Source organism: Martes martes, assembly GCF_963455335.1.
Source record: "Martes martes genome assembly, chromosome: 3".
In the NCBI taxonomy this organism is placed as follows: Eukaryota; Metazoa; Chordata; class Mammalia; order Carnivora; family Mustelidae; genus Martes; species Martes martes.
This window is the reverse complement of record NC_137890.1, coordinates 115,654,615-115,907,380: the sequence shown is the minus strand read 5'-3', so window position 1 is coordinate 115,907,380 and position 252,766 is coordinate 115,654,615. Positions and strand designations below refer to the sequence as shown.

Genomic DNA, 252,766 nt, shown 5'->3' with positions numbered 1-252,766 from the left:
CATTATCTTCCAAGTCTACTTTGGTCTGGTGCCATCTTCCCTCTCTTACATTATCACTTCTTTTTTCCCGCCAGTTTTATTGAGGTATGACTCAATACATACAGCACTGTATAAGTTTAAGGTCTATGGCATAATGACTTCACTTAAATATATTGTGAAATTATTACCACAATAAGTTAACATCCATCATCTTATATAAATATCCAAATTTTTAAAATATTTTTTATTTATTTATTTATTTATTTATTTATTTGACAGAGAGTGAGAGCAGGAACAACAGCAGGGAGAGTGGGAGAGGGAGAAGCAGGCTTCTCGCTAAGCAGGGAGCCCAATGGGGTGCTCAACCCCAGGACCCTGGGATCATGACCTGAGCTGAAGGCAGATGCTTAGCAACTGAGCCACCCAGGTGCCCCAATACCCAAAATATTTTAATGTTTTTTTCCTGTAATGAGAACTCTTAGGATCCACTCTCTTAACTCTCTTTTTATGTTTTTATTCAGATTCCAGTAGTTAGCATACAGTATAATATTAGTTTCAGGTGTACATTATAGTGATTCAACACTTCCATACAACAGCTGGTACTCATCCAAAGCACTGCTTAATACCAATCACCTACTTAACCTACACCCCCCACCCACCTCCCCTTTGGTAACCCTCAGCTTGTTCTCTATACTTAAGTATCTGTTTCTTGGTTTGTCTCTGTCTGTCTCCCTCTCTTTTTCTCTCTTTTCCTTTGCTCATTTGTCTTGTGTCTTAAGTTCCATGTATGGAGGCGCCTGGGTGGCTCAGTTAAGCATCTGCCTTCAGCTCAAGTCATGATCCCAGGGTCCTGGGATTGAACCCCACATTGGGCTCCCTGCTCAGTGGAGAGCCTCCTTCTCTCTCTTCCTCTGCTCCTTCCCCATCTCATCCTCTCTCTCTCTCCCTCTCTCTCTCTCACTTTCAAATAAAATCTTTGAGGAAAGAAGAAAGTTGCATGTATGAATGAAATCATGATATTTATCTTCCTCTGATTTATTTCATTTACTGTAATACTCTCTAGCTCCATCCATGTCATTGCAAATGGCAAGATTTCATTTTTTTTAATGACTGGGTAATGTGTGTGTGTGTGTGTGTGTGTGTGTGTGTATCTCATTTTTTAAAAAAAATTTTATTTACACAAGGAGAGAGAGTACAAGCAGAGGGAGGGGCTGGCAGTGGGAGAGGGAGAAGCAGGCTCCCTGCTCAGCGGGGAGCCTGATGTGGGGCTCAATCCCAGGACCCTGGGATCATGACCTGAGCCAAAGGCAAACACTTAACCATCTGAGCCATCCAAGTGCCCCTGTATCTCAGTTCTTTATCCATTCATCATTCGAGGGACATTTGGGCCCTTTCCGTGATTTGGCTATTGGTGATAATGCTGCTATAAACATTGGGGTGCATGTATTCCTTCAAATTAGTATTTTTGTATTCTTTGGGCAAATACCTAGTAGTACAATTGCTGGATCATAGGGTAGATCTGTTTTTAACTTTTTGAGGAACCTCCATACTGTTTTCCAGAGTGGCTGCACCAGTTTGCATTTCCACCAACAGTGCAAGAGGGTTCCTTTTTCTCCACACCCTCAGCAACACCTGTTGTTTCCTGTGTTGTTGATTTTAACCATTCTGACAGGTGTAAGGTGTTATCTCATTATAGTTTTGATTTGTATTTCCCCCATGATTAGTAATGTTGAGCATCTTTTCATGTGTCTGTTGGCCATCTGTATGTCTTTGGAGAAATGTCTAGTCACGTTTTCTGCCCATTTTTTAAGTGGATTATTCATTTTGGGGGTGTTCAGTTTTATAAGGTCTTTTTAGATTTTTGGATACTAACCCTTTATCATATATGTCATTTGCAAATATTTTCTCTCATTCTGTAGGTTGCCTTTTAGTTTTGTTGATTGTTTCCTTCACTGTGCAGAAGCTTTTTTATTTTACTGTGGTCCCAATAGTTTATTTTTGCTTTTGTTTCCTTTGCCTCAGGGGACATACCTAGAAGGAAGTTGCTATGGCTGATGTCAAAGAGGTTACTGCGTATGTTCTCCTCTAGGATATTTTCTTGTCTCATATTTGGTTCTTTCATCCATTTCGAATTTATTTCTGTGTGTGATGTAAGAAAGGTGGTCCAGTTTCAGTTTTTTGCATGTTCTGTCCATCTTATAACTTTCAAATATAATATACAGCAGTATTAACTATAATCACCATGTTGTACATTAAATCCCTAGTATGTATTTATCTGCTAGCTGGAAATTTGTACTTTTTAACCACTTTTATCCAATTTCCCCATCCTCATCATCAGAGCTGGTAACAAGATATCTGACCTCTTTTTCAATGAGTTGGTTTTTTGTTTTTGTTTTTGTTTAGATACCACATGTAAGTGACATCATAGGGTATTTGTCTTCCTTTGACTTTTTTCTCTTACCATAATGCCTCCAGGGTTCATCCATGTTGTCACAACATTATCATTTCTTTAGTCAAATAACTCAAAATGTTAATGTTTACCTTTCCTGATCCTGAATTACCTCACTAGTAAAATAGGAATAAAATAGTCCTCAGTTGTGAGGCTAAAATATGGTATTATATGTAAAGAATGCAGCTTTGTACATAGGTACTTAGTACTTGCTACCAAGTGCTTAGTACATAGGTGGTGAGGAACTGGTAGGTTTTATGTTATTGTATTGTAATTTTGTATGTTTTATCTACCTGTTCCTACTTTGTGAAGTATTTTGCTCTTTTCCAGTCTCCCAATCTCCACGTTCCTAAATCCTTCCTATCCTTGAATAGTCTAAAGACACATTCCCTTAAAACCACCTTTGATTGGGGCGCCCGGGTGGCTTGGTGGGTTAAGCCCCTGCCTTCAGCTCTGGTCCTGGTCTCAGGGTCCTGGGATCGAGCCCCGCATCGGGCTCTCTTCTCAGCAGGGAGCCTGCTTCCATTTCTCTCTCTGCCTGCCTCTCTGCCTGCTTGTGATCTCTCTCTCTCTCTCTCTCTCTCTCTGTCAAATAAATAAATAAAATCTTTAAAAAATAATTTTTAAAAAAAACCACCTTTGATTCCCCCAAATTGGTGGTCTAAAATTCACATTCGAATATTTCTACCTTGCTTATTAATGTATATATCTTTGCTTCCATAGTAGAGTATTATTTGCTTGAGGACAGGAACTCTCCATTAATTTTAGCACTCCCCCCCCCAGTGCTGTGCTTTGAATCAATATTTATTCACTATTAAAGTATTTATCATTAAAGTGCTCGTTCCTTTGGTAATACTAAATCTCTGAGACCTGTGGTTCTACATTTGTCAAATATGGCACATCCGTACAATGAGGTACTGTGCAGCTGTTTAAAACAATGAAGTAGAGGGACACCTGGCTGGCTTATTCAATAGGGAGTGCGACTCTTTCTCATGGACTTGTGACTTCAGGCCCCATGCCAGGTGTGGAAATCACTTAAAAATGAAATCTGAAAAAAAAAAAATGAAGTAGATTTTTCTACATACTGACATGAAAAGATAATCACGATACTACATTGACTATTAAAAAAAAGAAAGGCAATAAATAAATTAATTTAAAAAAAAGAAAGGCAAACATCAAAAGTGTACTGAAAAGCATGTATAGGTGTATTATGTGTGTGTATCTTGTTAAAAAGAAAAGGTGTTGAAGCTATATACCTGTTAACAGTAGTTGTCTTTGTATTACGGTTTTTATGTAGTATAATCGTAGTAGGGAAGAAGTGTAGTTACAGAGACCCTAGAAGTTCAGATTTGTGTGTGTGTAGCAAAAAAAAACAAAAACAAAAAACCTGTAACATTAAATTTACTATCTTGACTATTTTTAAGTGTAACAGTCAATAGTATTAAGTATATTCACATTGTTGTTTAACAGATCTCTAGAACTTTTTCATCTTGCAGAACTGAAACGTTAATTTCCCCTTTTCTCCTTTCCCCAACCCAAGCCCTGGGAAGCCACCTTTCTACTTTCTGTTTCTATGATTTTTGGCTACTTCCGATACTTCATGTGAGTGGAATCATATAGTAGATGTCTTTTTGTGACTGGCTCATTTCTCTTAGTTTAATGTCCTCCGGGTTCATCACTGTTGTAGCATGTGACAGAATTTTCTTCCCTTTAAAGACTGTATTATATTCTATTGTATGTATATACCATTACTGTTGCTTTGTAGTATATTTCGAAGTAAGGAGGTGTGAGGGCTCCAACTTTGTTCTTTTACATTGTTTTGGCTAGTCAGGGCCCCATGGGATTACATATGAATTTTAGGGTTTTTTCTATTTCTTTAAAGGATTTTGTTGGGATTTAGATAAGGATTTCCTAAATCTGCAGATTCTTTGGGTAGTATGGACATTTTAACAGTGGTAAGTCACTTTTAAAGTTTTCTACTTTTTTGGTATCTCCTTCAGTTTATTTTAGCAATGTTTTATAGTTTTCAGTATGTAAGTGTTCCATTCCCTTAATTTATTCCTAAGATTTTATCCTTTTTGATGCTTTTATAAATGGGATTGTTTTCTTAATTTCCTCTTCTTCAGATTGGTCATGATTAGTGTATAGAAATGCAACTGAATTTTGCATGTTGCTTTTGTATCCTACAACTCTGCTTAAATAGTTTTTTAGTTTTAGCAATTTTTTTGTGTGAAATATTAAGGATTTTCTACATATACATACATTCTACATGTCATCTGAGAACAGAGATAATTTTACTTTTTGCTTTATAATTTGGGTGCCTTTTATTTATTTTTCTTGTCTAATTGCCCTGGTTAGACATCCAGTACTATATTGAATAGTAATGGCAAGAGTGGACATCTTTGCCTTATTCTTTTTAGAAGAAAAGTTTTCAGTCTTTCACATTTGATTATGATGTTCTGTGAATTTTTCATGTATGGTTTTTAATATGTTTAAATACTTTCCTTTTATTCCTCATTTTTATCATGAAAGGGTATTGATTTATGTCAAATGCTTATTCTACATCAATTGAAATAAGTATTTTCTTGTCTTAAAAACTATTTTCAGGGTGCTTGGCTGGCTCAGTCAGAAAAGTACATGACTCTTGATCCCGGAGTCATGAGTTTGAGCCCCATGTTGGGTGTAGAGATTACTAAAAAAAAGAAACTTTAAAAAACCCTATTTTCACATCCTATCAATAGGTTGAGTGGCACAAAGTTTCCTTTTCATGAGACTATGCCTAAATTCCTAAAATATTTACAAAGTATGTATATAAATAAATAAATATTTTTATTAATATTTTATTATAAATACATTATAATTATAAAAAACAAGATATTAGAATTGTTTACTGGATACTTAAAAGTACTGTGAAGGATTTTTTTTAACCTATTTGAATTTTGTTAATTACTAAATTTAGATTTGATTTTCCTCTACTTGGGGTTCAACCCAATAGAGTTGAGGAGGAACAACACTTACATGATAACACTCACATGTAGAAGCGGTAGTAGTAATGAAGATGATGATAGCACTTTACATCTATTGAGCACTTACTGTGTACCAGGCATTATGCTTAATTCTTTCCATTCTAATCTCATGTATTCCTCACAAGAACTCTCTGAGCTGAGTACTCTTATCCCTCTGTCCCATAAAAACCAAAACAGTTCCAGAGAGGTTAAGAAAATGTCCCTGGGGTGCCTGGGTAGCAGAGTCAGTTGAGCATCCAACTCTTGGTTTCAGCTGAGATCATGATCTCAGTGTCCTGAGAGCAAGCCCCGTGCTCAGTGGGGAGTCTGCTTGAGATTCTCCCTCCCTGTCCCTCTGCCACTCCCAATCATGCTCTCTCTCTCTCTCTCTCAAATAAAAAAATAAATCTTAAAAAAAAAGAAAAAGAAAATGTCTCAAGGTCAAATAACTACTAAGTGTTAGAAGTAGAATTAAATCTCAATCTTTTGGACATTATTTTATGAATAGTTCTTTATTTTTAACCTCAGCTAGTATACTATGGGGCTATTGTGATTATCAATATAAAAAATCAACATTACTGTGATTTAATTAGAAAAATATCTGAGTCTAATCAACTACTCATTCTGCTCATATTCTGGGCAGTGGATCTGCAAGATGAATTAATTGGGCTAAGGCACAGCAGATCCTTTCAGAATGAATACTGAACCCGGGACCCAAATGATTATGCAGTGATACCAGTGAACTTCTAAGGCAAAAACTTAGCCATTTAATGAATCCACTCGTTCCATTTTTTGGATCTAGTCATTCCCTTCTTTTCAGGGTAACATTATCCTCACAATCATCTTTATAACTAGAACTTTTTAATTAGAATGACCAAGACATCCCCATTAATAATGTGCTATTATTATATGTAGCATTAACTGCTTGTTAATTCACTTGAAATCATTAGAGGAGAAAGAATCAGTATAGAAACACATCTGTGTGCTGGGTTTACTTAGCAATGACTACTTCAGTCGAGTATAGAGGGAAAAAAATAATCAAATCCCCACAATTTTGTTCCTTTGTTAAGCATCTCAACTTTTTCATTTATTCAACAAACACTTGCTGTGCAGGTACCACGTGCAAGCACTATACTAGGCTTTAGGGATAACAGAGCTTAAACAAAACAAAACTCTTCACGAGGCCCCAGTTCAGTGGGGAGGTTGGAAAATAAATGGATGAGTTTAATACAGTGTGACAGAGATATCACCTAACTCAAAACAGGGAGGACCAAGAAGGTATCCCATAGAAAATAATACTTTAAATCTTGGAAGTGCAGAGGGACAGAAACATAAGTAAGTATGGCTCTTAGTTCAGTTTAATCAAAGGAGAGGAGGAGTCATGAGAGATTACTGATTTCATGGCTGAAAACATTTCAGGCATAAGAGAACCATAGGTTAAAAAAAGAAGGAAGAAAGGAAGGAAAAAGAAAACCATAGTTAAGATTCAGGTTCTTAAAAATCCAAAAACAAGTTTTCACAGTCAAATGATACTGCTAAAAATAAAGGAATTCTAGGCTTGATGTTTTTTCCAAAATAATCAAATTCTTGGATTCTTCTAAGGCTTTTAATGACTTAAGTCAATCTAGTACTGCTGGCCTTTAGTTAAGTCCAGAAAATAAGATTTAAAGTCCTGAGGTAGCATGTGCAGGAGGATGAAGACTACAAAAAGGCTCGTTCCTGAGATGGTTCGAGAAAGAGCACATACAGCAAAGAGTTAATCAGCTTCTGTTTCTTAAAATGGCTAAAACAGGGGCAGCTGAGTGGCTCAGTGGGTTAAAGCCTCTGCTTCAGCTCAGGTCATGATCTCAGGGTCCTGGGATCCAGCCCCGCATCGCATCGGGCTCTCTGCTCAGCGGGGAGCCTGCTACCTCCTCCCTCTCTGCCTGCCTCTCTGCCTACTTGTGATCTCTGTCTGTCAAATAAATAAATAAATAAAATCTTTAAAAAAAAAAAAAAAAAGGCTAAAACAGCCTTGCTGCCTACTGAGTCCTGAATGTTAACCAGAGACGGTGATCTTTAGCAGTCAATTTCATCAAACCCAAGCAGTAGCCAAGTTAATGCTACTATGTTACACCATCAAAGAGTCAGATTCTGATCTTCAAAATTAGGATTTTTTCCACCTTATTTCCATATCCTGCCCGCTCTAGCTTCCTCCAATCCTTAATGAATTACTCAACAATAGCTTTAAACATAGTTGTTATTAATGTTTCAGACTAATATGTTATAATTAGGTAGATATTAGCCCATTTATAAAGCATAAATTAGATTTGATTGAACTACATTGATCAAATTCTCTTATATTTATTGAATTAGATGACCCAGAAAAAAGAATTAAACAGAACGGTGTTTAATCTCATCTGATATACTTGAACTTGACAAATGAAAATTTTGAAACCATGGATTGTTATCCATGTCCGGTGTGAAAATACAAAATTTATTATTGAGTCATTTCATGTATTCAACATTAAAATGAAAAAAATCTTATTTCCAGAGTTGAGTTCAATTTCAAGTTAATTTCTAGAAACTGTGAAGGTCTCTCAACCATTACCTTAGGTTTTTCTTTCTAAAAAATAGTAAAGTGACATGTGAGAGCTTTGTATTTCCCACTAAATTGGAAGGTATTATTATAAATATGTTCTAGAGTCCCATGTTTGAACATAAAAAAGACATGTTTCTCTCTCCTTACACTCCTCCACCTTGCCCACCATGCTTTTGCACAGACCACAAACTGACAAAGTTGTATATTCCATAACTGGATAAAGAGGAAAGAATAAAGTTACCTGGTAGTCATGATTTCTCACTTCTTATGGTCCCTGAAAACTGCCTCATGCCTGAACACATTCACAACAATCATAAGCGCCTCACTCAATCTCCAGAAAGCACATAAGCAAGGTACGGTAACCACCACTAATAAGGGTTTCTTGAATCTGGACCCGCAGAAGTCTAGAGTGGATTGAAGAATACAAAAGTGCAGGCTTAAGGGCCCTCTTGGCTTAAGAAGTGAAAATTCATAGCCAATGTGTCATCCCTCTCCTCCCCCAGCTGTGTTGTGGTTTTATTTGCCAAGTGGTTTTCCCATCCATGTACAGAAATACTGCTGTATATGTGTATTAAAAGGTGTGGCTAAATTGGACTTTTTCCTGGAATCTTTTAAATGTATGAGATAACGCCATGAACAACTTCCTTATTAAAGCATGGTAACACACTGTTGGCCCTAAATGGAGATTGGCTACTATTGCAAATTCTTGAGAGAGAAGAAACAAACAAACAAAAAATGTTATATAGATTAAAAACTTGTTTTAATTGGCACAGCACAAAATGTTAATGGGAGTGAGAACATTTTCAGCGACAAATGAACTAAACATTGGTTCTAACAGGAAAAGTAGATACCAAACTAACATGGCTGGAGTATCAACAATAAACCTTGTAGGGAAGCTCTCCCAATGAAAACCCCAAGTGATGATTTTTTTTTAAATACATGTTTTCATAAGAATTACTGGACAATTTTTGTGTCCATTTGTCCATATCTCAGCACTGGGAATATATAACATATTTTGGCATAGATTCAAAAAATAACAATGAAAGTAATTTATGTGCAAGATAGATTAATTGAAAAGACACTTCAAGGATTAATTGTAGGTTGGTTATGCAAAGGATTTTAAAAGAATACCCTGCCTTTATTTCCGTTCTCCAACTTCATGAAGGAGGTGAGGTGGCCAATTTAAATGCCTGCTTTGTGCCCAGGAAATAGCTCATCCCAAATAGCTTTTGCTTTGCCTGGGAACTCACAAAAGAAGGGGCCCCTGGAGGATTTCTAGACACTATGGGCTAGTTTGAGTACACCATGCTCTCTTTGTACATAGTATCCAACAGAGTTCAAAGCACAAATAGACACTTAATAAATAATGTTACTTGAGTGAATTAACCTGATATCTTACAGTAGTTTAAAGTTAATTTCTCTTGGGAAAGATATCAAATTATCCTCCTTTAAATGTTTCTCATGTGATATACTTTAAACCACAATATAACAGTAAATAATCATAATTTCTTAAACATATACTCTTCAAAAATTTTTGCTCACTAAAAAGCAAGTTCAGGAGGACTCTTTAATTCTTACCCTAGATAATAAACTTGACTGCATCTGATAAAAACAGATGAGCTGGGCGCCTGGGTGGCTCAGGTCATGATCCCAGGGTCCTGGGATCAAGCCCCACATCCGGCTCCCTGCTCAGTATGGAGACTGCTTCTCCCTCACCCTCCGCTGCTCTGCTTGTACTCTCTCACGCTCTCTCTGTCAAATAAATAAATAAAATCTTTTTTAAAAAAAGAAAGAAAGAAAAGAAAAAAAAAACAGATGAGCTGATTTTTCTATTTGTAGTTAATTCATAGCCTTCTCCCTCATAGACTTGGTTCCAAGAAATAAATGGGTTATTGTCCCTATATGCAGTAACATTTTACCAATCTTTAATCTTTAAAAGTGCTGATAGGAAATTTATTCTGTTCCTCATATTTTTACAAAAGCCTGAGTTACAAGATTTTAAGCTCAATGGTAAGAACACAGCCACATATTATCATCCTTGACATTTGCAGACTGAAAAGAATTTTTTTTTTTTCCATTTGGTTTCTGACTTCACTCACTGACTCAATAAATAGTACTTATTTATTGTAGAAAGATTTAAAGACCAAACCCAGCATGGTGAAAATGGCAAAAGGATAGATTTTGGAGTAACACAGCCCTAGTCACAAGTGCTAACTATTCCCCTTAACAGCTAGATGACCTTAACTTTCTGCCCTTCCTCATCTGTAAAATGCAGTGGAAAACGTCTGCCCTGGGGGTGCTGAGTTTCAGAGAAGAAAATATATGTGAAGCACTTAGCACAAAGCCTAACAATTTATAACTGTCTGCTCTCTTCCCTTTGTCTCCTTACCCTGTCTTTACTCTTTTCTCTTCATGTTGTACAACATAATAATGTCTTTAGAAGAAAAGATTAAGCAATACATTTTTATTTACACATCCTTTATTTACACAAATTACAATTTTCTTTTTACTAATACTCATTATGCAATTCTACAACATTAAAATATGAATAATAAGTTATGATTAAAATATGCTAATGATAGCGATATTTTTCACATACAGTGCCTTCCAGGTTGTTTGCCAGAAATGTTAATCAGCTCTACAGGGCGTGGTTGCCTCATGTAACAGTCCAAGGGTACGGCTGTCATTAGGCAAGACTTGATCTAGATGCTCAAAGAATATCATCAAGAACCTGGTTTTGGGGGTGCCTGGGTGGCTCAGTGGGTTAAGCCTCTGCCTTCGGCTCAGGTCATGATCTCCGGGTCCTGGGATTGAGCCCCGCATCAGGTTCTCTGCTCAGCAGGGAGCCTGCTTCCCCCCCTCTCTCTGCCTGCCTGTCTGCCTGCTTCTGATCTCTGTCAAAATAATAAATAAAATCTTTAAAAAAAAAAAAAACCTGGTTTTGAAGTTTTAGCATTATCTACAGGCTAGGTCCTCTCCTGGTGGCCATGATACTGCAAGAGAGAGGAAAATTTTTTGAGGGTGATACGGAAGAAGGCGAGAAGCGATGGGCAGAGATATTTGAGCAGATTATCTGGAGGAAGGACATTCCAGGCAGAGGGAAATCAAATGCAAAAGTAATGGAGGAAGGAATATATTTGGTATAGTTGGGAAACAGCAAGGAGGCTGATATGCTGAAGTGGAGTGAACTACACAGAGAGTGATAAGAGATGAAATCAGGAGCACCAAGCCAATTAATCTAAGGTCTTGTAGGCTTTTGCACAGATACTGGCTTTTAGCCTGTCTAAGATGCACAGCCATTGGAGGAGTTAGAACTAAATAATGTCAGGATCTGACTTACATTTTAAGAGGAGCACTTTGGTTGCTGTTTTGAACTAGACCAAAGGGTGATAAGGAAAGCAGGGAGACTTGTCCGTAAATTTACAGTAGAGTAGGTGGAAGGTGATGCTTGTACCTTGGACAAGGATCTAACAGGAAAAGTAGATACGATTCAGTTTTCTGTTCCAGTGATGAGAATGGGAAGAATTAGGTCCTGAATATATTTTGAAGGTAGAACCACCAAAATTTTCTCGTAGACCAGATGGTGAATATGTTAGGAAGTAAGTGATAATTTGGAAAAATCTACAGGAGGGGGAACCCAAGAAAGAAAAATTGGAAATTTAGTTTTGAAGACATACCATTTGTGATGTCTATTACACAGCTAACAAGTTTCTAGCTGATTATGTAAAGTACTTACTCTGTTCCAGACACAAATTTATATATATTAACTTACTTAATCCTCCCCACAGCCCATAAATTGGGTGTTTTGAATGAGGCATCCTCAGTTATCCATAGTAATTAAAACTATGAGTCTTGATGAAATCACCAAGAAAGTAAGGATAAATACAAAAAAGAAGACCAAAGACTGAGCTCAGTCCACTCCAGTGATTAGCATTTAGGAACAGGAGGGAAAACTAGCAAAGGAGATTAAGACCGAGTGATGCATAAGGAAGGAGGAGAATATTTAACCTAGGAACCTAGTGAAGTAAGTCTACCAAACAAACTGAAATGACCACGGTGTCCAAAGCTACTTGTATTTCAAGGAAGGTGAGGACCACATTTTGGTGAAGAAATGAGGGCAAAAGCTTGGTGTGAATACATTCAAGAGAAGGGAAGAGGGGAAATAAGGAGTGAGCACAGGCAGCTCTTTTAAGGCATTTTCCTCTCAAAGCAAGGCGATAAGTGAGGTGGCAGCTGGAAGGGAATGTGAGGTCCAGGGAGGTTCTTTGTTTTGTTTCAGTTTTGTTTTTGTTTTGTTTTGTTTTTAAATTAACTTTATTTTTAAGATGAGTTTCAGTTCATAGCAAAATAGAGCACGGAAAGGTCAGAGGTTTTCCACATACCGTTGAGCACACATAAATAGAGGCCTCCCAGCTATCGAAACCCCACATCAGATTGGTACATTTATTACAACTGATGAACCTATATTGACATTTCATTGTCACTCTAGGTTCATAGTTTACATTGGGGTTGCTCTTGGTGTTGCACATTGTATGGACTTAGACAAATGTGTAATTGCGCATACCCACCATTACAGTGCCCTATCTAATAGATCCACTGACATAAACATCCTACGCTCCACTCGTTCATCTTCGTCTCCCCCAAACCCTAGCAACCATTGATCCTTCTACTTCCTCCATAGTTTGGCTTTTCCAGAACCAAAGTCTCTAAAAATCCTTTGTAACCTATTCATATCCCCAACCCTCACCCCCAAAACAACTGATCCTTTTATTGTCTCCATAGTTTTGTCTTTTCTTAGAAGGTCACATAGTTAGAATCATACAGGATGTAGCCTCTCCCAACTGGCTTCTTTCACTTAATAATATGTACTTAAATTTCCTCTGTCTTTTCATGGCTCAATAACTCATTTCTTTGTAGCGCTGAGAAATATTCCATTGTCTGGATGTACAACAGTTTATCCATTCACCTACTGAAGGGCATCTTGATTGCTTCCCCATTTGGCCCTTATGAATAAAGCTGCTATAAATATATTTATGTGCAAGTTTTTGTGTGGATATAACTTTTCAACTGATTTGAGTAACTACTAAGGATCTTGTGACAAGATATGTTTAGTGTACTAAGAAATTGTCACACTGTCTTCCAAAGCCTTTCACATTCCCACCATCAATGACACTTCCTATTCCTCCATATCCTCACCAGCTTTTGGTGTTTGTTCTGGATTTTTACCATTTTACAAGGTGTATAGTGGCTTTTCTTTATTTCAATTCACAGTTCCCTAATGGCATATGATGCTGAGCATCTTTTTATGTGTTTATTTGACACATATATTTTCTTTGATTGAGTATTCAGGTCTTTGACTCACTTTTTAATGCAGTTCTTCATTTTCTTACAGTTGAGTTTTAAGTGTTTTTGTGTATTTTAGAAAACCAGTCCTTTATCAGATATGTTTCGGAAATATTTTCTCCTACCTTGAGGCTTGTTTTCTCATTCTCTTGATATTGTCTTTTGCAAAGTAGAAGTGTTTGATTTTAATGAAGTCCACCTTACCAATTTTTTCTATCATCTGAAAAACTACCACCATACCTAAGGTTACTCAGGTTTTCTCCTGTGTTCTCTTCTAGGAGTTTTAAATTTGTGTCTTACATTTTGGTTTATAATCCACTTTGAGTTAGTTTTTGTGAAGTGTTTAATTATCGTTTAAATGTTTGTGGAATCTGTAGTGATATTCCCTCTCTCATTTTTCTTTTTCTTCTCCTTCTAGTGTTCCCATTATGTATATATTCTACCTTTTATAATTGTCCCACAGTTCCTGGACATTTTTTTTTGTCTTCTTCCCCACATTTTTTTCCTCTTTGTTTTTCAGTTTTGGAGGTTTCCATTAAGATCTCCTCAAGCTCAGACATTCTTTTCTCATCTGTGTCCAATCTACTAATAAGTACATTGAAGGTATTCCTCATTTCTGTTATAGCTTTTTTTATCTCTAGTATTTTTTTTTATTCTTTCTTAGAATTTCCACCTCTCTGTTTACATTGCCCATTTCTTCTTGCCAGCTATCCGCTTTATCCATTAGAGCCCTTAGCATATTAAACATAATTGTTTAAAGTTCCTGGTCTGATAATTCCAACATCCCTAAGATATCTGAGTCTGGTTCTAATGCATGCTGTCTCTTCAAACTGTATTTTTGCCTTTTAGCATGCTTTTAAATTTTTTCTTGATAGTCATACATGATATACTAGGTAAAATTAACTATAGTAAATAGGACTTTAGTAATGTGGTAGTAAGGTGTAAGGTAGTAAGGGAAAGTGTTCTATAGTCCTACTAGGCCTCAGTCTTTTGTAAGTCCCTCTAAGTTGTGAACTCCACAAGTGCATCTCAGTGTTTGCCCCCCAGGTGGGACAAGATGGCTAATGGGGGCTGGAGTAGGCTACTTCCCTTCCCCCATGTAGAAGGCTAGAGCTGGCTAGAATTGGGCATTTCCCTTCTGATAAAATCTCAGTAGTTTAGGATCTATAAAATAGTTTCTCTTGTGGGCAGGCCTTGTTAAGAAGAGAATGCTCTTGCAAAATGGTTTCTTTTCTCTTCTCCCTGCCAGAAACACAAACTGATTTTTCTCTGATACTCACTGTGAGAACCAAGTCAAGTTTCTAGAGATAAAACTCACAAAATTGTTGGGGGTCTCTGAGGACTGAGTCTCTCTGGAGTTTTTAACTCCCAGACTTGTCCACACTGAGCCTCCAGTAACTCACCAATTACAATTCAGGTTTTCCTGTCACAACAGTGGTTCTTACGCAGTTTTCTGCTACAGTAAGTTGTTACTCTCTGTATTTGCCTGTCTGCCTCTCGTATTCGGAGATAGTGGTTTGCGTATAACCTCACTTCTCTGATGAATCTAAGAAAAGTTTTTGAGTTTTCAATTTATTCAGCTTTTTACTTATTGTTAGGACAGACTGATAATTACCTACCTCTTTTTTAAAAAGAAGATTTTATCTATTTATTTGAGAGAGGGTGAGAGAGTGCTTGGGAGCCATGCAGGCATACTATGGGGGGGGAGGGGTCGGAGGAGGGGCCAGAAGGAGAGGAATAAGCAGACTCCCCATTGGGCAGGGAGCCTGACAAAGTGGAGTTGGATCCCAGGACCTCAAGATCACGACCCAAGCTGAAAGAAGTTGCTTAACTGACTGAGCCACCGGATGCCCCGGTTACCTACCTCTTTACATGCCAGTCCAGAAACCCAGAAAGTCTGTTTTTGTTTTTAATATAGGAGATATTATAGAATATCTATACTGATGGGAATAACTTAGTAGGTGGGAAAATTGATACAGTGAGGAGGATAAATTTGAAAGAAACCAATCCTAGAAAAGGTAAGGAAATGGGATGCAGTGCACAATAAGAAGATACTGGATTTAAACAGGAGTGTAGACATTCACCCATGGTAAAAAGTCAGGCAGTGTTGATAGGACCCAAAGCTAGTAGATCAGAAGATGTGTTGGTGGGAGCATGTGGAAGTTCTCTTCTGATTCTTTGTTTCTTCGCAATGAAATGGAAAATAACACTTCAGCAGAGTGAAGATTGGAGAAGTGGCAGCAAAGGTTTGAAGAGAGAGAAGGTGTGAAATAATCCACAAATGAACTGACTTAGAAAGTAAAGAAGGCTTTCAGGACTATGTCAAGGCCTGAATGTGAAGGGAGAACACTCAGCATGATCATTTTTGTTCAATTATGTTCAACTTCCCAAGGACAGGCAAGGGGAAGTATATAGTTGAATTTAACCAAGGAGAAGTTTTACAGGAGCGTGAAGTCTAAGAGTATGGACTCTGCAGTCAGACTGTTTGGATTTGAATCATGGTTCTGCCACTTTGCAGCTATGTGGTCTTGAACAAACTGCTTACTCTCTCTGTGCTTTAGGTCCTGCATCTGTAAAATGAGTATAGCCTGTTTCTCATTTGGAGAGACTAGAAGCATTTAGAAGAGATCTTTTGTATGCTTCCACCACACTGTCTTCCAACCTCTCTGCATTTAGACCCATATACTCTGCCATATACGCATAGGGTGTTGTCGAGTTAGTAGGTGTGCAGTGCTTAGAACAGCGTTTGGCACATAAAAAATACAACAGAAATGCTTTATTATCTGCTAGAGGGGAGTAAGATAGAGGAAGAAAGTAGCAAGAAAGTGATTAAAGTGATGAGAGGAACTGAAATCCTGCTTCTTTAGATCTCAACAAAAATGAAGGAAATTCTTCAACTTCAGGGAAACCCCTTCTTCCAAAAGAATACCGTGGAATTTGATTTGAACCCAAATGAAAGTGAGGCAGACTTGAAACACGTGATTTCTCATACAGTTCGGTGATGAAAGGAAAAACATATGCCAAGAAAATGACAAATGCTTAATCCAAATTAGAGAAATTCTACAACTTTATTGAAAATAGTCCTTCTTTTTTCTAGTGTAATTACTTTAGTGGTATAGGATTGACTATAATCCCTGCTCAGAAGCAGCCGTAGAGCTGTTTCCATATTACCAATTTCCGGAATCTAGAGTTACATAGTAGTTTGGTGCGTATCTTAAGTACTTTATGTTCATTGGCCACACAATGACTTCCATATTCTTACTTGTTGAAGGCAATCTCAGTGGTCGTTCTTACAGAGAGGTGCACCAGATTTTCCCTGTCCCTTGACTGTATTATGTTTGTCATGAGGATCTTTCTTCCCTAATGCAAATAAGGGAGTCTTTTAGAGAAGGAAGAAGAGAATGATTTTAGGAGGTAGCAAGGCTTTGACAGTCATGCAAATGAGCAAGTGATGCCTAGTGCTTGGAAGACAGACTACCCAGTGGTGAGATCCGTGCCCACTTCCCATCAATGCTGATAACTGTACATCTTTGGAGATTTCTCTTGGTTTTCTAATTTGTAAAATGGCCATAATAATGACGTAGGTGTGAAGATTAAATAAACTAATATTTGGAAGTATTCAGAACAGTACCTGGCACAATATGCACTCGATAAATATTATACATCACCATTAAATAAATAACACATGAATGGGTCGTGGTTTTCAGTAGTTTTCTCCTCAAGTCCCATGCCTTGGGACTCAGCATGAGCAAAACATATTTACATACCCTTATCTTTTTTGCTTGTTTGTTTCTTTTCTCAAATAATCCTGGGCTTGTCCCTACAAAAACTGTCTGCTATCTTAAGGATACCTTAGTATATGGGGGGGCAGAAAAGGTCTAAGAGGAGGTTTTCCAGTAGGGTCATGAATTCATGTATTCTACCACATACTCACTTGGCTATTGTTGAGTTAATACATATATAGTGCTAAAAAAAAAATGCCTGGCTAAAGTATTCTCTGCTAGGAATGAAAGAGGGAGGAAGAGAGTAGCAAGAGAGAGAACTATCTCCAGTTATCCAAATCATTACCCGGTTCTGTAATGTTTTCTGTCTGTTTTCTCCTAACTACCTTGGGGGATGTATCCCGTTGCCACCAAGCTCCTGAACACACTGGGCTTCCTTCTGCTACAGGACCCCTGGGAATGTTTGTTGTTCTTCCTGGACTGATTTTGCCCCCCCCCCCCCGCCACCTTCTTTCACTTTGTAACCCCTGTTCCTCCTCAGATCTCAGCTCAGGTATTGGTTCTTCCCAAGAGAAGCTTGTTGGGACTCCTCGGTCAAGTTTTCAGTCCATTGTTATAGGGAAACTTCCTAGCACTGGTCTTTATAGTCATGCTTATAGATTTGGTTAGTCTGTCTATTTGTGGTTAGTCCAACACATGGTAAGAAATCTACAAGTATTTATTGAACAGTGAATGAATTGCTCCCATTCTCCCACTTTGAAAGTTTCTCTTTCTTCCTAAGTCCCTCACTGTTAAAGGCTGAACAGTGACTTCAAGAAGTAACCAGAGGAGAAAAGGGTCTGGGGGATGATATCATCTGGTAGCTACATAACAGGGGCAAAAGCAAAAAAAGGCATAAAGCTCATAAAAAAGTGTAGGACATAAGAGTTGGGAGTGTTCTTAGAGATCATCTAGTCCCAACTTCTTCGGTATTGACAGCACAGGAAAATCCACCATTTAGGGTTTTAGTTGAGGATTTCAGCCAACCACCTTCCAAACAACAGCCCTATACACGAATAAAACATGTGTTTCAAACTATGAGAGCTTAAATGTGACTCATCAACATCTGCTTTCTTTAAATATTTTTTTTCTCTCGGAGACTAAAACCACTTACAAGGATGGGATAAATTCTTGCAGCTTAACACATGGCAAAAGACAAACCTTTTAGCCCACTTTTTTGTAGTCCCCTCATTTTCAATCTCAAATGATTTTCTCTATCATATAACTCTTTTGTGAGGAATATTCAAAAGGATCTATTAAGTCCTAACTGTAGAACTGCTTATTTAAGGTGGCTTTAATAAGGGAATAATCAAAATACCATCTAATTTCAGTGGAAAACTATCACATTTTCATACTGACCTAGCAAGTAGCCCAGTCGTATTAGAAGACAAAAATAACTTTGGCCAAAGGGAGGGGGAAAAAAATCATAGTTTGTTTTGAGAGTATTCCTTTTTGTATTTCTCCTTTCTCCCTACCTGACAAAGAGAAAATGTGCCTTGAAGCTGCCTCTTGCTATTCAAGCCCTCCATAAAAGTGCTTCAATAACATGGGCCAGGCACAGTGTTTCAGATGTTCTTTACTTTCCCTGAACACCTTGCTCCCTCCAATAAAAATGAATGGCAGAAACATGTAACCAGAAGATACAATCAGTGTAAATATGTTAATGGGTTAATATGTCTGAGGAGGATAATAACACCCTTTGCTCGATTAAAATCCAAGTTCCCAGAAAGTCCCTTGGGAGTGACTCATGCGGGGGGTGGAGTTTTGATGGCATCAGACTCAGGGGTTAAATTATGTTTAAGGAGTTGAGTCTTTCTTTCCTTACCCTACAAGTAACAGTGTATAGGGAGCTTCCTGGATTAACTTTGGGCAGGGTTGATCCTAAAGGTGAAATAACTAGTTACTGCCAGCAAAACAGCCCAAGAACCTTAGAGTGCAAAAAGTTCTGTGCAAATGAAAAGTTGTTTCCTACCATAGACAGCTTCAACAAAACAAAAAGACAAAAGATAGAAATAGCAATCACTGATATCTGGGTGGCTCAGCTGGTTAAGCATCCGACTCTTGATCTCAGTTCAGGTCTTGACCTTGGTATATGGGTTCAAGCCCCACATTGGGTTCCACGCTGGGGTCCACACTGGCTCCATGCTAGGCATGGAACCTACTTAGAGAAAAAGAAATAGCCATCAAAGGATTGCTATGTAGTATCCAGACTATATAAAGAATTTCTGTAAATTGAGAAAACATCAACAGCCCAACAGAAAAGCAATCAAAAGTTATGAGCAGGAAACTCATAGAAAATTAAGTGCAAATGACCCAGAAACATTTGAAAGGATGATCACCTTCATTTGTAACCAGGAAAATGACACTGAGAGAGCAATGAAATATATTTTTCATCTTCCAGATTAGCAAATATCTAGAAGTTTGACGTTACCAAAATTTGAATGAGAAGTATGGAAATTTTTACTTTTATATATACCACTAGTGAAAGTGAAGAGTAAAGCAGTAATGCCATCTGTAAGATTCGACAACTGTAAAATGTGCCCTCTTTGGAACACTGTATCTCCTTGATCATCCTAGAAATACTTCACCCATGTGGAATGAGGCCTCTACAGGGGTGCTCATTAGAGTATCACTTATTTAACAAAGTATGAAATGGTGCTTCTCTGTTGTCTTCTCCCCCAACCTGAAATCAATAGGTACTAACCCCCTCACATCCTAAAGAGACCCACTAATGATCCCTCAGATTCATTTCCTAAAGATACCTGAAACTAAAGCTGCCAATACTGGGGACATGATGGGAAAATAGCCTAAGAAGACAAGCTAACAAGGAGAGACAGAATCTAGGCTTTTCGGGATATCATTAAGCCAGTGGCACTAAACTTCGGAGCAGTTCCACTTGGGAATTTCTTGTTTTGAGGTAGTCAGTCTCTATTGTCGAAGGCATTTTTAGCTGGGCTTTCTAACCTTCCTTACCCAATCATCCACTTATCTCTAAAATTAGTGCTCAATTTATAGCCTTCCTCTTCATCTTAAGCCATGTCATCCTCCCAAGGATAGACACTGATGTATGATTCATGACCATATAGGAAGGTAACACTAAATATTAATAAAAACTATACTTTGAACCCTTATTAGGTGTCAGATGTGAGACACTTTATTTGTATTATCCTATTTAGTGCTCACAACAATTCTAGAAGTTGGGCACTAATATGACCCCCATTTTCCAATGAGAAAAGAGATGTGGAAAGGCTTATAGCTTCCATGGAGTCACCTAACTAGAGAGTAAGTTGGGCTGGTCCCTGAGGCCAGACCACTCTTACTGACCCACCAGATCATATTCTCACACTGCCTTTCTTTATATTCAAGAACTTATTAATCTTCACAACAATTTTAGGAGCTACTAGCACTACCATCTTGAGAAGTTCTAGGTATAGACCATTAAATTTTTACAACCATAGAGATGAGCCAACCAAGGTTTAAAGAGGCTAAACAATCACACAGCAAATAAATGACAGAGTCAGTATTTGAACCTGTCTGTAAGGATGATGACAATAGTGATAGCTATCACTTCTTAGCAACCTACCCATTCCAGGACCTGTGCAAGTTAGGTCCATGTGTTATCTTCTCTTACTTTCAGAAGTCTTTGAGATTTTCCTTTTGACATATTAAGAAACTAAGGCTGAGAAAGTTTTAAAAGCCATAGATTACAGAGTTAATAAATTGAAGAACTGGTATAATGGATTAAAAGTAGCAACAAATCTTTGGTATTTTCTGCCATAAAGAGGTGAAGTCTATTTTCTTACCACTTGGAGGATAGAATGGAGCCAGAAGTGACTAGAGTAATTCACTTGAATGTTCCTGTGGCATCCCAAACTCAATATATAAGTCTGAGCTAATTGTCTTATCCCTCCAACATAAATCTTTGTTATATGCTTGATTTTGATAAACCAAGACTTGGAGTCAAACAGAAAGGAAATAAACTCCACCCCAATTACTCCCATTCTTCAATCTCTGAATTGAATCTACCTTATGTATCATTGCCTAATTAATCTTCATTAAATGCACCTCTAAAGTTAGTGTCCCATTGAAAAACTTTGCATGCGTTTCCGCTATATAGCCCATGCATGCCCAGCCTCTTCCCCTACTTCCTTATTTATACTCTAAATTTCAGCCAGAATGAACTATTTATTGTTTCTCCATAGATATCTCCTCACCTCCCCCCCCGACAAACACATTCACGATTTTCTGCCTTTATGTCATTGCTCTTCGCTTAAAATTCTCTCCTCTTCCCCAGTGCAATCTGCCAAACTAATAATCACATTAAATACTATCTCTTCCTTGGGTTTTTTTTTTTTTTAATGTCTGGAAGTGATTTTTCTCTCCTTTGAATTGCCCATAAAATTTTCTTTTATTATTTTAAGTATTAATCTTGTGTTACAGTTATTAACAAAAAGTTGTCATTTCTTTTCTAAATTTCAAGCTCCGTAAGGAAGAGAAGGTATCTTAATCATCAATTTATCACCTACAGTAACCTCCTTTAACCTTACACATAATAGGTTTTGAGAATCTGGGGATCCAATAAATGTTTTATTCTCTCCCTGAGTCAAAACCAACTGAGGAAGACATTGAAGTCATATTGGTGGAGAAATATCAGCTTCATTATTAATAAAAACTAGATTAGAAAATATGAGCAAATGACTTGATATAATACTTCTAATAGTATTTTTTTAAAGATTTTATTTATTTATTTGACAGACAGAGATCATGAGTAGGCAGAGAGGCAGTCAGAGAGAGAGAGGAGGAAGCAGGCTCCCTGCTGAGCAGAGAGCCCAATGTGGGGCTCGATCTCAAGACCCTGGGATTATGACCTGAGCCGAAGGCGGAGGCTTTAACCCACTGAGCCACCCAGGCACCCCTTGATATAATACTTCTAAAATAGTAGGCTTATCTACCCTCTCATGAAGAGCTAGGTAAGTTCAAATCTTCCCCAGGACCAAGACTGACTGGTGTAGAACCAGACCAGAATATACCGGTTCAGCATATGATGGATGCATGGACCACAAAGCCTACATTCTTCTCCCAAACCCTCCCAGAAGAGAAATGAATGACAAAGCAGGGACCTGAGATATTTGAGAGCAGTTGAATTCCCTCTGCTTGGTAACATGAGGATTGGCCTTGATGAAGATGATGAAATCTAAAAGGATAGTCTATCTTCAACTAACACCCAATCAGATCCATGAAACAAGGAATAGAAGAAAAACGATTTACATAGGGGAGTTTAGAGATGTACATGAATGTAATAATAATGTTAGTACTGTAGCAATATGCACTGAAATTTACAATGAGTTAGAGCATTGTTCCAAGATTTTTCATTGGATTAATTCAGTTATCATCCCAATAACTCTATGAAACATGAACTAATATTATCTCCACTTTATAAAGAAACTGGGATACAGAGAATTTTAAAAATTCATCCAGACTCACACAGCCAGTATGTAGTAGAACTAGAATTCACACACAGCCTCCCTCTAGAACCCAACTATTCATAAGCTGAAAAATATTAATGGCCTTTTTCATACTGCTTTGCTATTGAAACCTTCCCAACTCATACTCCACTTCCCCATCCCTAGCAATTTCAGCAACTGAAGGTTTCTCTTTGTCACAAATAGGTTATTATTGATTTGGTAGCCTGCAAATGAAAACTATCTGTTACGGTGTGATCAAACCATTATATGATGCATCAATGATGAAATCCCAGATTACTTTCCAGAATCTACATGGCCTTCCAGAAGTAGCGAAAAGCATGCTTCAGATGTTTTATTTCTCATTAACTTGATTTCCATTGTAAAATATGTATTTAAGTGATAGTCTCTTATCTGGAGGTGCCTCTTTCCCCTCACTCCTATTCCCCCAAGCCAGGAATGTGTTGTATTTTCTTTAAAAAGTTCAGTTTACTACTAAGACACTTTGCTTAGCGAATAAAACAAGATAGAGGCTGTGTAACATGAAGGCATTCGTAGGGAGTGAAAAATTCCTTGCCGATTAAACGCAGGCCTGGCGACTAAACGGGCTGTTTCTTGGGACATGCTGAGTTGGCACAAATCAGGAGCCACGCATTCTGAAGAAAAGTAGGTATATACAACAACTCAGATATTGAAGACAGTTGCCTCCATTGCGGCTACCAGTACGAAGCTCCAGAAAAACACCTCCACACAAGCCTAATAGGAGGTAACAAACTCCGCCCAGCGTTACTGCAAGCAGCGATGTAGTGCGCCCACTTTAGAATTCCCAGAATACCCTGGAATGCGTGATTCGGTTAGGGGAGGTTAGAGAGGGGGAGCAAGATAAGGTAAAGAAAGCAACCCACACGGACTGATTCGATAATGTTGCAGACATCAGTTAATTGCCTTATGATGGCCGATTTAATGAAAATCAAGGTTTAAATTATCTTTGGGGAGCGCCTGGGTGGGTCAGTGGGTTAAAGCCTCTGCCTTCGGCTCAGGTCATGATCCCAGGGTCCTGGGATCGAGCCCCACATCGGGCTCTCTGCTCAGCAGGGAGCCTGCTTCCTCCTCTCTCCCTCTGCCTGCCTCTCTGCCTACTTGAGATCTCTCTCTGTCAAATAAATAAATAAATCTTTAAAAAAAAAAAACAGGAAAAAAAATAAATTATCTTTGGAACATGGACAAAATCTGGGTACAGTCTGATATGCTCTAACACACTTGAACAGTCCCTCCTTACCCACAACCAAGCCTGGGATACCCTGTAGGAAGGGTCAGCAATTTCAGTTAGCTGCCCAGTGACTGTCCCTGTTTTGTTTTGGCAAATCCAGCCTCATTTTATTCAACAATATTTATTGAGCAAGGAGCCCTACAAAAAAAAAAAAAAAAAAAAGCATTCTCTACCCTCATTAAAGCTGTAGCCTAGAATAGAGAATATGTATTCCTGTGTGAAACACTTAGATAGTTCTTACCTCATAATTACATAGAATCATACAGTTATTATTATTAATATATTATTATGATATTAGTAGTAGTAGTATCAGTACTAATCTTACTTCCTATTGCCTCCTGCTTGGTTTCAGCCTCTCTGCTTATTTCTCTGAGATTCATATTTTGGTCAGACTTTGATTTTGTTTCTTTTTTTTTTTTTTAAGATTTTATTTATTTATTTGACAGACAGAGATCACAAGGAGGCAGAGAGGCCCTGGGATCATGACCCGAGCCGAAGGCAGAGGCTTTAACCCACTGAGCCACCCAGGCACCCCTTGATTTTGTCTCTTAGCATTTTCTTATAACACCCTGAATTCCATGTTCCTCAGAGAACTGATCAATTTTGATAATTCTCTGTCCCTGTCTCTCTGTCTCTTTCTATCTCTCAAACACACACCCGGTTCCCGATACCCAGGATCACAGCTCAGGTTCAAATGCCTCAAATCTAAACAGATGCTTCTCAACCTTTAAATTGACTAACTGACACCTTAGTTACAATTGAAAGGGGGAAATTTTTCCTTTTCCTGTTCTAGAAAAATTGTCCATATTCAAAAGAAAGGTAGCATGGACCTAATTGCTAAAAATTGCTTGGTAAATGATCCAAATTAATTACTTAAAATTTTGTTTCCATTTAAAATGTAACTGTTGAATGAGCAATTGCTCTGTGGAGGGATTGTATACATCTTTCCAGTCAGCAGGATGTTCCAAAGAACATGAGTTATGATGATTTCACACTTGCCAAAAATAATTATAATTCCTATTTTGAAGCCAACAGAAGCTCAGATGCTTCTGACTGTGTCAGATCTGACTGAAAACAGAACCCTTAAGTCAATGAATCATGAACAAAATCATGTATTGATACTGACATTACGTAGGGCACTGGGTAGACCCCAGCGGCTTGCAGTGTAAGAGACAAAGCAGTTGGTGAGAACAATGGCATCACCACGAAAAAACAGCCTGAATTACATGCCAGTGAGTAGGACAGCCCTGCTAAGCATCTCTAAGCTGGAGTGAAACAATTACTGGTACCCTTTAACTCTTAAGGGGATTTCATACCTAATGCCAAAGCAAGGGTATGTTTTCTCAGGATTTCCACTGTATAGAATATAGTAGCATTTTAGCAGTGCCTATGACACATGGCAATGGGTAGTGTGGGAAACATTTTTTCTGGCTGCCCAGCAAACATGACCGCCTACGTATTATGTTTAGGGATTGACCCCCTCCCCACTCTCAATCCATGTGGTTACCATGCAGTTAATTCCACTTTCAGCGCTGGAGTGTATCACGTGACCCAGGCTTGGCCAGAGCATTATTTTATATGTGTCTATTAGTAATTCACAAGCATGTCAGTCATGCGTAGACTCCCAGATTTGTTGGAGCTGTCAGGTTGGCAGTCTTCTTTCATGCTGGACTCCAAACAGAAATATTGTGAGGCTGGGGCTACCGCAACTCTCTTGTCACCACTGGGAGTCTTAGAACGAAGCATGAGTATAACACGTGTGGCTCTTCATATGCATATTAGAGAAAGAGAGAAGTCAAGAGCTTCTGGGGCACCTGGGTGGCTTAGTGGGTTAAGTGTCTGCCTTCGGTTCAGGCTATGATCTCGGGGTCCGTGGGTGGAGCCCCATGTGGGGCTCCCTGCTCAGTAGGGAGTCTGCTTCTCCCTTGCCATCTGCTGCTTCCCCCAGCTTGTGCTCTCTCCCTCTCTTTCTCTCAAATAAATAAATAAAACCTTAACAACAACACAACAACAACAACAACAAAAGAATTTCTTACTCCTGGATTTTTCAGTTATGTGCGCCAGTGAATTCCTTTCTTCATCTAGTTTGTGTTTGAGGGTTTTATATGTTTTGTTTTTGCCTACCACAACTTACAAGTGCAGTTTATTTTATCTTAGGCAAACAGTGGCTGATTCGGGAACTAGTCCTTAAGGAAACTCCCTTTCTCTTCAATCCATTGAGTCAGTGTTGCTTTTTCTCCAGAACCCATGACTCACGTGGCTACAGCCAGTGTTTTGCTCCCTCTGTGAGCAAATTTTTAAGGCAGATTATCTCTACCTTCCACTTAATCCTGGAAGTTCCCCAAGAGCCAGTATGAGTGGGACTCCATCACCCTCTCCCTCCTTACCACCTCATGGTACTGCCACTTACTGGCTGTGGGGCTTTGGAAAACCTTCTCCTTGCCTTCCCCATCTCCTCCCTTCTCACAGTCCCCTCTGCTAGAGTCCTTTCTCCCAGGAGTTCTTTTGCGCAGCCATTATTGAGAAGGGTCTCGCCTAACCATGGAAAGTGTGAGCATCATCTCCTACCATTCTGTTTCATGACCAAGTAAAAATTGTTAACATATGCTGAATCAAAGTGAGGAGACAGGATTACCTCATATAATCCTTTCAAGAATCCGACGTGTGGGTTTATTATTCCCACTTCAGGTAACAGAGGCATAGATCAGTTAAATAAATTTTCCAAGATCATACAGCCGGTAAGTAGCACTAATGTAAGATGGGAAGGAATACTGCGTCCTCCTGTGAATTTGGAAGTGTGGTTTTGGACTCCACTCAGGTAATGCCAATTTATCTATGTCACAGGGCTGGGGCTGGGTAGGAGAGAATGAGCCCAGGGTCTGGCAGAGACTAGATGATTCAAGTAGAGATAAAGTAAAAGAATATATGTAAGATCTGTCCTTTGGTAGAAAAGAAAAGAATAATTTATTATTATAAGGAAACTCGCATCTTCCAATTTACAGTTGCTTATAGCAAAGACTGTTCTGGAAAGATGTGATGCCTCACAAATTCATGTACCTTTCATCTTTGAAAGGCACTGATCCAGACCTTGTTGTTAATGCGTTCTATCTGCATTCTTTTCCTATCATCGTGTCTTCTACATATTCATTTCATTAATTCAGCATTTTGGGGGGCTTTTTTATTATGTACCAAGCACTGTGCCAGGCAAGGGGATATAACCACTGGCAAAAAAGTTCAGTGTGCCTGCTTTAAGGAAGCTTATGCCGTCGATCTATACATTACACAAATAAGTACTAACTCAGTGTTGAGATAAATGTTTCAAAAGAGAGATGATGGTCACACCTGTGAGAGTCTAAATGGGAGAAGTGGCCAGTGAGGGAGGCTAAGCAAAAGAGAAAGAAAAAATATATATATGTATATATAATATAGATAGATAGATAGATAGATTGATTGATTCGGAACACATTTATTCAGACCCTCAGTCTCAACATTTTTCCAGTTGATACGCTCCACCTCCATTTACTCCACCTTTATTCCTTCCTTTCTTATTCTTAACTTCTCAACACTTTTATGAACACCCATAACCCACCCAACATACTGCCTAACCTCGCCTGCCCTTCCCTGTCCATTTCCCAGCCTCTAGGTCATTCTCCAGTCCTAGGTTCTAATCAACATGTATATGTCTTCACGTCTGTGTCTCATCCCACTGGCCTTTTCTGTTTTAAAACCATATAGCTGTGATCATACTGTATAGATGTGGCGAAGACAGCCAACTGCCTAGCTGGTATCTATGGTCCCTTCTTCCATAGTAGTAGAATCTTGATTTTATTTGATTTATTAATGCATTTGGCCAAAAATACTGTTTCTCCAGCTCCATTGAAGCTAGGTGTGGCCATATGACTAAGCTCTAACAAATGAGAGATAAGCAGAAAGATGGTATGGGAGCTTCCAAAAAATTCCTGAAAAGGTATGTGGGATGAGCCGCTTGCCTCTTATTCTTCTATGTCTCCTTCCCTTTTCTGCTGGCTTGATTATGGATATGGTGTACAAAGGGAAAAACACTCCTGTCACTCTGTGTCTCTCTGCTCTCACTACTCTCCCTCCACTGAGAACACACTACTTCAGAACACTTCTGACCAGATGTCTGGGGTTTCCACATATCAAGCAATTCTGCAATAACATCTGGGTGTTGTACAATTTAACTCAACTCTGAGACTATCTACCTGGATATAGTGCCAGATCCCACAGGCTAAGGGCTCAGTCCCCTAAGACTGCCCCCCAACCCACCCACTGTAGATGGCAGTTGAAAGCTCAGGTTGTCACCTATGCTTCTGACAGATGCCTGTAAATCAGAGGTTCATGAAACACACTCCCTGGGCTGGATTAATTTGCTAGAGTGTCTGATAGTACTAAGAAAAATAGAGTATGCACTAGATTAGCAGTTTATTATAAAAGGATGTAACTCTGGAACAGCCAAATGGAAGAGATGCATAGGGAAAGGTATGGGGGAAGGGAGTAGACCTTCCATGTTTTCTCTCGGCAGCTACTCTCCCAGCACCTAATTATGGTTGGTTCCTCTGACAGTGAGCACCCCCGTCTTTATGAGTTTTCAAAAAGAATCTCATTAGGTAAACTAATGAATTTACTCATTAGTTTTTCAACCACTAATGTGGTTGAAAGGTGTTTGTTAAGAATAACAAAGGACACCTATATTGATCTCGTGATCACTTAGGAATTTCCAAGGGTTTTAGGAGCTCTGTCCTAGAAACCGTGAAGACCAAATATATATTTCTTACTACAGATCACAATATCACATGGTGGCTGGAGCTAGAGCAGCTCTTTTGATCCATGAGGTGATCCTGGCATGGAAGTCAATTAGAGATATCCCACAAGACAGAAGGAGCCTGAGTTCCAGAGGCGGTTTGGAACAGAGTTGCCGTATCGACCCTAGGATGCCAAACTCCTCAAGGAAATAAACTTTGATTATACTTAAGCCACCATTGTTCTGAGCGTCTGTTACTTTCTGCCCAATTTAATTCTAACTAAGACAGTGAGGCTTCTGGGAACACCCCTTCAAAAGATGACATGGCAGTAGCATGATCTTTTTTTGCTCTTTTCTTCTGCTTTCTGCCTGTAACATGGACACAAGGGCCAGAGCATGGGCAACTATTTGAGCCAATTTGGAAGATTATAGAAAGAGAAGGGGTGCCTGGCGACTACGGAACTGCTTTGCCATGGATTTATTTTGTGTGAGAGAAGTGCAAACCTCTCTTGTTGAAGGACTGGAGTTTTAGTTCTTTGGTAATAGCAGCTGAACACAATTTCTAGTGGATAATATTTATAATTCTGTAAAGAATCTCCTTTATCCACTTGACATAACAAAGCTTCTTTTATGCAGTTTTAGAACTTTACCTGACAGTCTGCTGTTAGCACTCATCTACATCAACTGTCAGTAGATTTTTGACAGTGGTGACAGGTACGTAGGTAACCAGCTATATGGCTTTCTGCGGGTATCGTCGTCCTCGTTGTGTTTCTGGAAAACTGCATTTGGATGTGGCAAGGAACATTCTTTATTCCTTTAGCCCAGATAGCTTTGTTGAGCCTTGTTGTCAAAGGTACCTCTGGAGTTCCCCATCTCCTTCATGGGAAATTTCTGGATCTCTTTGAGTGTCCACGGGGCACACCTCTTGAAACCCACTTCATGGATGTGCTTGTGGATGTTGATGATGAATTCACCAGTCGCTGCCTCCCTGATGGCAGAGTGGCTTTCTTTCCTCTCCACCCTTCTTTTTCTGAACCATTCAACTGGGCTTCTGTTGGGAAGGAAGAACTCAAGCTATTGTGGGAGAGGGAAAGCAGCATTGACCAAGAGCATTTTTAAGCCATCAAAACTCTTTGTGATTCTATTGTTAATGTCACCATTATATTCCATTGTCTAAGTGAGCCATGATTTAACCACATGAGTTCTAGTCTTAAGATGTTTACGAACTTTCTCTCATTTAATTGCCATTCTAAGCCATGCTTAAAAAGTATTTCACACTTGGGGCGCCTGGGTGGCTCAGTGGGTTAAAGCCTCTGCCTTAGGCTCAGGTCATGATCCCAGGGTCCTGGGATCGAGCCCCACATCGGGCTCTCTGCTCAGCAGGGAGACTGCTTCCTCCTCTCTCTCTCTGCCTGCCTCTCTGCCTACTTGTGATCTCTGTCTGTCAAATAAATAAATAAAATCTTTAAAAAAAAAAAAGTATTTCACACTCAAGTGCAATTATTACAACATGTCATTTTCTACCAAGACTCACACTTCTCAGGTTTCTGGTTTCCTCATCTCAAGCTATTTGATGAAGAATATTTCATTGGGTCTGAATAAACTCAGTGCCCTTAGAGGTACCCACCTTACTCCCTAAGAGGAGGGCCTCGGTAAACTTCTCTTCGGATGAGAGTACAGTGTTTCCCTTCCTGACCCACTACCTGTGTGCAATTTCAAACCCTCCACTCTGACATTCTGGATTTTAGGCTTTTGCTTGATGCCTACATTTTGTCTGTTTGTTAGCTTTCTCTTGAATGACACCTCAGTGGTACTGTCTGCCTGGATTCTCATTTTCCTTTAGACGCTGTATGTCTGCTATGCCTCCTGCAGCGGGTGAGCCAGGCCCAGCCCACTCCTGCGTCCAGCCTGGGTCATTCCAGGTAGAACATCGAGTAATCTCCCCGTGGGCTTATGTGGTATGTTTTACTTATTTGGGTGAATTTTGCTTGGGTATCTCGGGTGTTTGACATTTCCATACCCCCAGGCCTCTAACTCCAGCTATGATCTTCTGTGGGGAGTTTCACTGCTTTCCTACCGGCTGGGGATCTCTAGTTACTTGTCCTTGTTGATCAAAACTACTTTTCAGAGCCTGGCCACTTTTCACATTCTACTTTGCCTTGTTTCTAGATGAAATTCTGGGAATATTTGGTCTATGTGACACTAATTTATGCTTCACTTGTTTGTTTGTTTTTATTATGTTCTATCAGTTGCCATACAGTACATCATCAGTTTCTGATGTAGTGTTCCTTGATTCATTTCCGATTTCCCCCCTTCCTTCTTTCCCTTCCTTCTCCTAATGTCTTCCATACTATTCCTTATGTTCTGCAAATAAGTGAAACTATATGATAATTGACTTTCTCTGCTCAACTTATTTTACTTTATGCTGCACTTTGAGAGCTTCTTCCCATACTTCCAAAATATGACCCCAGTTTGATTTTGGATTTTGGATAACTGGCTGCCAGTAGATTAAATTTGCAATATCCAAGTTTAGCTTCTGTCATTTGGTCCTTTATCCTGGCCACTAAAAACCTGTCCTAGTTTACCACTAATCTCACTGGCCTTTTATTAATTCTCCTCCCTCCCTCGGTGTTCGTTTTCTTACTCTCAACTTGCCACCTTTATGAGGAGAGGTATACTGGTAGATCCCAACCCCTCTGGTCTCTAGTTTGCTAGAAGCCAACCATGACAACCAAAGATGCTGTTGCATCTAGCAGAGAGAGAACCACCAAGTTAATTCAGTGAATTACAGCAGACCTATCAAGTCGTTGATCTCATCAAGCGTCAATAGTCATACCAGAGATCAGTCCCAGGTGAATCCGGAGGATACCCCCAACAGAATTCAGCCACTAAAGGCTTACATTTATTACACAGTTACCTATGTACCCGGCATATGGCTAAGCACTTTAATCCTTACCTCATTTAATTTTTACCGAAACCACACAGGGTATGTGCCATCATTATCTCTATTTCTCATACACAGATATCCAGGTTTCAAGAGGTAAGAACACAGTTCTGGTGTTACGGAGGACTAAATAATAAGAGCCCTTCCTACCAACACCGTAAGACCAAAAATAAATAAATAAATAAATAAATAAATAAATAAATAAATAATTTTTTAAATACTTAGGTAACCTTGCAAAAAAGAATGGGAAACCACCAGGCATTAACGGGGAACTAAAACTTGGTGTGGTAAAGTAAGCTGACACTATGTCTGCATGGGGGTTCTAAGCTTGAAATAGGTCTTACAGGCTAGAGATTTGGAATTCACCATTCAACAGAAACAAGAGACAAGGTAGAGATTTGAAATGGAGATTTCTATATGCACCAACACCACCAAGGTCTCCATCCTTGATGAAAGGAGAACAAGATAAAAGTCTGTCCAGGAGCCAAAGGAAAACTTATCTCTGCCTAAACGATTTGGTTCTGGACCAAATCCACTGGTTCTGGACTAGTGATTGTCAGTGATATCAGGTAGAAACAAATGAAACATTATGAGAAGCACTTCCAGAAATAAAGCCACAGGAAGTTTCCCTAGCAAAAGCCATCACTGATGAATTCTAGGAACATCAGCAGGTACTGTAATTGGGGAGATTAGCACCTCCACAAAGCTGAGAAAACAGAATAGTAAGAAATTGGCTATGAAATAAGTTTCCTGAAAAAAAGTAAACAGATGAAGGAAGAGAAACATAAGGAAAAAAACTACAAAGTGAAAAAGGATAGGTGGATTTGAAAAATGACCGGATAGAGCAACTGGAAAAGGGAAATAGTCATGGAGAGGTTAAGTAACTTGCCTGAGATCACTCAGCCAGAAAGTGGCAGAACTGGACTTCAAAACCCAGCTTTCTGTGTCCCCACACTGTGCTCTAAACATCAGGCCACCCTAGCTTCCTACAAGTCAAAATCTAAGATACCGAATTCCATAGAAAAACCTCACTCTGATGGCAAAACCTCTTTGGAGTAAGCTTATTACTAAAAATCACATGCAGGAGATTGAGGTAAAACAAAACCAAACCCTTGCCTTTCTAGAGGGATTTAACAAGTTACAGCAAAAAAGGTTTTGAAATTAGTAAGATCCCCGGGAAGATTTTTATAGATCACTAAGTGACTAGATTCATCAGTGGCTTTAACCATGAATGACACAACTCATTCATTTTAAGTTTCTGAATGCTTGTCATTTGTCATATGTGGTTGTTTGAATGAGTGGGGGAGGAGACGGGGTGAGACTACTCGGTGGAAGTGATACGCAACCGAGCTGGAGGCTGTTTACTGTTTTGAAAAATACAGATTCTGCTCCAGTTAGCTCCCTTCTCCTCCCCCACTCTTCCACTAATCCTGACACACAGGCAATTTACAGATGTTTACTCCAAACTGAACAACGGCCACTGAGGGTTTGCTCAGGTTGATTGCTCTGGAAGCCTGGCAATCCCCGGAAACACTGTTACCCTGCGTCATCTCCAGGTCACGGAGCTAGAGTCCTCCTAGCAGACTTTTCTTACGAGGCCTGTCATATGGGACATTTAACAATCCTTCATTGTTTTTAAGTAATACCATTTCCAACGCTAGGACCTGTAAAGGTTATTGTTAATGAAAAAGTCATTATTTTGCCCTGCTTGTTAGATTAACATTTTTTTTTCATTTTATTTTATTTTATTTCTTTTCAGTGTTCCAGAATTCATTGTTTATGCACCACACCCAGTGCTCCATGCAATACGTGCCCTCCTTAATACCCACCACCAGGCTCACCCAACCCCCACTCCTCTCCCATCCAAAACCCTCAGTAGCATTATTTTGTAGGTAGTTATCTCTGTGTTCCCAGGATCTCAATGTAGTTAAGTATTATTCTGTTCTTTCCACACTTTCCATGATGTCTTGTGAAAGCCATCTCATACATAAAGTGCTCAAAATGTTAGTGAACACAAAGAAGAATAGAATGGGAGCATTATGTGGTTGATGCCAGGTGGCAAAGTGTAATGAAATGAATGTAATATATCCTCTTTCTAACTAATGCCTGATCGTAGGGCAGAGTGTGTCTCTTCTCCTCCAACTAAGCTACAACTTCCAAAAAGGTGTTTATTGAAATCTGATCTTTTACAACTAGGGGTTTATGATCTCATACAGCTAACAAGGACTGATCTTGTGTTTTCTGCCCTTTTGTATTTTCAGGATGCAATCTGATTTTAGTTTTTGTCGGGCAACCAGAACCTGGCAGATTTAAACGCACTGAATAAAATTGGGCCATCCAGTCCAGAACATGCTCAGCAACTCGCTGAGCTGACCACGCAGATAAGCCTCTCTGGAAAAGTGTCTCTCTGCAGTCAGTCATTCAAAAAGAGAAGGCAGTTTGGTCATCCTTTCAGGAGATAATTACATTCTGTTCCGGTGACCGGTGGTAATTAATTGTACTTTGTGCCCAACATAAAAATAAACACAGGGGAAAGTGCAGTGTCTGGTAAATGCCTCTGGCATTCTTGGAATTTAGGCGAGTTTCTTTGAGCGGTGTAAAGGAAGTGAAAGCCTCACTTCCTCCAAGAATAATATCGGGTTAGAACAGCAGCTGACCTGTAAGAGCACCCTCCTCACACCTCCAAATGAGCCTTTATATTTGGTAATTTTTGATAAAAACAACAGGCTTGACGAAACTAAGCATTAATGTCATTTATGTCCTCTCAAAAAATGTAAACAAAGATCCACTTGGATAAGCACTTTGGAAGGGTTAACCTTATAAAGAAAACAATTATTTTACCAGCAAAAATGGTCTTATTTGGGAATAGCATAGAATTGCAATTTGGGATGTAAAAGCTATGGCAAAACCTTAAGCAAGTCCAACAAACAAAGGAGAGGACTGTCAGGGAGAAGAAGGAAGAAGTTGGGAGGGGTTGTTTTGAATGAAAGTCCGTTGGCGGTTTCTCATTAGCAGAGTTGCTGAAGTAGTGGATTTCTTGTAGGAGATTCAATGTACATCTCTCCCGGTTTGCCTGTAACTGGTGATTCTTTCCTGTTGATACCTTTCCCTTGGAGTCTGTAACTGACAGTTCTTCCTGTAATTGACAGTTGGGTGGCAATAGTTCCCTCTTCTCCTCTCACTTTAGTGAGGTTTCCCTTTATTAATTTCCACACAATAAAGGCAAATACCTGTGCAGGTCACTGAAAGTACATTGACTGAAGCATCACAGATTAAAAAGCTAGAAGACAATTTTATCATATGTGTTAACTAACTAGAATTTAAATAAAAACTTGAAATTTAAAAAAAGGCTAAAAGAAATAGTTTCATTTGGGGCTTTATTTCTCAATGGAGAAACTGCATTCAAGGAGGTATTAGGACCTACCTAAAGTTAGTGGCAGAGCTTGGACCCAACCTGTATCCACTGAGTGTGAGTCCAAAGCTCTTTCTACAATACAATACAGCACAGAATGAGGGAGGAATAATGAATTTTCCCATAGTTTAAAACCCTAAAGTCTAGAGACTAGGGAATTCAAAAGCAGTTAACATTCTGTCTTCGTTAGGACTAGGAATTAACAAACATTTTCATGCAACTAGCGGAAATGAGACTGCAGAATTGACTTGGTGGTGTTTTTTTTTCCCTTATTTTGTTTAAAGTATTCCAGATTTTAGCAGCTGAAGTACCAATGGTGTGATTTTTAACACGTCTGCATATCCACTCTATTATGTAGTTTAAAAAACAGTATTTACGTTTTATTATAAGAGCATATACATTCCTGCCATAAATGGAAAACAAGATCAAAGAAAAACAGAATCATTTGTCATAAAGAGCAGGTAACCTTAGAATGAATATAAAATAGTGTTTCTCAACTTTCAGTATATACTGTTGTCTACTAAATATCCCTACTCCAAGGCCCGCCCTTCTTTGTTAAAAAGGAAGATTAAAGGGGCACCTGGTTGGCTCAGTGGATTAAGCATCTGACTTTGGCTCACGTCCTGATCTCGGGATCCTGGGATAGAGTCCCTACATAGGGCTCTGCGCTCAGCAGGCAGTCTGCTTCTCACTTGCCCTCTCTCTCTGCCCCTCCCCCTGTTTGGGCGCGCTCTCTCTCAAATAAATAAAATCTTTTTTTTTTTTAAAGGAAGATTAGCAAATGTGGGTGGGGATGTTAATATAAATTAGCACCAATCTGAGATTTGATTTTTGTTATAATCAGAAAAACTGAAGGAAATCTGAAAAGGAAATAAATTATAACTGTGATTCATTTATATAACACTTCTAATAACCTCTTTAACCACTGGTTCAGTTTAGAGAAAACTACTACAGCTACTGCATTTATTGTCATTAGTACTTAAAATTAAAGTCCTTTAGGACCCTGTTATTCCCTGCAAGAACTGTAAGAAGTGGTACAGGATAGCGGAGGTCCTGGACATATACAAATACATGGAAGCAAAACTATTCAGGGTTTCCCCCTCTAACTTGATTTCTTTTTTGGATTCACATCTTGGCTTTACTACCAATTATCTCTGTGATTGCGGGCAAGTCATCATTCTCTAAGTTTCATTTTCCTTCTTTCTTTCTTTCTGTGAAATCATATGGTCTTTATCTTTCTCTGACTGACTTATTTTGCTTAGCATAACACTCTCTAGCTCTATCCACGTCATTGCAAATGGTAAGATTTCATTCTTTTTTATGGTTGAGTAATATCGAATTGTGTATATATATACCACCTCTTTATCCATTCATCAGTTGCTAGACATTTGGGCTCTCTCCATAATTTGGCTGTTGGTAATAATGTTGCCATAAACACCGGAGTGCATGTAACCCTGAAAATCAGTACGTTTGCATCCTTTGGGTAAACACCTAATAGTGCAATTTCTGGATCATAAGGTAGTTCTTTTTTTAACTTTTTGAGGAACCTCCATACACTTTTCCAGAGTGGCTGCATCAGTTTGCATTCCCACCAACAGTGTAAGAGGGTTCCCTTTTCTCTGCATCTTTGCCAACACCCATTGTTTCCTGCATTGTTCATTTTAGCCATTCTGACAGGTATGAGGTGGTATCTCATTGTAGTTTTGATTTGTATTTCCCTGATGATGAGTGATGATGAGCAACTTTTCATGTGTCTGTTGTCCATCTGTATGTATTCTTTGGGAAAATATCTATTCATGTCTTCTGTCCATATTATGACTAGATTATTTGTTCTTTGGGTGTTCATTTTACCAGTTCTGTATATATTTGTGGATACTGACCCTTTGTCAGATGTGTCATTTGCAAATATCTTCCCCCACCCCAAAGCTTGCCTTTTAGTTTTGTTGGTTGTTTCCTTCACTGTGCAGAAGCTTTTTATTTTGGTGAAGTCCCAATAATTTATTTTTGGTTTTTGTTTCCCTTGCCTCAGGAGACATATCTAGAAAGAACTTGCTACAGCTGTGTCAAAGAGGTTACTGCCTACGTTCTCCTCTAGGATTTTGATGGTTTCCTGTCTCACAGTTAGGCCTCTCATCCATTTTGAATTTGTTGTGTGTGATGTGTGTGGTGTAAGGAAGTGCTCCAGTTTCATTCTTTTGCATCTTGTTGTCCGGGTTTCCCAACACCATTTTTTGAAAAGACTGTCTTTTTCCTACTGGCTATTCTTTCCTGCTTTGTCAAAGATTAATTGCTGATATAGTGGTTTGTTCATTTCTGGGGTTTTCTATTCTGTTCTGTTGATCTATGTGTCTGTTTTTGGGCCAATACTGTCTTGTTTTGATGACTACAACTTTGTCATATAACTTGAAGTCCAGAATTGTGATGCCGTCAGCTTTGCTTTTCTTTTTCAAGATGGCTTTGGCTATTTGAGGTCTTTGGTGGTTCCATTCCTATTTATTTATTTAAAGTAGGCTCCATGCCCAACATGGGGCTTGAACTCACAGCCCTAAGATCAAGAGCCTGACAGGTACCCCGTCAATTTCTTCATCTTTAAAGCCAGAGTTGGGGTTTTTACAAAGATTTAAAGGCCTGATGTGTATCTCAGACAATTAAGTATCTGACTCTTGATTTCAGCTCAGGTCATGTTCTCAGGGTTGTGAAATGGAGTGGGCCCTGCACTGCGCATGAAGCCTGCTTAAGATTCTTTCTCCCTCTGACCCTCCTGCCTGCCTCTCAAAAAAAAGAGAGGTCTAATGCATGTAAAAACACACAGTGCTTTATAAATGTTAGCTCAGTTACTGGTTTTTTAATATTGTACACTGCTATACTACAGGCTAAATTATAAGAAAATGTGTATAAGCCTCTCATGACAGGAAGAATAAACTACCATTATTCAGAACAAAAATATTTTTAGGTGGATACTTTGTATGCTGGACAGATCAGATTAACTTGCTCCTCATGGGAGACTTCTGTTGCCTAAGAGCTGCTCTCCTAGGTTCTCTGAAAGGGCACACTACGGAGAGAACCCACAGTTAAATGTTTGCAGAACAATTTGCCATCCACCCCCTAATGGTCTTGTTGTGCCTCTTCTGAGGCAACTGTTCATGTTGGCAGGCTTTCAGCCGGCTGCTTGGGCCACCCAGGGTCAGGGACATGTGTGAGATTCTTAAGGGTTATTTCCCAGGGCATGGTAACTTCTGGGGCTGGTGAGGGAGGCCGGTAAAATGAAAAGTCTAGTCACAGACTCTAGAATGTTTGGACACAAGGTAGGAAATTGAGCAGAGAAGTGATGGACGGTGTAGGTTGGGCATGAATACAAGAAAAATAAATGCATGAGGAATGACGTGGACAAAAACAAAACAAAACAAAAAACAGGATAAAATTTTAAAAAGCAAAAAACAAAAAACAAAAACCTGTGAGATAACACTCCACTGTAAAGTACAGGAAACCCCAAAAGCGTTCTTCAAGCGAAGCAATACTGCAGAAAAGATGTGATTTAAGGGAAGATGGGATAAAAACAAATGACACTGCCATGACAAAACCAGAAGGTGAAAGAGGAAGGTATTCGGCTAAGAAGGTTTTTATAGAAATTTCCCACAGCTAACTTTATGTTAGGACCTAGTTTGTGAAAAGTATGTGATATATATGCCTTATTTTCATCAGCAGCTTTGAAGGCACACTTTCATTTTAACTGACATGTCTTTATATAAAAAACAAGAATGTAAAGATTTGATTTTCTTCCTTAAGTCACATTCCTCAACTCTAGTCAAGCCTCACAAAGAGTAACAGATGATAAATTCCAGCGTTTTCCAAGCCAGACTGACTCGGAGGTGGTGGCTATTTGGCTTTTATTAGAAACATGAAGAGAAATAAATTATTTTAGACTCACAGAAAAATGTGTGTTATAGACATAAAATCTCCAAATTCGGAAAATATTTAGTGATCTGACGGTTAAAGTAGTAAAATCTATTGCTTTTCTTCGTTGCTTAGAAAACATGACTGAAAGTGGATGCATTGAAAGACGGTGGTGGCAATTCTGCACATTTCAGTTTCTCAAGGTTACAGTTAATGTGTTATCACCACCAGGCCGATTTTTTTTTTTAAGACTTTGCTTCCCAGGCAAGTGATAGTAAACATTAACTTGCACATAGTGGATTCATCAAAGACAGTGGTTCTCAACATTAACTGTGTTCTGGAGGCAACAGAGGAGCCTTTAAAAATACTGACACCTGGCTCGCACCTCTAGCAATTTGGATTTAACTTGGATGGGATGCATCTTGGGCACTAAGAGTTTTCAAAGCTCCCTGGGTGATTCGAATATGCAGCCAAGTTTGAGAAACACTGAAAACCTTTTCACTTGCTACTGCGGGGAGCTTGTTAGGAAAGCAGGATCTGAGGCCCCACCCCCAGATGCTGAAGTAGAATCTCAATTTTGCCAAGATCCCCATGTGTGTTACATGCACGTTCAAGTCTGAGAATCACTGCTCTACAGAATTCTTTTCTTTGATCACTTTTTCTTTCTTGATGTTAGGCAGTAATTACATGAAAGGAAGAATAGCTCAACTTTTGTTCTCTAAAACTTCAAAACAGACTTTCATTTCTATGACATTCTGGAAAGTAATAAACGGTGGATGATATGAAGTGAGATTCATATATTCAGGGTTGCCAGATAGAATGCCTAGTTAAATATGAATTTCGGATAAGTGATATTTTTGCTTGTTTAAGTGAAAGTGGGTCAGAAATATTGTATGGAACATATGTATGCTAAAAATAGTATTCATTGTCTGAAATCCAAATTTAACAGGCATCCTGTATATTTATTTGTGAAATCTGGTAACCCTGTATATATTCCCAGGAGTGTCTCTTTGCTCTCTGTGCTGTCCCAGTAAAAAAAGAGGAAATGATACCATAAATGGCCAAGTAGCTGTCCCCTAAGCTGTCTAGACTGATTGACTGTAGTGTTTCTCATCCCGCCCAGACAGCCAGGCCTCTGTGACTTTCCTAAACCGGACTGGTGACTCACCCAACTGGGAGAGTAATGGGAAATTTACTTGCTGACTCAGGAACACATAAACCTTGGCAAACTTTTCCTTCAGTCTAAAACAAAAGAAAAAGAAATTCTAGAGCAAATGTTAGATACAGTACAATATATAAAACACTTCAACTTGAGGCTGCAGGCAAAGGCAACAGCTTGTAATCACATGTTTTCTATTGGTTGATTAAAAGACATTTTCACGGTTGGTTCCACTATTGCACTCAGAAGCTGGTATTTTTCTTAAGAATCACTGCTATTTAAGCCCCTCCGAGGCTGCTTTCCAAGAATACATTTTAGATCCGTTTTCTCAATACTGCATGTAGTTGGCAAATCAAGTAACACATTTTTGAACAGAGATGTGGGTCTGGATTAGATGTCCACCCTCCCTTTGTCAATGACTCACAACGGGCTTGATAACTACAGGCAATCCGATATCTCCTAGGATGATTTAATTTTAAACTCTTGTACCTAACTTGTCAGGTTGGCTTCAATCCTTCACTCTTGTCCTGCAATTTTACCATTTTTAAATAGGACCTCTTGCTGTTATCAAAAGCACCCATTCATAAAGCTGTGGTAAAAGAGGAAAGTAAATTTACATCAGCCAATTCTGAATTTCTTAATTTAGAAAATTTTTATCAGAAAATCTGAATAAAATAGTCGTGAAAATTTTGCAATTTTGTATAATAATGACTTCCCTTAAATAATTCGACAGCCGATTTTGAATATGTTGAAAATGGTAGCGTACATACCAGTTCTTTTTCTGAGCTGCTACATCTTTTCTGCTGAGGTTGAACCCTTATATTTAATGAATCATAATACTGGCAATCTGGTTTCAGGACCTGAAAACAAATCAATTGTTTCTAGCAAATACAGGCTAAACTTCCATTTATTTATTTATTTATTTATTTATTTACTTTTCCTTTAAATTTTTTTTATTTTATTTAAATTCAATTAATTAACATAGAGTGTATTATTAGTTTCAGAAGTAGAGTTCAGGGTTTCATCAGTTGCATGTAATAACCAGTGTTCATTACCTCACGTGCCCTCCTTAATGCCCATCACCCTGTGACCCCATTCCCTCACCTTCCTCCCTTCAGCAACCCTGTTTGTTTCTTATGGTTAAGGGTCTCTTATGGTTCGTCTCCCTCTCTGATTTCATCTTGTTTTATTTTTCCCTCCCTTCTTCTATGCTCCTCTGTTTTGTTTCTTAAATTCTACATATGAGTGAGATCATATGATAATCGTCTTTCTCTGATTGATTTATTTTGCTCAGCATAATACCCTCTAGTTCCACCCACATCATTGCTGATGGCAAGATTTCATTTGTTTTGATGGCTGTGTGATGTTCCATTGTGTATATATACCACATCTTCTTTATGCATTCATCTGTTGATGACATCTCAGCTCTTTCCAGAGTTTGGCTATTGTGGACATTGCTGCTATATACATTGGGGTGCAGGTGCCCCTTCAGATTGCTACATTTGTATCTTTGGAGTAAATACCTAGTAAAGCAATTGCTGGGTTGTAGGGTAGCTCTATTTTTAACTTTTTGAGGAACCTCCATATTGTTTTCCAGAAAAATTCCATTTAAAAGCAAAGCCCAAAAAGGGCTTGGCTGGCTCAGTCGGTAAAGCATGCAAGTCTTGATCTTGGGTAGTGAGTTCAAGCCCCATGTTGGGCGTGAAAAAAAAAAAAAAGTCCACAAATCACATATTACAGGAGTTTCATAACCATTTCAATCCCTGCAGACATGAAAGCTAAAAGTATTAAGCACCTAATGTATATTTAGTAATACTCTACGGCAGCCACAAATGCTTTGCCACTATCAAGAAATAGTCTATTTCCCATATTTTGAACCTAGTCTGGCCTTGTGACTTGCTATTGACCAATAGAGCGTGGGAGAAATGACGTTATGTCAGTAAAGCCTGGGCTCAGGAGAACTTGAATCTTCTACCTTTGTCCTCTTGAAATATTGCCTCGAGAATGCCATGTAAGGAAGCTGTGCTTGGTTTCAGGAGCCCAGCGGAGGATGGGAAGCCACAAAAAGGAGAACTGAGGCACCCTACTGACAGCCAGCTCTGACAACTATGTGAGTGAGACCATCTGGGCCCTTCCACTCCAGCCGTGCATCCACCCGAGTGAGGCTGCTGAGTGAGACCAAGAGAAACGGCCAGTCAGCCTACATAGAATCATGAGAAATAATAGATTGCTTTAAGCCACTGTTTTTGGGGGGTGAGGAGTGTTATTTAACAGTCAGTAGCTAAAACTCCACAAAGGAAACTTTTTTTTAAAAAAAGCATGGGAGCCTGGGGAGCTCAGGCAGTTAAATGGCTGCCTTTGGCCGCCATGCATGTCTTGATCCCAGGGTCCTAGAGCCCTGCATCGTGGGGAGTCTGCTTCTCCCTTTCCCTCTGCCCCTCTCCCCTGCTCATGCTCTTGCATGTGCACTCTCCCTCTCAAATACGTACACGCACACATACATACATACATACATGCAGATCCCAGGTCCCCACTTGATAAATTCTGGTTTGGTAGGCCTGGCTTGGGAACTCGATGTCACACTTTTCGCACAAGGACCTCAGTGGAGGTACTCCTCAGACTACCACTTGAGAAAACATACAGAGGCGATGTCCTTCAGCACAAAGGAGGCCTAAAGCAGGTGGCCACAGAATTGTGCGTCCCACCTGCCAGCAGTGCTCCTGGATTTGTGCAGTGTACGTTCGCATCGCCATATTCAGTGTCTGGGTACAGACAGAATTCTTGAAAAATGTTGAATGAGAAGAGAGAGCCATATATACATATGGTTACTTTTTATTCCTCTTCATTTGCCTAATATGGATTCATTGGCATGGGGGCTGAATGGGATAGCAGTAACATTCCTGCTGGGGAAACAAAGATTTAGTGGGAGATTGTCAGTCAAAGTGATGTGGCCTAGAGTCTTGAAGTAAGAGATCAAGTATAAGAAATGCAGCAGAAATGAGGCAGAAGCAGAAAAGGTGTGCAGATTTTCTCGAATGCCATGAAAGGAGAAAACAGGACAATGGGAAAAGGCAGATGCTTGGGGAAGCTTATTTGAGTGAGTGGAGAGCAATATGAAAGGTAGGCGAATCTTCTGAAGTCATGATAGAAAGGTCATGAATTTGCTTGAGAGAAACACCTCAGGCTTTTACTTTTGGGTCCTCCTTCCTCCTATCCTCACCATAGGGGCATCATACAGCTAACCTGGTAAGGCCCTGGCTCTCAGGTGTGCTGCGTCCTGATACTTAAGTGTCTGGGTCCTGCTTTTATCTGTCTTGTTTGTGTGAATTAACATACCATTGGAAGAGAAGGTTCCATTGCCAAGAAACATTTGAATGAGACAGAGCTAAAGCCTTTTGGAAATTTTTATTTAGTTTCAGATTATGAACCTGCAGTTGTGAAGTAAAGATTAAGGAAAAAAAATCATAGGTATGTACAGAGAGTTGGTATAAATGATCCATCTGGCTTTTATGGGTTTGAAGACTCTCTAACGCCCACTGAGTTATGATTTTTTTTCTCTTAGGAGGAAAAAGGTAGGATTAACTCACTGTTAGGGAAATCATGCAAATCTACGTGTTTTTTGCCTGGAATATAAATTATGCATATTGTAATAAGAGAAAAGTTACAATATTTACAGAATTATGGTGAAAATCTTTTTGCCTACAAATTATGATGATCTGTGTTCACATCTATATTTGTCAGGATTGCGTAGGATATATTATGGTATCAAATTAACTAAAAAATCTCAGTGGCCTAACCCAACAAAAGAGTATATTTCATACTCTTGCATGTGAGACACATTTAGTAAAATTATGTGACGCAAACATCAGGTTTTTTCTTTCTTTCTATATACCATGACAGCATGAGTAGAAAATAACACAAATTATGCTTTCTAGTCAATACACTTCCTCTAAAAATAGCAGGTTTTTCTGTCAAAGCTAAAATAAGTTGTCTCCAAATATAGTAGGAACCAAAGTATGGCTAAACCAAGAAACAATTTTCAAACCATCGCAACCACAAAACCAGAGTTAACTGAGGAAATGGCTTGTTAGATTTGACATAGTTTCCACAATATCTAAAGATAAATTTATCTTTTATCATCCAGAGAAAAGTTTTAAGCCAACATTGCATTTTGACCACAAAAATATTAGGCTAATCATCAAATAATTTCCATACTTACTTTATAACTAACAAAACCAGATTTACATAAGAATAACAAGGGGGGATATTTAAATGTTTTATAATCTAGATAACTGATTAACATTGAAATTAAAAGTTTTGGGCACGGTGCTTGCATGGGGCAGTCACTTAAGTGTCAGACTCCTGATTTCGGCTGGGCCATGATCTCTGATCGTGAAATAAAGCCCTGGGTGGGGCTGGGGGGAGGGCTCCATGCTGTGTGTGGGGAGCCTGCTTGGGATTCTCTCTCTCCCTCTCCCTTTACCCCTTCCCCCAACCTCCCACCCCCACTTGCATATGCTCTCTTTTGCTTTCTCTTAAAAAAAATTCATAAATAATAATTCTGGAGCGCATATGGAGATTTTTTTTTCTCATACATAACTACTAAGATTTATACAAGGAAAACTCCTTGAGGACAAAACATGTTAATCCACAGGGGGCACATATTGTATTTGTATGTATGGTTTCATCCCCTTCTTTGCAGAACCATGCTTGCTCCATCCTGAATTGTTAAGAAAATCCTATTTACTACTGTGCTGTGTCACAGCCTTGCCACAGGAGTGATCACCTGACCAAGGCATGGCCAATCATAGTATCTCCCTTCTCTGAACATAGTAATTGATTCAATGGTGAGCAGTTATTTTAAATAGGGCCAGAAGAATCATTGCCTGGAGTCGATATGTTTATTTGAGAGGAAGACAGCTTTTTCATCTAGGATGGGATTACTAAACTATGACGCGTAACCTAAGATTGCAGATAGTAATCTGCAGATAGATAACTATCTGCAATCTAGCCTGAAGGACTAGGAGAGGATAAGACCAAAACAAAGAAAGAAACAGAGCTGGAAAAGAAGGGAAAATGAGGAAGGGCGTGGGGACAACATTCCTTGGGAAATATGCTATGTTTGAAGCCAGAGTCAACCCTCTGAAATTACTTTAGAGTTTCCTGGTTATGTGAAGCAATCAATTCTCTTTTTGCTTTAGCTAATGTGAATTGGGTTGTTGGCACTTGCAACTGAAAGAAACCCAACAAACACTTCATTCCTGAAGGCCCTGTAGGATCTGCCACATGGTGTCTTACATGTAGTACTGTCTCAGGAAAGGTTTACACTCAGTGAAAGCATATGTGAATCTACCTGATGGCATCATGGAAAGGTACTACTCTAGGCGACACAGCATAGCATTGTCAAAATTATTACTATTACCTAGTTGCTTCTGTAAGGCAACTCAAAGAAGAAAATATTTTTTTTTCCTTTTAAATTTCCATTTTCTCTATGTAACATTATATCCTCACAGTATGGCTGAATTCTTATTCTACTTTATTTATTTTTTATTTTTAAAAAATACATTTATTTATTCACTTACTTACTTACATATTTAAGTAGGTTCTATGCCCATTGTGGAGCCCAATACAGGGCTTGAACTCACGACCCTCAGATCAAGACCTGAGCTGAGATCAAGAGTCAGATGTTTGACTGACTGAACCACCTGGCACCCCTCGAACACATTTTGAATTCGTACAGTTTTCATTTTTATATGATTTGTTTTCCAAATGTTTGTCATGCCATTTTCCAATGCTCTTGAAATAATTCCTATCGAAGACGATATTGTAAGTAGGTTGCGAGATTCTCAGACCTGTTTACAGAATCTTATGTAGCCCACACTGGTTATGGCTATGATATAATGAAAACATAAATGCTTCTCAAGAGCCCTGCCTTCCAGTCCCCACAACACTTTTTATTAATATTATGACGAGTCTTCTCTGAAATTACTTTAGAGTAATATATAGTTATATGAAAAAGAGAAAATTTTATTTTAAAACCTGGAGCCAGAATATTTTTTCAGGTAAGAAGATATTTTTTAGTTAGCTTTTTACTTGGAAAATTGAATCTGACAATGTAAGTCCCAAACACGGTTTGAAAAATTGGGCAAAACAAAGAAGATGCAATTGCTCAGGATATAGAAATGAGAAAGATTTAGACACGGCCTTGGCCCGTAGGGAAGAGATGGGGGCCCGAGAGTGTCTGGTGGAGGTGGGTGCAAACAACACGATGGGAGGTCAGGAGTCTGAGAATGAGACACACGCAGGAGGGGCTCCCACGGAGGGAATGCTGAGGGCTTTAAAGAACAAATCTAATATTCACTGCAACCTACTCTATCCACCATCACCCTCAAACTTTCTTCTGAATTCTGTTGCATGTGACCACCTTGTTTTTAGGCTGCTTTTTGGAATCAATGTAAAAGGGACCATGTTCCATGTTTGGGTGGAGTGAGGGTATGTGGAAGTTGAGTGAACAGACCAGATGCAGAAGTGACATGCAAGCAAGATTGAGAACTCTGTGTAGGCGGAAGCCCCTTCATGAATCTTGGGAAACATTGGGAAAGATGCTGGCAAGAGTGGGAATTCCAGCCCACCAGGAACATATCTCAGATGTGATTGCCATATTTACTTTAAATCACCTTGAATCTGAGTCAGAACGCTTAGTGCTTCTGCATGAACCCATTAGTTCCTGTGGCTTTGCTCTATCCAAGCACAGATATCTCTGGTGAGTCTGGAAATTCCAGCATTTAGGTATGGTCTCCATACCCTGCTACCTAGCCATTGCATCTGAAGATGAGAAAGGTGTCCCAGGAAGGAAGGGCTAATGAGGGCAGTAAGAACGAAAATCAGGAAGGTTAGAAATGTTAATGCCAGAACAGAGTTTGGTTTTTTTCCATCACACTTGGCACAATGTAGTTCTGTGATGACTAAATTAATGAATTATTTACTTCTAGATATTAGAAACAGGGAAAATTTGGTGCAGAATAAAGACACAGGGAAGAAATGAAGTTTAACCATTCATTTTTGTAGCCGTGGTAGTATCAAGTTGGAAGAGACTTCAGAATCCAACCAATCCGATTCTTTCACCTCTGTGTGAATACCGCCTAGCCATTAGCTACACATGGCTCTTGAAATTAAATAGAATTTGAAATTTAATTTAATTTCTCAGCCACATTTCAAGTGCTCCATAGCCACGTGTGGCTAATACAAGTATTTGAGACTCTATAGATACAGAATATTTCCATCATTGCTCAAAGTTCTATTAGACAACGCAGATCTATTATATCTCTACCAAATCATCTCTGTCATTAGTTTAGTTTAAATTACTATTATTTTTTAAAGATTTTATTTATTTATTTGACAGACAGAGATCACAAGTAGGCAGAGAGGCAGGCAAAAGGGGAAGCAGGCTCCCTGCCAAGGAGAGAGCCTGATGCGGGGCTCGATCCGAAGACCCTGGGATCATGACTTGAGCTGAAGGCAGAGGCTTAACCCACTGAGCCACCCAGGCACCCCAAGTTTAAATTATTTTTAATGAATGTCATTAACCACTGCATTTTGGTTCAGACATAATTGTTAGGTTGTCCTTGAAGATTTCTTCTATAGCCTTATCCTGGAGTTTCTTTTTTTTTTTTTTTTTTTTGATGTATGAAAATATTTATTCTCTATAGGGAGCGTATTATTACAGTAACTTTTTAAAAGATATATATTTTAAAGAAGTATTTATTTTATATATATAGAGAGAGAGTGGGGGAGGGTCAGAGGGGGAGAGAGAGAGTCTTCAGCAGACTCTGAGCTGAGCACAGAGCCGACATGGGGCTTGATCTCAGGACTCTGAGATCAAAGCCTGGGCTGAAACCAAGAGCTGGATGCTTAGCTGACTTTTACCTCCCAGGTGCCCCTACAGTAACTGTTTAAAAATTTTGTTAATGATAAAGATATTCTAAACTGAAATAGATTAACTGACCTGAAATAGCTGGAATAAAAAATATACCCCAGTTTCTTAAAGAATCTCATTTATCCCTAGGGTAACATTAATGTAACAAACCCCACAATAGTAATTATTTTTTCTTAAACTCAAAGGGGAAAAAAACCTGTAGAAATACCTTTAGGCTTCACAACAATGCTGAACATGCATCAAGCCTTTTATTTAATTCTTTTATGTTTCTATGAGCTAGACCTAATGCAATTATGTGATTAAGAGCTCTGTATCTAACTTCTTAGTGAATGTAATCATTTCCTATTAAATCCAAATATTTAACATTTCATGAAAATCCCCTGGCACATTTCCATAATGACTGAAAGGTGGAAATCCTTAATTGGTGTTCAAGTTTTTAGAGGAAGTAAGAGTGGAGAGCTTAGAAAACCCCTCAAATGAATCATTTAGAAGGAACAAAATTGGTAAAGGTACCAGCTGATCTAAGAGTATTGCTCATAAGAACTTAACTCATATTTGTTTTATTGAAATCAACAATTGAAAGAGCTTCCATAGAGCATGTAAACCTGCATTAGGCACTAAAAAGTGAACTGATTTGTAAAATCAAGAAAACTGTTGGGGCACCTGGTTGGCTCAGTGGGTTGAGCATCCAACTCTGCGTTTTGGCTCATTTCATGATCTCAGGGTCATGAGATCAAGCCCCATCATGTGGGTCTCCACACTGAGCTTGGAGCCTGCTTAGGATTCTCTCTCCTTCTTCCTCTGTCCCTCTCTACTTTCTCTTTCTCTCTCTCTCAGAAAACTCTCAGATAATGCTTCTGTTTTAGGTACTTTTAAAAGGAGGAAGAATGGTCAATATATCTAGAATCATTTATATCAAATAGGGTAAAAATACAGATGTTTGGTGCTCAAATTTAAATCTATTGGTTGAGGAATTAAGGTGGGTATATCGTAGGTTAGTTAAAGTATAACTGAAAACGCTAGCAGTATCTGCTTAAACAGAGAGAAGTATATCTTTCTCTATAGAATATAATCTGCATGTTTACTGCCCAAGACAGGAATGATGGGTTCATGGTTATTAGAAACCCAGACTTTCTGCTCTGTAATTCTTATACCTTGAGCTCTTTTGCCATGTATTCATCCTTATGTTGTCATAGAGACTACTGTAGCTCCAGCCATCACATCCATGTCCCAGGCATCAACTGTAAAGAAATTAAAAGGAAAAAGGGCTCCTGATAGTTAAGCTAGCCCTCCTCTAAGAGGCTAGTAGGTCTACTGAACAACTTTTTTTTTTAATGATTTATTTATTTATTTATTTACTTTAAAGAACAGTGGGAGGGTGCTGGGAAGAGGGAGCAAATCTCCAAGCAGACTCCCTGCTGTGTGCAGAGCCTAATGACGACATGGCACTGGATCCCAGGATACATGAGATCATGACCAGAGCCAAACCAAGTCTCAACACTCAACCAGCTGAGCCACCAAGGTGCCCCTCTACCTAACAACTTCTACTGACATCTTCTGGGCATCTATAAGGGTGCTGGGAAATGCAGGGGTTTTGGGGTTTTGTTTTTTCCAGCTAGACATATTACTGCCACCACAGAATATAAGAATTTTGTTACCAAACGAGAAGGGGACAATGACTATTGGGGAGGTAGCTAGCAGTCTCTGTAGGCCAGATGGATTGTCTTTTCCCTGTACTTTACTTCTGGTGTTGAACTGGTCACACTGTGTATACTTAATTATACAGGAGACAGAGTAGTCTAACAGTAAAGAACATAGGCTGTAATTAGAGTGATCCTATGCCCCAGTTTCCCTAGATAGTTCCAGGACATAGCTGTTGTACCATATATTTATTATCAGTATCTCTGTTACTCTCTACAGTGTCCCTGTTGGACAATAAATTATATGGTCACTTTAGCTATATAGACTGGGACATCTTTAACACTTTCCTGCTCTGTGACCCTAATGACAAATGGTATAACTTCTCTAAACTCATTGTGTTAGTTATCTGTTACCCAGTAACAAATTGTCCCCAAAATATATTGGCTCAAAGCAACAGATAATTGATTATTTCACAGTTTCTGTGCCTCAGAAATTAAAGAACAGTTTAGAGGGATAATGTCTTAACTCAGGATCTCTCTTGAGTTTAAACATTGTCAGGGGATGTCATCCTCTGAAGGCCAGATGGGGAAGAAGAATCCACTTTGTGGATTCCACTCAAGTGGCTGTTGGGTGGAGCCCTCACGTTCTCACCATGTGGGCCTTTCCCTAGGTAGCTTGTTTGTTCTTACCAGATGGCATCTGGCTTTCCAACTGAGAGAGAGGGCTAAAGAAAGTCATGTGCCTTTTATGACCGAGGCAATGAAAGTGCAGTCACTTCTTTATACTAGTCATGACAAGCAATTCATGAACTCCAGCCCGCACTCAAGAGGTGGGGAGTTCTGCTCCACGTCTTGAAGGGAGCATATTTTAGTTTAGTTTAGTTTTAAGATTTATTTATTTATTTATTTGATAAAGAGAGAGAGTACACACAAGGGGGGTGCAGTGGGAGAGAGAGAATCCCAAGCAGGCTCCATGACCTGATCTGAGATTAAGAGCTAGATGCTCAGCTGATTGAGTCTCCCAGACACACTGAAGGGAGTATATTTTAAACAATTATTTTAAAAGTAGGCTCCACACCCAATGTGGGGATTAAACTCATGACCCTGAGATCTTGAGTTGCATGCTTTACCAGCTGAGCCTGTCAGGTTCTCCCAAAGGGAGCATATTTTAATATCACTACACTTACTGTTCTCATCTGTAAAATGGGGTAAAATTACCCACATACAGTAATTGTATTTTGTGAAGGGGCATAATCCATATACAGAATTTGAATAGAGCACTTGGCACATAGTAAAACATGTCTCTTAATAAATCGAAGCTCATATTATTTACCTAAGTATTTGTCTAATTAAACCGTAAGTTCCTGGCAAGTGTCATATCTGATTTGTCTTCGTAATTCAAGCTCTAATTGCACAGTTATGCTTATAGGGGACACTTAATAATAAATATCTAATGAATAAGTGAATGATTAACATATTCTTTAATAAGACCAGTATAAATGGAGTGAGTCAAAAGGAAAATAATGCAATAGTCATGTGAATAAATTTATGTTTTGTGTTAAAAATCAGATTTACATAGCTCTTTACATAATAGGGCGTGGAAAAGTGAATATCAATGTAATGGATACTAAGTTACATAACATCAATAACATCCACTGGCATATGATACTCTAATAGTATTACATAGTACCATACTTTAATAGTATTGTATAGATAAAATAATATCACCTTGTTATGGTCTTGATATTAAAATTTCTCCTGAAAAATTCTGTTTTGTAGACATATGTTTTAGTTATGTCTTTTAGAGATATGGAGTTTATTTTTACTTACTAAAAATATTTCAATAATCATTTAGATGACATACTACTAAATAATAGTAGGATTAAAGCATGTATCCAAGGAAAAGAATTTCAGGAACTATACACACATAGTAGACATACATACATATGTGATATAAAAATGGTGTGTTTTGTCATTAGTGACACTTGCCATTTTTTCCAAGGAAAAGAATAAATATATGTAAAACTCTGTAGACTGTAGTTCTTAAAGATCTTCTGATTATGACTGTTTATATTTACCATTCAGCTGAAGGAAACAAAGAATTAGAAGTTTTGAGTTTTAATCTCCAGTAACAGCAAGGCTACATTTATACAAAATGATTAGTAGGAGGAAAGTATTAGCAATCATTTATCAAGTGCTAGAGGCATTTTAAATTATACCATGATTCCTTTTACAACTCATGATATAAATAAAACATAGTGTTCTTTTGAAACTCTGTTTATTCAATGTATTATTTTTAAAAATGTGTTTGCTAATTCTGGATATAGGACAAGCACTTTGTTTCTGTATCTAAGGCTCTATCTGAGCCTTTTGACTTCTTAGTGATAGAAAAGTAATTTAGACAGCATTACCTTTTTTCAAACATGGATTTCTTGGTATTACAAGTGCTATACTGAGAAATGTAGTTGATGTCTTAGCACACATCCACACTTCCAAGATTTTAAAACAAATTAAATCCTCTTAGGTAGTTATAATATAAAAGAATGCTGTAATCTTTAATTAGTTTAAATAAAATAACATACATAATTTTCCTTTTAAATTTGTACAACATGTTGATTATTTGAAGGGAAATTTGGAAAATCACCGGACATATCCTTGTAGTAAAGAATGCCTCAGGGTACTTGGTTGGCTCAGTTGGAAGAGCATAAGACTTTTAATCTTGGGGTTGTGTTTGAGCCCCACATTGGGTGTAGACATTACTTAAATAAGCAAACTTAAGAAAATACCTATTTTGAGAGCACAGTGGTTTTTCACAATGAGATGCAGAGAACTCCAGGAATACAGAGGGCATTTCTTGTCATTTGTGATTAATTTTTACCTCCTTCATAAGCCCTAAGACCTAATCCCAAAATGCAACCAAGAATGAAAAACAGCTACAAATCTTGGAAGCACTATTCTAGATAAAGTTAGTAGTTTAATCCTATTTCTTTGCTGGTTATAAAATGAACTTATTAGATATTCTTGGACTTTTCTACTTCTTGAAAATATATTCATTCATTCATTTATAGAAGAATATTTATTGAGTTATTGCCTTCCTGTGTTCAATTTATAAAGTTGACAATTGCTATTTTATCCTTTTTTTTCCATTTTATTTTATTTCTTTTCAGTGTTCCAAAATTCATTGTTTATACACCACACCCAGTGCTCCATGCAATACGTGCCCTCCATAATACCCCCCACCAGGCTCACCCAAGCCCCCATCTCCCTCCCCTCCAAAACCCTCAGTTTGTTTCTCAGAGTCCACAGTCTCTCATGGTTTGTCTCCCCCTCCAATTTCCCCCAACTCACTTCTCCTCTCCATCTCTCAGTGTCCTCCATGTTATTCCTTATGCTCCACAAGTAAGTGAAACCATAGGATAATTGACTCTCTGCTTGACTTATTTCACTCAGCATAATCTCCTCCAGTCCCGTCTTGCTATTTTATTCTTACATTTGTTTATTTATCCTTCAGCAAATACTTCTTGGTTTCTTGCAACTCAGTTAAGAACTGTGCTTGGCACTGAACGTTTCATGATGGGTAGGATCAACATGTTTAATACTATTTTATTTGTCAGTTATGCCTTAGTAAATGTGTGGGGAAGATCAACATGTTTGGTTCTCTCATGGAATTTTATAGAGAATGCTTTAACAAGTTCTTTGTGATTTTTTGAAATATAAATTTAGCACTGTATTCAATATTGTGGAAGAATATATAAATTGAGAAAACACGGCTCTTATTTTTAAGGAACTGATAATTTTATTAGAAAAAAATACTAGATGTCTGAAAACATCAAGAATTAATATTAAATAGAATTTTATTCAAATACTGTCAAAAACACCAGGAAATAAGTACAAGAATAATTAAATGCTAAGTTGTGAGTGGGTGAGACTTGGAAATACAAGTCATTTTAAAGAGAAGGGAGAAACTGAAGCTATGTAAAGCTTCCTGGAAAAGTTGAGTCTTAGGCCAAATGCTGAAGTTTGGGTGGAATTGGGGCGGGAGAGCAGGTGAAAGAAGATATTTCAGATTGAAAAAGAAAAAGAAAAGAAAAAAAAAAAAAAAGAGCTTCAGGAATAGAGGAAGTGGTGATCATGGCACATTTGGAAGACTTGAAGAGACCTGCACAGGTACTTACCTTACCAAAGCTTCCTGGCCACCATGTTCTGCTCCCTTTGGGCACAGAATTCCAAGTGCTTGTTTTCCTACTTACAGGTATTAAAGTTACTCTGTGTTGTGACTTCTGATTTGGTGCTTTGGATCTCAGTTTTCTACTGTATCTTCTATCTTAGTTTATTCAAACCCTGAAAGATTGTTTGAAAAAAGACTCTTCTGCATGAACAGACATTTCTCCAGAAAAGACATAGAAATGGCTAAGACACATGAAGAAATGTTCAGTGTCACTTGGCATCAGGGAAATACAAATCAAAACCACAATGAGATATCACCTCACGCCAATCAGAATGGCTAAAATGAACAAGGCAAGAAATAACAGATGTTGGTGAGGATGCGGAGAAAGGGGAACCCTCCTACACTGTTGGTGGGAATGCAAGCTGGTGCAACCACTCTTAAAAACAGTTGAACATAGAGCTACCCTACAACCCAACAATTGAACTACTAGATGTTTATTCCAAAGATACACATGTAGTGCTCCAAAGGGGCACCTGCACACCAATGTTCATAGCAGCAATGTCCACAATAGCCAAACTATGGGAAGAGCCCAGATGTCCATCAACAGATGAATGCATAAAGAAGATGTGGTGTATATATACACAATGGAATATTACTCAGCCATCAAAAAAAATGTAGAGGGTATTATTCTAAGCAAAATAAGTTAATCAGAGAAAGACAATTATTATATTATCTCATTCATATGTGGACTTTAAGAAACAAAACAGAGGACCATTGTGGAAGGGAGAGAAAATAAAATAAGACAAAATCAGAGAGGTAGATAAACCGTAAGAGATTCTTAATCATAGGAAGAAAACCGAGGGTTGCTGGAAGGGATAGGGAGTAGGGAGATGGGGTAACTGGGTGATGGGCATTAAGGAGGGCATTGGTTGTAATGAGCACTGGGTATTATATAAGACTGATGAATCTCTGACCTCTACCTCTGAAACTAATAACACACTGTATGTTAATTAACTGAATTTAAATTGAAAAAGGAAAAAGGAGTCTTAACGGCAATAGGACCATAAGGAAGGTGGTCAATAATTGTACATCCCCAGGAGGAAACATGACTGGTTATTTAAAATGTAAGTTTGACTTTAGTGGAAACAATGTGTTTTATGTATAATTTCTTAATCCATTCACTAACTTTCTCTTTGTACTTGAGGTTATGTAGTGATATTATTAATTTTTTCATATTTGCATTTATACATGTTACTGTTTTAGGATTTTTATACAAAAGTAATCAATATGGTAATTTTGGTTTTACCATTAAGTCTCACGGTATTAAAAAGAAAAGATGAGGCACGCCTGGGTGGCTCAGTGGGTTAAAGCCTCTGCCTTCGGCTCAGGTCATGATCCCAGGGTCCTGGGATCAAGCCCAGCATCAGGCTCTCTGCTCAGCAGGGAGCCTGCTTCCCTTCCTTTCTCTGCCTACTTGTGATCTCTGTCTGTCAAATAAATAAATAAATAATCTTTAAAAAGAAAAGATGAACATTTTAAAAGCCGGGGAAATGAATAAACTGAAAGCTTGTTGGTGAGCAAGGAAATATTCAGATGGTGAAATGTTACTTATTCATCAAATTAGAAAAGACAGTACATATTTGCTTTGGCTTATCAACATATTTAGTCCTCAGGGTAAAAAAATCAAAAGAAGCTTCTTGGATAGCAAATATTTCGATTAAGCAATAATCTATATAAGTTAAACCCATTGAAAGACAAAAACAAAACAAGACAGGAAGAGAGTTGCATATTTTTTGAAACTTCAAAAGATTAGTTATCTTTGTCTCCTTCTTTCAGCAGAACTAAGATATTTCCACGTTTTTCCCAGCATTTAGATAAATGCTGGGAAAAACGTGGAAATATCTGTTACATTTGTAACTGATTTTTGCTAGTATATAGAAGGAGTGTCTGATCTAAAGGCAACAAATAACTGATTCCCGCTATTATGAAAATGTTATGATGAGGATTAGACCTATAAATGAGGATGAACAAGTTTCCCCTTTTAATTTCTAATGTTTATGGATCTGAGCCAGTTTACCCTCGGTGGGCATCTTTATTCTGCCTAGTGTAGAGGAAAGATACATGAATGTGACCAGATGACTTCATTTCATGGGGTTTATGAACAATCACCCTAGTTGGCCTGGGGAGGTCACTGAAGGTCCAGGTTCTCAGGCATGGGGAAGACCTTGGAGATTATCACTAGCTCCCTTCCTTGCCCACACGGATATGTGATGGCTGGAAAAAATTATTCAATCTCCTAGAGAATCAGTTTCTTCATCTTTATATTTGGGCTACTAATAGAACCTATGTGATAGGATTTTATGACTAATAAGTGATTTAGTATGTATCAGAATGCTTAGCACAGTGCTCAGCACATAATGAGTAAACTTAATAGAATTGTTAGTTATTATTTAATCTTTGGCCAGTAGAATTAATTCCATTGTTGGGCTCAGTGTTGAATGCAAGGGAAACAAAAACAGTAAGTCATGGTTCTTTATAGGCTTCGTGGAGGACATGATGTAGCCTGATATATGTCTTGAAAGAAAAGGAGGAAATAGCTAAGTAGAGGACCTTCTGTAAGTTTGTTTGTGGCAGAAGGAAGAAGGCTGGGGGAAGTGGTTGAAGAGGAGGCCAATGTTTTCCAGGAAGATAGAGCCCTGTGGAACCAAGATGTTCTTGTGGGGAAACTGGAAGTAATTAATTTAATATGGCTAAAGCTACTTTGTGAGGTGGAAAGTGGTAAGAGGTGGAAAGTGGTGCATGATGAGTAAGATCGTGCAGGGATTATGTAGAACAAGAAATGCAGTAAATCAAGACAAAGACTTGGATAATCCTAACATGGTGTAGATTAGGAAGCAAAACCCCAAAAGCAAACAAGTTTTCTGCTTGCCTTCCTTTCCCAACCACCCAAGGAACACCTGGTGCTGGCTGGGAATCATTTCTTATCTTTTCAGATAGGAAAAGGCAGCACTGGGGGTGGGGGTGGGGATGAAGCCTGAGGGGCCAAGTAAATCTTCCTCATTAATCATAACTGGGAGAGGAGAAGCTAGAGAGAGTCAGACAAAAAAAGCAACAAAAGCAACGGCAACACTGGAGGATTGAGTTTAGTGGATTTAAGCCATAGAGTAATGGAGACTAGCAAAAAGGGGTTTGCAGAGGGTTACCATAAGTTATGACCTGAATCCACCTTGATGTTGAGAGAGAAAAATTTGAAATTTCTCTTACATTATTTTGGAATAACAGGACTGTGCTTTTGTGGGGCAGAGACAAAGCCAAGTGTAGTCCTAGTTTGATTATGGTTATTGAAGGAACTGTTGGATAGGTATTAGGAGAACTAAGAGAGTGTAATAATAAAAATTTAGTGTCATACAAATATACTATTACTACTATACTAAACTACTAATAGTAGTAAAAGTATTGCCAACAAGTACTGTTCAATTCTATGGGTAGGTACTATCATCCTTCCCATTTTACAGATAAGAAAACTGAGGCACAGAATGTGCCCAGGGTTACAGAACTAGTACTGAATGAATTCTGGAATTGAACTCACTCAGGCTTTTGAATTTACAGAAGCCAGTGGAATCAAACTTCTAATTAAAGGACAGCATTGGTAGAGGGTAAAATTTGAAGTCAAAATTCTTTTTTACTATCTAATATTTTATTTCCTCTGTAAGAGGAAATTATACTTAATGTAGATATATTATTATCCAGTGCATTTAAGTTGGGAATTATTATAATGCAGTTAAAGAGTAGTGTCATTGGACTGGGGGAGAGGCACATGTTTTCTTTCATAGAATAAAATATGCTTCCCCCTCTCCCATGCACATAGTACCTTAGCACATTGTGGATCCTGAATAAGTGCTGGCTGAATTGATACGTACTGTAATAAATTCCCTCAATTTGCAAGGTGCTTGGTAGGTGACTGCTCAAGCATGACTACTCTGATTAAAAAAAAAAAAAGCTTGCATTTATTTATTTGAGAAAGAGAGAGAGAGAGAGCACGCATGAGCATGCACACTTGCCCGTGCATTAGAGGGGAAGGATAGGGCAGAGGGAGAGGGAGAAGCAGACTCCCTGCTGAGCAGGGAACCCAATGCAGGGCTCTATCCCAGGACCCTGGGATCATGACCTGAGCTGAAACCGGTCACCCAACCAACTGAGTCACCCAGGCGCTCCAAGATGCCTACATTTATAACCCAGAGTGCCTTAAGGTATTGGGTTAGTCTGATTCATTGTCTCCTAATAGAAATGAGGTCCTGAGTTTACTCAATTAAAAAAAAAAGATTTTATTTATTTATTTGATAGATCACAAGTAAGCAGAGAGGTAGGCAGAGAGAGAGAGAGAGAGAGAGGAGGAAGCAGGCTTCCTGCTGAGCAGAGAGCCCGATTGGGGGGAGGGGTGGCTCCATGCGGGGCTCAATGTGGGGCTCAATCCCAGGACCCTGAGATCATGACCTGAGCCGAAGGCAGAGGCTTTAACCCACTGAGCCACGCAGGCGCCCCGAGTTTACTCAATTTTGGTGGGCACACAGGTGTTGCCATTGCTTTGGATTCTTCCTTTTCCTGATGTTTTTCCTCCCTTCCCCTGATGTGCTGGATCTCTGTTGGATCTCTGCCCTGGATCAGAAGTTGGGGAGTGGGAGGGCTTACCCGTTCCAGCCAAGTTTAAACCTCCACACTCTTCTGCCTTTCCAGTCTGGATGGATTTCCAAGAGGATTCGTTTTCAGGCTTTTAGGGAATAAAAACCCCTTTGAGTTTATGCCTCTTTGGTGCATCTGGAACACAGGAGAAAGGTGCATTTGTATTTTTGTGTATTTGTGTAGGATCATCTGTCTCACATGGTAATTTCCTTTAGACAAGTGCTGGGCCATGGTCTGTGAAACATGGCCAAGGTTTTGCTGCATATTTTTTAGACAAATTTAAGAATCTCTATATATAATCCAATTAAGTGTTATAAATTCAAACTAGCCATTTCATTTCTCCTTATATACATATTCCTTCACAGGATTAATTAAAAGCTATGAGATTAATGTGCATTGTGATTGATTGAGTTTTAATAGCTACTTTGGGAAAATGATCCACAATTACTGTTCTAGTACTTGTAAGTTTTTAAGGTCTATACAATGCATTTATACTCTCTTATCTTGTTCACCAAATTCTTCAGCACATGATACACAGTATAGGAGTCAGGTCCCTGGGCAAAGTTTACCCATCATTTCATGTCCATTCAACGTTTTATTGATCGCTCACTCTGCTTGGCAATGTGGTAGAACTACAGACTATAAAGACAGAGATCAGGGTTCCTGCCCTGGTCTCTCAATCCTACTGTCAGGAACCTGGACGTCACGAAACACATCAAAAGCAACATGTCCAGAGAGGCCTTACTTCAAATGTGCACATTCCTTCCTCCAACTCTAAAATAATATTTCTACTCAAATGTCTTAATTCAATGAGAGTTATTTGAAATCTCACGTCAGCTAATAAACTTAAGGTTTCGACTAGTCCTACTTGATTTAAAACTGTTACTGCCGATTCTTTGCCTTGCCAATCCTTCCAGGTCACCTTTAACACAATTCGCCTGGAAGAGGCTGTGCTAGCATTCTGGAAGTTTATAATTAAGTTCAGTGTGTATGGGAGAGTGGGGGGAGGAAAACGACCGTTAATTATAGAGTTTCGTTTGTGAGAGCCTGCCAGGGTTTTAAGAAGCAGGAACGGAGAGGCGAATAAAGCTTTCCCCGTCTCTAAACAAAAGTCGCAGGGGAGTTCTCGGCGGGACCGGGGAGTGTGGGGTGCCCTTGGACGTGGGGGGGTTGGGATGCTCGGCCAGCCCTTCGTCCACCACTGTCCCCTTTGAGCTGGGTCTCAGGCCCTCGTTCCACAGCGCTAGCGCTGCCGGGGACTCTGAAGGACCGGGGCTTCGGCGCAGGCACCTCACTCCCGGCACGGGCGGCGACAACGCGCACGGAAGTGCGCTCAGCTCTCCCCGGTCGCAGGACGACTCTCCTCCCCCACTTCCTCCGGCGCGGCGGCCCGGCCTCCGGGGCCGGCCCCTCCCCCTTCCCCGCCTCCCCACCCCGCCCGCCACCGCGCTCAAGCTGGGGGGTGAGGCGCTCACCCGCGGAGTCCCCAGCCTGAGCCGAGGCGCTGGGCGGCCGAGCTGAAGGGAGGCGAGGGGCCGCCGCCGCTGCCGTCCCCGCCCCGCGCGCCCTGCGCCCCACTTCCCGGGCGGCCGCTGGGCAGCTCGGCAGCTCAGCCCTCTTGCTTCCTCCGGCGGTGTCCGGGACTCGCCGCCGAGCGAGTGACGGGCAAGTTTCGGCGTGTGAAGGCGGCGGCGGGCCGCGGACACCGTGCGCTCCGGGAGGGGTGGCCGCGGCTCCGGCCTCGGCGCCCCGCGCGCACTTCGGCGATGCCTTCTCCGCCGCGGCAGCGACTGCGCCTTCGCCCTCGCCGCCTCCTGTTCCTTCTTCCCGGATTCCTGCTGCCTCTTTGCGGCGCCTTCAACCTCGACGTGGACAGTCCTGCCGAATACTCCGGCCCCGAGGGAAGTTACTTCGGCTTCGCGGTGGATTTCTTCGTGCCCAGCGCGTCTTCGTAAGTGGCCGCCCTGGGAAGGGGAATCAACCCCCTCCCCCACCGCGCGCACCCACCCTGCGTTTCCCGAGGGAGAGTCTCCGGGAGGGATCCCGGCGTCTGTCCGTCTGTCTGTACCCCCCCACCGGGGGGTTAGCTTCTGGGGGGATGAAATATCTGGGGGACGTGAACCCCCGCGGCCCCCACCCGTCTCCTCAGTTCCCCCACTCTTCTCCCCAGAGGAACAGCTTTGAGGCAGACTTGTGCTTCAGATTCGGGGGAGGTGGAAAGCAACAAAGGCTGGTCCCGCCGGACCCCGCGCCGCCTCGGCGGGTGTCCCGGACTCGGATGGTCCCATTTCCGAACTTCTTTTTCTCGGGTACCAGTTCTCCTTCCCCGTCCTCTGTCCGTTTCACGGACTTGAACTCCAGCCCCTTTCGCTCTCCCTGCGCAAGCCCTCCCCCACACTTTCCGTCTGTTTCTCATTTACTCCTTTTACAGACTTTCTGATGACTAAAATGACCAGACTGTCGTAGTAAATTCATTGTGTCTTATCTCCGGTACTGACAGACCTTTGCACATGTGAGAGTGAACAGATGAATTGAATGTGTCCTGTGTTCTTTTTATAGTGATTCATTATTTAGGTCATTGTTCAGAAAGAACAAGGGTGTTTGCTGAGTTTTCATTCACTCCCGGTCATTTGAATACTGCAGTATTTAACAATTCAGTTATGTTTTCAAATTGCCAGTGTTTCGCGTTTCAGAGGCCCTCAGGATTTGTTAACAAGAGTTAATGTCATTCTTGGATTCAAAGTTGTCTCTGACTTTACCAAACGATGACCTCATTGTCACCACCTCACCCCCCCATATTAGCGTTAGAAGTACTTATTTAATAAATGTTCACTAGATGTCTTATGATGTTTAAATCTTGTTTTCAAGAAGCAAAACTATCCTTAGGACTCTTTGCAAGCTCTTAGAAATTGCACCATTTCCCTCCCTTCTATAATGAAGATACTATTTTTGAAGTGGGGGAGAGAGGGGATAATTTTGATGGTCAGTACTCGGATAGGACCATTTTTCCAACTCATTCGTGCCTAATTTGAGTTTGATCTAAATATTATTTCATGACTGTTATAACATTCAGCAGGATTTCTTCTTAGTAGTGCGAGTGTTGATTATCATTCATTTTGATGAAAACCTTTGCAGCAGTAAGTTAGTTGGAAGCAGTTAGTGGAAACTAGACATTTTATGTCATGAACTCAGTTTTGTTTGTTGTCTCCAGTTTCAGTGCTTTTTGTTGAGCACAGATCTTCCAGAATGATAAAAAATAATCGTTAACTTGGATAACATTTTCTATTTTCTCATTTAATTTAATCATTTTGCCAGTCTTACCTGTTATTTAAAAGGTTTTTTGTTTCCAGGTATTTTTAAATGTGTGCCTTTATGGTACAGATTTTATTTTATTTAAGATTTTATTTATTTATTTGACAAAGAGAGATCACAAGTAGGCAGAGAGGCAGGCAGAGAGAGAGGAGGAAGCAGGCTCCCTGCCAAGCAGAGAGCCCGATGCGGGGCTCGATTCCAGGACCCTGAGATCATGACCTGAGCTGAAGGCAGAGGCTTAACCCACTCAGCCACCCAGGGGCCTTATGGTACAGATTTTAGTTCTTAGCGGTGCTCTTTTAGATTTAATTTGTACAGAAATTCTAATAGTTTTGAAAAGACCTGTCAAGAGTTGATACTTTAAAATTAGCAAGAGTTAGCACTTAAATACTTTATAGTTGGAATGTTTTGCAAAAGGTGGGAGTAATTTTCTGGCAACCTTCTGAGTTTACTAGTGTAAAGAAAATGACAAGATGATAAACTTTAAGTGTTGTTACTATGGAAAATGTAGTAATATTGAATGGTTGGCTTGAGTTTTTACTATTTTTGATTACAAGGCTGGATGGCTAATCTTTGATTAATCATTATAGTCATTGAATATATTATGAACCCACAGGTTACATGACTTCTCATGCCGGCCTACAATGAATGGTAAGGTAAAATTGAACTTGGTTTGGTTTCATATAATATTTTGAAGTCTTCATCAGTGACTTTATAACTGATAGACAGGTGAGGTCTAGATGTAGCCTACCTTAAAAAATAGACATCAATCTTGAGATTTAAAAAAAAAACCCATAATACATAGAAACAGATTTCTAGTTACTGAGCTTTCAGATTTAACAAAGATTAAAGTAAAATTATGCTTATTTTTGTAAAAGATGCCTTTAAATTTAACAAGCATTGGAATCCAAGGTATATGAGGATGCCATTTGTATTAGCAGCTGTGTTTATTGTTGTTGTTATTTGGTATGATTATAAACTTCTAAAAGAAAAAATACCCACATAATAAAAAAATGTTTGCTAATTAAAGATTCCTTTCTTCTGAAGGAAGAATGCCTGGATTAATGAGGAAGCAACAGTAATGAAGTCTTCTCCTGTCCCTTCTGGTTTCTTTCCGTGTCTAAATACCTACAGCGGTGGTGGGCGCGGGGTGGGGGTGGGGGGGGCTCCTGGGTGGCTCAGTCAGTTGAGCACCCAAACTGTAGCTTTCTACTCCTGTAGTGATCCTCAGGGTCTTGAGATTGAGTCCTGTATCAGACTCTGCGCTGTTCCCTCAGCACCAGAGTCAGCTTGGATTCCAACTCTCCCTCTTTCCCTGGCCCAACTCTCTGCCCCCTCGAGTGCTCCCTCTGTCACACTCTAACATTAATAAAAATAAAATAAAATCTTAAAAAAAAAAAGTACCCACAGCAATTATCTTAGGTTTTACTTTGTTGTTATAAAAAATTGGTATTGAATTATTTCCATATTTATGTGAAAAGTAATGAATCACTGTTTATTAAAGAAAAGGAAAAATAAATTACTAAGGAAAAATATTAAGGGGACACCTCAAAAAAATCCCCCCAGTAATGAGTCCTAGGTTTAAAGTGAAAAGTCGTAAGAATTGTGTTTTAAAAATTCTGAAAAATGAAGAGTTAGCATTCTATAATTTTTTTCTTGTATGCATTAATATACAGTGACTAAATTGCCAAACTTACGTAAAATTTAAGGATCATATATCGGCCATGGAGTAAAGTCACATTTATCCTATGGGGAATAATTGAAAAAATTACAAATTGTACCCCAGGTTTAATTGTAATAATGATCTTATATTGGTTAGTCTATTTTATAAATTATAAAGCACTTTACTTACGTACATATGATTTCTCACTTCTCTCTATATAGCACAAACCACCAGGGGAAATAGGGAAGTGGATAAACTCATTCTTATGAATGAGGACACTGAGGCCAGAAGGGTTTTCAGTCATTTTTTTTTTTTTTAAGATTTTAAAATTTATTTACTTGAGAGTGTGGCGGGGGAGAAGGAGAAGCATGCTCCCTGCTCAGCATGTGGGGCTTGATCCCAGGAGCCTTTGATCATTTGTGACCTGAGCTGAAGGCACATGCTTAACTGGCTGAGCCACGCAGGTACCTCCACTTTTCAGTCTTTATTTGTTAGGGTGGATTGGTGTGGGGGAGAGGGCAAGGTGGGATCAAAAGACAGTGTATGATATTCAAATTTCATTTAGTTTTCCTATTCAAATTTAAATTTTTGAGAAGAAAGTAATTGGATGATTTTCTTCCTTATTCTTCAAATAGAAGTTAAACAGTTCTCGTTTTACATCTGTATTTGTTTTAAATAATGCTGTAATGAGCAACACTGGATTAAAATTCTTGCCCTTTTCTCTGTTTAACACTAATGAATCCTGGGGCCCCTGGGTGGCCCAGTCAGTTAAATATCAGCATCTTGATTTCAGGTCATGATCTCAGGGTGGTGGGATCTGAGATCCAGGCCCCAGTCAGTCTCCTGGCGCGGAGGGGAGTCTGCTTCTCACCTCCACTTCCCACTGCCCCTCCGTGCACTTGCACTCTGTCTTGAATAAATAATTAGATACTCAAGAACAAAAACACTAACGAAGCATATTTACTGTCACTTCATGTTCCTATGACCCCGAGGATAGGTGAGGGTGAGTATGCCCTCAGCACAGGTCTTGCAGAACATTCTGTAGTTCTCCATCTAACTTCCTGTTTGTAGCACCTGGAGAGCTTTTAAAATAAAACTGCTGCTCTGGCAGCATCTTGGACTTAAAAATAGAGCTCCACCTTCATACTCCAACAGCTTGTGGATCATTTCTCCTTGACTAGCCCGTCTTACCTCAACTAAAAATGATCTCTTTCACCAAATGGGGTCAGTTGCACCTTTGTTTCTATTAATGGTGCCATCATCTTCTCTTGTTGCCCTGGAAATAATTTCATATTCCTCCCTCTCATTTTCTATTTTTCTTTGTCTCTCTTCTTGTACTCCCCTAATATTAGTCAGTGATTAGTCACCAGACAGAAGGTCCTAGAAATTCTTGGTTGTTAATGTTTCTTGAATTCATCTCTGCCTTCCATTTTGACTTCAGCCTCCTTATTTCAGCACAGTCCAAAGTGTGGTCTGTGGCACTCAGATCCTCATCACTTTGCCCATCATTTGGCTCTTCGATCTTACTTTTTCCTAATAGTTTTATCTTTCTGAAGTGTCTTTTTGATCTGGTATTCTACTAAAATTTCCTCAGCAGTGGAAGTCCAGACTGCTTTACTTGGATGAAAACCCTTTCAGTCTGTCACAATCCACGTGTCCTTCTCAATGCTCATGCGCCATTTCTCCCCCTCAGCGTTGTAACCATCTTCATAACCCCTTACAAGGTGATACCTGCTCATTTTTGTGAGCTTAGTATGGATCTGGCTATTTTGGTTCTTTATTCCTTTTTTTTTTCCCAAGATTTTATTCATTTATTTGACAGAGATCACAAGTAGGCAGAGAGGCAGGCAGAGAGAGAGGGGGAAGCAGGCTCCCTGCTGAGCAGAGGGCCCGATGTAGGGCTCGATCCCAGGACCCTGAGACCATGACCCGAGCTGAAGGCAGAGGCTTAACCCACTGAGCCACCCAGGCGCCCCGGTTCTTTATTCCTATTATAAATAATATATAGACTACAGCTTTGTTATTTAAAAACCAAACTCTATGTTGATTTCTCTTGATTAAGACCCTGGATTTATAAGACCTTATAAGAGAAAATGGAAAGTGCATAGAATTTACAGTTACTGTGCTGTTTTACATCATATAAATGTTGACTCTGTAGCATTTTTTTTTTTTTTAATGAAAAGTAAATCTGAGACTGGAGTTACAGCTCTGAAAAAATATTCATGCTATTTTATACACATTTTTCTATATATGCAGATGATAATTTTTATACAGTTGCTTTTGTTGAAGCCTCATTCATTGGTCAGCCCAGAGTCAGCCAACTATATTAAACATGCTTTATCTTGGAGAAGTCAGTGCTGAAAGCAGCCAAATAACTTAGTTCATTTGGAGGGTTTAAAAAATGTACTTGTCATTGTTTGGCTGGTTGCCTCTCCTTGGTACTGAAGGTCACATTCCCTGAAGCAGCTGCCCTTAAAGTACATTTTGGATAGGAAGTGCATCCCAAGGGCATCCTCCTGGCTGGTTTCTCTCGTCCTCTTGTTTCTCTCACTTCCTCTTCCTTCTCCCTCCCCATCTCTCCTTTTTTTCTTCTCCCTACCACTTCTCTACCTTTCTTCCCTCTTCTTCCAGGAGAAGGCTGCAGGCATATGAAACTAAGTTGCTTCGCTTCAGATTTTTGCTGCTAAGCAGCGAAATCTCTTGTTAGCCTCAACTAACCCCTTGTATCTTCCCCAACTCATCACCATTGTCAGGAAATGTTGCAAGTACCCTGTTTGGTACTCTACTTCCTTTTCTTCTATTGAGATCTTGCATGTAAGTTAATTACTAGTTCTTTGAGGAAATAGGGAAAAAAAAGTCCTTTTGAAAACAGATTTTAACTATTGTATTTCTTATTTTATTAGAGAGTGTTTTATTAATTGTTTTTAATTCCAGTGCCATCATTTTGTACTTTTATGATGCTTTCAGATTTTTCTGTTGTCTACTATCCACATTCAGAAATTTTTTGAAAGATTTAGAAGTGACTTTCTAAATTAATTTATATTGGGTGATACCTATTTATATTGGCTGATACCTATAGTATCAGACTATCAGACAGTGTTGCTTATATTGCAAAATTTTCTCAGTGCTGTCACTTCCCTTATCCTAAGCTGTTGTAGACATTAATTCTTAGATAAACTTAAAGTAATGATTAGTTAATTTTTAGAAAGCATTTCATTAACAGGCTATTCCACTATTGTGGCAGAAAAATATGTATGACATAAAATTTACCCTCCAGATACACAACAGGCTTTTGTTTTCTGTAATATGTGTTGCTTTTATATTCCTTAATTTTCTCAAATAATCCTTTTTTAAAAAATTATCCTATACCCTATTCTCTACCAATATTTAATTTTTCTTCTATACAACTCCCTCTTAGGACTTAACATTTGTCTAAGGTAGTTTACTTTTTCCATCTTTCCATTTTCCATTTATTACAGAAAGTTTATGAACTTTCTGTAATACTCTTTAAAAGTAACTTAAATATCATGTTGACACTTTGGACAAAGCACTTTTATTCCTCAGCTTTTTTCCCCCCATTAACACAGCATTTGCAAATTGATAATGCTCACACATTCCTTTTATATTATCCTACCATTTCTGTGGCATTTCACCAATGTGCAAGACTGCACATGAAGGTAAGCTTAGGAAAACCTGGTGAACAGCCATTTAGTACCTCTAATTACTATCATTTCATGCTTTCGATGTGCAAATGGTCTGATGAAAAGCAGCAGCCTTGTTCCTGGTCTTATCCAAGGAAGGTAAGCTTTGTGCTGCCAATGGAGTGCAGTTTTCATTCAGAACTGTCCTACTGTGTCCCTTTTCTGTCTTTGCTGAAGCCCACGTCCACTAGTAACTTCTCAGCCCTCTCTCTGTCTTACAGTGCCCAAGTAAAGAAAGTATCTGAAATCCAAGATTAAGAAGAGATATGTTACATAAATTATTTTAAGGGTAATTTAAATAATTGGATGTTTAATAGAGGATGATTTCTGCATTCTAAAGGGGTTGGTGAGAGTGGAAATGGCCTGTTTATACATGGCTATTTTAAGATTGAAACCTGTAACTATCCAATTTACTTGCTACTTACCTGTCAATTAAAAAAAACTTTTCTTGGGGCACCTGGGTTACTCATTTGGTTAAGCATCTACCTTCACCTCAGATCATGATCTCAGGGTCCTGGCATTGAGCCCTGTATCAGTCACCCTGCTCAGTGGGGAGCCTGGTTCTCCTTCTCCCTCGGCGCCTCCCCCCACCCCCATCATGTTCTCTGTCTCAAATAAATAAATAAAATCTTCAAAAAAGTTTTAAAAAGTCAAAAACTTTTCTTAAGTGCTGGTTATGTGGCAGATGCATAGATAAATTAGAGCCTTCTACTTTCAAGGAAGCGATTTATTATAAAGTAGGAAGAATAGCTTTGGAAAAAAATTACAGAAGATTCTGTAACATGCACTATGATGGTGTTCCAGAAATGAGTTTTGCTTGTAGATTGCTAGGCGGATTCTGAGAGCACCTTTTCTGTCCTCTTCTGGAACGTGGCTGTTATCCAGGGCACTGAAATCATGCGCATACCTGTGCTTGTATTATGCTTATTAGAACTCTTGCAGGAATTGATCCTATGTCTTTCAGGTCTAGATCTTGAAAAGTACACTTGTATGAAATACTCTTTTTCCCTGTCATGCACTCAAAAATCATTTCATCCAGATGAATGGGGGAAGTTTTATGATTTTTGTAGCCAAATTTTTGACCTGTTGAAATAGAAAATTTCATATGTATATATGTAATTTAGCTGTTAACCAGCTCTGCTGCAGTAAAGGTGGGTATGGCGATGCTTAGTGCTCTCTTATTCATGGGGGGTAAGGGCTCTCTTACTCATAGCCTTATTTTTTTTTTTTCTCCTGTTGAATGAAAACTCAGTTGGCTCTGATGAGAAGGAGCCAACATTAACGTTTTACTGATGCCAAATATGACTGCATAAAGCTTTATTAAACAGGGTGTGGTTGGGTTGGGAGTTTTGCCTTTATTTTGAGTATGGAGTTTTAAGATAAATATCAGAAAGCAGGATTTCTGTAACCCATCTATTCATGCAGCCAGCTCTTGACTAGTTTAAGTAAGATTTAGCAAATGCCACCCACAAGAAATGAAATTGAAATTTGTAAATAAAAGTTAAAATGAGTACATTCCATATTAAAATGTAGGTTTGTTCATAACTTTACAAAAAAGTGAAAGGCATTTAAATATTTTCTTTGCTAGAAGTTAAGTGACTGTTTAATAAGGAAATGAAATAATGGTGATAGCATTTATTCAGGGCCTTCTGTGTATAACTATAACCTGTTTTCTTTTCTACTTCAATCAGTTTCTTCTCATTCTCTTTTACTCTTTGCTCTTTTTCTACCTGACTCGTAATATGCCCATGCTCCTCAGAGCTTGCTCTATGGTCTGCTTCTCTCTAAAGCTCCTCTCTTCGTGAACCTGTCTATTCTAAGTTGACATTCTTAGTACATTAACTCTAAGGCAAAACTCCATTCAGAGCTTTTGACTAGCAATTAGGTGCCTCACAGATGTTTCAGACTAACATTGACAACTGAATTCTTGGTTTTCCTATGAATACTTAATCTGCCTTTTGCTTCCCTATTCTTGAAGCTTTTTTGTGTGTGCAGTAAATGGTTCTCCCATTCATGCAGTCCTGAAGGAAACCTAAGTGACTTTTTAAAAATTTCCCTTTCTCCATTTTCAAGCCACCAGCGATCCCTGTTCATTCTGCCCTCAGATATTTCCCAAGTCTGCCCACCCATCCCTTTCTCCACCCACCCTTCCAGTCTAGGTCACTATCATCTCTCAGCTGCTAAAAGTCTCTTGCTTTCCTTGTTCCATTTTGCTCCCCTCCCTGCTTACTCCTATCCCCAGAAGGTGCCAGATTTAGTTTTCTTTATTAGATTGTGTCATTCTTTTGCTTAAAAAAAAAATTCCGAGTCTTCACATGGATCGTATGATAAAATCCAAAGTTTTATCCTGGCTGAATAGCCCTGCTTGGTTTAGCTCTGGCCAAGCTCCCCGCCTTTATCTTCTGTCACTCTTAGCTTGCTCTCTTGCCTCAGCCACACCTCTTTCCTTGAAACTCTTGGAGACTAAGCTCTTTCTATCCTAGGGTCTTTGTCCCTTGCGGGGGTGGGAGGGGTGGGGGGGTGCTGCCATCTACCACTTCACTTCCTTAATTCTACTTCATTCACCACTCCATTCCCGAATTCTCCCTTTCTCCCCCTGCCTCCCACTGCTGACACACAAACACTACTTGGTGACCTTCTAATCTCAGTTTATTTAGAAATAAGTTTCCTTGCTAAGTGAGGTTCTTGCATATCTAAATGAGGTCTCTCTTCATTCTTCACAGAAACTTCCTTAGACTCACTATCTAAAGGAAGTCTTTCTCTTTCATTCCGTGAAGATAATCACTTTCCTTTAAAGAAGGTTTCCTCTCCTTGTTTCCAAATAATCTGTCTCAGCCAACTGTTGGTTTCCTTCACAGCACTTGTAACCATGACTAATTTTTTTGGTTAGGTTCTCTTTGTCTGTTCCGAGAGCAGGAACCAAGGTTGTGTTTTTCACCTTGGTGCCTCCAGTGCCCAGCACTGTGCTTTGTGTAGAGCAGACACTCAGGCCATTTCTTTTTCTGAATGAATAGGAAAAAAACTAAAGAAAAAGTCTCTTTTGCTTAAAAACTTAATTCCTGATTATTTTGTCTTCTGCTCATTTTATCCAGATAAGAAATTGTGTACTGATCCTATTCTTTGGCCAGGGATTGATTAGATCAGTCCTCTGAAAAGAGGAATCTGTTTGGCACTTAAAATACAACAGTTCTGAAACAAGTTTTCCATAAAGGAAAATATTAATAATATTTAGAATTGCCATACTTTTAAAAAGATTTTATGTATTTGTTTGACAGAAAGAGAAAGTACAAGCGGGGGAGGTAGTAGACAGAGGGAGAGGGAGAAACAGGCTCCTGTTGAGGAGAGTGCCCAATGTGGGGCTCATCCCAGGACCCTGGGATCATGATGTGAGCTGAAGGCAGAGGCTTAACTGACTGACCCACCCAGGCACCCCATAGAACTGCCATACTTTAGAATAATTTATATATATGTTTTTTTGTTTAGCATTCAAGATGTAGAACGTCTGTGGCTGACCACGGACACAGACAAACAAAACCCTCCCAAAAGACAAAATAGAATACCAAAAAATCAAGATGAAACATCCAGACTCTAGCCAGCATACATTTTTCACAGCGTTTTTGACATGTAATTGACATATGATAAATTTTCTATATTTAAAGGTAAAGTTTGAGCAACACACATTTTTAAATGAGATGTAACCCTGAAACTGCCTTATAATGTGTTATTAGGATGAGTAAACTATGTTAAATAATAAATGTATGTAAGAACACCAAACGAATCTAGGAGATTGATTATGCTCTCAGTGAATGCTTCTTAAAAAATTGGGATAATGGCAAGAGAATGATTTTTTCTTCCTAAATTATAAGTTATTGTTTATGCTTTGTTCCATTTAAAATCCTTTCTTCCCTTTTGTATTTTTGCAGGATGTTTCTTCTGGTGGGAGCACCCAAAGCAAACACTACCCAGCCTGGGATTGTGGAAGGAGGACAAGTCCTGAAGTGTGACTGGTCTTCTCACCGAGGGTGCCAACCAATTGAATTTGATGCAACAGGTAAAGGTTGAAGCAGTGGTCCCTTTTCTTATTATTTGATATTTTTCCCCCTCTTCCCTTCCCTCCTGTTGGGGAGCAAGAATGCTTGTCTCCTCTAAAGGTCCTTCTAGCTGGACTAAGAATCAAATTGATATGAGACAGATTAACAGGAGAGAATGAGAAGTACCAGGAAACCATGGAGACATGGAAATTCCAAAGATAGGCAAAATGAGGTATATATGTCATTCTAAACTAAGGAGAGAGGGAGTAGGGGACTGGGATTTCAGAAGAAAGGAATGCATTCATGGAGTGGTAAGAAAAGCAGATGTTTGGGGTACCTGGGTGGCTCAGTCTGTTAAGCTCTGCCTTCGGCTCAGGTCATGATCTCAGGGTCCTGGGATCTAGCCCTGTTTGGGCTCCCTGCTGAGCAGGGAGTCTGCTTTCCCCTCTCCTTCATCCCCTCCCCCCTGCTCATGCTCATGCTCTCTCCCTCTCTCAAATAAATAAATAAAATCTTAAAAAAAAAAAAAGAGCAGATGTTTGATAATTAGATGTTTGCCCTACCATACAGATGGGTCACTCAGCTAAAATTTATCTCTGTTAGTAATTACTCTGGGAAAGACTCTCAATTTAGCTTCTTCTCTGTGGTTAAGGGGACAAAAGTAGTCTTTTGAGCCGGCAGGATCTCAAGTGTCGTCAGCTCAAAATAATCCATATGCCAAAGTGGTGCATTCAGGAATAGGGGGACAGCAGTCCTGAAGCCCTTCATTCCACTCATTTGGTATGTTTTAATATTATTTAATTTTTGAAAGAACTTACTTTAAGTGTAACTACTTAATAAAACAATGTATATAAGCAACTCACATCCCCAGAGAAAGTTACATGAACACTAAAGATGTATTATTTTTTCTTACAATTTTGTGGTATATAAAAGCCTTAACAATACATTGTGTTTTCATTATTTTGGATGTCTTCAATTTCAAATTGATAGTCTGTAGAAATCTGGGGAAAATCTATTAAAATGTTTTTGTACCTCTTCTTTTTTTTTTTTTTTTAAAGATTTTATTTATTTATTTGACAGATCGCAAGTAGGCAGAGAGGCAGGCAGAGAGAGAAGGGAGGAAGCAGGCTTCCTGCTGAGCAGAGAGCCCGATGTGGGACTCGATCCCAGGACGCTGGAATCATGACCTGAGCCGAAGGCAGCCGCTTAACCAACTGAGCCACCCAGGCGTCCCGTTTTTGTACCTCTTCTAAGAAGAGGGAGCAAAGCTTTCTGTCCTTTTTTCTGTCAGCAAAATTGAAGAATGCCTCACCAACAATTGTAGATCAACTCCCTAATTTTGAAATATTCTAAGCCTTGAGTTGTACTACCAAAACCAGTGGTGGAGTCTTTTATATTCAAGTAGATTTGGTTGACTTAAAAAAAATTCTTCTTACCCCAAATTTACTGGGGGAATTATACATTATGGTTTGGATAACATTAAAATCTTATCTACAGGGATAAATTTCTGTATCAGTCAGGATTGTGGTGGAGAGGAGAAAAATCACATAAGGAAGATGAGAAGAAATAAGTTGAGTTTTAATTTATATCTATGAAAGAAAATATATATAATCCTGTAAACATATGTATTAGTATATTTATCTACATTTGTGAAAACGTAGAGAATCTTTAAAGAAGTAATATGACATCATTCTGGTAAAATAGTTTTACAAAATTTTTTTAGCACTTCAGATTTGCTGGGCTTTGATAGAGTATTTTAAGGTAAGCCTGAAGATAACTGATTTTTTTTCTTTTCCATATCGTTTCCTGCTAGTTCTAAAATACAGTAGTTCTGGGAATTATATTAGTGAAACAGGAGTCATGATGTAGATTGTTCCATTTGACATCCTGATCAGTGCCAAAATGAGTGTCAGTCACTAAACTAACTTTTAATGGAAATCAGGTCACGTTTGTTTTTTTCCACTTGAAATCATCTACATTAAACCCTGTTGTTTTTTCCGTATATGGCTGACATTTGGAAAAACCCCAAGAGTATGTAAATAGGCTCAGTTTTACCACAAATGGAGAAATACCAGTGACTCAAAATATTAATGGCCAGGGCATTTATATTTCCTAACAAAATAGAAATAATAATAGAATGAAACTGTAGTTCAGTTTTGATAGGTGGTACTGTTAAGGTATATTTCTATATTCACTATTTTTATGCAGTATAAGATAATTTCTTATTTTTTTGAAATTTGGCTTTATATACTGTTTTGTTTATTCAAAAAATAATATATGTACTTGGTCAAAAATTTCAAGCAGTCCACAGAGGTTATACGATGAAAAATAGGAGTCTCTAACATCCGCCTGCTTGAAGGCAATTGCGCTATACAATTTATTTGATCTTTCTAGAATTTTCTTATTCCTACATATATGTATATCCTTCAGGAAAAAAAACCCCTCACAAATAAGAATATACTAAATATTTCTGTCAGGCACCTGACTCCTCCACGCCCCCTCCAGCAGTATAATTGATATATATTGATATATGTATGGATTTACTTCATTCTTTGCAAATCACTGATAGTATTTTATTCTTTAGTATATATAACCTAATTTATTTGACTCGTATTTCCTGTTGCTGGACATTTAGGTTGTTTCTAGTGTTCTTTAATTATAAACACTCCAGTAGTCAAAAAATCTTGTACTCATGATTTGTGCAAATATGTGAGTATGTTTATAGGATAAAGTCCTAGTAGGGGATTTTTAAATATATATATTTAAAGTTTTGGTAGATATTGCAGATTACTCCTCACAGAGGTTTAGGCTCCTTCAATTATGTTTTCTGACATCCATGAACAGTACCACTTAACACCATATATTTATCTTTGTCAATTTTATATGGGATATTATTTCATATATTATGTAATATATATTATATATGTTTTTTTGTTTTATATGGTTATATTAATTTGCATTCCTTTAAGGGTAAGAGAAGCATCTTTGCATTTGTTTGTAAACCATAGTATTCCTTTTTCTGTATGCCAGTTTTAATATATTTGCAAATATTTTCTGTTGATTTGTGATTTTAAGAAATGAATCTCAGTTGATGGCATTCCATCCTTTTGGTTGCTTAGGCCAAAATCTGGAGTTACTCTTGACATTATATCTGTCAGCAAATCAAGATCTAACTGCTTCTTGACATTCTGCTGCTAACATCATGGTCTAAGCTACCATTGTCTTCCACCCGGACTGTTGCCCTGGACTGCTGAAGTAGTCAGGGTGCTGCCAGGAAGGAGATGGTACACTTAAATCAGGATGGTTTGAGGAGCTTTTAGTAAAAGGACTGTTTACAAAAAGTACTGTGCAAGTTCTCATTAAAATTGGGCCTCTAGGCCTGAAGGGAGATAGGAAAGAGCAGTTAAGGGAAGGGAGCAGTTACCAGAATCCAGAGGATTAGGTGGAGAGAACCACAAGACAGGGCCTGCGGCATTTGTCAGAGGGTAGTAGCCAGGCCAGAGTAACTGGGAGGGAGGAGCCAGGGAATAAAACCTGACATCACCCTTCTTCCTCCCTGTAATCCTGTGTGTGCTTCCCACTGCTGGAATCCTTCTGGGAGCCAGCAGGCGGGGCATCCTGGGCAAAGATCAGGATGCATAGGAAACCTGGAGGGGCAGCTGGAAGAGAGCTAGCACATCTCACTGTTCTCTCTACTTCTGCCCTGGTTGCCTCTGGACTGTTCTCCACAGCAGCCAGAGTGATTCTTTTAAAACATTCAGATGATAATACTCCTGCTCGTATTCCACTAATATCTTCCTATCTGTCTCATAGTAGCTGAGAGGTCCCTGAGTATTCCAGTCCACTATTTGTATCTTCACCTTCATCTTCTGTTCTTCCCTCCGTTTTCTTTCAGCCTCACTTGGCAGGGGCTCATAAACAAAGGACACAGTCCCACCTCATCCTTGCATGGGCTTTTTCCTCTGCCGGAACATTGTTTGCTCAAATGTCCATCAGGTGCCCCCTCCACCTCTGGCTTCAAGAATTGCTCAAATACCATCTTCTCAGTAATTCCCTGACTATCTTACTTAAAACTGCAGTTACCCCTTTCCCACTTTGTACTCAGTCCTCTTTTTGCTTTATTTTCCCCTGGAATACTCACATTGCTACATAAGGTATTTAATATCTCCTTCTCTCAATTAGTTTATATGTTCTATGAGGACAGGGTTTTTTTGTTTGTTTCTTTGTTTGTTTTGTTTTTATCTGTTTTATTCACTGCTGAAACCCTAAAGCCTACTAGAATAATGTCTGTTGCCTAGCAGAAGTTGGGACTTCTGAGACTTCCCTCATGAAAAGAATATACAAATTAAAACTTCATTTTTTAACATTGGAATACATTCATTTTTTATGTTAGAATTTTTGTCCACATCATGTTCATTTGAATTTAAGAAAGAGGACAATATAGATTGCAAAAATCTAGTCAAGATAATGTGTATCTGGAAAATAGACTGTGTCTTGACTGTGGAAGAACTGCTTATAAATTAAGCATCCCCTCAACTTGCCTTACACCTCTCTCCTGAGGAGCTCTCACTCTGTCCAAGCCCAAACACATAAAGCATCTCCACACCACAGATGCCTTTTATCTCTTCCAGCATCTCAAGGGTGATAGCTTTTCTGTCTTTCTGTCATCTCTGTCACATTTCAAGGGAGAGAGTAGCTAAGGGGATGAGTGTGGTTTCTGGAGGCTACCGGCCTGGGCTCAAACTCTGGTCCTGCCATTTAGAGTGGTTTAACTTGCATGGTTGCTGTCTTTTTCCTCCTGCAGTGTCCTCCTCAAACCTGCTCCTGGGTATGCATTAAACTGAATGAGTTAAAAATGTGTGAGTTCAGCCATGTAAGGTGCTTGGTACAGGGAGCGGCCCATCACAGTGGCTCAGTCAATACAGGCTGCTTTGTATCGTTATCACCGGCTCCCTCAGCCTTCTGATGGACCCTGCCTGTTCCTTCATTTATCTCTCTGTCTCTGCTCTGCATTTGCCCTTTTTTTTCCCTTTTAACTTGCAAATATGTTTAAATTGTTGCTACCTGAAAAACTAATCAAAACAGCTTCCCCGTGAACATCATTATTTCCTTTTAGTCATTTTCCTTTCTCCTTTTATCACATTCGGGATATTGAATCCTCTTCATGGCTTCCCATGTCCAGCCACTTCAGTCCGGCAACCCAGCAGTGGCTCTGACTGAAATCATTATTGGCTGCCTACTCAGTGGTCCTTGGGGTCCCTCATCTTGTTGGACCTTTCACAGTTTGCCTCGCTGACCATTCCTTCCTTGTTTGAAAGTCTCTGCTCTTTGTCTGGAACTATTGTGTCCCCTTATTGTTCCTAACCTTCTTGATTCTATAGTTGAGTTTGCCCTGTGACTCCTCTTTCGTCACTTACTCTATATTTGTTGTACGTTGTAGTGTCTTGAAAAGAGAATAGGCCTTTCCGGTGTTGGTTGGAAAAATTATCTCCCTTTCTATATTCTGTAGTACGTTCGTGGGGTGATTCTGAAGAATTTAAATTAGGTAGTTATCTGCTACTTAATTGTGTTTCTGGGTGCAGAAGAGACTTGAATGCTTAAAAGGCCTCCATCTTCACGTTTTTAATATTTTGAAAATAAAATTCCCAGAATCATTTAAATAAGCTCTGGTTTATATGATGTGGTAGACAATACAACTGTTCTTCAGTATCATGTTTCTAAAACTCTGGAGAAAACCTTTGAATTTAGGTATACTCATATGACTTTTTCTAGCCAATAAAACATGAGTAGAAGTGTATCATTTGTGGGTAGAAGGGTTTGGGAGTTGGGGTGTTATTCTGCCTCTCCTTTTACCAAATGCTGTAGTGAGTAGTGATAGTTTAATGATAGAGCCTTCTTCAGCCTGGGTCCCCCGAGTGAGGAAGACGTGAAGCATAGATGCTTACTAACGTACAGTGTACATGTACAAAATAATTCTTGGTTGTTTTCAACTAAGATTTTAGGGATGCTTGTTATTATAGCATAATGCAGCCTAACTGAATAATACATGGAGGGATGTAAAATTGAATATTCTGTTGAAAAATGGTTGTTGAAACCCTTCCTGTTCTACATGCCGACTTGATGTTATTAAGTTTTTTGCTCTGTTTTACTGGATCCTGAGTGGTTAAGTGACTGGATAGCATTGCTTATGCTGAAAATGGTCCCTGGTTGGTAAATTGCATTTAGACTGGTTGCAATTATAAACAGACTGAAATTCATGATGGGGATGCTGTACATAGCTTTGGGGTTCCCTGAGTACAGTTAGCAACAGATGGCATGTCCTCTGGGGGCACTCTGGAACCTCTGGCTGTGGAGTCATTACGAGAGAGGCTTTGAAGCCAGGGTAACTCCTAACCCCACATACCTGGTTTCTTCCTGTGTGAGCTGTCACTTGGTGAGGCCAAGAGAAGAGCTCTGGACATCTGTGTGTACATACTGCTGCACAGGCAAGTTCATGTAAGCACTCTCATTTGGGAGGTATGTCTGATTCTGTCCAGTGTCCTCTAAAGAGACTGCTGGTATGTGTGGCCTTTGGTAGTTTTTTGAGTCTGAAAGTTCACTCGAACCTTGAGAAGTCTCCCTCGTGATTTTTGCTGCAACATTTGATGTTTGTAACTGTGTGACGTACTTTAGGCTCCTTTGTTTCCTAGGCTGTTTATCCTTAAAAAAAAAAGAGAATAGTGACTTTATCCCTTCCTATAAAAAGAACAAACCTCAGCTAGCTCCAGAATCACTATAAAAATTTTTATAGTAAGGTGCTTTTTGGAGATGTATAAATGCTTGCTGTTAAATCGTATATTTTGAACAGCCTTTGCCAAGTTTCCCTCCTCTTCCTTTCTGTCAAGTTCTGCTATACAGGCAGTCTTAGTGCACTAAACACAGCTCTTTTTCTTTATTAAGGTAAAATTTACATTGATTTTCTTTTCTTTTTCCGTTTTTTTTTTCTTTTTCTTTTTCTTTTCCTAGTTATGTTATGATGTATTTGTTTTCCTGGCTAGACTAAGCTCTCCAAACCAGGAAACAAACTTATTTCTGCTTACTGTTGTATGCTAGTGTATGGAGAGGTATCTAGCATTAGGGTAGAATGCATAGGTGTGTATTTTGCATATAGGTGTTGGGTTCTTTGTGAAAAGCAATAAAAATTGACTTTAGCTACATTTAACTGAACAGAAATTTAGTGGAAGGATATTGGTAACTCACTAGTTTTCTGAAAAATGGGCAAGAGAAGCTAGCAGAGGAACTATCGATGCCGTGTTTTATTACTGCTGGAATTGCTGTCATTGGCCAGGGACACCATGAGAATGATTTCTGATCACTCTCTGCCTCTTTGCATCACTTGCTAGAGATTCAAAGCTTTTGTGGTAGTATTTGATGGTCTGAGTCTAAGTCTAATGCCTGTGAAAGTCAGGAAAAGCCTGGCTTATCTAGCACAACTAAGAAATGATAGGTTATCAGCTTGTAGAAATAAAAGTGTCCTTCAAAAGAAGAAAAAGTATAGAAGCAAAAGGGTGCATTTTTCTCTTTTTGGCTGGAAAATAGGTAATCAAAAGAAAACATTCTGTACAAATACAAGGTGTATATATTACTGATCAAAAACAATTCAGGGGCTAATTTTACTTTTAGTGTTTACCAAAGATATCCCTGGATATTTAGGGAGTGTGTAATTTATTAGAAGTCAATTTCACTGTAGCTGGTCATCTGCATTAAGACATGTAGTAGCTAAAGGAAGGAAGTCTAGATTTTGATTTTAAGATGGCGTAATGCTTAGTTTAAGAAACTAAGGAAGCTCTTACAGAAGAAAAACAGATATGCTTACTGTGCTTTTTTTTCCTACCTGAGTGCATGATTTTGGGTAGTGGGGGCAGAGGAAGACCAGTCTACATTTATTTCACTTTAACTTTGAGTAGTAGACAAATACATTTATACTGAAATAAAGAAAGCATAACTGGGAAGTCAAACTCTGCTGGCATCTTTGAAGAAGGCTTTAAAGCAGTTGGTGACATTTGAGCTAGCTAATGAAAAAGGAGATGGAATTCACCAGACGTAGAAGAGGGTTTCACGTAGAGGAAACAGTATGTGCATAGATTGGTAAAAGATGTTTATAATGAAAAGTCATTCTGTGTGACCCATGTATGTGGAATCTATGTGAGTCTCAAGTTTCTATGTATAGTGTGAGGGCAGTAAGTCCTCATTGAGGACATGAGAGAAATGAAGTTGAAAGTAAGCTGAAGAAACATCTAAATGAATTTAAAAGGTTCTCTAAACCGGCAGCCTAACGAAATCCAGTGACCATAAAGCCCAACACATGCAGAGCACGGTATTAAAAATAAGAGGATCTAGAGCTCAGTGGATGGATCTTGGTTCTTTGTCCTACTATGTCGATTTGATGTGAACATTACAGAGAAAATAACACATTCAGTACCCAAATTATTAATTTTATTAGTCATTATTTTTAGTAGAATTATATATAGGTTATATGAAATGATGGATATTATCATGGATATCTTCAAAATATTGTACATAATGCCTTTTAAACAGTAAGGGAAAATACAAGGTTCCATGATTGAAGGTTTCAGTAGAAAATTCAGTGCAAGATGGCAAGCGTAATTGTTACTTTGATTTTTGAATGATATTTATGTATGACTGAGCCTGAGGGAATAAAAGGAAACCTCAGCCTAAAATTTCTTATCTCTTGGATTTATGAAATTTAGCTCTCAAACACGTTGTGTTATTTTTCTTTCAATCTACTTTTTGCTTGCCATTTTTTATTGTTGTTAACTTCTAAACATAATCTTTATTGCATTCCTAGTTGTGTCCTTTTGTGTGACTTCTTTGTTCTTCTTTTCTTGCTGATTTTCTTGACATTATATGTAAATAGTCACGACTAGGATGTAAAAAGGAGAATCTAATGTCTTATTTTACAAATATTTGGATAATGATTGAAATAGTACAACTTGGGATGCCTGGGTGGCTCAGTTGGTTAAGCTGCTGCCTTCGGCTCAGGTCATGATCCCAGGGTCCTGGGATCAAGTCCCCAGTCAGATTCCTTGCTCTGCAGGGAGCCTGCTTCTCTCTCTGTCTCTGCCTGCCACTCTGCCTGATTGTGTGGGCGCGCACTCTTTCTCTCTCTCTCAAAATAAATAAATAAATAAATAAATAAATAAAATCTTAAAAAAGAAAGAAAGAAATAGTACAACTTGCTTTGAAATAGTAGCCCTCTTGGATTTTTAAACCCATTGATCTAATGACTGCATACCATTTGTAGGTTTTAACCAAGGTCTGCATAATGGCTGAAATGGGTTTTTCCCTAAATTGACAGAATAATATGAACTTTGAACCCTTGTAGAATTAGTAAAAATGAAAACATCATTTTGGTGATTTGTTTGTCTTATGTGAAGATGATTAATAGTAGAAAACACAGTTAATCTATCTGAATGTGGATGTGAAAAAGTAGGACTTAAGGAAAGCTTAACATATGCTTTAAGATTAATGTGTTTTAGGAAGTAAAAATATTCTAAAATATATTATATTGGGTTGTAAAACAATATCAAGAATATTCATGTAGTCCACTAGATCTAGTCCATTTTCTCAGTTTTGTCTTCATGCCCGAATTAGTTTCTTATTGTTGTTGTAACAAGTTACTTTAAACTTGATGGCTTAAAAAAAAAAAAATTACTTATTTGAGAGAGAGAGCATGAGAGGGAGAGGGGAGAGAGCACAAGCAAAGGGGAAGAGGAGAGGGAGAGGGAGAAGCAGGCTTCCAGCTGAGCAGGAAGCCGGATGGGGGACCTGATTCCAGGACCCTAGGATCATTACCTGAGCTGAAGGCAGATGCTTAACGACTGAGCCACCCAGGTGCCCCTAAACTTGGTGGCTTAAAAATAGAACAAATTTATTATCTTCAGTTTTGGAGGTCAGATGTCCAAAATGCGAATTGGACTAAAGTCAGGGTTTTGGCAGTACTGCCTTCCTCCTGGAGGCTCGAGGGAAGAATCTGTTTTCATACCTTTTCCAGCTTCTAGAAATCACCCATATCCCAGCAAGGGCTAATGTGGTCTTTCTCAGGCTACATCATCTGACACTAACTCTTCTGCCCCCTCTTGTGATTACATTGGGCCTGCTCGAATAATGCAGAGAAATCTTCCACTTCAAGATTCGTAATTTAATCACACCTGGAAAGTTTTTTTTGCCATGTGAAGACACATTCACATGTAGAGTTCTGGAGATTAGGACGGGGAGCTCTTTGGGCATAGGGGCATTTTTCTGTTACCCTTTTATATATTTTGTTGTTGGATACTGGTTATACTGTAAGCTACTTCAGGCCAAGAGCCATGCTTGTCAAAGTCAGCATTATTCCCTCTTGTTCTTTTTGCTTTGGCTCCGGGAGTATGAGGAGTGCAAATTTGACTTAGGAGAGGTAGGCTCACACTCCTTAGATGTGACCTTGGGCAAGTGACTTGTTTGCCAGCCTTCGTTTTTCCCATTTGTTAAATAAACATAATACCTTCCCCCAAGTGTCATGGGGCAGGGTGATGATGTCTGAAGGTGTTTTGTAAACAGTGAAGAGGTACACAAGTGAAGAAAGGGTTGTTTATATCATGCCCATAAAACAGCTGTGGGGAAGTGAGTAATCATAGAAAATGGAAGAAATAAAGATAATTATAGATATTCTTAAATGGATTATATTTGGGTTCGCATTCGACCCATTACAGTGACATTTGGGAAAAATCCTCTCCCTGCAACATGATTTCCTCTTCTGTAAAGCAGATGTTGTGAACAGACTGACTACTGCCTAGTTTTCTCAGTGGCGAGTCTTTTCCAAAAAGATTAGACTGGTGATCAGCACTGAGGGAGGAGAACATATAGTACCTGGCCAAAGTCTCCATTTAGAAATACGGGCTTTCATTAAGGAGAGCAGGTATTGCATGGAGCACTGGGTGTGGTGCATAAACAATGACTCTTGGAACACTGAAAAAGATAAATATGTTAAAAAAAATATGGGCCTGGGGCGCCTGGGTGGCTCAGTGGGTTAAAGCCTCTGCCTTCAGCTCGGGTTCTTATCTCAGGGTCCTGGGATCGAGCCCTACATCGGGCTCTCTGCTCAGCAGGGAGCCTGCTTCCTCCTCTCTCTCTGCCTGCTTCTCTGCCTACTTGGGATCTCTGTCTGTCAAATAAATAAATAAAATCTTAAAAAAAAAACTGTAAAAAAAAAAAAAACATGGGCCTTCCCGCATGATTTTTAAATACGTCCTTTAAGGGGTGCCTGGGTGGCTCAGTCGGTTAAGTGGCTGATCATGATCCCAGAGTCCTGGGATCAAGCCCTGCATCAGGCTCCCTGCTCATTGGGAAGCCTGCTTCTCCCTCTGTCCCTCTCCCTGCTTGTTTTCACTCTCTTGTTGTGTCTCTCTCTTTCAGATAAATACATAAAATCTTAAAAAAAAAAAGTCCCTTAAAAGAAGGAGAAGCTCCTATGTTTGTATTCCAAATTCAGTGAATGAATGTCACCTCTCACTAACTATATCTGTCTTAGAGAAGGTCAGAAGTCAGTTTACTCCCCTGCCTACCCATAGCAGCTTGCTGGAACACTTAAACCACTTATTCCCAGAAGGGCTTGGCTGTAGGCTGTGGGCAAACCCACAAACTGGCTCTGCCAGTTCTCTGGTCAAGAAAAACACTGTGGAGTATTTTCTGGATGTTACTACACTTTGTATTTAATAGAAAATAGAAAACTTTTAGTTGCTCTCTGACCTCTGTGCCATTCAATTTGTAATTCATTGCACTTAAAATAATCAGGAACAGCCTAAGTTTGTCTTTGTTGTCTTTGTGCATTTTCTTTCAGAGTTCTGTCTCAGTGTCTCTACAGCTGTGACAGGACTGAGAATTAGAAAGTCAAGACACACAAAAAATAGTCTCCCTTCCTTGTTTAATACAAAATACATACATTTAAAAAAAAATTTTTTTTAAAGTAAGCTCAAGGCCTAAGGTGGGGATTGAACTCATGACCCTGAGATCAAGAGTTGCATGCTCTGCCTATTGAACTAGCCAGATTGCTCCCCAGGAATTTTTTTTAAAAAATTTATTATTATTATTATTATTATTATTATTATTGAGAGAAAGAGAGAGTGTGTGCGTGCCTGTGAGGCAGAGGGAGAGAGAATCTTAAGCAGGTTCCATGCCTAGCACAGACCCCAAGGCAGGGCTTGATCTCAGGACCCTGATATATGACCTGAGTTGAAAGCAAGAGTCCTTTGTTGGGGGCTTAACTGACTGAGCCACCCAGGTGCCCCAGGAATTTTGTTTTATTTAAATGAAATTGTTTCTTCTGATATAACCTGGTACATTTCTTGGTACATTCCTTTCCACAGTTGGACAGCTGGGAGGCAACCTAGAAATCAGTTAATCCAATTAATCCATTTCCTTTCTTACTAGTCAAGTAATACACATGCAGTTAGTTGTTATTTTAACACTTTACATGTTTCACCAAAACTAAACTTAAATGAACCTTTAAAATCCATCTTTTTCCTGCCCCACTTTGACCAGACTCATACCCATTATTTTAAGACTTAACATCGACTTGCCTTTTTTTTTTTTTTTTTTAATCTTCAGTAAAGAGTTTTTGTTTTAAACTGTTGGATGCTTTCAGGATCATTTCCTTCTCATTGCTAGGAGGAAACAAACCAGCATTGATAAAGCAATAGAGGTTTTCAAAGGGCCTGTATTCTCTGTGCTGGCTCCCACAGAACCATCAGACTTGCTCCTGGAAGGAGGAGGAGATCTCAATTCTCTGTTCCCGGTGGTAGTCATAATTCAGTAAATAAATAAATACAAATCCCAGTGAAACGAGCCTCATCATGTTTTCTTCTGGCTCTGCTTTTGACTTTTGTTTCCTTTTGGAAAACAATCTAATTTTATATAAAATGTTTCTCAACACCTCTGTGTAAATTAGTAACACTTTGTCGTCTTTGTAGATTGTGATTTCAGAACTTACTTTTATATTCACAAATAATTAGTTTTTCAGTTATCTGCAAATCCAGACACTTTGAGTGTAGGGATTTTTAACTCATGTCATTTTAAGTCAATACTGTTATGCTTCTGAAGACTTTTAAAGGCATTTTGAAGTTTATAAAGCAAATCACTCTTTAATACTGATATGTAACTGCTACCTATTTATCAGAGTTTCTTAAATTAAGAAACTGTTTTGTTACTAAGTCAAAGAAATCATTAACTTCTATTTTGGTTTTCCATAATATCTAGAATTTTGAATTTTTTAATGGATTATTTTTTGCAACATTCTGCTCAATAGTTTGACTCTAAAACAGAATTTAAACATAGAATAGAGGAATAAGAATAGTAATGCTTACTCAGATTACTAAATGTTCTTGAATTTTATGAACTAAAGCTGCTTTATGTGTGGAGGATGAAAATGTAAACATGAAGTTGATTAGGAGAGGATGTAGGGGGCACCTGGGTGGCTCAGTTACTTAAGCATCCAGCTCTTGATTTTAGCACAGGTCATGATCTCAGGGTGGTGGTGGTAAGATCAAGCCCTGTGTCAGGCTCTGTGCTGGGTGTGGAGGATGCTTGGGATTCTCTTGCTCTCTCTCTCTCTCAAATAAAGTTGGGGAGGGGAATGTAGAAGTTCTTGACTAAAGCTTTTATATGTGAAGATTGATACATATCCACACTACTTCCCCCCCACTTTTTAAAACATACAAATAATTCATATTCATTGGTTGAACAAATGAGAAAACACCAAGAGGTAAAAAGAAAAGAAAATCTCCCAAATCCCAACCACCGGGGAAACTAGTAGCCATAGGATATATTTGTATGTGTGTGTATTGTGTGTTTTTGTATGTACCCTGTGGCCTGTGTAGATATTTGTGTGTGTGTGTGTATACATAAAATTATAGTTCAATCTATCTCCTATGGGGCATTTTGTTGCTTTTTTAAAGTTATTATACCAAAGCTTTGAACATGTTTATTAAGTCTTTGTTCATATTTTTATTTACTTAGGATTTCTAAAAATGAAACTTAGAAGCCAGTTAGATGTGTTTTTTTAAATATACGTCTGATAGAAATTTGCTAAATAGGAAAAAGTGATGCAGCCTATCCCTGAACCAAGCTTTCTTAGTCTTGCTTAGTCCCACAGGTGAAACATTTATGTTTTAATTTCTATTTCTGATTTCTAGGGAGGCTTAAGTCTTTTCTCATATGTTTATTAGCTCTTTCTATTTTTTTTTGTATTCTCTATTCTTATTCTTTATCTGTTACCCTACTAATGCATCTGTTTATTTGTTAATTTTGAAAAGCAGTCTTTGTTATATACATACATTTTTGCTCAGTATTGCAGTTACCTTTGCACTTGCCAGGTTTGTTATTTGTTTTTTACAGCAGCTTTATTGAGATGTAATTTACCATACGGCTCACTGGTGTGCAGTTCTTAAGTATACACTGAATTGTACATGTTTATAGAGTTTCACAGATTTATAATCTAATTCCAGAGCATTTCCCTCACCATGTTCATGGTCAGCCACTCTCCCATTTATACCCCTAACCCTGAGCAATCACAAGTCTACTTTCTAGGCCTGTGTGTTTCCTTTCTCTGGATATTTAGTAGAAACAGAGTTATATACTATGTGGTCTTTTGTGTCTGGAAGTTCATCCGTGTGGCCACATGTATCAGTACTCCATTCCTCTTTTATTTTCCGGTAGCATTCTTGAACCCCTGGTTATTCATTCATTAGTAAATGTACATTTGGCTGTTTCTTTTTGGTTACTGTAAATAATGTTGCTATGAACAATCATGTGCAAGTCTTTAGACATATGTTTTCATTTCTCTTGGATGGATACTAGGAGTGGAATTACTGGGTCATAAAGTAACTCTGTGTTTAGCTTTTTAAAGAAACTGCCAAACTATTTTAAAAATTGGCCACACCACACCATTTTACATTCCTACTAGCAATATGTGAGGATTCTAGTTTTTCCACATCCTTATGGACATACGTTGTTTTATCTCGTTATAGTCATCCTAGTAAATGTGAAGTGTTACTTCATTGTGGTTTTGATTTGGTAGACCTGATGGTTAGTGATGTTGAGCATCTTTTCATGTACTTATTGGCTATATGTGTATCCCTTTAGGAGAAGCATCTATTCAAGTACTTTGCCTGTTTTTAATTGGGCTAGGTGTGTGTGTGTTCATGATGTATACAGGTCTCCTATTGAATATAAGCTTTGCAAATATTTTCTTCTATGCTGTGGGTTGCCTTTTCACTTTTTTTTAAATGATGTTTTTTGAAGCTCAAAAGTTTTGAATTTTGATTAAGTTCAATTTTTATCTCTTGGACTTTGGTTTCCTAAATCTTATCTAATCTAAGATTTTAAGGTTTATTCCTGTTTTAAACATTTTATACTTTCAGCTCTTACATTTAAGTCTGTGATCTGTCTTTTTTGTTGTTGTTTTGTATGGTTCGAGATAGGGTTTCTCATTAATCTTTTTGCCTGTGTAAGGATATCCAATTGTCCCATTACCATTTGTTGAAAACAGTATTTCTTTCCCATTGAATTTTCTTGGCACCTTTTTAAAAAAATCATTTGACTGTAAATGTAATAGTGCCATTGATGTCAAAATGTATTATATGTATTTCTAAAACATGCTAATTTTATGTCACTACTGACTGTAATACTCCGATTTCAAAGATGTTAATAGTATCTTAATATTTGCAGCTCCAAATCAGTGAAATACATTATTTCACAATAGCATTAGATTACAAATACCAGTCCTGTCTACCTCTTTATTGTTTTCTCCCAAACATCTTTTATAGCATTTGTGACTCCCTAAAGAATCTTACCTAATTATTTGCTTATTATTTCTCTCTTTTGAAAGCCAGGGACCTTATCTTTCTCATTTACTGCTATATACGCCTTGCATTTAGACGTAGGAGGTACCTATGATTTATTTATTTAACTGAATGATCAAAGAGATTCTTCCTCTGGCCTGTTAATTTTCAAAATAAGTAAGCAATATTGGGAGATTTTCCTTTGAGGCAGATTTATATGAAGTGCAGCTGAGCAGATGTTTGAGGCAAAAAACTGCTTAAAGAAACTTGTAAATTGTTTATTAAAAAATGACTGTGGGGGGCGCCTGGGTGGCTCAGTGGGTTAAGCCTCTGCCTTCGGCTCAGGTCATGATCTCAGGGTCCTGAGATCAAGCCCCGCATCAGGCTCTCTGCTCGATGGGGAGCCTGCCCTCCTCTCTCTCTCTGCCTGCCTCTATGCCTACTTGTGATCTCTCTCTGTCAAATAAATAAATAAAATCTTTAAAAAAAATGACTGTGGGGTAAAACATTGTTTTTTTGTTTTGTTTTGTTTTTATTGAGGTACAATTTAATATGATACTTGTTTCAGATAGCATAATTATTGGATATTTGTATATACTATAAAATGATCACCACAGTTAGTTACCATCTGTCACCATACATAGTTACAGAAATTTTTTTCTTGTTATGAGAACTTTTAAGATCCACTGCCTTAGCAACTTTAAAATACTCAACACAGTATTATTAACTATAGTCACCATGATGCTGTATATCACATTGTTTTAGTAGTCACTTGTTTGAGCAAAGAATAAGCTCTCTGAGGACCTAAATAATTTCTTGACTCATAGAGTCATATAATTATGAATAGGAACCAAATGAGTAAAAACACAGGTAACTTCTAAATAGAAGTTTATTGCCTTGGTTCACTCTTTTTGACTTTGGTCTTTTCAAAAAAGATGGCATAATCTTGTTGCTCCCAAGGATATTCTTTAGGTATGAAAAGAAATAACAACAAAACAAAGATTAGCTTTAGGGTGATAAGGTAACTTTGTCTTAAAAAAACATCCCCTGTAGTGCAAGTTCAATGTTCAACAGTGTCTTTTGAAATACTCTGAGGACAGCGCTGGCTCCTAATTGGGGCAGAGTCTAAAGCTGTGACAGTTTGCTCTACTCAGTATGCTTCTGTCCTGAAGTATTCAGTCATAGGAGCCTGATAAATTGCAATTGACAGTTTAAAAGCAGGCAAAAAAAGACATTAAATTTTCAACCCTCTAGTGACTAACTTGCTAATTAACATCAAGTTTCTCTAGCAACATTTTTCTCTATGTATTTTTGAAGTGACAGTACAGAGTTTTATGTTATGTAACACATGTCAGTTTCTTCTCATTTTTACCATTGTGAGATACTCTTTTCCCCTTTAATTTATTTGGAAGATCAGAGCTGGTCTTCCAAGGTGTTTTATAGAACTATGGGTAGAAATCTTTGTTCATGGGGTACTTGGGTGGCTCACTTGGTTAAACATTGGACTTTTGGTTTTGGCTCAGGTCATGACCTCAGTTAGGGTCCTGGGATAGAACCCTGTGTTGGGGCCCTGCGCCCAGTGGGTAGTCTGCTTCAGGATTTTCTATCTCCCACAGCCCTTCCCCCTCCCCTAAAATAAATCAGTCTTAAAAAAGGAAAAATTTTTGTTCTTTCTTGACTGTTGCCTCAGGAAGCATTTCATCTGGCTTTGCAGTTTCTTTCTTTCTTTCTTTTTTTTAACGATTTTATTTATTTATTTGACAGAGATCACAGTAGACAGAGAGGCAGGCAGAGAGAGAGAGGAGGAAGCAGGCTCCCCGCTGAGCAGAAAGCCCTATGCGGGGCTCCATCCCAGGACCCTGAGATGACCTGAGCCCAAGGCAGAGGCTTAACCCACTGAGCCACTCAGGCGCCCCAGGCTTTGCAGTTTCTGCAGTTGTCTGTGTCTAATTTCCTTTTCAAGGTTGGTGGTGTGGTCCAGGCAGTCCGTGGAGTCCCAGTGTCACTTGAAATGGTGACTTCAGGGCTGTGACTCAAAATATTTACTTCACTCAGGCCCCAGAATTGCTGCCAGTTTCAGCCAGGTTATGAATGAACCTCTTGTCAGTTTATTCAGAGAGCACACTTTCCTTTTCTTTCTCCCCACCCACCCCTCTGTTCACACTTTCTCTGAATGAAACTTACACCGGAATCAAGTATTTTATTTTAAGATAATTTTTTTAACTTTCTGGGAAGAAAGTTCTGATTGGTAAAGGAAAAACTTCCTGTTGAGGAAACTTCTTGAAAATTTGGTAATCTGAGGTTGTGACCTTGTTAAAACTGAAAGCATTCAAAGCAATGGATAATACGTATTTTCTTTTTTTTTTTTTTTTAAGATTTTATTTATTTATTTGACAGAGAGAGAGAGAGAGATCACAAGGAGGCAGAGAGGCAGGCAGAGAGAGAGGGGGAAGCAGGCTCCCCGCTGAATAGAGAGCCCGATGCGGGGCTCGATCCCAGGACCCTGGGACCACGACCCGAGCCGAAGGCAGAGGCTCAACCCACTGAGCCACCCAGGCGCCCCGGATAATACGTATTTTCTTGAAGACTCTTGCCTAAGTTTTTTTTTTAAGATTTTATTCACTTATTTGAGAGAGGGAGAGAGAGAGCAGGGGGCAGGGGCAAAAGAAGGAGAAGCATACTCGCCACTGAACAGGGAGCCTGACTCAAGGCTCAATTCCAGGACCCTGGGATCATGACCTGAGCTGAAGGTAGCGTCTTAATCCACTGTGCCACCCAGGCTTCCCAGCTCTAGGTTTTTTAAATGTACTGTCTTGTACCAAAAAGAACCATATAGGGGCTCCTGGGTGGCTCAGTGGGTTAAGCCTCTGCCTGCCGCTTAAGTCATGATCAGAAGGGTCCTGGGATCAAGCCCCACATCGGGCTCTCTGCTCAGCAGGGAGCCTGTTTCCCTCTCTCTCTGCCTGCCTCTCTTCCTGCTTGTGATCTCTCTCTCTCTCTGTCAAATACATAAATAATTTTTTTTTTTTAAGAACCATATAGCTTGATGGATTTTCGCACTTGACTGGTAGTCCTTCATTCTTAAAAAAACTATTGGGAATAGCTTGCCAAATGGAAAGAACTGTGGATTTTTGTGTTCCACAATGTTCCACTTGGTGATGAAAATAAAACAAAAATTTATAAAATTTTTAATTCTTTTCCAGGACATTTTCTAGCTTAAGCTAAACCTGTTATCCACAAAGTCAGATATCATAATCATTGTAGCAGCGAATGCTTTTGATCCTTGTTTAAGAAAGAAATAGAACATGGTGGCCATTGAGAAGCTTATGCTACATGACAGTGTGGAGCCATATCCTGTTGCTACTGCATGCAAATTTAGAGAAAAGTCTGTTTCTTCAGAAAAAAAGAAATTCACAGAGATAGTTTATAAAGAGGAAACTTCTCTTCCACTTTTCAGGAATATAATTAAAGAAAAATTGCTTAGCATAGAGGGCAACTAAAAAACCCCATGAAACCCATTCTTAGCATGGCAGTAAATAAAGCTCTTGACAACCATGCCCCTCCTGACCCTTCTCTCTAGTCATAGCCAAGAGCTCACAGTTTTCTAAAAAATTCAGTCATATCCACTCTTCCATTTCTTGCCACAGATTGTCCCTTGGCCTAGAAAGCACTCTCTTCCTTGTTCTCTGCCACCCACTTCTAGTAACACTCACACATTCCTCTGCCAGAGCTCCACCGTCATTGCTTGTTCCTGTGCTTGTGTCTTTGTTAGGTATTTCCCAAGGTCAAACTCCTCTATTTGATCTTGCGTTAGGGTCATGACAGGACAACTACAACGTAAGGGTTTTAATCAAGAATGGGAAGGAACGGGACGCCTGGGTGGCTCAGTTGGTTAAGCGGCTGCCTTCGGCTCAGGTCATGATCCCAGCGTCCTGGGATCGAGTCCCACATCGGGCTCCTTGCTCGGCAGGGAGCCTGCTTCTCCCTCTGCCTCTGCCTACCACTCTGTCTGCCTGTGCTCGCTCTCTCTCTCTCTCTAACAAATAAATAAATTAAAAAAAAAAAAAAAAAAAAAAAAAAAAAAAAGAATGGGAAGGAATAACGTTTTCAGATTAGAAGCCCATGGTTGCAAAAGCAGGTGGGAATTGAACAGGGAATTGCAGGTAAGAATGTGCATGACTTGTTTCTGGAGCTGGGAGGTGAGGTTAAGGCAACTCTTACATGTAAAAATAAGTGTATCCTGGAGCCTTGAAAAAAATTTCTCCGTTATAATAATATTATATATTACACACCATTTTCTGAAGGGTTTATCGTGTTAATTTTTCATTTAGTCCATCTTAAACCCCAACAATGGTTATTATGCTGTGCTTCTTACATATATTGGAAGAGAAAGTAGATAAGAATTTGAGGAAATGTGTATTTTTTTTTAAAGATTTTATTTATTCATTTGAGAGAGCACGAGAGAGAGCAGAGAGCATAAGTCGGGGGAGGGCAGAGGGAGAGGGTGAAGCGGACTCCCTGCTGAGCAGGGAACTTGACATGGGATTGATCCCAGGACCCTGGGATCATGACCTCAGTCAAAGTCAGATGCTTAACGGACTGAGCCACATAGGTGCCCAAGAGAATGTGTATGTCTCTTAAATCAAAATAGAAATATTCTTAAATGAAACTGAGGGAGGTAAGAATTGTATTTTATGGCTATATAGCGATATACTACATAACAATGAAAATAGTGCTGTAGGTCAACCTTTTTTAATGTATTGTTAAGGCGGGAAGGTACGTACATTTATATATAATAATAACTTTAATGTTTTGTAAATATTGTCTTAAAATATATATTCTACAAATAAAAGGATATGCATGTATTCATGAAACAAGTCATTAGGATAGACACTAAAATATTAGCAGAGGTCATTTCTTTATGGGGGATTGTGGAATTTTAGATGCGTTCATACATGTGGCTTTATGTCTTAATTTGTTTTGTAATGTTTTATAATCAGAGTAAATATAGTGAAGAGTTCAAATAAAAAGAAATAGAAGATATCCTATTGGGGCCTTATAATACATATAGTGTGTACTTTTTGGTTGCTATGCTGTTAACATTTTTAAACCTACATAAAATTTGAAACTGTAATACAATGAACAATATATACTTCATCTGCATTCAACCATTCCTGCAGATATGGTAACATTTTTCCCCTAAGCATCAGAGCATGTATCTTCTAAAAACTAGGATCTTCCCTTACATAATCAGAACACTTATCACAGCCTGGTAATGTGTTGTTATTACAGTACGGTCATGTACTGTATAGCCCATATTTAAATTTCCACAATTATCCTAATAAAGTTCTCTCTAACTTTTAAAAGAATTTTAGACACAAGATTCAAAGATCATATCTTCATTGGGTTACTGTATTTCATTCTTCTTTCTTGAATCTCCCCTACTATTTTTTTTTTTTGACATTGACATTTTTGAAGAATCTGTATCAGGTCTTGTAGGCAGGAATAATTGTATTGGCAAGGATATAGTGATTTTGGATAGTCCAAGATGACAGAGGAATGGGAGACCTTAGTTTCGTCTGGTACCAGGAATTCAGCTGGAGAGTTGTCAGATCATTCTGAACACCTGTGAACTCAACCAGAGGTCTAAGAAAGAATAGGTGCAATTCTGCAAACAGAAAAGCAACCACTTTCTGCAAGGTAGGAGGTGCAGAGAACTGAATCCGAAGTGATATATGGGAAAATAAACTGCAGGGGGATGGAGACTTCTTAAGCCAGCACCAGAGAGTAATGTAGCAGTGGAGGGCAAAATCAGTAAAAGTCTGCTCCATTGAGATGGCAAAATGGGGCAGAATCCTAGGTGGAACAGTGTGGTCTCAGGATCCCTGGGGTCACAGGAAGATCATGGGTGCCTGAGTGTGGCAGAGAACCCAGGCATCAGAGTAGGGAGGCCGGCTGTGATCAGTGGCCCCAGGATGGGCTCTCAGCTCCAGGTTGCCATGACCTGGAACCACAGCTCATTTGGGGCCCAGCAAGGGTCAGAATCTCAGTGAGACCCCTGTCCCTCCCCTCGGAGCAGCTGTGCAAGTGCACGCTGCAGGAGTTTGCAGGCTTTGGAGACTTGAAACGGGGTCACAGGCTGGTTAAGCACCATGCAGTTGGAGACCAGGGAGACCAGAGTGATTGCCAGCTTTTCCCTGAGGGTGCACTGAAGAGTGGGACTTTTCAGGTCTGGGACCAGAGATTGGGAGGCCCCCATTCTCATGGTCATCCTCATCCCCTAAAGGGCATGGAAAGTCTTTAGGGAACAAAAGCCACATAGAGCAATCAGGAGCAACATACTTAGCCTGGCCCCCTGGCAAAGACAGTACAGTTCTGCCTAGGGCAAAGACACTTGAGAATTCAGTGCAACAGGCTCCTCCCCCAGAAGATCAGCGAGAACATCCAGCTAAAGCCAAGTTTCTGATCAGAGAGAACTGCAAAAGTCCATCCAGCACTAGGGGAAAATAGTATATAGAATATGCTTTTTTATTTTTTTTCAAAATTCTGTAGTTTTTCAATTAATTTTTTCCACTATCCTTTTTATACCAATTTCTTATATTATCAACTCTTTTTTAAAAATATTTTTATTTTTTTAAATAAAGATTTTATTTATTTATTTGACAGACAGAGATCACAAGTAGGCAGAGAGGCAGGCAGAGAGAGAGGGAGAAGCAGGCTCCCCGCTGAGCAGAGAGCCCAATGTGGGGCTCGATCCCAGGACCCTGGGATCATGACCTGAGCTGAAGGCAGAGGCTTTAACCCACTGAGCCACCCAGGTGCCCCAAAAATATTTTTAAATTTTCATTTTTACACTTACATTCTATCCATTCATTGTATTTAATTTTATTTTTGTATTTATATAAGTTTCTCTTTCTTTGCAGTTTTGAGATGTACTTTCTTTTAACAAACAGACTAAAATACACACAGGATCCAATGTGTTCCTCTGTTTTGTTCGCCAATTGGATTATATTCTCTCTCTTTTTAATTAAAAATATTTTTTTGTTTGTTTTTTGGGTCTCTTCTGATTTGTTTAGTGTATATTTTTCTGGGGGCTGGTGTTGCCATTTTAGTATTTTGTTCTTCTGTTCACCTATTCTACTCTGGACAGAATGACAAGAAGGAAAACCCACCTCAAAAAAAAAAGAGAACGAGAGAGTACTGACTGCCTAATCAGTGTGGATATAAGTAAGAAGTCAGACCTAAATTTCAGAACACCAATTATAAAGATATTAGTTGGGCTTGAAAGCATAGAAAACACTAGAGAAGTCCTTTCTGGAGAAATAAAATAACTAAAATCTAATCAAGTTGAAATAAAAAGGCCACTGAGATGCAATAAAAAATGGAGGCTCTAATTCTACTAGGATAAATGAGGCAGAAGAGAGAATTAGTGACATAGAAGACAAAATGATGGAGAGTAAAGAAGCTGAGAAAAAGAGAGATAAACAGTTATTGGATCATGAGGAGAAAATTCGAGAGATAAGTAATACCGTAAAGTGAAACAGTATTAGAATAATTGGGATCCCAGAAGAAGAGGGATAGAGAGGGGCAGAAGTTATTTGGGAGCAAATTCTAGCTGAGAACCTGTCTAATCTGGGGAAGGAAACAGGCATTCAAGTTCAGGAGGCACAGAGAGTCACCCTCAAAAATCAATAAAAATAGTTCAACACCCTGACATATAATAGTGAAGCTTGCAAATCTCAGAGACAAAGAGAAAAAAATCCTGAAAGCAGTTCAGGACAACCTTTACCTTAACCTACAATGGTAGAAACATTAGATTGGCAGCTGACCTATGCACAGAGACCTGGCAGGCCAGAAAGGACTGGCATGATATGTTCAGGTTGCTTAATGAGAAAAAGATGCAGCCAAGAATACTTTATCCAGCCAGGATGTCATTCAAAATAGGAGGAAAGAGAAAAAGCTTCCAGGACAAATAGCAGTTAAAAGAATTTGTGATGGGTGCCTGGGTGGCTCAGTGGGTTAAGCCTCTGCCTTCGGCTCAGGTCATGATCTCAGGGTCCTGGGATTGAGTCCCGCATTGGGCTCTGCTCAGCAGGGAGCCTGCTTCCCCGCCCCCACCCTGCCCCGCCTGCCTCTCTGCCTACTTGTGATCTCTCTCTGTCAAATAAATAAATAAAATCTTAAACAAGAAGAGAGTTTGTGATCACTAAACCAGGCCTGCAAGAAATATTAAAGGGGATCCTCTAAGTGAAGAGAGAGCCCAAAGTAACATAGACCAGAAACAGTGACTTTACAGGGAATACAGTGGCACTAAATTTATATCTGTCAGTAGTTACTCTGAATGTAGATGGGCTAAATGCCCCAATCAAAAGACACAGGGTATCAGATTGGATAAATAAGCAAGACCCATCCATATGCTGTCTGCAGGAGATGCATTTTAGACCCAAAGTGCCTCCAGAATGATAGTGAGGGGGTGGAGAACCATTTATCATGCTAATGGACATCAAGAGAAAGCTAGGGTAGCAATCCTTATATCAGACAAATGAGATTTTAAACCAAGATTGTAATAAGAGATGAGGAAACCACTATTATAATTAAAGAGTCTATCCAACAAGAAGATCTAAGAATTATAAATATTAATGCCCCTAACATCGGAGCAGCCAATTATATAAACCAATTAATAACAAAATTAAAGAAACACATTGATACTATTACAATAAAAGTAGGGGACTTTTTAAAAACTTTTTTTAAGAAATTTTTTTAAAAAGATTTTTTTTATTTGACAGACAGAGATCACAAGTAGGCAGAGAGGCAGGCAGAGAGAGAGAGGGAAGCAGGCTCCCTGCTGAGAAGAGAGCCCGATGCAGGGCTCGATCCCAGGACCCTGGGAACATGACCTGAGCTGAAGGCAGAGGCTTTAACCCACTGAGCCACCCAGGTGCCCCAATAGTAGGGGACTTTAATACCCTACTCACTGCAATGGACAAGTCATCTAAAAAGAAGATCAACAAGGAAACAGGGGCTTTGAATGGCACACTGGACCTGGTGGACTTCACAGATATATTCAGAGCATTCCATCCTAAAGCAACAGAATACACATTCTCCTTGAGTGCATGTAGAACATTTTCCAGAATATGGGTCACAACGGTACCAAAAGATTGGGGTCATTCCCTGTGTATTTTCAAACCACAGTGCTTTGAAACTTGAACTCATTCACAAGAGAAAAGTTGGAAAGAACTCAAATACCTGGAGGCTAAAGAACATCCTATTAAAGAATGCATGGGTCAACCAGGAAATTAAAGAAGAATTTTAAAAATTATGGAATTATAAAAAAATGGAAAGAAATGAAAATGAAAACATAACTGTTCAAAATGAAACATAACAGTCCAAAATCTTTGGGATGCCACAAAAGCAGTCCTAAGAGGCAAGTATATAGTAGTACAAGCCTTTCTCAAGAAACAAAAAGGTCTCAAATATACAACCTAACCTTACACCTAAAGGAGCTGGAGAAAGAGTGGCACATTAAGCCTAAACCCAGCAGAAGAAGAGAATTAATAAAGGTTAGAGAAAAAAATCAATGAAATAGAAACCAAAGAATAGTAGAACAGATCAACAAAACTAGGAGCTGGTTCTTTGAAAGAATAAATAAGACTGATAAACCCCTGGCCAGACTTAACAAAATGAAAAGATAAAGGACCCAGATAAAATCATGAATGAAGGAAGAGAGATCACAACCAACACGAAGAAATAAAACAATTATAAGAACATATCATGAACAGCTATATGCCAATAAATTAGGCAATCTGGAAGAAATGGATGCATTTCCAGAAACATATAAACTACCAAAACTGAAACAGGAATAAACAGAAAACCTGAACAGATGCATAATTGGGAAGGAATTGAAGCAGTAATAAAAAAAAATCTGACAAACAAGAGTCCAGGACCAGATGGCTTCCTAGGGGGATTCTACCAAACATTTAAAGAAGAATTAATACCTATTCTTCTGAAGCTGTTTCAGAAAATAGAAATGGAAGGAAAACTTCTAAACTCTTTTTGTGAGGCCAGCATTACCTTGATCCTTAAACCAGACCCCAGCAAAAAAGAGAATTACAGACCAGTATCCTTAATGAACGTGGATGCCAAAGTTCTTACCAAGATACTAGCCAGTAGGATCCAACTGTACATTAAAGGATTATTTACCACGACCAAGTGGGGTTTATTGTTGGGCTGCACTGTTGGTTCAACATCCTCAAATCAGTCAATGTGATACACTACATTAATAAAAGAAAGAACAAGAGCCATATGATATTCTCAGCAGATGCAGAAAAAGCATTTGACAAACTAAAGTAACCTTTCTTTATTTAAATTTTTAAAACAGATTTTATTTATTTGACAGAGAGCACAAGTAGGCAGATCAGCAGGGAGAGGGAGAAGCAGACTCCCTGCCAAGCATGGAGCCGGATGCAGGACTTGATCCCCAGACCCTGGGATCATGACCTGAGCTGAAGGCAGCTGCTTAACTGACTGAGCCACCCAGGCACCCCTAAAGCATCCTTTCTTGATTAAAACTTCAGTGTAGGGATAGAGGGAACATACTGCAGTATCATAAAGCCATATATGGAAAGCCCACAGTGAATATCATTCTCAATGGGAAAAAACTGACAGTTTTCCCCCTAAGGACTGGAACATGGAAGGGATGTCCACTCTCACCACTGTTGTTCAGCATAATACCAGAAGTCATAGCCTCAGCAATTAGACTCCCGAAACAAATAAAATGCATTCGAATTGGCAAAGACGAAGTCAAACTCTTACTCCTTGCAGATGACTTGATACTTCATGTGGAAAATTTGAAAGACTCCACCCCAAAACTGCTAGAACTCATTCAGGAATTCAGCAAAGTGGCAGGATATAAAATTATTGTACAGAAGTCAGTTGCATTTCTATATGCTAACAATGAGCCAGAAGAAAGAGAATTTAAAGAGTTGATCCCATTTTCAGTTGCACCAAAAAGCAAAAGATACGTAGGAATAAACCTACCCAAAGAGGCTAAGGATAGTAACTCAAAATTATAAAACACTCATGAAAGAAATTGAGGGTGACACAAAGAATTGGAAAAATGTTCTGTGCTCATGGATTGGAAGAATAAGTATTGTTAAAATGTCTATGGTATCTAGTGCAATGTATATATTCAATCCAATCCCTGCTAAAGTACCATCAGTTTTTTTCATGGATCTTGAACAAATAATCCTAAAATTTGTTTGGAGCCAGAAGAGACCCCAAATAGCCAAAGGAATGTTGAAAAAGAAAACCAAAGATGGTGACATCATAATTCTGGACTTCAAGCTCTATTATAAATCATCAAGACGCTAAGGTACTGGCACAAAAACAGACACCTAGATCAGTGGAACAGAATAGAGAACCAGAAATGGACCCTCAACTCTATGGTCAACTAATCTTTGACAAAGAGGGGAAGAATATCCAACAGAAAAAAAGACTGTCTCTTCAACAAATGGTGTTGGGAAGATTGGACAGCCACATGCAGAAGAATGAAACTGTACCATTTCCTTACAACATACACAAAAAATATACTCAAAATTGATGAATAACCTCAATGTGAGATAGGAATTCATCAAAATCCTGGAGGAGATCACCCGCAGCAACCTGTGTTACATCAGCTGTAGCAAATTCTTGCTAGACATGACTCCAGTGGCAAGGGAAACAAAGGCAAGAACAACTATTGGGACTTTATCAAGATAAAAAGCTTTTGCACAGCAAAGGAAACTGCTGACAAAACCAAAAGACAACTGACAGATGGGAGATGATATTTGTAAATGTCTTATCAGATAAAGGGCTATAAAGAACTTACCAAACTCAAGACATGAACAGACATTTCTCCAAAGAAGATATCCTAATGGCCAACCTACACATGAAAAAGTACTCCACATCACTCAGCATCAGGAAAATAAAAATCAAAACCACAGTTAGATTCCGCCTCACACAGGTCAGAATCGCTAAAATTAACAAGTCGGGAAATGACATGTTGGTGAGGATGAGGGAAAATACTGTTATACTATTGGTGGGAATGCAAGCTGGTACAGCCACTCTGGAAAATAGCATGGAGGTTCCTCAAAAAGTTGAAAATAGAGCTACTGTATGACCCAGCAATTGTGCTACCAGGTATCTACCCCAAAGATACAAATGTAATGATCTGAAGGGGCACCTGCACTCCAGTGTTCATAGCAGCAGCATCCACAATAACCAGACTATGGAAAGGGCCCCGATGCCAGGGGGACAGATACATGGATAAAGAAGATATGGTATATGTATACGGTGGAATATTACTTAGGCATCAAAAAAACAAAATCCTGCCATTTGCAGTGATGTGGGTGGAACTAGATGGTATTATGAAAGCGAAATAAGTCAATCAGAGGAAGACAGTTATATTACCTTACTCATATGTGGAGTTTAAGAAACAACAGAAGATCATAGGGGAAGAGAGGAAAAAATAAAACAATGAAATCAGAGAGGGAGATAAACCCTAAGAGACTCTAAATCATAGGAAATAAACTGAGGGTTGCTGGAGCAGAGACGGTGGAGGGATGGGGTAACTGGGTGATGCACATTAAGGAGGGCATCTGATGTGATGAGCCCTGGGTATTATCTAAGACTCTTGACAGGGCCCCTGGGTGGCTTAGTTGGTTAAGCATCTGCCTTCCGCTCAGGTCATGATCCCAGGGTCCTGGGATTGGGCCCTGCATTGGGCTCCTTGTTCAGGGGTGAGCCTGCTTCTCTCTCCCCCTCTACCTCTGCCTGCTGCTCCGCCTCCTTGTGCTCTGTCAAATAAATAAAATCTTCAAAAAAAAAAGACTGATGATCTCTACTGAACTCTACTGAACTCTACTTTGAAACTAATAATACATTATATGTTAATTAAATTTCAGTTAAAAAAACATAAGATAGACATCCTCCTTCCCCAACAAAGAATATAGTGATACTGGTTCTACATCATTTTGTTTTTGAAATTGGCAGTTGTAGAGCTTATGAGGAAATGTATGGAGCCTTAATTTGAGCCTTTCTGATGTGGTACAGGCAAAGTTTTCTTCTAGTAAAAAAAAAGCTTTGTTTCTTCTTGGATGTCTTTAGGGTCTTGCTGAAAAGGCTTTGTTTTAAATGAAAGCAGAAGGGAGAAGTAGCAATTCTGAGAATGTTGTACTTTTTGTTCACATGCATTCTTAGCAACTCAGTTCCCTTGGGCTAGGATTACCTGAGTTTATTTGTGGTCTCAGGGGACAATGAGTGGCAGTGAATCTTTCCAAGCACCAGCTGTTTCAGTCCTGCTGTATTTCTCTTCCTTCATTAATGTGAGAGGTAAATAAATGCCTTCATCTCCTTTGTAGTGAGGAATAGAATAGAAAGTCTGTAGCACAGTAAGAGAACAGTTAGCTTACAGTGGAATAAAAAAATCCTGTTAAGTAAATTGTAACCATAAATTTTATGGTTTAAATCATTGAAAATTATCAGTTGAATCCCATTTCGTCCAGAGGCTAAACTTCTTTGTAATTGTTGGTCAGGCCCTTTTGGAATCAGTCATGCTTTATTTCCAAACAAAACCCCAAATTTCACTTAAAAAATAAAGATTCTTTCTTGCTCATATCATCCTCTAGTGTGGGTCATTCGGCTGTTCTCACCGTTTCAGAGTTTGGGCCAAAGCTGCTTTTATCATGTGATTTTACCATCTATTCTAGCCTAATGGATGGGAAAGAGAAAACATGGAGATTTTATATCTACTTTTTTTGGTTTTATTTGCTTTTTAGTGAGTTGATTATTTTAGATTCCACTTATAAGTGATATAAGGAAGTATTTGTCTGTGTCTGACATATTTCACTTAGCATAATATTCTCTAGATCCGTCAGTGTTTTCTCAACTGGCAGGATATTCTTTTTTGTGGCTAAATAACATTCTATTGTATCCTGTCTTGTTCACCTATCGGTAGGTATTTAGGTTGCTCTCATGTCTTGGCTATTATGAGTAATGCTGCAATGAACATGGGAATACAGACACCCCTTTGAGGATAGTGATTTCATTCCTTTATGATTTTATTCCTTTTCCTGAGTCAGTTAAGCATCTGCCAAAATTTGGATTCCTGGATCATACAACAGTTCCATATTTAATTTCTTGAGTAGCTTCCATACTGTTTCCCATAATGGCTGTATCAGTTTACATTTCCACTTGTAATGTATAGGGGTTCCCTCTTCTCCACGTCCTCACTAGCTTTTGTTTTTAGCTTTTGTTTTTTGTTTTGTTTTATTGTTTTTGGATAATTTCCATCCTAGCTGGTGTGAGATGATATCTTACTGTGGTTTTTATTTGCATTTCTTTGAGGATTAGTGAGCTCATACCCACTTTTAACTTACTTGAACTGGAAGTGACATCTGCCACTTCTACTCTTATCTTATTGGCAACCACTAGCTATGTGGCTTTAACCTAACTGTAGAAGGATGGGAAATATAAGGGAGTCCATGGACAGATGGATTAGTGATCTACAGGTCATTGGTATGTATTGTTCCCAGTGGTGATGGCAAGGTGAACATAGGCTTCAGAGTCAAGCCAACCACTGCTGGGAAACCTTGGTTTTCATGGTGAAAGGCATATACTAAGTAAGTTCCATTTCTACTTCCTTCTGCTTCTAAAAATGTATATTTGTGACCACTGACAAAGAACAGCTATATTTAGACTACAGATAGAGGCCTTTGGAGATTGACATATTAAAGAAAATTTTTTGAAAATAATGAAAAAGGGGGGTGCCTGGGTGGCTCAGTCAGTTAAGCATCTGCCTTTGGCCCAGGTCACGATCTCTTGGTTCTGGGATCGAGTCCCACATTGGGCTCCCTGCTCAGCGGGGAGTCTGCTTCTCCTTGTGCATGCCTCTCTGCCTACTTGTGCTCTCTATCAAATAAATAAATAAAATCTAAAAAAAAAAAGAAATATATATATATATATATATTTTTTTTTTTTTTTAAAGATTAATTTATTTATTTTAGATTGAGAGCGTTCTCATGTGAGTGGGGATGGGGACAGAGGGGAGAGTAAGAGAATCTCAAGCCGACTCCAGGCTGAGCTCAGAACCTGATGCAGGGCTCCATTTCAGGACCCTGAGATCATGATGTGAGCCGAAACCAAGAGTTGGACACTCAACCCACTGTGCCACCCAGGTGCCCCTTGGAATGTATGCTTATAAAGAATGATTAATATAAATAGATTTTAAGAAGAACAGACTAGACTTTAAAAATAATTACTCTCTCTCTCTCTCAAAAAAAAAAATAGTCTCTCTTTCCCTAAATACTTTATGGATGTTTCCATAATTTTTTTCTTGAACAATTTAACAGATTTTCAGTGGAAAGGATCCTCTCCTCGCCTCTGCTCCTCTCCTCTCCTTTCCTCTCCTCTCCTCTCGTCTCTGTCAAGCTAACCGATTTTGGGTTCTATGCCCAGATCACCCCAGAGCAGAGCAAACGGAGCACCATGGTGGGAAGTCCATACCGGATGGCACCAGAGATTGTGACGTGGAAGGCCTATGGACCCAAGGTTGACATCTGGTTCCTGGGAATCATGGCCATGGAAATGATTGAAGGGGAGCCCCCATACCTCAGTGAAAATCCTCTGAGAGCCTTGTACCTCATTGCCACCAATGGGACCCCAGGGCTTCTGAACCCAGAGAAGCTGTCAGCTTTCTTCTGGGACGTTCTGAACCGCTGTCTTGAGATGGATGCGGAGAGGAGAGGTTAAGCCAAAGAGCTGCTGCAGCATCAGTTCCTGAAGATTGCCAAGTCCCTCTCCAGCCTCACTCCCCACTGATTGCTGCAGCAAAGGGGGAACCAAGAACAGTCACTAAAACCACACTTACCCCAGCCTCATTGTGCCAAGACTTCTGTGAAATAAATGCTCATTTTAGAAATTCAAGAAAAACCCAGAAAACAAAAAGCCTCTCCTCTCCTTTCCCCTCCCCTTTCCTCCCCTTTCTTCTCTTCCATTCTCTCCTCTTCTCTCTGTTTCTTTTTTCTTTTCTTTCTTTTTTATAAGTGCTTTACATGAGTGGCTGGTACATTGGGAAAAATTTTCTCAATAATGTAAACTGAAAGTAAATATTTGCATGTGTCAAATCTAATTCCTTTTTCCACCAGCCAAGTTATGTCTTCTAGTTCTAACTCCTGTGTTATAATGTCGTTTGCACTGTCTCAGTCTTTTAGTTTAGTCTTTTGCTACTGGTGTTTTATAAAGGAGCCTTTTTTTTCTTAAAGATTTTATTTATCAGAGAGAGAGAGAGAGAGCACGCACATGCACAAGCAGGGGGAGCAGCAGGCAGAGGGAGAAGCAGGCTCACTGTTGAGCAAGGAGCCATATACAGGACTTGATCCCAGGACCCTGGGATCATGACTTGACCTGAAGGCGGTCATTTAACTGACTGAGCCACCCAGGCATCCCGGCAGTAGACTTTTGTTTTCATAAATACCTTTATATCGCAGAATTTGTGGGAGTACAGTAGGTGACTATAAGTATTTGTTTAATAGTTAACTATCTGATAATTTAGCAGTTGGGAAACTTTACTGTTACTTTTTCACATCTACATTGTAATAGCAACCCTGAGACACTTATAGTCATCCTGTGTTTCGTTTTTTGATTAGTTGAAAGTTTAAGACATTCATAAAGTGCATGAGATAAAAGCTGATGTGGAATTTGATTAATGAAAGGCACACTGTTGTACACCTGGCTGGATTGAAATAAACAGTTTTACTAAGAATATGTATTTTGTTTCTCACCCCTCACAATATTTTTCTTAGGCAATAGAGATTTTGCTAAGGATGATCCATTGGAGTTTAAGTCTCACCAGTGGTTTGGAGCATCTGTGAGATCAAAACAGGATAAAATTTTGGTAAGTCTTTTGGTTATTTCCTCATAGGTGGGTTTGTCAATTTATGTGGAAACACAGAATATTTTATGTTTGAAAGCTGATTGTAAAACTCAGTGTGTTCTGGAGCACAGTGCAAGATGAGATAAGATAGCTCTGATCAGAGGTCATCCTGTCTGCGGATCCCATCCATCCCACCCTTCACAGACTTGGGTTCTGCTACTTTTCTACCTTCAGTCCTACCTTGTTCCTTTCTCCTGGCCCTGTTGATACTTCCGTCAGGATGTTTCTATCCAGCCAGGTTTAGGACTAGTGGGTCTAGGATTAATCAAACACACTAGTACCTCCTCTCTTTAAAAATACAGCAACGTTCCCCTTGCCTCTTCTCCACTGCTATGCCTCATTACTTTGCTCCTCTTTTCAGAAACTTTTTGAAAGTCTTTTCTACAGTCACCATCTCTACCTTCTTCACGTTCTCTTCCCAGCCACTGTAGTCAGGCTCAGGTAGGCATGGCCAAAGTCACCTTGGCTCTCAGGTCACTGAAATCAGTGTTTTCTTATGTTTCTTGTCCTCTCAGCACCATTCAGCAAGGTCAGTTAGCCCATTCTTTTTGAAATGCTTTTTTTCCCTTGGCTTCTGGAACACTGTATTTTCCTGGTTTTCTCTCATTCACTTGCCTGCTCCTTGGAGTCTCCTTTTTGCTCAGTCTCTAGATGTTGGGTTATTCCCAGGCTGTGTTCTAGACCCCTGTCTTCTCTAACTACACCTTTTAGCTGTCTGTTCCTATCCTGTCTCATGGCTGTTAATAACACCCATATGTCATAATCCCTAAATCTATCATTCTAGCTCTTAATTCTCCTTGGATTTTCAGAGTCAGATTTCCAAACAAGCTATGTGGCTTTTCCATTTGGATATCTCTTATATTACTGAAAATGAACATGGCCAAAATAGAACTCTTTTTACCCACTATCAAAAAGAAAAAAACACAGGGATACTTGGGTGGCTCAGTCAGTTGGGCATCTGCCTTTGGCCCAGGTTGTGGTCTTAGGGTCCTGGGATCAGGCCCATGTCTGGCTTCCTGCTCAGAGAGGAGCCTGCTTCTCTCTCTCCCTCTGCAGCATCTCCTGCTTGTGTTCTGTCTCTCTCTCTGAAATAAAATAAATACATAAATATATAAATAAATAATAATTAAAAAGGGGAAAAACACAAAGATAACTGTTTCCATATAAAACCTTCCCACCTTGGTTAGAGGCATGATTCTCCACCTCATCCACCAGCAAGCCCTGTCAATTTGGCTTCGGAAATATATTCCACATCCATCAATAAGTCCTCACCTGCACTATTTCCACCCTGTATCCAGCCACCGTCATTGCCTGCCTGGGTTACTGCAGAGGCTCTCCTCCTCTTTCTGCTTCCTCTCCTGCCTCAACTACAATCCATTCTCCATGGGAGGATCAGAGGGAATCAGAGCATTTCATCTTCTTGACTGAAACAGTTAAGTGATTTTCTGTCACTCTCAGAGGACAAATCCCTGCTTCTTCTGGTTTAGGAGCACCTCCATAATCCGGTCAGTGGCTCTTGTCTCTGGCCTCATCTCATTCCACCTCACATGCTTTAGCTAGACTGGTCTTTATTCCTTCCACATGACAAGTCACTGCAGTTAGTATCTGAGTGTTTTTGTTCCCTCTGCCTATCTTATGCTCATCTTGTTGATTTTCACTTGGCCAACTCCTTTGTCATTCTGATTTCAACTTTCATTTCACTTCCTCAGAAAGCCTTTCCTTGTTTTAATTATCTGCATTGTGTTCATTTCTGTTTTTTAAAATCCAGTTGTGGGGCATTAGGAAAGAATTTGTTTAGGAGCTGCAATTTCAAAGGCGTTTTGATGGATGTGTCCAGTTGGAAATGAAGGATGGGGTTGAGAGTGGGGGCACTCTAGGCAGAAAGCACAGAAGCAGACGTAAGCAGAAGGAGCAAATAATCCGTGTACATGAAACATCAAGTTCATGTAGAGAAGTAGCAATAATCGTCTCCTTTCACCTTTTTCATAGTAGATATAAAATAACCTGCTATTAATTTCTGCAGTATTTGTGTTAATGTTTTGCTTCAAAAAAGTATTACAGAAAGTTAATTGAACCTTTTTCCAGCAAGTTAAATGTTACATTTTGGTAAATTACTATGTTATTAAAATATGCATTATTCCATGGCTTGTACATGATGTTAAAATCTGTAACACCGAAAACAAAAAGGTCATTATTTGGAAAGTAGGTAAAATAAGCACTCTGAAGTCTTTCTTCTTTTTTCTTTTTCTTTCTTTCTTTCTTTCCTTTTTTTTTTTTTTTTTTAAGATTTTATTTATTCATTTGCCAGAGAAAGAGAGAGTGTACACACAAGCAGGGGGAGCAGCAGGCAGAGTGAGAGGGAGAAGAACACTCCCCACTGAGCAGGGAGCCCAATGTGGGACTTGATCCCAGGACCCTGAGATCGTGACCTGAGCCAAAGGCAGATGTTTAACGACTGAGCCACCCAGGCATCCCTATTTTTTCTTAATAACAAATATTTGCTTTATAATTTCAGGGTATATTCTACATGCATGAGAATGTTATTTAGTTAAAACATTAATTTGATCTGTGACCTTCAGCCTAGTGCATAATATCAAGAAAAATGCTATATGAAATAGTTTTGCTAACTATTTTGAAAAAGCATATGTGAGGAAAGTACTTTTTAAATCTGTATCCACTGTTGTAATAAGGAATTCTTGGTATAAGACAGATTTGATTAATTTTTATTAATGCTTAGAAAGTGTTTTTGAATTCTAGAGTAATACAGATTGTCTGAAACGCTCAGTTTTTCAGGGAATTTTTATGCTGTGGACTATCCCATTTGATTTTAGGCCTGTGCCCCGCTCTACCACTGGAGGACTGAAATGAAACAGGAGAGAGAGCCTGTTGGAACATGTTTTCTTCAGGATGGAACAAAGACTGTGGAGTATGCCCCATGTAGATCAAGTATGTGTAGGAAGTTGTACCAGCTTTTAAAAGAGGGTTGGGAAGCCTACTTTGTTACAAGTGTGTGTGTGTGTGTATGTGTATGTGTGTGTGTGTATTAAAAATTGTAGACATACTGTGTATGAGTCAAAAGATGGTCCATTGAGCTTCTCTAACATAGGTGTGGAACTCCTCTATAAAAGATTCTGATGCAGTAGATCTCTGTCAGGCCTGGGTACCTTCCTTTTTAGGAAAACTCCACAAGGCAATTTCATAGATACCAAAGTTTAAGAAATTTTGAGAACTAGAGCTTTATATTAATAAATGTTAACTGTAAAAAAAAAAAAAAAAAAGTCTTTAAAAAGAGCCGGAGTTTATATAGGAAGGTGAAGCATTGAGCTCAGGACTCCTGAGTTGGAGTTTTCCTCCTTTGACTTTTTTTTTAATTAAAAAAATTTTTTGAAAGATTTTCTTTTAAATAATCTTTACACCCAACCTGGGGCTCAAACTCACAACACCAAGATCAGTAGTCATACGCTCTACCGACTGAATCAGCCAAGCGTTCCTGAATTTTCCTTCTTTTAAATCAGTTTCTCTGTTAGACTTTTATCAAACTTACTCCTCTTTTGATGGTCGAAAAGATCTCACTTTGTTGTCTAATATTATTTGAAATTTTAGATGACATTCATATTGTGATTAAAGGTGATTTGGGCACTTGTAGTTTTGATAATGCTTTTCCAAAGGAGATTCCAGTTCTTTTTTTTTTTTAAGATTTTATTTATTTATTAGAGACAAAAAGAGAGAGAAAGAGCACAAGCAGGGGAGAGAGGCAGAGGGAGAAGCAGACTCCCCACTAAGCTACAGAGCTGGATGGGGCTTGATCCCAGGACCCTGAGATTGAGACCTGAGCTGAAGCCAGATGCTTAGCCTACTGAGCCACCTTAGACTGATACTTTTCTCTGTTCCATTGGTCACCAGATAGTTTGGTAGAGGGAATTTGTAATAGAGGTATAACATGTAAGATTGTTACTGCTAAAATTCTTTTTTTCCATGTTAGGTGACTTAGGACACCAGGCCAAAGGAATTTTTCAGTCTTCAAAATTCTAAGCACTTGAACCTCCAGGAAATTGCACATGATTTTTATTAACACTTACTTCTTAATCCACCAACTTTACCCTATTTGTTGCAAGTGAGAGGTACACATCAAAAGAATGATACCTCCAGAACTGCATTGTTTATGAGGATAGGCCAGAAAGCATACAGACCAGAGGAGGTTGGCAGCCCTGCACTCAGTGCTTGATGCCATCTCTATCATCACCTTTATGTTGCTGTCTTGGTCACAGTACTCCTGTCTTTGTGGTATGTAGAACATGCGAGAACTAAATTTGTGTTTTGCTGTATTGCAAAGATGTTCCTGTTGTGAAAAGATAATCTTATAGCTATGAGGAATGAGCTAACTCTTGCATGCCAGGTTTGTAACTTACCACTTACATGATGGACTGACATATAAAAATCACCCTTATTCACACAAGGTAGATGTGGGAACTGAGATTCAGATGATTGCAAGTAATTTTTTCCCCAGATCTTACAGTAGTGAGCAGTCTAATGAGGATTTGAACCCAGATCTTACTCCAAATGAATCCTTACCTTGTAATACTAACAGTGGGAAATATTTTCCATTTCACTTGCCTCAGTGTTAACCACAGCTTATCCATGAGAAGTACATCCTGCTTTTACAAATACAGGTTTGGATTTTTCTGGATGTGGAAGAGTACTCAGTACCCGTCTGAAAACAAGCATTCTAATGATGGTGCACTGGGGATATACTGCCGGGTTAGGCTAATAGTTTCTGTCATTTTGCCTCTTAAGTGATGACCAGTTTTTTTCTCAGCATGTATTTAAAGGATGAAGGCAGTATTTGCATGATGTTTGTTACATAATGCTTCTGTTTGTTTGGTTTAGACACAGAAATTTTACATATCGGCATATAAATTGTAAAATTGTTTTAAACCTTATTTTCTGAAGTATTTAACATCCAAATCAGGTCACGAAACTGGCTTGTGAGCCTCTTTCTGTAAATAAAATTTTATTGGAATACAGCCCCCCCACCGCCCCAATTTGTTTATATGCTGTGTATAAAGGGAGAGCTGAGTGGTTGCCACAGTGACCATATAGCCCCTAAGTCTAAAATAGTATCTCGTCCTTTTCAGAAAAAGTTTGTTGATCCCTGATCCAATAATAATACCTCAAATCTTAGAAAAAACAAAAGAATGACTTCAAAAATCAGAGTGAATGCCCTTCTTCCTAATAAATCTGGCTTTCAGTTTCCCCTGATCATTGTACATGCACGCTTTTTGGTGTAACCTTTGCGATATGAAGCTACCTACAGGCCCAGATTAAAAGGGGCAACATGACCGCAGGAAAGAAAAGTGCTCAGGAGAGGGAATCTGAGAACCTGGGTTATATTCTCACCTTTTGTCAACAACCTCCTGTAGCTATGCGTGATTTACTTAATCACTCTGGGCCTTTGTTTCACCCTTGTTAAAACACCGATTTGGGTAACAGACTTTAGAGGTACAGTTTTTGTATTTTGTATTTTCTTCATGCTTCATTAAATTATGCAGCCAATGACTGATTTTACATGCCGAGTTTGAACGGCTGCATTGTTAATTGATAACTTGGCTTGTTTTGGTAGTTTGTGGGGCTTTTTGTTTGTTTGTTTGCTTTTGTTTTCAGCATGACTTGTGTGGACACCCTAGGCATGAAACTTCACTGTCTGTAAAAAATTTCTTTATTCCTAATTATGTTTGCTTTTGGCTTTTCATAACTATCTATGGCCTAATGCTTTACACAATAGGCCAGGTGTCTCTCTAAAAGTTCCAGAGCCACAAATCCTGTAACTTAAATACTTTCAATTCCATGGTCAGGCTGTGTCCTTTGTTCCTTCCGCTTTCTGATGACATTATTTGTATGTAGATTTTTCTGTTTTGAAAGCTAATTGTCTTTTCTTTCCCCTTGATTGTTACTCAGGAAATTCTAAGTACATTGTTGATTTGAGATAGTGCATGTTAATGGTGTGGACACCTGGGCTCTGATCCCTGCTCTCTCACTTACTAGCTGGCTGACTCTGGTCAGGTTACTTAATTTCTGTAAGCCTTCATTTCCTTATCTATAAGTCGTGAATAATAATAGTATCTCTCATAGGATTGCATAAGATTTTAAAAGATAATGCTTTGGAAAATACTTTAGTACAGTATGTGGCTCGGGGAATGGGCTTAATAAACATTAGCTGCTCTTACTATCATAATCAGTAATATTATTTGTCATGCTGTCAGGCTTGACGAATGGGAGAAATACTCATCTGTCGGAATGAAAACAAAAGCCTTCACTGAAATAGCTTGTGGTTAGCCTAAAATTCTTTACATTGCCTTAAACACTCAGTTTAATATGTACCTGTTAAGAAAATTTTAAAGGACGATCATGTTTTCTAGCTGGACATTCTGGGAAACCAAATAAAGCAGATAAATATACAGTATGATAATCGAAAAGGGATGTCTTTATAAATGGCCTTAAATAGTTCCCCTGAATACAACTTGAATAAAGGAAATAAATGACTGACTTGAGGTCAGAGCAGGATTCCTCAGTATGATTCACTAGATACTGGAAACCCCAGCCCACATTTTCCCATTCCCTCTTGGTTAGAAAAATTTACATTGGGGTAGCATTACACCCTTGAGGCTATTTTTTAAAACAAATCTAAATTTAGTTATTAAGTGTGTAATCTTGGGGCAGTTCCCAGGTTTTTAAAATGTGTTCAAAATTTTTGATGGGAGTATTTGACAAAAGTTTTTGGAAGTTGTCCTTTCAGTTGTACTGAAAATAGATATTTTTGGTTCCTGTGTTTGGGTGGGAAATTTAGTAAATACTGTATAGCATAATGATTTACGTATTGTAACATTGACTAGAAGAATTCCTTGATAACTAAAGAGTAGTGTTTTCATTGTTCCTTGTTATCCTCAAAATAAAACAAGGGAGAGTCTTCAGGTTCATCCTAACTTGTATTCTAGGTACAGTATTACTCATGATTAGAGTTAATTTGAATGAATTGGCTAATTGTCCAGAAATGGTTCCCTTTTGTGAAAACTACCAGATAAAAGGGAACTACAAAAGAGTCTAACTAGTGAATCTGTTATCATCTGGAAAATAATTGAAAGTGTCATGTTTAAAGGTGTTCACGTTCATTAGACTGCAGTTCTAAATAGGTTGTGAAGATAGTTTCATATTTTGTTCTTGCTGTACATTAAGTTAGGGCCTGGCTTTCTCCCAAAATTCCAAGCTACGTTTTTAATAGTTTTTTTATTGTTGTTGGCTACAAAATGTATGTGTGGTAAGTATGTATTAGGAATGTATGTATCTCTTTACCAGTATTCGTTATAGATTTGTGAAGACCATAGTAGCCACTGTAGGGTAAAAATAGGAATTTAGGATTGGAGTTTTTAACTCATAGAACACAACTCATCTTTGTTTTATGAATTCAAAACAGTGGTTCATAGCCAGTAATTTTTTAAAAAATGGAATAAAATAAAATAGAAAATGTCAGAATATATTGTACATGGTAATACTGATACTGTTTTGTGAAATTTTGTCTTATTGATGTATCTATTATATATACATATAACATGTAAATATTGGGTTTTATGGGTTATGATGTATAATCTTGCTGTGGGTTGTGGTTAAAAATAAGTTTTAAATCTCCCATTTTAGGTGATGTTTCTGTCCTGGTGACTAGTCCAGGTACTTTGATCTCCTCTTGCCATATCTGAGAAAATGGTGCTGATAAAAATGGATACTAACTTTTTCAGAATGTGATAATAGCTCATTAAGTGCTTGAGTGAATGAACATTCCTAATTCATGGTACATTGTCTTATGGTTATAGTGATAGAGATTTTTCTCATGTTTGTTTTATGTTATTTGTTTTTGGGTTTGTGTATATTTCTAATCTTTTTATTTTAGAAAATATTGATGCTGATGGACAGGGATTTTGTCAAGGAGGATTCAGCATTGATTTTACCAAAGTAAGTTCTTACTTTAAGACTGAATGAGATTCAGATCTATCTCATTTTCTAAACCATTGTTAAAAATTAATTGCTCAATACTTCAGCTTCTCTGTAACTATTACAAGTTTTATGAAAATAGCTAATAAAAATGACCTATGTATTTTGATATTCTTTGCCTTATATTATTCTCTCCCTGACAGATGTTGCTTATTTGAAATAGACATCAGAATGGGAATGGAGGACAGTAGAAAATCTCCTCAGAAATGCAGATAACCATTATGACTTAATATTAAAATTTCCAGTTAGATAAATTTATATAATATTAAAGTTTTTCCTGTTTGACTGAAATTGGGTTTTCACAAAAGCTTGTCAGTAGGAGCTGTTACAAAATTGTAGTTTTGTTACATAAAAGCTGAGAAATGTGCGTGTTTACCATCTATTATGTGCCTGCAGGCACCAAGTAAAGTTGGATAACTTAATTACTGTAAAAAATCTCATATGTGTGGCTCTATGTATTTTTCACTAAGCTAGTATGCTCTCCAGAGTTGATAGTTTTTATCTGTTTTCCTAAAATAACAGTTCAGTGTATGTTTTCAAAGGAAAATTTTCTGGAATATTTTTCTTTCTACCACTTTCTTTTGTGTATGTGGGTTTTTTGGGGGGGAGTGCTGGGATATATGAACATTTTGAATATCAGACTGGGAATATTAATTACACCTAGAGAAATCTTACATATATTGATTCAAAGTAGAGCATCCTTAGAAAGCTCAATATGACTTTCTTAGAAAATGCCTTAAATTTATTGAAACAATAGAAACTATGCAATTATGTAATTCAGAAAATTAATAAAGCTTTTTCTTATTTTTTTAAAATTTGTATTTTATCTTTACTAAAAAATATTTTTTTTAGACTAGGACTATAATTATAGTTAACTTTCTTTACTACCTAATTGATTTAAATCACTCAGTTTGAGATTCATAATTCAAAATTTACTTATAATTACTAAAAATTCAAAATTTGAGGAAGCAAAACAAGAAGTATATATTAATAAATACTAGCTTTAAACTTTCATGAAATATTTTCAAATAGACGTTGATTAAAAAAAAAAAAGTCAATGTTTTCTGTACCTATGCCTGTGCAACTGTTACCCCAGAAATAGTCTCATACCATGAATATTTGTTGCTAAATTAACTGTTTGCTTTCTTCAACCCATTTCTGAAAAGTATATATATATATATATTTTTTAAAGATTTTTCTTTATTTATTTGACAGAGAGAGATCACAAATAGGCAGAGAGGCAGGCAGAGAGAGAGGGGGAAGCAGGCTCCCTGCTGAGCAGAGAGCCCGACACGGGGCTCGATCCCAGGACCCTGAGATCATCACCTGAGCCAAAGGCAGAGGCTTAACCCACTGAGCCACCCAGGTGCCCCTGAAAAGTATCTTTTTAAAGTAGACAATTTAGAAGTATCTTTTTCATAGCTAGGGCAGGAAATTGTCTGTTGAAATCTTAGGACTATATGTGTGTTTGGAGGGGAAAACTATTTTCTCTCCAGTTGGAAGAAATATCAAAATATGCTCAAACACTAAACACAGTTTCCTTGAAATAGATACTTACAGTTTGTTACAGATATGAGAAATGCTAGTCAAGTGTAATTTGTATATATAATATACCCTGAAAAATTTACCTTCTAACTTCATTTCTGTGTAGATCTGCAGGATGAAAAAGAATTTTTCCTTAGCCAAAGAATTTTTTTTTAAAGATTTTTATTTATTTGTTGGACAGAGATCACAGGTAGGCAGAGAGGCAGGCAGAGAGAGAGGAAGGGAAGCAGGCTCCTTGCTGAGCAGAGAGCCCGATGCAGGGCTCGATGCCAGGACGCTGGGATCATGACCTGAGCCAAAGGCAGAGGTTTTAACCCACTGAGCCACCCAGGCGCCCCTAGCCAAAGACTTTTTAATGATTTTTTAGAAAGGAAATTGGCCTGTGTAGTCACAAATGTAATAGACAGAATCAGTGACTTTTTGTCTTTATTGTAACTCAGAAATATTTTGCAGTAGTACTTCATAACAAGTATAGGAAGCAGCCAGATCTATAGAATCAGTGTGTGTATTTGTATATTTTCATGTATTGAATCATTATAACTATTTTTTGATTTGTATTGTATTTTAATGTATTTTAGCAAAGGGGCAGTGAAAATTTACTGAGAATGAGTTAGAGGAGTTTGAGATTTATGATTTTGTTATGTATATATATATGTATATAGCTTTTATATATATTAAATGTTAGATGTGTATGCATATATAGCTCTTATGTGTATTACATTGCTTTCAATTTTCAAACTGCCTGTTTTTAACTATGTATCTTTTTGTGGTTTGATTTAATCTAGGCTGATAGAGTACTTCTTGGTGGTCCTGGTAGCTTTTATTGGCAAGGTAGGTTAATATTTTTTTAAGTTACTCAGCAATGATTGTGAATGCTTTCTTGGCTTATATGCCTGAGATTTTTCAAATTATTTTAAAGGAAGAAATTGAAAAATACAATTTAAATGTATAATCACTATCTGTTATACAGTATTTTTTTTTAAAGGACTGTAGTATCCTATATATAGTATGATATATAGAAAATAAAAAATATGGCATATTGTAATATATTTATATATATTCCTAGGAGAAATTAAACAATGTTTTTAAAGTAAATAATAAAGCAAATCTATAAAGTAATTTAAAACAATTTATTTTTGTTGTTTGTGGCATATGCTTCTTCATCTCTGTACTCCAGAGGCTATGATGTAAGCATTAGGAAGTGCAGAACTGATCTATGATGGGCAGATTTTGGCATTCTGAAAGCTCATGGTTTTAAAGTATTTTGAATTTGCTCATTAGAATATTTAAGTGGTTATTTTCTCATTAATTACTGACATCAAGAGTGATTTCTTTGTGTGGGGGGAGTTTTTGAAATAGTGGATCTTACTAAGTTTCAAAAGAGTGTAATTAAACTGGCATCAGTATAAATATAACACACTTGCCTCAGTCATATTGAGAGGCCTAGTAAAATTACCATTTGTACAAATGCATAACAGATCATTATTTGTTGACAATTTCAAAACAGGTAACTAAATTTGCTTACTTGCTTTACTAGTTTCATTTGTCATTAGGTACACACGGATATTTATTTAGTTCGTATATTCACATGTTTGTTTTCTGCTAAGAAGTGCTGTTTACAAGGTCAGAACTTCTGTTTTTTGGCATTCTGATATTTAGAGCATTACCAGTATTTGGAAGAAATCTGTGACTACTAATGTGCAAATACTTTCTAATTCCGAATTTTACTTCTGTATTCGACACTATGGTTTCCTGACTTGCTTTTTTGTAGGAAAATCCATGCATGCTTTTGCTTCATAGAAAAGGAAACTAAAGGAAGAGATTTACTGAAGAAAAAATAGTGAAGAAAGAAAATAAGAAGGGTTGAGAAATGGGAATAAGTAAAAAGTTGAAAGGGATGGCAAAGGAGAAGATGAAGAGAAAAATCAGGGAAAGATGGATCAACATACTCACTGAAACAGAAGAATTTGAATTTCAGTGAATTTATACACCTATTGGAAAATGAAATGATGTAGGAGAACTGTTTTGGGTTTTACAGTTTAAAAATGAAAACAAAAATAGCTTAATTGCATAGAAGATTAAAATACTCCTATTTTAATCTTTTAAATATTAGTGCTTTCTAGTAAGATAAAAAACACGGATTTTTTTTTTTCTTCAGTGCTAGTTACGTCATTCAGTGGAGGGGAGGGAGGTGTCTGCTGGGAATGCCTGGGAACCAGTGATGATTCTGTGATTCTCAGTCAGGACCACTTGTTACCACTGCCTTTTTAGGAGACACAGCTGTGAACATGTTTTTGTGACTAGGTTTTTTTTTTTTTTTTTAATTTTATTTATTTATTTGAAAGAGAGAGTGAGAGAGAGAGAGAGCACAAACAGGGGAAATGGCAGAGGAAGAGAGAGAAGCAGGTTCCCCGCTGAGCAGGGAGCCCAAGGCAAGGAGGCTGAGGCAGGGAGGCAGGATTTGATCCTAGGACCTTGGGATCTTGACCTGAGCCAAAGGTAAACACTTAACTGACTGAATAGATGACTCGTTCTTGTAATACCTTTGAGTATTATATAGTACCTATTTATTCCTATTTAAAAATTAGGACTGATATAGATAATTGACACTGTGTTGATTGGTATTTTATTATGAATGGTCTAGGATATGTCATTGAAAGATTCAGGAGCTGGACAGAGAATATTTTGTTCTAATAAGATAAAAATCAGCAGGTTTTACTCTGAATTAATAAGTATGTCAGAATGAATTTTTCCATAGATCTCAGAACCTCTGTACAAATAGATGAAGTTAGAACCTCTGTACAAATAGATGAAGTTACAATGTCTTATTCAAAAAAGATGATGGCATTTTCCTGTGTTCTTTTTTTTTTTTTAAAGATTTTACTTATTTATTTATTTGACCGAGAGAGGGAGAAAGAGAGATCACAAATAGGCAGAGCAGCAGGCAGAGAGAAGGGGAATTAGGCTCCCCACTGAGCAGAGAGCCCGACTCGGGGCTCAATCCCAGGACCCTGAGATCATGACCTGAGCCGAAAGCAGAGGCTTGACCCACTGAGCCACGCAGGTGCCCCAAATGTGTTCTTTGATTCAAGGAATAGTTATTGAGTTCTTGCTCTGTGTTAGGTACTGTTTAGGCACAGAGCATAAAGTAGTGACCCAAACAGGAAGTGTTCTTACCCTATAGACTACTCAACTTTTGTGACTGGACAGATTGGAGCAGACTGATAAACATTAACTATGAATTTTTTTCCAAAACAGCAGAAATGAAGAGATTATTTTCTTCATGTATGGAGATGACATTTGATAAATTAGCTAACCTTTCTTAGGGTAGGGAACAATCTGATTTTCGTGTAGTGCTCTAGATTTCTTGTTGACCTGGTAACTTAAGGTTGTGAAGAAAAGTGAACTTACCCATTCAGGCTTCTTAGAGGTCTCCAGATAATTTGTTGGGGGAGGAAAAAACCAGTTGAACCAGTTATTCTTACTATAAAAGAAAAAGTAATTATTTAAATGGATTTTCAAATTCTAATATTTGTTTGGGAAACAGCCCTTGATTTTATTATTCCAGTTCTTTAACATCGATTTTCTTTGTGAATTAAGACAAATCCTATATTCATAATTTTTGTTTACTAACAGTGGCTGATTTTAAGAACTATCTTGAATAGAAGTAATTGTGACTTTAGAAATATTAGATTTCACATCTAGTATTACGGAGAGTTATTTAAGGCTAAGAATTAGAAATACTCATCTCTAATGCTATGTGTGCAGGTGCCTTCTATCATCTGGATCATAAATTCCCATTAGAAACTTATATAATATTTTTCAGGTCAGCTCATTTCAGATCAGGTGGCAGAAATCGTATCTAAATATGATCCCAAAGTTTACAGCATCAAATATAATAACCAGCTAGCAACTCGGACTGCTCAAGCTATTTTTGATGACAGTTATTTGGGTGAGTAAAACTAAAATATGGATTCATTTTCTGGAGTTGCAGTGTTCTTTTCCTGTATTCACATATGCTACTTTAAGCTGGAAAATCTTTTATGTTGAAATAGATTAAGATTTTTTTTTTTTTTTAAATATAAAGAACAGGAACATAACAGTTTCAGATTGTTATTGAGTACTTAGGTTATATTTCAGTAGTTGAAATTTAAGAGTGGTTATTTATACAATGATTAATAATAATAGATAACTTATTTATTTTTATTTTTTAATTAAAAAAATTTTTTTGAGAGAAAGAGTGCATGAATGGAGAGTGGGGCAAGGTAGAAAAAGAGAGAGAGAGAGTCTTAAACAGGCTCCAAGCCCAGCACAGAGCCTAACTTGGGGCTGTCTGAAGACGTTGAGATCATGACCTGAGCCAAAACCCAGAGTCAGCTGCTCAACCAACTGAGCCACCCAGGCACCCCAATAATAATAAATAAGTTTTAAAGTGTGCTTGCATATTCTAGGCCTTGTTCTAAATGCTTCATCTGTATTAATTGACTTAATCTTTACAACAAGTCTGTAAAAGTATAGTGCTATTATTCCCATTTTGTAGGTAAAGAAACTAAGGCACAGAGGCAAAACAACTTGCCTAAAGTCACTCATTTAATAAATTGCTGTTCTAAGATTCAAATCCAGACAGTCTGACTCCTAGGTTTCTGTTTACTGTATTATTCATATGTTAAACTATAGTTTTTAAGACTTACTAAGTTTTGTTACCTCCCTTTAAACTTCTCTTATTAAACCGAGTACATATGACAGAAGCTGTACTTTGCTGATTGAGGAAATCTATTATTTGTTTCTTCTTTAAGATGAATTACAGATTTACCATTTAAAAAAATTGAGATATAATTAGCTTGTAATATTATATTACTGTTAGGTATACAACATAATGACTTGGTATTTTTATATATTGTGAAATAATCACAGTCAGTCTAGTTAACATTAATCACCACACACAGTTACGAATTTTTTTTCTTGTAATGAGAACTTTTAAATTCTACTCTGTTACAACTTCCAGTATACATTGTGGTATTATTAATTAAGTCACCATGTTCTCATTATATCTCATGACTTATTTATAAGCGGGTGTTTGTACCTTTTGACCACCTTTATGCATTTTGCCCATCTGTTACCCCCTGCCTCTGGCAATCTTAATCTTCTATCTCCTCCATATCTATAAGAAATTTACTGTTCTTAACAGATTACTTTGTAAAATTGGTTAAAGTCTTATTTTTCTAATAGAGCTATACTATTTGAATGTTTAGCTATTTCCTTTAGATTCACTTACCATATGCATATGAATCTTTTACCCCTAGAGAACAAAATATTACATTACTAAGGGAATTATTTTCACCCTTGACCAATGCAGGGCTTAGTTGTGTCAACCCCTGTGCAGTCACAAATCTGTGTGTAACTTTTGACTCCTTCAAAACCTAATTCATTGTCTGTTGTTGACTGCAAGCCTTAGCAATAACGCAAACAGTCAATTAACATTGTAGGAATATTGTATATTGTAGGAATATTGTATATTCCTACAATAAAGTAAGCTAGAAAAAAAGAAAATGTTAAGAAAACCATAAGGAAAAGAACATACATTTACAGTACTGTATATATTTATTGAAAAAAACCTGTGTCTAAGTAGGTCTGTGCACGTTAAACCACTTGTTCAGTAGTCTGTCCTACTTGAAAATATTTTCAAGGAAAGCAAGTATGCTGTAGGTAACTGTGTGCCCTGATGGTGTTTCTCATTTTGTTCCTCCTTTAGGTTATTCTGTGGCTGTCGGAGATTTTAATGGTGATGGCATAGATGGTATGATGCACTTAAGTTATATTTAATTCTTTTCGAAAGACATAGACTAAGCATCTGAAACAGGTGCCATTGAAAAACAGGTGCCATTGAAAAACCTCAGCAGTTAAAGAGTTTGAAAACATTGCTATATAATGTAACAAGAGAAATGAGGGAGATGTTAGTACATGACATGAGCCTGGTCTATATTAAATTTCTCTAGCAGCTGCTGAATGTTGAGCCAGCAGGTTGCTGGGGGCCCCTGTGCCTTTCCTGCCTGCTCCTTTCCAGCCCCTAACATTGTAGTTTATCTTCAGCTTCTTCCTTCTTACTTTCAGTAGTTCGAGTCCTCTTGGAAGGGCTTAGTTTCTTTTTTCTGTAGACGTAATTTGTATCTTTCTGGGTTCTGCCTGTAAGATTGTTACCCCATCCTCTGTCCATCCATCTTCCTTCTGAGCTCAATTTAGAAATCAGAGACTGCCTGGTTTTGACCATATTCCTGTGTCACTGCCACCTCTACCCTGTTTCACTTTGTTCTGTATTATTTGTCATTACTGTAGATTCAGCCTTCTTTTGTTCTTAGGTCACTTTATCTTCGCCATTCTTCTTAATAAGATTACAAATGCCTGAGGGCACACATGCATTTATTTGAGGGTTCTCAAGAATCTTTCTGTGTTTTGTAAAGATTTGATTTTTGTAGTTAAAAAATACTATGGTCATTTATTCTGGAGTACCAGTTTTTAAGATTTTAAAATTTGTTTTCTACTGAAATAATAAAACAGAACTTAAAGTTTTCTGATATATCCATTTCCTCCTACAGTTTTCAGTATTGGTCTTGAAAGTGAGTAATCATGTTTTTCTTTTCAGACTTTGTTTCAGGTGTTCCAAGAGCAGCGAGGACTTTGGGAATGGTAGGAAAATTAAAAGGAATCTAAAAAAAAAACTCTGGGTTATCTTATAATTTACTATATTTCATATGCTTTTGTTTTTCCTCCACAGGTTTATATTTATGATGGGAAAAACATGTCCTCCTTATACAATTTTACTGGTGAGCAGGTATGCTTTTAAAATGTTTTGTTCATTTAACATTTTAACATCAGCATTCCTAATGTTTTGAAATTTTTCTTCATAACATCATAATGTTTTACATTGACTATATAATAAATATTGGTTTAATATTCAGTATTGTAAATATAAAGTAGGCTTTAAAGAATTCACCTTTAACCAAAGTAATTTGTGTAAGTAGAGCCTTTTGTAATTGCACATTATGGCTTGCTTTTTAAGGAAATACAGAAATTGCACGCATACATGTTGTATACGCAAAACCACAAAAACTTCCTTTTTCTTTGCTGATGTCATCACATTCTCCCTTAATAAGTGATCTGTGCCTTTTAATTTTATTTGATGCAAAACAAAGCCTGGTGCAGATGTGTACATTGTAGATATTATAAGTAAACTTCATATGTAGTACATGAAATAAAACATTCTTCAGTTAAGGGCACCTGGGTGGCTCAGTGGGTTAAGCCTCTGCTTTTGGCTCAGGTCATGATCTCAGGGTCCTGGGATCGAGCCCCACATTGAGCCCTGCTGAGCAGGGAGCCTGCTTCCCCCTCTCTCTCTGCCTGCCTCTGCCTACTTATGATCTCTCTCTCTGTCAAATAAATAAATAAAATCTTAAAAATTCTTCAGTTAAAAAATAGTACTTTTAATTATGTAAGACTGATTAATCACTGACCTCTACCTCTGGAACTAATAATACATTATATGTTAATTAATTGAATTAAAAATATTTTTAAAAAAGTAGTACGGTAAGGTACTAGACATTTTCTGCAGGTATGGGCATCTTATAACATTTTGATTGTATATCTCAGAGAATTAAATGACAAGTTAGGAATGACAAAGGCAGAATTAGGAGGTACAGGAAAAATATGTATCTCCCAGTTTGCAGATCCAAATGGGATTCAAGCCCACTTCTTGTTCAGTAGAGATTGTTGGTCTGTGTGAGAGGATTGATAGAATAAGGAAGTAGACTCATGATCTCCAGAAACCTCATGTGTGGCAGTCAGGGTTGGCGCACAGCACAGAGTGGCCTGCAGCTGACGGCTGTTAGAGTTGGGACAAGGGTGGTTATCCTTTTGTGTGGCTGTGATTTGACCTCCAGCAGCTTCTCCTCTTGGATGCCCATGTGTGTCTCTGGATCATGTTGTACACAGTCCCACGAAACTTTCTTTATTCCTCCTCAGCTGTTTTGTGGTAGGGGGAAAATATAGGCTTTGCTTTAGGACAGAATTAGGCTCTAAATTCTCAGTCTTATTGCACTGGACAAGGTATACGCCACCGTAAATCTGGTGGGTCATTTGTAAAAAGGGGGATACTCGTAACTTCCTTATGGGGTTGTAGTAATAATCAAATGAAAACGTTTCAGTCCTGGTGCTTAGGATAACACTGTCTCAGTAAATGCTCTGGTTTCTTTACACTTTCAAGCAGAGCACCCTCTAAGACTAGGACCCAAAAATAGCATTCTGTTAAAGTGCGCTGCAGATACGATATACTTTATATACATGCTCTGATCTTGTAATTGAATGCAGACTGCCCCTTTCATTGTCTTCAGTTGCACTGAATCAACCCAAAATAGATGATAATGTAGGAATCTCTGTATCATTCCCTCCTGATAGCTCCATTAATCAAATTTTGGAAGCTTTGCTCACTTTACTTCTTTTGGTTTGTCCACTCATTCCTCACTTTAGCTCATCTTTAAACTGTCATCTCTCTTAGTTTTGCTTTGCATGTTGGGCTCTCTCTAGAACTTTTCTTTTCACATTTATTTCCAGCCAAGCTGTTCTGTCTGTGATGGGCCAGTCTCCTGTAGTGGGGGAAAGGACATTCCTTCACTCTACACATAATCCTGTAATAAATCCAAAAACATTTGTACGGTGTGTAATTCAAAAGCAAATCCACTGGCAAGTCATCAGTTGAGATGTGAGACAAGAACAAAGCCATTCCAGTATCTCTCTAACCAGTGATTTCTTGAGAGTAGCAGTGATTTCACATAGGGAGAACCAATTATGATCTATTAATAATTATTATCTATTATCTTTACTGCATAAACTCCCACTGATAACTTCTTGGGCTCATTTTAAAACTTCTGTCTGTGACTGTATGGCTTTCTGATAGTGTGTCTGTATCTGGCACCTGTTGGGTAGTGGAGAGGAAGGGAGATAGGAGATTAGCCCTGGGAAGGAGCATTTATTATACTTGGACTTAAGTAGGATGTGTTGAAGACACTGAAATAATATACATGGGATATGTTTCATCCATAAATCTAGGAACATAAAAAAGCCCCATTACCTGATTGTGTTGGTAGTATAAACAAAAGAAAAGAAATTAAGATTGAAACACTATGTGCAGAGAGAAAAAAATAACCCAGATATTAACTGTCCAAACTAGTTGGAGGAAATGTAAACATTTCATTTTCTTTTTTTTATCCAGATGGCTGCATATTTTGGATTTTCTGTTGCTGCCACTGACATTAATGGTGATGAGTAAGTTTAAAAAGATGTTTCCAGGAACAGTTTTCCTCTCATGTTTATGAGTGCTTTACTAAAACTAAACATTTTTTCTTCTGTTTCTTTGTCCCCTTCCTGCTAATCTTTCTATTTAAGGAAACAGTTTGAAACAACCTTATCATGAATATGAGAAAATTTCTATGTTGTTCATAATTACTTTCAGTAGCTTTTATGCTATGAAGGAATAAAGTAATTTTTATGAATTACTCATGGTTCCTTATAGGAGTTGGAGGAAGGTTTGAATTTGAAATGGTTCTATGCTTCAGTTTGGTTATTAGAGATACAGAAAGAGGGAAATTGGGTTTTATAAGAAAAAATATTGTTAATAGATGGAATTTTATCTTGCTTTGGTGACGAAGATTCTGTTCTTCTAGTTATGCAGATGTGTTTATTGGAGCACCGCTGTTCATGGATCGTGGTTCTGATGGCAAACTCCAAGAGGTGGGGCAGGTGTCCGTGTCTCTGCAAAGAGCCTCAGGTGACTTCCAGACAACCAAACTGAATGGGTTTGAGATCTTTGCAAGGTTTGGCAGTGCCATAGCACCTTTGGGAGATCTGGACCAGGATGGCTTCAATGGTAAGATCAAAGTTCAGCAATAGTGGGTTCCTAATTTTGTGTCTACCCTCATCTATTGAAGTTCATACCAGCAAATCTTCCTAGAAAGAAGCGTTTGATTGACAGTGACACACTAGATTAAACAACAGTTGCTCTTTTTTGTTAAAAAGTAGAGAAGATTAAAAAAAAAAAAGGTTTCTCATGAGTTATTATTCATATAGCCTCAAGTTAGAATTTTGCAGTAGTTAATTTCTGAAAGGAAATCTTCCTTCTGAGGGAGCCCAGTGTAAGGTGGGGATTTTCTCTGTCCTGCTTAGCAGCAGCGCCCTCTACTGTCCCATTTGGATACAAATGTAAAGGAAACTTTTTTTTTTTTTTTAAAGATTTTATTTATTTACTTGATAGACAGAGATCACAAGTAGGCCAAGAGGCAGGCAGAGAGAGAGGAGGAAGCAGGCTCCCTGCTGAGCAGAGAGCCCGACACGGGGCTCGATCCTAGGACCCTGAGATCATGACCTGAGCCAAATGTAAAAAATGCACGCAGGTACATTGTCAAGGCCCTGTTTACTGTAATTGACTCTCTCAAAGGTTTGAATGGACATTCATTTTTTTTTAAAGATTTTATTCATTCATTTGACAGACAGAGATCACAAGTAGGCAGAGAGGCAGGCAGAGAGAGAGAGAGGAGGGAAGCAGGCTCCCCGCCGAGCAGAGAGCCCAACACGGGGCTCAATCCCAGGATCCCGGGATCATGACCCAAGCTGAAGGCAGAGGCCCTAACCCACTGAGCCACCCAGGCGCCCTGGACATTCATATTTTTAAAGCCATAACTTTGTTGTGGCTGTCTCAGAAATTCTGAAAGTGGTTTTAACTCCCCTTGTGGGGGCAAGTAAAGAATATAAGCTCACTGTTTTATGATATTCCTATTTAATACTGTAATTAATACCCATAGGTATCTTTAAAAATAAAGTTGGCTTTTATTTTAGAATAAAAGCTAAATTACAAATTATCAAAATTTTAAAAAGAATAAACACATTACAAAACTCTCTGGAGATCACAGAATAGAGTTGAGTGGTTGGTTTTTTTGAATAATCGATAATATTTAGGAATAAGCCCCTTAAAATTAAAAGAAAGTTATAATTGAAAGAGAAAAATTTGGGGCGCCTGGGTGGCTTGGTCGGTTAAGTGGCTGCCTTCGGCTCAGGTCATGATCCCAGTGTCCTGGGATCAAGCCCCATGTCAGGCTCCCTGCTCAGCGGGAAGCCTGCTTCTCCCTCTCCCACTCCCCCTGCTTGTGTTCCCTCTCTCGCTGTGTCTCTCTCTGTGGAATAAATAAATACAATCCTTAAAAATGAAAAAAAAAAAAAAGAAAAATTCAAAAATACAGTTGACTCATGTCTTCCAAGTAGTAGTGGAAAAGAAAACATTTTCTAGGCTTCAAGACCACTCCACTCCTGCCTCTCAGATAGTTTGGAAGTGTCATTTCTGAGATTAACCCTAGATGTTTTCAGTGTTAGTGAGAACTACTCACGGAGACATCTTGCTTCCTTAAATAGAGTCCTAAACATCTTTACTACCAAGAGGACATAAATCAAATGGAACTCTGATGTAAAGTTTAAAATAGAACTTGAAAAGAACAGCATAGAACAGATGAAGCTATCACTTATTGATAATAAAACTACCGAGAAAACACAGGGCCAGATTTGAGGTTCTATCCTGAATAAATGTAATGAGTTCTTTGCTATAGCAGGACCTTCGTCTCTGCGTTCTCTGGGAGATCGTAGGCATGTTTGCTGTCACTTTGTCTTAAGGGTATTTCAGCCACTTTAAAGAAAGTTTCCTCAGTATCATGATCTGGCCAACATCTCATTCTGCTTTCTGTACTTTTATCAAAATGCATTATCTGTGAATATAACAATTATAAACAACAGATAAAAAATATTAAAGTTTTACAAAGATTTAACAAACAGATTTTACTTACAGATTTTACTTCTAGAGATGGATACTGTAGAGAATGATTTTGTTCTTCCCGAGTTTCTCCTGGAGTCTTAGTGTCCCAAGTAGTAGATTGTGAATGATATGAGCTGTATTTATGCAAGTATTTATATATACTTACAGATTGTATGTCTGTATAGTTCATATATGTAAAATGAGCTATTAGTTATGACCTGGATCTTATCTTTGTTCAAACCTGAGGACATTAACCCTTTGTTATGCCATTCCTCTTCTGTTCCTCTCTTTCTGCTGACACCCCCTAGAAAACCCTCGGTATCATCAAGAGGGATACTGAAAACAAAACAGTAAAGTTGTGTTCTATAATAATGTGCAGTTTTTGTCAGTACCCCTCCAGAAAGAGGGAGAAAACACAGAAAATAAAAACTGAAATGATCAAAGGAAGAAATCAGTTGAGTAAAAAAGAAGGGCTTTCCAGACTGAACAGATGTCAGCCAAGAGAGAAGATGAATAGAATGTATGAAATAATGAGAACTTTAGAAAAGTGAAAGGTAATTTTTATTAAATGATTTTTCAACACTGGAGTTCTTTTTTGGGAAATTGCATTTTGATGAATACATTCTTAATTATATGTCAAGTTAGAAGTTATGCTTCCCTTTGAAACTTAAGAAAGGTAAAAAGAGTCTTCCATAATTTAAAGACTACTTAAAAAAAAAAAAAAGAACTCTTAGTTGGTGTTTACTGTAGGCCATGCACTGTTCTAAGGGCTAAAAATGAGAGGATAAATCAGAGCTCATTCATGCCCTTAAGGAATTTAGCATCACTAGGGGCAACTTTTATGTAAACAAGTAAACATTAGAATGCAGTCATCACAGCATTTGAGATGTTCCTGGGCATAATAGTCTTACATAAAAGATGAGAGATCAAGGTGTCTTTGATGTGTCAGAGGATGCAGCATGGAGGAGGCTGAAAGCAGTTTGTGTATGTTAAGATATAATTAAAGCAGTTTGGAATGGCTGTCACCTAGGGGCTGTCACAGGCAGGATGGACACATCCTTGCTCTTAGGAAAGCTATGCTTTGTGGGGAAGCCATAGAATAAACACATAATGGGGAAATTCAGACAATGATAAAGGCTATGGGTTAAAACAAACAACAACAAAAAAGCAGGTTAGTGTGATGGTGCCTAGACAGTGTGAGTGAGAGGGGTGAGTGCATGGGTTCATTGTCAGGGAAAAAACCTTTCTGATAAGATGACATTTCATCTGTGATTTGGATAAACAAAAGGAGCAAAGCTTGAAGAGCCTTGGAACAAGAGCTGTTAAGGCAGAGGAAGAAGCAAGTGTAAATCCAAAGATGGGAACTAGCTTGGCATGTTTAAGGAACAGAGGAAAAGGCCAGGATTGATAGGAAGGGTGAGGGAGGGATAGAGCTGGGGGCTGGGGAGGTGGGTAGCAACGGATAGACAAATCAGGTCGTGTTTAAATGCTTTGGAAATAATTGAAGGATTTTCAGAAGGAAGGTGACAAGATGCTAACCTTTGGCAGTTTTGAGGAGAGTGGATTTTAGGGTCAAGAACAGAAGCGGGAGCCAGTCAGTTACTTTAAGGATCCAGGAAAGGACGAGAATGGCTTATCTAGGATGGTACCAGCAGAGACAGGGAAGTGGACGTATTTATAATACATCTCAGAGTTAGAAAAGGTCATAGTGACCATTTGCTTAGCTTTGTTTTGTTTTGTTTTTAGTAAGAATTTCAAGCTTCTAATTTGTTTGCGTTATCTTAATACAAGTTGAGCAAGACTGAAATGAAATCATAACTTCCAAATTTCCAAGCCAGACTGCTTCTGCTTCGAAAAACAAAGTCCATGTACATCTAAATTAAGTAGAATTTTGAGAGCTGGAATGAACCTTAGATGAGCATTTTGACATGTCCCCTTCTTTCCATTTTAAGGATGAGGTATTTTGAGGTCCAGAAAAGTTAAGTGATTTATCCAAGGTCAGACCCAGAATATCTGACTCCAAGTTAGTGTCATTTCCACACAGTTTTGCTTGAATCTCCTTAAATTAGAGTGTTGCTTTTGAATAAATAATATGCTATGGAGCTTTGAATCTGTATTTATTGTGATACATGGGTTGTGTGAATATAGGTTCTCCCCACTGTCCAGAAGTGTAGAGCCTTCCTAAGAGAACTTTTATAAGCAGAGGGGTGCCTGGGTGGCTCAGTTGGTTAAGTGTCTGTCTTCAGCTCAGGTTATGATCCCAGGGTCATGGGATCAAGTGCTGATATGGCTCCCTGCTCAGCCGAAGTTTGCTTCACCTTCTCTCTGTCCCTCTGCCCTGTTCATGTGTGCTCTCTCTCTCAAATACATAAATAAAAATCTTAAAAAAAAAAACTTTAATGAACAGAAGTGGTGTAAAGTGAAGAAGCAACTATCATTAATTTATATGGAAACTTCTCCAGACCCAGAAAATTTCCCAGACCCGAAAAGTAACCTCTCTCAGGCTTTTGTGATACCTTAGGACACATCTTGCTAATGGAATGCAAAAAAAGTTGAGATAAAGTACAGATGTTCACACAGTTCCGTGCTATAGTGGTTTAATGCTGAGATGCTGGATGTAATTTCCTGGGAAAGAGCTTAGGGGTGCCACTGTTGCTACTCAGGGTACGCACAGCCTCCAGAAGGGTTCATTGCAAAACAAACGCTGAAGGCTGTTTTGGCTTTTCTTTGTAAAAGCAAATCCTCTTCAGATTTCTTTCAATCAGCAAAACAGGTACGAATGTAGGCCTTGCCTAAAAGCAAGTGGTGGTATGTGTGGACAGCAGAAGCTATCTGTATTAAGATCTTCACCCTGTAAATAATGAGTACTGAGACGTCTTCTCTCTGTCCTTGCCTGCCTCTCCTTCTTCTTCCTTCTCTCCAAATCTCCCCTCCCCTCTTTTTTCCCCTATAGATATTGCAATTGCTGCACCATATGGGGGTGAAGATAAAAAAGGAATCGTGTATATTTTCAATGGAAGATTAACAGGCTTGAATGCAGCACCGTCTCAAATCCTGGAAGGGAAGTGGGCTGCCCGGAGCATGCCACCGAGCTTTGGCTATTCCATGAAAGGAGCCACGGATATAGACAGGAATGGATATCCAGGTGCTTTCCTAGAAATACAGAGTTTCTTAGGTTTTTCAGTCCTAATAGAAATAGTTTTAGTTACTGCTCTCTTGATTTATGTTATGAGTCCTTTCCATTACATACTTCAAGTGTTGTTCGTACCCCTGCTAGACTGAAGGCACTGTTCTCATCACTGAAGGGGGAATGAAGCAAAGACAACTCTACGTCCTGGGAGCTTCCAGTATAAAACACATATTCTTAAGTTTCATCTTTTGTTGTTGTCCTGAAGTCTGTAATGAAATGTCAGAGAAAAATGTTGTAGAAGCTAGAAACAAAAGCTGAATGTTCATTCTGACTTTTTAAATGTCTTTTTTGTTTGTTTGTTTGTTTGTTTTTAACGGTCTAGCATTTTTATGACTTGACTAATCATTGACTTAAAAAAAATACATTATCTCATTTAATTCTCCCAGTAAGGCTGGTGAGGAATATAGGCTAGCTCATCTCCTTATTATACCATTTTATGGATGAGAAAAGAGACTGAAAAAAAGTGATTCGCCTGAGATTTGCCTGTTGGTTTGAACCTGAGCAGGAAGGGAGGCCTTTCTCTAGCTCTTACATACTTCGGAGTATTATAATGGATCTGGATCATAATGGATCATATTTAAATGAAATAATAATGCAGAAAAATTGGTTACCTTTATTGTTGAAACAGTTCCTATGAGCCCAATATACAGGTGTGTTGACATGCTTTTAGAAGTAGGATAGGAAGTTGATTTTTACCTGTTAATGTTATTTCAGGAGATTTTTTGGTTGTTAATGCAATATATTTATTGTAGAACTTTTAGAAAATACAGAAAAGCATATATTCAGTCATTTTTTCCAATGCATTCATACAGTTTTTTAACAAAATGGAAGTATGCTTTACACACTGTTAATAGCATATTTTATTCACTTAAAATCAGGAATGTTTCCCTGTATTATTAATTACTCTTCTAAACATGAATTTTATGTTTCCCATTCTGTCAGATGTCAGCATCATATCTTATTTAACTTTATGTTTGGGCATTTATATCCTTGCATGTAATTCCAGGGCATTACTTCCTTAGGACAAAATTCTAGAATTGCTGTGTCAAAGATAGGCACTTTTTAAGAAGTCTATTGAAACATATTGTCAAATAAAATCCACTCCCTCCAAAAGGTTTTACTTTTTTTAAGCACTCACCAGAGTGAGTGATCATTTCCCCACATTTGTGCCTACACTGAGGGTCATCTGTTTTTTCTTTTAAAATAACTTTAAACCATATGATAGGTGGAAAATGTTACTTTGTTCTACTTTATCATTTTTAATTATTAGGGAGGGTAAGCATTTTTATTTATTTTGTATATATTTGCTTTCATGAATTTCTTTTTACTTTTTTTTGCTTTGTTTTTATTAAGAAGTTTTTTCTTTTCTTTTTCCTTTTTTTTTTAAGTTTGTGGCAGTGCCTTCAATATTGAAGATTCTAACTCCTTAACATGTATATATTTTTCAGTTTGCCACATTTGGGTTTTGTGCATAAAAAAGTTCTTAATTTTTATGTAATCCAATCTCCCGATCTTTATAGTTTCTCATGTATTTCTTTGCTTAGAAAAGGTTTCCCCAGGTTTACCTTGGATATACTGTGAGATAGGGCTCTTCATTTTTTTGTGATAGTGAACCTGTTGTTACTAGCTGCATTTAGAAATTAATGCATTTTATTCTTGTTAATTCGAATGCGATCTGCTACTATTCTAAGTATTCTACATATATGTAATATGCTTTTTTGGTTTTTGTTTTTAAACAGTGAAAAAATATATAATGAAATTTATATTTATAATGAATTTTATAGTGAAATTGTAAAATCCACAGGCACATATAAAACTTTTTCTTCTGAGAGGTATATGTATTTGGGTGATATGCATTTCCTTATTGTAGAAGTATCCATTAAAAAGACACTCATCTACACAGATGAAAGATTAGTTTTATGATGAGTGTTTGCCATTTGATAATATCCTATTTAGAGTTTTGATATGTTTTCGCCTTTTAGATATTATCTGACAACCACTTAATGAAGAATAGTTTTGAAACTATGTGTAAATCTTTATTGTATGCACTGAAAGTTTTATAGAACGGTATGTGAATAAAAAAACAATATTGTTATTTACATGTTTTTCTACTCTCTTTTAAGACTTAATTGTAGGAGCTTTTGGTGTAGATAGAGCTGTATTATACAGGTGAGCATGTTTCCATATCCTGTAATATAGGAATATTCTCAATTATTTGGCAATTTTATAGTTAAGTCCAGTGTTTGAATTTCAGTTTAATTTTCTTCAAGTAATGATAAAATTTGTTTGTTCTTTTTAGTCGTATTGCTGCAGGCAAGTAGCATTTATATAAGGAAATCCCAAAGTAGAGAAAGGTGTAGATTTTTTAATTTAGGAAAGCATTCAGATTTTTCCCTCTTTATTCTTTAAATTGTATTAAAGCATATTCTCCTGCATTTTAAATCTCTTTAAAATTTATATGAGCTTACATTTTCTTCTAAAGAGGCAAGAAATTAACTTGATATTTATGCTACAACATTCTGTGACCACAAGGGCAGTATGTAATGACTCCCCAAATCAGTATTTTTATTATTAGAGCAATACCTATAAATCCATATAACCTGTATTTCTCAGCTTCATCCATGTTCCCGGTTATTCTCTATATTTAATCAATTCCCCATGCTTTAGGCTATCATGTGGCATCCCAAGTGGATTAAGGTGTTTACACTTCCATGGGATGTGTTTATATATGCCAGGATAATGAACATTAATTCTATGTAATGGAACTTATGTTGGCTAACTTGGCGCCACCTGTGTATTCATAATAGATTCCAGGATTTATCATGATTGAGACTGGCACTCTGACTTGAGCCTACCCGATTTTTATGCAGGGTTTAAGTCTGTGCATCTGAACTTTGGAAAACTATTTATTTTATCATTTCAGGCTTTAAAATTATTATCAAAGAATTAATAATGCACATAGTAAAAGCTCACATAGTACAGAAAGGGTATAGACAAAAAAACATACTTTATCTCATGTCAGTTACTAGTTTATAAGTATACCCTACCAGAAATATTCTGCGCATTAAAAAATTGTGGGTGTGTGTCTGTGTGTGTTTGCATGCATCTTTTGTACATCGTGGGGTTTTTTCTCTCTCTCATATAAAAGTTGTATCTTGGATATATCTTAGAAATCGTCTCATATCCACATAGATGGATTTATGTCGCTCATTTCCTCTACTATATTGCGTTGCATTAGATAGATGCCCCATGATGTTTTAACCATTCTGCTGTGGTGGACTCAGATCAGATAGGTTGGCCAGTTGTACCTCTTTGCCTGGAACTGAGGGGTTTATCAGGTCATGGGACTTTCAGTGCTAAAATCAGCACTGTCTCTGGCAAACTGGAATAGTTTGTTGTTCTGTGTTTAGGTTGTTTTACTCTTTTTGCTATTATAAACAGTGCTTTAATAAACATTGCACTTATATATACTGTGAATGTAAACCTAAAATGCTTAGGTCAGTCTAACATTTCAAATAACTTTCTTTTTCTTTTTTTTTTTTTAACCAGGGCCAGACCAGTTATAACTGTAAATGCTGGCCTTGAAGTATACCCTAGCATTTTAAATCAAGATAATAAAACCTGCCCACTGCCTGGGACAGATCTCAAAGTTTCATGGTAAGGGCATTAGTTTCATAATAGTTATTATTGTGATTATTTGTGTAGTCATTGTGAAAACAATTGAAAATAAGCTAAAATATTGCTTACACAGTTTCTGTGAGTATACTCTCTTTTCATAGATTGAATTATGGAAATATTGTTTCAAAGGAGATATGTAGAAGGCTCTAGAAATACGGCACAAACTAGTATGAACTTCATTTTAAATAAATGATGCATGCTCAATCAATATATTCAAAAAGGAGAAAAAGCTAGTAAGATTGCAGAACTGATTTATATATACTTTTAAACAGGCCCATGAACATTTTAATTTTCAAAAGATATGATCTTTTCCAGATTTAATATCTGCAAATAGTTGTATGAAAAATATATATATTAAATCTTTTTTATAAGTAATATATTACTAGTATAATGTACTTGTTCTTCTACTTGTTCCCTTACTAGTTTCTAAAGAAAACTAATTTTTTTGGTAAGTTTAATGTCTGAATTCTTCTCTAGCCCAGTGTTTCTCAAGTCTCCTTTATTTGTATGCTGTTTTTTGCTACGTTATATGATTTTTGCTGTATTTTCATTCTACCTGTATTTATAATTTTTTAAGCTTTTTTTTTTTTTTTTTTTAAGTAACCTCTATGCCCTGCATGGAGCCCAGCGTGGGGCTTATACTCATGACCCTGATATCAAGACCTGAGCTGAGATAAAGGGTTGGACGCTTAACTGACTAAGCCACCCAGGCATCTCTAAAACTTTTTTTTTTCTTTAAATTGATTCGTGTTTTACTTAAAAATGTTCGAAAATAAGATCGAAAAACCCAGTACCTTTCTCATACATGTCAAAATAAGTATTAAATTAAGAAAAATCTTGACCCATTTACTACTAAAATTACCATGAGTACCCTACTTTGGAGGACACTGTTCCTTGTGTTCCTTCGTTACACAGAAAAATCAGAGAACTTCTGACAAATGCAGGGTAGAATGATTGGAAGCTGAGAAAATTTTACTTCAGAAGAGCTAATGAAAAAAATATTTTTCCTGATTTTGTTTTTGAATTATTACACTCATTAAAAACATTTTTCAAAATTTTATTTCTTTCATTGGATTGCATTAAAAATTTGGTAACATTTTGTCTTAATTTACATTGATTAGCAGTGAAGTTGTTTTCAGATTTTGGCTTTTTAAGTTTTACTGTCTTTCTTCCCTTCACTTACCCTGCATGCCCCTATAAAGTTGCTAATAATAAATTTTAAATTATGCAAATAATCCAAAGGCTTTGAACACACTAAGCAGTAGCTTTCATATGTTTTTGATTATGGCACATAGTATGAAATATATTTTGTATCATAATCCACCAAAGACATGTATGTAATTAAAACAAAAGTTCCATGTAATCTTATCCTTCAGTTTTATTTATTTGATTTATTTTTTTAAGATGGTGGCTAACCCATCCTATTAAACTAATTTCATGACCCATTAATAAACCTATTCGTGACCCATTAGTAAATCGTGAAAGGCACTGTTCTATAGGAGCTTTCTAATTAAAGGAAGCTTTGGTAGGACTTTTTAGTAAGTGAGATGTTATTTTAAATCTGGTCAGTCATTTCCCTCATTGGGGTTTATCAATATGTCTCTAAATATGAGAGAAAGTTAGGAGATTCATTTCTTTTTCTTCTTTTTCTTTTTTTTTCCATCAAGGTACCATGAAAGTAAATGTGCTTAAATGACTGAAGCATGAGTTAGGTTATTCTGTGTAGTTTCATGTTTCGGGAATAATATTAAAACATGAGGCAAGATATAAAAGGCTTTACTATATATATATATATAAACTGTGTATTAGAAATGTGATATTTGGGGATGATATTAAAAAATATGTCTAAATTGGATTATGGGATTTGTATATATTTTTATTTTTCTACAGTTTTAATGTCAAGTTCTGCTTAAAGGCAGATGGCAAAGGAGCACTTCCCACGAAACTTAGTAAGTGTTCTACGGAAAAATTATATAATGATTCTACATCTATAGCACTCAGAAAATATTTTAAGATATTTGAATAGATAGCACAAGTACCTGTTATTGTTGTTCTTTGTTTGACTTTTTATGGTTAAAGACACTTAACATTGCATCATAATTACCTTGTTGACTTTTAAATTAGTTCAGATAGAATACATATTTATTTATTGACATTGTGAACAAAGTAGCCACTGAATGGTAAATATGGACTTCAGAGAGTAAAACAATTACCAACGAGAGATAAATGAACTCTAGGGGAAAGGGTATCATTATTTATAGATAGATGATGTACAGGAGAGTTGCTATTTTATGTCTTAGAGAAGCCACCAGCAGTCTCGGGAGTGAGGGTGCTTTAGAAATGGTGGAAGAAGTAGTCTGGGCCACTAAATTTAACCCATATGGCAAACTCCTAACCCGACTTTTCCTTTCCAAAAAATGGTTTATGTGGTCCAGAAAGCAAGGTAGGAGAACTAAGTGATTGTTGCCAAGATCTGTCATTATGTTAGTGACAGTGCTGAGAAGTAACAATAAAGCAGGGAAAGAGGACTGAATCTTTGGGATACGTGGTTGTGCATGAATATTCACATATAGGAGCAAGGCAAGGTATCTCTGGAAGATGGCTTTTAGTAGAGACCTGAAGGAAATGAAGGAGCAAGGGGATATCTGGAGGAGTATTTTGCACAGGGGAAATGGCAGTTTCAAGAGGCCTGAGATAGGAGTATGGTTAGTGTGTTTGAGAAACACAGGGAAGGCAGTGTGGGTGGGTGGAACAGAACTGGAAGCAAGGTAACCTGTGTTCTCACCCAATTTGACTTGAAGTTCAACATTTAGAGAAACTTAGAAAGTTGGTTTTCAAGGTCTGCACTCTCCACTTTGAAGAAACTATTTAAAAAAGAACTAAATCTTAGCAGGAAGTCACCCTAATAAAAGCTGTGCTTCAGACTCTTGGTTGTACATTCGTTTTAAGATTGTTCTTGATCAGTCAACTTTGGCTACCTGCTTCGTGAGGGACATGTTTGTCTGACAATCTGCTATGGCAGCTTCATTAGAAGTAGTAGTTGCAGGTGATGGAAACTGTGTATTCATCATATTGTGTTATGAAATGGTACCAGTACATATTACTAAATATTTCTTAATCGCAGTTGGCAAGAAATTGCTGCTACTCGCATTAATGGTGGAAGTCTCAGTTCACATACGTTTCATGCTCTGAACTTCTTCCTCTCAGCTTAAATTAAAAGAAAAAAGTTTCCTTTTCATCTGATAGTTATTTTACTACTATCATTATCTGTTATCTGGATTAATATATGGCATGACTTTGGGGGTCATTGGATTGATTACTCTTAAATATTTGTTCAGAATTAACGTGTTGTAGTCTCACTACATTGTATGACATTTTTAGTGAATTACAGGGAAATTACTTCTTAAGAAATAAATATCTCGTTTACATGACAACTCTAGGTATCTAGGACAGATAAGTGTCCGTAAAGATTATGTTAGTTATAAATCCTTTGGTTTGTATAGACTTCCAGGTGGAGCTTCTTTTGGATAAGCTCAAGCAAAAAGGAGCAATTCGACGAGCTCTATTTCTCCATAACCGGTCGCCAGGTCACTCTAAGAACATGACCATTTCAAGGGGGGGACAGATGCAGTGTGAGGAGCTAATAGCATACCTGCGGGTAAGAGATACTTTTCTGCTTCGTTATCTTTTACTTTTTACTATTTTTTTTTAAATCTAAATGATTTTCACTTTGTATAAAGTTTTTGGTATTAAATCAAAAAGGAAACACCGAAAAATACACTTGAGAAAATTTGGCTTTTTAAAGTATCAAGCCTGAGTAATGGATTTTTGCTGCTGGCAAACTGGATATTCCAAATGACTGTTCCACAGTCATGCTGCTGAATAAATTATAACAAACATATTTCTTAAATATCACTAGATTCTCAAAACATAAAAGAAATCTCCAGGGTCCAAAAAAATAAGCACGCAGTTAAAAAACTACATTGGCAAAATTTGACCTGTTGTATGTGAATATGTGAGCCGGAGTGGCTGGGGAAAGGATGAGCAGTAATTGCCCCAGATGAAACAAATTTTAAACCTGCAAAGGCTTGAGGTGTTGGAATTACCAGTTGCAAAATACGAATTTTTATAAAATGTTTAAAGAAAGAATAAAACTTTTAAAAAGAATATAAAAGCATCAGTGAAGATTTGGAAGACAACATAATTAACAACCTCAATTTAACAGACCTATATAGAATATAAAAATTGACCATATATAGGTCACAAAGGAAGTCTAAACAAATTTCAAAAAGTTGGAATCATAGAAATACACTGTTTGATCATGGTACAGTTTTTAGAAAGCAATAACAAAAGATAAATGGGAATTGGGAATTATGATTTTAAATAACTTAAAGATCAAAAAGATCATTATGGAAATTTACTTAGAAATGAATCATAATGAGGTGCTTGGGTAGCTCAGTGGGTTAAGCTCTGCCTTTGGCTCGGGTCATGATCTCAGGGTCCTGGGATTGAGTCCTGCATTGGCTCTCTGCTCAGCAGGGGCCTGCTTCCTCCCTCTGCCTCTGCCTGCCTCTTGGTCTACTTGTGATCTCTTTCTCTCTGTCAAATAAATAAATAAAATCTTAAAAAAAGAAAAGAAATGAATCATAGTGAAAATTCTGCTTATCAAAATGTGTGGGATGTCACAGAAGCAGAAAATAAAGTAAATGTATAGCCTTAAATGCTATTTAACTTAAATGAAATATTGATCAAGAAAAAATTGAGGGAAAACAAAACCAAAAAAATTTAACTCCACAGAATAAGGAATTAAAAAGGGACATAGCTACAGGTAAAGAAGAGTTTACAGTAATAGAATATTATAATAACCTTGTGTTAAGACATAGAAAAACTTAGACAAAACAAGGATATTCTTAGAAAATCATAACACAACTGCCAAAAGAAGAAATAGAAAACCTGAATAATCCATTAACCTTATAAATCATTTTAAAAATTGAGTTGACAGTTAAAAATCTTTACACAAAGGAAACACAAATCCCAAATGGTTTTATAGGTGATATCTACCAAACCAAGAAGAACAAGACATTCCAATATTAAGCTCTTTGAAGGAATAGAAGAATAGAAAGTACATCCAACTTAATTCTATGAAGTTAGTATAATTGATACCCAGAATGTATCATTGTGGAGGATAGTCCCAGCAAGAATTTCATGCCAGTGTTTCAGACAGACACAGATATAAAATTACTAAATTAAATATAAGCAAACTAAATCCTAGCTGTTTCTAAGAAAAGATAACATAAATAGACCTATTTTGATTTGTTCTAGGGTGAGTTAGCTTAAAAATATAGAAATATAACTTAACACATGAATAGACTGAAGAAAAACATGAATGTCTTAAATATAGGAAAAGCTTTTGACTAAATTAAATAACTCTTCATGATTTAAACAAGCTTCAAGGTAGAGGTTTTCCAGGATGGGAGGAGTAGGAGACCTGAATTTTGGCTGGTCCCAGGAATTCAGTTAGCTAGCTATCAAATCATTCTGAATACGTGTGAACTCAACCAGAGATCTAACAAAAGAATAGTTGCAACTCTATAAGTAGAAAAGCAATCACTTTCTGCAAAGTAGGAAGTGCAGAGAAGTGATTCCAAGGCGCTATATGGGAAGATGAAATGGGTCGGGGGATGGTGGTGGAACCTCTGTAAACCAGCAGCGGTAAGTGACACAGCAGTGGAGCCCCAAATTAGAACTTTTAAAAGTCTGCTCCAGTGAGGGACGTCACTACCTTAAAGGAGCTCAGGTGGCGAAGCAGGGTGGAATCCTAGGTGGAACATCCTTGGTGGAATCCTCTGGATCCCTGGAGTCACGGGAGTACCACGGGTGCCTGCATGTAGCAGACTTCCCGGGTGTCAGAGGAGGGCAGCTGGCTGCAATCATCATGCCCAGAAGTGGGGTTATGGGGCTGCCATAAACCGTGAACCACAGCAGGGTTAGGCAACCACTCTCTGAGCAGGGGCCCAGCAAGCAGCAGAACCCCAGCAAAATCACCCTCCCTCCTTTGGGAGGAGCAGGAGGAGTGGTGCAGCTGGGTGCCACAGGAGTCTGCAGGGTTTGGAGACTCCAGACAGTCACATACCTTAGATAGAAATGCTCAGTCACAGGCTAGGTAAGCACGGAGTGTGGACAGAGACCAGGGAGATAGGAGTGATTGCCTACTTTTCCCAGAGGGCACACTGAGTAGTTGGGAGTACAAGCTTTCAGCTCTGGGGCAGAGATTGGGAAGCTGCACTTTCATTTTCATCCTCTAAAGTGATGTGGAAAACCTTTAGGGAACTAAAGCCACATAGAGCAACCTAGAGCCATTTACCTAGCCTGGTCCCCTGGCAAGGGCGGTGCAATTCTGACCCAGGCAAAGGCACTTTGAGAATCAGAGTAACAGGTCCCTCCCCCAGAAGATCAGCAAAACATCCAGCTAAGACCAAGTTTACACAGATCACATAGAACTGCAAAACTCCAGCGCTAGGGGAAAAGAGTATATAGAATTCATGTTTTTTTTCTCATGATGTTGTAGTCTTTCCATGTCAGATTTTTTTCCTCTTTCCTTTTCAACCAGTTTCTTACTTTATCAACTTTTTTTTTTTAACATATAATATATTATTTGTTTCACAGGTACAGGTGTGTGATTCAGCAGTCTTACACAATTTATAGTACCCGCCATACCACATACCTCCCCAGTGTCCATCACCCAGCCATCTCATCCCTCCCACCCACCTCCCTTCTAGCAACTTTCAGATTGTTTCCTGAGATTAAGTCTCTTATGGTTTGTCTCCATCTCTGGTTTCATCTTGTTTCATTTTTCCCTCCCTTCCCCTATGATCCTCTGTCTTATTTCTCAAATTCCTCATATCAGTGAGATCATATAATTGTCTTTCTCTGATTGACTTATTTTGCTTAACATAACACCCTTAGTTCCATCTATGTCGTTGCAAATGGCAAGATTTTCATTTTTAAGTCTTTTTTAATTTTCATTTTTACATTTACATTCTAGCCACGGTATTTAATTTTACTTTTGTGTATATACAAGTTTTTCTCTCTTCACAGTTTTGGGATCTAGTTTTCTAACAAACAGACCAAAATACATATAGGATCCAGTGTTTTGCTCTGTTTTGTTCACCTGTCTGTTTATATTTTCTCTTTCTCAATTTAAAAAAAATTTTTTTTCCAGTTTTGGGTCTCATTTAGTATATTTTTCTCTGGGATTGTTGTTGCCATTTTAGTATATTGTTCTTCTGTTCATCTATTCTTCTCTGGACAGAATGACGAGAAGGAAAACCCACCTCAAGAAAAGAGAACGAGAGAGTACTGACTGCCAGAGACCTAATCAGTGTGGATATAAGTAAGATGTCGGACCTAGAGTTCAGAATACCAATTATAAAGATATTAGCTGGGCTTGAAGAAAGCATAGAAAATACTAGAGAATCCCTTTCTGGAGAAATAATATAACTAAAATGTAATCAAGTTGAAATAAAAAGGCCACTGAGATGCAATAAAAAATGGAGGCTCTAACTACTAGGATAAATGAGGCAGAAGAGAGACTTAGTGACATAGAAGACAAAATGGATGGAGAGTAAAGAAGCTGAGAAAAAGAGATAAACAGTTATGGGATCATGAGGAGAAAATTCGAGAGATAAGTAATACTGTAAAGTGAAGCAATACTAGAATAATTGGGATCCCAGAAGAAGAGGGATAGAGAGGGGCGGAGGGTATTTGGGAGCAAATTCTAGCTGAGAACCTGTCTAATCTGGGGAAGGAAACAGGCATTCAAGTCCAAGAGGCACAGAGACTCACCCTCAAAAATCAATAAAAATAGTTCAACATCTTGACATATAATAGTGAAGCTTGCAAATCTCAGAGACAAAGAGAAAAAAATCCTGAAAGCAGTTCAGGACAACCTTTACCTTAACCTACAATGGTAGAAACATTAGATTGGCAGCCAACCTATCCATAGAGACCTGGCAGGCTAGAAAGGACTGGCATGGTATATTCAGGGTACTAAATGAGAAAAAGAGTATTTTATCCAGCCAGGATGTCATTCAAAATAGGAGGAGAGAAAAAAAGCTTCCAGGACAAACAGCAGCTAAAAGAATTTGTGATCACTAAACCAGGCCTGCAAGAAATATTAAAGGGGATTCTCTAAGTGAAAAGAGAGCGCAAAGTAACATGGACCAGAAAGGAACAGAGACAATATACAAAAACAATGACTTTACAGGGAATACAGTGGCACTAAATTTATATCTGTCAGTAGTTACTCTGAATGTAGATGGGCTAAATGCCCCAATCAAAAGACACAGGGTATCAGATTGGATAAATAAGCAAGACCCATCCATATGCTGTCTGCAGGAGATGCATTTTAGACCCAAAGTGCCTCCAGAATGATAGTGAGGGGGTGGAGAACCATTTATCATACTAATGGACATCAAGAGAAAGCTAGGGTAGCAATCCTTATATCAGACAAATGAGATTTTAAACCAAGATTGTAATAAGAGATGAGGAAAAACCACTATATTATAATTAAAGGGTCTGTCTAACAAGAAGATCTAAAAATTATAAATATTGATGCCCCTAACATGGGAGCAGCCAATTATATAAACCAGTTAATAACAAAACTAAAGAAACACTTTGATACTATTACAACAATAGTAGGGGACTTTAATACCCCACTCACTGCAATGGACAAATCATCTAAGCAGAAAATCAACAAGGAAACAGGGGCTTTGAATGGCACATTGGACCTGGTGGACTTCAGAGATATATTCAGAGCATTCCATCCTAAAGCAACAGAATACACATTCTCCTTGAGTGCATGTAGAACATTTTCCAGAATATGGGTCACAACTGGTACCAAAAGATTGGGGTCATTCCCTGTGTATTTTCAAACCACAGTGCTTTGAAACTTGAACTCATTCACAAGAGGGAATTTGGAAAGAACTCAAATACATAGAGGCTAAAGAGCATCCTATTAAAGAATGCATGGGTCAACCAGGAAATTAAAGAAGAATTTAAAAAACTATGGAATTAAAAAAATGAAAAGAAATGAAAATGAAAACACAACAGTCCAAAATCTTTGGGATGCCACAAAAGCAGTCCTAAGAGGCAAGTATATAGTAGTACAAGCCTTTCTCAAGAAACAAGAAAGGTCTCAAATATACAACCTAACCTTACACCTAAAGGAGCTGGGGAAAGAGCAGCACATTAACCCTAAAACCAGTAGAAGAAGAGAATTAATAAAGGTTAGAGAAAAAAAAAAGAATCAGTGAAATAGAAACCAAAGAATAGTAGAACAGATCGACAAAACTAGGAGCTGGTTCTTTGAAAGAATAAGTAAGATTGATAGTCCCCTGGACAGACTTACCAAAATGAAAAAATCAAGGACCCAAATAAAATCATGAATGAAGGAGGAAAGATCACAACCAACACCAAAGAAACAAAACAATTATAAGAACATATCATGAGCCAACCATATGCCAACAAATTAGGCAATCTGGAAGAAATGGATGCATTTCCAGAAATATATAAACTACCAAAACTGAAACAGGAAGAAATAGAAAACCTGAACAGATGCACAGTCAGGAAGGAAATAGAAGCAGTAATCAAAAATCTCCTCTAACAAGAGTCCAGGACCAGATGGCTTCCTAAGGGAATTCTACCAAACATTTAAAGAGGAATTAATACCTATTCTTCTGAAGCTGTTTCAGAAAATAGCAATGGAAGGAAAACTTCCAGACTCTGTGAAGCCAGCATTACCTTGATCCTTAAACCAGACCCCAGCAAAAAGGAGAATTACAGACCAATATCCCTGATGAACATGGGTGAAAAATTCTCACCAAGATACTAGCCAATAGGATCCAGCAGTACATTAAAAGGATTGTTCACCACGACCAAGTGGGATTTATTGCTGGGCTGCAAGGGTGGCTTAGCATCCACAAATCAATCTATGTGATACACCACATAAATATAAGAAAGGACAAGAACCATATGATCTTCTTAATAGATACACCTAATCAAAACTCTTCACAGTGTAGGGATAGAAGGAACATATGTCAGTATCATAAAAGACATACACAAAAAGCCCACAGAGAATATCATTCTCAATGGAGAAAAACTGACAGCTTTTCCCCTAAGGTCAGGAACATGGCAGGGATGTCCACTTTCACCACTGTTGATCAACACAGTACTAGAAGTCCTAGCCTCAACAATCAGACAATAAAAAGACATAAAAGGCATTCAGCTTGGCAGAGAAGAAGTCAAACTCACAGTCTTCGCAGATGACATACTATGTGTGGAAAACTCAAAAGAAACTCCACCCCAAAATGGCTAGAACTCATTCAGGAATTCAGCAAAATGGCAGGATATAAAATCAGTGCACAGAAATCAGTTGCATTTCTATATACTAACAGTGAGCCAGAAGAAAGAGAATTTAAGGAGTCGATCCCATTTACAGATGGACCAGAAACTTTAAGATACCTGGAAATAAACCTACCCAAAGAGGCAAAGGATCTGTACTCAGAAGAATATAGAACACTCATGAGAGAATTCGAGGAAGACACAAAGAAATGGAAAAACATTCCATGCTCATGGAGTAGAAGAACATATATTGTTAAAATGTCTGTGCTACCTAGAGCAATCTATACATTCAATGAAATTGCTATCAAAATACCATCAACTTTTTTCACAGAGCTGGAATAAATAATCCTAAAATTTGTATGGAACCAGAAAAGACCCTGAATAGCCAAAGGAATTGTTGAAAAAAGAAAACCAAAGCTGGTGGTATCATAATCCTGGAGTTAAGCTCTATTACAAAGGTATAATCATTAAGACAGTATGATACTGGCACAAAAACAGACACCTAGGTCAGTGGAACAGAATAGAGAACCCAGAAATGGACCCTCAACTCTATGGCCAACTAATCTTTGACAAAGCAGGAAAGAATGTCCAGTGGAAAAAAGAGAGTCTCTTTAACAAATGGTGTTGGGAAAATTGGACAGCCACATGCGGAGGAATGAAACTGGACCATTCCCTTATACCATACACAAAAAGAGACTTAAAATGGATGAACAATCTCAATGTGAGATAGAAATCCATCAAAATCCTAGAGGAGAACACAGACAGCAACCTCTGTGACCTTGGTCTAGCAATTTCTTGCTAGATATGAGTCCTAAGGCAAGGGAAACAAAGGCAAAAATCGACTATTGGGACTTCATTAAGATAAAAAGCTTTCGCACAGCAAAGGAAACAGTTGACAAAACCAAAAGATAGCCCTCTGAATGGGTGGAAATATTTGCAAATGCCTTATTAGATAAAGGGCTAGTGTCCAGAATCTATAAAGAACTTAGTCAAACTCAGCACCCAAAGAACAGATAATCTGATCAATAAATGGGCAGAAGACATGAACAGACATTTCTGTAAAGAAGACATCCATATGGCCAACCGACACACGAAAAAGTGCTCCACGTCACTAGGCATCAGGGAAATAAAAATCAAAACCACAGTGAGATACCACCTCACACAGGTCAGAATGCCTAAAATGAACAAGTCAGGAAATTATAGATGTTGGTGAGGATGGGGAGAAAAGGGAACCCTCTTATACTGTTGGTGGGAATGCAAGCTGGTGCATCCACTCTGGAAAACAGAATGGAGGTTCCTCAAAAAGTTGAAAATAGAGCTATCCTGTGACCCAGGAATAGCACTGGTAGGTATCTACCCCAAGGATCCAAATGTAGTGATCTGAAGGGGCAGCTGCACTCCAGTGTTTTATAGCAGCAGTGTTCTCAATAGCTAAACTGTGGAAAGAGCCCCAGTGCCAATCGACAGATGCATGGATAAAGATGTGGTATATATATACATCAGAATACTACTCAGGCATCAAAAAATGAAATATTTCCATTTGCAATGACATGGATGGATCTAAATGGTATGCTAAGTGAAATAAGTCAGTCGGAGAAAGACAATTATATCTCACTGATATACAGAATTTAAGAAACAAAACAGAGGATCATAGGAGAAGGGAGGGAAAAATAAGATGAAATCAGAGAGGGGGACAAACCATAAGAGAGCTTTAATCATAGGTTTTCTGGTGGGGGAGGGTAACTGGGTGGTGGACATTAAGAAGGGGATGTGAAGTAATGAGCACTGGGTATTAAAGAAGACTGATGAATCACCAGACTCTACCTCTGAGACTAATAATATACTCTTTGTTAATTTAAATTTTAAAAATGTAAAACAAAAAAATAAATAAATAAATAAATGAGCTTCAAATTGTGACTATGAACAAATACCATCATCTTACATTCAAACAAAGTCTGCCAGTACTTGTTTGTTGGTCATGATGTGAATTAATGGAATTCTTACACACTGCTGATGGCAGTGTAAGTTGTAAAGACTTAGGAAGATAATATGGTATGATTTTCTAGAGCTCAAAAATCTACTTGCCACTATGTAGAATTGGTTTTTTTGTTTTTGTTTGTTTGTTTTGTAATAGCAAAAACAAATAAAAAGCCCAAAACAATTCAAATAACCTTTGACAGGAGAATGAGTAATTATATTATGGGTTTAATATTTGATAAGATACTACTCAGTAGTGAAAACTAACTTCAGCTATTTCCAGCAGCATGGATGTATCTTAACAAGGGTCTTGAAGAGAAAGCAAATCACAAAAGAATACATATGACCTCTGTTTGACATAACCTGGAAAAAAGGAAAAGCAAACTGAAAAATATAATTTCTAAGGACAAATATACAATATAGTGAAATACTGAAAACAGGGGAATGATGTACTTAAAATGTACCTCTGAGTAGTAACCTCAGAAGAAACGATAAGGGAACTCCTGGGTACCTTAAGCATTATTGGTAATATTCTAGTTATTTTGGTTGTGAAGCATCTGTTTTTTATTTTTGTATGAATCAAGTATTCTATTATAAACAAAAATTAAGGGTTCTCACTGAATAATAAATCTTTTTGGATATTCTTATTCTTACATAAGTGTAGTTTTTCAGAATTCTGGTAGAATTGGATCAGGGTTGAATATGGCTGGCTTTGTGTTTACACTTACAGATTTCTCTAGATAGTTTGATGTCATAGATTGGTATTATCATTAATTAGGAGCTTTTCTGTTTCTAGGATGAATCCGAATTTAGAGACAAACTCACTCCAATTACCGTTTTTATGGAGTATCGGTTGGATTACAGAACAGCTGCTGATGCGACAGGCTTGCAACCCATTCTTAACCAGTTCACTCCCGCCAACGTTAGTCGACAGGTACTGTACTATCTCCACTTGTCGCTAATTTTATACTTTAATTTTTTTAAAGTCTTACACTTCATCTTTTTAAATATCATATGGGATTGCTTTTAAAATGTTGGGTTTCTAGTCAAAGAAGTCAGAAGAAAGAATCTGAATTTTCGGGTCAGAGATATTTGAAGCCCCTCAGAATTTAGTTATATGCAGAGAAAGCAGAGTCATGTTTCATACACATTAAATAGTAAAATAGTTCAAGGAAAACAAAGTGCCAGTCTGTTTACATACTGTTTTACTGTTTTTGAATAAACTAATTTTATATCTATGTTTTCTTTGCTTTACATTTTAATTGTAAAAAATAGTATATGTGTACACAAATGTAACCTCTTACATCTCTGTCATTTAATTAATTCATGTATATTGTTTCATTCCAGTTAAATTGACAGTTAAGATCTGTGTCATGTAATTTTATTCTGTTCTGCATATCCCTTGTGACTGGGAAGAGGAATCCTTTCATTATTTTCCCCCTTTAAATCATTTTCTCTCTTCTTTTTGTCTGTCCCTGGGCTTGAAGCTTTTTGAATATTAGCAATAGATGAGGAATGGCTTCTTCTTTTTCTTCTTTCTTCTTTTAAAAATTTTTAGATTCCTTCTTTTCATATTCTGCCCAACCTCTTCTGCTACTTCCCACTGTTTCTCTCTTTTGGATTTTCCATACTGCTCTAGCCTCCAAATCTAAAGGGAGAAAATTCAGGTTTTTTGTTTATTTCACCCATCCTGGATTGGTTAATTTCAGTGCTTCTAGTCCCTTTTCCTTCATCTCCTTCCAAATGGCCATGAATATGCTGGACTCATTTTGTCCAGTTTCCATTCCTTTTGGTGTGTCCATCAGAATTGCTTCCATGTGCCCATAGCCCCTTATTCTTTTACACTCTGCAGCCATATTTCCATTATGTTGACAGAGGCATAGTCTGCGACAAGAAGTTCTGAAAGGGAAATTTGTTTTTCCCAAGATCACACAACTTAGCTAGCAGCAGCAGGTTCATGCTGAATCCTCATTTCTTTTCTTCTTCTTCTTTTTTTTTTTTTTCAAATCTTCATTTCTTGACTGTACTTTCTCTTCTGTATAACACTTCATTCCAGAATCATAACAACTTAATTTGAGATAGAACTAAAATGTTCCAGCTAATTGTATTATATGCTGTGAGTGTTTTTCTTCTTTTTCATTCTTGACTAACTACACTGACCTATTTAAAAATAAGCAGCCATGGGCTCCTGGGCGGCTGTCGTTTGAGCATCCGACTCTTGATTTCAGCTCAAGTCGTGATCTCAGGGTCCTGGGATTGAGCTCTTGTTGGGCTCTGCGCTCAGTGAAGTCTGCTTGAGGATTCTTTCTCTGTCTCTCTGTCCCTAAAATAAATACATCTTTAAAAAAAAAGCAGCCATGATACTTTTTACATTCAGGTATGCAAACAGGTTGATGAGTGTATATAAATATATGTGTGTTTATGTATATTCACATATACATATACATTGATTTATATTGATTTACACTGCATATGTGTCCTACCTTGGTATTTTTTCATGCAGAAACAATAAAATGCTTTTTTCTAGGCCCATATTCTGCTTGACTGCGGTGAAGACAATGTCTGCAAACCCAAATTGGAAGTTTCTGTAGATAGGTAAGTTTTGCTCCAAACAATAAACAGTATAACAAGAAATTTAAATGGAAGAACACACTTTTCTGTTCAAAGCAATAGTATATTTTAATGTGAACTAGTTATAAAGGAGGATTTCATGATTTTCTGTAGTAGTAAAACTATTAGTATTGAACTTTGAAAAAATAAGCATTGTTTTCACTACTTGCCAAGGTTGACAAATCTATTTCCATGCAGGAGGAGCAGTGTTACAAAGTAGTATCTCTTAAAGATATATTTCATTGTAGATACCCTGTTAACTACAGGAATCTGTTTAGTATTTTATGATATATAAATTTTAAAGAATATTTTGAGAATCGTGACTGATTAATTCAGCTTTTAGAAAAAAAAAAACAGGGAATTATTAAGTACCTACAAAGAGATACAAAATTACTTCAATAGATAAGACCGGTAGTGATATATTAGTGGCATTAATGCTCTTTTTCCTGAGGGAAGCATTGGATTTGCATCCAGTGTGCTATTTCCAGTTTTTTGTTGAGCCGTGAAATAGGCTTAAAATATCTTGAGACACTGTTGAACATGTCAGTGCTATATATTTCTTTTGTTTCTTTGAACAACCATGCTCTCCCCGTGCAGTTTTTTTTCATTGTCTAGATTTGTATTAACTTGTAGTGATCAAAAGAAGATTTATATTGGGGACGACAATCCTCTGACATTGATTGTTAAGGCTCAGAATCAAGGAGAAGGTGCCTATGAAGCTGAGCTCATCGTTTCCATCCCCCCGCAGGCTGATTTCATCGGGGTTGTCCGCAATAGTGAAGTAAGCACACTGCCTCTTTAAAAATTGAAATGCACTCATAGATCCCATTAACATTAATGAGTTACTCCCCTATTTAGTGTAGTACAAGCTTAGCCATTCTACTTAAGGCTAAATTGCTAGGCAGTAGAGTGCCTGTCTTATATAATTCCTTTCAAGCCTAATACTTTGCATAATGCACTGATGGGACATTTTTAGAATTGCTAGCTAAGTGCCTGAAACAAGGTCAGATGGATAAAGTGTCTTAGCCTGTCCATCAAATAATTTGTTAGGGGTAATAAGTTTATGTGTCTAAATCCTCCAGGGATCTATTAGAAACACCTTTACATTTATATGTGGCAGTTGTACACAGTTCTGGCTTCTCCCATACTTACTCCCCATTTGCTCAAATGGATGGATATATTTTAAAATAAGAAACTTAACTATGCAACTGCATGATGTTGTCTAGGAATTTTATAATGTGTTTTTTTTGGGGTCATTAATTTATTTTCCTTTCAATCCCCCCCACCTTTTTTTGTCTGTCAAAGGCCTTAGCAAGACTTTCCTGTGCATTTAAGACAGAAAACCAAACCCGCCAGGTGGTGTGTGATCTTGGAAACCCAATGAAGGCTGGAACTCAAGTAAGATATTTTAACTAAATGGATTTTTTTTTTCTTTTAAAGAAAAAAGCATATTTTTTCTGTGAGTTTTTCCACAGAAATTTTTTTTATAAATACTTCAGAATGTCTCTGTTTTACACCAGAATGTCTGGTTTTAATTGAGAATGTAATGATTATCAGAGTTTATCACTGAGAAAATACAGTAATGGATTGTGCTATTACACTGTATTCAATAAACAGTGTTTACACTGCCTTCATTTTGCTAAGTGGATTGAGAACATGGGTTAAACTAAGGACTAAAATTATAACTCTGATATTTTTACCAAATGCTTTAATGAATCCTTAAAGCTATTCTGACAGATACCAAGACTATCACTATTAGGTGTGATAGAATTATCTCATGAATTTGAAACTTTGTCGTCATCCCAAATAGAATCAAAGAGCCATCTTAGTTGGATCAGGCTCCCCTGGAGGTGGAGAAGGGAGCCCAAGAGTTTGAGAAAATGCACTCAATGGGTCTGCTTCTGAAATGCTCTAAAAAGTGAACAAACATATAGCTGGAGAACTCTTAGTATCAAGGAAAAATGGGAGTATATTTCATCTTACTTTTTTTCTTGCTACTTTTTCTATAAAATTTAATTATAGTACAAAGATTTTGGTAATCTGAAGATCTGTTTATCTTTCCTGTTAGATTATTATTTAAAGGTACAGACTTGGGAGCTAATAGTAAATAAGCCTTAGAGATACAATGCACAGCATAGTGAATATAAATAATCAACCTTGTGGTGGTGCCTGGGTAGCTCAGTCAGTTAAATGTCTGACTATTGGTTTCAGCTCAGGTCATGATCTCAGGGTCATGAGATCAAGCCCTGCATCCAGCGTAGATAATTTCAAGTTATTTCAAGTGACCCGCTCCAGGCTTTATAAAGTGAGAGATGGTTTGATGAAGTCCCCCAGAAGTTTCATTTTTGTGTATGATAAATGCTCCCCAAGAAGCCTGCTTTCTCTTACCCTGTTAGCTCAGTTCTTTTTTTTAAAAAAGATTTTATTTATTTATTTGTTTGACAGAGACAGGGAGAGAGGGAATACAAGCAGAGGGAGTGGGAAAGGGAGAAGCAGGCTTCGTGCTGAGCAGGGAGCCTGACATGGGGCTTGATCCCAGGACCCTGGGATCATGACTTGAGCGGAAGGCAGATTCTTAATGACTGAGCCACCCAGGCGTTCCAGTTATTTTCTTTAAGAACAATGTTCCCCTGCAGGAATTAGGATGATTATTGTTAGTGAAGTTGTGATAGGCATAGAGAAGTTCTGGCTCTAACCCTACCTCTCAAGCCTTGTGTAAGCCAGGTTCTCTTGCTTCTTAAACTCATTCATTCTTCCTTCCTCCTCTGTTAGCACAAGTTCAGTTGTTAATTTCCTGTCACCAAATCAGTGTGCAGAATTGCTGTACTGTCACTGAATCAACAGATACTCACTTTTGCATTTTTTATAAAGTTAATATTAGGTATTATTATGAGTAGATAAAATTATGTTAATAATTGTTAAGTAGGCTCCTTTATGATTGGCCTATGTATCTTAAATAAAAGAGATTCAATAGAAGATCAGACTTAATTATCTCTGTTAGAGTGTTTTCAGTTTTATTGTAAGCTCAAAAAAACCCTATTTTGGAACAACTCTTTTTATATTTGGACATTGGAATTTAAATTTCACTGATTAGGCATTGTTTTAATTAACACATTGCTATCTCTTCCTCCCTCTTCAGCTCCTAGCTGGTCTTCGTTTCAGTGTGCACCAGCAATCAGAGATGGATACTTCTGTGAAATTCGATTTACAGATCCAAAGGTATGGAAACAACTTTTTTCAGTTTGTAACAACTACTGAGGAAATGGTCCTTGTCATAAACATATTATGTAATATATTCTAAATGTTATGGAATAGAGTAGGCTGAAATTTCAGTACTTGACTATATCATTTTTATTCTTTTTTTTATTTTTTAATTTTATTTTAAAAATTTCACTTATAATGTTTTCAAGGTTGATTATCATTTTTAAAAATAAAATAGTATTCATTGTTTTGCATAAATATATTAATGTCATAAATACTAAAAATATGGAAAATCTAGAAACAAATAGAAAATAATAATTACCCATAAATACCCTTGTGAACATTTTGTTATATATCATATTATATCAATTTCTTTTACAGAATAAGATTCTTATTTTACTTGAACACATCTCTATATGTTTAACCATTTTCCTTATTGGTGGACATTTAAGTTGCCTCCAGTTTTTTTTTTAAGATTTTATTGATTTTGAGAGAGAGAGAGAGAGACCAAGCAAGCGGGTGGAAGGGCAAAGGGAGAGAAAGAATCTCAAGCAGGGGGCATCTGGGTGGCTCAGTGAGTTAAAGCCTCTGCCTTCGACTCAGGTCATGATCCCAGGGTTCTGGGATTGAGTCCCATATCCGGCTTTCTGCTTGGCAGGGAGCCTGCTTCCCTTCCTCTCTCTCTGCCTGCCTCTCTGGTTACTTGTGATCTCTGTCAAATAAATAAATAAAATCTTAAAAAAAAAAAAAAAGAATCTCAAGCAAACTCTGTGCTGAGCATGGAGCCAAACGTGGGCTCCATCTCATAGACCGTGCAATCATGACCTGAGCCGAAATCAAGAGTTGGACACTTAAGCCACCCAGGCACCCCTGTCTCTAATTTTTTTTTCAAACTGTGATGAACATCTTTGTAGAAAATATGTTTTTCATTTTTTATTATGCCATTTTTAAAATCAGCATTTCTATCCTAAGAATAATTTATTTTGAGTTTTGAGCTTACAAAACAAAAGTAAAAGAAGTAAAAATTGGTCATTTTGGAATTAAATGCCAATGAAAATCATTTTAGCAATTTTTTCTTTTCTTTGTTGCTTTTAATTTGTTCATTTTTCGTTTCATTGCATTTACCTCTGTATGTCTTTGATGATGATCATGCTTAGTTCAGGCCTAAATGTGTATTTTTTCTTTTTCAGCTCCAATCTCTTTGACAAAGTAAGCCCAGTTGTTTCTTACAGAGTTGACCTTGCTGTCTTAGCTGCTGTTGAGATAAGAGGGTCAGTATGATTACTGAGTTGAGTGTCTCATTCTTGTGAGATTTTAAACTGCTTTAAAATGCAATTACTTTCTAAAAGTAACTATGAGGCTCAGTAGCTTCCTTGAGAAGTATCCCTCCAAGTTTCATGGTAGTTTTACTAGCACTGTAGCTTCTGTAGAAATAAGGTCCTAGGTGTATTCCAAAGCCCCAAATATTATTTGGTAACCTCTGGAAATAAACTGGATGTGGCAACAGCAAGCACAAAATAAGTGTGTTGAACTTTTATGTGACTTCATTTACCAATTCACCTATTATATTAGATTCAGTAACAAGTAGTTTGTGTGCAGGTATGTGTGCATGTTCACATATACATACAGCTCTTTTTCTTTTAAATATGTATATTTTTAATTAGTAATGATTTGATTCATTTGGATACAGGGTACTTTTGGAAATGAACTGACCATATCAGTTTGGTATTCATGGTAGGTTTTCTTTGGTTATTGTTTAGAGTTTCAAGTCCTGATCATATCTTTCTTCCAATTCCAAACTGGGAGCATAAGGAGAACCCTGAGACTGAAGAAGATGTTGGGCCAGTTGTTCAGCACATCTATGAGGTTTGCCTTTGTTAGCTTTAACTGATACCTGGTAGAGAGCCTTTAAAGAGAAGAACAGATAGGCTACTTATAAAAAACAAATGGGCTTAATGATTATGTAAACTGCATTGTTTAAGGATGTATCAGAACTTTCTTTGAATTGTTTCCCTATTCAGAAATTCCTTTTTTAAAGACAAATAGCTTCAAGTGGTTAAAGAATGCAGTTTATACAAATTGTTGTCTAAAATCAGTTACTTCTACTTGAATAAAAGCAATAGGTCATCGTTGAGTATTTTCATATGGATATTTTGCAGTTCTAACTAAAAATTGAAAGTGCCTGTAGCAGATCATCAGAATTTTCTTCCTACAGAAAGAAAATTTTCTATGCCATCTTTCATTTGAAAACTTTTTCATATTTTCCTCTTGTTATATATTTTTTATCGTGACATATACTGCCCTATAGTAGAGACAAATGCTGAGTTTGATCTCCTTTGGCTGGTAATGATCATGTTGTAATGTCAGAGTAACTATGGAACCTCTGCTGTAATTCAGCTAAAATTGGTGTAGGGGGAGGATTAAGGAATAGATTTTTGCTCAGAGTATTTACATTTTCTTTTCCCCATTAGTTGAGAAACAACGGTCCAAGTTCATTCAACAAGGCAATGCTAAATCTTCAGTGGCCTTACAAATATAACAATAACACTTTGTTATACATCCTTCAATATGAAATTGACGGGCCAATGAACTGCACTTCAGATATGGAGATCAACCCTTTGAGAATTAAGGTAATGTGCTTAATAGCAACTTTTTATTATGATGATATTTAATGCTTTTTCTTTCTAGATCTATGAGAGAAATGTATGAAATAAAACATTTATTTATTTTTGAAGATTTTATTTATTTATTCGAGAATGAGAGAGAGATGAGCAGGGGGGAGGGGTAGTGGGAGAAGCAGACTTCCTGCAAAGCAGGGATCCCGATGCAGGACTTCGATCCCAGCACCCCAGGATCATGACTAGAGCAGAGGGTAGACACTTAACCGACTGAGCCACCCAGATGCCCAAAATATAACAATTATTTTAATAACACAAACCTATTCTATAAAAATATTTTACTTCATAACCAGTATACTAAGGATTAAATTGTTTATTTGTATAACAAGTAAGGATTAATTCCTTACTCTGAGAAGTCCTAATGAATCATTTATTTAGGGAGAGACCCAGTTTGACTTTGGTTCCATTGCATTGTGGTTTATCCACATGTGATATTGCAACAGGGGTGTTTTGTCATTCAAATTTTTGTCTGTGGAAAAAGATCTAACATTTTACTTAACCCGGCTCTTTTGACTTCTGTGACTTAGGAAAAATGTCATTTTGTGGAATTCTGTACTTTTGGATGCAGTCCTCTCCATCCTAGCACATGTATTTGGATAAGAAGCTGTTGCCCAATTTGGACAAAGGAAAGTTAAGAAAACAGAACAAAAGGCTTTTTTGAAATGATATATATTCATGATTGACACTTATCACAGTTGTGCACCGTGAAATTTCAGGCTGTTCCCTTGTGTTTTATCAGTGTCTCCCCTAGCTGTGCAAGGGAAGAAGAAAATCATAGGTAGGCAGAGGTAACTTTCCATATATTAAGGACTCTCTGTGCTTACATACTAAGTGGTAAATTTGTCCTAACACGTTTTCAGCCACCGGGTTTTAATCACATATAACGGTTTATGCCAAAACATTAATGCAAAAATGTTTTCCACTGTTATATATCACCAGTTTCTCTGTAACCCTAGATCTCAAATTCACAAACCGAGAAGAATGACACAGTTCCTGGGCAAGGGGACCGGAACCATCTCATCACCAAGCGGGATCTCACCCTCAGCGAAGGAGATATTCACACTTTGGTAAGCGCCTCTTCAACAACAAGCACTTTAAACATTTAAAAATATGTGATTATAGAACTGATGCCAAAGAATGCTTCAAAAATAACAACAGCTGTGCTTGGAAGGACCACATATATTTTTATACTATTCATTCCTCTTATTTTCCTTGTTCCTAGTCAAATTAATGCCAGATTTTCTTCAAATGATCTATCTTTGTAGATGGTAATAAAAGTATTTTATATTCCAATTTATATTTCTGGCTGTACTCCAACTGATCTCTTTCCTGACCTCATTCTAATCTTGGAGGCTTTAGTGCAGTATTGGAAGAAAAACCCAGGAGGCCTCAACAAAAATGAATTACAAGAATAATTAGCATTATGATCAACTTTTGTTGAGTCAGTCTGTGTAAGGACTACAATGTTATAAAATGGCTTATCATTTAAGTTTTTGAAATTTAACAGATCTGCAAACCATCAGCTAGTGGGGAATCCAGGATAGTGTTTATATTCATTAGCAAGCACCAGTTACATTTGCATCACCAAATTCCATAGGTCTTTTTAGTTTTCATCTGCCTCAACTCTCAGTGACTTTTGACCCTGTTCGTCACTTCCTCTCTTGTGCCATCACTCCTCTTTCACTTCTGAGACACAGCTCTCTTGGCTCTTCGCCTGTCACAACTAGCTACTTCTTATTCTTCACTTCCAGACCTTTAATTCTATAGAGTGTTCCAGGGCTCCCATCTCAGATTTCTTACCTGCTCCATGTGCATTCATTCATTAGATCTGTGCCTTCCAATACTATAGACACCAGGGGTATTTCAAGTAGCCACATGTGGCTCTTGCTTTGGGAGGCAGAGATATCTCCATACTGATGATTTCTATGATTGTAGGAAGCTCTGATCAGACAGTGCTATACTAGAGGATGTTACTCACTCTCATGGCTATAAATACGGTCTCCGTGTGGATGACTTCAATTTATATTCCTAACCCGATCCCAGGCATTGAACTCCAGACTCCATTATCCAACTGCCTACTGGAACTCCTCTTAAATATTTATTAGTAATCTTAAATTTAATCCCAAGAATGTACCCCTGAGTTTTCCCAACTGTGCTCTTTCTGCAGTGTTCCACATCTTAGTAATTCATTGTCCAGAATCTGGGAATTGTGATTGACTCCTCTTTTTCTCTCAAACCTCACATCCTATATATTAGCAAATGCTATCAATACCTACTTTCAGATTGCCCTGAATCTGGCCCCTTCTCAGCAGCTATACCACTGTTAAAGCCTTACCCAAGCGACCTTCCTCTCTCACTTGGATTATTGCCAGACTTCTAGTTGGACTCCATATTTGTCTTTTTCCCCCACTACAATTTATTTGCCGAATAGGAACCATAGTGATCTTTTTAAATGGTGAAGAGGTCATGTTAATCCAGTGCCTTTCCATTTAAGTCAGAGAGGAAGCCAGAACATTTAAAGCCTTTCAGCCCAACAAGATCTGGACCCTTAGAACTTGAGGGCTGCATTTCCTCTCCTTACTCGGCTCCTCATATTTTGGCTACCTTAGTTTTTCATTGAATAGACATCCCCAAACATGTTTCTGCATCCAGGCTTTGAAAATTTTTCTCCCATCTGCCTGGAATGCTCTTTAGGGGGAATGCTCTTTGTCCAGATAACCCTGTGGCTTATTTTCCCATCTCCTTCCAGTGTCCTTAAATGGCAGATTATGACAGGACTTCCCTCACCAACCCATGTGAAATAGAAATTACTTTTAACCCCCACCCCACTTTTCATTCTGTACGTTATCCTCCTATAGAACTACATTAGAAAAAAATTGAGATAAAACTCACATGATATAAAATTCACCATTTTGACCAATTTAAAGTATGCAATTGCGTGATTTTTAGTATATTCATGACATTGTGCAACCACCACCATTATCTAATTCCAGAACGTTTTCATTGCTTCAAAGAGAAATACTGTACCCATTACATAGTCACTATCCATTCTTCCGGAACTGTTACCAGTTCTGGCAACCAGGTCTGCTTTCTGTCTCTAAGGATTTGTCTGTTCTGGACATTTCATGTACGTGAAATCATATAATACATGATCTTACGTGTTTGGCTTCTTTGACTCAGTTTAATGTTTTTAAGGTTCACCATGTTATAGCATATAGTAGTACTTCAGTCATTTTTTATGGCCGAATACTACTCCATTCTGTGGATATATGACATTTTGTCTGTTCATTGGTTGACGAACATTAAGATTGTTTCTTTCTACTTTTTATTTACTTTCAATAGTGCCATTTTGAGCATTCATGTACATGTTTTTGTGTGGATATGTTTTCAGTTCTCTTGGAAATAAACCTAGGAGTGCAGTTGGTGGGTCACATGGGAACTCTGTTTAACTTTTGAGAAACAATAAACTTTTCCAAAGTGGTTGCATCATTTTTATTCTCAACCAGCAATTCCATTTTTCCACATTTGCTATCACTTGCTCTTGCCTTAAAAAAAAAATTGTTTTTTATTTTGTTTTATGGTCATCCTTGTCAGTGTGAAGTGGTGTCTCATTGTGGCTTTATTTGTATTTCCTTAATGACTAATGATGTTTAGCATCTTTTGAGTTGTAGGTCTTCTTTTAAGAAATGTCTTTTCAAATCCTCTGCCCATTTCTGTTTGTTTGTTTATTTAAATTTATTTATTTTAGAGAAGAGGGGGAGGAGCAGTGGGAGAGGGGGAAAGGTATCCCAAGCAGACTGACTCAACACTGAGCATGGAGCCCAACACAGGGCTCCATGTCATGACCCCAAGATCATCACCTGAGCTGAAACGAAGAGTCAGTTACTTATCCAACTGAGCCACCCAGGCACCCCATTTTGCCCATTTTTAAATTGGGTTGTTTGCCTTTGTTGTTAAGTCATAAAAAGTTCTTTATATATTCTAGATACCTCTCTTTTCAGAGCTATTATTGCACGTATTTTCTCTCATTTTGTAAGTTGTCTTGTCACTTTTTTTTTTTATTTAAAGATTTTATTTATTTATTTGGCAGACAGAGATCACAAGTAGGCAGAGAGGCAGGCAGAAAGAGAGGAGGAAGCAGGCTCCCTGCTGAGCAGAGAGCCTGATGTGGAACTTGATCCCAGGACCCTGGGATCATGACCTGAGCCGAAAGCAGAGGCTTTAACCCACTGAGCCACCCAGGTTCCCGTCTTGTCACTTTCTTGATAGCATCCCTTTGATGCAAAAAGTTTTCTAATTTGAAGATGTTCAGATTTGTCAAACTTTTTTCTTCTTTTGTTGCTTCTGCTTTTGCTGTCCCAGTTAAGAAACCATTGCGTAACCTGAGATCCTGAGCATTTACACCTAAGTTTTTTGGTTTTCTAAATTTTATACTTTTGAGTCTTATTTTGATCTGTACATGTATCTTTATGCAAGTACCAAATTGTTTTGATTATTATAGCTCTGTAGTTAGTTTTGAAATTGAGAAGTGTGAGTCCTTGAACATTTTCTTCTTTTTCAAGATTGTTTTAGCTATGTGGGGTTCTTTGCAATTCCATATGAATTTTAGGATCAGCTTGATCATTTCTACAGAAAAGGTAGTTGGAATTTTGGTAGCAGTTTTGTTGGATCTGTAACAATTTAGGAGTGTTTTCATCTTAATAATAGTAAGTCTAACAGTTCTTGAACATGAGGTATCTTTCCATTTATTTAGGTCTTCTTTAATTTCTTTAAAAAATATTTTGTACTAGTAAGTGTATGCAAGTCTTGCACTTTCTTGGTTAAATTACTTCTATGTATTTTATTCTTTTGGGATGCTCTTTTTAAAATAGAATTGTTTCCTTAATTTCATCTTCAGAATTTTCATTATTGGTATATAGAAATACAAGTTATTTATATATCAGTCTCGCATTCTGTACTTTTTCTGTACTTGTTTATTAGCTCTCATAGTTTTACTGTGGATCTTTAGTGTTTTTGTATATAAGATCATGTCATCCATGAACAGATAGCTTTACTTCTTCCTTTCCAATTTGGGTACCTTTTATTTAATTTAACTTTTTTCTTGCTTAATTGTACTGGCTAGGGCCTTTTGGACAATTTGAATAAAAGTGTCATGAGTGGGCATTGTTATCTTGTTTCTGATCTTAGGGAGGAAGCATTTTTCTTTCGCCATTAAGTGTCGTATTACCAACTTTTCACAGATGCCCTTCCTTGGGTCATGGAAATTTGGTTATTCCTTGTCATTGACTAGTAGTACCACTTACGGGATAGCATTGTTGTGTAACTATGGGTGTGACAGGTCTAATGCAGTTTGACCAGCACTTGCAAGGTGTCATTATTTCCTATCTTTGACTGCCTGCCTTCCAGTTATTGATAAAAACACTGAATGTAGCAAAGACCATCAGCCTGCCACTTGATTTCTACAGGTCTGACATGGCATAGCTGTTAAGATTCAGTCTGGTTCTTTTTCTTTTCCATAGGCATAGTATGATCTGATTTTTATGTCTTAATATAATCATCATGCTCTGGGTTTACCTAAGAATATTAATTTCTAGAAGAATGTTGACTTCTGGCCATAAAAATACATCTTTGAATATTATAGATCTTATCTTTATATAACAAATCACATTAAAACCAACCCCTTTATTTTTATTTTATTATTTTTTTAAAGTAGGCTCCATGCCCACTTTGGAGCCCAACATGGGGCTTGACCTCACAACCCTGAGCTGAGACTGAGTCAGACGCCTAACCAACTAAGCCACCCAGCCGCCTCTAAAACCGACCCCTTTTAACAAAAAGCATTCATAGACTCCACTATTAGCTTGTCATTTTAAATATTATTCTTATAAGGCAGAAGAATCTGGATCATCTCTTTATTCCTCACATAAAACATTACTTTTCTTGTAAGTAAAGAATTTGTTTCGTCAGGGTTGTGGGATTGCTGAGTGCCTGAAGATTGTCTGCCAGGTTGGACGACTAGACAGAGGAAAGAGTGCCATCCTGTATGTAAAGTCCCTGCTGTGGACTGAGACCTTTATGAATGTAAGTAGACAGATAACAGCATTCAGCAGTCTATCCATTTTCTCTAAGACATGAAAAAGGCCTCACATCTTGGAAATCATTTCATTGTTATTTCCATACAGAAAGAAAACCAGAATCATTCATACTCTCTGAAGTCATCTGCTTCTTTTAACGTCATTGAATTTCCTTATAAGAACCTTCCAATTGAGGATATCTTCAACTCCACATTAGTAAGTCATTGATTTGGGGAAATGGAATAAATGTACTCAGTTCAATGCCATAGATTTTTATTTTATTTTATTTTAAATAATGACACCCTAACTATTGTAAAAGTTACCTGGTAGGCTAGTAACCTAGTTAAATATTATTTTACTCCCCCACCCCAGAATTATTAAAGGTAGATTTTTTTTCTTTAGCATCCCTATGTAAGAGATTTCATGGGGAATTTTTCCCCATGAAGTTAGAAAGTTGGAAATTAACTATAAAAGGTGAAGGTGAAAGATTTTAAAGATCTATAATTTGAGGATTAAAAATGGGACCAATACATCAAAGCTGGATATTCAATTATTTAAAATTATTTAAAAGTCACTTCAGAGGTACCTTGAAGTTAACCTGCTGTTGGGAATTTTATGTGCGTATGTGCATGCTTCAGTACCAAATACATAATCACAGATTATCATATACAAGAAAAGAAAATGTGAATACCATTAAAACAAAATGTAATAGGCATTCAGATATTTGTTGAGTGATTTAGCAAACTGTTTTTAAAACACAAAACCTTTTCCCCCCAACAGGTTACCACTAATGTCACCTGGGGCATTCAACCCGCACCCATGCCTGTGCCTGTGTGGGTGATCATTTTAGCAGTGCTAGCAGGATTGCTGTTACTGGCTGTTTTGGTATTTGTAATGTATAGGGTAAGTACTGGACTTAGGAAGAGCAGTGGGGAGGAGAAGCAGAAGAAAAGGGTATGGGATGGAGGGAAAGGAGGAAGAATAGAAAAGAAGGGAAGGAAGAAAGGGAACTTTAATGATGCATGATGAGCACCATATATTTGAAGGGAGAAAAGTTGTATGAGGTGCTGCTCAAATTTTCTTGGTGATAATACAGTACCTTAGTACTTTTAATTTTCTTCACTGATGTGGTAGTAATGTTAGTTTTTCTTCACCTAACAGATGGGCTTTTTCAAACGTGTCCGGCCACCTCAAGAAGAACAAGAAAGGGAACAGCTTCAACCTCATGAAAATGGTGAAGGAAACTCAGAAACTTAACTGTGATTTTTAAGTTATGCTACAGCCTGACCCATGAGAATCACTGACTTCATTATAGGTTTCAGTTTCTTTTGCAAGGAATAAAATTCCAAGACTGTACTGCTGATGGTGCCCATTGGTATTAACCACAAAACAAGAGCAATATTTGTCAACCTTTTTGTAATAATTAAGTTCAGACGTACGTGTAATACACACCCACTGACTTGTGTTTTTAGGTATTTAAATAATAAAGTTTCAAGTGATAGTTCTTCAATGTACATAAGACAGGTAGTGCCTGAGTTAACACTTTATATAAAATAGTACCTCCTACAATTATTGTTTCTGATTTTGTATGTTGATTTTGTTTGTTGTTGCTTTTGTTGTTTTAAAGCAATCCATATTTGGACCTTAGGATCCACATCTTTTGTACAGGAATTTATTGTTAATATACATTACACTACAGTTGAGTTTTTAAGCTACTAACTTTATAACTGCATGAACTTGGATTTTAATATTACCTATGTAGTAGAACTTAAAAAAAAAGGAAAAAAAGCATGGTCCATCCAAATTCTTTGCTGTAATAGTAAAGATACAATATTTTTAATATAAAAATTGGGTACATGCTATTACATTTTAATTTTTGTTTAATCCACAGTCCATTTCCTTACATTTTAATTTGTATGTTTAGGTTCTATTTCAAATCCTTTAAGCTAACCTGTACTAAAAATTCTATGATCAGAAATGCCTCTTTTGTGTAATAGTTTAATTTCCACTCATCGTCATCATGCTTAAAGCCATATGCAGTTGGGAATCGTTTCCAAAGTACATGTATTCCATTGTATTAGTCCAGCTATTTACAATACAAAAAAAAGCATTTAAATTAAAAGACTGTAGTTCTTTGATAAAGTTGCTTATTTGTAGTATGCTCTTAGAGTAAGGATTTTTTAGTTGAGATTAATTTATTTTCTTCCTATATATGTATTCTTCCTTATATTTCCAAAACTTTACTGAGAATGGGCTAAGATCAATGAGGAATCTTTACAAATTACAGGAACCTGCATCCAACCTCCCAACCCCACGAGAAACACTTGGAATTGAAATTCTTAATGTAGCCTGCTGGTGTTCTTGTAGAAATAGCATGATGCTACTTATATGGGTATTACCTTAGTTTCGACAAAGTATCATGTGGAAAACCAGTCTCAGCTATCAAAATAACTATAAAAGTTACTTTTATAAGCAATTCAGGTTACTGGGAGCCTTTTAAAACTTTTGTAGTTTTATTAACATAAATTACTTTTTTAGGATTTTTTTATATAAAAACTGCACAGGTGGCACGTTGTAGTTTTATATGCCTGTAGGTTGATGATTCTTCTGGAGGAATATGTGATTTATTCACAGTTCCTCAAGGTCTGGGAATGACTCCTAATTGTACCTATTTTTGTGCAATTACATCATGTTATTCTTTAGAAATTGAGAGTTTAATAGGTTTTTAACTGCTGTCCTCATTAGGCAATGATAAATATTTCCCTCAAATAATTGAATATTTTTCTGTGTTTTAAAAATAATTGAAATTTATCTTGCCATATCTTGTGTTCTAATTCCTTACACAAGTGGCTAAGCTAGAATGTATTCATAAAACAGAGGAACGCATGTTATATATGTTAGAACATGACAAGACCCTGTATTTCACTTTAATGAATCTCAAAATAGGTTTGTAGTATAGATTTTATTAGTAGCTTAAAAGATCTTAGTCATATCCAATAAGTATTTTTACTACCAATGAGTCTAAAGTTTTTTAAGAAAAAATACTTTTATCCTAGGGTCTGCCACCGAACAGTCACTAAGTTGACAACTTTCACTACCTGTTTTCCCACCTAATAGTAGTCATCCCTGAAAGTATATGTTGGATAAAATTCACTCTTTAAAAAAAACTTAACTGTTCACTTTTGCACGTTCTGTTCCTTTTATGGCCTCTATCTCAAGGTATAATCTTGTATGGGAGACTGAAGGATGTTATTATTGGAAGCATGATGTTTTAAGTTCCCTTTTATGAAATGTAGTTTTAAGCAGTAGTATTTTCTTTTAAAAAATGAAAATGCATATCTCTACAAAAATATGGTAGAAGAATGATTTGGAAGCTTACTCTTTGAGGAAAATATTTGGGAAATTGTTGGGATTCTTTTTACCCTGAAGCAGCACGTGAATGTATTTGGTTAAAATGTCAGACAATAGTTCTATGAAAACTTTTAATTTTCAAACATTTTAAATGCTACTGTTTATGATTTATTGAGAATTAAAATCCATTTTGAGTGTAAAATTTTAATAATCTGATCAGTTTTAAGAAACATGAGTGAGATAAAGAGTATTTAAAGCATTTAATATTGGTAAGAACTATTGATTCTGTTGTAGATTTCTTATGTAAGCATTTATTTCAGAATTGATATTTTGAGAAACATTTGTGCGAGGGATATTCTTTCTTTTTTCCCCTTTACCTTTCTCTTGTGTTGAATTATTATTTTATTATGATGATGTTATTATGATATAGGTCTTCATAATTCTGAAGGATAAAACAATTAAAACTTTAGTGCGACAATTTTACCTGTGTTTTGAAACTACTACTTCATAGTAAATTCTCATCAATGCTTCATATAACAAGAAAATTGAAATATTAGTAAAAGAGACTGTACTTATACTGACTTCCTTAAGAGGGCTGTGAAAGACTTGCGATAGTTAATGATGACCCCAAGAGAGATTTAAGTGGCAAAAGTACAGTATATAATAGATCAGCTGCTTTATATAAGGCAAACAAATGATAAGTTGATAGGCACTTTTTTTGTTGCAAAACACAGTGCCAAGCTTGGAGAAGAATAATTGGAATTTTTGAAATACATGTGTATAACCATTGTCTATTTTAATGTCACTTTGTATGTTCTCTTGGATGGTTTGTATATGTGGTAGTTTGGCAAATTAAAAAATGTGGAATTCAGAAATTGAATATAGGATCAAAAATGGCAAATAAAATAACTTAATACTCAGTGTTTGGGAGATTAGCCCTTTTAATTTGTTGATATGCTAGTTTGGACAATGAACCCCAGGCATATATGCTTGTATTTCTTTGTAATTTCTGATATGTAATGAACTTCCTGGGAGAGGTACCAAATCCTTGATGCTCGTTGTCATTGTTCTCAAGTGCAATATAACAATGTAACCAAACCTAGATAATTTTCAGAGTCATTGTTAATTTAGTAAACCTAATCTAAACAGATTTAAATTTATTAGAATTTTGGTTAGTAGGAAGGAGGGATTCTGCTATGGATATACAAATAAAGTTATTTACCCCTAAAAGGTACATTCTACATTTTATTTCAGTTTGGACATGACCTATTCCCTACTAGTTTTGAAACACTTTGAAATATCTTAAACTAACTTGGAACTATACATCAAATTAATTTGCTACCTAATAACACAGTAATTTTCTTTGTTTAGCTTCTCTTATGATCACCCACATTGGGTGAGACATAAAATACGTGTCTTCTAAAACTTGTCATTTGCTGACTTGATTTAGTAAAAACCGGTACAGTGTTTTACTTAGTTTCCAATGTGTAACTTGTGTCTGTTCAATAAACTTGAGCATATGGTGCCACTTTTGTGTATATTTTCCTTTGTGATCACAGTTTTGTTTTTTAATCACATGAGCCAGCAATAATGGACTAAGAGGATGACCTCAAAGAGGTGCCTCTCTGAAAGTGTTATTTATTTGAAAAAAGTGTTATTTATTTTGAGTGTTATTTGAAAAAAGGTAACACAAAAAGAGCAAAATGAACCTAAGTTTAAAATACACCAATTACAAATCACAGAATCATAGACATTTTAAAATTTAAAAGGGGTTTCCATTTCCAATAATGGCAAGGTAGCTTTTATCAGATAAAAATGGTAAGTGATGAACAAAAGAAGGGGGAAAAAAAAACCTTCTTGAAAACACTGAAGTTAGAAAAAGCTTGACAGAAACTGGAGTGGATTTGATTATTAAAGAGGGGAACCACCTTTTTCCTGGAAGTTACTTTCTGTTGTTGGATAGAATACAAGCAGAAAAGGGCCCTCATTTTCCTGGAATGATGGGACTGCCATCATGGATAAAAGTTGAGGAAAGAAAGGCGCTGCATTGTGGAAGGGAGGAATGTTTTCCCCTCAAATCCTTTTCTGACCCTGCTCTAGTGAGACTCCAAGGGGGCCCAAAAGGAAAACAGCAGGTGGAAGTTTGGAAGAGCTGAACAGTTAATTCAGCCACTGTCTACTGTAGGAGAATGAGATTGGCGAAATTGGAGACTGGAGTGACAAGAGCTTGGAAACACCCAGTCTTTCCATTGAAACCTTGGAGGATCTATGCCTTAGGAATAAATACTACACACCAAGATTGACTGATTAGCCCTAGGATGAAGAGCAACGCCACTGGCCCCTCTAACAAAGCGTAAAACCAAGATTCCACAAATTTAAGGTGATACACATGTAATTCATTTGCCCCTTGAGGCATTTACTTTGAGTGGAAGACCACATATAAAGACTGCAGTGTTCCATCCACAATGTCGTGTGTGTGTGTGTGTGTGTGTGAAAAGAAAATGTTACCCATATTTTGAAGGGGAAAAAAAAGAGAAAAAAAGTCAATGGAACAGACCCACAAACGATTTAGCAGGTGTGACTTTAAGTAACAATTATAAATATGTTAAAAATTCAAGAAAAACATGGAAATTATGGGCATTTCAGAAGAGACTGGAAATTAATAAAAGACTCAAGTGGAAATTCCATTACTAGAAAATGCAGTATCTGAAGTCAGAAACTCATTGGAGGGGGATAAAAAGTAGATCAAGAAAAGGAAGAACTCGTGAATTTAGGGAGGAATAGAATGCATCTAAACTGAAGCACCACACGGGAGTGGGGCAGGGGGCTAGTGGTGTGGATTACAAAATAAATGGCCTCAGTGACTCTGGGTCAATCTAGGTGTAAAAGGAGTCAGAGAGGAGAGAGAAAATGGAGACAGACTAACTTGAAATCAAAAAGTTGTCAAATTTGGTAAAATGTAGCAACCATACAGTTCCGGAAGCTCAGTGAACCCTAAACATGACAATCACAAAAACGCTATCTATGTGCATCATGGTCCAACAGCTAAAAACCGCAAGTTAGAAAGGGTTCACCTGGGGCACCTGGGTGGCTCAGTTGGTTAAACAACTGCCTTCGGCTCAGGTCATGATCCTGGAGTCCCGGGACCGAGTCCCGCATCAGGCTCCCTGCTTGGTAGGAGACTGCTTCTCCCTCTGACCCTCCCCCTTCTCATGCTCTCTCTCTCTCTCTCTAACTCTCTCTCTCTCTCAAATAAATGAATAAAATCTTAAAGAAAGAAAGAAAGAAAGGGTTTACCTCACCCCTACATACTGGAATGATGCCCAGAGTTCATTTCTTGTCCAAATTCGTACTGGCAGGATTGGAACTAAAGCTTATATATTCAAATTCTTAGTCCCATGTGCTTTCTGCTGTGCAAGACTGCCTACATTCCTAGTGACCCTTTATATAAAATAGATTTGTTACTATCTAGTGGATAGGCTGGGGGTGCCTGAATATTAGTTGGTACAATACTGGGATGTTTCCAAGTGATATTTTTATTCACTTTCTGTACTGTTCTGAACTGCCTAGAGTTACGTGGTTTAATTTCCTTTTGCACTGTTTCACTTCCCTTGTCAGCTTTGTTTCCTGAAAAGTAACAAATACATTAATTGGTGTTTTAATAAAAGGAGCATTTAGATTTTGAACTTGAACCTTATACAGTAATTTACCTTCATGGTATTAAAAAAATTGTTTAAAGTAATTAATTTTAACTTCTACACCATTTTTCAGATATTGGAGTATCAAAATGGAATCTTTAGGGATTACTTTTTAAGCCAATTTTGTATTCAGAATATTAATTAGTGACTACAGGGTTATTCACAAAAAGTACTAAATGATATATACTAGTAGTACTTACTTTGGAGAATTATGCTCTCCACCTGAGTAATAGAAATTATTCTTGATCTTGTGTAAGATACATGGTAAATTTCCCATGGGAGACAAGAAAGTTAGTATCTTATAAATTTTCTCATCTTTGAACAGTGCAGTTAAAATTCTTTTTGAGATTATAAGTGACATAAGCACCTTCAAAAATCAGAGATATTATCACCTGACAGACAAGTGAATCATTTTGAATTTTTCAGTATACTTTAGTGAGGAAATGAAAGGGAAGACTTTATTAAAGAATAATGAATTTCCAACTTCTTAGTAAAACCAGTGTTGACTTTGACTAAAACCTTTAATACTAAACCAAAGCCAAGCATTTCACCACAGTGTGGTATTAAACTACTGGCACAAATTGAAACTCAAGGGTCTTTCCTCAGTCATCCCACAGGTACTCAGTGATCCCCAAGTAACAGAGATGACATAGTGGTAACTAAGTTCACCTTATTCCCACTGGAAAGCTCTAGCCTCCCAAGGGAACCCTAAAGCAGCTGCAGTAGAGCAGTGGTTCAGTAATAGCCCCGAGCATGTGGTTTGCCCACCATACAGAGATGGGCTTTTCTTCTCACCTCTAATATTCCAAATTCAGTTCTTCACCTTACCCACTGCACATCCTCTCCTAGATCCATTCAATCTTGGTCATCGGATGAGCCTCATTATTTTATCACATGATCTAGATATGTTGAGAATTTTGCAAATCATCAAGTCCTGGTTTCCTGAGTTCTCTTTTTATAAATTTATACTTGCTTAATGAATTTATATAATTTATATAATTAAATTAATTTATATAATTAAGAAACACAAGAGTGGGGTTGGAGGGCTTGTACATGGATGGTTACCTGAAATGCCATAGATGAAATTGCCCACTCTTTGACATACGGCACGTAACCCAGGTATTCTGACTGTAATCTTCATGACTTACAATGCCTGTCACCTGAGAACACTCTAAACCTGAGTGTTAGTAACAGTGTGAATCACATGATCCACTTTGGCTAATAATCCTAAACTGTCTTTATCCCCAGGAGTGTGGGTAGCCCTATCTGGGTAAATAATTCTTGTTCCAAAAAATATAAATATCAGCCTTGCTCAGTCCCCTTCAATAGTGGGTGGTCCTTTGGCCTTCAAACTCAAATGAAATGGTTCATTATCAAATGAAAACAGCAGTATTGCAGGAATAGCCATAATTTAAGGAATAGTTGATCGCTGACAATTCAAAAATCGTATTTCTAAAAAAGTTAAAAGTTCTCACAACAATTTGTTTGAAAAGGATTCTGTCTTCTCCCTTACATCGTTCATTCTGGCTAGTCTTTTGTCGTGGCTATGTCGTGGTGGGGTCTCTGAAGACACACTGTACAGAGACAACCACTGAACATACAGCTCCTTACTCTGTTCCATGACCTCCTTGTTGGCCTCAGCCACACCGAGCTCTGGCCTGGGGTCACTGGGGGCATTACCTCCAACTTCTTCCTATATCCGTGTCCAGCTCTGGGGATAGCCTTTTGGGGAGTAACTGTAGCCGTTGTTGCCTGTGTTGTAGTCATAACTCTACTAGGCATGGTAGTCTGGTACTGCTGGATACACTGGTTGTAGCTACAAATGGACAACTGATTATATTCCGCGGGCTTCACATAGCTCCCTTTAGTGACTGCCGCACTCAGACGCACTGGTTTGGACCCCAGCAGTCCCACTGTTCCCTGGCATCCTGTCGGGGTTTGCTTCTGAACAAGTTCAGCCATGAATTCCATAAAACCAAAACCCTTAGACATAACCTGATTCAAAACCACCTTGTCTCTTCAACAGGACGGGCGGATGCTGGCGATCAGCCATACCACATACCACTATCCCCCTCAACCCCACCCCAAAATGGGAGTACACAGGGCTATTATCTGTTTATTTCCATAAGTGGCAGAGTTTAGTTTAAAATGTGCAGGTGTGGCTCCTAGAATACGTTTCCCATTAATTTTATGCAAACCTTTTTCAGCTGTGACCAAATCTATGTGTTCTACAGAGCAGTAGCCAGCTGGGATGCCAGCGAGGCTATCTACTTACTTTATTCTTATTTTTCAAGACTGTTTTGGCTATATGGGGTCCCATGCAACTCCATGTAAATTTTAGAATCAGTTTGTCAACTTCTACAAAGAAGTCATCTCAGATTCTGGTAAGGATTGTGTTGATTCTGTAGATGAATTTGGTTTCTTTCTTTCTTTCTTGTTTCTTTGCTTTTTTTTTTAAAGAAGGTATAATTGACATTTAATATTATATTAGTTCCAGGTGTACAACATAATGACTGGATACTTGTATATATTGCAAAATGATCATCACACTTAGTAAACATCTGTCAGCATGCATTGTTACTATAATATTTTATAAACATATTTATAAATTTTGTAAATGTAATATATATATTTATTTATTTAAGGACTCTTAGTAACTTTAAATATGCAATACAGTATTTCATTATCATCACCATGCTGCACATTATATCCCCATAACTTATTTATTTTACAGCTGAAATTTGTAACTTTGGCCCTTTTCACCCACTTCTCCCACCCTCCGCCCCCTGCCTGTGGCAACCACCAATCCATTCTCCATATCTCTAAGCTTGGTTTGTTTTTATTTAATTCCACACAACAAATGAGATCATAAGGTATTTCTTTCTCTGACTTATTTCATTTGGCTTGACACCCTCAAAAATCCATCCATGTTGTCACTAATTGTAGGATTTCATTCTTTCTTATGGTTAAATAGTATTCGTGTGTGTGTGTGTGTGTGTAACACATTTTCTTCGTCCATTCATCCACTGAAGAACACTTATGTTGTTTCCATACCTTAGCTATTGAAAAGATGCTGCACAGAACATAGAAGTGCAGTTATCTTTTTGAATTAGTGTTCTCATTTTCTTTGGATAAATGTCCAGAAGAAGAATTGCTGAATTGTAGGATAGTTCTATTTTTTAGGTTTTGAAGACCCTCCATACTGTTTTCCACAGTGGCTACACCAATTTACTTCTCCACCAACAGTGCACAAGGGTTCCCTTTTCTCCATATCCATATCCCCTGCCAACACTTGTTATTTCTTGGGTGTGAGGTAAGATGTCTTTGAGGTTTTGATTTGAGTTTCCCTGATGATGAGTGATGTTGAGCCTCTTTTCATGTACCTGTTGGCCAATGATGTGTCTTCTTTGGAGAATGTCTATTCAGATTCTCTACCCATTTTTTAATCATATTGTTTGAGTTTTTTCCTATTGATTTGTGTGTGTGTTCTTTATATACTTGGATATTAACCCCTTATCGGATATATTATTTACAAATATTTTCTCCCATTCCATAGATCGCCTTTTCATTTTGCTGAGGTTTCCTTTCCTATGTAGAAGCTTTTTAGTTTGATGCACTCACACTTCTTTATTTTTGCTTTTTTGCCATTGTCGAGATGCATGTCGAGGAGTTTATTGCCTGTGTTTTCTTCTAAGAGTTTTATAGTTTTAAGTCCTACATCAAATCTTCAATCCATTTCCTTAGATTTTGCTATTAATCTCTACACCCAATATGGGGCTCAAAATCACAACCCTGAGATCACGAGTCACATATTCTACCAACTGAGCCAGCCAGTTACCCCTCATGTCTATAATCTGTTTTGAGCTAATTTTTGTATATGGTGTCAAATAGTAGTCATTTCATTCTTTTGCATGTGGCTCCTCAGTTTTTCCAACACCATTTACTGAAGAGACTGTCCTTTCCCCAGTGTATATTCTTGTCTCTTTGTCATAAGTTAATTGTCAGTTTTTGTATAGTCTATTTCTGGGCTCTCTATTTTATTTGCCCATTTTAAAATTGGATTATTTGTTTTCTTGCTATTGAGTTGTTTAAATTCCTTACATATTTTGGATATTAACCCTTTATAAGATGTGTGGTTTGCAAATATTTTCTCCTATTTGATGGGTTTTCTCTTCACTTTGGTAATTGTTTCCTTTGTTGTGCAGAAGGTTTTTGGTTTGGTGTAATCTCATTTGTTTTTTGCTTCTAATGCTGGTGCTTTGGTGTCATGTCCAAAAAAATCACTGAGAAGAGGGATATCAACAAGTTTTCCCCCATGTTTCCTTCCAGTAGTTTTATAGTTTTGAGTAGTGCAATTAAGTCTTTAACACATTTTGGATTTTATTTATTTATTTGAAAGAGAGGAAGAGAGAGAGCATGAATGGTGGGAAGGGACAGAGGGAGAAGAAGAAGTAGATACCCACTGAGAAGGAAGCCTAACTCAGGGCTGGATTCCAGGACCTCGAGATCATGACCCGAGCTGAAGGCAGCCTCTTAATTGACTGAGTCACCCACGTGCCCGTCTTTAACCCATTTTGAGTTGATTTTTTGTTTATAGAGTGAGATAGGGTCTGATTTCATTATTCTGTATGTGGCTAACTGGTTTTCCCAGTAGCATTTATTGAAGAAACTCTCCTTCTCATTGTGTGTTCTTGGCAACTTGCTAAAGATCAATTGACCATAAATGTTTGGATTTATTTCTGGGCTCTTCATTCTTTTCCATTTGCCCAATGTCTGTTTTTACACCAGTGCCATGCTGTTCTGACTTCTATGGCTTTAGAGCGTATTTTGAAATCGGGTAGTATAATGTCTCCAGGACTTTTTTTTTTCCCCTCAAGATTGTTTTGGCTAATTCACATTCCTTTGAGGTTCCATATGAATTACAGGATTTTTAAAATTTCTATGAAAAATGCCACTAGAATTTTGATAGATATTTTATTGAATCTATAGATGGCTATAGGGGAGTATGGACATTAAAACAATATTAATTTTTTTCATCCATGAACAATGGATATCTATCCATCATTTTTGTGTCCCCAATCCAGGGGTTCCCAATCTTGAGGGCATGGGGGCCAGGCCTCTGGGGATGGAAGCCTGAAAACCCAACCTGGGGTTAAAGTTAAGGACTTGGGGTATGGCAGGCCTGATCTGCTGGTGGTGAGGTGGGATCCCCGGGGGGCTAAGTGGAGGGCAGAGTCAGTTGGGGAGTCAGGATCCGGTTTTGTGGTCAGGGTCGCTGTCCTCAGGGGTCATGCAGATTTCTCCTGCTCTGAGGGTTTTTTGCATCTCCAAATGTCACAGTTTCCTCCTGGGTGGCAGGCCAACTCCTGGGGTGTGGCTTAACGGTTCCCAACCTGAGGGCCTGGAGGTCAGGTCTCAGGGGAATGGAAGCCTGAAAACCCAACCTAGGGTTAGGGTTAGGGCCTAGGGGCATGGCAAGCCTGAACTGCCAGCGCTGAGACGGCTGCCCAGGGGGCTGAATAGAGGGTGGTGTTGGCCGGCATTCTAAGGTGATTCAGTCCACCCCTGCGCCTGGCCTTTAGAGCCCTTTCTTACAGGGTTCAGACCTCCACCACTCCAGAACTTGGGCCACGCCCGGGCGGCTCTCCTGAAGGCCCCTGCCGCCAGAAGCGAGCTCGTTGGGGGTCTCGGGCCAATTCTCACGAGCTTTCTGCCAAAATCAATATCATTTGGGCAAGCTCCTGATAATTGGCCAGCGTTGTGTGGCAATTCTGACCGCAGGTGCACTAGGTGTTTGGAACTCTTTCTTTCTAGGTGTGTGTTGCGACCCTCTGTGACCACGGGCCGGCCCACGCAGCTCCCCTGAGGACGCCATTGAGGCAAGTTCCCAGGCGGGAAGAGTTGAGGAAGGGGGTCAGGCTGAGCGTCAGGCTGTGTTTGTGGCCCCAGGGGGTGCCCAAGGTGGGGGTGGCCTCAGGGTGGCACGCAGATTTCTCCGCGCTGAGGGTTGTGCACAGCTCCAAAGGGCATGGCTTCCTCCTGGCTGGCAAGTGGACTCCTGAGGTGTGGTTCAGGGGTCCTCAACTTGGAGGGCTTGGGGACCAGGTCTCTGGGGACAGAAGCCTGAAAATTCAACCTAGGGTTAAGGTTAGGGCTTAGGGGCATGGCAGGCCCATTCTGTCATTGCTGAAGCAGGATCCCAGGGACGCTGAGTGGAAGGTGGTTTTCAGATGGAGAGTCAGGCCTGGGTTTATAGCGGGGGTGGGGGCTACAAAAGGTAGGATGGCCTCAAGGGGCAAGCAGGTTTCTCCTGCGCTGAGGGATCTGCACAGTTCTAAACGGTGCGGTTTCTTCCTGGGTGGCAGGCAGACTCTTGGGTGTGACTCAGGGGTACTCAACCTGGAGGGCTTGGGGACCAGGCCTTGGGGATGGAAGCCTGAAAACCAAACCTAGGGTTAGGGTTAGGGCCTAGGGGAATAGGAGGCCCGATCTGCAGTCCTGAGGCAGAATCCTCAGGAGGCAGAATGGAGGGCATGGGACAGAAAGGGTGTCAGGCTATGGGTTTGTAGCCAGTGTGTCCACTGGAGTTGGGGGTGTCGTCAGGGGGGCATGCAGGTTTCTCCTGTACTGAGGTTGAGCGCAGCTCCAGATGGCCCGGTTTCCTCCTAAGTGGCAGGCAGATTCCTGGAGTGTGGCTCAGAGGTTCCCCATCTGGAGGGCTTGCGGGTCAGGGTTCTGGGGATGGTAGCCTGAAACCCAACCAAGGGTTAGGGTTATCGCCTAGAGGCATGGCAGGCCTGATATGCCGATACTGTGGCAGTATCCCTGGAGGGCAAGGGTCAGACAGGGTGTCAGGCTCCAGATTTAGAGCCAGGGTGTCCACCGAAGTTGGGGGTGTCTTCCAGGGGCATGCAGGTTTCTCCCTCGCTGAGGGTTTTGTGCAGCTGCAAATGGCACAGTTTCCTCCTGGGTGCCAGGCAGAGTCTGGAGGTGTGGCTCAGAGGTCCCCAAACTGGAGGGCCTGGGTGTCAGGTCTCAGGGGATGGAAGCCTGAAAACCCAAACTACGTTTAGGATTAGTGATTATGGGCATGGCAGGTCCGTTCTGTTGGTACTGATGCAGGATCCCAGGAGTGCTGAGTGGAGGCAGGTTTCAAATGTGGTGTCAGGCCTGGTTTTATAGCCGGGGGACAGCCGAAGGTGGGGGTGGCCTCAGGGGTGCATGCAGGTTTCTCTCGCACTGAGGGATCTGTGCAGCTCTGAATGGCACAATTTCTTCCTGGGTGGCAGGCAAACTCCAGGGGTGTGACTCAGGGGTCCTCAATCTGGAGGGCTTGGGGAATAAGCCTCTGGGGACAGAAGCCTGAAAACCCAATCTAGGGTTAGGGTCAGGGCCTAAGGTCATAGCAGGCTGATCTGCCAGTGCTGAGGCAGGATCCCAGGGGGCTGATTGGAGGGTGTAGTTAAGACAGGGCATCAGGCGCTGGGTTTGTAGCCAATGTGTCTGCTGAAGTTGGGGGTGTCATCATGGGGCATGCAGATTTCTCCCTTGATGAGGGTTCTGCACAGCTCCAAATGGCATGGTTTCTTCTTGTTTGGCAGGCGGACTCCTGGGTATGACTCAGGGGTCCTCAATCTAGAGGGCTTGGGGAGGCCTCTGGGGACAGAAGCCAGAAAACCCAACCCAGGGTTAGGGTTAGGGCCTAGGGGCATAGCAGGCCCAATCTACCAGTGCTGAGGTGGAATTCCAGGGGGGCTGAGTAGAGGGAGTGGTTCAGACAGGGTGTCAAGCTCTGGGATTGTAGCCAGTGTGTCCACCGAGTTGGGGTTGTCCTCAAGGGCGCATGCTGGTTTCTCCTGTGCTGAGGGTTATGTGCACCTTCAAAGGGCACAGTTTTTTCCTGGGTGGCAGGTGGAGTCTTTGGTGTGGCTCAGAGGTCCCCAGTCTGGAGGGCTTGGGGCCAGGCTTCTGGGACTAAAGCTTGAAACCCAACCTAGGGTTATGGTTAAGGCCTAGGGGCATGGGAGGCCCGATCTGCTGGTGCTGAGGTGGGATCCTGGGTGGCTGAGTGGAGGGCATTGGTCACGCGGGGTGTCAGGCTTTGGATTTAGAGCCAGGGTGTTGCCGAAGTTGGGGGTCTCCTCAGGGGTCATGCAGGTTTGTCCCTTGCTGTGGGTTTTGTGCAGCTCTAAAAGGCACAGTTTCTTCCTAGATGACAGGCGGAGTCCTGGGGTGTGGCTCAGAGGTCCCCAAACTGGAGGGCCTGGGGTCAGGTCTCAGCAGATGGAAGTCTGAAAACCCAACCTAGGGTTAGTGTTAGGGCCTAGGGGCATGGCAGTCCAGATCTGCCAGCCCTGAGGCGGGCTCCCCTGGGGGCTGAATCGGAGGGCAGTGTTGGTCGGCATTTGAGGCGATCTGGGCCCTGTGTGCACCTGGCGTTTAGGTCGCTTTCTCGCAGGGTTTGGCCTGCGACCACTCAGGACCACGGGCCAGGTCCAGTCTGTTCCCCTGAAGAACCTACCACTGGACGCGAGATTGACGCTGGTTATGGCCCATCTCACAAGCTTTCTGTCAAATCGATATCCTTCTGGGCAGAAGTCTTATGAGACTTGGCCGCATCTGGCAGCGATTCGGGCCAGGAGCAAGCCCAGTGTTGGGCATGCTTTCTCAATAGGTGTGTTTTGTGACTGTGTTGGACCAGGGGGCAGCCCATGCAGCTGCTCTATGGGCTCCCACTGAGGCTAGCTCTCAGAGACAGAGTTCAGAGAGGGGGTCAGGCTGATCTTCAGGCTTGGGGTTACTGGTCCAGGGGGTAGCACCGATGGTGGGGGGGTGGCTTCAGGGGGGCATGCAGGCTTCTCCCTCGCTGAGGGTTCTGTGCACCTCCAAATGACACGGTTTCCTCCTGGGTGACAGGCGGAGTTCTGGAGTGTGGCTCAGAGGTCCCCAATCTGGATGGCACCGGGGCCAGGCCTCTGGGGATAGAAGCCTGAAACACAAATTAGGGTAAAGTTAGGGACTGGGGGCATGGCAGGCCCGATCTGCTGGTACTGAGGTGGGATCCCCAGGGAGTTGAGTGGAGGGCAGGGTCAGAAGGGGCATCAGGCTCTGGATATAGAGCCAGGGTTTCTCCCGAAGGTGGGGGGTGTCCTCAGGGGGACATGCAGGTTTCTCCCTCGCTGCGTGTTTTGTGCCGCTCTAAAAGGCACGGTTTCTTCCTGGGTGGCAGGCAGAGTCCTGGGGTATTGTTCAGAGGTCCCCAAACTGGAGGGCCTGGGGGTCAGGTCTCAGGTGATGGAAGCCTGAAAATCCAACCTAGGGTTAGGGTTAGTGCCTGGGGCATGGGAAGCCCATTCTGCTGGTACTGAAGCAGCATCCCAGGGGCGGTGAGTGGAAGTTGGGGCTAGATGGGGCATCAGGATCCAGGTTTATGATCAGGGTCACTGCTGATCGTGGGGGTGTCCTCAGGGGGCATACAGATAGATGATTTCTACTCTGAGGGTTTGGTTTTTTTTTTTTTTTTTTTTTTTTTTGGTAGCTCCAAAGGGCACTGTTTCATCCTGGGTGGCAGCCTGACTTTGGGGGTATGACTCAGGGATGCCTAATGTGGAGGGCTTGGGGACCAGGTCTCTGGGGATGGAATATGAAAACCCAACATAGGGATAGGGTTAGGGCATAGAGGCATGGCAGGCCTGATATGACGATGCTGAGGCGAGATCACCCTGTGGCTGAGTGGAGGGCGGTGGTCAGTTGGGGAGTCAGGCTCTGGATTTAGAGCCAGGGTGTCCGCCGAAGGTGGGGGTGTCCTCATCGGGGCATGCAGGTTTCTCCCTTGCTGAGGGTTTAGTGCAGCTCCAAACAGCATGGTTTCCTCCTTGGTGACAGGTGGAATCCTGGAATGTGGCTCAGAGATCCCAAACTGGAGGGCCTGGGGGTCAGGTCTCAGGGGATAGAAGCCTAAAAACCCAACCTAGGATTAGGGTTAGTGACTAGGGGCATGGCAGGCCTGTTCTGTTGGTGCTGAAACGGGATCCCAAGAGTGCTAAGTGGAGGGAGGATTTCAGTTGGGTGTCAGGCCTGGGTTTATAGCCAGGAGGGCTGCTGAAGGTGGGGTGGCCTCAGGGGTACATGCAGGTTTCACCTGTGCTGAGGGATCTGTGCAACTCCAAATGGCACCGTTTCTTCCTGGATGGAAGCAGACTCCTGGGGTGTGACTCAGGGGTCCTCAATCTGGAGGGCTTGGGACCAGGCCTCTGGGGACGGAGACTGAAAACCCAACCTAGGGTTAAGTTTAGGGCCTAGGGCCATAGCAGGCCAGATCTGCCATTGCTGAGGTGGGATTCCTGGGGGGGCTGGGTGGAGGGTGTGTTTCAGACAGGGTATCAGGCTCTGGGTTTGTAGCCAGTGTGTCTGTCAATTTTGGGGTGTCTTCATGTCTCATGCAGGTTTCTCCTGTGCTGAGGGTTCTGCTCAGCTCCAAACAGCATGGTTTCTTCTTGAGTGGCAGGTGGATTCCTGTGCTGTGACTCAGTGGTCCTCAGTCTAGGGGCTTGGGAACAAGGCCTCTGGAGATGGAAGCCTGAAAACCCAACCTGGGGTTAGGGTTAGGGCCTAGGGGCATAGCTGGCAGATCTGCCGGTGCCGAGCCAGGATCCCGGGAGGCTGAGTGGAGGGCATGTTTCAGATAGAGTGTCAGACTCTGGGTTTGTAGTCAGTGTGTCCGCTGAGGTTGGGGGTGTCCTCATGGCGCATGCTGGTTTCTCCCGCGCTGGGGGTTCTGTGCACCTCCAAATGACATGGTTTTGTCCTGGGTGGCAGGCAGAGTTCTCAAGTGTGGTTCAGAGATGCCCAATCTGGAGGGCTTGGGGGCCAGGCTTCTGGGGACAGAAACCTGAAACCCAAGCTAGGGTAAGGTTAGGGCCTAGGGACATGGCAGGCCCGATCTGCTGGAGCTGAGGCGGGATCCCAGGGTAGCTGAGAGGAGGGCGGTGGTCAGACTGGGTGTCAGGCTCTGGATTTAGAGCCAGGGTGTTCACCAAAGTGTGGGTGTCATCAGGGGGTCATGCAGGTTTCTCCCCTGCTGCGGGTTCTGTGAAGCTTGAAATGGCACGGTTTCCTCCTGGGTGACAAGTGGAGTCATGGGGTGTGGCTCAGTGTTCCCCAATCTGGAGGTACAGTGCCAATGTGGCTTTAGACCTGTGGAAGGGTTGGGAGCTGCATTAGGAGTCTTTGGAAGGCCCAGCAGTGCCGGTTCACGCCACTGGAGGGAGTGGTGAGCTGTGGTGTGAGAGTCCCTGGACGGCATGGTAATGCTGCTTGCCACCACTGGAGGCAGCGTCGAGCTGCAGTGGGAAACACCATAAGAGGAGTCAGTGCAGCCTGTTGGCTCTGACAACGGTGGTGAGGTGCTGGGTGAAAGGCCCTGAAAGGTGAGGCACTGCAGCTTGCTTTTACAGGAGGGAGTGGTGAGCTATATAGTCTCTGTTTCTCCAGGCTCAGGAGTGGTGGTAACAATCCCTGAAGCCAGGCCCCCACTCAGCATTGTGCCCTGTTTCCCCAGGTTTGGTAGTAATGTGCTGTCAGGATAGTTCAGGAGGGTCCTCCCGACGGGAGTCTGGAGCCGGGGGCGGGGGGGGGGGCGGGGGGGGAGGGTCATCAAACCCGACTCATGCTGCATTTGGATCCGAGGAGTTGAGTGTTTGTTTGGAAGAGTATATTTGCTTCTCCAAAAAGGACAAGGGCATTGGTCGGCTTTAGAAGTAAGTTAATTACCACTTAAGAAACAAGCATGTGTCTCCTTCTCCCAGGAATTGGAGCAGGTGTGAGGCTTCAGGTGAGAGGTGCCTGCTTATCCCCACCTGACAACCCTTCTTCACTCTGACTCCACGAGACCTGAAGTTTTGAAATCAGCGTCTGAGTCAGTCATGCAGCTTGTCCCAGGACGTCAGCGTTCAGAGAAAACAGCAGGCCCATTGGGGGCAATGTCACATCCATGCCAGGATGAGAGGTAAAACTTCTCTTTCACCCCAAAATCTCCTGGGCTTTTCTCTTGTCTCCAGTGGAGCCAAAAAGTCAAATTGAAGCAATCTAGAATGGGTGCCAGAGTTCCCGAGTTTCCCTGCAGAGAGCCCATGGCAGGGCATCCCATTTTCTCTGTTGATTTCTGGCTTACAAAGGTATTTGGAACACCTCTTTCCTAGGCAATCCCTTGGATTAGAAAGGGAAGATGAGATTGACTCAGTGTGTGTTTTCTTCATCTAACAGTGTTTATTCCATTGGGTCTAGGCTGTGGTGGAATGGCCAGCGTCTAGAGTGAGGTGGCTGTTTGTGGTCAGATAAAGACTTGGATGATGTCTTGTCCTTTGTCGGAGGTGACGTATCCTCATGGATTCGTCTTTTCATCCAAAGAGTTCCAATGAGGGCAGAGGAAAAATTCAAAAGGACTCCAAGGAGCCTTGGGCAATTTAAAAGGGAAGCTTGACTTTCTAGTTTCACTCAGTAGACCATCTAGATAGTTGGACATGCCATATTTTCTCTGCAGTTTCATGGGTGGTGAAGTCAGAAGGAGAATCTTTGGGAATTCCCCTGGATAGAGGCATTCTGGTGGCTTCAAGGGCCTTGGTGTCAGGAAAGCTGGGGTGAATTTCTGTGACTGCTTGCCTCACGCTAGGTGAGTCAGGTCATCCCACAGGTTTTCCATTTCCTCCTTAGGAAATTGCTGGCAGGGAATGTTCTGCTTAAAGCACAACCCTCCTGCACTGTTGGTGGGCATGTGGGCTGTTGCAGCCACTCTGGAAAAGAGTATGGAGGTTCCTCCAAAAGCTTAAAACTGAACAACCCTAGGATCTAGTAATTGCCCTCCTAGGTATTTTCCCAAAGGGCATAAAAATGCACATTCAATGGGGTACAAACACCATGATATTTACAGTAACATTATCAACCATAGCAAAGCGATGGAGGGAATCCCAATGTCCATTCACTGGTGAGTATATATATATAATCTCCCACACCTTCTGAATGGAATAGGACCCAGCTTCAAAAAGAATGAAATCTTACCATCTGCAAAGATGTGGATGGATCTAGGTGGGTTAAGCAAAGCAAAATCAGTAGGACAAGACCAATACCCTATGACTTGACTCCTGTGGAATTTCACAAAGAAAACAGATGAACATAGTGAAGGGAGAAAGATAGGTCAATGAGGAAGCAGACTCAACCTTAGAGCACAAGCCAAAGTTTGCTAGAGAGCAGGGGTGTGGGGGCAAATGTTAAATGTGTGATGGCTCCTAGAGAGGGTATTTGTTGTGATGAGCTCTGGGTGTTCTATGCGGGTGAGGAATCATGGAATCCTACCCCGGAAGCAAAGGAATTATCACTGCATGGAAACGAATTGGAATTGAAGCCAATGAAGAAAAGAAGACCACGTTCTACTTCATGAAGAGTGAGGTAAAAATGAAGTGACTTTCGCTCTCCTGTTCTGTGGATGATCATTTTCAAACACACTGTGGTAGGATACGCTCATTTCTGATTGCCTGAGGAGTCCTTGGGAAGCTGCCAAGAAAGATTCAGATGTCAGAGCATGTCCATGTTCCATTAATTTGTTACTTAGAGTTTGCCCAGGTAGAAAGGTAAGTGGAGAGAAATATGGCAGAAGAGGAAACGAGGTGTTGAGCATTCAGGAGGCAGGCTTCTCCCTTTCTCATGAAAGCCTTGGGCCAGTGTAAATTTAGAAGAAGGAAGGGGGATCCCAGAGCTTTGCGACAGACAGGGGAGTTCCGGGTCTGCTTAGAGTCGACAGGGTTCCCTGAAGAGAGTTGAGCTAGGGGTATGGCAGGCCTAACTGCTGGTGCTGAGGTGGGTTGCCTGAGGGGCTGAGATGGGGATGGGGTCAGGCGGCGCATCAGGCTCCGGGTTTGTTGCCGGGGCCTGCAGAATGTGGGGGAGTCCTCAGGTGGGCATGCAGGTTTCTCCAGCTCTGAGGGTTCTGCACAACTGCAAATGGACTGGTTTCCTGCTGGGTGGCAGGCAGACTTCTATGGTGTGGCTCCAGGGTTCCCAATCTAGAGAGCTTGGGGGACAGGTCCCTCGGGAAGGAAGCCCAAAAACACAACTTAGGGTTATGGCCTAGGGGCATGGTAGGCCTAATCCCCTGGCGCTGAGGCGGGCTACCCTCGGGGTTGAGTTGAGGGAAAGCATCCGGAGGTGTGGCAGAATCAGGGTTTGTGGCCAGGGGGGCCGCTGATGGTGGGGGTGGCTTTAGGGGAGGATGCAGGTTTCTCCCTCTCTGAGGGATCTGCAGAGTTCCAAATGGCATGGTTTTCTCTCACATGGCTGTTGGATTCCTGGGGTGTCACTCAGGGGTCCTTAATCTGGGGAGTTTTGGGGCTAGGCCTCTTGGGATGGAAGCCTGAAAACAGAAAGTAGACTTAGGGTTAGGGCCTAGGGGCATGGCAGGATCAATCTGCTGGTGCTGAGGCAGGCTCCCTGGTGGGCTGACCTGAGGCTGGGAATCAGGCAGCATGTCTGACTCCGAGTTTGTATCCAGGGGTCCACAGAAGCTGGGGGTGGCCTCAGGGTGGCATGCAGGTTTCTTCCTCTTTGAGGGTTCTGCACAGCTCCAAATGGCACAGTTTCCTCCCATGTGGTGGGCACAGTCTTGGGGTGTCACTGAGGCATACTTAATCTGTGGGGCTTGGGGGCCAGGCCTTTTGGGATTGAAGCCAGAAAACCCAAACTAGGGTTAGGGTTAGGGCCTAGGGCCATGGCAGATCCGATCTGCCAGTTCTGAGGCAGGCTCCATGGTGGGCTGAGTTGAGGGCAGGCATGAGGTGGTACAACGGACTCCAGGTTTGTGTCCAGGGTGGCCGCAGAAGCTGGGGATGCCTCAGGCGACATGAAGGTTTCTCCCGCTCTGAGGGTCCTGCCCAACTCCAGAAGGCACCTTTCACTCTGGGTGGCAGGTGGAGTCCTGGGGTAAGACTCAGGGGTCCCCAATCTGGCAGGCTTGCGGGCCAGGCCTCTGGGCACGCAAGCCTGTACACTCCACCTAGGGTTAGGGTTAGTAACTTGGGGCATGGCAGGCCCGATCTGCTGGCGCTGAAGCAGACTCCCCCCAGGGCTGAGTTGTGGACATGTGTCCAGCAGTGTACCAGATCTGGCTTTGTGGCCAGGGGGGCTGCGGATGGTGGGGGTGGCTTTAGGGGGGGCATGAAGGTTTCTCCCTCTCTGAGGGTTCTGCACAGTTCCAAATGGCAACATTGCGACCGAAGCAGCCATCAGAGTTCCAGCATGAGTCTCAGGGATCCCCGATCTGGCAGGGTTGAGGCCAGGCCTCTGGGAATGGAAGTCTGGCCACGCCACCTAGGGTTATGGTTAGGGTTTATTGGCATGGCAGATCCAATCTGCTGGCACTGAGGCAGGCTCCCCTCAGGGGTGAGTCAAGGACAAGGGTCAGGAGGCACATCATGCTCTGAGTTTGTGACCAGTAAGGCTGCTGAATTTTGGGGTGGTCTCAGGGAGGCAAGCAGGTTTCTCCTGGTCTGAGAGCTCTGCACAGCTCCAAACAGCACAGTTTCCTCCTGGGTGGCAGGCAGACTCCTAGGGTGTGGCTCTGGGCTACCCAATATAGAGGGCTCAGGGGACAGGCCCCTGGGGACGGAAGGCTGAAAACCCAACCTAGGGTTGGAGCAAGGGCCTAGGGGCATGGGAGGCCTGATCCAGCAGTGGCGGAATGGGCACCCCAGGGGATGAGTAGTGGGAGGCATTGGCCTCCAGTGCACCTGCCTCATAGAGTGCTTTATGGCGGGGTTTGGGCTGCAACTGCTCAGGACCCTGGTCTAGGCCCAGGCGGCGACCATGTGGGTCCGCGCTGCCAGAAGCAAGTTTGCGGGGGTTTTCTGGCCAATTCTCACAAGCTTTCTGCCCAAATCAATATCTATTTGGGCAGAAAGCTCGTGAGAATTGGCCGGCATTGGGCGTTGACTTGGGCTGAGCTGGCGCCCACAGTCTAGAGCACTTTCTTGCTAGGTGTGTGTTGCGGTGATCTGGGAACACGGGTTGGGCCCATGTGGCTCCCACATGGGACCCTGAGAGTGTAGCTTTCCGGGTACAGATTTGAGGGAGGGGGTCCAGCTGAGTGTCAGTCTCTGTGTTTGCGGCTCTGCTGGGCGCTGAAAGTGGGGATGGCATCGGGGAGATGCAGGCTCCTCCCACTCTGAGGGTTCTGTGCAGCTCCGAAGGGCTTGGTTTCCTCCTGGGTGGCAGGCAGAGTCTGGAGTGTGGCTCAGGGGTCCCCAATCTGGAGGACTCCAGGGACAGGCCCCTGGGGACGGACCCTGAAAACCCAACCGAGGGTTAGAGCCAGGGACTAGGGGCATGGCAAGTCTGATCCTCGAGCACTAGTGCGGGCAACCCAGTGGGCTTAGTAGCGGAAGGCATTGGCTTCATGTGTGCCTGGCTTGTCGAGGGCTTTCTTGCAGGGATCGGACCGTGACCATTTGGGACCCCAGGCCAGACCCAGGTGTTAGCCCTGTAGGCCCACGCTCTGGAAGCGAATTTGCAGGGGGTTTTCCATCCAATTCTCACGAGCTTTCTGCCCAAATTGCTATCAATTTGGGCAGAAAGCTCGTGAGAATTGGCCGGCATTAGGCGGCGATTTGGGCCGCACTGGTGCCCTCGGTCTAGAGTGCTTTCTCGCCAGGTGCATGTCATGGCCATCTGGGAACATGGGCCTCGCCCATGTGTTCCTGCGAGGACCCCCGCGCAGGGGAGCTTTCAAGGGGTAGAGTTGAGGGAGGGGTCCGGCTGAGCATCAGCTTCCACATTTGCGGCCTAGTGGGGTGCCAAATATGGGGGGTGGCCTCAGGGTGGGCCGTGCAGGATTCTCCCACTCTGAGGGTTTTGCACAGATCCGAACAGCACGCTTTCCATCTGGGTTGCAGGCAGAGTCCTGGGGTGTGGCTCAGGGTTCCCCAATCTGGAGGGCTCGAGGGACAGGCTCCTGGGGACGGAAGCCTGAAAACCCAACCAAGGGTTAGGGCCGGGGCCTAGGCACATGGCAGGCCCAATCTGCTAGCGCTGGGGCGGACACCCCAAGGGGCTGAGTAGCAGGAGTCATTGTCCTCCCATGTGGTTGCCTTGTAAATGGCTTTCTTGCATGGTTTGGGCCACTACCACTCAGGACTCCAGGCCAGGCACACACAGCGTCCTTGGGGGCCCTCGCGTCTGGAAGCGAGTTCGCTGGGGGTTTTCCGGCCAGTTCTCATGAGATTTCTGCCCAAATGCATATGAATTAGGACAGAAAGCTCATGAAAATTCGCCAGTGTTGGGCGGTGATTCGGGCCATGCTAGCACCTGTGGTCTAGAGTGCTTTCTCTCTCGGTGCGTGTTGCAGCCATCCAGGAACATGGGCTGGGCCCATGCCACTCCCGCGAGGGCCCACGCGGAGGGCACTTTTCTTGGGGGCAGAGTTGAGGGAGGGGTTCCGGCTGAGCGTGAGCCTCTGTGTTTGCAGCCTGGTGGGTCACTGAAGGTGGGGGTGGCCTCAGGGTGGGCATGCAGATTTCTCCCACTCTGAGGGTTTTTGTGCAGACCCGAATGGCACGCTTTCCACCTGGGTGGCAGGTGGGTGGCAGGTGGAGTCCTGCCATGGTTTGGTTTGGTTTAGGGTTCCCCAGTGTGGAGGGCTTGAGGGACAGGCCCCTGGGGATGCCATCCTGAAAACCCAACCGAGGGTTAGGGCCAGGCCTAGGGGCATGGCAGGCCCGATCCACCAGCCCCAAGGTGGGCAGCCTAGGGGGATGAGTCATAGGAGATGTTGTCCTTGCATGCACCTGCCTCATAGAGGGCTTTCTCACAGGGTTCAGGCCATGACCACTCGGAAGCCCAGGCCAGGCCTTGGCATCAGTCCAGTGGGGCCGAGCCGCTGGAAGTGAGTTTGCCAGGGGTTTTCCGGCCAATCCTTAAGAGCTTTCTGCCCAAATCAATATGGATTTGAGAATTGGCTGGCTTTGGGCTGCAATTCGGGTTGCTGGAGCCTGTGGTCTAGAGCGCTTTCTCACTAGGTGCATGTCGCAACCATCCAGGAACAAGGGCTGAGCCCACGCGGCTCTCAAGGGCCCCCACGCAGGACAGCTTTCTGGGGGCAGAGAAGATGGAGAGGTTCCAGCTGAGTGTCAACCTCCATGTTTGCAGCCCAGTGGGTCACTGAAGGTGTGGGTGGCCTCAGGCTGGGAATGCAGTTTTCTCCCACTCTGCAAGGTTTGCGCAGAATCATGTGGCACACTTTCCACCTAGGTGGCGGGCAGAGTCCTGGGGCGTGTCTCAGTGGTCCACAATCTGGAGGGCTTGAGGGACAGGCCCTTGGGGATGGAAGCCTAAAAACCCAACTGAGGTTTAGGGACAGGGCTTAGGGGTATGGTAGGCCCGAACTGCCAGTACCAGGGTGGGCACCCAGGGGGCTGAGTAGTGGGAGGTGCATCCTCGAATGCACCTGCCTCATAGAGGGCTTTCTTGCAAGGTTCAGGCCGTGACCACTCGGGACCCTGGGCTAGGCCCAGACGGCGGCCCTGCGGGCCCACACTGCCAGAATTAAGTTTGCCAGGGGTTTCTGCCCAAGTCGATATCGATTTGGGCAGAAAGCTCATGAGAATTGGCTGGCATTGGGCAGTGATTCGGGTCACATTGGGGCACACGGTCTAGAGAGATTTCTCGCTAGGTGCGTGTCATGGTCATCCGGGAACACAGGCATGCCCGAGCAGCTCCCATATGATCCCCTGCGCAGGGGAGCTTTCCTGGGGCAGATTTGTGGGGGAGTTCCAGCTAAGCAGCTGCCTCCATGCTGGGGGCCCAATGGGGCCCTGAAGGTGGCGGTGGCCTCAGGGTGGGCATACAGCTTTCTCTTGCTCTGAGGGTTTTGCACAGATCTAAACGGAACGCTTTCCACCTGGGTGTCATACGGAGTCCTGGGGTCTTGCTCAGGGGTCTCCTATCTGGAGGGCTTGAGGGACAGGCCTCTGGGTATGCAATCCTGAAAACCCAACCTAGGGTTAGAGCCAGGTTCTAGGCGCATGGCAAGCCTGATCCGGTAGCACCAGTGTGGGCAACCCAGGGGCTGAGTAACGGGAGACGTTGTCCTCACATGCACCTGCCTAGTAGAGGGCTTTCTCATAGGGTTTGGGCCTCGACCACTTGGGCCCTCGGGCCAGGCCTAAGTGGTGGTTCCGGGTGACAGTGCAGCCAGAAGCAAATTCGCCAGGGGTTTTCCAGCCAATTCCGCCAAATCGACATCGATTTGGGCAGAAAGCTTGAGAGAACTGGCTGATGTTGGATTGTGATTCAGGCCACTGTGACGCCTGTGGTCTAGAGCGCTTTCTTGCTAGGTGGGAGTCATGGCCATCCTGGAACATGGGCCAGGCCCACGTGGCTCCCACGAGGGACCTTGCGCAGGGGAGATTTCTGGGTGCAGAGTTCAGGGAGGGGGTCTGGCTGAGCATTAGCCTCTGTGTTTGAGGCCTGGAGGGGTGCCAAATTTGGGGGTGGCATCAGAGAGGGCATGCAGGTTTCTCCTGCTCTGAGGGTTTTACGCAGCTCTGAGCGGCATAGTTTCTTCCTGGGTGGCAGGCGGAGTCCTGGGGTGTGGCTCAGGTTTCCCCAATCTGGGGGATGCCATGGACAATCCCCTGGGGATGGAAGCCTGAAAACCCAACGGAGGGTTAGGGCCAGGGCCTAGGGGCATGGCAGGCCTGATCCGCAAGCACTGGGGTGGGCACTGCAGGGAGCTGAGTAGCGGGAGGCATTTGTTCTCATGTGTGCCTGCCTTGTAGAAGGCTTTCTTGAAAGGTTAATGCTGTGACCACTGGGGACCCCGGGCTGGGCCCAGGTGGGCCCGCGCTGCCAGAAGCGAGTTTGCTGGGGCTTTTCCAGCCAATTCTCACAAGCTTTCAGCCCAAATCGATATCAATTTGGGCTGAAAGCTTGTGAGATGGGCTGAAAGCTTGGGAGAATTGGCCAGCTATGGGTGGCAATTCTGCCCTCACTGGTGCCCGTGGTCTAGAGCACTTTCTTGGTAGGTGCGTGTCAGGGCCATCCGGGAACACAGGCTGGGCCCACATGGCTCACCCAAGAGACTCCTCACAGGGGAGCTTTCAGGGGCAGAGTTGAGGGAGGAGGTCTGGCTGAGCATCAGCCTCCGTGTTTGCGGCCCAGTGGGGAACCGAAGATGGGGGTGGCACTGGGGGAGCATGCAGGTTTCTCCCTCTCTGAGGGTTTTAAGGAGCTCTAAAAGGCACAGTTTCCTTGTGGTTGGCAGGCGGAGTCCTGGGGTGTGGCTTAGGGGTCCCCAATCTGGAGGACTCCAGGGACAAGCCCCTGGGGACAGAAGCCTGAAAACCCAGCTGAAGGGTAGGGCCAGGGCCAGGGCCTAGGGGCATGGCAGGGCCAATCCATCAGCGCTGGGGCAGACACCCTAGGCTGCTAATTAGTGGAAGCCATTGGCCTCGAGTGCACCTGGCTCATAGAGGGCTTTCTCACAGGGTTAGGTCCGTAACCTCTACTGTCCCGGGCCAGATCCAGGCAGTGCCCTACATGCTGCCAGAAGCAAGTTTGCCAGGGGATTTCTGGCCAATTCTCACGAGATTTCTACAAATTGATATCGATTTGGGTAGAAATCTCATGAGAATTGGCTGGCATTGGGTTACGATTTGGGCTGTGCTGGCGCCAGTGGTCTAGAGCACTTTCTTGGTAGGTGCATGTCTCGGCCATCTGGGAACACCGTCCGGACCCATTCGACTCCCCTGAGGGCCACAGCTGAGGGGAACTTTCCAGGGCCAGAGTTGAGGGAGGAGCCCCAGGCTCCATGTTAGTGGCCTGGTGGGGCGCCGAAGGAGGGGGTGGCCTCCAGGGTGCATGCTAGTTTCTCCCGCTCTGAAGGTTTTGTGCAGCTCCAAACAGCACACTATCCTCCTGAGTGGCAGGCAGAGTCCAGGTTGTGGCTCAGGGGTCCCCAATCTAGAGGGCTTGGAGGCCAGGACTCTTGGGATGGAAGCCTGAAAACCCAACTTAGAATTAGGGTTAGGGGCTAGGGACATGGCAGGCCCAATCTGCCAGCGCTGAGGTGGGATCCCCAGGGGGCAATGTTGAGGACAGGTATCACGGGGAGCGCCAGGCTCCAGGTTGGTGACCAGGGGTCCACTGAATGTTGGGGTGACCTGAGGGAGCCATGCAGGTTTCTCCCCGTCTGAGAGTTCTTTGTGCAACTCCAGATGGCAGTTTCCATCTGGGTGGCAGGCGGACACCTGAGGTGTGGGTCTGGGGTCCACAATCTGGAGAGCTTGTGGGACAGGCTCCTGGGGACAGAAGCCTGAATATCCGACATAGGGTTCTGATTAAGGCATGGGGCATGTCCCTAGCCCCTAACCCTAATTCTAAGTTGGGTTTTCAGGCTTCCATCCCAAGAGGCCTGGCCTCCAAGCCCTCTAGATTGGGGACCCCTGAGCCACAACCTGGACTCTGCCTGCCACCCAGGAGGATAGTGTGCTGTTTGGAGTGGCACAAAACCTTCAGAGCGGGAGAAACTAGCATGCACCCTGGAGGCCACCCCCTCCTTCGGCGCCCCACCAGGCCACTAACATGGAGCCTGGGGCTCGGTCTGAGCCCCTCCCTCAACTCTGGCCCTGGAAAGTTCCCCTCAGCTGTGGCCCTCAGGGGAGTCGAGTGGGCCTGGCCCGAGTTCCCAGATGGTCACAACATGCACGTATTGAGAAAGCACTGTAAACAGCAGGCACAAGCACAGCCTGAATCACCGCACAACGCTGGCCAATTCTCATGAGCTTTCTCCCCAAATTGATATAGATTTGGGGAGAATACTCATGAGAATTGGCCAGAAACCCCCAGCGAACTCGCTTCCGGCTGCATGGGCCTTCAGGGAAGCTGCCTGGGCCTGTGCCGGAGGTCCTGAGTCGCTGGGGCCCGAACCCTGCGAGAAAGTGCTCTAAAAGCCAGGCGCACAGATGGCTGACCCTCCCTCTACTCAGCCCCCTGGGGTTTTGTTTTCAGTGCTGGCAGATCAGGCCTGCCATGACCCTAGGCCCTATCCTGAACCCTAGGTTGAGTTTTCAGGCTTCCGTCCCCAGGGCCTGTCCCTGTAGCTCTCCAGATTTGGGACCCTGGAGCCACACCCCAGGAGTCTGCTTGCCACCGAGATGGAAACTGCCGTTTGGGGCTGTGCAGAACCCTTCAGAGCCAGAGAAACCAGTATGCCCCCCTGAGGACACCCCCATCTTCTGCAGCCCTCTGGCTGCAGCCTGACATGCCACCTGACCCTGTCCTCAACTCAGTATCCTAGGGAAACCACCTCAGCACTGGCAGATCGGGTCTGCCATGTCCTTAGCTCACCTCAGGGTGAGCTACGCAGCTCTACGCAGACCTGGAACTCGCATCTGCTGCAAAGCCTGGGATCCCCCCTTCTACTTCCAAAATTACACTGGCCCAAGTCTTTCATGAGAAAGGGAAAAGGCTACCTCCTGAATGCTTAACACCTCCTTTCCTCTTCTGTCCTATTTCTCTCCACTTACCTTTCTACCTGGGCAAACTCTAAGTAACAAATTAATGGAACATGGACATGCTCTGACATCTGAATCTTTCTTGGCAGCTTCCCGAGGACTCCTCAGGCAATCAGAAACGAGCATATCCTACCACAGTGTGTTTGAAAATGATCATCCACAGAACAGGAGAGCGAAAATCACTTCATTTTTACCTCACTCTTCATGAAGTAGAACATGGTCTTCTTTTCTTCATTGGCTTCAATTCCAATTCGCTTCCATGCAGTGATAATTCCTTTGCTTCCGGGGTAGGATTCCATGATTCCTCACCCGCATAGAACACCCAGAGCTCATCACAACAAATACCCTCTCTAGGAGCCATCACACATTTAACATTTGCCCCCACACCCCTGCTCTCTAGCAAACTTTGGCTTGTGCTCTAAGGTTGAGTCTGTTTCCTCATTGACCTATCTTTCTCCCCTCACTATGTTCATCTGTTTTCTTTGTGAAATTCCACAGGAGTCAAGTCATAGGGTATTGGTCTTATCCTACTGATTTTGCTTTGCTTAACCCACCTAGATCCATCCACATCTTTGCAGATGGTAAGATTTCATTCTTTTTGAAGTTGGGTCCTATTCCATTGTATATAGATGTAGATATAGATATAAAGATATAGACCTCCCACATCTTCTTTCTCCATTCTTCAGCGAATGGACATTGGGACTCCCTCCATAGTTTCACTGTTGTTGATAATGCTGCTATAAACATCACGGTGCTTGTACCCCATTGAATGTGGATTCCTGTGTCCTTTGGGGAAATACCTAGGAGGGCAATTGATGGATCCTAGTGTTGTTCAGTTTTAAGTTTTTGGAGGAATCACCATACTCTTTTCCAGAGTGACTGCAACAGCCCACATGCCCACCTACAGTGCAGGAGGTTTCCACTTTAAGCAGAACATTCCCTGCTAGCAATTTCCTAAGGAGGAAACGGAAAACCTGTGGGATAACCTGACTTACACAGCATCAGGCAAGAATTTCACTACAGGGTTCCTGACGCCAAGCCCCTTGAAGCCACCAGCCTGCCTCTATCCAGGAGAATTCCCAAAGACTCTCCTTCTCATTTCAACGCCCACGAAACTGGGTGTTCCTGGCCTGAGTTCCTGGATGGCTGCAACACACACCTAGCCAGAAAGTGATCTCAACAGCAGGTACGAGTGTGGCCTGAATCGCTGCACAATGCTGGCCAATTCTCACGAGATTTCTGCCCGAATCAATATCGATTTGGGCAGAAAGCTTGTGAGAATTGGCCAGAAACCCCCAGCGAACTCCTTTCTAGCTGCTCGGGCCTTCAGGAGAGCTGACTGGGCCTGGCCGGAGGTCCCGCGTGGTCGAGGCCCGAACGCTGCAAGAAAGTGCTCTACATGCCTGGTGCACGTGCAGCCTCGGTCGCCTATGAATGTCAGCCAATCTCACCCTCTACTCAGCTCCCCGGGAGGCTGCCTCAGCACTGGCAGCTGGGGCATACCATGCCCCTAGGCCCAGCCCTAAGCCTGGGTTGGGTTCTCAGGCTTCTGTCCCCAGAGGCCTGGCCCTCAAGCCCTCCAGACTGGGGAACCCTCAGCCATACCACAGGACTCCACCTGCCACCCAGGGGGAATCCTTGCCCTTGGGAGCTGTGGGAAACACTCAGAGCTGGAGAAGCCCACATGCCCACCTCAGGCCACCCATACCTTCGGTACCCTTTTCTGCCAACAAAAGCCAGAGCCTTAAACTAATGCTCACCCACTTCCTCAAATCTGCCCCTGGGGAGCTTTCCTCTGCGGGGGCCAGCATGAAGCCCTGTGGGCCTAACTTGCAGTTCTGCATGGCCCCAACACGCATCTAGCAAGAAAGCACCCCCAACACCACACCAGCCCGCAGCCCGAATCACTGCCCAGCACCAGCCAATTCTCACGAGCTTTCCGCCCAAATTGACATCAATTTGGGCAGAAAGCTCGTGAGAATTGGCTGGAAAGCCCTGGCAAACTCGCTTCTGGCGGTGGGGGCCTTCATGGGAGCCACCTGGGCATGGCCCGGGGTCCTGCATGGTCGTGCCCAAAGCCTACAAGAGAGCGCTCTAAACCCCAGGTGCATGCACAGCCCGGGTACCCTCTGAATGCCTGCCCAGCCCACCGGGGATCCCCTGTCGGCACCGGCAGGTGCGGCCTGCCCCTAGGCCAAACCATAACGCAGGGTTGGGTTCTCAGGCTTCCATCCCCAAAGGCCTGGCCCTCAAGCTCTCCAGATTGGGGACCCCTGCGCCATACCACAGGACTCCTCCTGCCACCCAGGAGGAAAGCATGCCATTGGGAGCTGCAGGAAACACTCAGAGCAGGAGAAACCTGCATGCCCACCTCAGGCAACCCTCACCTTTGGAGTCCCCTTCTGCCAAAAGAAGCTGGAGCCTGAGGCTCAGGCTCACAACCTAACTCAACTCTGCCCCTGGGGACCTTGCCTCTGTGGGGGACCTCCAAGGAGCAGGTGGGCCCCAGGTTGCAGTCTTTATTTATTTATTTATTTATTTGACAGAGATCACAAGTAGGCAGAGAGGCAGGCAGAGAGAGAGAGGAAGGGAAGCAGGCTCCTTGCCAAGTAGAGAGCCCGATGCGGGGCTCGATCCCAGGACCCTGGGATCATGACCTGAGCTGAAAGCAGAGGCTTTAACTCACTGAGCCACCCAGGCCCCCCGCCAGGTTGCAGTCTTGTATGGCAGCAACACGCCCCTAGCGAGAAAGCGCTCTCAGCTCGGGGCTGGCACGTGGACCGAATTGCCGCCCAATGCCAGCCAATTCTCAGGAGATTTCTGCCCAAATCAATGTCGATTTGGGGAGAAATCTTAGAATTGGCCGGAAAGCCCCGTCGAATTCGTTTCTGGCAGCGGGGGCCTTCGGTGCAGCTGCCTGGTCCCGGGCTGTGGTCCCGTGTGGTGTCGCTGGAAGCCTGCGAGAAAGTGCTCTAAATGCCAGTTGTAGGAGTGGCCCAGGTCTCCCTGAATGCCGGGGTAACTCACCCTCTACTTAAGCCCCCCAGGGAGCCCGTTTCAGCAGCAACAGGTGGGCCCTGCCGGGCCCCTAGGCCTGAACCCCAACTCTGGGTTAGGTTCTCATACTTCCATCCACAGAGTCTTGGCCCTGAACCCCTTCAGATCCGGGACCCTTGAGCCACACCCCAAGAGACCATTTGCCCACGAGGAGGAAACTGTGCCATTTGGAGCTGCGCAGAACCCACAGAATGGGAGAAACAGCCTGCCCCCTGAGGCCACTGCCAACTTCCATGGCCCCTTGCCACAAACCCAGAACCTGAAGCCCCGTCTGACAGCTGGCCTCCACTCAGCACCCTAGCGACCCCGCGTCAGCACCTGCAGATCTTTCCTGTACTCCCAGACTCTCATGGGACTCTTCATGGGGAATATTCTCACTATCATCTTTTTTTCCTTTCATGGGCAGGGGCTGGGGTCAGGTAGGACAGATCCCAGTGTCTTCACACTCTGCCACTAGAAAAGAAGAGCCCTCTCCCCCATTATCCATCATGTTGCAGATCTGGGGTGTGGGAAACTACCACCCATGGGCCAAATGGACCTCCCCGCCATGTTCTTGCAATCAAGTGTCTCTGGAACATTAGTTATGGGTAGTCTGTGGCTGCTTTCAAGCCATAATGCAAGAGTGGAGTTATTGCCAGAGACAGCACATGGACTGCAACACCTCACAGAAAATCTTTACAGAAGACTTCCCAGAAAAGTCTGTGCTGATCCCTGGTCTCAAAGATCCTAGGATCATGTCCCTTCTTTGAGTAGAACGTAGCGCCTTCTGGGTCAAATCTAATTTCTTCACCCCCAGAGGCAAGGACGTCCATCCTTTTAGCCAGAACACCATCTCCATCCTCCTCTATTGACACCTTGAATGGCACGTCTATAGGTCTGCAGCCCAATGGGAATTCATTGTCGTTTCCATGGTACTGATGCTCAGAAAGAGAGGTGTAAGTGTGAAGTTGTGAGTGTGAGCGTGTGTTTCCTCGTTGTTAGCCACAGTGTGCAAGGAGAATACAATACAGTAGCATGCTTTCTGTCCCACAGGAATAGCCATGCAGTGTGGTTCCATAACGATCTCGGAAGGAAGCCACCTTCATAGAATAAACTTCATCTGGGAGGACTCCCAAGTCCCTTGTCCTGGACACTAGGTTCCATCGAGGCTGGGGGCACATAGAGGGACAGAGAGTCTCCATGCCCGTCAGGGTTTTGAGGGATGCCTGCTGTTCCAGAACAAAAGATCCTGAAACCATTCATTTGCCTGTTACCCAGCCAGGCATCTGTGAGAGAGATCTACTCCAAGCAGAAAGGACGGAGCGAGAGACAACAAATGACAGCCTTGTGTGGCAAGTGCTTTGACAAGGGACACTCAGGAGGACTGGGGCTGTGCGGGGTTGGCCAGACCAGGGATGCAGGGGGACAAGGGGGTGCTCCAAGAGGATGTCACAGCTGTGCCCTTGGGTGGCTACACATGTCAGTGTGACTGGGCATTGACCAGATGGGAAATGACAGCACAGGTGAGAAGCGGTGTCCCTAAACTATCTTCTGCAAGGCAAAATTTTGGTAACGAGATTTCTTTCAGTACGATTTCATGTCACATGCATCCACGAGTCCCTAAAGCTCATTGTGTAGAACATGAAGTACCTAGTTGGCCATGGCTTTCAAACCTGAGGTGCTGGGAGGCAGAGCACACTTGATATTCCTTTTTGTTGCTTTTAGAGTATGACAACTTACCTGCCTTCATATCCGACCCCAGGACAGGGAACAAAGGCAACACAGATCTACACTTCGTAATGTCCACAGAAATCTGCAAACCCAAGTTCTCACAAGAGCTGAAGTTTCAGGACCCGGGTGACAGAAAGGGGAGGCCAATAGCAAGGAACTAAAGGAACACGTCATGTACATGTGAGCTGGCCCACTTCTCTACCTGTGGGAAGTGAGCCATGCCTGACAGGAGGGAGTCCCACCTGCACCTGGTCTGTCTGTTCGCTGTCCTTGAGCAGAGCAGAAGATGGGCTGAGCTGGGTGTGGCTGTCGGGGGGGAGATGGCCAGCTGGCCACAGATGCTACTGCCAAGTACCTATAGGGCCAGCTCCTGGTCCTCAGTTAAGATGAAACAATCATTATGTGTCGTGACCTGTTTCCGGGAACAGGCCATGTGCTCAGTGCTTTGGTGAGTATATCCTCTCCCACTGTATTTTTTTTTTTTTCCCACTGTATTTTTTAAAAACACCTTAGGCGGGTAAGACTGACATACACAAAGCTGTCCATAGTTAATGTATGTAACTTGACCCTGACCCTAACCCTAATATCTAGTTAAGATATACTCGATTTAGAACATTGCTCATAAATTAGAGGATGGTTTTTAGGAGATAAGGAATTCAGGGTCCAACAATCTTCTATCTTATTCTCCCTTGAATCCGGTGAATGGGAACACATTTGGCCACGTGCTATCTGGAGAGTGGCCACACGGGGGCAACAGTGAGTAAGCATGGCCCCAAATCGCACTGCAAAGCCAATTCTTCCTTCATCCTGTCAAACATTGTTCATTCAATGTTTACAGGTCATTGTATAGATGCTGAAAAGTGTGACTCTGCTAAAATTTTTAAAAACCAAATGAATTCTTTCAACCTATTAAGAATAGAAGATGTCTTCTAAAATCTTGGACTTGGAGAGCACGTGAAAGCCCAGGGGCCTGGGAAAGGGCTATGACTACGGAATCTCTTCAGGTCTACTTAGGAAACAAGGATGACTTCTATTCCACTTCTTTTCAGGAAGAATTTGTGTTAACTAACAGCACTGAATCCACACCAATAAAAATGCAAAATAGTGCAGCTTGGAGGAAAACAAGGAGAATCAACAGCCTCCAGAGGCAGAGAAAGAGCCACACCCAGGAACAAAGAAGATGTACCACGAAGCTCTGCTCAGGCCAATTGGCATTTCTGTAGATCCTCTGGAGCTAGAATGTCCCCAGTGCCCCTGGGGGTCATGGGTCAGGCAGAGTGCACACCCTGATGCTGCCCTGTGGGAACCTGTGACAAGCCTCCTGGTCCCTTCCTCCACGAGACACACCCTACCCCCTGAAGACCCCAGCCTGCTTCTTGGAACTCCTATTTCCCTTTCTGATCCCATCCTTCACTTTTCCCATCACTGCTGTCATATAGTGTATGTTGAACTACTTACTATTCTGTCATTTACATGTTTTGGGTCATGTTTGCTGTGAAATGATACCTTGCATGATCTACCCTGATGTAGAATCCCTAGTCACATTGCCTGACTTCACTGTGCCCTCACAGTGTCATGGGGTTAGTGTTCTAGGCAAGGTCCTCACTAAGCTGGCTCAGGGGTTGCAGTGAAGGCCTGAGCCAGGCACTGCTGTTTGTGTGCAAGTAAGGCAGCACAGTCAAAACCTTGGTTTGGGTTTAGGATTGCTCATGGCCTCTCAGCCACATCAGATGGCCTGGGGGCACACCCTGAAGACACTTGCTAGTCCAGTGTTGCCCCGGGGAATCTCCATGGAACAGCCACTGTGTGTAATGGGGAAACTCCATAGGAGCGGGGACGATGGGAGTCAGAACTCCTGAGATAGAATCCATCTTGGAGACACCCCAGAACTTAAAAACATTTAAAAATAGACTACCTTATGACCTAGCAATTGTATTACTTGGTATTTACCCCAAAGATACAGATTGAGTGAAAAGTATAGCACCTGCCCCCCAATGTTCATTGCAGCATTATCCGCTCTAGCCAAACTATGGAAAGAGCCCAGATGTTCACGGACAGATGAATGGATAAAGAAGATGTGGTTCACATCTACAATGGAATAGTATTCAGCCATCAGAGAGGATGAAGACTTACCATCACATCCACCTGGATGGAACTGGAGGGTATTATTTCAGCGAAGTAAGTCTATCAGAGAAAGACAGTCAGCACATGGGTTCACTCATATGTGAAATAGGAGAAGCACCACAGAGGATCAGAGGGTAAGGGAGGGACAACTGAATGGGAAGTCATCAGAGAGGGAGAAAAACCATGAGAGACTCTTCATTACAGAAACAAACTGAGGGTTGCTAGAGGGGAGGTGGATAGGGGTTAGGGTAACTGGCTGATGGGCATTAAGGAGGGCATGTCATGCATTGAGCACTGGGTGTTATACACACCTGATCTATTATTGAACACTACATCTGAAACTAATGATGTACTATAGGTTGGCTCATTGACATTCAGTTAAATAAAAAGAACTCAAGCAAACACTTCTAAAAATCTATATGGAACCACCAAAGTTACTGAACTGTCAATGCAATGTTGAGAAAGAAAAACAAAGCTGGATGAGTCACAATTCCAGATTTCAAGTTATATTTCAAAGCTGTAGTCATCCTAACAGTATGGCACTGGCACAAAAATACACACAGTGACCTAGGGAATAGGAGAGAAGCTCAGATATAAACCCGCAATGGTGTGGCCAACTAGCATTCCCCAAAGCAGGCAAGAATATCAAAAAGGAAAAGGATGGTCTCTACAACAAACTGGGAAAACTGGACAGCTACTCACAGAAGAATGCAATTACTCTGCTTCCTTACACCATACAGTCACATAAACTCAAAACAGATTCAAGACCTCAATGGAAGACCTGAAACCATAAAAATCCTACAAGAGGGCATAGACAGTAACTTCTTGACATGGACCAAAGCAACATTTTTCTAGACTGTCTCCTGAGGCAAAGGGAATAAAAGAAAAAATAAACAAATGGGACTATATCGAAATAGAAAGTTCCTGCACAGCAGAAGAACTAGGAAGAAGTAATAATAATAAGACAACCTACTAAAAGGGAGAAGATATTTGCAAATATCCTATGCAGTAAAGGGACAGCGTCCAAAATATGTGGAGTGGATACAACTCAACACCAAGAAACAAACAATCCAATTAAAAAATAGTCTGAAGACATGAACAGATATTTCTCCAAAGAAGAAGTACAGATGGCCAACGGTCCCATGAAAAGATGTTCACCGTTACCCGACCTCAAGAAAATGCAAATCAAAAGTATAATGAGATATTGCCACATACTATCAGAATGGCTCCCATCAACAGCACAAGGAACAACAGGTGCTGGGAGGATGTGGAAAAAGGGGACCCTCGTGCACTGTAGGTAGAAAGGCAACCTGCTGCAGCCACTCTGGAAAACAGTATGGAGGGTCCTCAAAACGCTAAAAATAGAGCTACCCTAGGATCCAGCAACCACACTATTGGGTATTTACCCAAAGCATATGAAAAAGATAACACAAAAGGATACATGCACCCCTATGTTTCCTGCAGCATTATATACAAGATCACAATATGCAAGCAACTCAAGTGTCTGTTGATAAAATGATAAATGAGATGAGAGATGTGTACACACACACGTACACACCCACACACACACACACACAGTGGAATATTACTCAGCCAGAAAAAGAATGAAATCTTGCCATTTGCAGCCACTTAGATGTATATCTAGAGAGGATTACCCTAAGTGAAATCAGTCAGAGAAAGACAATACCATATGATGTCATTCTTGTGTAGAATTGAAGAAACAAATGTACATAAATAATGGAGAAAAAAGAAACTAACCAAAATACAGATTCTTAACAATAGAGAACAAACTGATGATTACCAAAGGGGAGGTGGATGGAGGGATGAGTGAAATAGATAAAGGGGACTAGGAGTACACTTTTCTTAATGAGCAGTGAGTAATATATAGAATTACTGACTCAGGCTATTGTACACGTAAAACTAATATAACACTGTATGTTAACTTGACTGGAATTAAACAATAAAAAAGATTTTTCTTTCAGTTACCTATTTGAAAAAGCTTTGGTACACAATGTTCATATGCCCTTATTGGGAGGATTTCCTCATCAATATTTATTCATTCTATGCCTCAAATTCAATTTTCACTAAATTCTTGTATCTTACATGTTAATCCTAGCCCACAGGAGCCATGGTCCCCTTTCATCCTGGATCAGCACCTATGCATTCAAGAGAGTGTAAGTAGAGATAGATGCCATGTCATAATCCAGAAAGCTATTACTGTTTCTGTTTTAGTAGGAGATGGTCACAGAGTGGGGGACAGGTTTCAGAGCAGGTTTGTTCTCTATCCTGGGTCACTAATTCAGTGGTCATTACTTGGATTCATTTGGCGAATACATTTTCTGTAGAAGAGCTTGCTTCCAAGCACATCCAGGGAAGACACAAAGGTGGGTGGGCTCAGTGTGGGATAGGAAGAGGGTCAAGTACAGACAAGGGTATAATCCCTCCCCTGATCCAGGAACTGCCATGGGTGTCACTATGGGAGACAGAAGCAATGGGAAGCCACTAAGCACACTGGCTGAATGCAGGAGACACAGGTCAAGGGATCTTGTGATGTGGGGTGTGGAGGCTGCTCTGGGCTACCTCTGGAAGGGAGAGGAGGGGAGGAATAAGAAAGAGAAACTGCCGCACCTGGCCCATGCCACCTGTCCACTGCTCCTGGCACACATCAGTCTATACTACTGACACAGCTTGGGCTCAGGATGGGCTGGCTCGAGTCCCTCAGCACTCAGTGGGGCAGCTGGCTCCAGGACTCAGCGACGTGTTGAGGGAGATGGCAGGGAAGGCTGCCCCTCTGAGGTCATCCCCTCTTTGAGCAGACAGCCCTGCAGGACTGCTGAAAACCCACTGAGAGGTTTGAAAGACATGCCATGGATGAACTAAGGCATGGAGAAACAGAAAACAATATTGGTTTTTAAGGTTAGAGCTGTCACCTGAGGAAGTGGGGACAGCTTCCCTAAAGAGGCCTGAGGGGAGGGCTGACAAAGCTGAAAAGGAAGACATGGCTCTCCTGATTGGGGACCTGTAGCCTCGTTCCAGGACAGGGCATCATCCTCACCTCACAGGGGATCGATGGAAGTGTTCCATTAGGGGACCGACAGAGCTGCCTCTTGAGAAGGCTAGCATGGCATCTGGTTGCAAAAGGCAAATGATGCGGGCCAGATTGAGGAAGGGCAATACACTGGGGAGCCATGGGCAAGAGCATAGCTCATGATCATGAAGATGATGAAAAGTAGGAGGTGGCAGCATGGGAGTCTCTGACATGAAAGTGCCATGGGGACAGTACCCACAGCTACAGTGACCGGGTGCCTTCTGTGCCAGGCATGATTCACTTCACCGGACTCCAGATTAGTGCTGACCATAACCCTAGGAATTGTGCATCACCACCCTCCTCCTCTCCCCATGATGCTGCTAGGAACAGTCACCAGATCCTGATTGGTTTTCATGGAAAGCAAGCACTGGCTCCCACCACACACTGCCCCTCTGGTAGTGGTCTAGTGTGACCCTCATGCCTGGCAAGAGACTGCTGTCTACCTGTCTCCACACAACTCAACAGACAAGAGGGTGTCCCTGAATTCCACAGGTTCTGATGAGACAGATCCACAGCCTCCATGACCCTACCCACCACCAACACCCAGTGGGTCACTTGGTACCTCGGCAATTGTCATGAAATTCACCATGCCCTGTTTCTGTCACTTTCAAGAGAAAGTCAGATTCTGATGCCCCAATTTACCATACATCCTGATTTATGACCTGGGGCCATGCCATGAACCCACATGGCACACTTGTTAGAGAAGGCCACCCTGCACCTCCTGGAAAATGTTTCTAAGGCCGTACTTGCCCGTCAGGGCTACAGTGTTAACAGTGGTACACAGCCTGCATGGTAGTAATCAATAATTCTAACAAGGGTTGAGCACCTCCCCCCCAAGTCTCACAAAACCTTCCTCTGTACCCATGGAAGTCAGGGTCTTCCCTCAGAAAGTATTCCAGGAAAATAACCTCTAAACTGAATGCTCCCTTCATGCTCTGGTTCAAATCTTGTCCAACCACAATAGTAGGAAAGTAGAAATCAGTCACAAGAAGAAAATGGGATAGTCACAGATATGTGGAAATTTAACAACATGCTAGTAAACAACCAAAAGTCAAGTAAGAAATCAAAAGAAAATTTATAAGTACCTTGAAACAAATGGAAAAGAGAATCTATGAAAAGTTATGGGATGCAGGATAAATAGCTCTAAGGGGGAAGTTCATAGAAATTCAGGTCCTCATCCATCCATCTGAAAGCTATCCAATAACCAACCTAATATACATGAGAAAGAAGTGAAAAAAAAAAAAAAAGAAACAACAAAAAAACAAGCAAAGCCCCAAATCAGTAGATAGAAGGAAATAACAAAAAGGAAAGTTGAAATAAATCCAATGGAGACTAAAAAGACAAAAGATCAATGAAAATACGAGCTGCCTTTTTTGGAAAGATAAACAAAACAGACAAACTTTTAACTAGACTCACCAAAAAAGAAGGAGGGCTCAAATACAATCAGGAAAGAAAGATAACTGATTCCTGTCTCACATCAACATCCTCGAGAACACAGATAACAACCACTTCAACCTTGGGCACTGGAACTTCTTGCAAGACATGTCCCTAAAGGCCAGGGAAACAAAAGCAAAAATGAACTATTGGGACTTTATCAAGGTAAAAAGCTTGTGCACAGTAAAGGGAACAATGAACAAAATGAAAAGGCAACCTATAGAATGGGAGAAGATATTTGCAAATGGCATGACACATAAAGGTCTGGTATCCAAGATCTACAAAGAACTGCTCAACTCAACACCTGAGAAACAATGAAAACACTCAAGAAATGAGCAGAAGACAGGAAGAGACACTTCTCCATAGAGGACACACAAATGACCAAGAGTCCATGAAAAAAGCTCCACATCAGTTTTCATCAGGGAATTCAAAACCACAATGAGATACCACCTCCCAGCACTTAGGATGGCCAAAATTAACAGGACAGGAAACAACAACCATTCGTGAGGATGTGGAAAAAGGGGAACCTTCTTACCCTGTTGGTGGGAATGCAAACTGGTGCAGTTACTCTGGAAAACAGCATGGAGATTCTTCAAAAAGTTAAAAGTAGAGCTGCCCTATGACCCAGCAATTGCACTTCTGGGCATTTACCCCAAAGATACAGATGCAGTGAAAAGAAGGGACACACACTCCCCAATGTTCATGGCAGCAATATCCACAAGAGCTAAACTGTGGAAGGAGTTCAGATGTCCTTCAACAGAGGAATGGATAAAGAAGATATGGTACATACATACCATGGAATAATACTCAGCCATCATAAAGGATGAATGCTCACCATTTGCATTGACATGGATGGAAATGGAGGGGGTTATGCTAAATGAAATCAGTCAAGCAGAGAATGACAATCATATGGTGTCACTCATATGTGGAACACAAGGAATAGTGTGGAGGACTACAAGGGAAGGGAGGGAAAACTTAGTGGGAAGAAATCAGAGAAGGTGACAAACCATGAGTCTCTTACTCATAGGAAACCAACTGGAGGAGAGGTAGGTTGGGGGTGGTGGGGTAATTCGATGATGGGTATTAAGGAGGGGACATGTGGTGATGAGCCCTGGGTGTTATATGCAACTAATGAATCACTGACTAATACATCAAAAACTATACTTTGCCTAACTGAATTTAAATGAAAATTTGAAAAACTAAAAAAACAAACAAACAAACAAACAAAAACACAAACTATTACAATGGATATCACAAAAATACAAAGGATCTTTAGAGAATACTATGAGCAAGTAGAAGCCAATACCTTGAATAGCCTAAAAGAAATGGATATGTTCCTAACAACAACCTAGAATGAACCTTGGTTGGAAAAAGAAAATCTGAACAAACTGATCACTAGTAAAAAGATTGATTCGATAATCAAATCCTCCCAAGAAACATTTGCCCAAGACCAGACAGTTTCACTGACGAGTTCAACTAGAGGTAGAAGAAGAATTAATACCAACCCTTCACAAACTGTTTTTAAAAAAGGAGAGAAGGGCACATGTCCAAACTCATTTTATGAAGGCAGCATTACCCAGCTACCAAAAAAGACAAGGATACTATAAGAAATGGAAAGGCCAATATCCCTCATGAACAGAGATGCAAAAATCCTCAACAAATTATTGGCAACATTTATTCAACAATACATCAGGAGAATCACACAACATGACCAGTGGGATTTATTCCAGGGATTCAAGGATGATTCCACATCTGCACATCCACCAATAGCACACACCACCTTGACAAAATAAAAGACAAAAACCCTAGGATTATTACAATAAATGCATAAAGAACACTTGACAAGATTCAATACATGTATGGTAAGGACTCTAAACCATCTGGGTACTGAGGGAACATACCTCAACCAAACAAAGGCCCTGTATAAAAAGCCCACAGCTGATGTTATACTTGAGGGTGAAATGATGAAAACTTTCCCACTCCCAGCAAGAACAAGATAAAGATGCCCAGTCTTACCAGACACTTAACCGACTGAGCCACCCAAGTGCCCCAACTTGTATTTCTATACACTGATGACCAAAGTTCACAAAGAGAAATTAAGAAAGCAATGTCATTACAATTGCTTCAAGAAAAAAAAATCTAGGAATAAAAGTAACCAAGAAAGAGAAAGACCTGGTATACTGCATACATGCTGGAAAAGGAAGGAAAAGATATGTGTGTTGGTGGGTGATGTATGGGCCAAAGATTTGGAAGATGATGCAAATAAATGGAAGCATACACCATGCTCATTAACTGGAAGAGTTAATAATGTTAACATGTCCACCGTACCCAAAGCAATCTGGAGAAAAAGGAAGGAGAGAGAGTCCAAGATGGCAGAGGAGCAGGACCCCTTCATTTCATATGGCACAAGGAATTTAGCTAGATAGCTACCAAACCATTCTGAACACCTGCATATTCAAGCACAGACCTGAGAAAAGAAGAGCAGCAACTCTACAAACAGAAAAGCAACCACTTTCCACAAGGTAGGGGGTACAGAAAAGTGAGTCTAAGCTGATAGGTGGGAAGATAAACCCTGGGGAGAGGAAACCTCTGTCAGCCAGCTACTGCCAAGTACTAGGAGCAGCAGAGCACAAAATCGGAACTTTTAGAAGTCTGCTCTGGTGAGAGATGTCACTCTGGCAGCTGGGCAGGGGGTGGAACCCTCGATGAGACAGTGTGGTCTCAGGATCCTTGGGGTCCCAGGAAGACCAGGGGCACTGGAGGGCAGCAGAGCTCCCAGCTATTGCAGCAGGGAAGCCAGCTGCCAAGACTGAGCCCAGGAGTGAGCTCTAAGCTGGAGGTTGCCATAAACTGTGATCCACAGCACAGTCTGGCCACTGTTCTTTGAGAAGGGGTCCAAGAAGCAGCACAACTGGGGAGAGCCCCCTTCCTCCCCCAGGAGTAGTGCCTGAGTATGCTGCAGGAGTCTGCTGGGTTTGGAGACTCCAAATAGGGTTGGGTGCCAGAGATAGAAATACTTGGTCACAGGTCCGGTGAGCACAGTGTGCAGACAGAGACTGGGGAGACATGAAGGATTGACCGCTTTTCTGTGAGGGCACACTGAGGAGTGGGGTCCCGAGTTCTCAACTCTGGGGCCAGAGATAGGGAGGCTGCCATGTTCATTCTCATCCCAAAAGCCTGGGATCATTCCCTGCCTATTTTCAGACCACAATATTTTGAAAATGAAACTCAGTCACAAGAGGAAAGGTGGAAAGAACTCAAATAAAAGGAGCCTAGAGAGCATCTTACTAAAGAATGTATGGATCAACCAGTCAATTCAAGGTGAATATTGAAAATTCATGGGAACACATGAGAGTGAAGACACAACCATTCAATATCCTTGGGATGCAGCAAAGGTGGTCCTAGGAGGGAAGTATATAGCAACATAAGCCTTTCTCAGGAGCCAAGTAAGCATAGTAAGCCTAAAACCAGAAGGAGAAGAGAAATAATAAAGATTGCAGCAGAAATCAATGAAGTAGAAACCAAAAGAATAGTAGAACAAAGCAACGAAACTAGGAGCTTCTTATTTGAAAAAATTAATTAGATTAATACACCACTGGCCAGATTTCTCAAAAAGAAAACAGAAGGGACCCAAATCAATATAATCATGAATCAAGAAGGAGAGATCATACCAAACACCAAAGAAATATGAACAATTACAAGAACATAGGATGGCAACTCTATGTCCACAAATCAGGCAATCTCAAAGAAATGGATGCATTCCCAGGAACATAGAAATGACCAAAACTGAACCAGGAAGAAAAGGGAACCTGAAGAGACTCATAATCAGCAACAAAGTTGAAGCAGGCATCAAAAGTCCTCCAGGAGGGGTGCCTGGTTGGCTCAGTGGGTTAAAGCCTCTGCCTTCAGCCTGGGTCATGATCCCAGGGTCCTGGGATCGAGGCCTGCATCAGGCTCTCTGCTCAGCAGGGAGCCTGCTTACCCCACTCTCTCTCTGCCTGCCTCTCTGCCTACTTGTGATCTCTGTCTGTCAAATAAATAAATAATATCTTTAAAAAAAAATCCTCCAGGAAACAAGAGCCCAGTTCCAGATGGCTTCCCAGGGGAATTCTACCAAACATTTAAAGAAGATTTAATACCTCTTCTGAAACTTTTCCAATAGAACTGGAAGGAACGTTTCCAAACGCTTTTGATAAGACCAGCATTACCTTGATCCTAAAACCAGGCAAAGACTACATCCCAAAGGAGAATTAAGGACCACTATCCCTGATGAATATGGATACAAAAATTCTCACCAACATACCAGCCAATAAGATCCAACAACAGCCCATTAAAAGGATGATTCACCACGACCAAATCAAATTTATTCCTGGGCTGCAAGGGTGATTTGACAACCACTAATCAATCAATGGAATCCACTACCTTTGTAAAAGAAAGAACAAGAACCATAGGATCCTCTCAGTAGATGCAGAAAAAGCATTTGACAAATTAATGCATCCCTTCTTGATCAAAACTCTTCACCGTGGAGGGATAGAGGGTAGAGGGTACCTCCACATCACAAAGGCCATCTACGGGAAACCCACAGAGAATATCTTTCCCAATAGGGAAAAACTGAGAGTTTTTCCCTTCGGGTCAGGAAAATGACAGGGATGCCCATTCTCTTTAACAAAAAGAAATAAAAGGTATCTGAACCTCCCACCCTTTGCAGACAATAGGACACTTTCTGTGGGAAACCCAAAAGTTTCTGTGGGAAACTCCACCCCAGAATTGCTACAACTCATCCAGGAATTCCATAAAGTGGCAGAATATAAAATCAATACATAGAAATCACTTGCATTTGTCTATAGCAACAAAGCGACAGAAGAAAGAGAAATTAAGGAGTCTATCCCATATATAATTGCAGCCCAAACCATAAGATACTTAGGAATCCATCTAAGCAAAGAGGCAAAGGATCTGTACTCAGAAAACCATACCATAGTCATGAAAAAATGGAGAAAGACACAAAGAAATGGAAAAACGTTCCATGCTCATGGACTGGAAGAACAAATATTGTGAAAATGTCTATGCTACCCAGAACAGTCCACAGATTCAATGCGACCCCTAAATACCATCCACATTTTTCACAGAACTGGAATAAAGAATCCCCAAATTTGTATGGAAGCAGAAAAGGCCCCAAATAGCCAAAGGGATGTTGAAAAAGAAAACCAAAGCTGATGGCAACACAGTTTCAGACTTCAAGCTCTATTACAAAGCTGTAATATCCAGACAGGATGGTCCTGGCACAAAAACAGACACACAGATCAATGGAACAGAATAGAGTAACCAGAAATGGACCCTCAACTCTGGGGTCAACTAATCTTCTTCAAAGCAGGAAAGAATATCCAATGGGGGGAAAAATGTCTTCAATAAATAGTGCTGGGAACACGGGACAGCCATATGCAGAATAATGAAAATGGACCATTTCCTTATACCATACACAAAAAATAGACTCCAGGGACGCCTGGGTGGCTCAGTTGGTTAAGCGGCTGCCTTCGGCTCGGGTCATGATCCCAGGGTCCTGGGATCGAGTCCCACATCAGGCTCCTTGCTCAGCAGGGAACCTGCTTCTCCCTCTGCCTCTGCCTGCCTCTCTGTCTGCCTGTGCTCACTCTCTCTGACAAATAAATAAATAAAATCTTTTAAAAAAAAAAATAGACTCCAAGTGGATGGAAGACCTCAATGTGAGATAGGAATTCACCCAAATCCTTGAGGAGAACAGAGGCAGCAAACTCTTTGACCTCAGCCACAGCAACTTCTTGCTATACACATCTCCAAAGGTGAGGGAAAACAAAAACAAAAATGAACAGTTGGGATTTCATCAAGATAGCAAGGTCTTACACAGCAAAGGAAACAATCAACAAAATGAAAAGACAACCAAAAGAATGAGAGAAGATATTTTCAAATGACGTATCAGATAAAGGGCTCGTATCCAAAATCTAGAAAGAACTTACCAAACTCAACACCCACAGAACAAATAATCCAGTCAAGAAATAGGCCAAAGACATGAACAGACATTTCTCCAAAGAAGACATCTAAATGTCCAACAGACCCATAAAAAAGTGCTCAACATCCCTCAACATTAGGAAAATACAAATCAAATCCATAATGAGATACCACCTTGCATCAGTTAGAATGGTTAAAAAGAACAAGTCAGGAAACAAAAGGTGTTGTTATGGATGTGGAGAAAGGGGAACCCTTTTATGCTGTTGGTGGGAATGTGAGCTGGTGAAGCCACGCTGGAAAATAGTGTGGAGGTTCCTCAAGAAGTTGAAAATAGAGCTACCCTACAACACTGCAACAGCACTACTGGGTATTTAAACCAAAGATACAAATGTAGTGATCTGAAGGGGCACCTGCACCTCAATGTCTGTAGCATCAATGCCTGCAAAAGCCAAAGTATGCAAAGAGCCCAACATCCATCGACAGATGAATGGATATATATGGGTATATATATCATTGAATATTATGCAGTGATCAAAAAATGAAATCTTGCCATTTGCAATGGCATGGATGGAACTAGAGAGAATTATGGTAAGCGAAATAAGTCAATCAGAGAAGTACAATTATCATATGATCTCACTGATAATTGGAATTTAAGAAACAAGACAGAGAATCATAGGGGAAGAGAAGAAAAAAGGAAGCAAGATGAATCCAGAGAGGGAGTCAAAGCAAAAGACACACTTTATCTCAGGAAATAAACTGAGGGTTTCTGAAGGGGAGGGGGATGAAAATGGGGTGGATGAGTGATGGGCATGGGGAGGGTATGTGCTGTGGTGAGCACTGTGTTCTGTATAAAATGGAAGGATCACAAACATGTACCCCTGAAACAAATAACACTTTATATGATCATAATAAAAAGGATGTGAAAGAAAAAAAATTAGAATATAATGTAAACTATGTAAAAATAAATAAATAAATAATCTCCCTGATAGAAAGCAAGCAAGCAAGCCAACAAGTGACTAAGCCACCTGGAGTCACCACACTCCAATTTTAAGCTAGATTACAAAACTGTTGTCATCAAAACAGTATGGTACTGGCATAAAAACAGACTTGCAATAAATGGAACACAACAGACAGCTCAGAAACTGATAATCATAGTACTTTTGGCAAGGTTTATTCATTCATATATTAAAGGTATATTTAAACTTAGCCCTGATAGAATTACTAACTCTGAATGGGAATTAATAATATTTATGTCCTGTTCCAATGTTTGCTTCTAACAAATGCATTTTTAAATGATACTGTTTTATATAAATATATACTATAAAATACAGATGATTTAAAATCCACACTTTTAAGAAAAATTCATTTCACTTTAATAAACCTACTCCAGAAAAGGAAATCTAGATATCCATCATCACAACTGAGAACATCACAAAGAAGACAACCAGACACAATCTGGTATCTGATGGAAGAACAGAATACTACTTAAGTAGTTCTGCCTAAATGTTCAACCTATTGAAAGCTATAGATCCAGCTACTCATTTACAAAAACATAGATGTGAGAGAAAAGTCCCACCAAAGAGTATGAAAACATCGCCTTTGAAGTCCACAATGCATATATTCTGAAAGGAAAAATATTTTCCCAACAAATAAACCATAAGACCAGAAAGAGGGAAGGAAGGAGGGAAGGAAGGGAGGGAGGAAGAAGAGAAAGAAAAAAAGAAAGAGAAAGAAAGAAAAACAGATCAGAAACTAACCTACACATGTATGGTCTTAACTTATGACAAAGCAGAAAATACACAATGGGGAAAGGACTGTCTCTTCAGTGAACGGTACTGGGAAAACTGGACACTAAATGCAGAAGAATGTGACTGGATCACTTTCTTACACCTCACATACAAATTATGAATGGATGAATGACTTGAACATAAGAACTGAATCTATGAACCTCCAAAAAGAAAACACAGGTAGTAAGTTTCTCCATACTGGTTTTGGGGAAGAGACTTCTACATCAGGCACCAAAAGCAAAGGCAACAAAAGCAAAACTAAACAAGTGGAAGGACATCAAACTGAAATTTCTGAATGACAAAAGAAATGATCAAACCCTTAAAAGGAACCTCCCCAATGAGAAAAAAATATCTGCACATCCTATGTGTGAGAAGAGGCTAATATCCAGAATACACAAAACGCTCCTTCAAATCCAAACAAATACTGAGTAAAAACTGGGGAGAATATGTGAATAGACACTTTCAAAAGATGGCATACAGGTGGCCAACAGACACAGAGAAAGTTGTTCAACATCACTAATTGTCATCAGGGAAATAGAAGTCAAAACCATCGTCAGCTATCACCTCACAACTGTGGAAACGGCAACTATCCCAGAGACAGACACCAGGTGTGGTCAAGGGTGTGTACATCAGGGGACCCTGTGCACTGTTGGTGGGAATGGAAACTGGTGTAGCCATTACGACAAACGCTGTGGAGGTTCCAGGAAAAATTAATAGAACTGTCACATGACCTGGTAATTGCTCTACTGAGTATTTCTTTGGCGAACACAAAAACATTCCCTCCAAAAGAGAGATGCATTCCCATGTTCATGGCAGCATTATTCACAATAACCCAACATGGAAACATCGACCTTGGGAGCATTATGTTAAGTAACTCAGACATAGAAAGACAAACACCAGAGGCTGTCATGGACATTCCACATGGAAAAAAGAATTACTGAACTCAGAGATAATGAGAATAGATGGCTAGTTGCCAGATTCGGAGATGGTGAGGAGAAACGGGTGAAGGTAGTCAAAGGTGCTGTGTTTGAGTGGTAAAATCAGCAAGTCATGGAATGTTCTGTGCAACATGGAGATGAAGGCTAACCCTGCAGGATGGGGTACAGGCTCCCTCATTCTTGAAAGTACAGTGCTCCTAGGAAACCTCTCACAACAGAAGTAGTGTAAACAGAAAAAGGAATTACCATTCATTTCTACAGAAAAAATGAGTGAGCATGTTCAGACACCAAAATTTCCTTCTCTTTGGCTCTTCTTGGACCTCAGGACACAACATCCTAACGGATGCCCAAAATAAATGGAGATAAAGCACAGCAGATGCTCACAGACACAATTCAAAGCACTGGTGGCTAGATGCAGAGAGCAGTGCCCAAGAAAGAACTGGTTGGAGTGCACACCGCCTCTGTAGTGGTTCCCCACAAAACAGATGCTGAATGCAATGCCCACTTTTTTACTTTTTTCATAAGAGAGAAATCCTCTTCAGGTTTCTTCCTGCTACTGGAGGTGGGTAATAACAGATCTTTTGAGAAAATCAAGTGTCTTACCATTAACTTTGAGAAAAGTGGGAAAGACTTGTACTTGAAAGATGCAGAAAGGGGTAGAAGTTCAGAGTTCTCCCAGACACAAATATCAGCAGGTCCACTGTGAAAGGCACCTTCCTCAGCAGGTGGAACACAGACTACCTCCTACCCCCAGAAACCTCCTCCTTCACCTTGATTCGGACAACCAGCAAGAGCTCGGAGGTACCTCAATTCCTCCTTTCTCCCATACCCAATATCGAACCCATCAGCAAATCCTGTGAGCTCCATCTTCAAAAGGTACCCAGAATAGCATTAACCCCTCCTTCCAAGGCCACCTGTCTGGTCCAAACTGGAGCCCATCTCTTGCCCGAGTTCCAGGAAAATCTTCATCATTGACCTCCCTTGTCCATCCTCAACCATGTGTCATCTGTTCTCAACACTGTAGCCAGGATAGCTCAGTGAAACAGGGTCTCATGGGGTCAAAACCCTGCAATGGCTTTCTGTTACCCTACTGTCACCTTCTTGAGGTCATGTCCTAAGCTCTCTCCTGTGGTCACAGGGCTTGCTGCTCCTGGACATATGCTCCTGCCCCAGGGCCTTTGCATATGCTTTCCTTGCCATTTATAAGGCTCTTGGTGTGATATCACTCACCTTATTTAGAACTTGACTCAAGTGTCACCTTCCTAGTGAAGTCCCACCTGGCCCCTATGTGAATAGCAAGCACCACCGCCACCTCCCCTTCAGCATCCCAGCCCTGTCCCCTGCTTTCTATTTCCAGAACAGTAATCATAGTCACCAAGCCATCTCAGCAAGGAGGAAACAGAGCCCTACTTGGATGGTTTCACCACTGACTCCCTCCGATTTCCTAGTCCAGAGCCCTGGGGGAAAAGATGACTAGAGCTCTTAGACAGTCAGGATGCCTGGGACAATGGGTCCCCCTATGGCACCCTGAAGACCATCAGGAAAATGACCCATAAGAGGAATCCACTTGCACATGAAACCTGAAACCAGACACCTTCCTTGATTCCAGGTGAGCACACGCATTTCCTCTCCTTGCCTGATGTGCTCATCTGAGAAAGCATCCCAGGGTCCAAATCTCCCTCTGGCCAAGGTCCTGGGAAACAGACATCTGTCTTCCCTGCACCAACCACCAGTGATTGAAGTCTGACATCCTCCTGTGCTGGGGTAGAGTGGTGCACCTGTCCCTCTTTCCTGGGACGTCATCACAAACCAGGCTTTGCTGCACAGTTTTCAGGAAGGAACCACCAGCAGCAGCAGCAGCAGGCTGCCCAGGTTCAGTCTCAGCCTCGCACATCAGGACCCATGTAGAACTAGAACTTCAAGGAGACTTGTGTGCCATGTGGCCTTGGAACCCAATGGCAGGAGCTGAGATTTGAGTTCCAAATGAACACTGGCCTCTTCCACACAGCACAGGAAAGTGGAGGATTTCTCAGGGGCGTGGTTCTGGAAGAAGTGCTTCTGCTGGCTGAATTCACAGACACCAGGCAGAGGACACCTGTAGTGCCTCATCCGAGGAGGCAAGGGGCACACTGGGCAAGAATCCACAATGCTGCCTGTGGGCTCCTTCCCACCAAGGGGCCTGCTGAGATGAGGGCTGGAGAACCGAACAGGAAGCAAGTTTCCTATCACACCTGCAGGAGGAGGGCTGGCCAGGGAGCAGAGCCCTGTCCCTGGAGCAAGCTGGCCTTTGTATCAACGGCAAAGGCCACTGCCACAGCCTCATAGCTACCTGATCAGACTGCCCTGCCAGGCTCACATCTGCTGATATGGTGACTTCTAAGACCCAGAGACTGCTTTCCACCCCAGCACAATGCTCCTCACAGAGAAGCAAACTCCAGTCTCAGAAACGTGTTCAGCATTCAAAAGGCCGGAATGGGTCCGTTTAGGCAGACCAGCTGAGTGACTCTGTGTGGGGGAAATTCAGACCACATCCTCCCTGACCACCAACGCTTCCAAGTCCAAACTTCAAACCCTCCCTCACTGGGCACGGAGCACCATGTCAGCATGAACGCTGCTCTTTCAAATCTCTTGTCTCCCATTCCTTCAAATCAGAAACCAAGCTCCAGTCACCACTCTAATTTCCCTTCAGAGAAGTCAGGAAAGAATAGAATAAAACACTATTTGGGCACAGCACACTTCTATCCAAATCGAATTCCGTGTTTCTTCTCATACGGGCAGCCCTACATTGCCCATACTAATGAGAAATACCACAAGCTCAGTCCTCTTATATATATTTGACCTTGTGTTTTTCCTTTTGATATTTGGATCTCAAAGTCAATGTCTATATTGCTTTCTTAAAATAACAAGAATGATAGTGACATGGTCACGTAAAGGTCTGAGTCTCCATAACCAGACAACATGGCTCTGGTTCAGATAAGGATGAAGACAGAACCTTTTCCCAGGAAGCAAAGCCCACACCCTCAGGGATCCTGACACGCCTCACAGGTGATGAGCTCCTTTGCTCCAGGAGTTGTCCGAGTGCAAAGGATGCAGGCATCCTCCAGGGTTCATTCTGTTTTCTTTAGAAATTCCCCAGTTCTAGTCACAAGGGATTCACTGGGTCAGGTTTCAGAGCCCAGGGTACACCAAGTAAGCAGCCACCCCTCCCCACCAAGGGAAGGGTAAATGTTCTCTGGGAGCACAATGAGTCCCTCCCTGAGCTATACAACAACCTATTCTCCTTCTCCATGTGTCCTCCTCACAAAGGCCACTGTGCCGTGTTGAGCCCCGCACCTGTGTTTTACTTTAAAAAATATTTTCTAATATTGGAATGTGGTTCATGGAAGAGAAAAACATGAACACCCACAAAGAATTCTTTTAATATTTCAGAAGATTTGTTTCCCATTGTTTAATTAAAACAAGAAATTAAAATGCACAGATAGCCCCTTCCACTAGCAGGTACAATTCACTGTGGTGACTTAAAGGAGAGCAGGAAATACAAGAGGAACAGATGTTCTGATGACCCATCATTTCCATCATCTAGGTTTTGAAACTCGACACACAATCAAAGAAAGAAGCCTGGTGCGCCTGGTTGGCTCAGTGGGTTAAGCCTCTGCCTTCAGCTCAGGTCATGATCTCAGGGTCCTGGGATCGAATCCCACATCAGGCTCTCTGCTCAGCAGGGAGCCTGCTTCCCCCTGCCCTCCCCCCACCTGCCTCTCTGCCTACTTGTGATCTCTATCTCTCTGTCAAATAAATAAACAAAATCTTTTAATTAAAAAAAGAAGAAGAAGAAGAAGCACAAACCAATGCCTTGGCCTGGCAAGGCGAAGTCTGAATTGGAGGGACAGGGACAGATGAAGAGCTCGTGTGTGTTGGCCAAGGCCAGTGGCACAGAAGAAGGTGCTCTGCCAGCTCTCCACCCGGGCCTCCCCTGTCCTCAGCCAGGAACATGCTCACAGCCCTGACCTGTCACAACTGTCACATGGGAGACACACAGCCACCCCTAGAGCCAGCCCTGTCCACACCCTTCTGCAGAATGCATTCCGCTCTCCTCTGGGACTCCTGCCAGCATTACCCAGACCTGGAACTCCCCTTCTGCTGCAAAGCTCCAGGATTCCCCCCTCTTGTCAAAATTACACTGGCCCAAGGCTTTCATAAATGTGTCATATTTCTCTCAACTCGCCTTCCTATCTGGGCAAACTATAAGCAATATATCAGTGAAACATGAACATGCTCTGAGATCTGAGTCTTTCATTGTAGACTTCTGAGGACTCTTTGTGCAATAAAATACCATAGCTTATGACAGGGGCTATAAAACTATTATTTACAGAATAATACAGCCCAAATCACCTCATTGTTAGATGCTCTTCATTAGCCTGAAAGTTTCCATGTAAAAAGCCTTTCCATAGATATTACCTTCTAGCAATTTCATGAGGAGAAACAAACTCCGTGGGATAACCTGACTCACTCAGCGTCAGGCAAGCAGTTCCAGAATTCACCCCAGGGTGAAGTCCGCCAAGCCCCTTGAGGCCACCAGTGTGCCTCTATCCAGGAGAATTCCCAAAGACTCTCCTTCTGACTCCACCACCAAAGAAACTAACAGAGAAAATACGGCACATCAAAATATCTAGATGACACATTTAGTGAAACTAGAAAGTCAAGCTTTACTTTTAAATGGTAAAACACTACTTTGAATAATTTTGAGTTTTCCCTCTACCTTAATTATAACTCTTTAGATGAAGACACTAATCAGTTATGAAACATCACCTTTGACAAATGACAAGACATCATCCGTGTCTCTATCTGGCCCCCAAAAGCCACCTAACTCTAGAGGGTGGCCATTCGACCATACCCCAGGCCCAAGTGAATAAACACTGTTAGGTGAAGGATAAAATTATGTGTTAAAAACACACAAAGAGTAAATCTCATCTTCCTTCTCTGATACAAGTGATTTCCTAGGAAACAGATGTGCAGGTTACATTTTGTAAGCAGTAAATGAACAGAGAAAATGGTATTCCCTGCAATGTTCTACCTGCAGGGAAACTAAGTAACTCTTGCACCAAATCCAGAATGCAGACAGCTACTTCAGTTTGACTTCGTGGCTCAACTAGAGAAAAGAGAAAAGCCCAGGAGGTTTTGGGTTTAAAAGAAGTCTTACCTCCAGTCCTGAAACGTAAGTGACATATAGCCCAATGTACCTGCTGCTTTCTCGGAACACTGACATCCTGTGACAAGCTGCATGACCGACTCAGACGCTGTTGTTCAAAACTTTGGGTCTCGTGGAGCCAGATCAGAGAAGCGTTGTCAGGTGTGGATGAGAAGGCACCTCTGACCTAAGGCCGGCACACCTGCTTCTGTTCTTGGGTGAAGGGAAAACACATATTTGTTTGTTTTCTTTTTTCTTTTTGGAAACACATGCTTGTTTTCTTAAGTAGTAATTATCAACATTCTAAAGTGGACCAATGACTTTGTCTTTTTTACAAAAGTGAAATTATCCTTCCAAATGAACACCTCAATGCACCTGTTTCTCATGCAAATTGAGTGGGATCTGGTTTCCTCCAGCTTCCAGGCCCCCACCTGGAGAACACTCCTGCAGGATCCTGACAGCCCATTACCACCATCCCCTGGGACATGAGGCACAATGCTAAAATTGGGGGATGGCTCTGGGGCTGCTACCGCCACACCTGTGCTGGGGGTGGGTGGGTGGCAGGAACCTGGTGGACCTTCCAGCGGGATCCTGACAGCCCATTGCCACCATCCCGGGGAACACGGGGGACAATGCTGAAGCTGGGGGATGGTTCTGGGGCTTCTTAGCGCCATGCCTGTGGGGGGTGGGGAACAGGGGACATCCTGCTGAACTCTGGGTGCTTGCTGCTCAAGGTCCATTACCTGCACTGTGCCAGGGGATGGGAGGCACTGAAGTTGGGGACTGTGTGCTCTTTACATGCATTCTTCCTGGGGAACACAGGAAACCCTGAAATGTCTGCAACCCATCCCACAAATGCTTGGGTGAGAAGGTGCCCTGGAGTTCAGGAGTGTGGGGGTAGGGCCTCTTGATGGACATTGGGCAGAAGAGACTTTCAAGGGAAAAAGAAAACCCATCTGAGTCCTCACGATGAACTCGCTTCATGCACCCTTCAAGGACCCTACCCCCGGGAACCTCACGACAGTGGAGAGCCCACACTCAGTGAGCCAGAACCCGCCCCCCACCCCGGATCTCTCCTAGCATCCCTTTGCCTGCCCCGTCTCTGCGTCCTAAGGCAGCTCTGGGTCTGCCCACAGAGGACATAGCTCCACTCCCCCGTGCTGATGGTTGGAGGGTGGTGCCCTGAGCCCATTGGATGCTGTGCCTGCCTGTACCGGGTAAGCCACCCTTACACCCACACCTCCCTGCTTTCGCAGGTACTGCTGGAGGCGGCATCTCCTTGCTGGAACACCTGGCTCTGCAGGGCAGTCATGGGCGGGTCGTGGGGAGGGATCCCTTCCCCCAGACATCTGGCACCTTCTGGGGACCCCTCTGGCTGCAGACCACCCTCAGAGCTCTGCCCCTTGCCTTCCTTCACCAGTCCTGCCTATAGAGCTGTTCCTGGCTCCTGGCAAGGTCAGCTGCTCTCAGACCTTCCCAGGCTTGGGCTTTAGGAAATGCAATTGTTGGGGGCCGCCTTGGTGGTTCGGTCATTAAGTATCTGCCTTCAGCTCAAGCCATGATCCCAGAGTACTGGGATCAAGCCCGGCAACTGGCTTTGGGCTCAGTGGGAAGCCTCTTTCTCCCTCTCCCACTCTCCTGCCTGTGTTCCCTCTCTCACTGTGTCTCTCTCTCTGTCAAATAATAAATAAAATCTTAGGGGGAGAAAAGGAAATGCAGTGGTTTCCCACATTTCCAGGCAATTTTAAGACCCCAAAAAGTAATGCTCTAAGCGGGAGGAGCTTTACCTTCTCGTCTCACCCATGGAGTGGATAGTGCTTCTCAGACCTTCCAAGCCTCCTTCTAGGATGAGTCCACTTGTGCTGGAATATGTATACATATGCTTGGTTCCGCAGGGAAGCTCCAGGATGAACAAGAACAACCGCCCTTCTGTACTGTTGGAGTTGTGAGCCAGGAACATTGATTTTTCACTTAAAAAGAAAACATATTGTTATTGTCGACACTAAAGGAACAAACCCTTTTAAACATTTTAGGGAGAAAAGAAGAGAGTTTTATTCAATCCCAAGTCAAGACAACTGCCTGGGAGACACAATCTTCACAAGGAAAGGAGTGCTCCGGGGGAGGAACATTTGGGGCAGGTTTCTATATTCGTTCTGTTTTGTTTTACATACAGAGTGACACATCATCATGAAGAAAAACATTCCAGAAAGTTATAGACTTTTTCTTATGTTTTCACTATGTGCAAGTCAGTATGACTTTAATCTTGTGGGAGCAGGAGAGGTTCTTTTGTTTTTCACATCTTTGTGTTTGCAATGGCTTTTTTTTTTTTTTTTGTTCTCTTTTTCTTCTTGAAGATGTACAACATGTGCTTAGGGCAGAAAAAGGGTCCATGCTCTGAGGTTTTGCCCAGTCACTTTGAGCTTGGTAGAATGTTAAAGGATAGCTTCCCTGGAAGCCCAGGATCTGGGCCCATGGATGGTAAAAGGCAAAATTTTCCATTATCATTCTAATTACTACTAAAGAGAGGAAATTGAGACAAAAGCACCTTTAATAATACTACTAAGAAATCAAAATGATGCCTACAGAAGGTTACCTGTTCCATGGTCAACACAGGTACCAGAGGTGTTCACAGAAGCTGGGCTCCTCCCTTTCTCCTGCCCAAATCTCTGAAGCACACAGATAATTTAAAGTCAGAATTTTAGAACCTCCCAACATCTTAGAGTTGTCTGGCACCATTCCCTTGGACTACAGAATAAAACAGAGTAGCTCATTGTCACAACACTAAATAAAACATGAAGTCCCCCTAAAGCTTGGATACACTGTCTTAGTTCTTTCCCTGCAGATTTTGACTAATGCAAGTCATCGTCATACCATATAAACACTAAGATGGTTGGGAAGTAAGTAATCATGGGTAAGGGAATAGTTTAGTATGTTTAGAAGCATTGTCTCACTTTGTAGAAGAGGCTGAGCTGAGTGTTTTTAAACACTATTTCAGACCGGTCTTACAGCACACTCTGAACATACCACAACCTGAATCAATTTTAAAAAGATAGTTCTTTCAGTAACTTTAATACCAGAAAAATATTATAATGTCTCTATTCCTAGGGATCTTTGCATCTCTTACTCAGAGCTCCTCCATGCTTATTGATCATGATAGACAGAGGTAAAAAGGCCAGCTGAATTCATTCCGGTTGACCACACAACAAGAAAATCCTGAGACTTGAGATGTTTCCAGATTGAGAAGACCAGAGATAAGAGGGAAATAGTTCCATGTGTGTAATAACAAAGGATTTGGAGTCAGTTTGGGGATCCCACTTAGGTTTCTGACACTAAAATCCTCTGTGACTCACATCATCTCTGAGCCCCTGTATAACCATCTAGAAAATGTGACTAATAATATCCACATCATAGTTTGGAAGTTTAAGAAGGAGAATTCCACAAAGAGCCAGTGTGATGGCCTTTAAGACCTGGTGCTCAGGAAGCCATGATTACTATTGGGGTCTACTTCTTTTCCAGAAGAAAGAACACATGTTGAATCCATATTTCTAATAGATGACTCACAAGATGATTTTCAGACCTTAAGGAGGGTCAAGAACCTGTTACTGTGTCATATTTCACTCAGAAAACATGCTGTTGGACTGGTGAGGACAATACAATAACACCATCATCACTAGGGAGGGGGAGCTTCCTATTTCCATATGGCCATGTTGTACCTCTTAGCTCAGGGCTACTGAAAAGGGCAGCTGTGGGGGGACCACAGGCCAAGGCTGCCAGGTGTGGCTGGGGCAGGCAGAACTCTGACTTAAGGCTCAACTCCTGTCTATCTAATTACACTGCTCTTCACAGATAGAGTGCCATTGTCTGCAAGCTCTGATGTAGGAAAGGTTGAGGATTTGCCTCGTGATTCCCTCTCTGACCCTTAGGATATGTAGCAAAGTTATATTTAATTTTTAAACATTGAGGGACCTCATGATTTTCTTTTCATTCTGACTATGGCTCAATTCTCCTGTGGTCTAAGAATATAAACTAGTTAATTTCAGGTTTTAAAATGTGTAGGCTTGCTTCATGGCCCAACATTTCATCTACTTGGGTAAATATCCTAGGACCACTTGAAAATAATGTATTCTGTACTTAATGTGTAATGTTCCATATATGTCAATTAGGTCACATTTGTTACCAATGTTTCACCTGCTTTTTCTATCAGATATTGAGAAAGATATATTAAAATCTTCAAACAATGCTACTCTAGTCAACATTGCATTGGAGAATCTACCAAGTGTTATAAAGAAAGAGAAACAAAAAGAATAAGAACTGAGGGGATAATTGTGACTATACACAGATAAGGGTGTACATAGAAAATATAAAACATCTATAAATACAGTATTACAATTAAAAATGGAAAACTTGCAAATCTTAGAACCAAGAAAGCAATCCAGAAAGCAGCCTGGGGGAAGAGATTTCTTATAGATTGAAGGAGGGACATCAGAATAATGTCAGAACTGTCCACAGAGACCTGGCAAACCAGAAAGGGCTGGAAGGACATATTCAGGATACTAAATGAGAAGAACATTCAGCTAAGGATACCTTATCCAGCAAGGCTCTCATTCAGAGAAGAAATAATACCTATTCTTCTGAAGCTGTTTCAAAAAATAGAAACAGAAGGAAAACTTCCAAACTCGTTCTATGAGGCCAGCATTACCTTGATACCAAAACCAGGCAGGCAAAGACCCCATCAAAAAGGAGAATTACAGAGCAATATCCCTGATGATCATGGATGCCAAAACATTCAACAAGATCCTAACCAATAGGATCCAACAGTACATTACAAGGATTATCCATCATGACCAGCTGGAATTTATTCCTGAGATGCAAGTGTGTGGTTCAACATCTGCAAATCAATCAACATGATAGAGCACATTAATCAAAGAAAAGACAAGAACCATAGGATCCTCTCAATTAATGCAGAAAAAGCATTTGACAAAATACAGCACACTTTCCTGATTAAAACCTTCAGAGTGTAGGGATAGAGGGGACATTCCTTAGTTTCATAAAAACCATCTATGAAAAGCCCACAGCAAATACCATTCTCAATGGGGAAAAGCTGAGGGCTTTTTCCTTAAGATCAGGAATACATATACAATACCCACTCTCACCACTATTGTTCAACATAGTACTAGAAGTCCTAGCCTCAGCAATCAGAACACAAAAAGAAAGAAAGGGCATTCAAATTGGCAAAGAACTCAAACTCTCTCTTCCCAGATGACATGATACTTTATGTGGAAAACCCAAAATACTCCATTCCCAAATTACTAGAACTCATACAGCAATTCAGTGATGTGGCAGATACAAAATCAATGCACAGAAATCTGTTGCTTTTCTATACACTAACAATGTAACTGTAGAAAGAGAAATTAGGGAATTGATTCCATTTACAATTGCACCAAAAACTGTAGGATACCTTGGAATAAACCTAACCAAAGAGGCAAAGGATCTATACTCTAGAAACTACAGAACACTTATGAAAGAAATGGAGGAAGACACAAAAAGATGGAAGACCAATCCATGCTCATGGATCAGAAGAATAAACATGGCTAAAATGTCTATGCTGCCCTGATAACTTCACACTTTCAACACCATCCCTGTTAAAATACCGTTGGCATTTCTCATAGAGCTGGAACAAACATTCCTAAAACTTGTATGGAACCAGAAAAGACCCCACAGAGCCAGGGAAATGTTGAAAAAGAAAACCAGAGCTGGAAGCATCACAATGCCTGACCTCAAGCTACATTCCAAAGCTGTGACAGCATGGTATTCACACAAAAACAGACACATAGATCAATGGAACATAATAGAGACCCCAGAAACTGACCCTCAACTCTATGGTCAACTCATCTTTGACAAAACAGGAATGAATATCCAATGGAAAAAAGACAGTCTCTCCAATTAATGGTGCTGGGGAAATTGGACAGCCACATGCAGAAGGTTGAAACTCAACCATTCTCTTACTTTTGTGTGTACAAAAGTGCACACAAACATTCTCTTAACTTTGTGTGTACAAAGTTAAACTCAAAATGGATGGAAGACCTCCATGAGAGACAGGAATCCATCAAAATCCTAGAGGAGAACATAAGCAGTCACCTCTTCGACATCAGCCACAGAAACTTCTTCCTAGACACATCACCAAAGGCAAGGGAAACAAAAGCAAAAATGAACTATTGGGACTTAGTGAAGATAAACACTTCTTTACATCAAAGGAAACAGTCAACAAAACAAAGAGATAACCCATGAAATAGGAGATATTTGGAAATGACTTGTCATATAAAGAGCTGGTATCCAAGATCTATAAAGAAACTCAAACTCAACACCCAAAAAAGAAACAACCCAACCAAGAAATGGGCAGAAGACATGAACAGACATTTCTCCAAAGCATGCAAATGGCTTACAGACACATGGCAACATGTTCAACATTACTTGCCATCAGGGAAATACAAATCAAAACCACAATGAGATACCACCTTACACCAGTTAGAATGGCCAAAATTAACAAGTCAGGAAATGACAGATGTTGGAGAGAATGTGGAGAAAGAGGAACCTTCCTATACTATTGGTGGAAAAGCAAGCTGGTGCAGCCACTCTGGAAAACAGTATGGAGCTTCCTCAAGATGTTAAAGATAGAACTGCCCTACTACCCAGCAATTGCACTCCTGGGTATTTACTGCAAAGATAGAGACATAGTGAAAAGAAGGGGCACCTGCACCCCAATGTTCATAGCAGCAATGTCCACAATAGTCAAACTGTAGAAGGAGCCAAGATGACTTTCAACACATGAATGGATAAAGAAGATGTGGTTCATATATACAATGGGATATTCCTCTACCATCAGAAAGGATGAATACCTACCATTTGTATCAACATGGATGGAACTTGAGGGGATTATGCTGAATGAAATAAGTCAGGCAGAGAAGGGCATTTACCATATGATTTCTCTCATATGTAGAATGTAAGGAGTAGTGTGGAAGACCATAGGGGAAGGTGGGGGGGAAATGAATGGGAAGAAATCAGAGAGGGAGACAAACCATGAGAGACTGTGGTCTCTGGGAACCAAACTGAAGGTTACAGAGGGGAGGGGAATGTGGTAACAGGGTGATGGGTATTAAGGAGGAAACGTGTTGTGATGAGCACTGGGTGTTACATGTAACTAATGAATCGTTGAACAGTACATCAAAAACTAATGTTGTACTATATGTTGGATAACTGAACATAAATAAATAAACAAATAAATATGCTTTCTACATGAAAAACACAATAATGGGGACAGAATTCCAGATTTGCATGATGAAATATTCTCAAGATATGTTTCACAGCATTGTAAATATACTTAACACTACTGGACTTTATACTGAAAATGTTTAAAATGGCAAAATCAATGTTAGGATTTTTTACAATTTTTTTAAATGTACACTCTGTATGACTCCATTTTTATAAAGATTTTATTAATTTATTTTAGAGAGCGAGAAAGAGCATGGCACGAGAGTCGTGGGAGAGGCAAGAGGTAGAAAGGAGAATCGTGATCCCACACTGCACTGAACACAGACCCTATATGGGGCTCAATCCAACACCATGAGATCACATCTTGAGCCAAAATCAAGAGTCAGGGGCTTAAACAACTGAGCCACCATCCAACTCCTTGGGCATTAGTATTAGTACATTCCCTGCTCACTCCACCACTGCTATTCTGAACACCCCTGAAAATACATCCATGAAAAATCATGCCTGGGGTGAGTCTGAGTATGAGCACTGCTACGTGATGGGTGCACTTGCAGCCTGGGATGGGCACTGCTCACTGATTTATCAGACAGGGGTGACCATCACCCTTCTCTCCAGGGGACCCCCATGTCCTCAGGCACCTGAGGGCCACCCAGCCTAGGAATTCACCTTCCCCTGGAGAGAACAGATGGAACTTCTTTCTCTGGCCAGGACTATGAACCCTGATCCTGGAAAAGGAGAGCTCTCCTGGGACTCCTGGCCCAGCCAGGCATCCGTGGCCACTGTGTGACAGAGCCAGAGCATCTGGCCTTGAAGGGAATGAGTGCCTTAAACCAGCCTTGTGTGGGGCATGTGGGAGCAGCAGCTCCTGCTTCTTGGGGAGCAGTGATGTGTACAGAAGGAGGGAGGCTGGGGTGGAGACTTCTAAGCCACACCACAGTCTCCTTTGGTCCTGAAACCAGCAGGAAGGAAGCTCTGAGGACAGAGACTCCAGGAGGATTTCCATCCAGGGAAAGAGGGCCTGTTGGAGGGCACTGAAGCTGCCAGCCCCGCCAGCTGCAGGCCATTTGCACAGGATCACCTCCGGTGCTTCCTTAGCACGTTTTCCATGTTTGTGTGTGGACAGTGATTGGTCCACTCAGTGCTGGTGCACTTCCAGAGACAGACTAGAACCCTTCCTGGGCCTGCTAGTGGGTCAGAGGACCTCCACCCAGAGAAGCAGAGGATGTCCCTCTTCCTCCAGAGGGGGGAAGGCAGCCACCATTCTGGGGCAGGACATGGGCCAGGTATGTGTTCTTTCTGAAGCCCCCACATTCAGTGGGCATTGCTGTGCCTGAGAAAGGCCCTCTCAGCCTGAGTCAGGAGCCATGAGGGGCTGTCTCCTATCGGCCCAGGATTATGGCCTGAAATGATCCTGTGTTTGGGAGGACGGGTCTCCTTCAGGAGCCAGGGAGGGGCAGGCCCTGCAATAGCTCTTCATTCGAGGAGGAGTCGTGGAGAGCGTGTGTGTCTGTCAGCCCAGCAAGTGAAAGAACCAAGCCCATGCTCAGATTCTAACAGAAGCAGAATTTCAATGCCCTATTTGGGGGCAGCCACCTCCCCTCTTATGTGGCCTTGGGGGACCCCAGGGAAAGTCTTCCTTGTTCTCATGCCCTCAGAGGGAGGAGCTGGCCCCATGTCCTGGGATCCCCACCCTGTCCCACTGCTGAGGAAGAGCCACACACTGGGACCCGGTGTCAGAAGTGTGGTCTCCCCGGGGCCTGGCAGCTGCATGGAAGGACTGAATTGTTTTTTTTGGGGGGGGAGGGTTCACTGGTGACACTGTTCACCATCCCCCACTGGACTCTGCAGTCCAGGCTCTGTGCCCAGCTTAGGTCAATCACCAGCACCCCACATTCTCCTGCCATGGGAGCGATCATTCAACATCACCGCATTGCATAGAGACAGAGAGCGGGGCCCAGAGAGGGGAGGCAAATGGCTCCAGTCACTGGACTGGTCAGCAGAGGGGCTGGAAGACCAGCTCTCCTGAGCCCCCTCTTAGCCCAGCCTGGGACTCCCTGAACCCGGAGCAAGCCCTCCCCTGCCTGCCCAGCCACGCACTGGCCCCCGAGCTGGATGATGGACTGTTCTTCTTGGCCCTGAAGGTATTGCTGGCCAACTAGGAGGGGGAGTACAGCTGGTGGGACAGGTTGTAGCTAAAGGACAGAGTGACACATTTGAGCTAGCAGGAGCCACTCCGTGGTCTCCCTCCCAGAGACTGCCTGGGAGATGGAGTCTGGGTGCCCTAGGGGCCGGCACACAACAGGGTCTGTGCTGACCAGGGAGCCATGACCTACAGGGAGAGTCCACTCTGCCCTCTCCCAGCTTCTGCGCCACATCACCTCTCCTCACTGTGAGGCTCCAGGACCCAGAACCAGGTCCCATAGGGCTGACTCAGCTCTAGCTTGTAATGAGTTTGCAGCCCCTGGAGCAGCTGGATTTCCTGGGGCTGGAGGGAGGACTGGCTGCAGACAAGGACTGGGCTGGGGAAATGCAGGGCCTCGAGCAGGGTGAAGGATGGGACAGGGGCTGAGTCCTGGGACCACTGCTCATGTCTAAAAAGGGCTGAAATCCCTGAATGCCCATGGGGCCCCTCAATACAGTAACAACACCCTTACACTCAGGCATCCTGGAGGTGGGCCCCTCCTCCCTGCCCTTCTTCCCACACTTCTGACTTCAGTGAGGGCTGCAGCCAGAGACAGGCTAGACCTCTGTCCCAGGATCCCACCAGGAAGACAAGGAAGGAGGAGAGGGGAATGGGGTGGACTGCTCTTCTCCCTGCCCTGAGTCAGCCTCCATTGCTGTCTCCAGGTCCTCTTGTCCAGCCCTGCACTTAGATGGATCCTGGGAGCAGTCTGCATTCCTGGCCAGCTGGGTGGGGTGTATTCAGTGACCTTTGTGTCCCCAGATGTCCAACCCACCTAGCGTCCAGGTCCCCTGTGTACACCTGGCCCTCTCAGGAGGGAGGCCTGTGTGTCTGGTGGACCTGTCCTGCACCTATCCCTGGAGGAGTGGTCAAGTTCAATAATTTCCATGTTGAACCCTCAGGGAGAGTTGGGAATCTGGGGTCAAGAGTGGCAGGGACTGGCTTAGGACAAATGAGGGGTACAGAGTCCAAGGAGTGGGGCTGCTCTCCAGTCCCAGCCCCAACCCTCCCATAAGGTTTGCTTCAGGGGTGAGAGTGCCTCAGATCCTTGGGGATAGCTACCCACCCCATCCCATGTGGGGACATGACTTTGGGCATCCCCAGACCAGTAAGGCATGTGTGCCTGCACGCGCATGCACACACACACACACACACACACACACTACTATGACTGCCCATCTCGGGGTCAGAAGGGGCAGACACCCTGGGGGAAAAGTGGGTGACGAGGGGCAAAGAAGAAAGAGGTTGGAGACAGCTGGACCATGGGGCAGGGGTATCAGGACCTCTAGCAAGATCCCATATCCATAGCATGGGGTTGGGAGACAGGCCAGGCTTATGGTCAGGGGGTCCCCAAAGTGCCCATGGGGGTTGCCAGGGCACTGGGAGAGGATGGGGTCTGGGGTCTGGTTTCCATCACCATCCTGGGCTACTGGAAGTAGAAAGAGATGCCCCCTAAGTCCAGATGGGGTTACAGCACAAACGGCCTCAGCTTACTCTTCTGTCAGTTGGGCCATAGAGATGGGATGCCTTTAGGGTCCGACAGGCTTGTAGAAAAGTCTGTTGGGCTTGGATCTTCATCACTGTCCCACTGTGCTCCCAGTCCTGGGAAAATTCTTTGTACTCTCTCGAGGTCCTTCTGAGCAGAGGACAGCCTGGGGGCTTGGGGGCATGATGACCTGGGTTTGCAGGATGTGGCAAAGCACTGGACCACGGTCTAGGGACCAAGGTCAGGACTCTTCCTTGTTGCAGCCTCAAGGTCCCCATTTAGAAGAGGTTCCAGAGTCAGTGCTCTTGTCAGGGTGAGGAAGCCTTAGGAAGGAACCAAGCACCAGGACAGGAGAGGGAAACGGGAAGAAGGTGGGTTTCTGAGGTTTCTCACATCACCCCCAGAGCCCCCAGGTCCTACTCCTGGGAGACACACAGAGAAGACAGAGACAGAGAATGAACACAAGAGAGGGAACCAGGAGAAGTCACAGACTTTCTTCAATCAGGTTGGAAACAACATCCCATCATTTTGCTCCATTCTATTCCTTAGAACACAGTCACACAGGCCATCCAACCTGGAGGGGAGACAATTCCACAGGGATGTGAGACCAGGATTCAGGAATGTCAAGAACCAGTGTGGAGACTGACCAGCACATGGGCGCAGACGAGGCCCTGGGACTTGGGCCTAAATCTAATTGGAGCCCCTGGACATCTGTGTCACGAGAGGACAAGGTCGGAGTCAGTTCACTGTAACCTTCCCAAGGGGTCTGGGAGACATGCAGGTGGAGGGTGGCTTTGCCTGGACCACAGAGCAGACCCAGACCTCTCTAAGCTGTGTTCTATGCTCCATCCAGCCCCTCTCTCATCCTTGCATTGCCACATGCATGTCCCAGTCTCCTGTGACAGCAAGAACATATGTAGGGGTCCTACCCCTGATGGCGTCCCTAGAAGTAGAAGCCAGAAGACCCCACTGTGCAGATGGGGATCCTGGGGAGGCCCTGAGAGGCACAGGGTCTGTCCAGAGTCATAGTCCTGGGTACGAGCAGGAGCCTGGTCTGAACCTGGCTCTTCGTCCTCACAGTGGGGACACCGTCTGCACCCAGGTCTCACGGGGCTGTGGGTAGGCTATGTGGGTGTCACTGTATAGACGGGGCATGAGGTAGAGGATGAGCATTGAGCAGCTGGGGGAGAGGGGCCCTCAGGGGGCTCTGGTGTGAGGAGGACTGGGGACTGCCTGGGAAGGCCTCTGACCCTGCCCAGGCCACTGTCCCTGGTGGTACCACACTGGAGCCCATGGAGGACGAGCCTGAGGGTGAGAAGGCCAGGGCTGGTTGTATGTGGGTGTCTGGGATAGGTCAGTGCTAGGCCCTACAGGCAGGAGACCCCAGAGGCTGGTGTGGGGCCAGGAACAAGGACTGGGCTCAGAGCACCCAGTGGGTGGACTGCAGTTGGGAAGAGTTCCTGGTGAGGGTTCCTTCTTGGCTGTAGCTTCTCTGGGAGGCCCTGGCTTGAGCTCTATCTCCGCAAAGGCAGGCAAACATGTTTTTCATTCCAGGATCTCCAACAAAATGAGCTGGGCAGGGGGCTTTCTCTGGAATGTGGGTGTCTGGATACGTGGGGCTAGCTCTGAAGAGCCAGAGCTCTCCCCAACTTCATCCGCAGCTTCAGAGGGGGAGATGGTGCCTGGAGAGATTTCAGCAGGAGACCAGGAGCCAGCAGGTGACCAGGCACCTGCCCAGGGAGAGTCTGACACTGTCCTATAAGAGATGGCTCCGCCCCTGCCCCTCCCCCAGCCCCTACTCCTGCTCGCACCCCTGCTCCTGTTCCTGCCCCTTCCCCTGCCCAAGCTGCTCCTTACATCTGTCCTGGCTCCTGCCCCTGCCCCTGTCTCAACTCCTGCCCCTACTCCTGCTCCTGCGGGGCTCCCAGAGCCACATCCTGAGCCCACAGCCCTGTTCCTCATACAATTATCCACAATTATCCCTTGTTCTATCCCCCCGATCACAGGAATGTTTCATCCCCTACCTGTATATTCTTTCTCTCTGGTACCTATTAACTGTTATTTATCTTTCCATGGTCTGCATACTGTTTATTATTTGTTTTAAATAAAATTACTTGTTTTCACTTGAACACATCATGAACATTAAGTACATTCCCAACGCTGTGCCACCACACCACAGAACATCACTGCAGGATATCTCCTTCCCCAAAGGAGACCCTGAACCCAAAGCCCTCCCTGCCCATTTCTCCTCCAGCCTGGCCTCTTGCAACCCCTAAGCTGCTTTCTCTCTCTGTTCCTTTACCTGTTCTGGATGTTTCTGTATGTGGAATCACACAATATATGCCTTTGTGTTTGTCCACCTATTTTCAAAGGGGACTTGTTTTTTTTTTTTGTTGTTTTTTTTTTTTTCTGTTTGTGTGACATAGAATTTCCCTTATTCCATATTGAAACCCCTGATGGCTTACAGATGAGATGTAATCATAGAGGCCCCTTTAGGAATTATGAGCACAATCTCGGGGTCAAGACACCTGTTCCTGCTGGGACACCACAGCCTGACCCCAGACAGGACATGGCTGGTTCCTCCTGTGGCCCACACAGAAACCAGGGAAATGCAGAAAGCTGGAAGACACACCACAGAGGGCAAACACATCACTCACAACCCAGAGCCAGAGAAAAGTTTCACCTGACTGCTCCAAATCAGGCTCCAAGTCACGGGGTCCCACAGGGACAAAGACCAAATGCATGTAAGTCCAGGGGGGAGGATAGGTGTGTGGAGAGCATGTGTTAGAGATGCAGGATCTCCCAGGGAAGGACTCTGGCAAAGGAAACCCTATGAAGGCAGCGCTGGTCACCCTCAGAGTGGCAGGTGTCTGGTCCGGGGACCAGCAGCCCTGGGGAGAATGTGAGGAACCAGAAGTCCAATGCAGGTCCCCTGGAGAGAAGGGTGATGGGCACCCCTGGCTGGGAGAACAGTGAGCAGCACCCATCCCAGGCTGCAGGTGCACCCATCACCTAGCAGTGCTCAGCCTCAGACTCAGCCCCAGAAACTCTGGCACGATTTTTCACAGATGGATTGTCAGGAGTGTTCAGCACAGTGGTGGTGGAGGGAGCAGGGAATGGAACAGCACTAGTGCTCAAGGGGATGGATGGGATCCACAGTCCCAGTCCTTGTGATAGAATGTCCTGTAGCTACTGTCCCAGGGTCATCTGGGCACAGGATCTGGGAAGCCCCTCCTGAGAACCCCTCCTGCTACCCTGCTCCTGGGAAACTTCAGAATTGTTTGAGGAGGTGGAGAGGATCCAGGGTGACAGCAGGGCCAAGGAGAAGGAAGGTCAGCACTGGGAGGACAGATGGATGTGCCCTGAACCACCATCCAGGGCCCAGGATGTGATGCCCTCGGACCTCATCCCAAATAATGGCTCCTGATGTATGGACCGGACTTCTGCTCTTTCACTCCCTCCTTCCCTACCTCACTTATTCACTGTCTCATTCATGACCCCCTCTCTCCTTCCCCTCCACCCCTCCCTTCCCTCCCCCACTCCATCACCCTCCCTGTCTCCCTCCCATCGCTCCTCCCTCCTTCCCCTCACTCCTTCCCTCTCATCCTTCCTCCCTCTCTCTCCTGTTTCCCTCCCTCCCAACCTCCTGCCTTCCCTCCCATCCCCCTCCCTCACTCTCATCCTCCCTCACTCCCACCCTGCCATCCTCCTCCTCTCCCCCTCCCTTTCTCCCTCACTTCCTCCCTGCCTCCCCATCCTCCCTCCTCCCTCCCCCTCCCTTCCTCCTTTTCTTTTTTCCCTCTTTTCCCTCCCTCCACTCCCTCATGCCCTCCTTCATTCAGCAGAAGATCTGGGGTCCCTGCTCTGCACTGAGCACTGGGGCTTCACCAGTGAGCACTCCCCCCAACCCACGTGGTCATGTCCACTGTGGAAGGTGACAGGGGGCAGTCCTCAGGGCTAGCAGTGGTGATGAGCACCAGGAATCTACTCCTGAAAACAGGCTGGTTAAACAAAGAAAAGAATGGGGAGTGCTCACTTTGGCAGCACATATACTAAAAAAAAGAATGGGGAGACCCATGCTTAGCACCTCCTCTAGAAAAATCTAGTCCTGAAAAGTGATAAAAAGTAAATATATCCTAGCTTGATTCAATGTAAGTGCTAATGGCCCATAGGCCCTGATCCCTAGAAGCAACAAAGAGTAAATCAATCCTGTGTCTACTTGGGGTTTGTGACACAAATTTTCTGACCAAATGACAGCATTTCAGACAACATCTCCAGGGCCTCCGTGTTTTCCCAAGGGTCTCTGAGATCCTCTGACTCTTCCACTGACCTCCTTGGGAAGCTCTGTATTGTCGTCTTCCTTGTTTCCTGCCTTTTCTGTGACCCTTCTGTGGTCTCCCCTGCCCCAGCCAGGGCCACCATCTCCAGGATTCCCCATGCCTCTTGGCTGGGTGCCCACATCCCACACTGGGCTCCATGAGCCCTATGTTTTGTGCAAGGCCTGTGCACTCCCTCTGGGGACACCTGGCTTCTCCCTTGAAGCGGTCTGCATCTTCCTGCACTGGGTCTCCTCTGACAAGACTGTGAGGCCAGACTGTGCCCGTGTCATGGGCATGGAAGTGCGAGTCCAGAAGGTCCAGATGACCTGCTCCCAGGTCCAGCGGGTGCAGCCTGGGTTGAGAGTGGTGCCTGAGCAGAGGAGGAGTTGGGTCCAGGGAGCCTGAGGGAGGATGTGGTACAGTGAACCCCCAGAAGGAGAGTGAGCACCATGGGGACCTGGCGCTCAGGCCTGCTGGGACACCACGTCCCACCCGCACTGGATCTGTCCCCAGGGCTAGAGGTCATCAGGGTATCCACCCTTCCAGGCTGCAGGCTGGCAGTGCCTGGCAGGGGAGGGGCACGGCTGGTGCAGGAGAGAGCCCTCAGGTAGAGAGGAGGGGGCAGGTGCTCCCCAGCAGCAGGTGCACTGGGACGGACTGAGGGGGCATCAGCAGATAGCAGTGTCTGCAGCTGGGGTCTCCACACAGGCCCCTCCCTGAGGATCAGCACAAGCTTGTCTGGATGGCCTATGTCCCCAAACACAAAGTCTGGCCCAGGACCTCCCCTCAAGCTCCTACTCCCAAACCTTTGTACTCAGCTCAACTGCAAGGAATGGCCAATAGTTTAGGTGGTGTTGGGTGCACAGAAACATGTGATTTTCTGGCCCGCACTGTAACATTGCTGGCATTTTAAAGATCTCAGGGCTTGGATTCAAAAATGGTAAAATGCCAGGAACCCCAGACAGTTTTCTGGAAACCTGCCTCTGTGCCTTGCAGCCCTCCCATCCCACCAGCTCTGCTCAGAACACCTCCAGACCACAGGCCCATTGTCTCAGGTCTTCAGACGGCCCAGACAATGTGCCTTCAAAAAGTGATCCAGGTGGGGCAGCAGGACACACTGTGGATTCCAGTAAATCCCCCTCCCAGAAAGTGATGGTACTGCTGGACAAGCTGTCTGAAAACAGCCAGGTCAGGTTTCCAGGAAGACACCAGAGGGACAGGAGTAACTGAGGAGCATCTGAAGGTCAGGTAGGGACAGTGGGAATCTCAGGTGGTTTCACCTAGGGACAGCTCCAGTTCCCCTAAACCCTCAGTGTGATGGCATCACTAGGGGATGGGGGGATACCATGCCTGGAGGACCCATGGCTCCACTGTCAGAGGTCGCAACTTGATCTGTGCACAGGTGGGGAAACCCGGCCACACCCCCAAAGAATTTCTAGAAACAGTAGCCATCTCAATGGCAGCTGACCTGGGAGGTCAACCTTCCAGCAGCCTGAGGTGGGATCGAGCCACAGACCAGCACACTGGCCAGAAATGAAAGGAGAACCAGTTCTTCAATCCAATAGTTTGAGTTACCGGTTTGTTCCTATGGTTAGTAAACTTTGCAAGGCCTTGAATATGTTCTCTTCCTGTTCTCTGCTGGAGATGCTCTTGAAAAATCTCTGGTTTATAGGTAAAATAATCCAGAATTGACTTTGGGTGGCACAGCCATGCTGGGAAAAGTATGGGGTTTCCCCTAAATGCTCAAAATGAAACTCCTGTATGATCCCACTACTGGGTAGACATTTGCAGGAAATGAAGTCAGTTTCTTGAAGTAAGAGCTGCACACTCTCACCCAATCTCCCCGAGGAGGGGCGGCCACCCTTAGGAACAGGGCACCCATGTGGGAAGTCATAGGCAACCCTCCCCTGGAGGCAGGTGCCTCCCTGGACAAGGGGCTGCCCCAGGGCTGGGCGGTCTCCACAGCAGCACATTGATTGTCCTGGATACTAGGAGGAGATGGAGTACAGCATCAGGTCAGTGAGGGTCAGGACACACTGCCCCAAATATGGCACCTTGGCAAATTAAATATAGAAACTGAAAGAATTTTCCATAGAGCAGAAGCAGGAAGTTCCCTCTGATCCCCAGCCATTAGCCCTTCTTCCCTGAAGCAGGTCAGAATACTCCCGTGGGGCACTTTCTCTCCCCAGACCGCAGGGAGGACATGCTTATCACCAGAGTCAAGGAATTTAGGGTCACAAAGACTATAGAAACAAACCTGTTTAAACTAACCTTTATCTTCCTACTTACTTTTTTACCGTTTACCAGCCCTAGCTCAATACCCTGTGTCTCTCAATTCTTCACACATTTATTGCTTCTTTGCCTAAAATGTAGAAGAACTGTCATTCCAATTGCCTCTGCTGGTCTCCATGTTCTTGTGAGACTCCCAGCAAAAAAATCAATGCACTTTGCCAGCTTTTTTCCTGTTCATCTGTCTTTGTCAATTTCCAGACCCAGCCAGGGACCTTAAGAGGAGTTGAAGAAAACTTACCTCTCTTGCGGCCCTGGGTCGGGGGTGGTGGCAGGTGGAGTCAGGAAAATCCCATCTTCCTGACCTTGGTTAAAACCGCCCTCTGCTGGGAAGCAGCACAGGGCTGCGCATGGCTGGGGGAGCCAGGTGGAGGCAGGTGGAACATGTGGGAAGCTACCTGACCCCCAGCTGGGGGACTTGGCCACACTGACAAGTCCAGGGTGTGATGATGAATATTATAATGGAAGCATCCTGAATATCAGACCTTCCCCACCCCAGGCTTCATTATTGCTACTCATTGTGGTTGCTACTGTTGGCTTAGTGACTTTTCTGAACTAACTTTGCCAAGTCTATGTTCTTTGCTGTGTGTGGCCACTGAATTCCTGTGCTGTTAACTTAGTGGTCAGCCAGTGGCTGGGCAGAGAGGTCACCCACGTTTCTGAGCTATGGCTACAGATCAGAGGGCCCCGCAACCTCCTCCTCAGGTTCAAATAGTCTGCTCCAGTGGCTCATGGAACTCGTAGAAACACGTTACTTCCTAGATGACCAGTTCATTAAAAGAACAGAACTCAGGACCAAGCAGCTAGAAGCAATGAGCAGGGCAAGGTGTAGCAAAGGCTCGGAGCTCCCCCCATCTTGGAGTGAAAGAGGAGTTTACCCACCTCCACTCTGACCTTCGTCTGTACTTCCTAACTGATGATGTGCCTCCTTCTGGCTCATCTGTTAACTCAAGTCAAAGACCCAGTGGGCACCAAAACGACCCCTCAAGCAATAACCACTGCCTGAGGTCACCAGCAAGACACCACATGATGGACCCCAAGACAATGACTGGCTGGAATTTTACTGACCTCCTGCAACTGCCCACTGGCCTGTGTTCTAGATTTTCCTTATATAAAAGCCCAGGAGTGTTTTCAACACCTTGAGACCATGCCAGTCCTTGGCCTTCCCGTGTCTGTTGCACTGAGATAAATTCCTTTCCTGTGTCACCACTTGTCTCTCTGCATTTGGATGTGGGACCCTGTGAATAGTGTAATGTAGCAAGTCAAATACCAGTTCTTCCCCTCCCCCAGGGTTCACCGCTGCAACTCCTCTCACTGCAGTTCTGCTGTTCACTTAGTGACTTTTCTCAACTGATTTTTGTCAAATTTGTATCTCTTGTGTGTGGCCACAGAAGTGTCTTGTCTGTGAATGTAGCAGTCAACTGTTGACTGGGTGAGATTTCCTTAAACATCTGGAAACTGCCCTCCTTCTGAATAAACAAAACAAAACAAAAAAACTCACAAAACCATCCAGTCCTTGCAGATGGGGAGGAGGGCTCTGGGTGTGTGGGTGTCAGGATACACCTTCAGCACCAGCCAGACCTCTTAGCACTCTGCCTTAGCACTCTGCCTTGGCAAGCACTTCCTAGTTGCCAAGTCTGACAATCACCAGAGGGCAGAGCCCAGGGCCTTCTCAGGTGGGCCCTGAGCAGGCACCCAGCCCATGTATGTGGTGTCCCAGGGGCTCAGGAATAGGCCAGAGATTCCAGGCCCTTCTTCCCTAAAACTCCTCATCACTCAGCCTTTCTTCCAGTGATTCTGCTTGGTTTTAGTTTGCCCCAACTCTTATCCATTGCCCTAGGCAGCAGAGACTCACATATGCCTTTAAATGGTTTGGACACCGAAAGTCCTCCAATAGCCACCTCACTATTAGGAGAGTTGGCGGAAAGCAACAAGTCACAGAGGAATCCAAGGGTCTGGACTTGGTGTTTCCCTCTCCTGAGATGGGGACATCTGTGAGAGGAGCAGTGGCCAGCTGGTGGTGGTGGGGGGGGGCACATGTACCTGACATGGACAGGACAGATGAGCAGGTGAGGTCAAGACCCCCAGAGTATGTTCCTGGCATCTGGACTGAACTGGTCTTCAAAGATGCAGATTGGTTGGGATCATCTTTAGGCTGAGGATGAAAATGAGGGGAGCAGAGGAGACGGAGGAGGCTCATAACAGACACATACAAAAAATTGTTCAACATCCCTCGACATGAGGGAAGTACAAATCAAAACTATAATGAGATACCACCTTACACCAGTTAGAATGGCTACAATTAACAAGACAGGAAACAAGTGTTGACGAGGTTGTGGAGAAAAGGGAACTTTTTTACACTGTTGGTGGGAATGCAAGCTGGTGCAGCCACTCTGGAAAACAGTATGGAGGTTCCTGAAGAAGTTGAAAATAGAGTTACCCTATGACCCTGCAACTGAACTCCCGAGTATTTACCCCGATGATACAGATGTAGGGAAAAAAGGGCCACCTGCACCCCAATATTCATAGCAGCAATGTCCATAATAGCCAAATTGTGGAAAGAGCCTAGATGTCCTTCAACAGATGAATGGATAAAGAAGATGTGGTCCATATATACAAGGGAATGTTCCTGAGCCATCAGAAAGGATGAATACTCATCCTTTGATTTGCATTGACATGGATGGAACTGGAGGGGATTATGTTGAGTGAAATAGGTCAAGCAGAGAAAGACAATAGTCATATGATTTCACTCAGACGTGGAACATAAGGAATAGAGTGGAGGACCACAGGGGAAGGGAGGGAAAACTGAATGGGAAGAAATCAGAGAGGGAGACAAACCATGAGACTCTGGACTCCAGGAACCAAACTGAGGGTTACAGAAGAGGGGAGGGTAGTTGGGTAACAGGTATTAAGGGGGCACATGTTGTGATGAGCACTGGGTGTTAGAGGCAAATAATGAATCACTGAACACTACATTAAAATCTACTGGTATACTATATGTTAGCTAATGAATTTAAATTAAAAATTAAATTTAAAAATAAAAAATAAAACTAAGGCAGAAACTGTACATAACTTAGAGGGTTCCATGCTCCTGGAGGCTGAGCTAGTGGCCACAGCCAAGGTCTCTGACAGTCAGGGGACTGAAGGCCTGAGAGGTGGCTCGGTGCACCCCTGCCCTTGAAGCCCCATGGTCATGGCAAGGTTCAGGGACTGGGAGGGAAGACCCAACCAGAGGCCATCCTGGCTCCATGGCCACTGCAGGACCACTCCCAGCCCCACCAGGTGGTGTCTGTCTAGAACCAGGAAAAAAACCTTTTCCCTTGATTGTTCTTTTAAAAGATGGTTGCTCAGCATTGACACAGGAAAACATCCGACATAAAACTGGAGCCGTCACAGCTGCAAATACCCAGAAGTTATCAAAATGTAGTGACCACAAAGAAAGGACCTTGTGTCTCCAGGCAGGCCTCTCTTGTGCGGGTACAGCTGGGAGCCCTGGACATGCATGTGTGGGCAGGGCTGGGCTCCATGGTCTCTCTTGAGGGGACAGAAGTAGGAGCCTGCTCTGACAACTCTGCTCAGGACAATACCCCCTGATGGAAATGGAGACATCCCCTCATGAGTCCCAGATGTCCTGGTGATTCTTGGCCATGGCCTGAATCTCAGCTTCTTCATGAAGAGGTGGGGAGGGCAGCCCAGCCACCATGGGTCCCACAGGTCCCCCAGGGGACAGCCCAGCAGCCATGGGTCCCACAGGTCCTCCTGGGACAGCCCCTCATGAGTCCCGGATGCCCTGGTGATTCTTGGGCACAGCCCAAATCTCAGCTTCTTCAAGAAGGGCAGAGAGGGCAGCCCAGCCATCGCGGGTCCCACAGGTCCTCCGGGGATAGTACCTTGGTGGGCTTGTGGTCCAGCAGGTACCTGTTCAAGTGGCTCTCGTCACGCCACACAACCTCAGTCCCATTGGCCAGGTCGACCTCCATCACCTGGCGACAGGCCAAGGTCAGTCAGTGAACCTCCACAACCAACCCCCCAAAAAAGGCCCCCATGTAGTAAACATCGCCCTGGTCCCTGGGGATGTGGGCCTGGGACTGTGGCCTGCACTGGTAGCTGAAGTCTTCACAGGACACCTGGTAGAAGCTGGGGTGCAGGGTGCTAAATGGGGGGACAGGATCTCCATGCCCACATGGTCGCAGAACTTCATGTCCACATCCACACACACCAGGTCGTCCACCTCACAGAGGAAGAGCTGCTCACAGAAGAAGCTGACCATTGCCATGTGCTGCATGGACACATCCTGCCAGTGCAGGGTGCCAGGGACATCAAGGACCACCACCCTCCAGCCTTCCCAGGGGGGATCATGGGCCCGGGAGCCCGCTGGTCAGTGATGGCCTAGTAGATGACCTTGTGTCCCACCATGATAAGCTTCTCTGCCCTCTGCAGGAACAGCTCCAGGAGGACCACCTATCTACAGGGACAAGGGACAAGGTGGGAGGAGGGTCACTTTCAGAGGCTGGTGGCAAGACCCAAGAGCTGGGGGCCATGGATGTCTGCACCTTATTCCAGGGGACAGGCCCTGGGCTGCTTTAAGCAACAGCCATTCTCCCAGGGTGTCCTGAGCAAGCCTGCTTGTGGGGCCTCCCTATCTTCTGCTCCCAGAGATGGGAGCCATCAGCACCCCATCATACAAAGGGGAGCCTGAGGCTTCAGAGGTGGGAAACCAACTCCATGGTCAGCATGCTGGAGCCAGGAACACTCCCCCTGTGCCAAGCTCCCAGGCAAACCCCGCAGGTACCCTGCCCTGGCCGACCCCCTGCAGGTCCTCTCACCATCTGCCAGGAGTGGAGCACCTTTGGGCACAGCCCTCCTTTCTATGGCCTACAGGCTGGTTGGAAACAGCAAGGCTAGCCTCCTGCCCCACTTTGCTTCGAGTGAGCTATCGCTGGCCCCCACGGAGCTGTCTCCACCCCCATAGGGTCCTCCCTTGAAGGCTACCGGGCCTCTTGTTGACAAGATCCATCAGTCAACCACTGCTATTCCTAGGAGCGGCCACCCTCAAACTCCCCCAGATCAGGAATCAGGTCCAGCTCCTGGGCAGGGAAGGGGAAAGAGGACCGCTGGAAGAAGAGGGAGCTTGTTTACCCCAGTCATGTGAATCCAAGAGTGGAAGCTTCCAGGTCCAGGTCTACATCTCCTGGGCTCCAAGAAGGTGGAAGGCTTGTCTCTCTGAGGGGACTACCTGTGGGGACAGCAGCTCCCCCATTGTCAGCAAGGGTGGGGAGTCCCTCTGAGTCCGATTTTTTAAGGTTTTATTTATTTATTTGACAGAGAGAGAGACAACAAGAGAGGGAACACAAGCAGGGGAAGTGGGAGAGGGAGAAGATGTTCCCCGCTGAGCAGGGAGCCCAATATGTGGGGTTTGATCCCAGGACCCTGGGATCACGACCTGAGCTGAAGGCAGATGCTTAATGATTGAGCCACCCAGGCACCCCGAGACTGATTTTTTCACACAGGCACTAAGGCTACTTCCCTGTGCCTGCCCCATACCTGGCAGCTTAGTAAATCGCTCGCACAGGGAAAGTGGCACTATATTTAAATAGGGGACAAGGCCACACACAGCCGGCAGATACAAGTCAGGTCACCGTGGGGCAAGTCCAGGTCCAGCCAGCAGGGGAACAAGCCAGACATGAAGCAGGGAGAGAGAAGATTACTCTTGGCAGAAGGTAGAGGGAATGTAAAGGCTTGGGATGACCATGTGGGATGACCACACACCTGGGAGGCCCACAGGGGTAGGAGGGATATGGTGGGAGAGGAAAGGTGGGGAGGACAGGCAGCTGGGGAGCGGATCACAGAGAGGCTCAAAAGTTATATTCTGAAAAGATCACTCTGCTGGTTACCAGAGAAGAATGGGCTCTGTACAGCAGAGGACAGGGAGACCCTAACCCTAAGCCCCACCCTAACCATAATCAAACATCATGCTCAGTTTTGAGGACTGAAAGCTCTACTCTGAAATCACAAACAAATCCATCATGTTGGCTTTCACTCCTTGCTCAGTATTGTACTGAAAGTTCTACCCAGAACAATCAGGCAAGAAATAAGGAATCCCCTTGTGAAAGGGAACAGTAGAACTAGGTCTATTCAGAGACCAGGGATGGCATCATCTTATATAGAGAGCTTCCTAATGAATCAACAAAAAAATGATCACAGCCAGCTCCCTAATTCTGCGAAGTTACAGGACAAAATATCAATACACAAAAATCTCTCTTATTTGTCTACACTAGCAATGAATCATCCAAAAAGGAACTTAAGAAAACAATTCCATTTTAAGGAACATCAACATTGACAAAATACTTCGGAATAGATGTAATCAAGGTGTACATCTTGTACACCAAAAATTACAAAACACTGCTGAAAGAAAGTAAGGGAAACCTAAATAAATCTGAAGATACCCCATGGTGATGAAAAGACATACTATTGACAAGATGGCAACAGTACACAAAGCAATGTGGAAATTCAGTGTGTTCCCAAGAAATTTCACAAAGGCCTTTGGGAAGAAATGCACAAGCTAATCATAACAGTCATATGGAATTTTAAGTGACCACAAGATAGCCAAAGCCATCTAGAAAAATAAAATGTAAGGTGAAAGGTCATACTTCCAAAGTTTAAACCTTAGTACAAAGCAACAGTAAATAAAACATTGTGATACTGTCGTAAAGGTGTGCATACACCCTGAAACAAGTAATACACTATATGTTAATTAATTGAATTTAAACTTACAAAAAATTTTTAAATAAATTAAATAAAATTTTTTTAAAAGTATGCATACTTTTAAAAGTACGCATCAGTGGGATTTAACTGAGAGCCCAGAGATAAACCCCTTCATCTATGGTCCACTGAATTTTGACAGGGATGGACAACATTACACTGGGGGGACAGAATGGTCTTTTCAACAAAGGGTGCTAGACAATCGGCTATCCATGTACAGAGGAATGGAACTGGACCCTCACCTCACACTACATATAAACATTAACTCAAAATAAGTTAAAGGCTTAAATGTAAGAGGTAAAATTATAAACCCTAGAAGAAACAAATGGGGAGAAATCTTCATAACCTTGGATTTAGCAACGCTTTTTGATATGACACCAAAGTATAAGAAGGGAAAGGAAAAAAATAGATAAAATAATACCCTCAAAAGAGATTTATCATATATATATATATAAAATACCCCCCAAAATAGATAAAATAACACCCTCATACCTGGGGGACCTGCTTAAGATTCTCTTTCCTTCTCCCTCTGCCCCTCTCCACTTGCACAATCTCTCTCACTCACTCTTAAAAAAGAAATGTAAAAAAAAAAAATTAAAAATATTTGTACATCAGAAGATACTATCCAGAAAGTGAAAAGACAGCCCCCAGAATGGAAGGAAATATTTGTACATTATTTATCTAATAAGAATCTGTTGCCAAGAATATGTAAAAAGCTTTTACAACTCAACAAAAAGACAATCCCATTTTTAAAATGGACGAAGGACTTGGATAGACCCTTCTCCAGAGAAATTATACAAATTATACAAATGCTGAATAGCACGTGAATAGATGTTAAACATCACTAGTCTTTATGGAAATGAAGATTTAAATCAGTTAGATATCCTTTTACAAAAATAGAATCATTATGATCAAGAAAACTAAAAATAACAAAAGGATGTTGAGAAACTGAAACCCTTAAACCTTGCTTGTGAAAAATGGTACAGTCTACATATAAAATAATTTGGCATTTACTCAAATAGATCAAAGCAGAATTACCATAGGGTTCAACAATTGTACTCCTAGATATATATACCCCCCAAATTGAAAACACTGTTTCAAACAAACAAACAAAAATATACAGGAATATTCATAGTGGCAGTGTTCACAATAGGCAAAACTCAGAACATATGCAAATGTCCATCCATGCGGAAAAGGATAAACAAAATGAGGTAGATCCACAGATGGCTATCTTGTTCTCCCCTATGAAGGTTCATTTGTGGGGAAAAAATATGGTGGTTCCTTAAAATATTAAACACATAATTCCACTGTAGCCTATATGCCCCCAAAAATTGAAAGTAGAAGTATCTATATTCAGAGCAGCATTTCTCACAACAGCCAAAAGGTAGAAGCTACCCAAGTGTCCACTAACAGATAAATGGATAAACAAAATGTGGTTTATACACCATGGAACATGATTCAGACTTAAAAACAAAGGGAGTTCTGACACAGGCTACAACACGGGTTGAACCTGGAAGTCATTACACTGAGTGAAATCAGCCAGTCATGGAAGGACAGATACTGTATGATTTCACTTGGACGAGGTGTCTGCGACACAAAGCTGGATGTGGCTGCAGGGGTCTGAGGGGAAAGGACAATGGGGAGTTGGTGTTTCATGCATACAGGCTCCTTTGGGGAGAATGAGAAAATTCAGGAGAATGATGGACAACTATGGGAACTCAGCTAAGGCCAGAGAATTATGTACCTGAAATGTTTTAAGGGGTCAGTGTTCTTATGCTTAGTTACACTGAAAACAGCCCCAGTGACACAAGCCATATAGAAATACCACTCAGACTGGAGCTGTCTGTGCTCCTTAAGTCCATCAAGGTTACCCAAATAAGGGAAAGTCCTGGAAAAAGTTCGAGAAGAAGAAAACTGGATTCGAATGGAGAAGACATTTCAGACCATCAGGCAGGTAGTGACAGCTGAAGTGGGCCTGTGGTTTGGGTTAAAATGTGGGAACCATCATGATTTCCTCACTTGGGGTTCCATGGTGTTTCCATGGCAGTGTCCCTGTTTGTGGTAAAGTGCACTGAAGTAGCCCGTATGAAGTGGCAAACGTGGTAAAGAAACAACAGCTGGGGAGTCTGAGTGTGGAGATAAATCATATTTGTGCTGCTGTGACAAGTTACTGCAGATTTGAAATCACAGCAGAGGAAATGACTCTTCTAAACATCCACATTAGCACCATGTCACAGAAGTAGAGAGGACATCAGCCAAGCCCCCCCAAATCCAGTTTACCCACCATGGAGAGGCCACTTGCCCGTGGAGGAGGCCACATGTTAGCAAGAGACTCGTGGGAGGATTAAATTGGGCACTCCCGTGTCTTGGATGCAGTAGAAGCAGTGGGATTTGGAATTCCAATTCTCCACAATGCTCCACCACAACCTGGTTAGAACTGTGAAAAGGCATGAAGGAAGCCTCAGTAAAGTGGACTGGGTACTCTAGAAGGGGAGGCTGGAGGGGGCACCTGTGCTCAGTGCCCATTACAGACCCCACATTACAATCACCCACAAGAAAGACGCATCCATTCCAGGCCCCACAGGGGAAGCTGGAGGGTTCATCTCCTACAGGAAATCCACCATCCCCGCAGCTCGGCTGGTGAGAATCCTCCACCACCCCAAGCCCCTGCCTTTCTCCAGTGGACGTTCCTTCCAAGCAACCCTCCCAACTGTTTCCTCCTTCTCCATGAAATGATGTTCCTCTCCTTTGTTTCTTGCACTTGCCTGTGATGTGACCATAGCTTGCACATCCCAGATTGCCATTCTCTGCTATTCCCAAATAAACCCATTTTGTGGGTCAAATAACTGGCCATTTGAGTTTAAGGCAAACAGAACTAATAAATTCAAGAAACTTGCAAGGAACAAAATCAATATACACAAATCAATTTGCATTTCTACGTGCTCCGAAGAAACCACCAGAAAGAAACTATGGAGAACAATCTCATTGACTACTGCATCCAAAAGAACAAGATACCTAGGAGACCCCTGAACCAAGGCAGTGACAGACCTGTCCTCTGACAGCCATGAGACACTGCTGACACACAGGGAGGGAGACACATGGGGATGGGAAGACACTCTGTCCTCAGGGAAGAACCGACACTGGGAAAATACCTACTCTCCCCAAAGCCATCTACAGAGTCCGCGCTGTGTTCCCAAACTTTCAGACTCCGGACCAACCCTGAAGTGGGTGTGGACATGGAAGGACCCTGCAGGGCCAAGGTGGGGGGAGCACGAGCACCCAGCCAGGCGGCTGCTTCCTGACTGCAGACTGTCTGAGGAGCCCCAGGAACCAAATCCACGTGTGCAAAAACAAAGACACAGGACTCGGGGCACGCATTTGAGCCCAGAAAGGGGAGACCCCACAGCCATGCGCACAGCACTGCAGGAGGCCACAACACCTTACACAAAACCATGGAAGCCCCAGTGTCCACACAGCCCGCCCTTCCTCCGTGGGGTCCTGAGACAACACACCTCCTCACCAGTGCCCACTCAGGTGGCTTCTCCTCATCTTCTCCTCCAGCGGCTGGTAGGGGGCTAGACTGCTATCAGTGTGGACACGGCCCCATGTCCTCCACAGTGGGTCCTGTCAGTGTGGATGTGGACCCACATCCATCCCAGCTTGTCCTGTCAGCATGGGAGCGGCCCCACATCCTCCAGAAGTCTCCACAGTGGGTCCTGAGGAGACCAGGCTCCTGTCCCAGTTGTGGCTGTGCAGGCCAGGCTCAGGGCAAAAGCTGGGGTCCTTTGCCCTCTGCAGGCAGTGGAGGCAGTGTAGGACTAGGGGAGCTTAACCTTCAGTGGAAGCACCTGCTTCCTCCCAGGGTTTAGCTGAAGCCATTTCATTCTGGAAATTCAAGCTGCATGGAGCCCAATATCCTCCAACTTCTCCAAAAATAGCTAAGGAACAATGAATTGGAAACAATATGGAATGACAGCAGCCCCTGACCCAAATGGTGGCACCAAACATGACTCTGGCCCTGATGCAGACCCACACTCTGATCTCAGCTTGCTCTCAAGCCTGGCCCTGACCCCAATCCAAGACCCTAACCCTAGCCCCCAACCCAAACAGTGTTCACAAGAATCAAAAGGTAGAAACTGCAAATATCCATCAGTGGTGAATGTATAAACAAAGTGTGCTGAAGGGTTTGAATATGGGTTCAGGTTCAGGTTTTAGACAGAGTTCTAGATCAGGCTTTAGGGTTAGGGTCAGGGTGAGGATTTAGAGTGAGGGGCAAGGAACAGTTAGAGTCTAGGCCTTTGGGTTTATGATTTAGGGTTTAAGACTCAGGGCTTCTGGATTAAATTTCAAGGTCAAATTTGGGGTTTGGGTTCATGCTGGGATTTGGGTTCAGGGTTCATGGCTCAGAGTTCTGGTTTAGGGTTTGGGTTGGTGGTTCAGGGCTCAGGTTCAGACTCTAGGCTTTTGGTTCAATTTCAATTTTGGAATTCAGGGTTCCAGTTTGGGGTTTAAGGTCAGGTTAGGTTTCAGCGTTTAAGTTAGGGGTTAAGGTTAGGTTTAGGGAATGACACGTTTTCTTCAGTTGTCATCCTGGGCACAAAATTTATGTCTGAACTTTCTAAATCTGAAACACATTTCATCTGGGTGTCAGGAGCTGGTTTAGAATTTAAGATCTCAGTAACTCCCTACTGATAGCATTCTGATCCCAGGGATTCCAGTCACCCAAATTTGCTTTGTCTTGGCTCAAACATACCCTTGGCAGAAAAGGGCAAGCTGCTGGTAAAGTTGGGATGATTACGCAATGGTAGAGAATCCAAATATTGTGGAACTGTTCATGGAAATTGAAACAGGTGACAAATAATTGGTCGACTCCTGATTCTTCCACAATAATAAAGACCAAGTTTCCAATAGAATCTGATAATGTTCCTTAGGAAGGCCTATGGTACTTGTTACCACTACTGAAATAGAGCCCCCTCCCCTGCTTTAAATTAAGAATCACAGCAGGATACTTCCTACGTTGTGTCAAAACAAAATTTTATTATTTGGCTGTTCCAGTGTACAATTTGTGGAAGCACTGACAATATTTCCCTTTCTCGAATCCTCATCAACACACGGGTAAAATGAAGACAATGTTGTAATGCACTGCTCATTGGAATACCAAGTAGAAGGAGGGCTATTAGAAGCCATAAAAAGATACAGAATATGAAACTCAGAAAAAGCACCCTTGATGGGCACTTAATAAGGTTCCCTAACCATAAGATCTAACATCTCATCCTATAGAATTCACCCATAAAAATCATCAATAACAATAGTCTGCTGACCACTGTATTGACCTCTAGGCTTGTAATACACACTCCAACCACTAGAGGCACACTTCTCTCCACGAGAGCAGGACTTGCCCACTCCCAGTGGACCAATTCTTACAGTGAAGCCCAAAAAATCCCACTCCTTGGAAATCACAGACATTAGGACAAAGTCACAGAAACTATACCCAGAACTCAATAAAGGACAGACATCTCATGAAGCAGATGCTGCAGATCACCCCCCTCCCATGAAGTAACTCTGCAGTAGACTCCAGGTCTGTCCCCTTCCTGGGATTACATGGGGCACCACATTCTTCCAATACTCCATCCTCAGAACAAAACCATGAGCTGTCCTCATCAGTCCTGTGTACAGGCTCACAGTGAGCCCTGCAAAAGCTAGGCATCTTCTTGAGAGCACTCAGCCTCTTATGCCTATCCTAGCAGATGGAGGGTGCTGCTCTCCCCGACTTCCTTACCAACTAGAGAATACTTGGAAAAAGTCTTGCCTTGCTCCATGCAAAGGGCACATTTTTCATCTACAAAATGATGGATGGTGTAACACCATGGATTCCCCCCACCTTCTTGAGCCTAGATAAGCTGGGATACAGCTTGGCCAGAGCTATTATCCCCAACCCTCCACACACACACACACACACACACACACACACACACACACACACTCACACACACACACCCTTCCCTTGTGCACTCCAGACCAGTTTCCATCCACCTTGCTCATTCTCAGCCATTATCTCTGTAGAGTAGTACCGATGTGCTGGAACTGAGGTACTAGGTGCTCAGCCAGCACCTTGGACCCACTTACTATCAGAAATTAATATTTGTTTTATTACCAGATGCATCCCAGAAGATCTTGCCACCACAGCCATTAGAAAAATCATTACAACAGAGATCCTAACAACCTGTGCCAAGCTCCATGGCTCCACAACCTGGCTCCAGGGATTGGCTCATCCATGGGCATGTGACCTGGTCCTAGCCAAGGAGGTGGGAGGAACCTTGGGTCTGAGCCTGCAGAGCCAAGCATGGGGTGGACACCCAGGCCAGGGGTTTTCCCACATGACTATGGAAGTGGCCTAGGCCAGGCTCATGCCAGTGCCACAGATGGCCCAGGAAGCCAGGTGCTCCACAACATTGCTGAGAGCTGAATCAGACTCAACCTGAAGCCCACACATGCTAGATCCTCCACTAACTCAGGAGAACCCTAAATGTGCTCATGGTCTTTGCCTGGACAAGATGACCATCTGTGTGGTATATACCTGCAAGATATACCCGCCAGGAAATGGGGACTTACACAGCCAAACAATACCTACATGGAATTCAACCACAGACAAACATGTGGGAAGCTCAAGGCCTACAGAGAAATGGGGGGGAATTCCTGAGGTCTTAATTGTTGGCCAACCTCACTATCATTTATTTATTTATTTATTATTTTTTTTTTTTTCATTTCAAGTGGAGGGGCCAGGGTCAGGCAGGATAGATCCCAGTGTCTTCCCACTCGGCCACTGGAAAAGAAGAGCCCTCTCCCCCACCATCTATAATGTTGCAGATCTGGGGTGTGGGAAACTACCACCCATGGGCCAAATAGGACCTCTCCCCATATTCTCTCAATCTAGTGTGGCTGGAATATTAGTTAGGGACAGTCTGTGGCTGCTATCAAGCCGCAGTGCAAGAGTGGAGTCATTGTCAGAGATATCACATGGACTGCAACACCTCACAGAAAATCTTTACAGAAGACTTTCCAGAAAAGTCTGTGCTGATCCCTAGTCTCATAGATCCTAGGATCATGCCCCTTCTTTGAGTAGAACATTAGTGCTTCTAGATCAAATTTAATTTCTTCAGAGGCAAGGACATCCATCCTTTTAACCATAATGCCATCTCCATCCTCCTTTACACCTTGAATGGCACGTCTACATGTCTGCAGCCCAACGGGAATTCACTGTCCTTTTCATTGTACTGATGCTCAGAAATGGAGATGTAAGTGTGAACTTATGAGTGTGAGCGTGTGTTTCCTCATTGTTAGCCAGAGTGTGCAAGGAGAATACAATACAGTAGCATGCTTTCTGTCCCACAGGAACAGCCATGCAATGTGCTTCCATAACGATCTCGGAAGGAAGCCACCTTCATAGAATAAACTTCATCTGGGAGGACTCCCAAGTCCCTTGTCCTGGACACTAGGTTCCATCGAGGCTGGGGGCACACAGAGGGACAGAGAGTCTCCATGCCCGTCAGGGTTTTGAGGGATGCCTGCTGTTCCAGAACAAAAGATCCTGAAACCATTCATTTGCCTGTTACCCAGCCAGGCATCTGTGAGAGAGATCTACTCCAAGCAGAAAGGACGCAGCGAGAGACAACAAATGACAGCCTTGTGTGGCAAGTGCTATGACAAGGGACACTCAGGAGGACTGGGACTGTGCAGGGTTGGCCAGACCAGGGGTGCAGGGGGACCAGCGGTGCTTCAGGAGGATGTCACAGCTGTGCCCTTCGGTGGCTACACATGTCAGTGTGACTGGGCATTGGCCAGATGGGAAATGACAGCACAGGTGAGAAGCGGTGTCCCTAAACTATCTTCTGCAAGGCAAAAGTTCAGTAACGAGATATCTTTCAGTACGATTTCATGTCACATGCATCCATGAGTCCCTAAAGCTCATTGTGTAGAACATGAAGTACCTAGTTGGCCATGGCTTTCAAACCTGAGGTGCTGGGAGGCAGAGCACACTTGATATTTCTTTTTGTTGCTTTTAGAATATGACAACTTACCTGCCTTCATATCTGACCCAAGGACATGGAACAAAGGCAACACAGATACGGACTTCGAAATGTCCACAGAAATCTGCAAACCCAAGTTCTCACAGGAGCTAAAGGTTCAGGACCCGGGTGACAGAAAGGGGAGGCCAATAGCAAGGAACTATAAGGAACACGTCATGTGCATGTGAGCTGGCCCACTTCTCTACCTGTAGGAAGTGAGCCATGCCTGACAAGAGGGAGTCCCACCTGCACCTGGTCTGTCTGTTCACTGCCCTTGAGCAGAGCAGAAGATGGGCTGAGCTGGGTGTGGCTGTCGGGGGGGAGATGGCCAGCTGGCCACAGATGTTACCTGCCAAGTACCTGTAGGACCAGCTCCTGGTCCTCAGCTAAGATGAAACAATAATTATGTAATGTGCTCAGTGCTTTGGTAACTAAATCCTCTCCCAATTTATGTTTTAAAAACACTTTAGGCAGGTAAGATTGACACACATAAAAACCTGTCCATAGTTAATGTATGCAACTTGACCCTGGCCCAAACCCTAGTATCTAGTTAAAATATACTTGACTTAGAATTTTTCTCATAAATTAGAGAATGGTTTTTAGGAGATAAGGAATTCAGGGACCAACCTTCTTCTGTCTTATTCTCCCTCCAGTCTGGTAAATTGGAACACATTTGGCCACATGCTATCTGGAGAGTGGCCACACAGGGGCAACAGTGAGTAAGCATGGCCCCAAATCGCACTGCAAAGCCAATTCTTCCCTCATCCTGTCAAACATTGTTCATTCAACGTTTACAGATCATGCTATAGATTATGAAAAGTGTAACTTTGTTGAATTTTTTAAAAACCAAACTAAATATTTCAACCTGTTAAGAATAGTAGATGTTTTCAAAAATCTTTGTGCTGGCGAGCAGATGAAGCCCAGGGGCCTGGGAAAAGGCTATTACTGTTGAATCTCTTCAGGTCTACTTAGGAAACAAGGATGACTACTATTCCATTTCTTTTCAGGAAGAATTTGTGTCAACTAACAGCACTGAATCCACACAAAATGGTGCAGCTCAGAGGAAAACAAAAGGAGAGTCAAGAGCCTCCAGAAGCAGAGAAAGAGGCACACCCAGGAACAAGGAAGGTATACCACCGAGGCTCTGCTCAGGCCGACTTGCAGTCCGTTAGATCCTCTGGAGCTAGAATGCCCCCCATGCCCCTGGGGGGTCGTGGGTCAGGCAGAGCACACAGCCTGATGCTGCACTGTTACAACCCGTGACAAGTCTCCTGGTTCCTTCCTTCACGAAACACCCCCTACCCCCTGAGGACTCCAGCCTGCTTCTTGGAACTCCCATTCCCCCTTTCTGACCCCATTGTTCACTTTTCCCATCACTGCCATAATATAGACTATGTTTAACTACTTACTATTCTGTCATTTAAATGTCTTTTGTCATGTTTGCTTGAAACTATACCTTGCATCATCTACCCTGATGTAGAATCACTTGTTGCATTGCATGACTTAACTGTAGACTCCAAGGCCCTCACAGTGTCAGGGGCTAGTGTCCTGGGCAAGGTCCTCACTAAGCCGGCTCAGCGATTGCAGTGAAGGCCTGACTCAGGCACTGCTATTTTGTGCAAGTAAGGCAGCACAGCCACATCAGGTGGCCTGGGGGCACACCCTGAAGACACTTGCTAGTCCAGTGTTGCCCTGGGGAATTTCCATGGAACAGCCATTGTGTCCAATGGGAGAACTCAATAGGAGTGGGAAGGATGGGAGTCAGAACTCCTGAGGTAGAATCCATCTTGGAGACTGCCCAGAACTTCCTAGGAGTTCATTCCATTGTCTTGCATGAATCAATTAATCTAAAAACATTTCCTCGTTTTAGAAATGATGAGCCTCAAGCTCCGATGAAGTGACTCTCCTAGGTCGTATTGGAAATCAGCAAAAGAGCCAGACTGAGATGGGAGATGGCCTCCAGCATGATCTCCCAGAGTAGCTTTAGCTAGAGCTGCAATCACCCATTGATCTTTCCTGGACTCCCAGACTCTCATGGGACTCTTCATGGGGCATATTCTGGGAACCAAGGTCATGTCAGTGCCACAGAAACCTCTGACACTAGTTATAATGAGACTCTGTAATATCAGTGGAGTCCCAAGCCGTAGATCATCTCACAGTTTGTCAGCAAAGATATGGCTGATGGGAAACCCACATGTTGACAGATGGTAGAAGATGATGGAAAAAGCTAGAGAAAGAGGGGGTGCTCATATCACATCTGGCCCCACATGACACAGTGATATCCAGCAGGACAATATCCCAATGTCCCCCCCAATGTTTTCACAGAATTCACTCCTAAGCTTTGAAGCTGAGATTCATACATGTGTCATGAGCACTCTGGATAGCTCAGGGAAGCATGACACAGGACATAATAAAGTCACAGCCTTGACAGATGTATACTCATGGAGCAATAGATTTCTCCAAATATATTCTGATATGGTAAAAAATTCACTGATAAAACATGGATATTTTTTATTAAAAAGAAAGCCATACTTGTTGAATTAATAAATATTTATGGAGTATCTACTTAGTGCAAATGTATATAGCTCTAGTTCCACCCGGGAGCTTGCAAAGAGCGTGGGATATAATCAATAGATTAATGATTAGAAGGAATGCAGGGTAAGGGCTAAGAGAGCCATTGTATTCAGAGAGGCCCATTAAAGAAGCCCACTGAGAAGATGCTTTTAGCCAAGGCCAGAAAGACAGGGCCAGTGAATTCATCTGGGAGAAGAGTCACAGAGAAATTCAATTTTTAATTATTTGACCATAAAACATAAATATTAAGAAATATTGCCTTAAGTGTTGCTTTGGAAAATTTGGTTCTCCTCTGTAACTATTTGTGTTGTATATTAAACTTTACTCACTATAAAATACTCTAAGAAAATGTTATTTAAGCATGTATATCTTGTATTAAAGGCAAATAAATTAACCCTAGCAAACCGCTGAACCCTAACCCTAAACCATGACCCTAAATCTGGACCCTAAGCCTGACCCCACCTCTGACCTTAGGTTGGGCTCGGGGTCGGGGGGGGTCTTTCCCAGAGACCTGGCGCCACAGCCCCAGGGACTGGAGACATCCAAGCAATTCCAGAGGACTCTGCCTCCCCCCAGAAGGAAACCAGGGCGTTTGGAACTCTGGAAATGATTCAGAACAGGAGAAATCTGTATGCCTACCTGAGGCCACCCCCACATTCAGTGGCCCAGTAGACAGAAACCTGGGGCCTGATACTCACCCTGACCCGTGCCCTCAACTTAGCCTTCTGGGAGTCTTGCCACACAGCTGGCAGATTGAACCTGCCATGGTCCTAGGCCCCAATCATAACTGTAGGTTGGCTTTTTAAAGGACCATGCTCAGAGGCCTGGCTCCAAATCCCCAGGGAACGGGGACACCTAAGCAAAGCAGAGGGCTCATCCCACAACAAAGTCAGAAATCACACCTTTTGGAACTCCAGAAAGGATTTAGAGCAGGAGAAATCTGAATGACATCTTGAACCAATCCCTGCTTATTTATACTTTCATACCAGACTGAACACAAAGCCTGAGCCTGATACTCTCCTTAACTCTAGCCCTCAATTCAGATGTCTCTTAAGGTCTCCACACCTAAGCGTCATGCCTTCCATGCTCCTGGGACTACCCATATCCTAGCTTAAGACATAGGTGAAAACATGAACACATCTTTCTACCAAAGGACATAGAAGAGACCTATAGACACACAAAAACATGCTCCACATCACTCGACGTCAGGGGAATACAAATCAAAACCACAATGAGATACCACTTTAAAACAGTTGGCATGGTTAAACTTATCAAGGCAGGAAACAACAAATGTTGATGAGGATGTGGTGAAAGGGGAACACTCTTACACTGCTGGTGGGAATGCAAGCTTGTATAGCCACTCTGCCAAATGTTATTAAGTTTCTTTAAGAACTTAAAAATAGAGCTACCCAGGGCACCTGGGTGGATCAGTGGGTTAAGCCTGTGCCTTCAGCTCAGGTCATGATCCTGGGGTCCTGGGATCGAGCCCTGCATTGGGCTCTCTGCTCAGTGGGGAGCCTGCTTCCTCCTCTCTCTCTGCCTGCTGCTCTGCCTGCTTTGATCTCTGTGTCAAATAAATAAATAAATAAATCTTAAAAAAAAAAAAATAGAGCTACCCTATGACCCAGCAATTGCACTACTAAGTATTTACCCCAAAGATAAAGATTGAGTGAAAAGTAGTAGCATCTCCGTGCGCCACCCCCCCACTATGTTCATTGCAGTATTATCCACTCCAGCCAAACTATGGAAAGAGCCCAGATGTCCATGGACAGATGAATGGATAAAGAAGATGTGGTTCATAACTACAATGGAATATTATTCAGCCATCAGAAAGGATGAAGACTTACCATCATATCCACCTGGATGGAACTATAAGAGAAAGACAATTGGCACATGGGTTTACTCATAAGTGAAATAGGATAAACAACACAGAGGGTCAGAGGGAAAGGGAGGGAAAACAGAATGGGAAGTCATCAAAGAGGGAGAAAAAGCACAAGAGCTTCTTCATTACAGAAACAAACTGAAGGTTGCTGGAGGGGAGATGATTGGGGATGGGGTAACTGGCTGATGGGAATTAAGGAGGGCACATAATGCAATGAGCACTGGGTGTTATACACACCTGATCTATTATTGAACTCTACATCTAAAACTAATCCTGTACTATAAGTTGGCTCATTGAAATTCAGTTAAACAAAAAGAACTCAAGCATACACTCTTTCAAATTTGTATGGAACCACCAAAGATATTGAACAGCCAACACAATGTTGAGAAAGAAAAACAAAGCTGGAGAAGTCAAAATTCCAGATTTCGAGTTATAATACAAAGCTGTAGTCATCCTAACAGTATGGCACTGGCACAAAAATACACACAGCGACCTAGGGAACAGGAGAGAAGCTCAGATATAAACCCACAATTGTGTGGCCCATTAGTCTTCCACAAAGCAGGCAAGAATATTGAAAAGGAAAAGTCTGTACAACAAATGGTGTTGGGAGAACTGGACAGCGATGCACACAAGAATGCAACTACTCTGCTTCCTTACACCATACAGACTCAAAAACTCAAAACAATTTCAAGACCTCAATGAAAGACCTGAAACCATAACAATCCTACAAGAGGGCATGGACAGTAACTTCTTGACATGGACCAAAGCAACATTTTCCTAGACTGTCTCCTAAGGCAAAGGAATTAAAGGCAAAAATAAACAACTGAGACTATATCAAAATAAAAAGTTACCACACATCAGAAGAACTAGGAAGAAGTAATAATAATAAGACAACCTACTAAAAGGGAGAAGATATTTGCAAATATCCTATGCAGTAAAGGGATAGTGTCCAAAATATGTGGAGTGGATACAACTCAACACCCAAAAAACAAATAATCCAGTTAAAAAGTAGTCCGAAGACATGAACAGACATTTCTCCAAAGAAGAAATACAGATGGTCAACGGTCCCATGAAAAGATGTTCACCGTCACCTGACCTCAGGAAAATGCAAATCAAAAGTATAATGAGGGGCGCCTGGGTGGCTCAGTGCATTAAAACCTCTGCCTTCAGCTCAGGTCATGATCTCAGGGTCCTGGGATTGAGTCCCACATCAGGCTCTCTGCTCAGCAGGGAGCCTGCTTCCTCCTCTCTCTCTCTGCCTGCCTCTCTGCCTACTTGTGATCTCTGTCTGTCAAATAAATAAAATCTTTTTTTAAAAAGTATAATTAAAAAAAAGTATAATGAGATATTAGCACATACTGTGAGAATGGCTCCCATCAACAGCACAAGGAACAGCAGATGCTGGGAGGATGTGGAAAAAGGGGACCCTCGTGCACTGTTGGTGGAAAAGCAACCTGCTGCAGCCACTCTGGAAAACAGTATGGAGGGTCCTCAAAACGTTAAAAATAGAGCTACCCTAGGATCCAGCAACCACACTACTGCGTATTTACCTGAAGCATACAAAAACAATAACACAAAAGGATACATGCACCCCATGTTTCTTGCAGCATTATATACAAGAAAACAATAGGGAAGCAACACAAGTGCCCACTGATAAAGTGCTAAATGAGATGAGAGATGTACACACACATACCCACACACACACACACACACACACAGTGGAAACTTAACCATAAAAAGAATGAAATCTTGCCATTTACAGTCACACGGACGGATGTCTAGAGAGGAT

The 252,766-nt window shown here is 41.4% G+C and overlaps 1 protein-coding gene across 1 annotated transcript; it reads left to right on the top strand.

The window, feature by feature from the left end:
• The first annotated feature begins 59,891 nt into the window (after positions 1-59,891).
• Positions 59,892-164,114, top strand: LOC308340515 (integrin alpha-V). Its single transcript, XM_080799748.1, has 30 exons — positions 59,892-60,396; positions 71,045-71,172; positions 103,866-103,957; positions 106,828-106,942; positions 111,936-111,997; positions 114,367-114,412; positions 117,408-117,533; positions 119,334-119,378; positions 120,222-120,265; positions 120,354-120,410; positions 122,844-122,896; positions 123,295-123,497; positions 128,380-128,571; positions 130,740-130,785; positions 132,166-132,273; positions 134,185-134,243; positions 135,798-135,952; positions 145,469-145,606; positions 147,200-147,267; positions 147,916-148,063; positions 148,588-148,680; positions 150,422-150,501; positions 151,674-151,754; positions 152,244-152,349; positions 152,955-153,113; positions 154,118-154,228; positions 159,129-159,242; positions 159,344-159,451; positions 160,016-160,138; positions 160,397-164,114. Exons 1-30 carry the CDS (start codon positions 60,212-60,214, stop codon positions 160,490-160,492), a joined length of 3,141 nt encoding a protein of 1,046 aa, XP_080655874.1. The 5' UTR covers positions 59,892-60,211; the 3' UTR covers positions 160,493-164,114.
• Positions 164,115-252,766: the final 88,652 nt, after the last annotated feature.

What these genes read in the sequence shown, in the direction of transcription:
- LOC308340515 (XM_080799748.1), top strand. Translation starts at nt 60,212, where the DNA reads ATGCCTTCTCCGCCGCGGCAGCGACTGCGCCTTCGCCCTCGCCGCCTC. An exon ending in GGACCAGGATGGCTTCAATG is followed by an intron (nt 123,498 to 128,379) that starts GTAAGATCAAAG and finishes TTTCCCCTATAG; the next exon opens with ATATTGCAATTGCTGCACCA. An exon ending in AGACAGGAATGGATATCCAG is followed by an intron (nt 128,572 to 130,739) that starts GTGCTTTCCTAG and finishes CTCTCTTTTAAG; the next exon opens with ACTTAATTGTAGGAGCTTTT.